Source organism: Pongo pygmaeus, chromosome 4 (genome assembly GCF_028885625.2).
Source record: "Pongo pygmaeus isolate AG05252 chromosome 4, NHGRI_mPonPyg2-v2.0_pri, whole genome shotgun sequence".
In the NCBI taxonomy this organism is placed as follows: domain Eukaryota; kingdom Metazoa; phylum Chordata; class Mammalia; order Primates; family Hominidae; genus Pongo; species Pongo pygmaeus.
This window is the reverse complement of record NC_072377.2, coordinates 145,527,150-145,810,658: the sequence shown is the minus strand read 5'-3', so window position 1 is coordinate 145,810,658 and position 283,509 is coordinate 145,527,150. Positions and strand designations below refer to the sequence as shown.

General features: G+C 39.9%; 18 protein-coding genes and 1 pseudogene across 18 annotated transcripts; all 19 read right to left on the bottom strand.

Annotated features, from left to right (window-relative positions):
* Positions 1-41,851: 41,851 nt before the first annotated feature.
* Positions 41,852-55,796, bottom strand: LOC129037317 (protocadherin beta-15). Its single transcript, XM_063665234.1, has one exon. The coding sequence runs from the start codon at positions 53,953-53,955 to the stop codon at positions 51,592-51,594; it is 2,364 nt and encodes a 787-aa protein (XP_063521304.1). The 5' UTR covers positions 53,956-55,796; the 3' UTR covers positions 41,852-51,591.
* A 1,348-nt stretch (positions 55,797-57,144) lies between these two features.
* Positions 57,145-59,598, bottom strand: LOC129037318 (protocadherin beta-15-like; annotated as a pseudogene).
* Positions 59,599-61,976: 2,378 nt separating this feature from the next.
* Positions 61,977-68,851, bottom strand: LOC129037316 (protocadherin beta-18). The gene has a single exon (XM_054489304.2). The coding sequence runs from the start codon at positions 64,953-64,955 to the stop codon at positions 62,589-62,591; it is 2,367 nt and encodes a 788-aa protein (XP_054345279.1). The 5' UTR covers positions 64,956-68,851; the 3' UTR covers positions 61,977-62,588.
* A 3,448-nt stretch (positions 68,852-72,299) lies between these two features.
* On the bottom strand, positions 72,300-81,196 carry LOC129037315 (protocadherin beta-14). Its single transcript, XM_054489303.2, has one exon. The coding sequence runs from the start codon at positions 75,091-75,093 to the stop codon at positions 72,697-72,699; it is 2,397 nt and encodes a 798-aa protein (XP_054345278.1). The 5' UTR covers positions 75,094-81,196; the 3' UTR covers positions 72,300-72,696.
* An 856-nt stretch (positions 81,197-82,052) lies between these two features.
* On the bottom strand, positions 82,053-87,981 carry PCDHB13 (protocadherin beta 13). Its single transcript, XM_054489301.2, has one exon. The coding sequence runs from the start codon at positions 84,425-84,427 to the stop codon at positions 82,082-82,084; it is 2,346 nt and encodes a 781-aa protein (XP_054345276.1). The 5' UTR covers positions 84,428-87,981; the 3' UTR covers positions 82,053-82,081.
* On the bottom strand, positions 86,458-92,637 carry PCDHB12 (protocadherin beta 12). Its single transcript, XM_054489300.2, has one exon. It carries the CDS (start codon positions 89,670-89,672, stop codon positions 87,285-87,287), a length of 2,388 nt encoding a protein of 795 aa, XP_054345275.1. The 5' UTR covers positions 89,673-92,637; the 3' UTR covers positions 86,458-87,284.
* Positions 92,638-94,972: 2,335 nt separating this feature from the next.
* On the bottom strand, positions 94,973-99,471 carry PCDHB11 (protocadherin beta 11). Its single transcript, XM_054489299.2, has one exon. It carries the CDS (start codon positions 99,113-99,115, stop codon positions 96,722-96,724), a length of 2,394 nt encoding a protein of 797 aa, XP_054345274.1. The 5' UTR covers positions 99,116-99,471; the 3' UTR covers positions 94,973-96,721.
* A 3,731-nt stretch (positions 99,472-103,202) lies between these two features.
* PCDHB10 (protocadherin beta 10) lies at positions 103,203-107,447 on the bottom strand. The gene has a single exon (XM_054489289.2). It carries the CDS (start codon positions 106,289-106,291, stop codon positions 103,895-103,897), a length of 2,397 nt encoding a protein of 798 aa, XP_054345264.1. The 5' UTR covers positions 106,292-107,447; the 3' UTR covers positions 103,203-103,894.
* Positions 107,448-109,036: 1,589 nt separating this feature from the next.
* Positions 109,037-112,711, bottom strand: LOC129037304 (protocadherin beta-9). Its single transcript, XM_054489291.2, has one exon. The coding sequence runs from the start codon at positions 111,466-111,468 to the stop codon at positions 109,075-109,077; it is 2,394 nt and encodes a 797-aa protein (XP_054345266.1). The 5' UTR covers positions 111,469-112,711; the 3' UTR covers positions 109,037-109,074.
* A 1,039-nt stretch (positions 112,712-113,750) lies between these two features.
* On the bottom strand, positions 113,751-117,147 carry LOC129037309 (protocadherin beta-16). Its single transcript, XM_054489297.2, is given in 3 exon segments — positions 113,751-114,440; positions 114,442-114,601; positions 114,604-117,147. Coding segments are annotated over 3 exon segments (2,319 nt in total). The 5' UTR covers positions 116,213-117,147; the 3' UTR covers positions 113,751-113,890.
* Positions 117,148-117,222: 75 nt separating this feature from the next.
* Positions 117,223-120,714, bottom strand: PCDHB8 (protocadherin beta 8). The gene has a single exon (XM_054489288.2). It carries the CDS (start codon positions 120,712-120,714, stop codon positions 118,309-118,311), a length of 2,406 nt encoding a protein of 801 aa, XP_054345263.1. The 3' UTR covers positions 117,223-118,308.
* Positions 120,715-123,540: 2,826 nt separating this feature from the next.
* Positions 123,541-126,151, bottom strand: PCDHB7 (protocadherin beta 7). The gene has a single exon (XM_054489296.2). It carries the CDS (start codon positions 125,920-125,922, stop codon positions 123,541-123,543), a length of 2,382 nt encoding a protein of 793 aa, XP_054345271.1. The 5' UTR covers positions 125,923-126,151.
* Positions 126,152-139,724: 13,573 nt separating this feature from the next.
* LOC129037306 (protocadherin beta-17) lies at positions 139,725-142,973 on the bottom strand. The gene has a single exon (XM_054489293.2). The coding sequence runs from the start codon at positions 142,786-142,788 to the stop codon at positions 140,398-140,400; it is 2,391 nt and encodes a 796-aa protein (XP_054345268.1). The 5' UTR covers positions 142,789-142,973; the 3' UTR covers positions 139,725-140,397.
* Positions 142,974-146,137: 3,164 nt separating this feature from the next.
* Positions 146,138-148,779, bottom strand: PCDHB6 (protocadherin beta 6). The gene is given in 3 exon segments (XM_054489298.2): positions 146,138-146,358; positions 146,361-147,475; positions 147,477-148,779. Coding segments are annotated over 3 exon segments (2,304 nt in total). The 5' UTR covers positions 148,445-148,779.
* An 11,394-nt stretch (positions 148,780-160,173) lies between these two features.
* Positions 160,174-167,866, bottom strand: PCDHB5 (protocadherin beta 5). The gene has a single exon (XM_054489295.2). The coding sequence runs from the start codon at positions 162,866-162,868 to the stop codon at positions 160,481-160,483; it is 2,388 nt and encodes a 795-aa protein (XP_054345270.1). The 5' UTR covers positions 162,869-167,866; the 3' UTR covers positions 160,174-160,480.
* Positions 167,867-172,737: 4,871 nt separating this feature from the next.
* LOC129037298 (protocadherin beta-4) lies at positions 172,738-180,567 on the bottom strand. The gene has a single exon (XM_063665233.1). The coding sequence runs from the start codon at positions 176,353-176,355 to the stop codon at positions 173,968-173,970; it is 2,388 nt and encodes a 795-aa protein (XP_063521303.1). The 5' UTR covers positions 176,356-180,567; the 3' UTR covers positions 172,738-173,967.
* Positions 180,568-193,915: 13,348 nt separating this feature from the next.
* LOC129037305 (protocadherin beta-3) lies at positions 193,916-197,508 on the bottom strand. The gene has a single exon (XM_054489292.2). It carries the CDS (start codon positions 197,093-197,095, stop codon positions 194,705-194,707), a length of 2,391 nt encoding a protein of 796 aa, XP_054345267.1. The 5' UTR covers positions 197,096-197,508; the 3' UTR covers positions 193,916-194,704.
* Positions 197,509-197,849: 341 nt separating this feature from the next.
* Positions 197,850-203,430, bottom strand: PCDHB2 (protocadherin beta 2). Its single transcript, XM_054489290.2, has one exon. The coding sequence runs from the start codon at positions 202,948-202,950 to the stop codon at positions 200,554-200,556; it is 2,397 nt and encodes a 798-aa protein (XP_054345265.1). The 5' UTR covers positions 202,951-203,430; the 3' UTR covers positions 197,850-200,553.
* Positions 203,431-245,750: 42,320 nt separating this feature from the next.
* On the bottom strand, positions 245,751-248,207 carry PCDHB1 (protocadherin beta 1). The gene has a single exon (XM_054489287.1). It carries the CDS (start codon positions 248,205-248,207, stop codon positions 245,751-245,753), a length of 2,457 nt encoding a protein of 818 aa, XP_054345262.1.
* Between the last annotated feature and the right edge of the window lie 35,302 nt (positions 248,208-283,509).

The following is a 283,509-nucleotide window of genomic DNA, read 5'->3' as shown; positions in this document are numbered from 1 at the left end:
TGAATTTGCCTCTTTTAGACATTTCATACAAATAGAATCATACAATATCTTTTTGTGTTTGGCTTATTTCGCTTGGCATAATGTTTTTGTTTTGATTAGATAATAAGTTACACGATTCAGACAACTATATAAAACTTACTCTGAGAAGTCCTATTCCCACCCCACCCACATTACCCCTTTACACTTCATTTCCTTAGCTAAATAATTTTTTCGTTTTTATCATGGTAGTGTTTGTTGTTGTTGTTGTTGTTGTTTTTGTTGTTTGTTTTTGAGACAGAGTCTTGCTCTGTTGCCCAGGCCAGAGCACAGTGGTGTGAACTTGGCTCACTGCAACCTCTGCCTCCTGGGTTCAAGTGATTCTCCTGCCTCAGCCTCCTAAAGTAGCTGGGATTACAGGCCCATACCACCACGCTCAGATAATTTTTTGTATTTTTAGTAGAGATGGGGTCTTGTTATGTTGGCCAGGCTGGTCTCGAACTCCTGGCCTCAAGAGATTTGCCGGCCTCTGTCACCCAAAGTGCTGGGGTTGCAGGTGTGAGCCACTGTGCCTGGCTATCATGATAGTGTTTTTATGCACAAATATGCAAATATGAATATATGTTCTATGTCTCCTTTTGTAACAGAAAATGTAGGTATTTTAGCCTGAGTCCTCCCAAAAGCAGAGTAGAAGACAAGGGGCTAGGCCAGGTGCAGTGGCTCTCACCTCTAATCCTAGCACTTTGGGAGGCTGAGGAGGATGGATTGCTTGAGCCCAGGAGTTCAAGACCAGCCTGAGCAAGATGGCAAAACCCCATCTCTACAAAATAGAAAAACAATTAGCCTATAGTCCTAGCTACTTAGGAGGCTGAGATAGGAGGATTGTTTCAGCCTGGGGAGACTGGAGCTACAGTGTGTCATGATTGTGCTATTGCACACCAGCCTGGGCGACAGAGTGAGACCCTGTCTCGAAAAAGAAAAATTATGTCAAAGGGCTTTTATACCACTAATATATTAGGAAGTGCAATCCCAGGAAACAAATGAGGGGCCAGGAGAGTGAAGCCAGAAAGGAGGAAGAGCCAATTTGAGGGTGCATTATTGAATTAGCTGTTATTAATTGCAACTGATTTCTTAAATCCAGTTCTCCAAGAAGTCATATATATTGTGTCTGAGGGGAGCTAGTTGGAGGAGTGGTGATGGGGGAAAATTTATGTTTTTATCCTCACCTCCCTCTGATCAAAGTTTCAGCACACAGACGTGAACTACCCCACACTTCTGAATTGTGTCTATTTGGGTGCTGAGCAAGGTTCCATGGCATCCTGTTAAATTGGTTTCAACAGGAAAGCCTTTGGGTGACAGCCAAATGACATGTGACATAGTTATGAGGAAAAAAGTACTGTTAAGGTTGCACCTATATGAAGTCTGTGTCCACACGGAGCTGGCTTCCAGTAGCCATGTCTGGAACACAAGATAGGCAAGGCTGAGGCCGTCTGAAATGGAGCATAAGAAGTATTCTGATATAGTCCATCCACTGTACCACTATGGGCATGCTCATATTCTCCGTTATATCCAGCTTCCATGCTATTATTCAATATGGGGCCTCCATTTGTGTGTGTGTGCGTGTGTGCATGCATATGTGTGTGTGTGAAAGAGAGAGAGAGACAGAGAGAGAGAGAGAGAGAGAAAGAGAGAGAAAGAGAGAGAAAGAGAGAGAGAGAGAGAGAGAGTATGCCTTCACTTCTTATCTGACAGCAGAGGAGTAAGTCCAGTCCACAAAAGATTTTCCTTTAAGGTATAACCAAGTACTATTTCTGAAGAGACTTAAGAGTTAGTGAAACAAGCTACGGTTCCTTCTGGACCTGCTTGGAGATGAGACATTTACCTCTGAGGAGTTTAAGAGCTTAATGCCTTGTCTATGTCATGGTTGCTGCAGTTGCTCATTTACCATTGACACTGGCAATGGAGACGCCAAGAGATACCCTAGTGAATCTCCTGAATTCCAGACATATGATTTACTGAACAAATTATGTTGGAGCAACCCAAGCTTCTCATGGTAATCAAAGTCACTTACCACCATAATCACATTAGCTCTTTTTTGGCTTGTTTGTCCACTGGTATGAACAGCTCAACATGACCAGGCAGTAACCAGGTTCAAATTCAACTGAAATGCAGCAGAGCCTAGAGATTCCATGGATGGGAAGCAAAAATGCAATCAGATCACTGGAAGCGTTGGTGGGAGGAGTTAATCCTATTTCACCACTTGGTTCATGGACTCATGTATTGTAGCTACTTGGGATGGAATTGTTGGTTCAGCTCCTATTCTACATTTTAGAGGACAGCATCTGAATCTTTTAGAGTGATCTCCAAAGCCAGTGCCTTAGTAAAGATTTTTAATAGACCCTGCCTTGATTTATTGGCTCATTGTTTGCTGGTGGTGGGAGGTAAAGGCATACATTGTAAAATTCATGAATCTCTTGGTTATGTATCCAATGTCCTATATCTATCTGTTTCATTTGCCAAAAATGGATCCCTCAGTCTAAGGCAGGGTTTATAGGATACCTTGTTGATACATCATTCTGTAAGCCTTTGAATAATATTGCTGTCAGAAGAATTGTGAAGAGAGGAAAAAAAAACACCACTTTCTAGAGTAGGTGTGATGAATTACTGCCCTATCCAGAGTGAGGGGAGTCTGATAAAATCAACTTGCTATTAAGTGGCAGGCTGGTTTCCTCAAGGAATGATACTGAAGGCTCAGCATTCTTCTGCTGGCATTCAGAAGGGGTAATATTCTGCAAAGGAAAATCTCAAATAATTAAGATAAAAAGAAATGAAAAAAAAAAACTCCAGAAGGGGTAATAGATCAGCCATAGTGAGAGGGAGCCCCTGCTGCTATCCCCATGCAAAATCTCCATCTACCCCCATGGCCTCCCTGCTTACCAACTTATTGTCCCAGTAGTGGGATGGCTGAGGAAAGAGGCTGACTGATATCTACAGAATAAGTCATCCAATTCACCTGGTTGTTGAAGACCTCTCCTATGGTAGAATTATCTTGTGAGCATTAATGTGAGATGCAAAAATTTTTTATGATGTTTTTTGTCCCAATTCCTAATCCTTCCATATACATTTTCCACAGTTTTCTTGTCTCTAATATAATAATTGTGTATCCTCCAGATGCTAGACCAGTCAGCCAATCCCTTTGCCACTGCTCAGCTATCTACATATAGCCACACATCAGACCACTTCTCTTTTCATTAAAAATAAATGGCCAAGTGTGCTTCTTACAGCTCTGCTTACACAGAAGGTTTTCCTTTACCACTGTCCTTTAGGGTTCCCCTTAAGTAACTTAGCAGTTAAGCATTTTTGGCTTGCACCAACATATGCACCAAGCACCTGTAAACTGGGACCAATATCTTTTCTCCTCTGTCAGTTGGTCATAGGGAATTTTCCAATTAAAATATAGGTATGAATTGTGAATTGCTTTGGCACAGTAGAGATTGGTGAAACAGGAGTCTAGGTCATGTGTTTATGAAATTCCTTCTGGACTTGGTTGGAGCTAATCCTGAATTTACTATTTCTCTTATACAAAGGTTTCTCTTATACCTGTCTAACCGTACAATTTAGTAAATCTGATGATACCAAGTTCTTGTTGGCAGCTCTGGTGGCATAATCATTTGGTGTCTTATATAGTTTGGACATTTGTCCCCACCAAAATCTCTTGTTGAATTGTAATTTCCAATGTTGGAGATGGGGCCTGGTGGGAGGTGTTTGGATCATGGGGGTGGATCCTTCATGGCTTAGTGCTGTCCTCGCAGTAGTGAGTTCCTGCGAGATCTGGTTGTTTAAAGTGTGTGGCACTTCCTTCATTCTCTTTCTCCTGCTCTTGCTATGTGATATGCAAGATCCATCTTTACCTTCTGCCATGAGTAAAAGCTCCCTGAGGCCTCCCCAGAAACCAAGCAGATCCTGGCACCATGATTGTATAGCCTGTAGAATCATGAGCCAATTAAACCTCTTTTCTTTATAAATTACCCAGTCTCAGGTATTTCTTTTATTTCTACTTCTAGCAGTGCAAGAACAACCTAACACAGTGTCCCATTGTCATCTACTCAGTCTCTAATAGGGCTAAGAAGCATGATAGTATCTATTTATAAGCACTGAGAAATTTCTTACTGTAGAAGGCATGGATCTACCGCATTTAGATTTAGTCTATACCATTGAAAGATTTGCACTTTAGTTTTCCTACTGTGCCATGCCAGCAACTCCACACAGCATTGTTATCCATTATGGGCATTACTAGCAACATCAGAGTGGCTGGATTGTGTCAGATGGCTAGTATCATAGCCTGGACCTCTTACTCCAGAGTCTTCTCAAACCTGATAGCATTTTGAGTTCCAGATGTGGTATATGTTACCTCTAGTGGTATATGTTACCTCTAAAATCCAAAGAGACTGTGCCTCTTTCTTAATGGTAAGAAATGCAAGTGATAACGACTTATCTTTTATCTCAGAGGGCATTTCTTTGCATGCCCAAGAACCCTAGAATCATTACTGATATGACAGTCATCTGAATATTCATAGGGTTAATCTTTTACTCTTTGCCATGCTAGACCATCTAGGCTCCTTGCTACTTACTACTCACTAGGTCCAATTAGAATCATGTCCTCTATGCAGTGATCTAGCATTATGTTCTATAGAATGTTCAGTGTTGAAATATTTGTGGAGTACATAATGAAAGAAAGCAAGAGAGTTAACATAGCTTTGTAATAAGACAGTTAAATGTGTTCTGTTTTCTTGTTATGAGAAGATGAACTGCTTTTGATTTTATTCCCTGGTGGAATTTAAGACAAGTGCATTCACCAGAAAAATAGCCACCTACCAAGTTGCCAAAGTTATATATTGATCTACTCCAATGAAGATACCACATCTGTCATGACAGCTGCAATTGGAGTTACCATTTGGTTAAGTAAGTATATTGCAGTCCACTGTCATCACAACAATCTATCTAGTTTTTGCAGAGGGTGAACAAATGAATTAAATGAGAATTTGATGAGGACTATCACCTCTGTGCACTTTAAGCCTCAGGAGGTAGTGTTAATCTCTAAAAATCCTCCTAGGATGCAGCATTACTTATGATTTACTATCTTGGCTAGGGAAAGGGACATTTCAGGGTTTCCATTATAATGTGTCTTACTCTCTTATTTGTCAGAGAATAAATGCAAAGGTTTGGTGTCAGAGGGTCCCAAGACCCCAGGTTTGGTAATTTTCTAAGACTCACAAAACTCAGCATGTAGTCATACTCATGGCTATGATTTGTTACAGTAAAGGGATACAAGGCAAACTCAGCAAGGGGAAAAGGTATATCAGATAAAGTCTGGAAGAAACTAGGTATAAACTTCCAAGAATCCTCTCCCATTGGAGTCACACAGAATATGATTAAATCCTCCAGCATCAAATTGCAGCAACAGGTGTAAAGTGTTATCTACCAGGGAAGCTTGCCTAAACCTAGGAATCCAGGGTTTTTATTGGGGACTGCTCATGTGGGCATCTTCTGCCTAGTAGGTAGCAAAATCCCAGACTCCCAGAAGGAAAGCAGGTGTTCAGCATAAGCCACGTTGTTTGTATATACAGTTTAGGCACAGCAAACCACTTTTATTAGTTATGAAATGATGCAGACCCTCTCAAAATCCAAGTCCCAAATGCAAGCCAAGGGCCTACCTTGTAAGCAGGGCTTTCGAAGGCTTAGTAGTCTCAGGTCTGTTATATTAACTCTTTTCTTCTACCCACTTGGTCATTGTCCAAGGCATTTTTTACAAAAAGATTATTATCAATAGGATCCCACATGGCAGGGTGAGATCAGCCTACATTATTGGCCTCAGTTATGTCCTCCATGGCTTCTAGATTTGGCCAGCACTTTGGGAGGCCAAGGTGAGTGGATCACCTGAGGTCAGGAGTTCAGCACTAGCCTGACCAACGTGGTGAAACCCCGTCTCTACTAAATACAAAAAATTAGCCGGGCATGGTGGCGCATGCCTGTAATCCCAGCTACTCAGGAGGCTGAGGCAGGAGAATTGCTTGAACCCAGGAGGCAGAGGTTGCAGTGAGCCAAGATTGTGCCATTGCACTACAGCCTGGGCAACAAGAGTGAAACTCTGTCTCAAAAAAACAAAACAAAACAAAAAATCCCATTAACCATAAAGGTCTATCTTAGAAAGCCAGGTGTCTTTCTCCTTCAGTTTTTATATTAACCTTTTTTTTTTCTTTTAATCTGGCCCAAGGCATCAACTCAGGCACAGCACATCTCTGACCAGTAAGTTAAAGTTAATCTGAATGCCTTGTAGGGCTGAGAACAATGTCATGATAATCGGGGTACCCACAAAAGAAATATAAGCCCAGAGGGCACACACAGAACCCCTGGAAACAATGAGTTTACAGTTGTTAGGACACCCCAAGCAGGACATACATTAGTCAGGCAATAAGGTTAAGAAGACCTCTAATGTAACCTTCCACTGTGGGCCCTCCTGCTCCAGGATTCTCAGTGCAGTCCAAATAACACAGGTTAGTCCTTAGATTCATAAGGACTGCCTGAGGCAGTCAGATCCAAACGGTTTTTTTTTTTTTTTAATTTATGAAGTATTTATTGATCATTCTTGGGTGTTTCTCGGAGAGGGGGATATGGGAGGGTCATAGGATAATAGTGGAGAGAAGGTCAGGAGATAAACACATGAATAAAGGTCTCTGGTTTTCCTAGGCAGAGGACCCTGCGGCCTTCTGCAGTGTTTCTGCCCCTGGGTACTTGAGATTAGGGAGTGGTGATGACTCTTAAAGAGCATGCTGCCTTCAAGCATCTGTTTAACAAAGCACATCTTGCACCGCCCTTAATCCATTTAACCCTGAGTTGACACAGCATATGTTTCAGAGAGCATGGGGCTGGGGGAAAGGCCATAGATCAACAGCATCCCAAGGCAGAAGAATTTCTCCTAGTCAGAACAAAATGGAATCTCCTATGCCCACCTCTTTCTACACAGACACAGCAACAATCTGATCTCTCCTTCCTTTCCCCACACTTCCCCCCCTTCTCTTCAACAAAACCGCCATCGTCCTCATGGCCCGCTCCCGATGGTCGCTGTCTCTTTGGAGCTGTTGGGTACACCTCCCAGACAGGGCAGCCGGGCAGAGGCGCTCCTCGCTTCCCAGACGGGGCCGCCCGGGCAGAGGCGCTCCTCACTTCCCAGACGGGGCCGCCCGGGCAGAGGCGCTCCTCACTTCCTCCCAGACCGGGTGGCAGCCGGGCAGAGGCGCTCCTCACCTCCCAGACGGGGCGGCCGGGCAGAGGCGCTCCTCACTTCCCAGACCGGGCGGCCGGGCAGAGGCGCTCCTCACTTCCCAGACTGGGCGGCCGGGCAGAGGCGCTCCTCACTTCCCAGACCGGGCGGCCGGGCAGAGGCGCTCCTCACTTCCCAGACGGGGTGGCCGGGCAGAGACGCTCCTCACTTCCTCCCAGACGGGGTGGCGGCCAGGCAGAGGCGCTCCTCACCTCCCAGACAGAGCGGCCGGGCAGAGGCGCTCCTCACTTCCCAGACTGGGCGGCCGGGCAGAGGCGCTCCTCACTTCCCAGACTGGGCGGCCGGGCAGAGGCGCTCCTCACCTCCTAGACGGGGTGGCCAGGCAGAGGCGCTCCTCACTTCCCAGACGGTGTGGCGGCTGGGCAGAGGCGCTCCTCCCTTCCCAGATGGGGCAGCCAGGCAGAGGCGCTCCTCACTTCCTCCCAGACGGGGTGGTGGCCAGGCAGAGGCGCTCCTCACTTCCCAGAGGGGGCGGCCGGGCAGAGGTGCTCCTCACTTCCTCCCAGATGGGGTGGCGGCCGGGCAGAGGCACTCCTCACCTCCCAGACGGGGAGGCCGGGCAGAGGTGCTCCTCATCTCCCAGACGGGGCAGCCGGGCAGAGGTGCTCCTCACTTCCTCTCAGACGGGGTGACGGCCGGGCAGAGGCACTTCTCACCTCCCAGACGGGGCGGCCGGGCAGAGGCGCTCCTCACCTCCCAGACGGAGTGGCCAGGCAGAGGCGCTCCTCACTTCCCATATGGGGTGGCGGCCGGGCAGAGGCACTCCTCACTTCCCAGATGGGGCAGCCGGGCAGAGGCGCTCCTCACTTCCTCCCAGACGGGGTGGCGGCCAGGCAGAGGCGCTCCTCACCTCCCAGACGGGGCGGCCGGGCAGAGGTGCTCCTCATCTCCCAGACGGGGCGGCCGGGCAGAGGTGCTCCTCATCTCCCAGACGGGGCAGCCGGGCAGAGGTGCTCCTCACTTCCTCCCAGACGGGGTGACGGCCGGGCAGAGGCGCTCCTCACCTCCCAGACGGAGTGGTCAGGCAGAGGCGCTCCTCACTTCCCATATGGGGTGGCGGCCGGGCAGAGGCGCTCCTCACTTCCCAGATGGGGCAGCCGGGCAGAGGCGCTCCTCACTTCCTCCCAGACGGGGTGGCGGCCAGGCAGAGGCACTCCTCACCTCCCAGACGGGGCGGCCGGGCAGAGGTGCTCCTCATCTCCCAGATGGGGCAGCCGGGCATAGGTGCTCCTCACTTCCTCCCAGACGGGGTGGCAGCCGGGCAGAGGCGCTCCTCACTTCCCAGACGGGGCGGCCGGGCAGAGGCGCTCCTCACTTCCCATACGGGGTGGCGGCCGGGCAGAGGCGCTCCTCACTTCCTCCCAGACGGGGTGGTGGCCAGGCAGAGGCGCTCCTCACTTCCCAGATGGGGTGGCCGGGCAGAGGCGCTCCTCACTTCCCAGACGGGGTGGCCGGGCAGAGGCACTCCTCACCTCCCAGACGGGGCGGCCGGGCAGAGGCGCTCCTTACTTCCCATACGGGGTGGCAGCCAGGCAGAGGCGCTCCTCACTTCCCAGATGGGGCAGCCGGGCAGAGGCGCTCCTCACTTCCTCCCAGACGGGGTGGCGGCCGGGCAGAGGCGCTCCTCACTTCCCAGACGGGGCGGCCGGGCAGAGGTGCTCCTCACTTCCTCCCAGACGGGATGGCGGCCAGGCAGAGGCGCTCCTCACCTCCCAGACGGGGTGGCCGGGCAGAGGCGCTCCTCCCTTCCCAGCTGGAGTGGCCAGGCAGAGGCGCTCCTCACCTCCCAGAGTGGGCGGCCAGGCAGAGGCGCTCCTCACTTCCCAGAGTGGGCGGCCTGGCAGAGGCGCTCCTCACTTCCCATACGGGGTGGCAGCCGGGTAGAGGCGCTCCTCACTTCCCAGATGGGGCAGCTGGGCAGAGGTGCTCCTCACTTCCTCCCAGACGGGATGGCGGCCAGGCAGAGGCGCTCCTCACCTCCCAGACGGGGCGGCGGCCAGGCAGAGGCGCTCCTCACCTCCCAGACGGGGCGGCCGGGCAGAGGCACTCCTCACCTCCCAGACGGGGCGGCTGGGCAGAGGCGCTCCTCACCTCCCAGAAGGGGCGGCTGGGCAGAGGCGCTCCTCACTTCCCATATGGGGTGGCAGCCGGGCAGAGGCGCTCCTCACTTACCAGACGGGGTGGCGGCCAGGCAGAGGCGCTCCTCACTTCCCAGATGGGGCAACCAGGCAGAGGCGCTCCTCACTTCCTCCCAGACGGGGTGGCGGCCAGGCAGAGGCACTCCTCACCTTCCAGACGGGGCGGCCGGGCAGAGGTGCTCCTCATCTCCCAGACGGGGCAGCCGGGCAGAGGCGCTCCTCACTTCCTCCCAGACGGGGTGGCAGCCGGGCAGAGGCGCTCCTCACATCCCAGACGATGGGCGGCCGGGCAGAGGCGCTCCTCACTTCCCATATAGGGCGGCCGGGCAGAGGGGCTCCTCACATCCCAGACGATGGGCGGCCAGGCAGAGATGCTCCTCACTTCCACTGCACTCCAGCCTGAGCACCATTGAGCATTGAGTTAGCGAGACTCCGTCTGCAATCCCAGCACCTCGGGAGGCCGAGGCAGGCAGATCACTCGAGGCCAGGAGCTGGAGACCAGCCCGGTCAACACGGTGAAACCCCGTCTCCACCAAAAATACAAAAACCATTCAGGCGTGGCGGCGCGCGCCTGCAATCCCAGGCACTCGGCAGGCCGAGGCAGGAGAGTCACAGGAGCCCGAGGCAGGGAGGTTGCAGCGAGCCGAGATCATGGCAGTACAGTCCAGCTTCGATAACAGCGGGAGACCGAAAAAAGAAGGAGAGGGAGACCGAAGAAAGGGGAGGGAGAGGGAGAGGGAGAGGGAGAGGGAGGGGGAGGGGGAGGGGGAGGGAGAGGGAGAGGGAGCCAAACGGTTTTGTTCATGCATAATATCAGTTCATCCATCTCGTAAGTGTGGGCGACATCAGGAAGTGTTCCTCTGCCGTCTCATAGTCACCTGTGACCATAGGCTCAGCAATCTGAATTCAGAGTGCTCGCAGCAGCTTGGAAAGCCAGCATGGGGACTTCTCCTTCAAGAAGGGTGTAAAGCTTCCAGAAGCAGTTCTGAAAAACAAAAATCATTAACACCCTAACCTCTCCCTGTGCCTCCCAGGGACTGGGTGTATTTTCTCCATTGTTACAAAATCAGTGTGTCCCATTCACAATTATAACTTTATATTTTCAATCATCTCCTACTCTCACTAGGGCCTTTCATCCAGAAGGGTTATAGGCAAGAGGGAAAAAAGCATTTTCACAGAAAAACATTTTTACACAACTTAAGCAGAAAGACACATCATGGTAAGGAATTGGTCAAATGACCTGAATTTTCTAAGATTTTTCAAATTAAGTTTACATAGACTCTTATCTCTTTAGTCACAATCATTTATCCAGTGGCCAGCCTACCATCCCAGAGAAGAGCAGTTCCTTTTTGAGGACAACTGCATTTAACAATCAAATTGTCTTAATATTCCAGTAAAAAGGTAAAGGAAGTAGATTCAGGCTGTAAGTCAATTGTTGCAAGTTGCAACCAATCCAGATATCTAAACACAAATCTACAGCAGTGGGACTTTCTCCAGAGGAGGTCCAGAGTTTGATCTGTCAGGAATGGGGAAAGGGGTTACAGTCACTGTGATGTGCCCAGTCCTAAAGTGCAGTTAGGAATGCAACCAGTCTCTGTATCAGAAATATAGAGCCAATCAGCACCTCGATTTTAGATGGCTCCATCAGAGAATAACCCCTTTCCCATGGGCATCTGACCACCATAGATGGTCCAGCCAGTATTTATGACGTTTTCATTGTTTAAGGCCCCACAAAGAGGTATCTTAAATCTGCAACAGTTGCAGAATCTATGTTCTGTTTATTGAGCCTATGCCTGCTTTCAGTTGAGCACAGCTCATTCTGAGACTGAAATGGTCCATCAGAAGATAGTCAGATTTTAGCTTAGAGTCAGGTCCAGGCAATTGAGATATGTGAATTCAGGATTCCAAAAAGTCAGTAAGAAGGGATGGTGAGAACACTCTCAAAATCCCAGTTCCCAGATGCCAGCCAAGAGCCAACTTTACAAGAAGAGCTTTCTAAGGATCGCAGTATTAGGCCTACTGTGTTGGCTCTTTTCTGCAGTAGTGTTTTTTGTTTGTTTGTTTTTTGTTTTTGTTTTTTGAGATGGAGATTCGCTCTTGTTGCCTAGCCTGGAGTGCAATGTTGCGATCTCAGCTCACCGCAACCTCCGCCTCCTGGGTTCAAGCGATTCTCCTGCCTCAGCTGGGATTACAGGCATGCACCACCATGCCTGGCTAATTTCGTATTTTTAGTAGAGACGGGGTTTCTCCATGTTGGTCAGGCTGGTCTCGAACTCCTGACGTTAGGTGATCCACCCTCCTCGGCCTCCCAAAATGCTGGAATTACAGGTGTGAGCCACCGCGCCCGGCTGCACTAGCTTTTTCTAGCTAATATCTGCTCCAATTATACACTTACAGGCCTGAGAAATAACTACTTGGTAGGTCTGTTGACCCTTTGGACCCACTGTGAGATAAATTTGGGCCCAAATTCCATGCATCTCTTGATATCTATAAGCCTCCACTGTAACTGGAGGACCATGATGGTGTTTTAGGATACCTTGGATTACAGGCAGCTCAAGAACTATATGTAGCCTTCATTGAGAACTCTGGATAATCCACTTTCCCAAGTGTGGTTACCCAGGCATATGGCTGCAGATCTCTGATAGAAAGGACAGAAGGGACCATCAGGAGCCTATAGTTGCAGGAGCATTTTCCTTCCTCAAAGGGAGTCAGCTTCTCCTTCAAACAATGGGGTCTGGTGTGGTGATCTGACTTAGATCTAAAAACAGTGTGAGGAACTGTGGTATAGTTTGGATGTTTGTCCTCTGCAAATCTCACATTGAAATTTGATCCCCAGTGTTGGAGGTGGGACCTCCTGGGAGGTGTTTGGAGCATGGGGTGGATCTCTCATAAATAGATTAGTGCCCTCCCTTGAGGGAGGGAGGGAGTTCTTATTCTACTCGTTTTGGAGAGAGCTGGTTGTTAAAAGAGGTCCCTGGCCCTCTTGCCTCCTTTCTCATCGTGTGATCTCTGCACACAATAGCTCCCCTTCACCTTTCACCATGAGTGGAAGAAGCCTGAGGCCCTTACCAAAAGCAGGACTCAATAGTATAAGGCTATAATTTCTCTCCAAACTGATTTTTATATCTCTCAATTGAATATATATAAATTTGAGATATAGTGTATAACATAATATATATGTTATATATAGGTTTGAAAAGAATTCATATATATTCATATATAGACAATATATAGAATTCATATATATATTCAGTCTCATTCAAAGTCCTTATTTCTTTTTTAAAACTTGACAAGATGATTCTAAAATTAATATAGAAATGTAAAAATGCAGGAACAGCAAAGACTCATGACAGCATTATTCATAACAGCTAAAAACTGGAAACAATCCTCATATCCTTTAATTTTAGAATATAAACTTAAATATAAATTTAAATTCAATTTAAAATAATTTGTTATTTTTATGCAGCAGAGAAAGAGAACAAAGTTGAGTTACACACAGCCACATGGACAAATCTCACAAATACAATGTTTAGTGAAAGAAGCCAGGCACAAAAGAACACATAATTACTATTACACTTATAGAAAGTTTTAAAAATTTGTAAAACTAATACTTAGCTGGTAAAAGTTCATAAAAACAATGAAGTGATTATCATGAAGGGTGATTATCTGAGCAGGAGAGAGGAAGTAGCAAATCAGAAGAGCCATGAGAGTGGCTAAAACACTGGCAATGTTTTATTTTTTTATTTTTTATCTTTTTGAGATGGAGTCTCACTTTGTTTCCCAGGCTGGAGTGCGGTGGTGCGATCTTGGCTCACTGCAACCTCTGTCTCCAGGGTTCAATCAGTTCTCCTGCCTCAGCCTCCCGCCACCACTCCCGGCTAATTTTTGTATTTTTAGTAGAGACAGGGTTTCACCATGTTGGCCAGGCTCATCTTGAACTCCTGACCTCAAGTGATCCTCCTACCTCAGCCCCCCAAAGTGCTGGGATTACAGGCATGAGCCACCAAGCCCAGCCCAGTGTTTTATTTTTTGATGTAGTGGTGGTTACATGACTGCTTGTTTTGTGATAAATTATTGAGCTGGACATTTTTGTGTATTTTTCTATATGTCTGTCATATTTTACAATATAAAAAGGTAAAAAAAAACTGTTGTTTTGTAGTCTGTGTCTAATAATTCCAATTTTTGTTGGTCTGTTTCTTTTGCATCTTCTTTTAGCTGCTTCTCACTAAATGTTTCCCTGACTCTTTTTGTGTTATAGTTGTATTTGCAAAATAATTTGAGACCTGTGGTGAAGGTGGTGAAGGTACCTTCTCTGGAGAGGATCTGCATTTGCAGCTTCCAAATGTATGGGAGCACTGATTGAGGACTTTTGTAAACCAAATTCAAACTTGAAGTTCTCTAAAAGATCCAGGTGTTTTGAACTCATGTGGAAATTCCATGCAAAAGTAGGTCCACCCTCGTTCTCTGGGTCACCTTTCCTTTGGGAACCCAGTTTATGGTGGGAGTGTCTTTTTGTATACCATTTTAGAAGATGGAGGAGCAGGGACTTCTGCAGAATATTTAGCCACATGCTTTATATGCTTATATGAGATCACCATAAGTTTTGAACACTCATAAAAATTATCACAGTTCTACCTTTTTTTGAACTCTTGGGCTCAAGTGATTATCCTGCCTCAGACACCAGAGTAGGTGGGACTACAGGCATGTGCCAACACACTCAGCTAATTTTTTTTTATAATTAATTAGTTAATTTTTTTTTTTTTTGAGATGGAGTCTTGCTCTGTCGGTCGCCCAGGCTGGAGTGCAGTGGCACGATCTCGGCTCACTGCAACCTCTGCTTCCTGGGTTCAAGCGATTCTCCAGCCTCAGCCTCCCGAGTAGCTGGGACTACAGGCGCCCGACACCACGCCTAGCTAATTTTTGTACTTTTAGTAGAGACGGGGTTTCACTGTGTTAACCAAGATAGTCTCGATCTCCTGACCTCGTGATCTGCCCGCCTTGGCCTCTCAAAGTGCTGGGATTACAGGCGTGAGCCACCGCGCCTGGCCTCACACTCAGCTAATTTTAAAATTTTTTTGTAGAGACAAGGTCTCACTATGCTGCCCAGGTTGGTCTCTAACTCCCTGCCTCAAGGAATCCACCCACCTCAGTCTCCCAAAGTGTGGGATTGCAACTGTGAGCCATGACACCTGGCCCCACAGTTCTACTTTTTTATCTCACCTGTTTCTTTATTAAAAATCTGTCTATTTTGTTTTGAGGTTGAGAAACTTTTTTTTTTCAGACTTGTCCCAAGAATTATTGGAATATTGTCCAATAGAAGGCCTCTACCGTATCTAAAGGAAGAGATAACTTAATGACTGGTTCCTTTGTCAATTATTGTTTCTGTGACTTAAGATTGATTCTACTCCAGGAATTATAAGACAGTCTTCCCACACTGATTTTCTTGAAATCAAACCCCGAGGCAAGAGGCTTTTTGAAATCTCTTTTGGGGACTTCCACTGAAGAGCTGCCTATTTTTCCATCTCTGGGTTAGAATTATGCCACTCAGCCTTTTGCTAAGGGGTAAAATAAACTCACTCTTAGAAAAGAAAAGGAAGAAAAGAAGTGGATAGAATGTCTGGACTTAGGAATAAATATTCTATCAACTTGTTTGTAGTGAAGTCTAGATAATTTCCATGTAAAGCCTTTGAAGAAACAGTCTCAGATATGGGTATTGGTTTAGGCAGAAATTCTGAATTTCTATTCAAGGAGGCACCTGCAAGCCAGCAAGAGCACCTAGTTCTTAAGTATAAAGACTCAGTAAAGGGAAAGCACTGGCCAACTGAGCCCAAATTCACTCAGGGTGAACCCAGGCTGGAAAAGATAAATAATTCCTGTTTGAATTAAAGTATGGAAGCTAGGCAATGCCTTGAATATTAGGGTATTTAATGTGCATATAAGGACTATAGACTCTTAATGAAAATGAATTCATTACCCATAATTTACATCTTAGATGTATCCTTGAGGCAGTAAATTCTCCAATCCTAATGAAATTCTTATTTTAATCAGTCTGAAGAAATAAGAACATGCTTGTAGAAATGTTGATTGATGAGTCTCAGGGATTTATAAAGTAATCTAAGATACTACAGGTCAAGATTCTTAAAAGAAGAGAGTGGCCAAATCTGTCTCCAAAGAACTTTTTTTATGTAATCATACTCTTCTGGAAAGAAATTAGGAGTCTGATCAATACATAGCAGAAGAAATAGAAATGAAAATTCAGACAATTAAAAAATTGGTTTGTTATTCATGTTGGGCCTTTGCCATTTTAAACTACAACATATTATAATATGTATAAATTTGTATTTAAAGGCAAGGATTTCAGGGAATAACAGATTCTGGCAAGGATATGGAGAAAAGGGAAAATTCATACATTACTGGTTGGAATGTAAATGAGCACAGCCACTCTGGAAAACAGTATGGAGGTTCCTCAAAAAACTAAAAACAGAACTACCATATTATCCAGCAATTTCACTACTGGGTATATATCCAAAAGAAAGAAAATAAATATAAAGAAGAGATACCTGCACTCCATGTTTACTGCAGCACTATTCACAATAGCCAAAATACAGAATCAACCTAAGTATCCATCAATGGATAAATGGATAAGGAAAATGTGGTGTATATATACACAATAGAATACTATTCAGCCATAAAAAAGAACAAAATTCTCTCATTTGCAGCAACATGGATGGAACTGGAGGTCATTATATTAAGTGAAATAAGTCAAGCACAGAAAGATAAACATTTCATGTTCTCACTTATATGTGGGAGCTAAAAAAAATGGATATTATGAAGACAGAGATTAGTGATTACCAGAGGCTGGAAAGGGGAGAGGGGAGGAGGATGAAGAGAAATTGATTAATGGGTACAAATACATAGTTAGATGAAATAAGACCTGGTGTTCAACAGATCAGTAGGGTGAGTGTAGTTAACATTAATTGACTGTAAATTTCAAAATATCTAGAAGAGAATAATTTGAATGTTCCTAGTGTAAAGAAAAGATAAATATTTAAGGTGATGGATATCCCAATTACCTTGATTTGAGCATGTAAGTGTATCAAACTATCACATGTACCCCTAAAATATGTACATATAATATGTATCAATTTTAAAAAGTAAAAAAAAATGAAAACAAAGATTTGACTCTAAAAGATATAATGTATGAGTTCTGTAATTTATGTAGATTGATTACTAATTAAAGGAAGTTTAAAATGGAGGCTTAACTAAAGCCTCAAACAATGTATGTTTGGAAAAGATACACTCCAAGTAGCCAATTAAATGCTTAATTTTAAAAGAAATTTTGGTGTTGATAAAAGATATGAAGTAACTTTTAAAAAATTATATTTAGGTTGGGCATGATGGCTCACGTCTGTAATCCCAGCACTTTGGGAGGCTGAGGCGGGCGAATCACCTGAGGTCGAGAGTTCAAGATCAGCCTGACCAACATGTAGAAACCCCGTCTCTACTAAAAATACAAAATTAGCTGGGCATGGTGGCGCATGTCTGTAATCCCAGCTACTTGGGAGGCTGGAGAATTGCTTGAACCCAGGAGGTGGACGTTGGGGTGAGCCGAGATCGTGCCATTGCACTCAAGCCTGAGCAACAAGAGCGAAACTCCGTCTAAAAAAAAAATTATATTTGGAAGAATGACTACATATGAATGTTTTTGCCTGATAAACTAAATATGTTCATCTAAAGACAAATCTCTAAGCATTAAAGCTAAGATAATATTGAGAGTTAAACTGTGTTTTAACTAACAAATTTGTTTTGCAGTAATTTCATGGAGGTGGTGCTGGCAGAAGCACTGAGGGCAGGAAGGCATATCCATATCTAGAAAACGTGTCTATGCCAGTAAGGTCAAATCCCTGTCTTGTCCATAAGTTCGGTGGCTGGCTATCTCATGAGGGTCTAGACGCTGGCATTTTTCTTTGATGATAGTAGATTGGCATGCAGCAGTGGCGGTAACCACATCAGCCTGGATAGAGATGATCATTTTGTTGAACCTATGCATAATGCCATGGCCACTTTGCTGATGGCCCATTGAGCAAATACTGTTGTGGCTTAGGAAAGGGTTATCTGATATTTTATGGATTAAATGAGTTAATTTTTTTCAAGTACTAAGAACTATGCCTGGCACATAGCAAGCACTATGTAAGTGTTTTGCTAAATAAAAATCCATGTAGTGAAACTTCTTTTCTACCTCAGTATTAAAATCTACAACTGTAATGTGGAACATTTAGTAGGCATTCATATGAGGCACATATATCCACATACTCTGTGTTCCTTTTGATAGAGTTCCATAAATATATCCTGTATCCAGGCTTTCTTATAACCAATAGTCTAATCTTATTCCTTTTAATTCCATGACCAGCAGGCCAAAGCATTAGCCACTGCTCATGAATACATGATGTTATGGGTTGAATTGTGTCTTCCCCAAAGAAGAAATCCTGGAGTCCTAACCCCCAGTACCTCAGAATATGATATTATTTGGGAATAGGATCTTAACAAAAGTAATCAAGTTAAGATTATCATTGAGATAATTAGGGTGGGCCCTAATTCATTAAAACTGGTGTCCTTATAAAAAGGGACAATTTGGACACAGAGACAGATATGTATACAGGAAAGATCATATAAAGAGACAAGAGTCTGGGCACAGTGGCTCACACCTGTAATCCCAGCACTTTGGGAAGCCGAGGCAGGTGGATCCCTTGAGCTTAGGAGTTCTAGACCAGCAAGGGAAACATGGTGAAACTTCAAAAAAAGAAAAAAAAATTAGCCTGGCATGGTGGTGTGCACCTGTGGTCCCAGCTATTCAGGAGGCTGAGGTGGGAGGATCGCTTGATCTCAGCAGGTCAAGGCTGTAGTGAGCCAAGATTGTGCCACTATATTCCAGCTTGGGTGACAGAATGAGACCCTGTCTCTAAATAAATAAATAAATAAATATAAAGAAACACAGGGAGAAGACAGCTGTCTGCAAGCCAAGTTGAGAGGCCTAACACATTCTTCTTCACAGCCCTCAGAAGGAACCAACCATGCTGACACCTTGAGTTTGGATTTATAATCTCTGGAACAGTGAGACAATACATTTCTGTTTAAGTTACTCCTTTTGTGGTACTTTGTTAAGGCAACCCTAGCAAACTGATACAAATGCAAACCCATACTTCTTGCCAACTGTCCTTTTAGTAAAGTTGAACAGATATATTCCAGGAAAAATGAACAGATATATTTCCTTTCAGGAGGATCTCTTCCCTCTTCCTGAGCCTGTCTTGTGGGATGTTATACTCTAGAAGTCTCTTTCTGGCTTGTGCCAGATTTTTGCATGACAGTATTTCTAAATCAGGCTCAAATTTTCTTTCTGTAGTAACTAACCACAAAAAACTCCTAATGAGGCCATAGATGTAGGTTGAAAGAGACCTCTCTTTATACTAGTAATGCAGCAGCAGTAGGTGCTTTGCTAGTATAAACTACCTACTCATGAAATATACTTGTGCATTCCAGACCGGCTCATATATGATCTAGCGTTACCACTTCCACTTGAATATAGAGTGCTGCCTGGTGTGGTAGCACACACGTATAATCCCAGTTACTTGGGATGCTGAGATGGGAGAATGGCTTGAGTTCAAGGAGTTCAAGACCAGCCTGCGCAACATAGCAAGACCCCATCTCAAAAAAGAAAAAAGGTAGAGTGCTGCTACTTATGCCCAGGTTTTGATAAATTAGGTAACATCTAGTACACTATAGGCAGCTTGGATCAGATGTTCACTTAGTGTCCCATAGTCAGATGTTCAATCTCTACCGTGGTTCAATAGTAAGTCCGGAACATTGTTACAGGGTTGGGATCTCTGGGAAGCAGACTCTGAGATGGAATTAGTGTGTAGGGTGGTTTCTGGGGAGTTCCGTTGGGATTTAGCATCTGTAGGATGGAGGTGACAGAGGCAGGATTCAACAGAAAGAGCAGTGGGAGCTCTGGAGCTAAAATGGCCCATTAGAGTTGTGCTGCATTCAGCTAAAAAGGCCAGGTTATTTTGTGTGTTTTTTTGGTGGGGTTGGGGGAGAGGGGCTTGCTTTGTTGCCCAGGCTGGAGTCCAGTAGCATGATCATGGCTCACTGCAGCCTCGACCTCCTGGGCTCAAGTGATCCTCCCACCTCAGCCTCCTGAGTAGCTAGGATCACAGGCTCACACCACCATGCTCAGCCTATTTTTAAAAAGATGTTTTGTAGAAACAGGATCTTGCCATGTTGCCCAGGCTGGTATGATATCCTGAGCTCAAGTGATCCTCCCACCTGGTGCTCCCAAAGTGCTGGGATTACAGGTGTGAGCCATCGCGCCTAGCCAAGGCCAGGTCTTTATAGTCCCATCTCTATTAGCCATTGGATGTGGCCCACCCTGGGAAAAGTGTGATCTGAGATGATCCCACAAAGGATTGACAGCTGAAGGGTGCTTACTGACAGCACTCCTGGCACTCCCAGCAGCACTCTTGAAAACAGATCTTTTGTGGAAGTGGGATCCGAGTGGTCCATCTCCATGTTCTTACAGTCCACCCTTTGTGCTGTTCAGATCCTTTTCATATCTTCATATATGTTCAGAGAGCAGCTCCTTCTGATTCTGGTGGGCCTCTCCTCCTGGAGGAAACTTAGAAGAGAAAGTTTAATGGGATGAACTGCAGTTCTCACCACTGAACCTGGTCTCAGGTTACAATTGATAATCATAATCTCTCTTCTCTACTATCCATTTGAGGTTTTCCCTCATCCTCCACTAGCTGGTCTGCTGGTCAGAGTGGCTTATTTGGTGGTGTAATCCACACCTTCATCCCTGAGAGACCTGAGCCCTAGTCACCATTCCCTTCTTGATCTGGGATTGTTGCATTTATTCACTTACCAAATAATTGGGCAGGGGTGTACCAGGAGGCACCCAAGTGGGTCACCTATGTGCCAAACATATTTTTCCTAGCTCCTACTGTGTAACAGCCGCCCTATTTCTATCTGATGATCAGTGTCAGGTACCCCTGCTGTGATGGTGACTTCTTTTCTTGCCTGCTGAACCCTGAGCACATGGAACTCAAAGAATTGAGGTCACCGATTCGGCTTAAAATGTATTGAGATTCTTGCTGTGTCCCCTGGTAGAATTGTTTCCCTTCAGGGACTGGGACTTCTAACCCTACAGAGCAGAGTTGCAGAAATTGGAATCACAAATTCCCTAAGTAGGTCACTGGGAACAATGGTAACTGGGTCACTCGCTGATCTCTATTGCTGGCAGGTTGAAGATTTGGCTGTGCAAGTTTATTAAGTAAATTTTTAAGACTTCATGTTGTTCTGATGCCCAATATCCTCACAAACAGGCAGTGAACACCCTGCTCAGGTGACTAGGTGCAAAAGTATAACAAGGTTGGTCCCTGCCACAAGTTCCCCTTCTTGCCCTCTCCTGACTACTGTGATATAACTCCAGTCAAACACACCAATGAAATCCCCTCACACCTTTTGCCTGTGCACTCCACTCTGACTGCCAATAAAGGCATTTGCCCAGGGGTCACTCTCATGGTTCCCCACCTGCTTGTTGAATGTGTTCCCTTGGCTTTGCTGTGGGCCCCTCACGTGGCATGCTGCATCTCCCTCTCTAGGACACCTGTGTGTATGATAAATATGTTAATTTCATGTGCCTCTCCCAGTATAATTTCCACAGTCACATTGGAGTGGTCCTTAAATACCCCACAATAGGGACTTACACCCCTGCTTACAACACAGGAAGCAGCTAGATCAGAATTGGTAAGTGAGGCACATGCATAGCCTTCATCTTTGCCTGTGCGGCCTCTGTTCAAGTGCTCATCACTGCGGCAGTGGTCTGGCTGATGAGAGAGGCTGTCTTATGTCAATGGGATAAGTCATCTTGTTTGCTTCATTGCTTAGTGCCTCTTCCATGGTAGGATGCCCACTGATGACCATTGACTTGTCACACAATGTCATCACACTTTTGTATTCACTCCCCTATGCCCATCAACATGATTCTAACCCAGAATTCTTTATACCCAATCTTATAAGCTTTCAGGACTCTTACCAGGCAACCAGATCATTTGCCACTAAACATAAATCTACTTATATTCCAGACTTAGGCTGCTTTTCTATCTACACAAAGTGGATGACCAAGTGCACCACTGGAAGCTCTGCCCAGCTTTAAGGAGGATTTTCCCTTATCATCAAATTTCTAGGCAACCCCTAAGTGAGGCAATAGTGCAGCTGACACTAATGTGCAGTTTGCAACCACATACCAAACTGACCTATTCATGAATTTCCCTGTCAGTCAGTTGTAAGGGTTCCTCCTTACGGCCACAGGTGGGAGCTGAGGGAGGGGTTCCTGTGCCACAGGGGTGGATGAGGTGGGTGTCCATGCTACCTACTCAATACAGCTATACAGCTTGCTTGTGCTGTTTCTTCTTATATTCAATCCCATAGTTACCATTTCCATCTTTACATTAGATTGTTGCTGGATCCATTCAACCTTATGACTTGACAGGTCTGACAGAAGCCGGATCATGATAGGTACTTCCATTTACATAGTAACTTGGTATCCCCTGATCAGGTATTTAGCCTCTACTAGGCCAAATAGCATACCAGTTTTTTTGCTTGTGTGTTAGGCCTTTCTTACATTGCTATAAAGAAATATCTGAGACTGGGTAATTTATAAAGAAAAGAGGATTAATTGACTCATGGTTCTGCAGGCCATACAGGAAGCATGGTACTGGGATCTGCTCACGTCTGAGGAGGCCTCGGGAAGCTTTTACTCATGACAGAAGGTGAAGTGGGAGCAGGCACACCACATGGCCAGAGTGTGGGCAAGAGAAAGAGAGTAGGGGAGGTGCCACACACTTTTAAACAACCAGATCTCACAAGAACTCACTCATTATCACAAGGAAAGCACCAAGCCAAAAGGGATCTGCTTCCATGATCCAAACACCTCCCACCAGGCCCCATCTCCAATCCTGGGGATTACATTTCAACATGAGATTTGGGCAGGACAAATATCCAAACTTTATCAGTTTGTTTTTAAAGTGAATAATTCTCTCTTGCCTGTGACATGGCCTTGCTCTAGTACATCAGGACCTGAATTGTAGGTCTTCTTCTGTGACTTGCCATAAATTCCATATAGCATATTTTTCTCACTACTTGCAGCTTTAATGCAATCCTCCTGGTCCTCGAAGGGTAAGGACACTTGGATTGCAACCTGGACCTGCTGCAGCACCCCTTCCTTCATGGGATACACCCAAAGCAGGCAGCCTTTTGTATCATTTAGTCTACAGACAGAGGCAGTATTCCCAGGTGTGGCACAATTCTACCACGTGTTGTTTCTATTTTTTGTGGCTGAAGTGCAAAATTCAATAATTTATCTTTTACCTTGGATGGGATACTCTTGGCCACTAGACCCCTAAAAATGTTACTGATTTGAAATGCACCTGAAAATTCATAGGATGTGTCTCCCAACCTCTAAAGTTCATGTGTCATATCAAGACCTCCACTATGCTAACCATTTTTGTTTACCCAGCCAAATTAGCATGATGCCATTGATAGATCAATGTGATAATCTTTAGAATACTCAAATAATCCAGATCTCTTTGGACTGCACTTGATAGAGGGCAGAAGAGATAACATAGGCCTGGAGCAAGATTGTAATTGTGTACTATTGTCCATTTCACGTGAATGTGAATTGATTTTGATCCTCTTATAGGAAAAGAATTCATTTGCCAAATCAATGGCTACATACCACATAGCAAGCAAAGATACATCTGATATGAAGGTTGCTATTGGAGATACTACTTAGTTAAGTTTGCGGTAGTTTATTGTCATCCTACAGGGTTTATCTGGTTCTTGGAGGAACCAGGCCAATGAATTAAGTGATGACACAATGGAGCCTATATCCACTAGATACCTAAAGATGGCACTAATTTTTGCCATGCCTCAAGATATAATATCAGTTTTGATATACTATCTTTCCAGGATTGGGAGAATTCCCTGTTATGATAGTTCTTACAATACAGCAAGGACCATGCGAGGTTGTGTCTTAAGAATGTTTACCCCAATTATATATTGGAGATGAGGAAAATGACTACTGTGTGGGTCTGTAGACCCAGTAGGTCCACTGTGAACTGCACTTTGATGAGGAATTCATTTATTACCTTATCCGTAGATGGCTCCATTCTAAATGGGCCCATGACACTTTGGATCTCTATCTTATTGTCAGTTTGGCCCTGTGTCTAACAGTCCTTGAGGTGTTTGGATAACTACTTTTCCCTGTGAACAGTTTTTTGTGTTTTGTTTTTTGGGTTTTTTTTTTTTTGTATTTTTAGTAGAGATGGAGTTTCACCGCGTTAACCAGGATGGTCTCGATCTCCTGACCTCGTGATCCGCCCACCTCGGCCTCCCAAAGGGCTGGGATTACAGGCGTGAGCCACCGCGCCCAGCCTGTGAACAGTTTTACAAGTAAATGACTGTAGGTACATTTGGGGGAGGACAGGGGGAATCACTACAGTGTACCCTTGCCATATGTTGTAGAGTCCTTTGTCCTAGGAGCCCAGTCTCCTTTTCAATCGAAGGGTTCTGTTCTGAAACTGGCTGAGATCAAGAAATTGGGCAAGAGATTGTGGCTTTTATTGGAACAGCTGCCCTTAACCAATGAATCATCCATCCTTTATCCCTTCTGACAGTTTAAGTTGAATAATAGCCTTATCAGCTGTCCCTCTATCATGTCTGTAAGGGAAGCCACGTTCTGCTATCTCCACAGCTCTCTGTGGATCAAGAAACTTTGGCTACCACCTCACGTTTGCCACTCAGTTGCATCCCACTAAATTTTGATAGTTAAATGCTGCCACCTGACCTTTATTTTTTTTCATACTACTGTCATTCCCATGGCTATCAGTAAGCCTGGTTCTATAATGGTGTCTCCTATTGTCAGTCACGATCCATAGAGAGTAGCCATCACTGAATTTCTTTCTTTTTTTTTTTTTTTTTTTTTTTTTTTGAGACGGAGTTCGCCCTGTCGCCCAGGCTGGAGTGCAGTGGCGCGATCTCAGCTCACTGCAAGCTCCGCCTCCTGGGTTCACGCCATTCTCCTGCCTCAGCCTCCCAAGTAGCTGGGACTACAGGCGCCCACCACCACGCCCAGCTAATTTTTTGTATTTTTAGTAGAGACGGGGTTTCACCATGTTAGCCAGGATGGTCTCGATCTCCTGACCTCGTGATCCGCCCACCTCGGCCTCCCAAAGTGCTGGAATTACAGGCGTGAGCCACCATGCCCGGCCTCACTGAATTTCTTAATGATGTTTGTGCCGTTCTCCTTGGTGCCTCACTTATTGCTTTGGTAAATGGTGTAACCTCTAGGACTTCTCATGGGTCATAATTATCTAGTGGATGTTCTGGCCTTACATAGTTGTGATGGCTAATTTTATGTGTTAACTTGACTGGCCTAAGGGATTTCCAGATAGCTGGTAAAACATTATTTCTGGGTGTGTTTGAGGGCATCTGTAGAAGAGATCAGCATTTGAATCAGTAGACTGAGTAAACAAGATCCATCTTCACCAGTGTGGGCAGGCATCATCCAATCTCTTGAAGCCCTGCATAAGACAAACAGGCTAAGGGGGAGCAAATTCTCTCCTTCTCTTTTTGAGCTGGGACATCCATCTTCTCCTACCTTCAGACAATGACTACTAGTTCTTGGGCCTTGGGACTCTGGGACTTATGTCACTGACTTCCCTGGCTCTGAAGTTTGCAGTCAGCAGGTAGTGAGACTTCTCAGTCTCCATAGTTGTGTGAGCTGATTTTCATAATAAATCGCACCCCCCCACACACACACACACTTTCCCCATCATAGGTTCTGTTTCTCCAAGACCCCAAACTGATTCATCAGTATATCTACTTAAGAATGCAAATTTTCCTAGGCTTTCTAATCTCTTCCTCTACTGTCTGCCATGAGAATTCTGGTTATTTTGATTTAACTTAGTGTGTGCCATCACTTTTTGATGCTTCTAGAAGTCATACTAATAGTGTTTATTCCATATAAATGCTTGTCAGAGTGTTAATTCCTATGTCTCCCAAATCAATAAACTCTTATCTAATCTTATGCTCCAACTGCCTTAATTGAGCAACCTCAGAATCCAGTACCCGGAGTATTCCCCTGGCTCCTGCTGGTATATGCTATCTAGGACTTGTAGCTCTTTTAGGGTAGAGCTCTTTTACTCCCTCATTAGGCTTAACATGTCTCCAGGGTTATGCTGTGAGCTAACTCTACTTCAGTTTAGTGGCCAAAAGTGGAGGTAGAGGCAGATTTTGAGGGTAATATATATTGTCTTATAGGGAAGAAACCTCTGCATATCTTTAAGGAAAGGGCTATCTTTTAATAAGGAGGAGTGGACCACTTCTGCAGGCTCACAGGGTCAAGGAAAATCTTGAAATTAAAGATGCAGGGGATATTGATCCCTATATTCTCATCTTATGACTCAGGATACCATCTTTTCCCAAATGGAGCCCTCAATCTGGCACAGTAGACTTGTCTTGGCTGGGAGTTAACCTTATCAGGAACTTAGCTAATCTGACAGTTATATATCCTGGCCTTGTCCTCAGCTTTCTCTGCCCTCCTTCTGTAGGAAATATAAGCCTCTTTTTACTCCACCTAGGAATCATTCTGGCTTTTACATCTGGCTTTCAATGTCTGTTAATTACTCTCAAGTCAATTGAATTTGGCCATAGACACACATTCCCATTGTCCATATGGCTACTTTTTGCTGACTGTTTCTCAAATGCCCTGTAGATTGAAACAGTTAATGCATTCTCTTCCACTAGTGGAATTCACTATCCCAGTTCACCACCGGTGAAAATTTTAACAACTGGACTGCCACCTTGTGGCAGGAGCTGTGTTCCACCTACTACTAGTTATAGGGCCCTTATTTGCCAGCTAAGAAATGATTCAGCTTGAAACCCCCATCTTATTGCCTGCTTTCTAAGACAACTCCCATTACCAATAGTTACATAATTCCCTGGGAAGAAGGCTATGAGATGGAGTTTATTGAAAAAGATGTTTATTAGGGTGTACTCTTGGGATTACCATCAGTTGAAGAAAAGGGGAAGGAAGTAGGCAAAGGGAAAAGTCCAACTATGATGCAGTTCCTACTATAGCCTTGCTAACCCCACCAGGAGCTCAGAAGCCAAAATGAACCTTTAGAGTTGTTCCACACTGAGCCAACATGGCTGGAACTTCATCCCCTTGTCTTGATCTGCCATTAAATGTAGGATGCCCCAGGAAGGGCATGACCTTAGATGAGGCAGATATGTGTAACTGAGGACATCCCTGAGGATTCAGACAGCTGAACTCTGTCTACTGATAACACTCCTAGCACTTAGGCAAAAGGACCTCCTTGAAGATGGACGGGGTGGTACATCTCCATGTCCATTAAAAACATTTTTTTAGGCTGGGTGCAGAGGCTTACACCTGCAATCCCACCATTTTAGGAGGCTGAGGCAGGAGGATCGCTTGAGCCCAGGAGTTCAAGGCCAGCCTGGGTAACACAGTGAGACCCCCATCTCTACAAAAAAATAAAAAAATTAGTCAGGTATGGTGGCACGCACCTGTGATCCTAGCTACTCAGGAGGCTGAGGTGGGAGGATCACTTGAGCCCTGGAGGTCGAGGCTGCAGTGAGCCATGATCACACCACTGCACTCCAGCCTGGGTGTCTCTGTCTCAAAAAAAACAAACAAAATAAAATGGGAAAAAAAGCCTTTGTTTTTCCCCACAGAGCTCAGGGAAACATTTACTTATGTTTACTGGTTTGTTATAAAGGATGTTCCAAAGGATACAGAAGCGATGCATAGGGCAAGGTATAGGAAAGGAGGGGAGCAGAGCTTCAATACCCTACCAAGGCACACCACCTTCCAGGAACCTCCAGGTTTGCTAGGTTTGCAGCTATTCAAATGCTCCCCAAACCCTGTCCTTTGGGAGTTTTAATAGAGGATTCACTACATAGGCGTGATTGATTAAACCATTGACCATTGGTGATCAACTTAACCTTTAGCACCTCTCCTCTTCCTGGAGGTTGCAGGGTGGGAAAGTCCTAACCCTGTCATCCTGTCTTAGTCTTTCCTGAGACCAGCCCCCAATTCTGAAGCTGCCCAGGGGCTTCCAGCCATCAGTCATCTCATTAGGATACACAGACATCACTCTGGAGTTTCTAAGGATTTTAAGAGTTGTATGCCAGGAAATGAGGTCAAGGGCCAAATACATAATTCACAATATCACAGTCCACCTCTGATGTGTAATTCCTTACTTAAAGAGACATACAACTCAAAAGACACTGTTACATTACTAGAATCTTATTCAATTATTTACAATTAGTTCAGTCCATTATCATATTGTATGAATTTGTATCCCAGGGTGAGACCACTCAAGTTTGCAGGATTTTCATTGATCTTATCAGGTTCTAAAAGCAGCAGTGGTCTTGGCTTCACCCTGTAAGACACCTGGTATAATTGAACTAAGAGACAATGTCATCTTTTGCTCTGAGCCTTTTTCAAGGTGTTAATGTAATGTGATACTAGGTTTATCTGAATTCATAACCAATTTATTCCTTTATTCTCAGCTGCTCTTCTTTCTTCACTTTATTAATAATCTTTGTAAAGGACATTAGAATCAGCACTGTGCTGGTCTAGATTGTAGGCACCACTACTGGTAAATTACCTTCTCCTCAGTCCATGCCCATTCAGATAGGCTAAGGTTATGTAGGTGCCAAATTATTGCACTATTTTTACCACCAGGCAGTATAGCTGCATTCACTGTTAACCCCAATTTTGCACAACCCACTCCCATCAGGCCCTTAGCAATTCTGATATGAGGCTTAAAAACGTATTTACAGTTTCTTGTTTAGAAATCATCCCTGCTTCCAGCACTTGTAGTTACAGCTCTGGTCCTAGAACCACTTTTTTGATCAGAGGAGCAGCCTTCCAAACAGGAGGTTGCCCATTCACCTTGGAATCTTGGAGCTGTCATCCACAAACTCAGCAGTTGTTGGGTAGTTAGTTAAGAGCTGTTTATAGGGCACTGTGCAAGTGTTGACAGAACCCAGCAGCTCTTCACAGTTTTATAGTCAGTACTTACAGTGGCTTTTATCTGGTTCACTAGGCTGACTGTTCCCTCAGGAACACTCCTATGTGCCTGGATCACATATAGCCATCTGCAATTGTTCAATAGTGAGTTGTGTGCCCTGCATTGACCCAAATATGCCCTTCCACTCTGAAGCATTTAAAGCCAAATAAATTTTACCAATGTGTTATGAAGAATATTACAAAGGATACAGATGAAGAGATGCATAGAGGTATGGGGGAAGGGGTGCGGAGCTTCCATGACCTCTGTGGGAGCACTACCCTCTAGGAGCCTCCACATGTGCAGCTATCTAGAAGCTCCAAAAACATTTAAAAAACTTTTTAAATTTTAAAATAATTTAAGACCCAAAACATTTTTAAAAATAGTATGAGTTTCCATTTGTCCTTCCCTCAGCTTCCTCAAAAGTTAACATCTTATCCTCAATATCAGAAATTATCATTGATACAATTAACTAACCTGTAGACTTTATTCAAATTTTGCCAATTGTTCCACTAATGTCTTTTTTCTGGTCTAGGAATTGGTCATGTCTCCTTCTTCCAATCTAGGACAATTTTCCAGTCTTTCTTTAGATTCTATGACCTTAACACTTTTAAAGAGTGCTAGCAAGCTATTGGTTAAATGTCTCTTAATTTGGGTTTGTCTGATATTTCCTTATGACTAAATTTTGGTTGTACATTTTTGGCAAGAATAACACAGAAATGATGCGCAGTCGTCATATCAGGAGATATGAGGTTAATGTTTCATACTGGAGATGTTAACTTTGGTTATTTGATAAAGAGTTTGTCTCCACTGTAAAATTACTGTTTGCCCTCTGTAATTAATAAATATTATAACAATATCTTTGTAATTAACAAGTATCATATGAGGAGCTTCTTTGAGAATGATCTATTTCTTAACAGGATAATAGTTATTTACTGAAAAGGTAGGACTATATTCCAAATCCCAGAGGCCCACGCTATAATTCTCTTGTTAGGGAATGTCTTGGGCTTCATATAACATTCTGCTATAGTAGACACTTTAAACATAATTTATTTTTTCAGACAGCGTCTTGTTCTGTCGCCCAGGTTGGAGTGCAGTGGTGTGATATCGGCTCACTGCAACCTCCGCCTCCTGGGTTCAAGCAATTCTCGTGCTTCAGCCTTCCGAGTTGCTGGGATTAGAGGCCTGTGTCGCCACACCTGTCTAATTTTTTTTATTTTTAGTAGAGACGGGGTTTCACTATGTTGGCCAGGTTATTCTCAAACTCCTGACCTCAAGTGATCCACCTGCCTCGGCCTCCGAAAGTGCTGGGATTACAGGCATGAGCCACCGCGCCCAGCGTTAAACATAATTTTATCTGCCAAGTCATAACTCCCAAGTGGTGTTCCTGTTCTTAATGCATTCTGGAGTACCTGTAGAGCCTTCTTTGATTTGGAGTTCAGTTTAAAGCTGGCAGCCTTAACAGTTACTCAGCAAAAAGATCAGAGAAGGATACCAAAAAATAACATGTTGCCTCCAAAATCAAGAGGCTCACCAAGTTTGCCTTTTTCTTCACGGTAGGGAGTGTAGGAAGGGCAGCAGCAACTTGTTTTTCACTTTCTTGGAAATATCTTAACATGCCCTAGATTTTTGAATCCCCCAAAACTTCAGAGAGGACAGTTCCTTAAATTGTTGTGGGGCTTACTTATCTCCTCTTCTGCCATACATACATCTTACGAAGGCGTCTAGGGCACATGTTACTTGCTGTTGAAGAGGTACAATCAGCATGATCCCATTAGCGTGCTGGAAAAATATGATGTCCTATGGGATGGTGAGATAATTAGAACCTCGTATGACTCTCAGAGGAGCAGGAGCACCCCTAACATTTGTGACACCTAGGGCAAGAATAAAAATAGTGATTTATTTTCCCAGCTATTCGGGAGGCTGAGGCAGGAGAATGGCGTGAACCCGGGAGGCGGAGCTTGCAGTGAGCCGAGATAACGCCACTGCAGTCCGGCCTGGGCGAAAGAGCCAGACTCCGTCTCAAAAAAAAAAAAAAAAGAAAGAAAGAAAGAAAAATAGAGATTTATTTTCCTGAGTCTTTGTTGTTTTTTTTTTTTTTTCCTCTACACTATTGAAACTGTGCCCCAAAGAGTTAAAGAAACCAGTAACTAACAGAAATTCTTGAGTTTTCATAATGGCAGATAAGAAACAACTTGCTGAAACACTGAGACTCCTTCTGCTTAAAAGAAATGAACTGGCTGAAATCGGTTGTAACCTAGATAGATAAATGGAGTTTGCACAGAATGAGCTTGCTGAGATCACAGCCTGAGTTTCCACCACAGGTTTCATACTAACCCCCCGAATTCGCACAAGACCCTTGCCGAGGCATGAAGAGGTAAGTGCGCATGCCCAAGGACTCCCCACGCCTTCGCTTTCCTTCCGCTAATCACTGCTCTCAGAATCTACCCCCTAAACCTTTTCTTTTTCTTTTTCTTTTCTTCCTTTGTTTCTTTTTTGTTTTTGATTTGGAGTCTTACTCCATCGCCCAGGCTGGAGTGCCATGGTGTGATTTTTGCCCATTGCAACCTCCACCTCCCGGGTTCAAGTGATTCTCCTGCCTCAGCCTCCTGAGTAGCTGGGATTACAGGTGCACGCCACCACGCCTGGCTAATTTTTGTATTTTTAGTAGAGGCAGGGTTTCACCATGTCGGCCAGGCTGGTCTCAAACTCCTGACCTTAGGTGATCCACCCGCCTCGGCCTCCCAAAGTGTTGGGATTACAGGCGTGAGCCACCACGCCCAGCCCCGTAAAGCTTTTCTAACAAAATTACTGCCTGAAAGCCAGCATGGGAAGACACTTGACGTTTACTCCTGTCTCCTTGGGAATCCATTTTCTTTCCTTTGTGTGTTTGTTGCTGTAACAAAGACTTTCAATATAAAGCTTTTCTTTTCTCAAAAATGCAGTGTCGTATTACTGGCTTCTAGCATATCAGGTAGTGAGTCCCTTTTGCTGGATAATTATCCTAAGACATTATTAGCATCTTAATTTCCTTTGTTAAATTGTGGCTGTCATTGAATTGAGTCAGCTGACCAAAAGAACTATTAGAGATAATCATGTGAAAGCTTGAACACCGAATTCAGAATCTCTGGCAAATGAACCCACCTAAATTCAACTCAATCTAAAGGTTTTTTCTTTGTTTTCTGTTATAGCATACTCAGTTCTCAAACATATTCCTGAGGTTTCTGTGATGTAGTTAGCAAAATTATGCAATTCTTTCAGTATATATGCCTTCTAATATTGCTACTGGCTTTGTGCTTGTCCCCATTGAACATGCTAGGATATGAATCTAATTAGAGGTCTAGAGGCAATGAGAGTTCACAAATGAAGGTCATGGAGAAAATTAGCAACCCCTTGCAATATAACTGTCTCAGCTGAGGTCATTACAGACTATGCATGCAAAGAGGACAGTCTTATTAAAAAGGAAAATTAGTTTGCTTCTGCTGGGATAAAAAAGGGCTCAATTGGTTTGGGGATTCAAGATACAATCACATCTGAATTCACCTAGCTGTCCCCATTCCTATTCTAAGGATACTACTCTTTCTGGATCAATGCTCTAGCAGTTTCATTAAAAAACATGCAGTGGTTGTGAATTCAACTTGTAATTATTTATCAACCTGAAGAATCAGACTTTTTGTCTGATTTTTATCTATGTCAGTCCTGTAGCTGTGGGATAAAAGACATGTTTTTAAAGCAATCATAAAAATATTTGATTTTCATATCTTTCCTGACCCAAGAATTTTAAAACCCTAAGTTTGTTATTTTCTTTAATTAAATTCTCTAGTGCAGTCAAAAGTAATCACCACATCCCCTGAACCTTTCTCTTCCCCACCGTAATGCTTTGGTACACTAGCCACTTTGCTTACCAGAGAATTACCTTCAATAAGCAATTAATTCCAGATAAACACAAGTGATAACCTGAGTCAATGTTTTGCTGTTGCTTACCAGGGACTACCAATATCTTATTTTCTAGAGGATATGGGACTATCATTGCCTTTGATCTATCTAGGTCATATAATCTATCCTAAATTTCATTCTTCGGTGTTTGTTGCCTGCAAATTCTGGTACAAAATATATTTTTGGGCCTCAGGGCACATAACAAAAACAACTCTAATCAATTTAAGCAGAAAAATATTTAACAGAGATAATTAGATTTTTATAGCATCATTGGAATGTGTGGATAAGTGGAACTCAGGAACTATTGAGTTCCAAGAACAACTTGCTACACCTGTGACCCAGGGTTAGTAAGCCACTTCTACTGTTGCTACCACCTCTCAATACCCACACAGTTGCTCCTAGATACAGGAACACTCGATCTGGCTGTTGCTCCTGGTGACACTGGAATGCTGAACCTTCCTTCCACAGCTACTTCTCAACCCTTTGCTTGTACAACCAAATGCAGCAGTATAGCAGGTGCTATTGATGCCTGTCCTATATTCCCTTGGCCCACCTCAGAGTTTACCTGCAGTTCAATGAAAACTTTTTAGCAAGCTTACAGCAGCCTCTCATGTGATATGGTTTGGCTGTATCCCCACTCAAATCTCATCTTGAATTGTACTCCCATAGTTCTCACGTGTTGTGGGAGGGACCTGGTGGGAGATAATTGAATCATGAGGGCCGTTTCCCCCCTGCTGTTCTGGTCGTAGTGAATAAGTCTTACGAGATCTGATGGTTTTATCAGGGATTTCCACTTTTGCATCTCTCTGATTTTCTCTTGCCGCTGCCATGTAGGAAGTGCCTTTCACCTACTGCCATGATTCTGAGGCCTCCCTAGCCATGTGGAACTGTAAGTCCAATTAAACCTCTTTTGCTCCCTAGTTTCAGGTATGTCTTTATCCACAGTGTGAAAATTGACCAATACATCATGTCAAGCACTTTTGTCTTTCTACTTCTCTTCCTGGGAGGGATTTATCCGATGCCATAGGAGCTTGCTCTTCCCATTCACACTGCAATCTGGAATTTCCAGAAATTTAATGCCCTTAGGGTTAACATTCAATGAAGGATGGAAGGTGATATCAGTCTACCACTAACTTTCTGGTTCCTTGGTGGGACAATTCTACAGCATGTTCCATACAATTCCTCATAGAGTTCTCTAGCAAGATTGAGGCCCATGTATTCACAATGGTAATCTGCTTATTAAAATAATAATTTTTAATTTATTGATGTTTTTCCCTTCTTCTTCTCAGTTTCCACACTTCCTCACTGGTGCTTCTCTAGATAACTTTTTAAATAAATTAATTGCACCTAAGTCCTTGTCTCTAGGTCTGCTTTTGGGAGAACTCAACAAAGATAGCAACTTAGAAAGCAAATTCTAAGGATGGGATTCTGAACTTGAATTACTTGCTGGTCACATGGCAACAATCCAATTCTGGTAGAAAGTGGGGTTGTGATAATCCCTGTCATGCTGTAGCATCACACTTACTAAGACTCTCACCTGTGGAGGATTGAAATGAGCAACAGGTATAACTACTGGCTTATGCAATAGCTTCTGCACATGACACAAATGGAAAAAAAAATGTAATTGAAAGGATTGTGAAGTTTGCTTCTTTTTTCTACTGACCATAAGCCCTGAATATATAGCATGATTAGCTCAAATTATCCACCTATCAATTTAGAGAACACTGTGAAAGCCAAAGGCCTTCCATGGAAAAATTTTAAAAGACATCTCTTTTCTACAGCTGGAGGGCTAGATGTACTGAAAATCAGGCTCAGTATTTGAATGTATTAGTGCCAGAGCTACAAAGCAGACTGAAAACACAACGATCTAAGTTTTCTTTGTTAAAGTTAGAATCCTGATAGGAAAGAAATATTCCACAAACTCTGAGTCCTGGGATGAGGACATTTGGTTGGATGTACTTGAGATTCTTATATTCTCAGATTCCCTTGAACTCTTTCTAGCCATGGATCCTCCTCCTTTCTAGGGAAATAAAGCCTTTCATTGCTTGGAGATAATGTAAAGCCTTCATCTGATATTAACGCCTTGCAAGATGAAACTTACCCTATTCAAGACCTGTCCCCATTGCTTTTATATCTATAACTAAGGTTAAATAATGACCTGAGCCAGAAAGTACAACTCCTGCTCATGAGAAAAATAAATCCTATTCATTAGAAAATAAAATTTAGGCCAGGCACAGTGGCTTATGCCTGTAATCCCAACACTTTGGGAAGCCAAGGCAGGCAGCTCACAAGGTCTGGAGATCGAGACTATCCTGGCCAACATGGTGAAACCCCATCTCTACTAAAAATACAAAAAAATTAGCTGAGCATGGTGGCATGCACCTGTAGCCCCAGCTACTCAGGAGGCTGAGGCAGGAGAATTGCTTGAACCCGGGAGGTGGAGGTTGCAGTGATCTGAGATCGCACCACTGCACTCCAGCCTGGCGAGAGAGCGAGACTCCGTCAAAAAAAAAAAAAAAAAGAAAAAGAAAAGAAAATTTAAAAAAATTATATTCACTAAAGAAACTACAAGGCATGGCTAATATGTACCAGCAGAAACAGGGGATTATGCTTGGAAATTGATATTGAACATAAATTTGTGTGTGTGTGTGTGTGTGTGTGTGTGTAATACACTGCTGGATAGAGGAGTGTTTAGGGTACGAAGGTACTCTGTCTTGACTTCAGATTTGTACTTCAGAATTGCCTCCTGGCAATGACACCTATGATAAGAACTAATACATTGCTGGGTTGGCCTCTTGAAGCTTGGGCATAATGATGGACTACAATAAACGAGTTGGAGTTACCGGAACTTCCTTGGAGAGTACTGAAGGGGTCAGAAGTGTCAAACATATTAGAGTGGATTTATTAGATGACACTAGAAAAGTCATCTGCAGAGTCTTTCCTTTGGGAGAGTCCATAGATTTTCATACATTTATATTTATTTATTTATTTTGAGATGGAATCTCGCACTGTTGCCCAGGCTGGAATGCAATGGCACGATCTCAGCTCACTGCAACCTCCGCCTCCTGAATTCAACCAATTCTTCTGCCTCAGCCTCCTGAGTAACTGGGATTACAGGTGCCCGCCATCATGCCCAGCTAATATTTGTATTTTTAGTAGAGACGGGGTTTCACCATGTTGGCCAGGCTGGTCTTGAACTCCTGACCTCAGGTGATCGCCTGCCTTGGCCTCCCAAAGTGATGGGATTACAAGCGTGAGCCACCGTGCTTGGCCCATACATTTACTTCATTAATGCAAATAGGGATATACTAATGAAGGGGCATTCGTATATTTTTATTTTTATTTTGTTTTATTTTGCATTTCTTATGTTATCCAGTTTCACATTCTCACAGGATCAGCAATGACAACAGCCATCTAGTCTCCCAAGTCTGAAATGGCAAGACATTCACAGCTGTGGTTGGCAGTAAAGCACTGATATGCTCACAAAACAAAAAACATTGCACAATATTTCCTTCATTTCATTTTTCTTAAACAAATACCTGACAAAAAGGCTTATGCCGAAGAATGGAAAACTTTTCTTCTTCATGCCTCAGACTAAACATTAAACTTATGTGACAGAACAAACAAGATCACTTTAATAATTAATGGTACACACACGAAAAATCTTTTATGATGCAAAAATATTTTGTTGCCATGTTGCCCAGGCTGGTCTTGAACTCCCAGGCTGGAGCAATCCTCCCATGTTGGTGTCTCAAAGTGCTGGGATTACAAGTGTGAGCCACTGTGCCTGGCCCATTCAGAATTTTTTAAAAGACTTTCTATATATCTATTATGTATCTAAATTCAAATTTGCTCCTTTTTTGTTAATACGATGAATTACATTACATTGATTGCTTTAATTTAACACATACTACATTTATTATTTAGGGTTTTGTTTGGTCTTGAATAACAGAAAACTCCCAGGATATGCTCCACAAATCAACAAGGTGCTGATTTTTCTCCTAGGAGAGTCCAGAAATAGGTAGGGCAAGGATGGTGTAGCCACTGAACAATATAGTAGGGGAATAAGGTTACTTATTTGTTCATTTTTCCTGAAATATTGTATGACTTGGAGAAACAGGGCCTTGAGAAGTATTATGGGAACTACATGCTCACCATAAAAATTAGACTTTTGATAAATGTTGAGAAAATGGAGTCAGAATATTAAAGAAAGCCTCTAATCCTGAAATTCTGCAACAGTGGTATGAATGAACAGGTTTAAGCTTGCAAGAAAATTCAGGCAGCTATGCCTGTCTAGTCACCAAAGTGAAGTCATGAAAGATGACAAACTCATAGAGATGTTTGTGGAAGCTATCAGCTTGTTTTGTTTTTTTTGGAGACAGGATCTCACCCTGTCACCCAGGCTGGAGTGCAGCAGCAGGATCTCGGCTCACTGCAACCTCCATCTCCCAGGTTCAAGCAATTCTCCTGCCTCAGGCTCCTGAGTAGCTGGGATTACAGGCATGCTGATTTTTGTATTTTTAGTAGAGACGGGGTTTTGCCATGTTGGCCAGGCTGGTCTCGAACTCCTGGCTTCAAGTGATCCACCTGCCTCAGCCTCCCAAAGTGCTGGGACTACAGGTGTGAGCCACTGTGCCCAGCCTGGAAGTTACCACTTCTGAGGGAATTGAAGTTAAGTGCTTAGGTGATTGGCTCAATGCTGATGTTGTTCAACAGAGCCGGTAATCAAAAAGACATGCTTAAAGTTTGGAACTGATGAGTACTTCTAGATCTGTTTGTCAATCTGCTACTGCCACATCCTTTTGAGATTTATGGCTTCCATTTTATTTCTTTATTCCAAATCTCATTCAGTTTCCTCTTTTGTTCAACTCTAACCTATAAACCATAGACAAAGAGGATTCTGGAAAATGTATTTCGAAGCCATATAACACAGTCCAGCACAATCATCATTACCCCTAACTTTCATCCACATGGCTGCAAGGTCCCTCTTTTCAACTTTAAGGGCTGTGTTCAACTTGAAGCAGTAGCAAAATACAGAAGGTTAAATCATCAGGTCAGAGGTCAGATGAAACTCTCCTTTTTCAATAACTGCATATTTTTAAATTTCTATCAACTATATTGACCAAGACAATTAGTTGTAGAGTACACTCTCTGCAAAACTTTGCTGAAGATACCTCTTTCACCAGTGAAGTTGAAAAATTCTAAGTTTTCTTAGTAAGGAAGAAGGGCAGAGTAGATATCAGCTAAGCAAATCCTAGGATCTGCTATGGTAAGCCAGAAAAAAGAAACCTCCAAAGTACCAAACTCAATAGCACAATGACCACTTGCATTAACTATAATGAAATTGAATTAGAAACAATAATAAAATAAATTTTAAATTATTTTATTTCAGCCTTATAGGTCCAAGGAGACTTCACAATGGAAATTAGACACTTAGTAAACTATAATAAAAATAATATGTATCAAAAGTTATGTGAGATAGCTGAAAGGGTACTGGGAGCAATAGTTGTCATCATAAAAGTTTTTATTACAAAATAAAAACTATAAATTATGAGCTGGGTTCCACTTCAAGGATGAGATACTAATAAAACATTTTCATATTTACAAGATTTTAAAGATTTGTCTTCTGGTGTCAATTTTATGTATAAGAAGAGATGTATCTGAAGACCTTCCCACATGAATTACATTCATTGGGTTTCTTTCCAATGTGAGTTTTCACAGGTCTTTGAAAATATGAGGAAAGAAACTAAAGGATTTTCCACATTCTTTACAGGCATACCTCCCAGTATGAGTTCTCACTTGCTGACTAAGGCATGAAAAACACTTGAAAGTTTTCTCACATTCTATACATTTATTTCTTTTCAGTGTGTGTTCTCACATGTTTTCTAAAGTGTGAGGGATTACACTTTCCTACTTTTCTTGCACTTATGTGGTTCCTTTTTAATGTGAATTTTACCTCAATTTGAAAAAATTAGACCCAAGACAAGATTTTCCTACACTCTTTATACTAACAGAATTTCTCTCCAGTGTGAGTTCTCACACTGTTTTGTAAGGGATGAGGAATAGCTGAAGATATTTCTGCATTTCATACATTCAGTGTGTTTACTAGTCAGGGTTCTCCAGAGAAACAGAACCATTAGAAGATAGATAGATGGATAGATAGAATTTATTATAAGAATCAGCTCACATGATTATGGAGGCTGAGAAGTCCCATAATATGCCATCTGATAACTGGAGAACCAGGGAAGCTGGTAGCATAGCTCAGTCCAAGTCTGAAGGCCCAAGAACCTGGAGGGCCACTAGTATAAGTCCCAAAGACCAGAGAACCTGGACTTCTTATATCCAAGGGCAAGAAAAGATGGGTGCATCAGGACCAGAAGGGAGAGCAAATTCACCTTTCCTATGCCTTTTTGTTCTATCTAGGCCCTCAATTGATTAAATGGTGCCCAGCCACACTGGATGAGGCCTGATCTTCCTTACTCAACCTACTGATTCCAATGTCAATCTGTTCTGGACTATCCTCACAGATATATCCAAAATTAATGCTTTACCAGCTACCTGAGTATCCTTAACCCAGTCAAATTGACCCATAAAATTAACCATCACACAATGTTTCTCCCATGTGTATCATCACATGAATGGTAAAATACGAAGAATAAAAGGAGGATTTTTCATATTGTTTACAATTATAGAGGCTGTCTTCAGTGTTTGTTCTCACATTTCTATTGACAGAGGAGGGCAAACTGTATACTTACCCATCTTTCTTACATGCGTAAAGCTCCTTTTTGGTTTATTTTCATTTGAACAGGAAGTTTTGAGGAATAAATGAAGGCTTTTCTTCATTCTCTATATTGATAAATCCTCTCTCCAATGTTAGTTCTTACATGTACAGCAAAAGATGTGGAAGAAATCAATCCTATCTGACATCCTTTTATATCCATAGGGTAAATTACAAAATGAGTTATCACATATGCCCTGAAGGATTAGGGGCAACTTAAGGTTTTTCTACATTTTTATGTTAATAAGATTTCTCTTCAGTGAGAGTTTTCACATGTTTTCTAAAAGAAAATTGAAAGCTTTTTCACATTTCTTATACTCATAAGGCTTATCTCCACTGTCTACTGTGAGTTCTTTTTTTTTTTTTGTGAGATGGAGTCTCGCTCTGTCACCCAGGCTGGAGTGCAGTGGCATGATCCTGGCTCACTACAACTTCTACCTCCTGGGTTCAAGCAATTCTTCTGTCTCAGCCTCTCGAGTAGCTGGGATTACAGGTGCACGTCACCACACCTGGCTAATTTTTGTATTTTTAGTAGAGATGGGGTTTCACCATATTGGTAAGGCTGGTCTTGAACTCCTAATCTCAGGTGATCTACCCGCCTTGGCCTCCCAAAGTGCTGGAATCACAGGCATGAGCCACCGTGCCCAGCCCACTGTGAGTTCTTACATGTACATCAATAAATGAAGAATGAACAAAGGCTTGCGTACATGTCTATTCATAAAATTCTTCTCCAGTGTGAAATTTTTCATGATTCCTAAAATACAAGGAACACATAAAGGATTCCCTGTATTCCTTACTTTGATAGGGCATGTGTTCAGTGTGTGATGCCATGTGTGTTTTTAACAAGAGAAAGATCAGTGAAGACTTTCTTGCATTCACTGAATTCACATAATTTCCCTGCAGCATGAGTTCTCTAGTGCACATTTAGATTTGAAATCTGGCTGAGATCTTTTCATGTTTATTACTCTCATTATATTTGTCTCCAATTTGGAGTATTTTCTACAGAGTAGACATCAAGATCTTTTTGAGAGATTTTAAAATTTGATTATATTCATAGAGGTTTTCCACCATATGAATTCTCAAATATATGTCCTGTGTCTTGTGCTGATCCATCTATGTGATGGCAAAAGAATGAGGATTACATAATTGGAAGTTTTTTATATTGTAACTTAAGTAGTATAATACTAATTGATGGTAGACCATGATAAGAAAAGGCAGTATATTGTCATCCTTAGAAGAAATACTCCTGAAACTGTTGTAGCTAAAAATTCAAATAAGGATATAAAATGGAATATGAAAAATATTTAATCAAGTCAAAAGAAAACAGAAAATGAGGAACAAAGGATTTCAAACGAAAACAGAAAATGGGGAACATAGGAATGAAAATGGAGGGTATGAATAAAATTGCAATAGAGACAACCATATTATAAATAATTACATTACATATAAATGGAATAAACTCTTCAATTAAAAAGCAAACATATTAACATTGGATAAAATGCAAGATTTAATGCTATGTTGTTTTAAAAAGATGCTTTTTAAATATGAATACAGGTTGAAAGTAAAGAATGAAAAAATATATCATGCAAACCTTAAGCATAAGACATGTAGACTGACTATATTAATATCAGACAGAGTAACTAGAGACTAAATGAGACATTTTCTAATAATGAGTGTCAGTTCATCAAGCAGCTATCCATTGTGCATGTAATAACAGAGCTTTAAAGTACATGAGATTAAAAAATGATAGAACTGAAAATAAATAAAAAATTCACAACAAACAGATGCTGGAGAGGATGTGGAGAAATAGGAATGCTTTTACACTGTTAGTGGGAGTGTAAACTAGTTCAACCATTGTGGAAGACAGTGTGGCTATTCCTCGAGGATCTAGAACTACAAATACCATTTGACCCAGCGATCCCATTACTGGGCATATACCCAAAGGATTATAAATCATGCTATTATAAAGACACATGCACACGTATGTTTATTGCAGCACTATTTACAATAGCAACAACTTGGAACCAATCCAAATGTCCATCAATGATAGACTGGATTAAGAAAATGTGGCACATATACACCATGGAAGACTATGCAGCCATAAAAAAGGATGAGTTCATGTCCTTTGCAGGGACATGGATGCAGCTGGAAACCATCAATCCGAGCAAACTATCACAAGGACAGAAAACCAAACACCGCATATTGTCACTCATAGGTGGGAATTGAACAATGAGAACACCTGGACACAGGGTGGGGAACATCACACACAGGGGCCTGTCATGGGGTGGGGGGTGGGGGGACATTAGGAGAAATATCTAATGTAAATGACGAGTTAATGGGTGCAGCAAACCAACATGGCACATGTATACCTACGTAACAAACTTGCATGTTGTGCACATGTACCCTATAACTTAAAGTATAATTAAAAAACAAAAACTCACAATCACAGGTGAAGAATTTAAGACTCTTCTCCTAGTAACTGGCGGAACGTAGAAACAATGTTAAGAATAAAGAAGATCTAAAAACATTATCAAGTGACTTGATTTAATTGATATTTACAGAATACTCAACCAACAACTGCAGGTTACACATTTCTTTCAAGCACACATGGGGAACTCACCATGGTAACTTACATGCTGAATAATTTTTAATGACTTCATAAATCTCAAAGGGTTGAAATTATACAGAGTATGCTCCCAGACCAAAAAATAATTATTTTGGAAATAAAAAATGTTACCTTTGGATAGTTGGAAATTAAGCAACACAATTATAGTCAAGCAATGGGTCAAAGAAGAATAGTTCAAACTGAATGGTAACAAAAACACAAACTAGTCAAGTTCATGAAATGCAACTTAAGTAATATATAGGAAGAAATTTATAACTTCATATTTTTATGTATTTTCAAGTGTGTTAGAAAAGAAAGGCTTAGAATCAATGATCTAAGCTTTCAGAGAAGCTAGAAAAGAGAAAACTAAACTCAAAATATATAGAATAAAAGAAATAAAAACAGAAGAGCAGAAATCAATAAAATAGAAAACAAAAAGGAGGCTAGAAAAGGCAGCTCACACGTGTAATCCCAGTATTTTTGAAGGTTGATTTGGGAGGATTGCTTAAGCCCAGAAGTTTGAGGCCAACTTAGGCAACATAGTGAGGCACTGTCTCTACAAAAATAAAAATAAAAATAATTAGCTGGATTTGGTGGCATGCACCTGTAGTCCTAGCTATTCATGAGGTAGAGGAAGGAGGATCTCTCTCTCTCTCTCTTTTGTGTGTGTGTGTGTGTGTGTGTGTGTGTGTGTGTGTGATGGAATTTTGCTCTTTCATCCAGGCTGGAGTGAAGTGGCATGATCTTGGCTTACTGCAACCTCTGACCCCCGAGGTTCAAGCGATTCTCCTGCCTCAGCCTCCCGAGTAGCAGGGATTATAGGTGCCCGCCACCATGCCTGGCTAATTTTTGTATTGTCAGTAGAGATGGGGTTTCACCATGTTTGCCAGGCTGGTCTCAAACTCCTGACCTCAGGTGATCCACCTGCCTCAGCCTCCCAAAGTGCTAGGATTACAGGTGTGAGCCACCATGCCTGGCCTTAGGAGGATCTCTTGAGGCTAGCGGTTTGATGTCACAGTGAGCTATGATTGCATCACTGCACTCCAGCCTTTTTTTCTCTGAGAAAAGGAAGAAAACAGAAAGTAATAGGAAAAGTAGTGAAACCAATGATTGTCTTGTTTTTCAAAATTAATAAAATTGGTACATTGACAGAAATACCAATAAAGACAAAAGGAGGGAAAACATAAATTACCAATATCCATAGTGAAAGGGGGAGGGCCTCACTGCAGATTCTAAATATATTGAAAGATGAGAAAGAAATATTATCAATAGCTTCATGACAATAACTTCAACATCTTTGATAAAATAGACAAATTTGCTTAAAAAACACAAGCTGCCAGCTGCTGACAGAAGAGGAAACAGAAAATTAGAATTGCAGCATATTTATTTAAGAAATTGAGTGTGCAACTCAAAATCTTCCCACAAAGAAAATGTCATTCATGGTTGGGTTCTGCAGTAAATTCTATCAAATACATAAAGTAGAAATAATAACTATCTTGCATAAACTCTTTCATAAAAGAAGAAGTGGAGGAAACAATTGGCAAGTCATTTGATGAGACCAGGAGAACCCTGAAACTAAATCCTGACAAGGGTATTACAAGAAAAAAAATTGTAGATCAACATCTCTCATGAATATAGATGCACAAATTCTCAACAAAATTAGCACACTGACTTGGCTGCATGTCACCTGGAAGAAAAACTTACAAACAATTTTCCTAGACAATCATGATCACACAGGTGCTGTTCCATTCCCAGTCTGCAGGACTCCAGCTCATGAGATCTGCTTGGATGTCTTTGGATTCTTCCATCATTGCTCCTGCCACTCCATATTTGGAATAGGACTTGCTTCAGATTTCTTTGCTCGAATTCCAGTTGTAGCCATCACTGTTACCATAGTAACATTTGAACTTGCAAGTTGGAAACAACGAACAACTGGGACAAGGGCGAAGCAAGTAACTCAGATGCAAATTTTAAGTCATTATCCCAAAACTTGGAGATAAATACTATTTGTTGCAATATTGTAAAAATTAAAATTTAATGTAAACACCCATGAGAAACAAAATATGAAATTTTAAGTAAGCACAGGAACCACCCTGCCCTTGCACACATTTGCCACACTAACCTCACCCTCATCCTGTCAGATCCTATTGTCAACTTTATTGTTTCCTGATCTCACTGGGGGAAAATTTACCATATCTACTTCACAGCTCCTTCTCCTGGGCTGCTCCTTCAAGGCCAAAAAGGTCACGAAAATTCTAAATTCAATAATGTTGGGATTATTCCATTTGCAAGAAATAACTTCCTTTCATTTGAAAATGTAAACTCTTCTACAATATGTTGCTAATGCCAACTTTATTAAATACATTCATAGATTAAAGAAAAAAATCGTAATGTGGAAAAGTTTTGGAAAAGCAATGTTACTGTGGTATTTATCTCTGCACTTTATTGCCACTGTCTACTAAAGCCACCCACCAGAAACACACACATATACAGGCACAAATGCACACACACAAATACACAAACCACTATGGGGTTTTGTGTATTTGTAGCTGTAGATTTCTAAAATTGTTTGAGGCATCATCATTTATGTATCATGATAGATTTTTCTCGACTTTTTGGTAACTATGCTGATAAATGGAAGTAATGCTCTTCTCAAGGTATTCCAGATCAGTCTAAGAAAGACAAAGTTATTAATCCTTTAGAGATGCCTTTAAATTCTAGACTTTACCCATAAAACATTTGTAAATTAAGATACAAAGGAAGTAGTACACATTGGGATCTCTAGGCTTGTTTCAAAACATGCATTTCTATACGTAAGAAGGTTGTCAGGAATTAATCAAATATGTTTTTTGGAAAAGGCAAGAGAAAGACCAAATCTAAAAGTAGCAGTAATGAGCTTTCTTCTCTCATTTGGTATACAAATTAATATTATCTTGAAAACGACCATCATTGCCACAAGTGACAGAGACTACTGATGATTGGGTACTAATGGTAATACCCTAGAGGAAATGGCATTTGCTGTTCTCCAGCCATTAATATTCATAATGGGGGTTGTAAGTATGGTGCCAACTTCTGAAAGTCCTAGAATTCATGAGAATTTTTAATTTTTTATGACTATGCTGATAACCAGAAGTAATGCAGTTATCAAAAGCCCCAGTCAGTTAGATAATGATTACTGCAGTCAGAAACATAGAAAGGTCAAGAACAAATTCATGTATTTAAGTCATTTTGGTATTACATCTCTTCCTTTGACATATTATTAAGGGGCATCTAGGTGTGTAAGAAAAAATCCACTTAAAAAGATGCTAATGGCTACTGTGCTAGCTAAAATGAATGTTCTGTGGAAGATTTTGATGAAGAAATAGATGTCACAGGCGTCACTGATTTTAATTCCCATTTTAAGAGGAACCACCCTCAATTGCCACCACTCCAGATAGTCTACTTTGCCCTTACTACTGGGCATCAGTTTTCTTTAGTGAGCTGAGCAGTATACAGAAATTCAGCATCAATGTTGAGTTGCCATTGTCACCTATGACCATTCCACAGACAAATGCCTGGATGTTCAAAGTAATTGAGCTACCGTCTATCTGTTGCCCTGATTGTGAAGTAAAATTTCTTTAATATTTGCAGACACATAAAATACAAGAATTATGAAGAAAAGGTTAACTGTGATTCCCTTAATTTCAAATCATTGGTGTTGGTGATTACTGACACATGCAGATATGCATTTGCCTCCCCTTTTCCAGGGAGTACATATATCTCCACCCCATTGGACTCTTGTAAAACAAATGGGAGTAGTCATATTACTAAACCAACAAACACGAATCTTCTGCTTCCTAGCCCTAGTTTGGAATTGATATAAGCCCACCAGTATTTCCAAACTTGGTACCAGAAAAGGCATGAGTCAACTTATAATAGTTTTAAAATAACTTTTAGGCTCTTGAAATATAAGTGCATTTTTCTCCACGTGAAGGAAGCTGGTCTGAAGTAAAAGGGAATGAAACCAGCAGGATAGAAAAAATGGTCAAGTCCTTGTTTCTAATTGTTATGGCCTTACCCTTCAATCAGTTTTATTTCCAAACATATCCTAAACTACATTATATACCCTAATATCTTCTCAATAAATTCTGTATTTTATCTTGAGAGCTAATTTGAATTGGGTTTCTGTTGATTAAAACTAAAAGAATTTAGACTAAGGGAAGTATAAATTTGGCAAAAGATCTTTCTGGTTAGTACATTTTCTGTTACTATGAAGTATGAATTTCTAAAAGTCATTTTCAATGCAGAATATAAGAGATATGTAGAAGAGCATATGCTTTTCAAACATGATTCTGAATGTTGATGGCAGTAGTGACAATTTGAGGAGTAACATTTAGGGACAGGCTAGTTGAGTGACACAAGATTCCTTCAAGGAGCATGTTCAGGAATATCTTTAACCTCCATTCTTTGGGTCTGCCAAAATTTGGAATGCCTGACTTCCCTGGCATGGATCAGACTTTTAACAATGGTCAGACTGAAATATCTGGTCAGAAAGAGAACTTGGAACAGAACTTGGGCAAAGTATTTCATATGCTTTTTATTTCATGTCAAATGTAATATCCAAACAATGTTGAGGTATTTCCAGAACTGCCTATTTGGACATTTAAAATCTTTTGAATATCCTTAGTTCTTGACCTGCTCATTCACATTTGAGAGCACATGACACAAGAGGGTTCCCATAGCCTCCCACAGGTAAAACTTCTGCAGTGATTTCCAGGCTACTGATTCAGCAATAGAGACAATATTCTGATTATTTTTTATTACATTTCCCAAGATAAAGCCTGCAGGGTTTTGCCCAGATTACATTTCTGTTCATGGAGTATTCCAGTGAGGCCTCTACCTGAGTTAGATTTTCATTAAACATCACCAAAGTGAACTCTCATTGAATGCTATTTGGCTTTGCTTGGGAAAAAAGACACAAGCCTCTCCCTCAATAGACTGGCAATACATATGAAATGAGCTTGCTATATTAGAGCCTATATTCTATTGATTTTACAGGAAAGGAACCCATTTTTACAGGAATAGGCATTGGATTAACAAAAAATATTCATTATGTTTATGTTTCCTTTGTTCTTTTGTGAAGAAAATACATCATCACAGTGTTTATCTGAGATTATAAAACCCTTAGGGGATTATCCCAAAGATAACTCATAACACTCCATTATGACTTCAAAATATCCAGAGAGACCTCTGCTAGTACAGCCAAGCTTTCAACTTTTAAGGAAATCTTTTCTAAAAATTCAACCATCAGCCAAAATGGATAATTTTATGTACATTTAAATAGTCATATTAACTAAATTGTCTAAAATTACACATAATTTCCATGTTTACAGTAATCAAACTAGAAATAGAAGTTCCATGTTGCTCTTTTAAGTAGTGGTTTGGAGGATAGTGAAGAGACACTGCAGCTTATTCTTATTATACCAAAAACATAGCTAATGGGTTTCTCAGAAAACTGTTGCCCCCATTTAAATTCATTTGTGGAAGAAATTAAAATTCTCCTCCACTTTCCAATTGTTGGAATAAGGTAGCTCCCACCTTGTGAATGCTGTCATATGACCACAACTACCTATGTATTCCAATTGCCATTTAGGAAGAAAATAAAAGCAAGGAAGGGAAATAAAGCAAGATGGTCAATGGCCTTAGATTAACATCATAAAAGGCAAGATGAGACTTACAGAAATCTCAAAAGAAGTCTACAAAATCTGAAAGACAAAATAGGTAAAATGAATGTTTCTGTTTATGTTGATGAGAGTCTCTACCCTGCTAGTTTCCAAGAAACTTATTTCACTGTCCTTAATTTTTTTATTCACTAAGAAACAATGACTTGTCACTCATGTTCAAAATTGTTCTAGGTGCTATGCATGATATAGAGGAGAATTGGTACTTATCCTTCAAATAGCCGTAATCCACAAAAACACACGGATTGCTGATCCACTTATGAATATTTTCAGGATCCATATTTAGTCAATTTTACTAAGTAAAATTTTTAGCCTTGCTACTTATTGCCTGTGATGGGGGCAGGGTAGTCTGGATTGCTGCATAAACATCTTAGTCATCTTGCTCAGGATACCGTTAAGTCCAGATTTAAAAGCGTGCCTCGCATTTATCAGTTCACTTTCTGATTCTGTTCTCCAAAGTCAGCTTTTGGAGATGCTACTAGCCAGGAATATTTCTTGAAAATTCAGTTATTTGCATATGTTTGCCAATTGTGAGATGATTGAATGATGATATAAATTTAATTGCAGTAGTTCAGAGTACTGTCCCTTGATAACACCCCAGGGAAAACAATATGACTGATTCAAGACAGGCAAGGCCCCAAATTAGGGCTTATCCTGGGAGGGTTTTTGGCTCCACACATAAAAGAATTCAAGGGCAATCAGGTGCTGTTAGACAGCAATCTTTTATTGAAAGGGACTGCTCCTTGCTGAGCAGGGCTAACTCTTTTGCAGTGCACCCAGAGTTGGCAGTAGCAACTTATGTTATGGGTTGTTGGCAACTATATTTATACCCACTTATACCTACTTTCACTTACATGCTAATTAAGAGGTGAGTTAATGCAAATTGAGGAGCTGATTATTCAGAACTTTCTAGAAAAAGAGGCAGTAACTTCTAGGTCGTTGCCATGGAAAAGGGTGGTAACTTCTGGGTTGCCATGATATTTGTAAATTGTCATGGGGCTGGTGGGAATCTCTTATGCTAATGAGCAGTGAAGGCAATTAGAGGTTGCCTTCGGCACCACCTGCTACTTCCTGCAGGGTTTTTAACTTCAATTGTGCACCACCTGCTGGTTCCTGTCAATTTCTTCATTTTGTCCTGTTTTGACAGGAAAATAAGTCCTGCTGATCTCCTACCTCACTACTTCTCTGACAAATGTCTCATACATCTTAAGTAGACAACTTGGAACCTAGTCTGACAACTATGTAAAAAAGTAAAAGTAAAAAAAAAAAAAATCACCTGCACCAATGAATGTGGCAATACATCCAGGGAAACTTCTGCTTTCAAGGCTTGGGACTGACAAATCCTCTGTGGTTTGAGAGCTGTACTCTCTGGACTTCAGGCTCCATCCTCTGAACTATTCTTCCTTTTTCATTTGAATTGGCACATATTTTTAGCTAAGCAGTGTTATCAGTCTATTTCTTGCTTACAAAATTTGGGGAGGAGGGTACCACATCCTCCTTTAATTAGTTCTCTCTATCCCTTTCAATTCAAGCTGGCAGTGTTACTGCCGATTAAACATTCTTAATAACCTTATTTCCTGTGCATTTCACAGGGATTCAATTTATTAAACAAGAGACTCCTTCGAAGTTATTTACTGAATAATTATGTCTCTATTCCTGGCTTCTGCTGATGTGGCTGAAGATATCCATGTCATGTGCCTAGTCTCTTCAAAGAGCCTTCTGTATGATTGACTACCTGATTCTTTCAAGGCACTAGTAAAAGGTTGTCCTAATATGTCTGTGGCTTTCTCTCCAGAACATGCATCCTTAGCAGTGAATCTCCTGATTTTAACATCTGTTGCAGTCAGAATAGGGTGAGAATTTCCCCAACCACCAAGTCTGGTTTCCTTTTTGCTTCACAGTTCTTCTCTCAATCTAATTCCTCTCATTCTTTTCCCTCTCACATTTTACTATAAGAAGCAAGAAAAAAAAACAGGCTGTACATTCAACCCTTTGCCTGAAAATCTCAGTGAAATCTCCCAAGTTCATTGCTTACAAGTTCTTTCTACATAACTACAAGACACAATTCAGCTAATTTTTCTCTCACCATATAAAAGGATTCCCTTTTCTTCAATTTCCAATAATATTTTCCTCATTTCTGCACCCTCACCAGCAGAGACTTTAACATCCATATTTCTACTCACAATCTATTTAAAGTGAAGTAGGTATTCTCTAAGGCAACATGTTTCTCCACCATGCTCCTCACTTCATTCTGAGTCCTTACTAGCAGATTTGTTAACACCATATTTCTGCTAACACTCTGTCCAAAGCAAGAGAGGCTTTTTCTGTCATGCCTGTTAAAGTTCTTCCAGTCTCTGCCCACTGTCCAATTCAGAAGCCACCTGCACATTTTAAGTGTTTATTACAGTAGCACCCCACTTCCAGGTATCAAAATCTGTGTTAGTTAGAGTTCAGCCAGAGAAACAGGCAGCAGGAGATGTATAGTAATCAATTTATTGCAAGGAAGTGACTTATTCAGTTGTGAAACGTGGTTAGACAAGTCCAAAACCTGTACAGCAGGCAGTTAGGAGGGGCAGGCTGGAACTCTGGGGCACAAGCTGAAGCTGTTGTCCTTAAATGAAATTTCTTTTTCATCTCAGGGAAGACTCAACTCTGCTTTTATGGGCTTTCCACTGATTGAAATAGACCCACCCAGATTATCTAGGAGAGTCTCCCTATTTTAAGTTTAGCTGATTGGCAACCTTAATTCTGTTTGAACCTTAATTTCTTTGCAGTATAACATACTCATAGGTTCTGGGGATTAGGGCAGGAACATCTTGGCAGTCATTATTTTGCATGCAATACCATTCTAGAGTATCTGCAAAGTTGAGAAGCTCCTGGAGACAAAGTTGAAAAGACAAAGTTGAAAAGCTCCTGGAGACAAAGTTGAAAAGTCCTGACAAGACAGCAGATGTTTTTTCCTCAAATAATTCAACTCCTTCACCAACATATCCTTTAATAAATTTTGTTTGGTTAACTAATATTAATTCTACAATGTATTTTCTTTCAAATTCCTTATGAATCAGAACAATGTCACCATCCAAAGACAAGTAAATGTTGGCATACTGTACCATCAGAAGCTCCTCTAAGCCCAGAATTTGGAACTTAGTTAAGATTTTCCTACTGTGGCAAGAGGAAATTGCAGGAGATGCATTACTTGGTCCTGGTGTCTATTGGCCTTATAGGAACACCTTAAACACAGTAAATCTGGGTATTAGAAAGCCTGTCCAGCCCCCCAATAGGATCATAACATTAGACAGAGATAAGAAAGAACCCATTAGTCTTTTCTATGTTAATTTACATGAGAAAGAATACATTATGCAGATATATTTTTATGAGATGACATGTGTGTTTTAGAATGAAAGTCTCATGCTTACAAGTGTGACCTTGAAAAGAGTAGCTTAAAATTGTCCATGTTGCTCCTTATTGGAAAAAAACAAAACTCCAAATATGAAGCTTAGAAGAAATTACACATGGATAAATATGAAATGATTACACCCCAAACTTTTGTCAAAAAGTCAGAGCTGTGTAAATAAGAAAACTATTAAAAAACCTTAAAATATGACTTCAAAAATCATACATTCTTATGTAGTGTCATATAGTGTGAAAGGTACTTTCAAAATTAGAGTTATGTTTATTAGGTGGGGTTAACTTTCATATTACCCTTCAGGAATGAATACTATTAATTTATTCAGAAATATGAACTTTCCTGATATAAAATATTTATAATAATACAATAATTTGAAAACTAACAACCAGGCCAAGGAAATGAGTAACATTACTAAAGACAACAGTAGAAATTTAAAAAAGGTAGAATTCAAGATTACTAAAGGGTTAAAAAAAACTAAGGTGAAGTGAGGAAGACAAAGTTAACAGACGGTAGGAAAGCTTCAGATACCTACATTATTCTAGAAATTCTGATTTCCTCCTAGAGTCCTGGCTCAGAATATTGGGGAATATAGGCTTCAAGAACTTGAAATCATTACTTTCAGAGCCTCCTGTCAGACACACCTCGTACTTGTAGCTCTGGGACAGGGTCCCGGTGCCGCTCACGTCCACCAGATGCCCTGGAAATGGGCCCTCGGGCACCGAGCAGCGACCCACCGAGGCCGCCCTGCTGCTCCTGCACAGCCGCACCGCCGCGAACAGGAGCACCGAGAAGAGGAAGAGAGACGACACTGAGGCCAAAGCCACCACCAGGTAGACGGTGAGCGAGTCGGCCTGGGCCTGGGCCGGGGCCGCCTCAGGGAGCGGCAGGTAGGGCTGAGAGAAGCCATCCACCAGGAGCAAGTGCAGCGTGGCGGTGGCCGAGCGCGGAGGCTCGCCATTGTCCTTGACCAGCACCACCAGCCTGTGCTTGGCCGCGTCGCGCTCGCTCAGCAGCCTGGCGGTGCGCACCTCGCCATTGTGCGCCCACACGCCGAACAGCCCGGGCTCCGTGGCCTTGAGCAGCTGGTACGACAGCCAGGCGTTCTGGCCCGAGTCGCCGTCCACCGCCACCACCTTGGTCACCAGGTAGCCCGGCTCGGCCGCCCGGGGCACCAGCTCCGTAGAGGACGCAGAGCCGTTCTGCAGCGGGTACAGCACGAAGGGCGAGTTGTCGTTGGCGTCCAGCACCAGCACGCGCACCAGCGCCTCGCTGCTCAGCGCCGGGGAGCCGCGGTCTGTGGCGCCCACGCGAAACTCGAACGCCTGCAGGGCCTCGTAGTCCAGCGACCTGAGGGCGAACAGGTGGCCGTTGTCTGTGTTAATGGAGACTAGGGAGGCGAGGGGCAGGTGCGGGTCCAGGGGCGGCAGCAGCGAGTAGGTGACCTGGGCGTTGGTGCCTGAGTCTCTGTCTGTGGCGCTGACACTGCCGATGTGCAGGGCGGGGCTGTTGTTCTCGCGGACGAACAGAGTGTAGGAAGTTTGGGTGAAGGCGGGAGCGTTGTCATTGACGTCGGAGACCAGCACGGTTATGCTGTGCTCGGTTTTTAGCCTTGGGGCCCCCAAGTCTGTGATGGTGATGGTGATGTTGTACTCGGCTCTGGTCTCTCTGTCCAGAGCCCCTTCTGTTACCAGCCTGTAGAAATTCTCAACAGAAGGTTTTAGCTTAAAAGGAACATCATCCTGAATTGAGCAAATCACTTTTCCATTTTCCCCAGAGTCTCGGTCTCTAATCCTAAACAGGGCCACTTCTGTCTCTGGAGAATTCTCGGGAATAGGACTGGTAAGTGATGAAATACTTAGTTCTGGGAAGTTATCGTTAACATCCAGCACCTTAACAGACACAGAGCATTTTCCAGAAAGTCCCCCGCCGTCAGAGGCCTCTATATCTAGATCATACGAGGACATTGTCTCAAAATCTAGTTTTTTAATTAGTCGAATTTCTCCTGAAAGGCTGCTTAGCTCAAAAGGTTTGTTTATCTCCTGAGAGCTGTAATAAAGGGAGTATGATATCTCTCCATTTGTCCCAGTGTCTAAATCCCTAGCAGAGACCTTGAGAACTAGGGAGCCTATTGGGCTGTTCTCTGGGACCTGCACCTCGTAGAGCGCCTGCGCAAACTCCGGGGCATTATCATTGGCGTCCAAGACCAAGATGAGGATCTGGACGGTGCCAGATCGGGGTGGAGAGCCACCGTCCACCGCTGTCAAGGTTAATCTGAGCTCGGCCTGCTCCTCGCGATCCAGTTCTGTGTCCAGCACCAGCTCTGGGTATTTCCTGCCATCCCCTCGGGTACGAGTGGAAACATGGAAATGAGAATTGGGAGAAATATTGTAGTTTTGAACGTTATTGCTGCCCACGTCCAAGTCCCGAGCTTTTTTCAGAGGAAACACAGTCCCAAGGGAGCTAGTTTCTGGGATTTTCAGGGTCATTTCTCTTTCAGGAAACTCAGGAGAATGATCGTTTATGTCTCTCACTAGCAGTTCAGCTCGAAATACTTCCAAAGGTTTTTTCAGTAACACTTGGAAATGCATTATACAGAGCTCGGTGGGGCCACACAGCTTCTCCCGGTCCAGCTTCTCATTTAATATCAGCTGCCCGGTCTGCAGATCAAGCTGCAAGCCTTGTTCGTTATCCTCAGAAACTACCTGGGCTCCCCGCTCGGCTAGCTCCCCCACACCCAGCCCTAGGTCATTGGCCAGGTTGGCTACAAAAGAACCTCTCTCTGTTTCCTCCATCACAGAATAGCGACGGGGTTCCCAGCCTGCCAGAGTCACTTCCAGTAAAAGAAGGAGAATCAGGACTTGCCTTTGTTCAGGAAAGCGCTCCCCTACAGGCTCCATCTTTACTTCTGTACACGCCCCTTTCAAGGAACCGGAGTCAGAGCTACTTCAGGGAGCGATGGGACAGAGGCAGTGATCGATCTGTCCGTTGATAACCTGTCCGGAAATGTAGGAGAATAGCATTCTCCGGAGACGCTGGTCCGTGCTCTGCTAACAGGCTTTCCTCTTAGGCTGAAAGAGGTCTGAAGTAGCTGGTAGCATTTCATGGGCTTTTTCCGGTTCCTTTTTTTGAAACCTTAGCCTGTAGCGCCACCATGCGTTGTCTTTACTTCGAAACCAATTGCTACAATTGATCTATTCTCTATTCTATCAGGAGTTTGGAAATTGGGAGGAAATGATGTAATCACAATATCACGCAATGATAATTATTAATTTCTTCATTCAAAGGAGTATTATTGGTCTCTATGTGTCAAATTATAAAATGCATCAGTAAACAACCCAGACATGGTCCCCACCCTCCAGAGCCTGTAGTCTGGGTGGGGTGCTCTGAGGGAAATTGAGAAGTGAAAGAAGACATAATAGTGATCAGTCATCTTGTAATAATAATAACACATAGCCACGTGATTTCTTAAAATTTTCTCAGCAAAACAAAATGAATTATTTGATTTCTTTCAAATTCTAGACAGCCTATATACCAGAATTGTGCTCCCATTGGTTGGATTACATCAAGAAAAAGCTACAAGTTCATTCCAGTGTGATATACTTTCTACATGAAGTCAGAGAGTTATGATTTTATGAAAATTTTAAACTGTGGAAAAATACATATGAAGGCACTTCCTATATCTCTTGCTTTGCTTTTTCTTTTTTTTCTTTTCATTTTTCCTTTTTTTTTTTTTTGAGATGGGGTCTTGCTCTGTTGTCCAGGAGGGAGTGCAGTGGCACAATCACTGCTCATTGCAGCCTTGACTGCCCAGGCTCAAGCGATCCTCCCACCTCAGCAACTGTAGCTGGGACCACAGTTGTGCATCACCATGCCTGGCTAATGTTTTAATTATTTGTAAAGATGAGGTCTTGCTATGTTGCCTAGGCTGGTCTCAAATTTCTGAGTTCAAGCAATCCTCCTGCCTCAGCCTCCCAAAGTGCTGGGGTTATAGGCATGAGCTGCCGTTCCCAGCCCTGCCTTGTCTCTCTCGTATTTATTATCTGACATAGTATAGAAGTACTTATTTAGTTGTTTCCTTTCTGTTTCAACCTCACGTGTTAGAACTTCATTTTGTTCACTGCTGCATCCCCAATATCTAAAATAATCCCCGGCACATGGTAGGTGCTCAGTAAATATTTGTTATATGGATCCATTAATAAATCACAATTAACTTAAAAATTCTGACAGATAGGTTCTCCTCCTGCTGTAGAAGTCCCCTCTTCTGCTGGGATTCAAGTTCATTATATAAGATGGATAAACGAAGACAGCATGTTCATAAGGTAGCTATTTCCTATGCCCTTTAAATAGTAATGTGAAATAACTCAGAATGACCTAAAATGTCATTTCATTAAGTGGCAAAATAACCTAGCTACCCATAAGCAAGGGATATATAATATGATAGAAAGAAAGAACATAACAAGATTATGATGACCCTAAAGATAAGGATTATGTCTCTTTTAGACACACATTTTTCATTGTCAAGGTTTTTTTTACAGTAATGTTATTATGACACTTACGATATTCAAAACTCTTGTATAATAAAATTTTCTAAGAATTTCTGTTAAACACTTCAAAGACTGTACCATTGGAAAGGTCCTTCAGTTTTTCTCAAAATTGTATACTCTGACAAAAGCTAGTGCATGTCCCTTATAGACTACTAATATTTTACAACCTCCTTGATCCCAAATGTTGTCATATTAATATGAAAAGCCACAATAAAAACTCAATAGGAAGAAAGGTCTAACTTACCAACAATGCAAGAATATCTAAACATGATTTTGACAACAAAAACCTCACTTAGGTCTCTTAATTAGAGTGAAATTTATTAAAGAGCACATATTTGTCTCCAACAACCTAAGGGAAAAAGACTTGGGAGGGACTGGAAACTCTAAAACAGGAAAATCTATGACAAAGTCATTCTTTTGGTACCTTATTTTTTCGTGTCTCTCAATAGATTGATGTTCTGTATTTCTTTCCAGGTGTTTAGCCAAATATGACACCACTTTCTGCTTATGTTCCTAACAAAGAGACTATGTTGTATCTGGTTCCTAAAGCCATTTTTTTTTTTTTTTAACAGAGAGAATCAGATTAGGCCAGCTAGGATCATCTTATTTTTGTGTTTGAAATCACAGAGGGAGGTGGGTCATATAAAATAAATGTGGCTGCAACATTACACTTCAGCTAAAGACAGAGAGAATTTTCCAGAAAAAGATCAGGTGGGCTAGATAGATACTACAAAAGGGAGCTATGATTTTAAAATCTTGAGATAATCTAATAATCATTAAAGATGCTCATATGGCCGGGCGAGGTGGCTCACGCCTGTAATCCCACACTTTGGGAGGCAGAGGGTAGTGTATCACCTGAGGTCAGGAGTTTGAGACAAGCCAAACTCCTGACCTCAGAAGCCAGTTTGAGTTTGGCCAACATGGTGAAACCCCATCTCTACTAAAACAAGGGGCCTGTAATCCCAGCTACTCGGGAGGCTGAGGCAGGAGAAGCGCTTGAACCGGGGAGGTGAGGTTGCAGTGAGCCGAGATCGCACCATTGCGCTCCAGCCTGCGCGACAAGAGTGAAACTCTGTCTCAATAATAGTAATAATAATGCTCATATATGTTATGGAGTGAAGGTTATAAAAAGAGCAGAAAAGGCTTTAAGTTTGGGGAAAAATGTAGTCTTTCCCACTTCAAGCTATTGTGAAACAAAACGATGCAATTTTTGCAGACACTTCTCCATTTAAAAATTCAAGACAGGTAAGCATAAGACAGAATCAATAGAATATGTACTAATAATTGCTATATCATCGTTCTTGTCTTCTAAGCATCAAAAGTTTAGAAAAGTTTTCTTTAATGAAACGGAATGGAGCTGGAGTCTTCAAATCAACAGCCTGTGATTTTGAAAAGTTGATAAATTGAACACATATTACTTTCATTAACGAGTAAACTTGAAAGTTGTATTCATCAAAATGGACATGATAAAAGGAGACTAAGTATGAACAAATAATCAAAGAAAATGTCTAATCTTAAGTAGGAAAATGAAATCAGCAAAATCTTAGAAAATCTATATAGCACAAAAAAAAAAACCAGACACTTAATATATTGATAAAGGACTAACCTTTATCCTAAATGCTCTGAAAAATCTACAGTTTCTTAATTGAATCCAAAACCATTTACAAAGTTGGACTTTTCCTCCTGTCATTCACAGCGCCCCGGATGCTTAGGGATAACAGACTTCAGGAATTCGAATTCATTTGTCCCGGTGCCTCGCGTCAGAAACACTTCATACTGGTAGCTCTGGGATAGGGTCTCGGTGCCGCTCACGTCCACCAGATGCCCTGGAAAGGGGCCCTCGGGCACCGAGAAGCGGCCCACTGAGGCCGCCCTGCTCCTCCTGAGCAGCCGCATCGCCACGAACAGGAGCACCGAGAAGAGGAAGAGCGACGACACCGAGGCCAACGCCACCACCAGGTAGACGATGAGCAAGTCGGCCTGGGCTTGGGCCGGGGCCGCCTCCGGGAGAGGCAGGTAGGGCTGGGAGAAGCCGTCCACCAGGAGCACGTGCAGCGTGGCGGTGGCCGAGCGCGGAGGCTCGCCATTGTCCTTGACCAGCACCACCAGCCTGTGCTTGGCTGTGTCACGCTCGCTCAGCAGCCTGGCAGTGCATTGTGAGCCCACACACGCAACAGCCCGGGCTCCGTGGCCTTGAGCAACTGCTACGACAGCCAGGCGTTCTGGCCCGAGTCGTCGTCCACTGCCACCACCTTGGTCACCTGGTAGCCCGGCTCGGCGACCTGGGGCATCAGCTCGGTGCAGGGCGCGGAGCCGTTCTGCAGCGGGTACAGCACGAAGGGCAAGTTGTCGTTGGCGTCCAGCACCAGCACGCGCCCAGCGCCTCGCTGCTCGGCGCCGGGGAGCCGCTGTCTGAAGCGCCCACGCGGAACTCGAACCCCTGCAGAGCCTCGTAGTCCAGCGACCTGAGGGCGAACAGGTGGCCGTTGTCTGTGTTGATGGAGACCAGGGAGGCGAGAGGCAGGTGAGGGTTCCGGGGCTGCAGCAGCGAGTAGGTGACCTGGACGTTGGTGCTCGAGTCTCTGCGGTGCTGACGCTGCCAATATGCAGGGCGGGGCTGTTTTTCTCGCGGACGAACTGGGTGTAGGAAGTTTGGGTGAAGGCGGGGGCGTTGTCATTGACGTCGGAGACCAGCACCGTTACGTTGTACTCGGTTTTCAGCCTAGGAGTCCCCAAGTCCGTGGCCGTAATGGTGATGTTGTACTCGGCTCTAATCTCTTTGTCCAGTGGTCCTTCTGTTAACAGCCAGTATAAATTCTCAACGGAAGGTTTCAGCATGAACGGAACATCATTTTGAATTGAGCAAACTATTCTTCCATTTTCCCCAGAATCTCGGTCTTGAATGCTGAAAAGAGCTACAATGGTCCCGGGAGAATTTTCACGGATGGGGCTTGTGAATGAAACCATGGTCAGTTCTGGAGAGTTATCGTTGATATCTACCACCTGTATTATGACAGTCCATTTTCCAGAAAGACCTGCCCCATCAGAGGCTTTAATATCCACCTGATATGACACAATTTTTTCAAAATCTAATTTTCTGATTATTTTAATTTCTCCCCTTCGTTCATTAAGTGCAAATGTCTTAGAAATCTCTTCGTCACCATAAAAAAATGAGTAGAATATTTCACCATTAATTCCCATGTCTGAATCTCTAGCGGAAACAGTGGCAACAAGGGATTCCAGGGGGCTGTTTTCTGATATCTGCACCTGATAGAGTGGCTGCACAAACTCAGGTGCATTGTCATTAATGTCCAAGATTTCAATGAGGACCAGAGCAGTCCCAGTTCTGGGAGGAGTCGCGCCATCTACTGCCATGAGAGTTAACCTGAGCTCAGCCTGCTCCTCCCGATCCAGGGCTTTGTCCAGAACCAGCTCTGGGTATTTTCTGCCTTCACTGCCATTTTGGGTGAGAGCGTGGACATGGGAGTTGGGGTAGATGGTGTAGTTTTGGTTGTTATTGATGCCCACATCCGAATCTTGTGTATTTTTCAGAGGAAACACAGTTCCTGGAGGAGTATTTTCCATGATTTTCAAAATAATTTCTGCTTCTGGGAATATAGGGGAATTGTGTTTATGTCACTGACCAAAAGTTTAAACCTCCAAAGGTTCTTCCAGTAACACTTGGAATTGAAGCACACAAGGCTCAGTGAGTCTACACAATTCTTCCCGATCGAATGTCTCATTTACTTGCAGGTCTCCGGTCTGAAGATTCAGCTGAAAATATTTTTTGTTCTTGTTAAAAATGACCCGAGCCCTACGCTGGTATATTTCTCTTACTTCTAGCCCTAGGTCCTTTGTTAGATTGGCCACAAAAGAACCACTTTCTGTTTCTTCTGCTGCAGTGTAAACGTTCCACTCCGGACAAGTCTGAGACAGCATAACAAAGAGAAGCAGCACTTGCCTTAGTCTAGGAAAGTGCTCCTTTTCAGCCTCCATTTCTCCAACACCAGCAGCATTCAGGGTCCTGATGCCTATGTTGGGTCGGTAGGCAATCTGCTCTGGGAATCAATCCTTGCAGCAATGCAATTTTCGGTTAAGAAAGCCTCTTCTCTTTGATGGATCTAATGAATTCTAGCACAGTAGATGAAGAGATTCATTCTAACATTTCAGGAGTATAAACTTATGTGATATACTAGCTAAAGCTGGTTTATTATGCAAACTCAATAGGTAGCTTAAGGAGTTGTGGATAACTTATTTGTGAATATTGCCTAAGGACTGTGAGCTTGTTATGTTGACTTGTTACAGTATCTAAAATAATTTATAAAGAGCATCACCATCTATTGTTAATACTGAGATAGACACATGTTGAAGCTGAGAGTCACTGAGACCTTGAAGAGGGAGACAGCCACGATCATGGACATAAAGGCTGAAGTTAAAGTAAAAAGTAAAATGCAGAAGAAAATATGTTAAGTTCACCTGAAATAGCAGGTTAAGCATTCTCCCAACTGGAGAAGATCTCAACTCATTTTTAGTAAGCAATCATGTATCTCTTGGGGATTCATTGGAATCCTGAAACCCTAGCATGGAACTGAAATTTTTACTTCTGAGGAAAGAGAAAACATTTTGGGGGAGGAGGTCTTCCCAAATGTACCAACTTTAGCCAATGTTTTACTCACAATGTTTAAATAATAGACACTGTTATGTGTTGTGGCATTCTAATTATCTAGCTAACTGAGAAAACTAAGGATGAGCCAAGTTGAAGAATTGTGGTTCACATTGGTTTCTCTTAAGATATAAATAACTCAAATCAACATTCTGCTTTAGAATGTTTTCTTCTATACAAACAAATTTGATTAATTAAACTTTCAAAATATGAGAACATGCCAGTCATGGGCAAAATCTGATGGACAAATTTCCTTATAGAAATATTTTGGTCATGGATCCAAATTCACTATTATAGATTTACATGTCCAAGAAAACGTGTCCTGAATGTCTATGCATTTTTTAATATTAATGGGATAGAAGCTTGTGCCTATGTCAGTAACCTAATGAATCAAAGTTAGTTTTTCATTCCCATCTTTCATCTCTTGGATAAAGTTTCCTCTTTCTAAGATCTTAGCTCCTAGGCTTGGCAGAAACTTAAATTTCTTTCATGAGGCTTTCTAGCAACAGAGTATATTAATTAAATATTTATTATTATAACTGAAATCATGAATCAATCCATATGATCTATAAATTGGTGTTATTTATGGAGCAAGAATATTTTACATTACATGACAAAAATAATTTTGTTCACAGTGAGCTTAGCAAGTAATTTTTAAAAGAACGAGTCTGCTAAGGAGGGTATGATGATCCTGAGAAAAGGTACAGACACCCAAAACCTACAATTTCAGTGTTATTATTATTTTTTAAATTAAAAGTATTATTTAAAAAATAATCATGGGACATATAAAATAATGGAGGTAAAGTTAATGAGACATTTCATAAAGCCCTTCATAGCATTTATCTGTTGAAAGACCTCATAAATTATTTACAAATTTAAATTTTGTTAAATAAGCCTCTAGTATGGATTTATTATCTCTAGGCTTGGACATCCTGTATTTCATTCATTAAGTTAATATTAGAAGCATGCAATAAAAGACCAGGGTTTCAAGGTAGATAGTCTAATTGAGTACTCAAGGTTGTACATACCTTTCAAGTCTCTTTTGATTTCAAGAAATCCCCCTTCAAGATAGGTTAAACAAAAGAATTTTACTATTACCAATGGAGTCTTATTGTAGAACCCAAGGGCAATTAGACATTGGAGACTTAGGAGGGACTGAACTTAGGTGGACAGGTCTAGAACTAAGTAGCTATTTTAGTCTCTACTGTTTTCTAGGCTTCTGCCTCCTCCACTCTTATTCCTTTTCACTTTTACTCTTTCCTTCCGTTTTCTCTCCCTCTTTTTCTCTCTATCTAGAAACTTATAAACATGGCTACCTCAGCCCACATTCAACACTTATTCAAGAGGAAAAAGTAGATGAATTATATCTCAATCACAAATTTAGGGGTTTGGAGAATGTAGCTATTCCAGCTTAAATCAGGAATCTATCACAGGACCAATAAAAAATGATCAGGGCTCATGCCTGTAATCCCAATTTTGGAAGCTGATGCGGTATGATTACTGGAGCCCAGGAGTTCAAGACTAGCCCGTGTGACATGGCAAGACCTCATCTCTTAAAAAACAAAACAAAAAAAAAAAAACAAACGGGGTGGGGTGTGTGTGTGTGTAAGAAAAGAAGGCCTGCAATGGAATAACCATCACACTAGTGATCACCTCTCTTAGGTAGTATAGAGAAGTTCTCAGACAAGAGCATGAGCTGGATATATACATCTTAATCCAAACAAGGTTTTGAATTTATTTAAATAAAACAACTTCTACTAGCATATATATGGTTCACAAATAATTATGAAAAAAAAAAACCCTAAGTACAGGAAAATTCTCTGCAATGTTTGCCAGAAAAGTAGAATGAAAAGATTACAGGTTTTTAAGAAAGAAACCTAAATTAGATAACATCTCAGAAACCAACCTAACCAGATAACAAGCAATTATGTTTTTATTCATATCATGCATTTCCCTCTATAATAATATTCTCAATTATATAAAAACTGCTTTGGATAGAGGATCCACAGTCAGAACACTCAGAAAATATGAATGAGCCCAGTGTGCAATTAAACTTGAAGGGAAAATAATGTGTATGTGAATATATTATTTGAGGTTGTATTTCAAAACAAAGACTAAGCAAATTCCGGCTCTCTCAATTTTTTCACGGTTAAAACAACAACAAAAAATAGACTTAAATTCTTGTAACTTCTGAAAACTCTTGAGTAAAATGCAGTTACCCAAAATGAAAAAATCTACATAACAATGAATAAGATTTCAAAGAAATAGACTCATTCTAAAAGTTCTGTATCATAATCAGATCCCTAATTGAATTCCATGCCATTCAGAAAGGTGGGGCTTTCTCCATTTCGCTGTCCCGGGGCAGGAGATTGGGAATTACCGGCTTCAGGAACTTGAACTCATTTGCTCCTGAGCCTCTCTTCAGACACACCTCGTACTGGTAGCTCTGGGACAGGGTCCCGGTGCCGCTCACGTCCACCAGATGCCCTGGAAGGGGGCCCTCGGGCACCAAGAAGCGACCCACCGAGGCCGCCCTGCTCCTCCTGCACAGCCGCACCGCCACGAACAGGAACACCGAGAAGAGGAAGAGCGAAGACACCGAGGCCAACGCCACCACCAGGTAGACGGTGAGCGAGTCGGCCTGGGCCTGGGCGGGGGCCGCCTCCGGGAGCGGCAGGTAGGGCTGAGAGAAGCCGTCCACCAGGAGCACTTGCAGCGTGGCGGTGGCCGAGCGCGGAGGCTCGCCATTGTCCTTGACCAGCACCACCAGCCTGTGCTTGGCCGCGTCGCGCTCGCTCAGCAGCCTGGCGGTGCGCACCTCGCCATTGTGCGCCCACACGCCGAACAGCCCGGGCTCCGTGGTCTTGAGCAGCTGGTACGACAGCCAGGCGTTCTGGCCCGAGTCGCCGTCCACCGCCACCACCTTGGTCACCAGGTAGCCGGGCTCGGCCGCCCGGGGCACCAGCTCCGTGCAGGGCGCCGAGCCGTTCTGCAGCGGGTACAGCACGAAGGGCGAGTTGTCGTTGGCGTCCAGCACCAGCACGCGCACCAGCGCCTCGCTGCTCAGCGCGGGGGAGCCGCGGTCTGTAGCGCCCACGCGGAACTCGAACGCCTGCAGGGCCTCGTAGTCCAGCGACCTGAGGGCGAATAGGTGGCCGTTGTCCGCGTTGATGGAGACCAGGGAGGCGAGGGGCAGGTGCGGGTCCTGGGGCGGCAGCAGTGAGTAGGTGACCTGGGCGTTGGTGCCTGAGTCTCTGTCTGTGGCGCTGACACTGCCGATGTGCAGGGCGGGGCTGTTGTTCTCGCGGACGAACAGGGTGTAGGAAGTTTGGGTGAAGAAGGGGGCGTTGTCATTGACGTCGGAGACCAGCAGGGTTATGTTGTGCTCGGTTTTCAGCCTGGGTGTCCCCAAGTCGGTCACGGTGATGGTGATGTTATATTCATTTCTGATCTCTCTGTCCAGTGGGTGCTCTGTTACCAGAGCGTAAAAATTCTTGAAGGTAGGCTTCAAGACAAAGGGGAGGTTGTCCTGAATTGAGCAAACCATTCTCCCATTGTCTCCAGCGTCTTGGTCTCGTATGCTGAAAACAGCGACCACCATCTCAGGTGAAGAGTTTTCCGGTATGGGGCTGGTAAGAGATGTCATGGCTATTTCTGGCGGGTTGTCATTCACATCTACAACCCGAACTAAAATGCTTGATTTTCCAGAAAGGCTCCCACCGTCAATGGCCTGAATGTTTATGATATAAGATTGAATAATCTCGAAATCTAGAGGTGCTTTTAAATAGACTTCGCCAGAAATTGGATGGATTTCAAATGTTTTCCGTACATCTCTGGAGACGTGGGAAAATGAATAAGACAGTTCTCCATTTATTCCTGCATCTAAATCTGTAGCAGACGCTTTGATGATCAAGGAGTCCAGAGGGCTGCTCTCAGGTACATGAACTTCATAAACTGGCTTCTCAAATTCAGGGGCATTGTCATTGATGTCCAGGACCACAACGTTAATCAGTGTAGTCCCAGACCTGGGCGGAGACCCGCCATCCATGGCTGTTAGCGTTAAACTAAGCTCAGACTCCTTTTCTCGATCCAGGGATTGGTCCAGTACCAACTCTGGATATTTTCTGCCCTCATCGCTGTCTCGTAATTTAAGGTGGAAATGGGGATTGGGACTTATCGTATAGTTTTGAACACCATTCTTTCCCACATCCAAGTCTTGCGCACTATCTATTTGGAATAAGGTTCCTAGAGTAGTACCTTCGGAGATTTTTAGAAGTATATGATTGTTTAGGAACGTGGGAGTGTGATCATTTATGTCTTTGACCAAAAGCTCAGCCCGAAAAAATTGCAACGGATTTTCAAATAACACCTGGAAATGCAATATACATGGCTCTATGAGATCACAAAGTGCCTCCCGGTCCAGCTGCTCATTTAAGAGCAAGTCGCCATTCTGTGGATCCAATCGCAAATAAGGTTTATAGTCGTCAAAGATGACTCTGGCCCCCCGTGCAGCCAGGTCTTCCACATTCAAACCCATGTCTTTCACCACGTTGGCTATAAAGGTGCCGACCTCCACTTCCTCTGCTATGGAATAGCTCCAGGTCTCAGAACACACCAAAGACCCTCCCAGGAAAACAAAGAAAAGCAGCACTTGCCTTGTCCGCTGAGCTCTTCCCTTTCCCGGCTCCATGGCTCCTTAGCCGAACGTCTTTCTGGCGAAAACGTTTCAACTCAGTCTCTAGCAGCTCTTAAAGTTGCTCCTCTCACCTATCAGCCTGGACCTTTGGGAATCTAGAAACTCGTAATCCTGTCGCGGAGGTGTTGATGGTACCCCACCTTTTGAAAGCCTGTTTTCTCCTGGTTTTCCAGCGCTTTCAGTTCCCATGGTTAAGGGAAACCAGAGCATCTGCGGTTACAAAAATTTCACCATCTTATCCTGCAGCGCCACCATGCGACTCTGCAGATTTTCAGGTTTTAGATAAATTCCAATACGTTTCAGACAAAATATTAATTTTTCTTGTGTGTTTGTCTATAAATTTAAATTATATTCTCCTCCTATATGCCTATTTTCCGAGTTGCATTTTTGTGATATGTGATGCTATTACCTTTCCATCATCAGCCACAATCTGCTATAGCTGTAGTAGATATAAGAAGCATATTTAAGTTGTAGCCCCTGCCTGAAACGAGTTATGATCTCTCTGTGAAGACAATATATTAAACAACTAAAGATAGTGAAGAATACTCTTACACGTAATTAACTTAGTAGGCAAGAGATTTTTAGGAAAATTGGAAATGAGGATTAGAGGTCTTAGCTCTCTCCACAACTACTCTTAGAAAAGAGGAATGAGATCATGTACTTGAAAATGAACCTGGTATATGAAAATAGTTGCTTTGGAAAGGTTGGACATTTTAAGCTGCATAAATGGTACGATTTATTTAGGGATACTCAGTAGGAGACTTAGCTGGCAGGAGTAGAAAATAAATGCTCAAAAGTAATGAGTAAAATAAAACACTTTTGGTTTTTAATCTAAAAGCAAGTCCAGTTAAACATTTTTTAAAATGTGAACAAATTAGACCTCAGTTTAGTTGTGAAACTGAATTTCATCATTTGCAGACCCAGGCTTTACAGAGGCACAATTCTAAATAGGTTTATATATCTATTAATTAGTTAGTTTAGCAGATAGTTATTGAGAACATACTTTGTGCAAGGAATGGTTATAAGTGTTAGGGGTAGAATGGTAAACAGACATAGTTCCTGCCATGCAAGAGGGAGACAGAAAAATGACCAAGTATTTTAAATAGAGCACAATGAATGTCATGATAAAGAAAGTTCATGATACTATAAGGGCATAGATGATGGTCATCTAACCAGAATTTGGAAATACAAGACAGATTTTTCTGGAGAAAGTATACTCTAAATTGATACCTTAAAAATTAATAGGAGTACTTTAAACAAAAATTGGGTATGGGGTAAAATTGTTCAGGAAAACTAAAAACAAGATTGTGCAAATGCAAATAAAGAGATGTATTTGGAGGAAATAAAATAAAATCAATATGGCTAAGACATAGAGCAAGAGGAGAGAAGTGGTAAGAGTTGAAATTGGAAAGATAAGCAAATATTTTGTAACTATGTCAAAGCATTTGGACTTTATGCCAGTAGAAATGCAGGGTTATTAAAGGGATTATAATTAAAACAGAAAAGTGACATGATTATGTTTCTACTTTTTAAAAAGATTATCCTGTTTCAGAGTTGAGAATAAATTAGAGACGAATAAGATTTAAGGTGAGAGATTGATTACAAATGGTTGCAATAATACAAGTAAGAGGAAACATTGGCCTCAGCTAGAAATGCAGTGAAGGGGTTGTGTTAGAATGATAAAACAATAGGGGATGTGGTGATAAACATAGAAGGAGTGGGGTAGAAAGGCATGAAGGTAAATGTACTTTGTCTTCAGGCTTAGGGAACTGAGTGACTGTTGGTTCTATTAACTGATAAACACAGGAAGAGCAGAAGAAAGAGGAATAGATATGGAGCTGGTGAAGGTATATTTAGTTTTGAGGAAGGGAACAGCTTTAATTTTAAACGGATGAGTTTGAGCATCCACATAGACAGTTATATAAATTAGCTTCTATTACATAAATGTAGTTGAGGAAAGACGTTTGGGCTATAGAGTCACATTTGGGATTTATTGGCATAAATGGTGATTAAAGCTCTTCAGGAAAGATAATAAGTTGCAGATTAAAAGAAGTATATTTGAATTGGTGACTTCAGACTTGATGTAGTTTTCAGAGACTACCATCTCCAGAGAGAGGCCATAGTTATAGGTGACTAAGCTAGAGTAGAAGTGAATGTCATTAGAGAGGAAGAAGGCTAGAAACAGAGATAGGTCAAACTCTTGGACCCAGAATTGTTGCAAGGGATGGGCAAAGAGGAAAACTATAAGAAGTCACATTTAAGAGATAAAATGTCTTTACACTACTTCTTTCTTGTCATCTGGAATAATTTAAAATTAAACTGATATCAAGTTGAGTTCATGCTCTCATTTGACGACTCCTACATGCAAAGACCATTTAGGTTTGCCAACTTCCTTCAGTACCTTAAAGATATTTTACTTTCTATTTTTTTCCATTGCTACTGTTGAGAAACATGGAGCATAGCTGTCAGTCTGTCATGTGTTTGAGGGTTCAATGTCCTTTTCCCATGGCTTTTGAAAAAAAAGATTTCTCTTTTTCTTTGGTTTTCTGAGCTTTCAATATAATGTTTCTAGATATGGATATCTTTTTAAATTTATCCTGTTGGTTTATTTAGGTCTCTTAAATCTGCTTGTTGAAGTTTTCATCAATTCTGAAGAATTCAAATTATTATTTCTTTAACTATTGCTTCTGATACAATTTTTCTCTTATCTCCTTGGGTTCTGGTTAAATATATGTTAAACTCTTTTACTTTGTCCTCTGTTTCTAATATTCTCTTCTGTATTTTCCATCTTATCAACTTTCTGACCTACATATTGGATAAATTGTATCCTCATCTATCTTTCTCTTCAGTAATTATTTGTTTAGTTGTATCTAATCTTCTATTAAATTTTCTAGTCAGTTTAAAATTTTGATTATTATAGTTTTTCATTTCTAGGAGTTCTATTTTGTTTTCTAATCTGTCAAATTTTATAGCATTTTTCCCTGTACACCTTCAAGTTTAACTTTTATTTCAATTAAAGTGCCTAGCATATTATAGACTGTGTCTGATAATTACAATATTTGAAATGCTTGCAAGTTTATTTTTATGTTCCTTTTTTCTGCTGGCTCTCACTCATAGTGTCATGTTCTCTTGTGTATGCACTTATCTTTGACTGTTTAAGAACATAAGAAATTAGTTGTATGAATCATTTGAGGCTTAGAGTGAATAAACATTCAAACATTCAAAAACTGGGCGACAGAGTGAGACTCTCTCGAAAAAAAAAAATCTGTAAGGTCACATTCACATTCACTATAAGAAGTCAGATTTCGACTGGGTGTGGTGGCTCACGCCTGTAATCCCAGCACTTTGGGAGGCTGAGGCGGGCGGATCACCTGAGGTAGGGAGTTCAAGACCAGCCTGACCAACATGGAGAAACCCCATGTCTACTTAAAAAAAAAAAAAATACAAAATAGGCGGGCGTGGTGGTCCATGCCTCTAATCCCAGCTACTAGGGAGGCTGAGGCAGGAGAATCGCTTAAACTCAGGAGATGGAGGTTGTAGTGGGCAGAGATCCTGCCATTGTACTCCAGCCTGGGCAACAAGAGCAAAACTCTGTCTCAAAAAAAAAAGAAGTTAGATTTCATAAAAGATCTGCATTTGATTCTATCAGTTCCTGGGAGAACTGTCAATGATCACTTTAAATCAAGTTTAAGGCTAAAAATCAAGTTCGAGGCTGAAATTCCCCACAAGCGTTCATCCATTTCCAGTTTACTCTCACTCCAAGGGTGTGGCTCTTAGGGATCCATGCTTATTAATAGAGGTTCAAGTTTTCCAGGATTCCCAAGGAAAAAGTAGACTTTGGTCTTGCTTATCTCTCTGGGTTTCCTTTTAACATTAACTCTAACCTGACAATATATTAATATCTTAATAGCTAATTGTTTTCAGTGAAATCATTGTGCTACATAATTTTTACCAACCTTGTTAAAAATGTAAAGTCTCAGGGATATTGTTGCAACTCAAAATAACAAGTAAACTGTTAGCTTTCATATTCTATGGGCAACTGATTATTTTGGAAGGCTAAGAAATAATAGTATTTTTAAACAACTTCAACTGTTCAATGCTAAATCAATTCTATAATGACATAATGAATTGAAACAATCTCTTGGAAGAGACAACTGCCATTTACATTGGTATTCATTCTCACTTCTTCCTATACTCCTTATTCCCTTATATATACACAAATAGCTTTCCTATATTCTCTCTTCTCTCCCTTCATAATGTGTTTTATATATTTGCATATTTCTATAAATATAAGATATTGTGTATATCACCGTACTATAAATCTTTGTCTCTTTTTTCTTTTAAAACATTTGAGATTTATTCATGTGATTGCATGTCTAGCTAACTCCTTTTGATCACTGCATAATAATCCTTCACTAACATGTTACACATTTTATCAATTGCTTTACTGATGGATATGTAAGTGGAGTCCTATTCTTCACTTTCTCAGGATGAATATTCTTATATACATCATTTTGTAAAGCTCTTTAAGAGTTTTCTGGCTTACACACTCCAATAGAATTGCTGAATTATAGAGTACATATATATTAAATTTTACTAAATACTATCAGAAATCTCTCTAAATAGGCTGTACATGTGATTTCCTATTATTCCACTTGATATTACCCAAATCTCTCATCTTTACTAATTTTAGTGTATGTTTCACCAACTAAAAGGGTTGAACTTCATTTAAAGCTATTTTCAGACTTTCTGTTTTCCCTTTTTTTGAATTTCCTTTTCCTTTGTCTTAAAAAATCCTATTGTCTCTCCTGGCTTTGTTGTTGTTGATTTGCAAGAGTTATTTGAATAATGTAAATATTAATCTTGTCAGTTAAAATACTGCAGGTGGCTTCTCATTATCATCTGTTAGTTTGTCTGTTAGTTTGTCTGTGCTATCCTTTAATTTTGAGGCAGCAATATTCATCAATTTGTATTTTCCTTTTTTGTGCTTTAAAGCCTTGTTAAGAAATCCAAACCCAAACTAAGATGATATGAATATTTTTACCTAGATTTATTTCATCTCTTCGAATTCAAATATTTCAAATTCACCTATTACATACATATGAAGGTTGTTTTCATATGACATGAGATGGGGATTTTGTTTCTGTATATAGTGAGCCAATCTCCCCAATAACGTTTGCTAAATAATCTCTCTTCTCCACCAACCCCAGTTATTATGATACCTCCTGTGACCAAGTTGTCTTATATAAAAGGATCTGACCCTGGATTCTATTCTATCTGGTAGTCTATGAGTCTGTTCTTGAATCATTCAGATAGATTTACCTACTTCATATTTGTAGTATGTACTAATATCTATAATGTAAGGCATTCCCTCATTTTTCTTTTTAAAAATTATCCTAGCTCTTCATGCAACTTGTTCTTCTATATTAATATTAGAAACCATTTTTAGATCCTTTACTTATGGATTTCACTGGAATTGCATTGAATTTATAAATTATTTTGGGAAGCATAGATCTTTATTAAGTTGTTCTATCAAGGAACTAGCATCTGTCTCAATTAACTCAGACATTTAATTATTTCATTTAATGTTTTATTGACATCATTCACTTTTCCATAAAGGTTTCCTGACTTCTTTGTTAGCCTAATTTCTAGAAACATTATAGTTTCAATACTATTTTAAATTTTCATTTATAATTGATAATACTGAGGTTAAAAATACACACTTTTATTTCTCTTTCCATTTCACTTTTTTCTACCTTATTCTAGTCTTTCTTCTCTCTTTCTTTAGTTTTTACTTACTTCAGTTTTTACATTAGCAGTGACTTAAGAGCATAGTTTTGCCTCTTATGACTCTGAGGGAAAAAGGGGACCCAAATATTCTTTTCAGGATTTTATTGTTTAAATGTCAATTTTAAGAAATCCACACAACAAATAATTACTTGTTACAATGAAAAATAAAATCAGTGATAACTGCATGAAGTAGAGGGAAGAAATCTAAGGAAACTGGAATTTGTTTCACCTATTTCACAATGGCAAGTGAAATTCCATTTTACTACATCATCTGGTCTATAATAGTATTTAATCTTGTAAGAGCAATTTCAAAATGTATATGCACACTAGCCCTATATCCATACTACATTCTAGTTATCAAAATCTCTATCTATAATCTTCTATAAAACTTCTTTTAGAGCTGAGATATAATATGTTACATGATGAGGCATCTATAAACCATAAATGCCTGCCCATTCCTTCTTTGTAGGCATCTGAGAGAGGCCACGAAGTATTAATGATGTTTTATATTTACTCAATAATTAATAGGAAAATGAAACTAAATCATTTTCTTTAACAGTTTGAATCTTCATTTCAATTTCTTATGAAGTTCTTGCTTTGTACTCATCTGATGGATGGCTATTTTACCCAGGATAAGACCCTAAATTATTTTCTGCTTTAGTAATAAACAACACAAAATTTAAGCTAGTAAACACGGTGTATTTAAAGAAAACTAGGCCGGGCATAATGGCTCATGCCTGTAATCCTAGCACTTTGGGAGGCCAAAGCAGGTGGATCACTTGAGTTCAGGAGTTCGAGACTAGCCTGGGCCACATGGCAAAACTCCATCTCTACCACATATACAAAAATTTAGCTAGGCATCGTGGGCGGGTGCCTATAGTTTGAGCTATTTAGTAGGCTGAAGCAGGAGGATTGCCTGAGCCCAGGATGTCGAGGCTGCAGTGAGCCAAGATCCTGCCACTACACTCTAGCCTGGACAACAAAGTGAGACTTTGTCTCAAAAAACAAAAACAAAAAACTAGCTAAGGCGGGCAGATCGCTTGAGCCAAGGAGTTCCAGACCAGACTGGGAAACATGGCAAGATTCCATCTGTACAAAAAAAATACAAAAGAATTAGCCAGGCCGTGGTGGCCTGTGCCAGTGGTCCCAGCTACTCAGGAGGCTGAGGCAGGAGAATCACCTGAACCCAGGAAGTCAAGGCTGCAGTGAGCCATGATGGTGCCACTGCATTCCAGCCAGGTCAATGGAATGAGACCCTGTCTCAAAAAACATAAATAAATAAAATTAAATTAAGAAAACTAAAGAGCGACAGCAAGGCCCAGAGCATTATAAGACTCTTCCTCCACAACAGGATTATCAACAAAAGTAGTTACAGAAAAAAATTACTTAAGAAATTAATAATTTCCAATGTGACCACTTAAGTTTCATCATAAAGTAAATATTTGAAAAACTAATAAGGTTCTCCAGAACTGAAAATGGAGGGATAGCATCTTTTTCACCCTTTCTAAAGAACATTTTCAGAGAGAATAGTGTGATAAATGCACTACATTTTCGACCCAGATTCAGCAATACTCTTTATTTTTACTTTATGTTTTGATGCTGCCTAGATTTAAATTACATATACAATGACATTAGCTCTTAATACTTTAGTTTGCATATCCAAATAATTGAGAATATTGTCTTGAATAATACCATTATCACAGCAAAAATAGCAATAACTCCATTAATATAACATTTTGACCAAATAAATGAAAAACCAGAAAACACAGATTACATTTCCATGTCATTATACCCACTAATAAAGATTTTTAAAGAAACTGTGAGAAAAAAAAGCTATAATCATGCATGCAACTACAGTACAACCAAGAATTCACAAAAGATTATGCAAAAAGTACCATCAGCTTGCCAAGAATAACTAAAAATTAGAAATTTAAAATAAATTATTTTATTGAATGTTAAATCCAAAGCTATTTCGAAAGTTCTCGATTTCCCCCATATTCTTACCAGTGTCATGAACTTGAAAATTGGGGACAATCGGCTTCAGAAATTTGAACTCATTTGTCCCGGAACCTCCCGTCAGACACACCTCGTATTGGTAGCTCTGGGATAGGGTCCCGGTGCCGCTCACGTCCACCAGATGTCCTGGAAAGGGGCCCTCGGGCACCGAGCAGCGACCCACTGAGGCCTCCCTGCTCCTCCTGCACAGCCGCACCGCCACGAACAGGAGCACCGAAAAGAGGAAGAGCGACGACACCGAGGCCAACGCCACTACCAGGTAGAAGGTGAGCGAGTCGGCCTGGGCCTGGGTCGGGGCCGCCTCCGGGAGCGGCAGGTAGGGCTGGGAGAAGCCGTCCACCAGGAGCACGTGCAGCGTGGCGGTGGCCGAGCGCGGAGGCTCGCCGTTGTCCTTTACCAGCACCACCAGCCTGTGCTTGGCTGTGTCACGCTCGCTCAGCAGCCTGGCGGTGCGCACCTCGCCATTGTGCGCCCACACGCCGAACAGCCCGGGCTCCGTGGCCTTCAGCAACTGGTAAGACAGCCAGGCGTTCTGGCCCGAGTCGCCGTCCACCGCCACCACCTTGGTCACCAGGTAGCCCGGCTCGGCCGCCCGGGGCACCAGCTCGGTGCAGGGCGCGGAGCCGTTCTGCAGCGGGTACAGCACGAAGGGCGAGTTGTCATTGGCGTCCAGCACCAGCACGCGCACCAGCGTCTCGCTGCTCAGAGCCGGGGAGCCGCGGTCTGTAGCGCCCACGCGGAACTCGAACTCCTGCAGGGCCTCGTAGTCCAGCGACCTGAGGGCGAACAGGTGGCCGTTGTCTGCGTTGATGGAGACCAGGGAGGCGAGGGGCAGGTGCGGGTCCTGGGACGGCAGCAGCGAGTAGGTGACCTGGGCGTTGGTGCCTGAGTCTCTGTCTGTGGCGCTGATGCTGCCGATGTGCAGGGCGGGGCTGTTGTTCTCGCGGACGAACAGGGTGTAGGAGGTTTGGGTGAAGATGGGGGCGTTGTCATTGACGTCAGAGACCAGCACGGTTATGTTGTACTCGGTTTTCAGCCTGGGTGTCCCCAAGTCTGTGACGGTGATCGTGATGTTGTACTCGGCTTGGCTCTCTCTGTCCAGTGCTTTTTCAGAAACTAGAGTGAAAAAGTTCTTGAAGGTCGGTTTCAGGAAAAAAGGGAGGTTATCTTGAATAGAGCAAATCATCCTCCCATTGTCTCCAGAGTCTTGGTCTAGGATACTAAAAAGAGCTACTAGGGTCTCTGAGGCATTCTCTGGAATTCTCTTTGTAATCGACGATATGGTCACTTCTGGTGGGTTGTCGTTTATATCCATAACTTTAACTAGAAGGGTGCATTTTCCTGAAAGACCCCCACCATCTGTTGCCTGAATATTTATAGTATAGGACTGTATGACTTCAAAATCCAGAGGTGATCTCAAATTAACTTCCCCAGATATTGGATTAATTTCAAATGTTTTACGAATATCTTCTGATGCATGGAAAAATGTGTAAGATATTTTTCCATAGTTTCCTGCATCCAGATCCTTAGCTGAGATGGTGGCAATCCAGGAGCCAAGGGGTCTATCCTCGGGGACTTGCACCTCATAGAGACTCTGAGGAAACTCAGGAGCATTATCATTGATGTCCAACACCTTAATGAGAACCAAAGTTGTCCCAGACTTGGGCGGGGATCCACCATCCACTGCTGTGAGTGTTAATCTGAGTTCAGCTTCCTGTTCGTAATCTAAAGCTCTATCTAGGACCAGCTCTGGGTATATCCTTCTGTCACTACTGTCTGGAATTTTAATGTAGAAGTGAGAATTGGGGCTAATTGTGTAGTTTTGGAGACTGTTGCTTCCAACATCCAAATCTTGAGCACTCTCCATTAGAAATGTAGCTCCAACAGTGGTACCTTCTGATATTTTAATAAGTATTTCCTTGTCTAGGAATGTAGGGGAGTGATCATTTATGTCTTTGACACGCAGCTCAACCCGAAAAAACTGTAAAGGGTTTTCCAAAACCACCTGAAAATGCAGCACACAGGGCTCGGTGGAGCCACACAGCTCGTCTCGGTCTAGTTTCTCATTTAGGAGCAAATCCCCAGTCGGCAAATCAAGGTGCAAATACTTTTTATTATCATCAGACACTACCCGGGCTTCACGTGAAGACAGCTCCTCCACCCCCAGCCCTAGGTCCCTCGCTAGATTAGCCACAAAAGAGCCAATTTCTGTTTCCTCTGCCACAGAATAGTGTGCAGATTCAGTACCTGCCCGAGACAATCCCAGCAAAACAAGGAATATTAGAACTTGCCTTTTTCGCAGATTGAGTGCCCCTCTGATCTCCATGGTTCCTTTAGGGAATCTCTTGTGGAAAAATTGAAGCTCAGCCCTAATTTTGGAAGCTGAAGCTCCGGTTTTTAATAGGAACCCCCGGAGAGTGTATCCTCCAGCAGCTCTGTAGGCGAAGCTCCTTTAATGCCTGTCTTTTCAGTGGGTTGGATGCTTTCTGTTCTCCTGAATAGCGAAGCTCACCGTGCTAGCCTATGTACTGTTTTCGTCTTATCCTGTAGCGCCACCATGTGTCTCCATGTTTTTTTTTTTCCATTAAAAAAGTTTTCCTCTTTGAAAAAGTAATTCATAAATACATCCGGAACATTCGAAACAAATCCCAGACATCATTTTTTTTACCTTTAAATACTTTACTAAGTATTTTTAATAGATAAGGCCTTCTAAAAGATAATTGTAATATAACGTTCACAATCAACAACTTCAGCAATAATTCCTCGATGTAATTTATACTGCATTTGCTTTTCCCCAGTTCTCTCCAAAATGTCCTTTGCTGTTGGTTTGTTTGAATTTGAATCCTGAAAATGTCCATACACTGCATTATCACTGTTTTGAATGCACGACACTAAAGGATCTGTTAAAATATTCTGAACTGAAGAAATAATTTTTATTTAAGTCATTTCTTGAGTAATTACAATTATATTCTCTCCTTCACTCTTGTAAATACTTGTTGTCAGCTATAGTTGGTAATGTCATTACTTTTTCCCTTTTATATTTTAAAAATATAAACAAGGACATGGCACAAATAAGTTAGAGATAATTCTTGCTCTTATGGAGCTCACAAACTAGAAAAATTGGCAGACAAGTAAATGAAGTATGTCATAATGTATGCATTTACAAAAAGTAATATAGAAATACCTAGAAAAGACCTCTTGTACCTGGGAGGCTACATACCTTAGTGCTTAGGAATATGGGATCTGGAACAAAATTATCAATATTAGAATCCTGGTTATGTGACTCACTATCTGTAAGCTTGGGCAAGTTATAGATACCTTTGTTTCCTCACCTGTAAAATGGGGTAATAATAATATTTGCCTCCTATGATTATTATCATAGGCATCTAATGAACTAATATTTACAAAGTGGTTTGTAAGTGCTGGTTAAGTGTCTGTCAAAAATAAAATAATTAAGATCGAAGTCAGACTTTGGACATCAGTGAAAGCTTTCCTGAGGTAATGAATAATACATTGTGATCTGAAGGAACTAGCCAGGAGAAGGAGGAATATTTCAGATGGGCATTTTGAGGAACACAGAGAAGTGAAGTATGCCTTGGACTTTAAAAACCATAGAAGGGGAGGGTCTAACAATGAAATTAGGGTTAAAAGCATGGTGAGAACATGAATCATTATACAGGTCATATCATGCATTCTTGAATTTATCCTAAAGGTAATTCAAGTACAAAGATGAGTTTTAAACATCTGATTAACATGATTACATCTGCATTTTAAAAAATCAGTTTGGTTGCAGTATGGAAAATTAATTTCAGGGGGAATGACTGGAGAATCAAGGAGATCAGATAAGAGATGATGATCTGGATGAGGATAATGCCAGTGTGGATGGAGAGAAGAGGGATGAGTAGAAAGGTATGAGGAGATGAAATATTTCCAACTGTTGGTTGATAGGTTGCATGGGGAGAAAAAGGGGAAAGACTCAGAGATGATATCACATCTCTGGACTGGGCAACTGGATGACTAGTGGTGTCATTCACTAGGACAGGGAATGCTAAAAAAACATGATTGGGGTGGAAAAAGATGAAGTGTTCAGTTTTGAACATGCTGATATTGAGGTAAGTGCCTGTAGGATGTGTGTTTGTGTGTTTGTGTGTTTGTGTGGTGGTGAGGTGTGTGTGTGTGTGTGTTTGCATATAACCAAAGCATAGGAAATAAATCTGAGCTGGCCATACGAACTTTGGTGTGTGTGTGTGTGTGTGTGTGTGTGTATGTATATATATATGTAGCATATAGAGAGCATATATATAGAGCACATATATATATAGCATTCATGGTTTCAATCACTATATATATATATATATATATACCATGAATGCTCTAGGATAACCAAGCAAAAGTGTCTCAAATAAGTATAAAAGAGGCTTGGCACAGAACTCTAAGAAACATCTTCATTTAGAGGAGACAGGGCAAGCAGCACATTTGAAAAGATAAAGAAGGCTCGGAGTTCAAAATCATGAAATCAAAAGCAAATAGCATTTTAAGGAGATGAGGAAGATCAATGGCTGCAAATGCTTCAGAAAAGTCAAGAAAAATAAGTATGACAATTATCCATTGGGCTTAAAAAGATGGTTATTGTGGAGGATTCTGATAGATGTCTGACAAAATCTGTTTTCCCTTGCTTCTATAGTAATAGAACTGTACTCAGGTACGTGGCCATGAAGGTAGATTGCCCATCCCAGCCTCCCTTGTATTTGAGTGTGGCCAAGTGAATTAAGTTCTCACAGATGGATTGTGAGCAGAATTTCTGTCTGCCCCTTCCAGTTATAGAACAGAAATCATCTGGATATGCCTCTTTCTTCCGAGCGAGCTAGAACCCAGATGTGGCAGTGACCCAGCTACAGCCATGCAAATTATATTGCCATAGGGAATGTTGAAGAAATTACTTGAAAGAAAATTTGGTTTCAGAAGGACTGCGAGGATGAAAGCTGCCCTACCTACCTAATAATTTTTACATTGGTACTGTCATGTGAAAAAGAGAGACATGTTTAGAAGCCACTGTGTCATTGCATCACATTGGTTCCACAGTATAATCTTAACTTATACGGAAATATTTGATAAGATTTGCAATAGCAGTTTCAGTAGAATTGTTGTGATGAAAATTAGATTGTATTTCGGTGCAAAGTGAGAGGGATGAAGAAGCAAAAATGAGGTAGACCACTCTTTCAACAATTTTTTTTTTGAGACAGGGTCTCAGTCTATCACCCAGGCTCAGTGGCTCACTGCAGCCAGGCTCTCAAGAAATTTGTAAAGAATGAAAAGGCTGTAAAAGGAATAAGAAATACATTGGTATCTGGAGAAGAATTCAGACTCAGAGAGTGTTTTAAAGACTGGAGAAACTTGAATATATTTAAAATGCCAATGTGTAATGTTCAGTAGGGAAAGAGAAAATTAAGATACAGAAGGGATAATGCAAGTCACCTAGAAAGGTTGTTAAAGATGGGATCCAGGCAATGTATGAAGAGTTTGGATTTAGACCAGTGGGAGGGACCTCAGCAGGTGAAAAGTATAGATACGGATGCTGTTAAAGCTGTGGAGTAGGGGACAGGAAAATGAATTTCTAGCTGATGGATTCTATTTTCTCAATAAGGTATTAGGCAAGTTCATCTAATAAAAGGGGGTATCTAAGTGGTAGGGTAAGAAGTTTAAAGTAAGATAAGTAGGTTTAAAATAGTTGTTGTGGAGCGTAGAAGAGAAAGCTTGTTAGAAAAATTATAAAAGGAGTTCGTGGTCTCAGAAGCCAAATTAGGTTTGAATATTATACATTTATAGTGGCAATGGTATTGCTAATTTTGTAAGTTTGGTCTTATAGAGTGCAGCACCCCATGTGTAAGAGAGGAGGAGGACTATATTCATCTGGCTGGAGTTTCATCAGGTGGTTTTAGTGAAGGAAAATTGAACAAGGGAATTGAGAATATGGGCATGAGAGCAACTGGGAGTGGTACACCAGGAAATCAGCTGAATAGGAAGGAAATTAAAACAGGAGCGTTTGATAGGTAGTATCAGCATCATGGAATGGAGCTCCTGATAAGGTCAAAGACAAGATGTGATAGAAACAGCAGAATGAGAAGGTTATAGGCATAGACAATTGTGTTCTCAGAGGGAGATAGCTGAAATTATTATATCATAGAACAGTTTCTTGGTGGGGAAAAAGTACAATATGTAGCCAGGGCATTAATGACTGAATAACAGGAGTAGAGGTAAAGACTTAGGGACTGAGAGGCCATGTTGTTAGATTAATCAGTGGACCCAGGAGTGGTGGTAGAACTTGAAGCAGAAAGATAAAGAGAACAATGTGTTTGTAAGATAAAATGTTCTATGTCCCTTTTCCCTCCCATACTATTGCCTAAATCCAAAAAAAAAAAAAAAATACTGTTATTTGGTTTTTATTGTAAGGGTTTTCAGGAGAATCCATTCTGTAAGGCTGGGCCATCTCATGTGTCTCTATTTTCTAAGTGTCCTTTAACCCCCGCTAGATATAAAATTATGTCCTAATTTACTTACAACCTATAGTTTTTTCATATAAAATTGGCTGATACAGCTTGATTCCTATGCACTGTTTTAAGTATAACTATAAATGAGGTCTTTGAAGCATATGAGCAAAATTCATTTTTAGCAATACATTCTAGGAGAATTGGTTGGTTATATGTATCTGGGCATTTGAGCTCCTGAATGCCTGGTCACTCTTCATTAGAGCCAGGAAACTCATAGTTCTTTTTATAAAGAGAGGAGTCCTGCTGCTCATATATCTAGAAAAACTGGAAGTAACAGGACAAGTACTTGGCCCTTTTCTCCACTGTTGCACCAGCGAGATTTTCTGTCTGAGTTGTTTGAACTACTCTTTCCCACTCCACCAGTAGATATAAGAAGATCACAGGGAAGCTGCTAGAACAACTCCCACCTTTGGAGGCCAGGAGTTCAACAGCCTGGGCAACATGATGAGAACCTATCTCTACAAAAATTTTTTTAAAATAGCTGGGGGTGCTACTCGGGAGACTGAGGCAGCAGAATGGCGGGAACCCAGGAGGCGGAGCTTGCAGTGAGCCGAGATCGCGCCACTGCACTCCAGCCTGGGTGACAGAGTGAGACTCCGCCTCAAAAACAAAATAAAACAAAAAACAAACAAACAAACAAAATAGCTGGGGGTGGTGGCATGTGCCTGTGGTCCCAGCTACTTGGGAGGCTGCGGCAGGAGGATTGCTTGGGCCCAGGAGGTCAAGGCTTCAGTGAGCTATGATTGCACCACTGCACTCCAGCCTAGGTGACTGAGACCCTGTCTCTAAAAAATAAACAAAGAAAGAAAAAAGAAAAGAATAATTACTCAGTTGACACAGCTCAACAGAACCGGTAGTGAAATCTTAGCAAGAAGTATAAACATTAGGTTGTCTTAGATATGCTATTAAAAGAGATTGCACTTCTTGGCATTATCAACTGATTAATACCCACTCCCTCTACAATGTTAAGATAAAGTTTTAAAATATCTTCAAGAAGCAGTTGAGGCCAGGTGCTCATACCTGTAATCATAGCACTTTGGGAGGCTGAGGCAGGCAGATTGCTTGAGCTCACGAGTTCGAGAGCAGTCTGGGTAATATGATGAAACCTTGCCTCTACTAAAAATGCAAAAATTAGTGGGTGTGGTGGCCTGGGCCTGTAGTCCTGGGTACTAGGGAGGCTGAGGTGGGAGGATCACTTGAGCCCAGGAGATGGAGGTTGCAGTGAGTGGAGATCACACCACTGCACTCCAGCCTGGGTGACAGAACAGGACCCTGTCTCAAAAAATAAAATAAGAGAAGCAACTGAGTCTAGTCTGTGGCACTGGAAGTAGTCATTTTACTCATCCCCATGAATTTCCTCTTTTCCATGCTTTCTCTCTCTCTCATACACACGCTTGTTTTGCCTCTATACTTTTACTCATTTTGTTATTCTACATTTTTCTCCCACAACATAGACTTTAGACTTTTTGATAAAAGTCATGGAAAATCTCCTCCTCCAACCTTGAAGTCTTTTTCTTGCGTAGTGTGTCAGATCCTTAAAGGTAAGAGTGGTTTAACATGAGACAAAGCTACTCCCCTACAATGGTTTGAAAAATTTTTAAAAATTAGAACCCTAAGGGACTATCTTTTGATACTATCAAAGTTCAACATCTGGCATACTTTTATATGTCTGAGAAAAGTGGTTTTCAAACTTTGGGTTACTACCAATTAGTATACCATGAAATAAATTTAGTGGATCATGACCACATTTGAAAGTTGAATAGAATGAAATATATAGGTAATTTCAAATTACGTCATAAAAAGACTAAGCATTGTTCACAAGCATTTCTTTCTATTAAGCCTGTGTGTTTCAAAATATGTAAAATATAATCTTAGCTATTGGTTGCAGTAAAAAAAGTTTGAAAAATAGTTTCTGGTGTATATACGTTAAATTATATGATAGTACAGGCAAAAATTTTTACACATTAACACACAATTCCAATTTATGCTATACGAATTATTATTTGGGCACAGGCATCTGCATTCAACTAGATTACATTAGAGCTTTGTGACATTAATTAAAAAATTATAGCTTCATATTCCCAGATTCTGTGATTGGCTACAATATTAATGTGCCTGCACAATCCTCTCCAGCATGAATGAGGAAAGGATACTAAAAAAGTGGTCTTCTGACCCTTTCGAATCAAGTGATAACACTTAGAGTTGTATCATAGGATATAGGTTTTCTGGTTTATTTTTGAAAGCAAAAAGCATATTTAAAGGTTGACTAAAAACACACTGGATTTAAAAAAAAGAAAAATGATATGTCTGAATAGCAATCATTATTTTAAGACTGAAAAAAAGAGAGAATCAAATAAAGAAATGCTGGAAATTTTGAATCACTTCCAAATTGCTCTATTTAATTTTACCATAAGCATAATCGTGGGTGAAGTTCAACTAAAGACAGGGGCATGAAAAAAAAATGTGATTTGGTATTGCTCTTTAGGGAGGCAAATTAATTACAAATTAAGACCATCTAGGTTAAAGAATGAATTACCATCTTTTAAGAACCAGGAATAAAGGTAAATGTTCGCTTTAAAGCAAAGGGAAAAAGAACATGAGAAAAATCAAGAGTAAATCAGTAGAATATTAAATACACACAAATTGGGGGAAATAAACATTGGCATAGGAATGCCACAAAATAAAATACCTATGGAATATAAAAGTCGACTATGGTCACTGAATATTGAGTCCAAAGTTATTGGGGAAGGTAGAATTTCCCTGTATTTATTTCCCAGGGCACTGGGGAGGGAAGTTGGGGATAATCGGCTTCAGGAACTTGGACTCATTTGTCCCTGAACCTCCTGCCAAACACACCTCATACTGGTAGCTCTGAGATAGGGTCCCGGTGCCGCTCACGTCCACCAGATGCCCTGGAAAGGGGCCCTCGGGCACCAAGAAGCGACCCACCGAGGCCGCCCTGCTCCTCCTGCACAGCCGCACCGCCACGAACAGGAACACCAAGAAGAGGAAGAGCGACGACACCGAGGCCAACGCCACCACCAGGTAGACGGTGAGCGAGTCGGCCTGGGCCTGAGCCGGGGCCGCCTCCGGGAAAGGCAGGTAGGGCTGAGAGAAGCCGTCCACCAGGAGCACTTGCAGCGTGGCGGTGGCCGAGCGCGGAGGCTCGCCATTGTCCTTGACCAGCACCACCAGCCTGTGCTTGGCTGCATTGCGCTCGCTCAGCAGCCTGGCTGTGCGCACCTCGCCATTGTGCGCCCACACGCCGAACAGCCCGGGCTCCGTGGCCTTGAGCAGCTGGTACGACAGCCAGGCGTTCTGGCCCGAGTCGCCGTCCACCGCCACCACCTTGGTCACCAAGTAGCCCGGCTCGGCCGCCCGGGGCACCAGCTCGGTGCAGGGCGCGGAGCCGTTCTGCAGCGGGTACAGCACGAAGGGCGAGTTGTCGTTGGCGTCCAGCACCAGCACGCGCACCAGCGCCTCGCAGCTCAGCGCCGGGGAACCGCGGTCTGAGGCGCCCACGCGGAACTCGAACGCCTGCAGGGCCTCGTAGTCCAGCGACCTGAGGGCGAACAGGTGGCCTTTGTCTGCGTTGATGGAGACCAGGGAGGCGAGAGGCAGGTGCGGGTCCTGGGGAGGCAGCAGCGAGTAGGTGACCTGGGCGTTGGTGCCTGAGTCTCTGTCTGTGGCGCTAACACTGCCGATGTGCAGGGCGGGGCTGTTGTTCTCGCGGACGAACAGGGTGTAGGAGGTTTGGGTGAAGGCGGGAGCGTTGTCATTGACATCGGCGACCAGCACGGTCATATTGAGCTGTGTTTTCAGCATAGGGGTCCCCAAGTCAGTGACAGTGATAGTGATGTTGTATTCCGCTCTGCTTTCTCTGTCTAGTGGTCTCTCCGTTAGTAGGGTGTAAAAGTTTTCCGCGGATTTCAGGAGGAAGGGTAGATCCTCCTGAATGGAGCAACTTATTTTCCCATTTTCTCCTGAATCAAGATCTGAAACACTGAAAAGTGCAACCACAGTTTCAGGCGCGTTCTCAGGTATTGGGCTGGTAAATGCAGACATGGTAACTTCTGGGGCATGGTCGTTCACGTCTATCACTTGAATCAGAACGGTGCATTTTCCAGAAAAGGTTCCAGCATCTCTTGCCTCAATATTGACTTCATAGGACTGAAGTTTTTCGAAATCGAGTTGTTTTTTTAGTTCAATTTCTCCTGTCAAGGGATTGATCTTAAAGGTTTTGCCAATCTCGTCTGAAGCTTGGAAAAGGGAATAGGAAATCTCTCCGTTGACTCCTGTGTCTGCATCCGTGGCAGAGACCTTCACAACCAGGAAGCCTACTGGACTGTCCTCAGAGATCTGCACCCTATAGAAAGGCTGCTCAAATTCAGGGGCATTATCGTTGACATCCAGGACTTCGATGTAGACCTGAGCAGTGCCAGATCTGGGCGGAGAGCCACCATCCAGTGCTGTGAGTGTTAACCTGAGCTCAGCTTCTTCCTCTCGGTCCAGCGCTTTGTCCAGCACCAGCTCTGGGTATTTCCTGCCATCACTGCGTTTGCGGGTGAGGACCCGAAAATAGGAGTTGGGGCTGATTATATAGTTCTCAATATTGTTTTGGCCTACATCTAAGTCTTCAGCATTCTTCAGAGGAAACGCAGTCCCAGGAGGACTGCTCTCTGACACTTTCACCAACATTTGTTTGTCCAGAAATACTGGAGAGTGGTCGTTTATGTCTATTACTTGTAGCTCAGCTTGAAAAAACTCGAAGGGACTCTCTAGCAACACTTGGAAACGTAGCACACAGGGCTCTCTGTGACCGCACAGATCCTCACGGTCCAATTTCTCATTTAGCAACAAATCTCCGGTCTCCTGATTGAGCTGCAACTGTAGTTTGTTCCCTCTGGAAACAACCCTAACCCCCCGCCTGGAGAATTCCGTCTGCTCCAGACCCAGGTCCTTTGCTAAATTGGTGACAAAGGAGCTGCCCTCAGTTTCCTCTACCATAGAATAGCGTCTAGGTTCCGCCAAGCCAACCAGAGATAAGCCCAAAAGGAAAAAGGAAAAAACGACTTGCCTTTGTCTGCAAATGAGCTTCCCGCTGGCCTCCATTGTTCCTCCTTCAGCTTGCTGGGAGGACGGTTCTGTGGGACTGTAAAGTCCCCAGTATCTGAGGCTGTGGTTATTCCACAGCCACCTCAGAAATATTCCAGTGAGTAGTCCTCTCCAGAGGACCCAGCCGTTCTCTCTTTGGCATCCAAGCTTCCCGTGGACTTCCAGGTTCTGCTGCTTTTTGCCGGTTAATGTAGCTGCAGCTGCGGTTCTGGTTTGTACCTTCTTGTCCTGCAGCGCCACCACGCGTCCTCACAGGATCTTACATTTTGTGGGATGATGATAGATGTAATATTCCCAACTCTGCCTGTATGCACCCCGGGACTATGTAAGGTTACAACACCACCGTTAATATCGCCGGACGTTAGTGAGCAGACAACTGCCCGAAGCAGAAATTGCATTAGTCTTTCAACAATGCTAACTGAGCTTTGGGCAAAAAGGAAATATTTAGGTAACAGTCTAGCGTGGCAAAAAGAATATATGCAGAAAATTTCAAATGTAATTGCAGTTAACATGGACAACATTTAGATCTTTATAGTTTTATTTCCATGAACCATAGGAATAATTAGTAGCTGTGAACCTCGAACGAATTATTTAATCTCTCTGCTTTAGTTTGCTCCTCTGTAAAGTGAGGATAAGAACAGCACCTACCACATAGGGCTGTTGTGAATTCCCCACCTTAAACATGAGGAATCTAATGCAAATAGATATTAACCTTAAAAATAAACTGTATACCAAGTATAAAGCAATTTGATGCCATCAAGTAGCTGAGTCTTGATGGCATAAATCCATCATAAGTCTGGCATAAATCCATCATAATTCTAGCATAAATCCATTACTATAACTAGAAAAACACTTCAAAATTCAAATGGTAGAAGAATACAGGAGCGTGACTATCTCAGGTAGAGAGGTTATGTCCAGTAATGAAGGGAAATGAACAAGGAAAGACTGGAGAGTTTGTCTAAATAGAGGCAATATCTGTAACAGCAGTGGTGATTTTGTTTCTGGGAAGGATGTCCTTTTTTATTACCTCCACTTCTAACAGCATCAATTAAAGAAATCATTTTGAAATTTTTCAAATCTCATAAAAGAGAGGAGTATAATGAACCTCCAAGGACTCAATACTAGCTTCAACTATTATCAATGTTTTGCCATAATTCTTGACTCTATTCCTTCAACATTTTCACATCCCAGACAAACTGAATTTTCACCCACAAATATGTCATTATACATTTCTTTAAAAGCATCATGACTTTAAATGACTCTAAAAATATGCTTAAGTACAATGTCGTTATCACACCTAAAAATCAAGTTAACATTATTTAATACCCATCTATATTCAAATTCTTCCAAGTTTTTCAAAGTCATTGCTGTTGTTTCAATCAAGATCCAGACAAGATCCACACATTATATTTGAGTGGTAGACCTCTTAAGATTTTTCCTTGTGTAAACTTCACTCCTCTTATTTTTTGTGCCATTTATTTGTCAGAGAAATTGGATAATTTTACCCTGAGACCATGAAAGCAATTTTAGATTTTACTACTGTGAGTTATTTTTGTCCTTAGATTCTATCCCACCAGTGATATGCAGTAATACTAGCTTTATTAGAGTTACCAGCACTAGTTTATAATATATTTAGAACACAACTATGAAAAAATTACCTATTTTAAAAATAAGAATCGGTTATATATTTTTAACAAACAATGCTTCTCCTTAACTCCCCAAAATTTCTAAAAATTTAATGATCATCTGTATTTCTCTTTGATATTACACATTTAATTCTATTCTTTTTCTTAAATTTTCCTGATTCAGCAGTGCAGTATAGGTAAGAAAAACTGCTAAAAACAAACTCTCAAATCAGGAAAATATATTACAAATGTAAGTATGGATGACTCTGGAAATATACTACAATGTAAAGAAAATAATTAACTAATAATGCAATCAAAATTATGTACTATTCCTAATCAGGACCATTAATCTTTTCTGTGAAATGAAAGTTATGTGTTCAGGAGACAACGAGAAGGCACAGGTTGCTCTTTCAATTTTGTTTTTTACTTAAGATTTGGACAGATCAGAGCATTAGTAATAATAGCTGAAAATTTACCCAGAAAAGCAAGATTACTGGTTTACAAGAAAATGAAATCATAAAGATTATTTCTAAATAAAGATTGAACAGTAGTATGAATACGATAAAAACTTTTCTTCTCTTTAGTTAGGCAGAAACTTGCCAGGTGATATCCAATGACGAAAACAGTATAGAATGGGAGCAAAGTCACTGAGTCAGAGTCTGACAGATCTAGGATGGATGCTCAGTTTTGTCACTTATTAGTTAGTGGACCTTAGTGAACTTACTGAATCTCTAAGACCGTCTATTTGGTCATTCCTAAAATACCATGTCACATATGTTTCTTATGAGATTAAAAGTGTGAAAATAGTGTATGATTCATAAAACAAGTGTTTTTTTTTAAATAAAGTTTAAAAAGGTACACTACAATCTATGCTTTTGAAACTAGGGTAGGTATACTCAAACAGCATTCTAATCAACTCAGAAAACGAAAGTCACAGTAAATATTGAAAACAATGGAAAGCAATTTAAAATATCTCAAACAAGACTTACCACTTCATAGACTTTATATTAAGCATAATTACTTGACATAAAACATTACACATGTACATTTCCTGCTTTGTGAAGGGTTCTTGGTACTAAATCTGGATCCTTTTCTATGTAAAGAAATTTATTTCTTGAATTGAAGAGTACGTATTTGAAGTGATCAAAAATACTACTTTACAGGCACCTCACGATAAGTTCCTAATTATAAATGTATTCATAAACACAGGATTTATTTTTCATTCTTTATCAGAAACCCAAATTATTCTGAAATGGGGGATTTTCTTCGACTTCCCTACCTGTGCTCTGGGGTAGGAAGTTGGGGATAATTGGTTTCAGAAATTTGAACTCATTTGACCTGGAGCCTCCAGTCACACACACCTCATACTGGTAGCTCTGGGACAGGGTCCCGGTGCCGCTCACGTCCACCAGATGTCCTGGAAAGGGGCCCTCGGGCACCGAGCAGCGACCGACTGCGGCCTCCCTGCTCCTCCTGCACAGCCGCACCGCCACGAACAGGAGCACCGAAAAGAGGAAGAGCGACGACACCGAGGCCAACGCCACCACCAGGTAGACGGTGAGCGAGTCGGCCTGGGCCTGGGCCGGGGCCGCCTCCGGGAGAGGCAGGTAGGGCTGGGAGAAGCCGTCCACCAGGAGCACTTGCAGCGTGGCGGTGGCCGAGCGCGGAGGCTCGCCATTGTCCTTGACCAGCACCACCAGCCTGTGCTTGGCCGCGTCGCGCTCGCTCAGCAGCCTGGCTGTGCGCACCTCGCCATTGTGCGCCCACACGCTGAACAGCCCGGGCTCCGTGGCCTTGAGCAGCTGGTACGACAACCAGGCGTTCTGGCCCGAGTCGCCGTCCACCGCCACCACCTTGGTCACCAGGTAGCCCGGCTCGGCCGCCCGGGGCACCAGCTCGGTGCAGGGCGCGGAGCCGTTCTGCAGCGGGTACAGCACGAAGGGCGAGTTGTCGTTGGCGTCCAGCACCAGCACGCGCACCAGCGCCTCGCTGCTCAGCGCCGGGGAGCCGCGGTCTGTGGCGCCCACGCGGAACTCGAACTCCTGCAGGGCCTCGTAGTCCAGAGACCTGAGGGCGAATAGATGGCCGTTGTCTGCGTTGATGGAGACCAGGGAGGCGAGGGGCAGGTGCGGGTCCTGGGACCGCAGCAGCGAGTAGGTGACCTGGGCGTTGGTGCCTGAGTCTCTGTCTGTGGCGCTGATGCTGCCGATGTGCAGGGCGGGGCTGTTGTTCTCACGGACGAACAGGGCGTAGGAAGTTTGGGTGAAGGCGGGGGCGTTGTCATTGATGTCGGAGACCAGGACGGTTATGTTGTGCTCGGTTTTTAGCCTGGGGGTCCCCAAGTCGGTGACGGTGATGGTGATGTTGTACAAGGCTCTGCTCTCTCTGTCCAGTGGTCTCTCTGTTTCCAAAGTGTAGTAATTATTTACCGAAGATTTTAGCACGAATGGGATGTCTTCTGGGATAGAACAAACCATCTTTCCATTGTCCCCAAAGTCTCTGTCTCGTATCCTGAAAACCATAACCACAGTCTCTGGAGTGTTTTCTGGGATTGGACTGGTAATTGATGACACAGTGATTTCAGGAGCATTGTCATTTACATCCATCACCTGAATTCTGACTGTAGATTTTCCAAAAAGTCCTCCCCCATCTGTGGCTTGAATGATTATTGAGTATGACTCAATTGCTTCAAAATCCAAAGGTGCTGTTAAAGTAATGTCTCCAGACTTTTGATTAATTTCAAATGTCCTGCGAATATCTTCTGAAGCATGGGAAAAGGCATAGGATAGTTCACTGTTTGTTCCAGAGTCTAAATCCCAGGCTGAGACGGTCACAACCAGGGAGCCAAGGATGCTATTCTCCAGAATCTTCACCTCATAAAAAGCCTGCTCAAACTCAGGGGAGTTGTCATTACTATCTACAACCACCACCCTGACCAAGGCAGTTCCAGACCTGGGAGGGGACCCGCCATCCAGAGCAGTGAGGATGAAACTGAGCTCCGGGCGCTCTTCATAATCCAGCGCCTTGTCCAGAACTAACTCAGGGTATTTCCTATTGTCTGGATTGACTCTTATTTTAACGTGGAAATGAGAGTTGGGGCTTATTGTGTAGCTTTTTACAGCATTGATTCCTACATCTAAATCCTTTGCACTTTCTAGTAAGAACACAGCACCAACAGGACTGTTCTCTGGGATTTCTAAGAGCATTTCTTTTTCCAAGAAGACGGGAGAGTGATCATTTATATCCCTGACGTGGAGCTCAATTTGTAAAAATTGCGTGGGGTTTTTCATTAACACTTGGAAATACAGCACACAAGGCTCATTGGAGCCACAGAGCTCCTCCCTGTCTAGCATTTCGCTCAGGAGCAAATCCCCAGTGTTTGTGTCCAGCTGCAAACACTCTTTGTTATCATTAGAAACCACCCGAGCCCCCCGCGAAGACAGCTCACTCACCTCCAGTCCCAGGGTCTTTGCCAAATTTCCTACAAAGCTCCCGCTCTGCAATTCCTCCATCACCAAAAAGTTCCCAGTTTCAGAGCCCGCCTGAGACATTCTCAGGAAAACAAAGAAAAGCAGGACTTGCCTTATCTGCAGAGTGCCTGCCCCTCCGTTTTCCATAGCTTCTTTTCCAAAACCCCAAAATCTTCTTGCAGAATTGCCTCAGCGCCACTTCGCAGTTGTGGGAAACTTGCCTCTGATCTGTCTACCAAATCCTCGGAAGCCTTAAGATTTTAACCTTGTTGAATGGCTTCTAGGTTCTCCCTTAAAGGATTGTTCTTTCTGTCTTCCCTGTTCTGCGAGTGTACTGGATAACAGGGTCTACAACATCCTCCAGGGTAATTTTTTTCTTGATATTATCCTGCAGCGCCACCACGCGTCTCCACAGATTTTCACAGTTTGATGAACACTACCTAAATTTTATTTACATAAATGTCCTCCAGAAGCAAATATTGCGTTTAAATAATTCCTTCTAAGTAATTAAAAATATATTATATCTTCCATAATACTCGTTTCATATTCTTCATAGTTTATGATGATGATTTTGTTTTAAAGCATTTATTCAGTGTCTTTCCCCACTCTTCTCACAACCAAGTGTGCTCGATTGTGGTGAATACAGATACAAGATGTGATCCCTGGCCCCCAGGAATTCGTAGTGTTTCTGAGACAATTGTAAGCCTGAAACAAGCAGGGTATAACTGATTGTTGAGCTGAATGAAATTCTATTACTACTTGGCTTTCCTTACGTGATAAGGGAAAGGAAAGGTCATCTCAGAAGTCCTTTCTGAAGTTATGAAACTGGATTAACCATGAGATGAAGCATATATAGGTCATTACAACAGCATAAAAAGGCATTTCTGTAGATTTCCTTAATAGCAATGAATTGTGAACAGGTAGAAAATGAAGCAAGAGATTGGGTTGGAACATACTATGTAAACCTATCATTTAGTTCCAGTTTTTCATAATTTACAAAAAAAATTCATAAGTACACAAGCATGAGCAAGTTAGTTTAATTTAAAGCAGACTCTTACTCCTAAAGCTGGTTTGCCTTAGGTTCTCAAAATTTATTGTAGCCACAACTGTAGCTATCTGTTTTCTCTTTCAGCCGAGGAAGAGAAAGTAACAGTCTATCCCTAAACATAGAACAAAAACCTAACTTTCACTCTGATCAGACCAAGTAAGATCATGTGTTTGCCACTGAAGCAATCATTGTTTCAAGAGGTATAGAATTATAGTTGGAGATTTTAGTCCTAGAATCTAAAGACCCGTCTCTGGCCATTACTTTGTTTTAATCCTGTCTGGGACCACCTCTTAAGCTCGGGAAGGTTTCAGTCCTAGCCAAAGTACATCATTGGTACATAATGAGGGAGATTGTTTGCAATAGATGCTAAGGGCTCATCAGTGATGTTCACTATAGAAAGTCTCAAAGTGCACTAAGAATGGATGGAAGAAGAATCCAACAAGTCTGCATTTTAAAATGTTAAATTCAATTAATATTCTTAAAAATGTAAGCTGGATACATGGTTGAAATAGTAATTGGTACAGAAGGGTAAAAGTTGAAAAGTAGATGGATTGACCACACACAATTAACCTCTCTTTTTAAAAAAATATGCACTAAAATGACAGAAAAGTAATTAAAATGGTAGGAACTAACAAAGATTAAGAATACACAAGTGAACACACATGTTTTTCTATGACAGAAAGCAGGTGGAAGAGCAATTAACTTAGCAGTTCCAAAAAATGCCCCTAAAGTAAAGTTCCTGCATTGAAGATACTCACAAGAAACATAATCTCTTTTAAGCACAAGATCTGGAGGAACCAGATGTTTAAGAAGACTGAAGTCAGCTAAGGATGGAAAAAAGTTATTAGTTGGAAGTATGTGTAGAGGATAATTGAATTCTCTGTTCTTCTCATCACCCTACATAGACAGAAACATAACTCACAGCCAGAAAATACAAAGTTTATTCTCTGGAGAAATTTAATGGGACTTTCTCTAGTCTTGAGGATCTAGGCACAGCTGATCACAAGTGTGAGATGTCAAACTGAAAATAGGGAGAGTAAGCAAACCTTTGCATTTTGCACGGTGAGACTTCTAATCCCTTTTCATGCAATACTCTTTGACTGTAGGACACAAGGTATATGCCTGACACCTAGTCTATCCCCACACAGTGGGTATTGTAGAATTCTAACCTGGAGAATATGAAAGCCCCAAATGTAGTGTTTCTGAGACAATTGTAAGCCTGAAACAAGCAGGGTATAACTGATTGTTGAGCTGAATGAAATTCTATTACTACTTGGCTTTCCTTACGTGATAAGGGAAAGGAAAGGTCATCTCAGAAGTCCTTTCTGAAGTTATGAAACTGGATTAACCATGAGATGAAGCATATATAGGTCATTACAACAGCATAAAAAGGCATTTCTGTAGATTTCCTTAATAGCAATGAATTGTGAACAGGTAGAAAATGAAGCAAGAGATTGGGTTGGAACATATTATATAAACCTATCATTTAGTTCCAGTTTTTCATAATTTACAAAAAAAATTCATAAGTAAATGAAGACACATATTAATATTTGGCATCTCATAAGGTAATAGACTTATCCTAGCATGATTACATTAGAATGACGCCTTGCCATCAACAGGTACTGTTCGCTCACAGAGTTGATTGTCAGCATTTTGATATATCATCCTTCTAAAATACGAGAAGATAGCCAAGGCATTTGACGAAATGCCTGTAACATAACATAGAAAGACCAAAACTACCACCATCACTACCACCAAGAAAAAAAAAAGAACAATAATATAGAAAGCAGAAGAAAGCCTTTGAAAATGTCTGGTTAATATTCTCAGAGAAAGAAAATCTAATAAAAGCTAATACTTATTTAGTATTTACTCTATGCTACTCATTGTTCTAAGTGCCTCATAATGCATTTATCCATTTAATCTAAATAGTAACTGTATGAAGTATGTATTTATCCACTTAATCTAAATAGTAACTGTATGAAGTACGTATTCCTATCGTAAGATGAAGACTAGATTAGGACTTCAGTGCTTTTTACTAGCTATATTACCTTGGACAAGTTCTTAACTCCCCTTAGACTCACTTTCACTTCTAAAATGGATATATAATAACGATACTGCATAATGTATTTTTAAAGAAAAGATTAATTATAAATGAGAGAAAATATTACATTTATAAATCTATGACAGGATACCATGAAAAACATTCAGAGAACTAAAAACAACTCTTAAAAGTAAATATTTTTCAGTCATAAAGAAAAACTTAAATGTAAAACATTGAGTGATTAAGTAAATTGTCCAAAAAATGGAATGAGAGGCAAAGAGAAAATAAAAAAGGAAAAATGGCTTACAGTCTTATAGAGTCAATCTAGGAGGTCTAATATTTAACTGAGATTTTCGTTGAATTGAGAATTCAGAAAACTCAGGGGAGAAATTATGAGTAAAACATACCAAGAAAATTCCTTCTAAAAAATTGTTTTTGTGTAGAGATAGGTTCCCACTATGTTGCCCAGGGTGGTCTCAAACTCGGCGCCTCAAATAATCCTCCTGCCTCAGCTTCCCAAAGTACTGAGATTGCAAGTGTGAGTCACCATGCCCAACAACAATTTCTCAGAAATAAAATTGATAGTCTGAACATTAGCCAAGGGGTCTAGCACATGCCTGTAGTCCCAGTGACTTGGAAGGCTGAGGCAGAAGTAGCTCTTGAGTTAGAGGCTGCAGGGTGCTGTGACTGTGCCTATGAATAGCCACTGCACTCCAGCCTGGGTAACACAGTGAGACATCATCTTTAAAAAAAAAAAAGATAAACACGACATAGCCATATGACCAGATTAATCAATAAAGAGCCAGTACTAAGGTATTTTCAGAAGACCAGGGGAATTTTTTTCAATGCTCCCAGAAAGAAAGAAAAAAAGAGGGGGAATTGCATAAAAAGACATAGGAATCAGAATGGAATCAGTCTTCTGAACAGCAATTCTATATGCAGTCAATAAAAGGAGCAGTGCTTTTGAAATCTGAGGGAAAATTATTTTAAACCTAGAATGTTATGCCCAAACTATCAATCAAATAAAAAAAAAACAAAGCAATCTCTCAAAAAGTTTAACTTCCTCTGTATCCATTTTTATGAAGGTAGTGAGAGATGTGCATCAACAAAATAAGTGAGTAAACTAAGAAAGAAGAATATCCTGGATCTTATAAAAGAGGACCAACAAAGAAAAATAGGGTGACAGCCTATAGAGCAACCAGTATGAATGAAGTAGAGATCTGGGTGCAAGATCACCAAGAAATAAACATAATTGATAGGTATCTGATATATTTGAATATTTTGAGAAGAAAGAGATTCAAATTAGAGAATGCAAAGAAACTAATATTAGTAAATGGAAAATTATGTAAGTACAAACAATTTTCAGTTCTAGGAAAAATGTTTCTCAAGAAAGGAAATTTAATCACACTACACTAATGTGTATTTTGAAGAAAGCTTAGTAATATGGACACTATTAGTTTAACTTAAAAAAAACTGTAGGCTGGACACGGTGGCTCACTCCTGTAATCTCAACACTTTGGGAGGCTGAGGCAGGTGGATCAGCTGGGGTCAGGAGTTCAAGACGAGCCTGGCCAACATGGTGAAACCCCATCTGTACTAAAACTACAAAACTAGCCAGGTGTGGTGGTGGGTGCCTGTAATCCCAGCTACTCGGGAGGCTGAGGCAGGAGAATCACTTGAACCTGGGAAGCAGAGGTTACAGTGAGCTGAGATCACACCACTGTACTCCAACCTGGGTGACAGAGTAAGATTATGTCAAAAAAAAAAAAAACTGTAACAATTTTATTGGGAGAATAGGAGAAAGGGAATGTGCAGTGCTTATATTGGTTTACATTAGTTGGAAAGAAAGTTAAATCTTTTTTAAAAAATACATAGCAAGAAGTGATTAAAATGTAAAATAGAGTAGCGAGATTTAACAGCAAAAACATATCATTTACAAGTATTGAGGTAATTCTAGAAGAAGCCACTCAATAGAAGGGGACTGGAAATTAAAGAAAATATTGTTCTTTTCTTTTCTTTTCTTTCTTTCTTTCTTTTTTTTTTTTTTTTTTTTTGAGATGGAGTATCACTCTGTCACTCAGGCTGGAGTGCAGTGGCAAGATCTTGGCTCACTGCAACCTCTGCCTCCTGGATTCAAGTGATTCTCCTGTCTCAGCCTCCTGAGTAGCTAGGATTATAGGCACGCACCACCACACCCAGCTACTTCTTGTATTTTTTAGTGTAGATGGGGTTTCACTGTGTTGGCCAGGCTGGTCTTGAGCTCCCGACCTCAGGTGACCCGCCCACCTCAGCCTTCCAAAGTGCTGAGATTACAGGCGTGATCTAACCCACCCAGCCAAGTCACTGAGCCAGGCCTTGTTTTTCTTTCAACCTTTAGTTCATCTTGATTTTTACATTTGAAAAAAATGAAATAAATTTACAAAATAAAAGGAAAAGTGAATATCTTTCCAACAGTCCACCAATATTCTCATCTCAAAATTATCAAAATGTTTTAATATTCCTATTTATTTTCATGCAGTTTATTGCATTTTGTTGGGATTATAACCCATGATCGCTCACTCTCTCTCTATATATATATATACACACAAAAGTAAGCATTAAAAATATTAGCCAAGTAAGTGTAGTGTATTTAAGAAAATAATACAAGCACAAAGTTATTACTGAAGTATAATATTGATCACAAAATAATATTTAATTTACCATGAGCACATTAATAATGAAATGTTTCTCTTTAAATGCTGTGATTTAGAATTAGATGATGTGGCTTTTTAAATGAATAAATAGAATGTTAGAATAAGGTTGGAAGGGCAGATATGACTTCTCCCATGAAGAAACTACAATACACAGGTGGTTAAGATCATAGGATGCAGACAGTGAAAAATACTAGGGAAGCCTGGGCGTGGTGGCTCACGCCTGTAATCCCAGCTTTTTGGGAGGCTGAGACGGGTGGATCACTGAGATCAAGAGTTAGAGACCAGCCTGACCAACATGGTGAAACCCCGTCTCTACTAAAAATGCAAAATTAGCTGGGTGTGGTGGTGCACCTGTAATCCCAGCTACTCGGGAGGCTGAGGCAGGACAATCGCTTGAACCCAGGAGGCAGAGATTGCAGTGAGCCGAAATCACACCATTGCACACCAGCCTGGGCGACAAGAGCGAAACATCGTTTCAAAAAACAAAACAAAAAAAACCTAAGAGAAAAATCAAAGTCTGTTTTCTAGAATAAGAAATAATAATCAGTAAATTATTGTACACTTGGAAAGGATTAAAACCTTAAAATTATTCATTAGAAATGGGTTAACTACCTGTTACTTAATATAAAAAGGATTTACAATGTTATTCACAATGATATGCAATACTTGAAAATTGAAAATAGGCCTGGCCGCCTGTAATCCCAGCACTTTGGGAGGCTGAGGGGAGTGCATCGCTTGAGCTCAGAAATTAAAGACCAGCCTAAGAAATATGGTGATGATCCGTCTCTACAAAAAATACAAAAGGTAGCCGGGCATGGTGGCGCAAGCCTGTAGTCCCAGCTGCTTGGAGGCTGAGGTGGGCTGATCTCTTGAGCCCAGGAGGCAGAGGTTGCAGTGAGCTGAGATTCTGCCACTGACCTCCAGTCTGGGTGACTAAGACTCTGTATCAAAAAGAAAAAGAAAAAAAAAGGCCGGGTGCGGTGGCTCACACCTGTAATTCCAGCACTTTGGGAGGCCGTGGCGGGTGGATCATGAGGTCAAGAGTTTAAGACCCGCCTGGCCAACGTGGTGAAACCCCGTCTCTACTAAAGATTAAAAAAAAAAAAAAATTTAGCCGGGCGTGGTGGTGGGCGCCTGTAATGCCAGCTACTCAGGAGGCTGATGCAGGAGAATTGCTTGAACCCGAGAGGCGGAGGTTGCAGTGAGCTGAGATCACACCATTGCACTCCAGCCAGGGCGACAGAACGAGACTCGGTCTCAAAAAAAAAAAAAAAAAAAGGTGGGGGGAGAAAAGAAAAAATTAAAAATACAATTAGTTGTATTGCATAATAAAGTAACTAGTTTAAAACTAAATAATATTGATATGGTTACGTAAAACTAAAAAAAGTACATGAAAATGTAAATAACATTCTTACTAAAAATTAAATCCGAAGCTATTTCGAAAGGTGGGGTTTTCTTCACTATTCTTCCCAAGACCTTCTGCCTGGATATTAGGGACAACCGGTTTTAGGAACTTGAATTCATTGGTCCCGGAACCTCCCGTCAGACACACCTCGTACTGGTAGCTCTGGGATAGGGTCCCGGTGCCGCTCATGTCCACCAGATGCCCTGGAAAGGGGCCTTCGGGCACCGAGAAGCGGCCCACTGAGGCCGCCCTGCTCCTCCTGCACAACCGCACCACCACGAACAGGAGCACCGAGAAGAGGAAGAGCGACGACACCGAGGCCAACGCCACCACCAAGGAGATGGTGATCGAGTCGGCCTGGGCGTGGGCCGGGGCCGCCTCCGGGAGAGGCAGGTAGGGCTGAGAGAAGCCGTCCACCAGGAGCACTTGCAGCGTGGCGGTGGCCGAGCGCGGAGGCTCGCCATTGTCCTTGACCAGCACCACCAGCCTGTGCTTGGCCGCGTCGCGCTCGCTCAGCAGCCTGGCGATGCGCACCTCGCCATTGTGCGCCCACACACTGAACAGCCCGGGCTCCGTGGCCTTGAGCAGCTGGTACGACAACCAGGCGTTCTGGCCCGAGTCGCCGTCCACCGCCACCACCTTGGTCACCAGGTAGCCCGGCTCGGCCGCCCGGGGCACCAGCTCGGTGCAAGGCGCGGAGCCGTTCTGCAGCGGGTACAGCACGAAGGGCGAGTTGTCGTTGGCGTCCAGCACCAGCACGCGCACCAGCGCCTCGCTGCTCAGCGCCGGGGAACCGCGGTCTGAGGCGCCCACGCGGAACTCGAACGCCTGCAGGGCCTCGTAGTCCAGTGACCTGAGGGCAAACAGGTGGCCGTTGTCTGCGTTGATGGAGACGAGGGAGGCGAGGGGCAGGTGCGGGTCCTGGGGCGGGAGTAGCGAGTAGTTGACCTGGGCGTTGGTGCCTGAGTCTCTGTCTGTGGCGCTGACACTGCCGATGTGCAGGGCGGGGCTGTTGTTCTCGCGGACGAACAGGGTGTAGGAGGTTTGGGTGAAGGTGGGGGAGTTGTCATTGACGTCGGAGACCAACACAGTTGTGTTGTACTCGGTTTTCAGCCTGGGTATCCCCAAGTCAGTGGCGGTGATGGTGATATTGTATTCGGCTGTGCTCTCTCTGTCCAGTGGTCTCTCTGTTTCCAACGTGTAGTAATTCTCAACTGAAGATTTTAGCACGAATGGGAGGTCTTCCGGAATGGAACAAACAATTCTTCCGTTGTCCCCAGAGTCTATATCTTGGATACTAAAAATCATAACCACAGTCTCTGGCGTATTTTCTGGGATTGGACTGGTAATCGATGACACAGTGATTTCAGGAGCATTGTCATTTACATCTATCACCTGAATTCTGACTGTAGATTTTCCAAAAAGTCCTCCCCCATCTGTGGCTTGAATGATTATTGAGTACGACTCAATCGTTTCAAAATCCAGAGGTGCTGTTAAAGTAATTTCTCCAGACTTTTGATTAATTTCAAATGTCTTGCGAATATCTTCTGAGGCATGGGATAAGGTATAGCATATTTCACCATTTGTTCCAGAGTCTAAATCCCTAGCTGAGACCGTCAAAACCAGCGAGCCAAGGATGCTATTCTCCGGAAACTTCACCTCATAAAAAGCTTGCTCAAATTCAGGGGAGTTGTCATTAGTGTCCACAACCACCACTTTGACCAAGGCAGTTCCAGACCTGGGAGGGGACCCGCCATCCAGAGCAGTGAGGACGAAACTGAGCTCCGGGCGCTCTTCATAATCCAGCGCCTTGTCCAGAACTAACTCGGGGTATTTCCTGTTGTCTGGATTGACTCTCATTTTAATGTGAAAATGAGAGTTGGGGCTTATTGTGTAGCTTTTTACAGCATTGATTCCTACATCTAAATCCTTCGCACTTTCTAGTAAGAACACAGCACCAACAGGACTGTTTTCTGGGATTTCTAGGAGCATTTGTTTTTCCAAGAAGATGGGAGAGTGATCATTTATATCCCTGACCTGAAGCTGAATTTGTAAAAACTGCGTGGGGTTTTGCATTAACACCTGGAAATGTAGCACGCAAGGCTCGATGAAACCGCAGAGCTCCTCCCTGTCTAGTGTTTCACTTAAGAGCAAATCCGCCGTGTTGATGTCCAGCTGCAAACGCTGTTTCTTATCATTAGAGACCACCTGAGCCCCCCGTGAGGACAGTTCTCTCACCTTCAGCCCCAGGTCCTTTGCCAGATTGCCTACAAAACTCCCGCTCTGCATTTCCTCTGCCACGGAAAATCTCCAGGTTTCAGAGCCCGCCTGAGTCATTCCCAGCAAAACAAAGAGAAGCAGGACTTGCCTTATCTGCTGAGTGCATGCCCTTCCGTTCTCCATAGCTCCTTTCTTGCAGGCTTCTTGAAGAAAGGCTTCAGCTCTGGGGAACGTGTCTCTGACTTGTCCACCAAATCCTCTGTGGTCTAAGGATTTTAACCCTGTTGAATGGCTTCTAGGTCTCCCTCTTGAAGGCTTGTTCTTTCTGTCTTCTGATTCTCTGTGTGCACTGGATATCAGTGTTCACAACGCCATCCAGTAAATATATTTTTCACGATGTTATCCTGCAGCGCCACCAAGTGTCTCCATAGATTTTCACAGTTTGGTGAAAGCTACCTAAATTCCATTCACTTACATGTCCTCCGGAAAAAAATATTGTTTTATTCATTGTGTTCAAGTGATTACAAATATATTGCACGTTCTGTAATAATTATTTCATATTCTCTTTAGTTTGATATGCTGTTAATGTTCATCTTAAAGCATTTATCTTTCCCCCTTCTCCACACAACCAAACGTGCTTAGTTGTGGTGAATACAGAAATACAAGATGTGATTCTTGGCTCCCAGTGGTTTGTAATCTTTCTGAGAAGATTGGAAACATAAAACAACAATAATATTTTTAAGCTGTACAAAATTCTATCACTACTTGACTTTCCTTAGGTGGTAATGAAAAGGCAAAGTACACCTGGGTCATTTTAGAAGTCCTCTCAGAGGATATGAAACTGGATTAACCATGAGATGGGACATACTTTGACAGCTATGATAGCATAAGAAGGCATTCATATAGATTTCCTTGGTAGCAAGGAATTGTGAACTGCTAGAAAGTAAAGTAAGATATTGGCAGTAGAACACATTATGAGAATCCTTGATTTAGTTCCAGCTTCTCAAAAAATAATAAGTACACAAGCACAAGCATGTTAGTTTCATTTAAAGCAGGCTTATTTCTAAGACTGGCCTCCTTCAGTTTCCCAAGATTTATTCCAGCAACATCTATGGCTATCTGCTTTGTTTTCAGCTCAAGAAGACAGAATGAGAGATATTTTCTTCCTCAATAATAGAACAAAATCTTAGCCTTCATTCTGATTAGACCAACTGAGAGCACTTCAGCCTGTTACTGAAGAAATCAGTGTCTCAAGACATATAGGATTAAAGGTAGAGATTATAGTCCCAGAATCTAAAGACTCCATCTTTGACCCTTTGTTTTAATCCAGTCAGAGATTGCCCCTTAAACTTGAGGTGGTTTCAGTCCTAGCCAAAGTGCATGGCTGCTACATAATGAGGGAGATAGTTGGAATAGGTACTTGGAAACTACCAATGGTATCCACTGTTAGACATCTCAAAGTACTCTCAAGAATGGAGGTCATCTAAGAAGATTGCTTTTAAAAATGCTAATTTCAAATTACATTCATAAAAATGTGAACTAGATACATGGTTGAAAAGTTTTCAGTGCAGAAGAGTAGAAATTGAACAGTATGTGGGTTGACTATACAATTATCCTTCCTTCTTCTTAACCCCCCTCTAAAATGACAGAAAAGTAATAAAAGGTATGAATTCACAAAGACTAAGAATACATAAGTAAATACACAAATTATTTGATGATAGAAAGCAGATGAAAGAGCAATTGACAATAGTTCCAAGAAATGTCTAAAATAAAGTTCCTGCATTGGAGATACTAAAAATAAACTACTGGGTTTTCCCTACATAATCCTAGTAGGTACCAGACTTGGAGGAACCAGGTGTATAAGAAGGCTGAAGTCAAGTAAGGGCTTAAAAAAGAAGTTATTAGTTGAAAGTATGTATATAGGATAGTTGAATTCTCTGGTATTTTCCCCATCATACAGAGACAAGAAAATAACTGAGAGCCAGAGAATGGAAAGCTTATACTCTGGAGAAATTAGATTATATTCTGGAGAAATTATACTATCTCCAGTCTTGGAAACCTCAGGCAGAGCTGAGTGAAAGAAACTAAAGATAGGGAGATTAGGCAAAACACTGCCTTCTGTATAGTGAGCTCCTAGCCATGATACTCTCAGATTGTAGGACACAAGATATATGCCTGACATCTTCCCCATTGCACCCCAAAACATTGAATATTGTAGAATTCTACCCTGGGGAATATGAAAGGTGCAGATAAAGACTTACATGTACTGATATGTGGGGGTTTCCCAAGGTAGTAGCTCTATACTAGCATGGTTACATTAAAGTGAAGCCCTGTCATCAATACCCATGAAGGGTTGACTGTCAGCATTTGCTGTGTCATCATTCCTATATATAATAAGACAGCCAAAGATAACAAGACATTTGAGAAAATGCCTACAACATGAAACAGAAAGGCCAAAACTGTAATACTACCGCCACACACAAAAACAACAGGAGGGAATAGATATAATTCAGAAAACAAAAGAAAGCCTTTTAAAGTGTCTGATTAATATCTCCAGAGAAACAAAAGGTAATAAGAGCTAACACTTATTGACTTATTCTAAGTTCATTATTCTAGTGCCTCATATGTATTTACCTAGTTGATGTTAACAGTAACCCTATCAAGTAAGTATATCTGGAAGACAAAGAATAGCTTAGGGCTTAAGTGCCCCTTACTAGCTATATAGCCTTAGGCAAATTCTTAACTTCCCTTTGATTCACTTGCAAGTTTAAAATAGGTATAATAATAACTCTTACTATATAATGCATTTTTAAAGAATAAATAGATTAATTATAGATGAAAGAAGATTTACATTTGCAAATTTGTAATAGGATGTTATGAAAAACCAAAAGAGCTCTTAAAAATAAATATTTGCTATCCAAAAAGAAAAACTTACATATGAAGATTGGATGATTAAATAAATTGTCTAATAAGTAGAACAAGAGATGGAAAAGAAGAAAAAAAAATAATCTCAATATTTAATGAGATTCTGGTTAAAGTGAGACTGTAGAAAACTCAATGGATAAATTATTACTAAAACATAACAAGAAAATTTCTCGGAACTTACAGTAAGAGTCTATATGTTAACAGGGTATGCCTGCATGGCCAGATTAATAAATAAGATGCCTGTATTAAGGTCTTTTCAGATTACCAGGAAAAAGTTTTTCAATGCTTCCAGGGAAGGAGGTAAGAGAGAAGGACACAAAGAGAGGTGGAATCAAAATCAAGTCAGTCTTCTGAAGAAACTCGACACGCAATGAGTAAAAGAAACAGCTTCAGCTTTCAAAATCTGAGGGAAAATTATTTTCAAACTAGAATTTTATACCCAATCAAACTATCAAGCAAATGAAAACAAACAAAAATGATGTCTTCACAATGTAAGGAGACAATTTTTTAAAAATCTCTTCTGCATTCATTTATATGAAGGTCTTGAGAGATGTGTGCCAGCTGAATAAGAGAGTAAACTAAGAAAGAAGTGTATACTGGACCTTGTAAAGTAGACTCATACAGGAAAGTATTGAAGGGAAAAAGTCCCAGGGTAACAGTCTATAGATTAACCAGTCTAAATGAAACAGAGGAAACTCAGGATGAAAAAGCTTCTGAAAATAAATGTCATTGACATAGTATCTTAAAAATTGGAATATTTTTAAGGAGAAAATACATTCAAATGAAAGATATGGAAAAAAACAATAGAGGTACATAGAAAACAATGCAAGTATGAAATAACAATTATGAACTCTAGGAACCATACTTTTCGAGTATGGAAATGTAATTATAGTACAGTATACAAATGCATATCCTGAAGCACGTAGCAATATAGATAATAACTACTAATTTAACTAAGAGACTGTGACATCTATATTGGGAGAATAGGAGAAAAAGAATTTGCAATGTTTGTATATGTTTGTTAGTTTGGAAATAAAGCTAAATGCTTTTCTATTATAGAAAGAAATGGTTCAAATACAAAACAATATCAAGATATAGTATTATAAATGTATTATTTATAAATATTGAGATCAATTCAAGAAGAAACCACACTGTGGTAAGGGACTGGCAGAACAGCTAATTTAAAAAACTATAAAATGTTAGTTATATAGTATATATTTTATATATAGTAATATAAAAAACTAATGAAACTTGTTTTTCATTCTAACCTTTAGTTCCTCTTGCTTATTAAAAATTTGGTATTTAAAATAAATTTGCAACGTATAAATGAATATCTCCAGCAATCTCAAACACAAATTTCAAAATGTTTTATTTTTATTCATTTTCATGCAGATTATAATTTTATTTCAATTATAAGGCATAGTCTGTTTTATACATCAGCAAAAGTTAACATAAGAAAATATTTGCCAAGTGAAAGTAGCATGCTTAAAGATAAAATAATAAGTATATAAACTAACGGTATTATTGATGTTCAGTATTGCACACAATATGCTTTGTTTCATTTTGTCATGAGCATAGTAGTAGCGAAATATTTCTTTTTAAATACATGATGTAGAAATAAATGACATGGTTTTCAAACACGAATATATAGAATGTTAGAATGAGTTTGGAAATGTAGATATGCCTTCTTAAATAGAGCAAGTACACTATAGACAGAAGAGATTAGAATCATGAGATGCAAGCTCTGAAATGAATCAAAACCTCAGATTTTTGTAATGAGATATAACAGTAATTAATTCCTTGGGCAGTTGGAAAGAATTAAAACCTTAACACTATCATTTAGAAAAAAATACTAATCAAATTAAACCCAGTTGTTATTAATGCAAAAAAAAAATGAAACATTGTAAAACCACAGGGATATATTACTTGGAAATAATGCTTGAAGTTGCATAATAACTTAAATTTGAGATTTAAAAGTAAACTAATAGAAACATGGCTATGCAACACACCAAAAGTACATGAAACTAAAAACAGACTTTACTGAATATTAAATCCAAAGCTATTCCGGAAGGTGGAATTTTCTTCACCCTTCCTCCCAGGGCCCTGTGCCTGAATATCCGAAATAATTGGTTTCAAGAACTTGAACTCACTGGTCCCGGGGCCTCCCGTCAGACACACCTCGTACTGGTAGCTCTGGGACAGGGTCCCAGCGCCGCTCACGTCCACCAGATGCCCTGGAAAAGGACCTTCAGGCACCGAGCAGCGGCCCACTGAGGCCGCCCTGCTCCTCCTGCACAGCCGCACCGCCACGAACAGGAGCACCGAGAAGAGGAAGAGCGACGACACCGAGGCCAACGCCACTACCAGGTAGACGGTGAGCGAGTCGGCCTGGGCCTGGGCCGGGGCCGCCTCCGGGAGAGGCAGGTAGGGCTGAGAGAAGCCGTCCGCCAGGAGCACGTGCAGCGTGGCGGTGGCCGAGCGCGGAGGCTCCCCGTTGTCCTTGACCAGCACCACCAGCCTGTGCTTGGCTGTGTCGCGCTCGCTCAGCAGCCTGGCGGTGCGCACCTCGCCATTGTGCGCCCACACGCTGAACAGCCCGGGCTCCGTGGCCTTGAGCAGCTGGTACGACAGCCAGGCGTTCTGGCCCGAGTCGCCGTCCACCGCCACCACCTTGGTCACCAGGTAGCCCGGCTCGGCCGCCCGGGGCACCAGCTCGGTGCAGGGCGCGGAGCCGTTCTGCAGCGGGTACAGCACGAAGGGCGAGTTGTCGTTGGCGTCCAGCACCAGCACGCGCACCAGCGCCTCGCTGCTCAGCGCGGGGGAGCCGCGGTCTGTAGCGCCCACGCGGAACTCGAACTCCTGCAGGGCCTCGTAGTCCAGCGACCTGAGGGCGAACAGGTGGCCGTTGTCTGCGTTGATGGAGACCAGGGAGGCGAGGGGCAGATGCAGGTCTTGGGGCGGCAGCAGCGAGTAGGTGACCTGGGCGTTGGTGCCTGAGTCTCTGTCTGTGGCGCTGACACTGCCGATGTGCAGGGCGGGGCTGTTGTTCTCGCGGACGAACAGGGTGTAGGAGGTTTGGGTGAAGGCGGGGGCGTTGTCATTGACGTCGGAGACCAGTAGGGTTATGTTGTGCTCGGTTTTCAGCCTGGGTGTCCCCAAGTCAGTGACGGTGATCGTGATGTTGTACTCGGCTTGGATCTCTCTGTCCAGCGCGCCTTCTGTCATTAGGATGTAAAAATTCTCCACAGTAGGTTTTAGTAGGAATGGCAGATTCTCTTGAATGTAGCAAACCATCTTTCCATTTTCTCCAGAGTCTCTGTCATTAATCTTAAAAACAGCCAGTGCCGTCTCAGGAGAATTCTCAGCAACAGAGTTGGAAAATGATGATACGATCAGTTCAGGGGGATTGTCATTGGTGTCCAATACTTCCACTAAAACCCTACATCTTGCAGAAAGGCCTCCACCGTCCATTGCCTGTATATTTATTTTGTAAGAATTTACTAACTCATAATCAAGCAATTCTCTGAGAAAGATTTCCCCAGAAAAAGGATTGATTTGAAAAGTTGTTCGAATATTTTCTGAGGCATCAAAAAATGAATAGGATACTTCTGCGTTGACTCCAGAGTCTACATCTTCTGCCGATACCTTAACAATAAGGAACCCAATGGGGCTGTTTTCTGGAGCCTGGGTCTCATACAGAGCCTGGGCAAACTGTGGGGCATTGTCATTGACGTCCAAGACAACGATGCGTACAGTAGAGGTCCCAGACCTGGATGGAGACCCACCATCCAGCGCTGTGAGGGTTAAGCTGAGCTCTCCCTGCTCCTCCCGATCTAGTGCTTTGTCCAACACTAGCTCTGGATATATCATGCCTTCATCACTGCCATTAATATTAATATGGAAAAAAGAGTTGGGGCTGATCGTGTAGTTTTGGATACTGTTATGACCTCCATCTGGATCCTGTGCTCTTTCTAGTCGAAATGCTGTCCCTTCAGCTGTATTTTCTGATATTTTTAAGACTGTTTCTTTGTCCTGAAATACTGGCGAGTGATCATTTATATCCGTGACTCTCAGCTCAGCCCGGTAAATCTGAAAGGGATCATCCATTAAAATTTGGAAATACAGCATACAGGGCTCTTTGGGGCCACACAGCTTCTCTCGGTCCAATTTCTCATTTGTGAGCAAATTCCCAGTGTATGAATCCAGGAGCAGGTATTGTTTGTTATCATCGGAAACCACCCTGGTTCCCCTTGCAGCCAGCTCCCCCTCTGCTAGTCCCAGATCCTTTGCCAGATTCACCACAAAGGATCCTTTCTCTGTTTCCTCAGTCACCGAATAACGTCCAAACCCAGAACCTGCCAAGGACACTCCCCCAAAAAGAAAAAGAAACAGGACTTGCCTTTGTCTTGGGAAGCACAACTCTCTGACTGCCATAGCTGCTGCATACGTTATTTCCTAGTTGGTTACAGCCACAGCTCCCAGCATAAAAGAACAGCAGTAGGAAACCCTGCACCTACGCCGTGTAGCCCAGGGGTCTTTTTTGTCCTTTTCCGTTCCCGATCTTTGGCAGCTAAAGCTTCTCTTTTAAGTTCATCTATCCGTGTCTTCCTTTATTAGTGACTTGCATAGCATCCTCAGAGCAATTCCCAAACCGTCTCTTTAGCCTGCAGCGCCACCGTGTGGCCTCCACCAGATTTCAGTAGTTGTACCCATTTGTGTGTGTGTATTCAATTTTCCTTAGTGCCTCATTTAAATTTTTCATGTTTATTTTCGTTTGTCTTGTAAAAATTAATGTTGAGACAGAGAAATAGTCACATTGTTGAGATTCTTCAATTCTTTTTTGGAAAAGTTAAGAATGCAACACTTGAAAATATGTTTCTAGCAGTAAGTCTGTCCACCTCACTGTGCTAAATTTAGCTCTCTACTAGTCCTTTCATCTCAGACACAACTCTCATACAATATCAAGAACCAAAGGGAAAATGTTGGTGACATCTGGGATCACCAAAGTAACAGAAGATTTTACTTTTCCAGAAACATCGGGCATAAGAACACCAAAACAGACAAAGAAAATTTGTTTCACACCTTCCTCAACAAACTTCAAAATCTCATCACACTGATTAAGGAGAATCATCACTCTGTAATCCTGTATGATGCATTTAAGCTGTCCCTTCTCTATTCTCTCATAAAAACTTGTGTCTACCACTATGATTGCCCTACAAATATTATTGCTTCTTAATTCATGCCAGTCTATTTCTTCTTCAATGTGTGGGCTACTTAAGGATAGGAACTATGTCCTAATCATCTGTGAGTGACAAATCAGACAAGCAATAAATACTGCCTGTATTATGACATGCATAAATAAACTCAGGTGGGTAGAACCTGAAACGTTTTTGGGTGCCTTTCAATTCCTACCACTTGAAAGTTTTTTTCTTTCATTTACTCTTTGCAATTTCAGTTTCCTTACTTTCACTTGTCTTTGTTTTTCTTGTATTAGCTTTAAAGTAACTTACAGGGTTAAATAAGAGATTGATCCTTATTTTAAGGTCCCCTCTTAATTGAAATTTAACAGGATCTAACTTCTCTGCACCAAATAAAGGGAGGTAAAGAATAGACCACACTAACACCTATCTTAACACTATTAAAATTAAGAACAGCATTATAGTGTCTTTTTTCATAGAATTTTATTCAAAGTTCTTTTTAAATTATTTTATATTTTATTTTATTTTGACGGAATTTTGCTCTTGTTGCCCAGGCTGGAGTGCAATGGTGCAATCTCGGCTCAATGCAACTTCCACCTCCTGGGTTCAAGCGATTCTCCTGCCTCAGCCTCCCGAGTAGCTGGGATTACAAGCATGTGCCACCATGCCTGGCTAATTTTGTATTTTTAGTAAAGACGGGGTTACTTCATATTGGTCAGACTGGTCTCGAACTTGCGACCTCAGGTAATCTGCCCGCCTCGGCCTCCCAAAGTGCTGGGATTACAGGCATGAGCCACTGAGCCCTGCCTCAAAGACCTTATATCTAGAAAGAAGCTCTATTTTTTCTATAATAGGCAGGTAAATAGATTAAGTCAAGGAATGTCGTGGAGGAAAAGTCTAGACACTACCAATAACACTCTCTAATAGTTGAATATAAAAGCTGCACAATATAAACCTCTACTTTGTGATTGCTATTGTTTTTTCAACTGGATGGCACTGGGCTATTAGCCATTAAAAATTTAACAGGAATCTCAGGAACCTCTGATTGGTGTTTATATATATATATATATAGGTTTCCAAACTAAAGCCCATTTGCACAGGCTCAATATCTTGCAGTGGCTTTTCTTCTAAGGCTAATTAGAGGTTTATTTATCATATCGCTTACAATAGAAACACTATATTTCAAATAGGGAACTATCAATGCCGGGAAAGTAGAACTTTAAAATAAAAGGTAAAGTTTAAGAAAATTATTGTAGGCTGGGTGCGGTGGCTCACGCCTGTAATCCCAGCAATTTGGGAGGCTGAGCGGGGTGGATCACGAGGTCAAGAGATAGACCATCCTGGCCACCATGGTGAAACCCATCTCTACTGAAAATACAAAAATTAGCCGGACGTGGTGACATGCAACTGTAGTCCCAGATACTCTGGAGGCTGAGGCAGGAGAATCGCTTGAACCTGGGAGGCGGAGGTTGCAGTAAGCCGAGATCGCACCACTGCACTCCAGCCTGGGCGACAGAGCGAGACTCCGTCTCAAAAAAAAAAAAAAAAAAAAAAAAAAAAAACAAACCAAAAAACAAAAAAAACAGTTGTAATGGACAAGGATGGCAAACCAATAAGAACACCGGCTTCAAAAGAAAAATAGAAGAAATATCAAATAGTAAAAGCACATATTACATGCAGCAGATTATTTTAACAAGTACAAAGTTTTAGGAAAAGGAGAACTAATGAATAATGTAGAGGCAATGAATTTAAAGTCAATAAGGACATTTAAAACGAGCAAAATTTTTTTAAATGATATCAACTTTGAAAAATATTCTATTTCACTCATGGGATTCTAGTAAGAAATGCCTCATCAGGACACAAAATAAGAAAAAGTTAACTTGTGAAGTTAAGCATAATACGCAAAGTTGAAGATGAATCAAACAAAAAATAGTACCTTCTTTGTGGTGGGCATACACAATTTAGTTAGCCAACAAGAATATATTAAAGAAGTAAATGTCTTTATTAAATGGGTTCTTTTCAATAATTAAATCCAAAGCTATTGTGGAGAGTAGAATTTTCCTCTATTTCTTTCCCACCGCTTTGGGGCGGGAGGTGGGGGGTAATCGGCTTCAAGAACTTGAACTCGCCAGTCTCTGAACCTCCAGTCAGACACGCCTCGTATTGGTAGCTCTGGAACAGGGTCCCGGTGCCGCTCACGTCCACCAGATGCCCTGGAAAAGGACCCTCGGGCACCGAGCAGCGACCCACTGAGGCCGCCCTGCTCCTCCTGCACAGCCGCACCGCCACGAACAGGACCACAGAGAGGAGGAAGAGCGACGACACCGAGGCCAATGCCACCACCAGGTAGACGGTGAGCAAGTCGGCCTGGGCCTGGGTCGGGGCCGCCTCCGGGAGAGGCAGGTAGGGCTGAGAGAAGCCGTCCACCAGGAGCACGTGCAGCGTGGCGGTGGCCGAGCGCGGAGGCTCGCCATTGTCCTTGACCAGCACCACCAGCCTGTGCTTGGCCGCGTCGCGCTCGCTCAGCAGCCTGGCGGTGCGCACCTCGCCATTGTGCGCCCACACGCTGAACAGCCCGGGCTCCGTGGTCTTGAGCAACTGGTACGACAGCCAAGCGTTCTGGCCCGAGTCGCCGTCCACGGCCACCACCTTGGTCACCAGATAGCCCGGCTCGGCCGCCCGGGGCACCAGCTCGGTGCAAGGCGCGGAGGCGTTCTGCAGCGGGTACAGCACCAAGGGCGAGTTGTCGTTGGCGTCCAGCACCAGCACGCGCACCAGCGCCTCGCTGCTCAGCGCCGGGGAGCCGCGGTCTCTGGCTCCCACGCGGAACTCGAACTCCTGCAGGGCCTCGTAGTCCAGAGACCTGAGGGCAAACAGGTGGCCGTTGTCTGCGTTGATGGAGACCAGGGAGGCGAGAGGCAGGTGCGGGTCCTGGGACGGCAGCAGCGAGTAGGTGACCTGGGCGTTGGTGCCTGAGTCTCTGTCTGTGGCGCTGACGCTGCCGATGTGCAGGGCGGGGCTGTTGTTCTCGCGGACGAACAGGGTGTAGGAGGTTTGGGTGAAGGCGGGGGCGTTGTCATTGACGTCGCAGACCTGCAGGGTTATGTTGTACTCGGTTTTCAGCCTGGGTGTCCCCAAATCAGTGACGGTGATGGTGATGTTGTACTCAGCTTTGCTCTCTCTGTCCAGTGCACCTTCAGTCATTAGGATGTAAAAATTGTCAACAGACGGTTTCAGAAAAAAAGGCAGATTATCTTGAACATAGCAAATTGTCTTTCCGTTTTCTCCGGAGTCTCTGTCTTTAATCTTAAAAACAGCCAATACTATCCCAGGAGAGTTTTCAGCAACAGAGTTGGAAAGTGATGATATGATCAGTTCAGGAGGATTGTCATTGGTATCTAAGACTTTCATCAAAACTGTACATCTTGCAGAAAGGCCTCCACCGTCCATTGCCTGTATATTTATTTTGTAAGAATTTACTAACTCATAATCAAGCAATTCTCTGAGAAAGATTTCCCCAGAAAAAGGATTGATTTGAAAGGTTGTTAAAATATCTTCAGAAGCATCAAAAAATGAATAGGATACTTCTGCATTGACTCCTGAGTCTACATCTCCTGCAGACACTTTAACAATAGGGGACCCTACTGGACTGTTTTCTGGAGCCTGGGTCTCATATAGAGCCTGGGCAAACTGTGGGGCATTGTCATTGACATCCAAGACCACAATTCGTAGAGTGGAGGTCCCAGATCTGGATGGAGACCCACCATCCAGCGCTGTGAGAGTTAAGCTGAGCTCTCCCTGCTCCTCCCGATCTAGTGCTTTGTCCAACACTAGCTCTGGATATATCATGCCTTCATCACTGCCACTAATTTTAATATGGAAAAAAGAGTTGGGGCTGATCGTGTAGTTTTGGATACTGTTATGACCTCCATCTGGATCCTGTGCTCTTTCTAGTCGAAATGCTGTCCCTTCAGCTGTATTTTCTGATATTTTTAAGACCATCTCTTTGTCCCGAAACACTGGCGAGTGATCATTTATATCCCTGACTCTCAGCTCAGCCCGGTAAATCTGAAAGGGATCATCCATTAAAATTTGGAAATACAGCATACAGGGCTCTTTGGGGCCACACAGCTTCTCTCGGTCCAATTTCTCATTTGTGAGCAAATTCCCAGTGTATGAATCCAGGAGCAGGTATTGTTTGTTATCATCGGAAACCACCCTGGTTCCCCTTGCAGCCAGCTCCCCCTCTGCTAGTCCCAGATCCTTTGCCAGATTCACCACAAAGGATCCTTTCTCTGTTTCCTCAGTCACCGAATAACGTCCAAACCCAGAACCTGCCAAGGACACTCCCCAAAAAAGAAAAAGAAACAGGACTTGCCTTTGTCTTGGGAAGCTGAACCCCCTGGTCTTCATTGCTGCTTCTTTCCTCAATGTCAGTCTCAATCACACTGCCCCAGCACAAATAGCAATCGCAAACCCAGACTTATGTGTACCACAGATCTAGGGTTTTTAATTTTTCCTTTCCCAATCAGGGGCTCGACAGCTCTTCTTCTCAGCCCATCTGTCTCAATATTTCCTTTTTGTTAAGGACTTCCGTAGCATTCTGGTCAATTTTGTTCCTCCATCTCTTTAGTCTGCAGCGCCACCTTGTGGCTTCCAACACAGTCAAATGGCTGTGCCCAATTTTTGTGTTTATATAAAAATTCTTCATTCCTTCATGAGAAAAGTTAAAAATTGAACAGTTGAAAAAATGTTTCTAGCAGTAACCCTGTTCAACTCTGTGTTAGATTTAGCTGTGTACTAGGCCTTTTGCCTCTGACACAACTCTTATGCAAACAAAGGGAAAATTGTGGGTGCCTTCTGGAACCACCAAAATAATCAATTTCACTTTCTCAAAAACTTTGGGCATAGGAATGCCAAAAATTAACAACAACAAAAAACTTGTTTCACATCTTCTTCAACAAATTTCTTCAAGATCTCAGATTGCCTAACTAGAATCACCGCTCTGTAGGCCAGAACCAAGCATTTAGGCTGTCTCTCCACTGTGCTTCTCTAAAACTTATGCATACAATTATGCTTACTCTATAAATATTATTGCTTCTTGTTTCAGGCCAGTTTTCCCCTTCATCAATGTGTAAACTACTTGCGAACAACTATGTCTTTGTCATCTTTGGTTGGCAAATTAGCCACTCATTAAATGCTTGCTATATTAAGGCATGCATAAATAAACTAGTGAGTAGGACATGAAACAATATTCAGTGCCTTTCGATCTCTGCTATTTGAAAATTGTTTTCCTAATTTACTCATACTTTGCAATTTGTTTCTTTTTTTCTTAGATTAGCTTTAAAGTAACTTGCAGAATTAAAGAAGGGACTGACCTTTATTTTCAGGTCCCTTTTAATGGAAATCTAGTAGGCCCTAATTTCTCTGAACCAATTAAGGGGAGGTAAAGAACAGATCAAACTAACACCTATCCTAATACTATTGAAAGTCAAAACAAACTATTAAATCTGACTCACATAGAATTTAATTCAAAGGCCTAATATCTAGAAAGAAGCTCAACTTTTCACATAATAAGCAAGAAATACAGATTAAACATAGGGATGTTTTACAGAGAAAGGGCTAGATACCGCAAATGTATACTATGATGAGTATAAAAGCCAAACCATGTAAATGTCTCCTTGATAAGTTTTTTTTCCAACTGAATGAGATTGAGTTGTTAGCCATTAAAAATATAACAGGGACCTCTGATTTTTTAATTCAGTAATAGAAAGAATAAATTATTAAATATTTTTACATAATATCTTTGCCTTTTGTCTACAAACACAAACACATTTACATATACTGAATGTCTTACAATGGCTTCTCTTTTTATTTTTAGATAAGGCTGGTTAAAGATTTCTCATATCACTTACAATAGGAATATTATATTTTATTTAAGGAGATATCAATACAGGGAAAATAGAACTTTTTTTTTTAAAGGTAACTTTACGAGACTCTGTCTCAAAAAAATTAATAAATAAAACTTTGGATGGACACATTGGCTTATGCCTGTAATCCCAGAATTTTGGGAGGCTGAGGAGGGAGGATGGCTTGAGCCCAGGAGTTCAAGATCAGCCTGGGCAACTTGGCAAAATCCCATCTCTGCAAAAGATTAGCCAGGCATGGTGGCACGCACCTATAGCCCAAGCTACTTGGCAGGCTGAGGTGGAAGGATCCCTTGAGCCCAAGAGGCGGAGGTGGCAGTGAGCCAAGATCGTGCCACTGCACTCCAGCCTGGGTGACAGAGTAAGACCCTGTCTCAAAAAAAAAAAAAAAGAAAGAAAGAAAGAAAGAAACTTTAAGAAAAGTATTATAATGAAAATTGAGCTTGAACCCAACAAGAATACCAATTTTGAAAGGAAAATAAACAAAAGAAATGTGACATAAGAAATATGCCTAATACATGCAATAGGTTATTTTAATAATTGAGGTTCTAGGAAACTGAGAACTAACATGAAAAATGGAGCAAAAAATGAATAGGAAGTAAATAAAATATAAAGACGGAAAAATTTTAAATGACATCAACTATGAAAATAAAGTCTATTTTGTTAATTGGGATTCTATATGCAACACCTCTTTGGGGTAAATATAAGGAAAAGGAAAACTGGAATTAACAATATAATTTGAACTAACAACCAGAGAAAAATACCTTATTGGTGGTGGTGAGCATGAACAATTTAATCAACAAGACAATCATAAGAAGTTAAGAAATTTATCAAATGGGTTCCTATCAATAATTAAATCCAAAGCTATTGTGAAGGGTGGAATTTTAATCTATTTCTTTCCTAGTGCCCTAAGGAGAGAAGTTGGGGATAATCGGCTTCAGGAGCTTGAACTCTCTTGTTTCTGAGCCTCCTGTCAGACACACCTCGTATTGGTAGCTCTGGGACAGGGTCCCGGTGCCGCTCACGTCCACCAGATGCCCTGGAAAGGGACCCTCGGGCACAGAGCAGCGGCCCACTGAGGCCGCCCTGCTCCTCCTGCACAGCCGCACCGCCACGAACAGGAGCACCGAAAAGAGGAAGAGTGAAGACACCGAGGACAACGCCACCACCAGGTAGACGGTGAGCGAGTCGGCCTGGGCCTGGGCTGGGGCCGCCTCCGGGAGAGGCAGGTAGGGCTGGGAGAAGCCGTCCACCAGGAGCACGTACAGCGTGGCGGTGGCCGAGCGCGGAGGCTCCCCATTGTCCTTGACCAGCACCACCAGCCTGTGCTTGGCCGCGTCGCGCTCGCTCAGCAGCCTGGCTGTGCGCACCTCGCCATTGTGCGCCCACACGCCGAATAGCCCGGGCTCTGTGGCCTTGAGCAGCTGGTACGACAGCCAGGCTTTCTGGCCCGAGTCGCGCCACCACCTTGGTCACCAGGTAGCCCGGCTTGGCCGCCCGGGGCACCAGCTCGGTGCAGGGCGCAGAGCCGTTCTGCAGCGGGTACAGCACGAAGGGCGAGTTGTCGTTGGCGTCCAGCACCAGCACGCGCACCAGCGCCTCGCTGCTCAGCGCGGGGAGCCGCGGTCTGTGGCGCCCACGCGGAACTCGAACGCCTGCAGGGCCTCGTAGTCCAGAGACCTGAGGGCGAACAGGTGGCCGTTGTCTGCGTTGATGGAGACAAGGGAGGCGAGGGGCAGGTGCGGGTCCTGGGACGGCAGCAGCGAGTAGGTGACCTGGGCGTTGGTGCCTGAGTCTCTGTCTGTGGCGCTGACGCTGCCGATGTGCAGGGCGGGGCTGTTGTTCTCGCGGACGAACAGGGTGTAGGAGGTTTGGGTGAAAGCGGGGGCGTTATCATTGACATCTGATATCTGCACTGTTATGTTGTGCTCCGTTTTCAGCCTTGGAGTCCCCGTATCTGTGATGGTGAGGGTGATATTATATTCAGCTCTTGCTTCTCTGTCGAGTGCTCTCTCCGTTACCAAGGTGTAAAAGTTCTTGACTGAAGGTTTTAGAAGAAAGGGAAGGTCTTCCTGGATGGAGGAAATCGTCTTCCCATTGTTTCCGGAGTCAGGATCTGAAACGCTGAAAACAGCAACTACTATCTCAGGCGAGTTCTCTGGGATGGGGCTGGTGAGTGCAGACATGGTCACCTGTGGGGGATTGTCATTCACATCCACCACTTGCAGGAGAAGAGTGCACTTTCCTGAAAGACCTCCCCCATCTGTGGCTTTGATGTCCACTTCATAAGACGTAACCGTTTCGAAATCTACTTGTTTTCTCAGTCGAATTTCCCCTGTCATAGGATTTACCTCCAAAGTTTTACTAATATCCTCCGAAGGCTGAAAGAGTGTGTATGATATTTTTCCATTGGCTCCGCTGTCTAAATCCCTGGCGGAGACGGTGGCAACCAGGGAGCCAAGGGGGTTGTTCTCTGGAATCTGCACTTTGTAGATGGGCTGCTCAAACTCAGGAGCGTTATCACTGATGTCCACCACTTCAATGCTGACCTGAGCAGCTCCAGATCGTGGTGGAGAGCCGCCATCCAGTGCTGTCAGGGTTAGTCTTAGTTGAGGCTCTTCCTCCCGATCCAGCTCTTTACCCAACACTAGCTCAGGGTATTTCCTGCCATCATTGCGTTCTCTGGTTAGAACCCCAAAATGGGAATTTGGGCTGATTTTATAGTTTTGAACATTATTGCTTCCTACATCCAAGTCCAAAGCATGATACAGTGGGTACTGAGTTCCTAGAGGACTGTTTTCCGGTATTTTTAGAATCATTTCCTTTTCAGTGAACATGGGAGAATGGTCATTTATATCTATCACTCTCAGTTCAGCCTGAAATATTTCTAAAGGTTTTTCCATTAACACTTGGAAATGTAGTATGCAAGGCTCAGTGGGACCGCATAGCTCCTCTCGATCTAGCTTCTCATTTATGAGCAAATCCCCAGTTTGAACCTTGAGCTGCAAATGCTGTTTGTTCCCCTGGGAAATGATCCTGGCCTTGCGGGTGGACATCTCTGTCAACCCCAACCCCAGGTCTTTTCCTAGATTTGCCACAAAAGAGCCTCTCTCCGTTTCTTCCACTGCGGAATAGGACCCCAACTCGGCGCCCGCCCCAGACAAGCTCAGCAAAACAAAGAAAACGAGGACTTGCCTTTGTCTCCGATTGTGCATCCATCCAATCTCCATTGCTTTTTCTTGAAAAGTTGGTTCACAGAAGCGTCATGTATCCCCAGGATCCTAGTAGTACGGTTTTGCAGTCCAGAATGTCAGAACCAAGCAGCCCAAAAGTGTCTTAAAGAGGTTTCACACTTGAGTCTGCTCTGGCTCAGCTATTCTTTTGCTTCCAGGCTTTGGGAAACGGTTTGCTGGATCCTGGAGCTGCGTGGGCAATTCTATTTTCCGTCATCTTAACCTGCAGCGCCACCACGCGTTCTCACTGAGTCTTTTATTCTGGTTTAATATTGGAGGCAAAATACTTCTAAATGTACTGAATAGACTATGTAATATAAAACACTGAGTTCTATTTTCATGTGACTTTCGTGTATACAGATGGAGCTCTGTGATGTTGTACATGGAGGAGTACAAAGAGAAGACTGTCATTTATGTTATTGACTGTTTAATGCTGTTGAGATTAATGATTAAATAAAATTCAATGAACATTTAACCAGAGATAGAATATACACTTAGAAGCAAAATGTTTCTGAAGTAACATGAGAACAATTTCACAAGTACATCTTTTTCATGGTACCTATATAGACACTATGAGTAGACACTGCAAAATTGCAATCAGTGGTAGTTCTAAAGAGTATTTAACAATCGCTTTATTAAAGAATAAATTACTTCCTTTTCTTTCTGACACCTAACCCTGAGAACTGTGAGTTTTTACAACTTTCAAGTTATTGGAAAATTCATTCAGAAACAAGCAAATCTCAAGGTTGGGTCTGCTACACTTTTGGATTCCCCCCACCCTTTTTTCATTTCAAAGGCTTTTAATATATTCAGAGGTGTGCATCCGCCATCACAATTTGGGAACATTTTCATCTCAAGAGAAACCTTACCTCTTTTAATTATCACCGTACCCCTTCTCCCATCCCACTTATAAATATATGTGTGTGTGTGTGTGTGTGTGTGTAGGTTAACCGAAAAAGACTGAAGAAAGAGAATAAGAAATTCAAGAAATGCAACTATAGGTTAACTCTACTTCTTACTTAGACTCATTTCTTTAATAATGGATATGGCATATAGAGAAGGTACAGGAACATAAATCAGGTTAATTCACTCATCATAAAGTTCATTTGTAGTATCTGTCCCAGCATACTTAGAGCTTCAATAAGAACATGGGTATATTTGTGCAGAGTAGTATAAAGAAACTATAAACTAAAACTTATATTTTCACATGAGAGTTTAGTTCATGGAATAGGAGTAGGAATAACAAAAATTTCACTTCCTTAGTTAGAAAAACAATGCTATCAGTTAATGCCTGACCATATAGCATATTGGTTAGACTTAGATTATATTTTAAATTTTTACCTTTATTACTTCAGAATTATCAGAAAGTTAATCGTTTTTTGCAGGGGGGATGAGGTCTCACTCTGTCACCTAGCCTGGAGTGCAATGGCACAATCTTGGCTCACTGTAGTCTCTGTCTCCTGGGCTCAGGGGATCCTCTTACCTCAGCCTCCTGAGTATTTGGGACTACAGGTTCACAATCACACCTGGCTAATTTTTGTATTTTTGTTAGTGTCAGTGTTTTGCCCCATTGCCCAGGCTGGTCTTGAACTACTGAGCTCAAAGGGTTCAGCTTGCCTCAGCATCTCAAAGTGTTGTGATTACAGGTGTGAGCCAGTGCTCACAGCCAAGTTACCTTTCTAAGCCTCAGTTTCTCATATTTAAAAAAGGGGATAATACGTCAACTCCCTTAGGATATGGGGAAACATTTAAAAGGCAATAAATGTAAAACATTCTCTACACCACTTTTAACTAAATTGTAGCTAGATTAGAAATCAAAAAATAAAGGCTTAAAAAGATAAGTTACATTAATTTCTTCACTTCAGATCTGTGCATTTTACTATGTACATTTTAATTAAAATTGCACTGTTAAAGAATTATGATTAGAGTCCACTGGATATACTAATGAAGAGAAGATGAGATAATTTTTAAAACAGTGAAAACAAGACAAATACTATGGGCAAATTTAGTGTAATTTAAAATTTATGCTATGTTGACAGAAAACCATTACTTTGAATTGATCATAAAAATTAAAATAAATAATATGAAAACAATTACTTTAACTGAAGGCTGAAACCAAAGCCATTCCTAAAGTTAGAGTTTTCTTCCATTTCTGGCCCAAAAGAATGGTCCCGAATATTAAGTAATACTGGTTTCAGGAACTGGAACTCATTCGTCCCTGAGCCTCCTACCAGGCACACCTCGTACTGATAGTTTTGAGACAGGCTTCCGGTGCCGCTCACGTCCACCAGATGTCCTGGAAAGGGGCCCTCAGGCACCGAGCAGCGACCCACTGAGGCCGCCCTGCTCCTCCTGCACAGCCGCACCGCCACGAACAGGAGCACCGAAAAGAGGAAGAGCGACGACACCGAGGCCAACGCCACCACCAGGTAGACGGTGAGAGAGTCGGCCTGGCCCTGGGCTGGGGCAGCCTCCGGAAGCGGCAGGTAGGGCTGGGAGAAGCCGTCCACCAGGAGCACGTGCAGCGTGGCGGTGGCCGAGCGCGGAGGCTCGCCATTGTCCTTGACCAGCACCACCAGCCTGTGCTTGGCCGCGTCGCGCTCGCTCAGCAGCCTGGCGATGCGCACCTCGCCATTGTGCGCCCACACACTGAACAGCCCGGGCTCCGTGGCCTTGAGCAGCTGGTACGACAACCAGGCGTTCTGGCCCGAGTCGCCGTCCACCGCCACCACCTTGGTCACCAGGTAGCCCGGCTCGGCCGCCCGGGGCACCAGCTCGGTGCAGGGCGCGGAGCCGTTCTGCAGCGGGTACAGCACGAAGGGCGAGTTGTCGTTGGCGTCCAGCACCAGCACGCGCACCAGCGCCTCGCTGCTCAGCGCCGGGGAGCCGCGGTCTGTGGCGCCCACGCGGAACTCGAACTCCTGCAGGGCCTCGTAGTCCAGCGACCTGAGGGCGAACAGGTGGCCGTTGTCTGCGTTGATGGAGACCAGGGAGGCGAGGGGCAGGTGCGGGTCCTGGGGCGGCAGCAGCGAGTAGGTGACCTGAGCGTTGGTGCCTGAGTCTCTGTCTGTGGCGCTGACGCTGCCGATGTGCAGGGCGGGGCTGTTGTTCTCGCGGACGAACAGGGTGTAGGAGGTTTGGGTGAAGGTGGGGGCGTTGTCATTAACGTCGGAGACCAGCACGGTCATATTGAGGCGTGTTGTCAGCCTGGGTGTCCCTAAGTCAGTGACGGTGATAGTGACGTTGTACTCGGCTCTGCTTTCTCTGTCTAGTGGTGTCTCTGTTAGTAGAGTGTAAAAGTTCCCCACAGAAGATTTCAGAAGGAAGGGTAAATCCTCCTGAATGGAGCAACTTATTTTCCCATTTTCTTCTGAATCAAGGTCTGAAACACTGAAAAGTGCAACCACAGTTTCAGGCGCGTTCTCAGGTATTGGGCTGGTAAATGCAGACATGGTAACTTCTGGGGCATGGTCGTTCACATCCATCACTTGAATCAGAACGGTGCATTTTCCAGAAAAGCCTCCAGCATCTCTCGCCTCGATATTGACTTCATAGGACTGAAATTTTTCGAAATCAAGTTGTTTTCTTAGTCGAATTTCTCCTGTCAAGAAATCGACCTTAAAAGTTTTGCCAATCTCGTCTGAAGCTTGGAAAAGGGAATAGGAAATCTCTCCGTTGACTCCTGTGTCTGCGTCCGTGGCAGAGACCTTCACAACCAGGAAGCCTACTGGACTGTCCTCAGAGATCTGCACCCTATAGAAAGGCTGCTCAAATTCAGGGGCATTATCGTTGACATCCAGGACTTCGATGTAGACCTGAGCAGTGCCAGATCTGGGCGGAGAGCCACCATCCAGTGCTGTGAGTGTTAACCTGAGCTCAGCTTCTTCCTCTCGGTCCAGCGCTTTGTCCAGCACCAGCTCTGGGTATTTCCTGCCATCACTGCGTTTGCGGGTGAGGACCCGAAAATAGGAGTTGGGGCTGATTATATAGTTCTCAATATTGTTTTGGCCTACATCTAAGTCTTCAGCATTCTTCAGAGGAAACGCAGTCCCAGGAGGACTGCTCTCTGACACTTTCACCAACATTTGTTTGTCCAGAAATACTGGAGAGTGGTCGTTTATGTCTATTACTTGTAGCTCAGCTTGAAAAAACTCGAAGGGACTCTCTAGCAACACTTGGAAACGTAGCACACAGGGCTCTGTGTGACCGCATAGATCCTCACGGTCCAATTTCTCATTTAGCAACAAATCCCCGGTCACCTGATTGAGCCGCAAATGTAGTTTGTTCCCTCTGGAAACAACCCTAACCCCCCGCCTGGAGAATTCCCTCTGCTCCAGACCCAGGTCCTTTGCTAAACTGGTGACAAAGGAGCTGCCCTCAGTTTCCTCTACCATAGAATAGCGTCTAGGTTCCGCCGCGCCCGCCAGAGATAAACCCAAAAGGAGAATGGAAAAAACGACTTGCCTTTGTCTGCAAATGAGCTTCCCGCTGGCCTCCATTGTTCTTGCTGGATTCAGCTTCCTGGGAGGACGGTTCTGTGGGACTGTAAAGTCCCCAGTATCTGAGGCTGTGGTTATTCCACAGCTACCTCAGAAATATTCCAGTGAGTAGTCCTCTCCAGAGGACCCAGCCGTCCTCCCTTTGGCATCCAAGCTTCCCGTGGACTTCCAGGTTCTGCTGCTTTTTGCCGGTTAATGGAGCTGCAGCTGCGGTTCTGGTTTGTACCTTCTTATCCTGCAGCGCCACCACGCGTCCTCACAGGATCTTACATTTTGTGGGATGATAATAGATGTAATATTCCCAACTCTGCTTGTATGTACCCTGGGACTATGTAAATTTACAACACCACCGTTAATATCGCCGGACGTTAGTGAGCAGACAACTGCCCGAAGGAGAAATTGCTTTAGTCTTTCAACAATGCTAACTGAGTTTTGGGCAAAAAGGAAATATTTAGGTAACAGTCTAGCTTGGCAAAAAGAATTTCAAATATAATTGTAGTTAACATGGGCAACATTTAGATCTTTATAGTTTTATTTCCATGAACCATAGGAATAATTAGTAGCTGTGAATCTCGAACAAATTTTTTAATCTCTCTGCTTTAATTTCCTCATCTGTAAAATGAGGATAATAATAGCACCTACCACATAGGGCTGTTGTGAATTCCCCACCTTACACATGAGGAAACTGATTCAAAGAGAGATTAACCTTAAAAATAAACTATGTACCCGGTATATGGCAATTTGATACCACCAGGTAGGTGGTATTTAGGACTCTGCATAAATCAATTGCTATAACTAGAAAAACACCTCAAAATTACATGGTAGAATAGTACAGGAACATGACTATCTCAGGTAGAGAACTTATGTCAAACAGTGAAGGTAAACAAAGAAGGAAAGGCTGGAGAGCTTGTCTAAATAGAGACAAAATCTGTAACAGCAGTGGTGATTTTGTTTCTGGGGAAGCGTGTCCTTTTTTGTTACCTCTACTTCTCTTCTAATAGCATCAATTTTAAAAAGCTTTTATTTTGATATTTTTCATATCTCATAAAAGGAGAAGAGTAAAATTAACCTGCAATTACTCAGTACTAGCATCAACTATTATCAATGTCTTGCCATAATTCTTGACTCTATCCCTCCAACATCTTTACATTCCAGACAAACTGAATTTTCACCAACAAATACTTCATTATACATTTCTTTAAATGCATAATAACTTTAAGTGACTCTAAAAATACCCTTAACTACAATGCCATTATTATAACTAAAAAATTAAGTTAATATTACTTAATATCCATCTATATTCAAACTCTTCCAAGTGTTTCAACGTCATTGCTGATGTTTGAATGAAGATGCAGACAAGATCCACACATTACATTTGATTGGTAGATCTCATAAGATCTTTCCTACTGTAGACTTCTCTCCTCCTGTTTTTCATGCTATTTATTTGTTGAATAAATTAGATAATTTTATCCTAAGACCATTAAAGCATTTTAAGATTTTACTGCTGTGAGGTTTTTTTTGCCTTTAGATTCTATCCCACCAGTGATATATAGTAATACTACCTTTATTAGAGTTAGCAGCACTAGTTTATAATGTTTTCAGAACACAACCATGCAAAAATTATCCAGATATTTTAAAAATAAAAATCAGTTGTAAATTTTTATAAAAAACAGTACTTCTCCTTAACTTCCGAGAATTTCTAAAAATTTAATGATCATCTATGTTTCTCTTTGATATTATGCATTTAAAACTAACTATCCATTTTCTTAAATTTTCCTGATTCAATAGTGCACTATAATTAACAGAAAACTTTAAAAACAAACTTTCAAATCAGAAAAATGTATTACAAATGTTAAGTATGGGTGACTGCAGAAAATCTACAATGTGAAGAAAATAATTAACTAATGATGCAATCAAAATTATGTAATATTCCTACTCAGGACCATTAATCTTTTTTCTGGGAAATGATAGTCATATGTTCTGAAGACAAGGAGAAGGCACAGATTGCCCTTTCAATTTTGTTTTCCACTTGAGTTTGGACAGATCAGAGCATTAGTAATAATAGTTGAAAATTGACCCAGAAAAGCAGGACTTTTGGTGTATAAGAAAATAAAACCATAGATAAATATGTACATTATTATTTCTAAATATAGAAAAGATTGAACAGCAGTATAAATATGATAAAAGACTTCTCCTTAATCAGGCAGAAACTTGCCAGGTGATATCTAATGGCAGAAAACAGTATGGAATCAGAGCACGGTCACTGATCCAGAGTCAGACAGATCTGGAATGGATGCTCAGTTTTTTCACTTATTAGTTAGTGGACCTTAGTGAACTTACTGCATCTCTAAGACCATCTATTTGTTCATTCCTAAAATACCATGCCTCATATGCTTCTTCTCAGATTAAAAGTGTTAAAATAGTGTATGATGCATTAAAAGCATTTTTAAAAATGCTTAAAAAGATACTCTACAGTCTATGCTTCTGAGACTAGGGTAGATACACTCATACAGCTTTCTAATCAACTCAGGAAGTCTCAGTAGAGATTGAAAACAATGGAAAGCAATTTAAAATATCTCAAACTAGACTTACATTTAATAGACTTACATTTAATAGACTGTATATTAAGCATAATTGTTTGACATTTCATGCTTTGTGAAGGGTTCTTGATACTAAATCAGGATCCTATTCTATGTATAGAAATTTATGGCTTGACTTCAAGAGTACATATTTGAAATGATGTAAAGACACTCCCTTAAGGGCACCTCACAATAAGTTCCTAATCAGAAATGTATTCACAGACGCGGATTTAGTTTTCATTCTTTATCAGAAACCCAAATTATTCTGAAATGGTAGATTTTCTTCCACTTCCTTGCCTGTGCTCTGGGGTAGCAGGTTGGGGATAATTGGTTTCAGAAACTTGAACTCATTTGTCCCAGAGCCTCCAGTCAGACACACCTCATACTGGTAGCTCTGGGACAGGGTCCCGGTGCCGCTCACGTCCACCAGATGTCGTGGAAAGGGGCCCTCAGGCACCGAGCAGCGACCCACCGGGGCCGCCCTTCTCCTCCTGCACAGCCGCACCGCCACGAACAGGAGCACCGAGAGGAGGAAGAGCGACGACACCGAGGCCAACGCAACCACCAGGTAGACGGTGAGCGAGTTGGCCTGGGCCGGGGCCGCCTCCGGGAGCGGCAGGTAGGGCTGGGAGAAGCCGTCCACCAGGAGCACGTGCAGCGTGGCGGTGGCCGAGCGCGGAGGCTCGCCATTGTCCTTGACCAACACCACCAGCCTGTGCTTGGCCGCGTCGCGCTCGCTCAGCAGCCTGGCGGTGCGCACCTCGCCATTGTGCGCCCACAGGCCGAATAGCCCGGGCTCCGTGGCCTTGAGCAGCTGGTACGACAGCCAGGCGTTCTGGCCCGAGTCGCTGTCTACCGCCACCACCTTGGTCACCAGGTAGCCCGGCTCGGCCGCCCGGGGCACCAGCTTGGTGCAGGGCGCGGAGCCGTTCTGCAGCGGGTACAGCACGAAGGGCGAGTTGTCGTTGGCGTCCAGCACCAGCACGCGCACCAGCGCCTCGCTGCTCAGCGCGGGGGAGCCGCGGTCTGTGGCGCCCACGCGGAACTCGAACGCCTGCAGGGCCTCGTAGTCCAGAGACCTGAGGGCAAACAGGTGGCCATTGTCGGCGTTGATGGAGACCAGGGAGGCGAGGGGCAGGTGCGGGTCCTGGGGCGGCAGCAGCGAGTAGGTGACCTGGGCGTTGGTGCCTGAGTCTCTGTCTGTGGCGCTGACGCTGCCGATGTGCAGGGCGGGGCTGTTGTTCTCGCGGACAAACAGGGTGTAGGAGGTTTGGGTGAAGGCCGGGGCGTTGTCATTGACGTCAGAGACCAGCACAGTTATGTTGTACTCGGTTTTCAGCCTGGGTGTCCCCAAGTCGGTGACGGTGATGGTGATGTTGTACTCAGTGTTCCTCTCTCGATCCAAAGGTTTCTCTGTTACCAGAGTATAGAAGTTTTCTACAGATGGCTTCAGGATGAAGGGGAGATCGTCCTGGATGGAGCACACTGTCTTTCCATTGTTCCCGGAATCTCTGTCTCTAATCCTAAAAACAGCCACGACTGTCTCGGGTGAGTTTTCTGCAATTGGGCTAGTAAGTGAAGACAGGAGCAGCTCGGGTCGATTATCGTTTATATCTGTTACATCAACCACTACAGTGCATTTTCCAGAAAGCCCGCCGCCGTCTTTGGCCTGAATAGTTAATGTGTAAGTTTGAATTGCCTCATAGTCCAATTGCGCTTTAAGATGAAGATTCCCAGATGTTGGATTGATTTGAAACGTTTTGAGAATTCTTTCAGTGGCATAAGAAAATGCATAGGCTATTTCCCCATTACTTCCGGTATCTAAATCTCTGGCTGACACGGAGACAACCATGGAACCAACGGGGCTATTTTCGGGCACCTGCACCTTGTAGAGCGACCGCACAAAATCAGGGGCGTTGTCATTTATGTCTAGAACCAGGATGCGCACGAGGGCGGTCCCTGATCTGGGAGGAGAGCCGCCGTCTAAAGCGGTGAGGGTTAAACTGAACTCTGATATCTCTTCCCGATCCAGCACTTGATTCAGCACCAATTCGGGATAGATATTCCCCTCCCCGCTATCGTGGACATTAATATGGAAATAGGCATTGGGGCTGATGGTGTAGTTACTCAGGCTGTTGGTTCCAACATCTGAATCCTGTGCACTCTCTAGGAGAAATGCCGCCCCTGGAGTGGTACTTTCTAATATTTTCAAGGAAATCTCTCTGTCTAGAAATACTGGAGAGTGATCATTGATGTCTCTGACCCACAGTTCAGCACGGAAAATCTGAAAGGGTTTTTCCAATAACAACTGGAAAGGCAGCACACAGGGCTCTCTGGGGCCACACAGTTCCTCTCGGTCCAATTTCTCATTTAGAAGTAGATCACCAGTAAGCGAACTGAGCAGTAAAAATTGCATGTTCTGGTCTGAAACAATTCTAGTTCCCCGGGCTCTCAGTTCCCCTACCCCTAACCCTAGGTCTTTTGCCAAGTTGGTAAGAAAGGTGCCTCTCTCGGTTTCCTCCGCCACAAAATACCGAAGCGGTTCGGCGCCAGCCCAAGACATTCCCAGAAATACACAAAGAAATAAGACTTGCCTTTTCTGCACAGCACGCTCCACTCTGGCCTCCATTCTTCTTTGGATCAGTCTTTCAAAATGACTTTCACTCAGCCTCCAGCGGCTCTCACAAATGGCAGCAGCGGAATCCTTTGAAATGAGCTGAATAATAGCAATGTCTGTGGGGAAGGATCCTCACTTTACCCCAATTCCTATTACCACCGTTTCCTTTCCTATGCTTTTCTCTTCAGATTTCCTCTTTACTCTGGAATCTGTAACATCCTTTCTTTGTGAAATTATCTCTCTCTTTTTAGCCAGCAGCGCCACCTTGCGTTTTGTGGATGTTATTCCCGTTATCAAGACTAGAACAAAAAGATGGCGGATTGAAGGAATTCTGCAACAAGAATGATTTGTCCCCGGTACCTTTGCTGTTTCATTCCATCTTTATCCTCAAATGGTCACAGTAATGCTAGTAAGTAATAGCTGATGTCGTTTTCCCCTGTGATAATCTGGATTCGTAGAAGAATTAATTTATAGTCTTCTTAAATCTAGGGGCATGAAACTAAACTCTGACTCCCTACCGAAATGCTAAGAAAACCTCCTATTATAAAAATGGATAGTAAAAATATATATGAGAAAACGAAGCCTCCTCCTTGAAGTCAACAAATATTGGTTGGGGACATTTTATTTATTTGTAAATTATTTAACAATAATAATGTGAATATGGCAGAGTAATTGACCTTTTTCCAATTTCTTGTGAATTAAACAATTATTCCACTTTCCAGGTCTTAACTCTTTACCCGTGATATTTCTTGGAACACTTTCTGCCTCTCCTAAACCCAACCTTCATCCTTCACCTGATTTAAGTATTACATAGAAATTATTGTTCATCTATCATTTCAGTGACTAGAATTTCCAATATCCAATGAATACTCTTAAAATTAGTAGTAGCAAGTTGGTCAATCTTGCATTTGTGGAAGTGCTTCTAGCATTTCATCTTCAACTATGATGGTTGATCTCAATTTGGGGTAAATATTCCTTTTTTGAATCAAGAAAGTTTTCTTTTTATTCTTTCATATTTTGAAGTGATTTTTGATAGCTGTTGAAATAATACATTTATTCTTTAGTTTCTAAATTACTGAGTTATTGATATAAATGACATTTAACCATAATGTGTTATTGTTTTAGTGCACAGATAGATATGATGTGTCAACATGGTTTTAGGATTTTTCTAGTTAATGTTGTTTTCCTAGTGCATGTTTGCCTTTTATGGCTTTGGTATTAAACTATTATACTGGCATCATAGAATGTGTTAAGGAGCTTTTTATCTATTTTATACAATAGTTTTAATAATTATATTATTATATGTTTCTACATGCTTAATTCCAGCTTGCCTTTTAAATTGGTTGGGTTTGGTGACTTCACTTGCAGTAGATCAGTGACTACCATTTACATTTTACCTTTGGTTATTAATCTGTTCAGGTTTTGTATTTTTAAGTAACTTGCATTTTATTTTGAAAATCATTTTATCTAGTTTGCAAATTTCTTGGCATTGTTTTCATTGCGTTATTTACCTTTAATTGTATCCCTATTTTTATTAGTGATGTTTAGCATTTTAACTCCTTTTTATTCTTGGTGAGACTTGCAAGAGCTCTACTTTACTGATATTTTGAAATGCATTTTTTTCAAAATAATATATGACCTTGGTCCAAAATTAAATAGCACTAAGAGGCTTGTTCTGCCCTTTTCCTCCTCACTTTTCTTAGTTCCCCTCCTAAGAGGTAGCCATTTTAAAACTCTTTCAGTTATCTCTTCGGTCACTAATCTGTTTTCTGATATATTTTGGTTAATTAATTTTAGAAATTATCAGTTGACTGTTTATTATGTTAGATTACATTTTAGGTATTTTAGATTTTCTTTTACTTACCATATATTGGGAAGATTATTGTGTATTAATTATATTTTCTTTTTCAATTTTTTCGTGAAGTTAATAATTGTCTTGCCTTTTCATTTACTTGATTTTTTTTATCCCTATCACTTATTCATCCCACAGATACAATTGCCTGTCAGTACAATTTTCCCCATAGTCATTTCCATTCCTCCTGAGACTTCAATTTTTCTTTAAATTGGGTAGTTGCTTTCTATGCCTACCGCACAGCTATCATTCTGGATTTTTTTCTTTGCTGTCATTCTTGGAATTCTTTGCCTTTTATTCTGGATGTGTTTGCTATTTCTGGGATTTTATAACTTGGGCCCTTTTTCAGTTTACTCTATGGCATTACTAGATCACATCCTCCAATAGGTTCGTATGATTGAAAAGATGATACAATGTTAAGAGGATTGCTAATGATATCCTTCAAAATCTCTGTCTCTTGAGTCAAACAGCTCCTTACTGCACTAGTTGTTCATTATGCTCAGTTGTCATCCTGGGATCATCCTTCAACATCACCTGGAGATTCATTTCACTTCTGTCCTGTTTTGGATCTTCTAGTTTCTGTTTCTTCTGTCTTCTCCTGTCTTGAATTAGGTTCTCATTTTGATAGATACCTTCCAGTAGTTTTCAGAGAAGGGTGTTTCAGAGTTAAATGTTTTTGTGATCTTAAATGTACTAAGATGTCTTTATTCTACCCTCAAACTTGATTAGTAGTTTGACTAAGTATAGAGTTTTAGGTTGAAAATAATTTTTCTTCTGAATTTTTGTTTTGTCAATGAGCTTTCCAAACCAATCTGTTTGCAAAGAAGTCTAAAGCTAATCTTATTTCTTATCTTTTATATGTGACCTATATTTTTATTTTTTGTTATAGTGTTTTGTCATTGTCCCAAGCACTTTAAAATTAAACAATTGTATGTTTTTGTTTGGGGTTATTTTCCATTCATTGCACTGCACAGTATAATTGATGAGACATTTCATCTAGGAAACTAATTTCCTCCTGCTCTTAGAAATCTCCTTAAATTATTTCATTAATAATCCAACTCCCATTCCATTTTTAGAATTTCTGTAATTCAGAGGTTAGACCTCTGGTATGGTTCTCTAATTTCTTTATTTTTTTCTCTCCTACTTGCCATTTTAAAATATTTTTGCAGTATTTTCTAGAACATTTTCTGAACTTTATCTTCAAGCCCTTATATTGAAATTTTTATTTCTTTATTAGGTTAGTATTTTCCTAGACCTGTCTCTTCTATTTAAAGAGCTCTCTGTTGGGCTTATTTCTTAGATGCAATAACTTCTTTTTTCATCTGATGATATTAATAATCGCTTTTCCCCCTAAGTTTTCTTCTTGCTGCAGACTTTCCATTTTCTCCAAGTTACCTTTTTACTCTTTGCTTTTCTTTAACTTCTGTATGCCCTTTCAGAAACTTTCTTCATGTGTTTGTTCTTAATTTAGTTTGGGAGACTACAGAGCTGAGTGATGGCTCTGAGTAGTTTGATAATGCTTGTCCACCTTGATTTTTCATTCTAAAGTGAACTGGGAGCACTGATGGGTGGGGAAATCTCAGTGTCAGTGTGATTAGGTCTTTCCAGTTGGACTGGCCAGATTACCATACTCTTTAAAATCCCCTATCCAAAAGGAAAAGTTATAGATTGAAAAAGGTGAAGGATTAAGTGGGTGAAGAGGAGTACAGTTTTGCATCAGGATAGGCTAAATTATGCTTCAATACCAAACAACTTCCCCAACTCTCAACAGCTTAACACAATGAAAGTTGATTTCTTCCATCCTGGCTAACACAGTGAAACCCCGTCTCTACTAAAAATACAAAAAACTAGCCGGGTGTGGTGGCGGGCGCCTGTAGTCCCAGCTACTCGGGAGGCTGAGGCCGGAGAATGGCGTGAACCGGGGAGGTGGAGCTTGCAGTGAGCCGAGATCGCGCCACTGCACTCCAGCCTGGACGGAGCGAGACTCCGTCTCAAAAAAAAAAAAAAAAAAAAAAAAAAAAGTTGATTTCTTTCTTATACTATATATCCTATATGGTTCAGCCTGGGGCCCTCCTCACAGCAGTCAGTCAAGGATCTAAACTTGTGGAGATTCCATCTTCACATATACTTCCGTGATCACTGTAGTGGGAAAAGAAAATGTGTTAAACCGTGCCTCCAAAAACTTCAGCCCAGAATGAATATAGTCACTTCTCACATTTTATTAGCCAAAGGAAATTACATGGCTACACATAATTTTAAACAGAAATAGAATTGAAATTCTACCATATGTCCAAGAAGGGGAGAACCAAAATATTTGTAATTGGTTCAAATGACTATCACAGCATTTTAACAATCAACCAGAATTCAATATTTAGATGGTTACTTACTTTTGCTACCCATATTACCCATGCCCTCCATTTTGTTGGCAGAACCTCTCATATAACAACCCTCCTTTTTGCACTCATCAGAAAATAAAACTCCAGACTTATGTTAGGGTCAAGGGGGTAGGTAGGTTACTCAGTGACTGGAATGGGGAAATGTGATCTAACTGCTAGAGATTTAACTGCTTTACAGGGATCTTTAACACAATCCTTCTTATTTGGCATGAGGAACTAGGATTGACATTTCAGATGCCTCTATATGTCCCACCATCTAAACAGAATTTATTCTAGTCCCACAGTCTGAACAGGATCGATTCTCAGCTCTTCCCACTTCACAACTGGTAGTTGATTTGTCAGGTCTACTAAATCATTCATCTGTTTTCCAGCTTCTAAGAGTTTTCCCTGTTGTCTTCTACATTATTCTCTTCATCCTTATTAAGTTTATGTTTCTTAAAATATCTGTTCATGTTTTCTTAGTGCATTTTTAGAGGGAGCCAAATGAAAGGTGCATGTCTCGTACATCAATTATATATAGAACCTAAAATATCCTTGGCTTTTTCAAAGAAATCACTTTTTGTTTAATTGGTCAAATATTATGTGGTTTTATTCTATTTAATCAATTTATGCTTTCATATTTTCAATTCATTCCTTTTATTTTCCTTATTTTTAAAAATTCTTGTTTTGATTCTTGAGTCATTTACTTTGTCCCTTTTTTCTCAATAAACCTTGATTTCTAAAATATGCATGTAAGTCTTACATTTTTCTCTATTTACCCTTATACTCTTACCTTAAATATCACTTTATTAAAGAAACTTCTTATATCAGCTAGAATTATATTCTATATAACTTATAGATCTATGTTCTATATCAGTTTAGCTTGAAGTTACAGACAAAGCCATAATAACAGTGACTTAAACAAAATATAGAAGAAGGCTAGTGGCTGAAGATGCACTCCATGATATCTGGGACCCAGTCTCATTCCATCATTGATTTGCTATCTTCAGGACATGGCCTTTACTTCATTGTCCAATGTAGCTGCCTAATAAGCAGTCATTACATCCGCATTCATGCCAACAAAAAGAGGAAGGAAAGGGTGTGCTTTCATTTTTTTAAAAAGATTATTTCCATAAGGTACTCCATGGCACTTGTGCTTTTATCTCACAGTCTACAATTTAGTTACAAGATGACACGTGGCTGCAAGAGAGGTTGAAGAATATAATCTATAGCTCACATACGTACATAAGCAGTTAAAATCAGATGTATAAACAAGGGGAGAATGTATATTTGGGTTAAAGTAGCCATCTATATCATACCCACTTAGACCTGACCTATTGCCCCAACTGCCCACTAGGAATAGATAGGGTCAAAAAAGTTATCCAGTTCAGAGCAGTTATTAAAGGAACATAGGACTGTCTCTCTCCATATTGGCAGTGTGGCTTGTAGCCAAAAGAATTATTGTTCCACTGAAAGCTAAGCCCAGGAAGCAATAGAGAAATTAATTCAAGTGCTAGGACAAGGCCTTTTGAACAATGTTTCCCCAGTGTGCTATTGGAATATGCCATCCATTCCTACTTCATTTTATAAATTTTTTAAAAATTCAGGGTCTAGAAAGCTTAAAACTCCATTTTCCAGACTTCTTAGAATTATTTTTCTGGATGTAAATTAGGTTTTACCAAGGAGATTCCTTCACGTGAGCCTTAGAATACAGGCAAAGGTTGTCTTCCACTGTTCACCAATAAGGTCAGAAAGATATGAATGCTTGCAGCCAAGTCAGCATTCCTCTGTCTAGCCGTCACCTTCTTAGGGAACTGGAGACCACTGTGGCATCCGGACACTCTGTGCCAGTGTGCAGCCGTCAGTTTTGGAGGTGGGAGAGGGCACTGTGGGAGCAACAGTTTTGGTAGTAGTAGTAGCATCAGCTTTCTGATTCCTGTGCTGCAGCTGTGGTCATATGCCTTCAAAACCATTTCAGTGCTGACTCTCTCACTTCTGCTTGTCCAGTTCTTCCAGTGATTTTATATAAGCATCTAAGTCCTTGTAGCTGATATCTTTTTTGGTTTTGGTTAGAGACACACAGAGTGGTTGTTGGTTTTTTGTCCTGAACTCTGAATAATTCATCCAAACTCAAAATTTTATTCCTTCACTCAAATTATAAGTAATAGGAGCCTCTCGATTAGAGTTTGTAAAAGAAAATAAACGTAAAACATAAAATCATCAAGGCTTTAAGGCACTAGTCCCTTAATCTAACACAACTTAGTTTAAGAATAGGGGAGAATAAAAAATTTCAGATGTACTCCTGAGAGACTAAGGATAGAAGTGTTTGATAAATTTGATGTATATCTTTTTTAAAAAGCAGAACATGGTCTGAAGGTGAATAAAAATCTTTCATCCTCCCTTCATGTGTAACAGAATAAGTCAAAATTAGTTTTAAAAATGTATTATTTGTAAAGAAATAAGAAAGGGCTCAACATCACATTATAAATTTTAAAAAATGAAAGCTGGGTCACATATTTTAAATGGCATATTGTTAGGTGAACAAAGCAAGTATCAAATACTGTAAATAATAAATGGGCATTTTATAAAAAAGAAATAAGATATTTTGTTATCATGTTTAGGCTTACTAAGCCAGATAAAATAACAGACTGAAATTTATTTATTACTTTATTCAATACTCATTCACCTATATTTATTTCAATATAGCCACGTGCTGCATAACGACGTTTCATCAACCATGGATGGCATATACAATGGTGGTCCTGTAAGATCACAATGGAGCTGAAAAATTTTTGTTGCCTAGTGATGCCATACCTATAGTAATGTCATAGTGCAATGCATTATCTGTTCTATGTTTAGATACACAAACACTAACCATTGTGTTATAATTGTCTACGGTAGTCAGTATAGTAACATGATATACAGGTTTGCAGTCTAGGAACAATAGGCTATACTGGGCATCCTAGGTGTGTATAGTAGGCTGCGTTATCTGGATTTGTGTAAGTACACTCTATGATGTTGGAGCAATAATGAAATTGCCTAATGACACAGCTTTCAGAATGTATTTCTGCTATTAAGCAACGAATGGCTGTGTATATATTTGTCTAAACCCATAAGATAAAGAGCCCTCTTTGTGAAGAGAGTACTGTCTAGTGGAGAGGGGAGATTATTGATTTGTCTGAGCAGAGTACTCAGTTGATGAAACATTGGATTCAATGGATTCAAAGGAAACATAGCCTAATTAATATACAATTGAAATGGAAAAACTGAATCTTCAGGTTGAATAAACATTAGACAGAGCTTGTCATTTCTGAAAATGATAGTATCGATAATTCATATGACCCTCCTAAGGAAAACAAAATATAATGGACAAAACTTAAGAAAAAACTTCAAAATTAATGAAGAGCCAAAAACATAGTGGAAAATGGCAGAAAAAGTCCAATTTTTATGGAAGCCTGTAAGAGAGGGGTAAACAGAGTGTCAGAACAACAAAACTTCTTATGCTCTCAGGGCATTTAAAAATATTTGTACTCAGGCTTTGATCTGAAGCTATGTGGGATTAAAGAAATATAAATCAAGGTTCAGGTGTAACCACAGTTGCAGCATATTATAGAAAGATCCTCTTCATATTAAGGGACCCCTCAGGGATACATCCATAATGTAAACACAGTGTAAACACCAGCAAATCTAAACCTGCCCTCAGCCTCCAACTCCAGGGAATTATATAGAAGTCTCCCTGATGTTAAGCAGAGAAGAAGAAAAAGAAAAAAAAACATGCCTAGGAAGTTGTATCTACATATTGGGTGTGTGAGTGTGTGTGTGTGTGTGTGTGTGTGTATTGAGATGGGGTCTTACCCTACTGCCTAGGTGGGTATAGAACTCCTGAGCGCAAGTGATCTTCCCACCTCAACCTCCTGAGTAGCTGGGACTACAGGCCCACACCACTGCACACGGCCCTCTTTTGTATTTGTATTTTGAATATACATAGGTTGAGATGCAAGGAACCTCAAGCCATTTAATTAATTTGTGATAGTCCACTATTGATAGTGTTTCCAATATCCTGGCTGAAACAAATGAAAATCCATTTTGAGAGATGGAACATGTGCAACCTAGGCTTTGTAGATACCCCACAAATAAATTTTCAAGGGCAATCAACCATGCACATCCTACAAAGAAACAAAGACATCATGAATGGGAAGGAGCAGAAACAAAATAGAGTAGGCATAGGCCCACACAAACTTCAGATATTAGAACTATAAGGCAGATTTTAAAACAAAATATACTTACCATATATAAATAAATAAATGATATACTTGAAAATATCTGCATGAACAGATTGAAAAGGCACGCTGAGTTCCAGGGAAAAGTAATGTGTAATTACCATAATCAAGACATAATCTGATAAAGATAATGAATTTCAAGGATGGAAAACAAGTTACCTACAGGTGAAGCAAACAGGCTTCAGAAGTTCCCTGAGCAACATTTAATACCAAAACAGAATGGAAATGTCTACAAGATTCTGAGGGAAATAAATTATGGCTCAATTATTTTACACATAGCCAAGCTGTTGCTCAAGTACAAAGACAACAATGCAGCAAACAGGAAAGAATTCATTAAACCTTGTGCTAGTACTGATGAATTCTTATTGAAAAAAATACTACTTAAGGATAAAAATCAAGTGACTTATAGATGACTGTAGAAACTATGATAGAAGAACTAATGTTGTATTTAATGTCAACAAATCTTTGACGAAAAGAAAGTCCATTGAAAAATTTTATACCCAGCTAAATTGTATTTCTTAAGCACGTGAAAAAATACAGCACCTATGAACTCTTATCTAAAGACTGACATCTGATGAAATCAAGCAAATTGAGATAAAACAGCATAAATGATTCAGATACAGGAAGACTAGCACAATATGACTGACAGTAAGGACTGTATTTTACTCTAGTTTGAGCACACTAGTTTTTCTCAATTTTCTTCTCAAACTTTATGTAAATGATAGAGGGCAAGAGTTTAAAATAAACAAAGCTATAAAGACAAAAATAATGGGAGAAGAATAAACCGCAGGGGAGAGAAGTCATAAAAATTTTGGAAGATGCAAAGCACACAGACAATTGGTAATTGACAGTTTTCTTTTTTTTTTTTTTCCTTTTTGCTCTCAAATGAAAAGGAGGAAAATTAATAAGAAAATCAAATCTAGCCAAAGTAATAATCCAGACTGAGGACCCAGGGAGAGGCTAAAAACAACATTGGCTGAAGATCTATATAAGGAGTACTTATATCTGAGAATTCCTTTCCTAGTCAGTGAAGCAAGGCACTTTCCCTTTTCTCATCATGGCAGAAAATCGGAGGTGTAATATCCATAGTGGTTTAATAGGAAGGGCTCTGGACTGAAGGACATGAGCACAACTTAGGGCAGGACTGAGATCTTAGTGAGAAAGTGGGTTAAAAAAAATTAAGACACTTTCTCTCAAACCAAGGAGCTTACAAAGTGCTAGGTGTCAAGTTTATAATAACTTCCATCCTACTCATCCTTATTGAATTTCTCTCTGAAGGACAATGTGAGCCCAAGAGAGAAGACTTACAGATATTGACGTTTTGTCTCCAAATAAAATGTCTCCTGTTTCATTACCCTAAGGTGAGGTCCACCACTCAACTAGTCCCACCCAAACATACAATGTTTATCAGCTTTTAAGTGCCTTATTTTATAAAAGGAAAAAATACACTGGGCACAGTGGCTCACGCCTGTAATCCCAGCACTTTGGAAGGCTGAGACGGGTGGATCACCTGAGGTCAGGAGTTTGAGACCAGTCTGGCCAACATGCTGAAATCCCATCTCTACTAAAAATACAAAAAAAAATCAGCCAGATGTGGTGGCAGGCGCCTGTAACCCCAGCAACTCGGGAGGCTGAGGCAGGAGAATCACTTGAACCCAAGAGGCAGAGGTTGCAGTGAGCTGAGATTGCACCATTGCACTCCAGTTTGGGCGACAGAGTGAGACTCTGTCTCAAAAAAAAGAAAACGATACATAATTGGGCGTCATCAAAATTTTTAAAAATCTTTTTTACTTCAGAGGACACTACCAATAAAGTGAAAACACAACTCACAGAATGGCGGAAAGTATTTGTAAATCAAGTATCTGATAAGAGTCTAGTATCCAGAATATATAAAGAACTACTAACATTCAACAATTAAAATATTGAAAAATTAGATTAGATAACTGGCAAAGAATTTGAGTATACATTTCTTTAAAGAAGATACTCAAATGAACAATAAGCATATGAAAAGAAATATAACATGATTAGTCATTTGGGAAATGCAATTCAAACCATAATAGGATACTACTTCACACCTTCTAAGATGGCTATAATAACAAAAAATAAGTGTTGGTGAGGATGTAGACAAATTGGAACCCTCATACACTGTTGAGAGGAACGTAAAATGGTATAGTCACTTTGGAAAACAGTTTGACAATTCCTCAAAAAGTTATATAGAGTCAGTATGTGACCCAGTAATTCCATTCCTAGGTATATACACCCAAGCGAAATGGAAACATGTTCACACAAAAACTCATACATGAATGTTCCTAGCAGCATTATTCATAATAGCAAATAGTGGAAACAAACCCAAATGCCCACCAATTGATGAACAAACAAAATATGGTACATTCATACAATGGGATATTATTTAGCCATAGAAAAGAATGAAGTGCTGATGCATGCTGTAACATGAGTGAACCTTGAAAACATTATGTTAAGTGTAAGAAGCCAGACATATTCTATGATTCAATTTACATGAAATGTTTAGAACAGGCAAATCCAAAGAAACATAAAGTTGATTAGTGGTTTCCAGGGGCTGGAAGGAGGAGGGCATGGGGAGTGACTGCTTATGGGTACCAGGTTTCTTTTTTGTGCTGATGAAAATGTGAAAAATGTTCTGGAATTAGATAGTGGTAATAATTGTACAGCCCTTGGAATATACTAAAACCCACCAAACTCAATTTTTAAAAAAGTGAATATTATGGTATGTGAATTATATCTCACCAAAGAATTTTAAAACTGCAAGGCTACTATAGAAAGAAATATGCAGAGACCAAGAAAAAGATTTTGAAAGTAAAACTATGATAGCAAAAGCTTAAAATTTAGCCATAGAGGAAATTTACTGGAATCCAGGAAAATAAAGACAGAAGATAGAACAAGGATAAGAAAAATTAAATATCAAACCAGGTTAGTATACAACTAACAGAAATTGCAGAATAAAAACTCAAAAACCATTTAGTAGGGGAAATAATTTTTTAATTAAAAAAAAACCCTAACAATCCTGTTCTAGTCTGAAGAACATGTCTCAAGATTGGCAAGTCTCATTGAGTAACTAGTGCAATAAATGACCAAAATTCTTACACTATGACACAATGACGAAATTCTAGAACACTGGAGGTACATACAAGAACCTCAATTTATCTAGATTAGGGTTTCTCAGCCTCAGCACTGTTGGCAGCTGTGACCATCAAAAATGTTTCCAGACATTGCCAAAAGTTTGATAATTGCCAGACATTTACCAAAGGTGGCAAAATTGCCATTGGTTGAGAATCAGGGATCTAGAAGGAAAACAAAGTTTCTCAGAAAAGAATGGGTAATATCTCAACTTTGGTGATTAGAAGACAACAGAGAAATGTCTTCAAAATACTAGCAGCAAATAATTCCTAACCTATAATTCCACACCCAACAAAATCTTCAAATAGACATTTGAGTTTCTGACATCTGAAATTTTTATATTCAAGCGATCAAAAGATTTATTACCAAATATTCTTCTGACAGTTAAGGGAGAAAACCAAGCAAGAGGAAGATGTAAAATCCAGAAGAGGAAATCAAATGGAAGAGGAAGATAAATTCCCAAGTTAGTAGAAAAGCAAACTGCAGCTGTGCAGTAGGTCTAGAGAGCAAACAATGTACAATGGAACAAGACTCTGAATAACTCCAGGATGGCTCCAGGAGAAAAGAATGGAATCAATAAATTTCTTTATGAGTTTAACCTAAGTTAGGAGCTTCAGGCTTTACAAAATTTGTGGATAATTTTAAAAGATGTACATAGAAAAGCAGTTGAAAAAGAAGGCAATTATGACCTTAAAGGTAAAAAAAGAGGCTTTTTGTTTTTACTCTTAAGGCTTAGGTGTAAGTAACATTTTTATGGTGACAATTATATAAACATTATCTAAACAGAATTTTGATATTGCTAGGTAGAGGAAATGTGCTAGTTGTGTGTGTGTGTGTCTGTGTGTGTACCCCTTAAAAACTGGATATCTAAAACTGGGATTTGAGAAAAAGCACTTTATAAGCATATGTGATTTTAAAAATAGGGAAGTAAATATGGGAAAACACATAAGAGCATCAAAATTGGTTACCCTGGGCAGTCAAACTTGAATAAAATTGGAAAAAAGTAGCATTATATGATTTTTAAATTAAAATTTAAAAAATATGAAATGCTGGCCAGGTGTGGTGGCTCACACCTGTAATCCCAGCACTTTGGGAGGCCGAGGCAGGTGGATCGCCTGAGGTCAGGAGTTAGAGACCAGCCTGACCAACATGGTGAAACCCCATCTCTACTAAAAATACAACATTAGCCAGGCATGGTGGCGCACGCCTGTCATCCCAGGTACTTGGGAGGCTTAGGCAGGAGAATCGCTTGAACCCGGGAGGTGGAGGCTGCAATGAGCCGAGATCACGCCACTGCACTCCAGCCTGGGCAACAAGAGTGAAACTCCGTTTAAAAAAAATATGAAATGCATAAACAATTATGGCAAGTATGCTTTCAAAATACATTGTAAATGTTATAAATATTGATAAGGTAATATATATTTAATACAAAAAGGATAAGTAAGGTTAAGAAAGAAGAGAAAGTGTATAAAATGTTTATTTGCTTATTTTTAAGCAGTTAAGTAATGCTAATGTCTTCATATGCATCTAATCTTGCTTTTTAACCTTTATAGGGACTACTTATCAAAGCTTAAGCAAGTTCTATAGTTTCACACTTCGTTTTATTGTATTCAATCTGATCATTTTTATCAGAAGCTATCAATTTATTATAGATCCATTTTATAAAATTATTTTCATCTATTACTTTATTCTTATATACATTCATTGAAATATTTTAGAATAATGTTGACTTAATGAAATTAGTTCTGATGGTGGAGTAATGATGTTAATTTGCTTTCTTTTTTGTACTTACTGTATGTTTGAATCATATGATTATATTTTATTTTAATTAATTAATTTATTTTTGAGATGGAGTCTCTCTCTGTCACCCAGGCTGGACTGCAGTGGCATGATCTCAGCTCACTGCAACCTCCGCCTCCGAGGCACAAGGGATTCTCCTGCCTCAGCCTCCCGAGTAACTAGGATTACAGGCACTTGCCACCACGCCCAGCTAATTTTTGTATTTTTAGTAGAGATGGGGTTTCATCATGTTGGCCAGGCTGGTCTCGAACTCCTGACCTCAGGTGATCCGCCCACCTTGGCATCCCAAAATGCTAGGATTACCGGTGTGAACCACTGCTATATATTATTTTAAAAGAAGGAGAATCATTATTTACATACCAAGGCCATTTATTATTTTTTTAAAAAGCAATCACAAGTCAACCAACCTTTTTCTATTATTCTTTCATGTAACAGGAGTTGAATCCTTTAGAATAACAGCCGATGGTCTATAAATATCAATTTTGAAAGAAGAAATTCAGGAGAGAAAACATCACCTAGGTAAAATATTGGTTCATTTGAGGGAAGAGTAGTGTTTTTGAAACAACACAACAGAAATGCAACAATTTACAAGATTACTAAAATTTTTGCATAAATGAAAATTATTTTTTAAACTAAAAGCTGTGATTTACAATAGACTTAGAGTCATGCTGATGATAACCAGAAAGTTTGAAACACTATTTTCTTAATCATAACATATCAATGAACAAGTTCAAATACTGGGAACCTGAAAACACCTGTGAGTTCCAAAATCTGACCAAACAAAAACAACAACCATAGGAAACACCATTTCTCTGCTATCGTGTGCACATGCTATAACTAACATAGCTGACAACCACCACAACAAAAATCAAAGGGAATGGAAAATAGTCTAGCAGGTTGAAATAGCTATAAATACGACAGCCATTACTAATGTGTGAATATGTGACTCTACGTGAATGAGAGAATTGGGAACTTACAGATGAATAGTGAATTCTATGATTTACCACGACCTGTTGTCAGATTCCTAATTGAACCCAAAATGATTCCTGGAGTTGGAGTTTGCCTCGCTGTCCCCACCAGTCCCTTCACCCAAGAAGTTGGGAAGTATCGGTTTAAGAAACTTGAGCTGGCTCTCAGAGCTTTCTGCCAGGTAAACTTCATACTGATAATTCTGGGACAGGGTCCTGGTGCCACTCACGTCCACCAGATGCCCTGGAAAGGGGACCTCGGGCACCGAGAAGCGACCCACAGAGGCCGCCCTGCTCCTTCTGCACAGCCGCACCGCCACGAACAGGAGCACCGAGAAGAGGAAGAGCGAAGACACCGAAGCCAACGCCACCACCAGGTAGACGGTGAGCGAGTCGGCCTGGGCCTGGGCTGGGGCCGCCTCAGGGAGAGGCAGGTAGGGCTGGGAGAAGCCGTCCACCAGGAGCACGTGCAGCGTAGCGGTGGCCGAGCGCGGAGGCTCGCCATTGTCCTTGACCAGCACCACCAGCCTGTGCTTGGCCGCATCGCGCTCGCTCAGCAGCCTGGCGGTGCGCACCTCGCCATTGTGCGCCCACACGCCGAACAGCCCGGGCTCCGTGGCCTTGAGCAGCTGGTACGACAGCCAGGCGTTCTGGCCCGAGTCGCCGTCCACCGCCACCACCTTGGTCACCAGGTAGCCCGGCTCGGCCGCCCGGGGCACCAGCTCGGTGCAGGGCGCGGAGCCGTTCTGCAGCGGGTACAGCACGAAGGGCGAGTTGTCGTTGGCGTCCAGCACCAGCACGCGCACCAGCGCCTCGCTGCTCAGCGCCGGGGAGCCGCGGTCTGAGGCCCCCACGCGGAACTCGAACGCCTGCAGGGCCTCGTAGTCCAGCGACCTGAGGGCGAACAGGTGGCCGTTGTCTGCGTTGATGGAGACCAGGGAGGCGAGGGGCAGATGCGGGTCCTGGGGCGGCAGCAACGAGTAGGTGACCTGGGCATTGGTGCCTGAGTCTCTGTCTGTGGCGCTGACGCTGCCGATGTGCAGGGCGGGGCTGTTGTTCTCGCGGACGAACAGGGTGTAGGAGGTTTGGGTGAAGGCGGGGGCGTTGTCATTGACGTCGGAGACCCGCACGGTTATGTTGTACTCGGTTTTCAGCCTGGGTGTCCCCAAGTCTGTGACAGTAATGGTGATGTTGTACTCGGCCCTGCTCTCTCTGTCTAGCGCTCCTTCTGTTAACAAAGTGTAGAAATTTTCTAAGGTAGGTTTTAGAAGGAAAGGGAGATGGTCTTGGATGGAACACATCATTTTTCCATTGTTCCCGGAGTCCGGATCCGAAATTCCGAAAACAGCGACCGCTGTTTCTGGGGAGTTTTCTAGGATATCACTGATGAGTAAGGACATAGTAAGTTCCGGTGCGTTGTCGTTAATATCCATCACTTCTATGGCTACGGTGCATTTTCCTGAAAGACCCCCACCGTCTGAGGCCTCAACTTCCATGTGATAAGATTGAATTTCCTCAAAATCCAACGCCTTTTTTAATCTAATTTCTCCCGTGATTGAGTTTATTTCAAAGGACTGAATGATTTGATTTGAATATTGAAAAAATGAGTAGGAGAGCTCCCCGTGGGTCCCAGCATCTAAATCCCTGGCAGAGACGGTGATGACAAGGGAACCTGTAGGGGTGTTCTCTGGGACCTGCACCTCGTAGCGCCGCTGAGCAAATTCAGGGACGTTGTCATTGATATCTACAATCACTATGAGAACCTGGGAAGTCCCAATTCTGGGCGGTGACCCACCATCCAGCGCTGTGAGGGTTAACCTGAGCTGGGGCTGCTCCTCGCGGTCCAGCGCTTGATCCAGCACGAGCTCTGGGTATTTCTTGCCGTCGCTGTGATTGCGAGTGAAAAGGTGGAAATAGGAGTTGGTGCTAATTGAGTAGTTCTGAACTGTGTTGCTACCTACGTCCAAATCTTGAGCTATTTTCAAAGGAAATGAAGTCCCTGGATGGCTGCCTTCAGAGATTTTCAGGAGGATTTCATTTTCCAAGAATTCTGGGGCATGGTCATTTACATCTTGGAGCTGTAGCTCACCTCGAATAAACTGCACCGGATTTTTCAGTAACATCTGGAAATGCAGTATACATGGATCTATGTCACCGCACAACTCTTCCCGGTCCAATTTTTCTTTTAGGAGCAAATTCCCACTCTTCCGTTCTAGCTGCAAATACTGTTTGTTCCCTTTGGAAAGAATCCGGGCGCCCCTCGCGGCCAGTTCCCCTACACCCAGCCCCAGATCTTTTGCTAAGTTGGCCACAAAAGAGCCGCTGTCCCTCTCTTCTAGAACTGAATACTTAATCGTAGCGCTGCCCGCCTCCCACAGTAGTAGTAAGAAAATAATGGCGGTCACTTGCCTTTTCTCTGGTGCTTTGGGGAGCGGCGTCTCCATCATTCCTCAGGGTCCAAAAGATGCAGTATTTAATCACAAAGTAATTGCTTTACAGCCAACTCAGCTATCTTGATTTAAATATCTTGAGTTAGTTCTTTTTAACATTGACCGACATGGGATGGCTGCCTCTCTGAAACCTTCTATCCCCAGTAGTAAAAAAGTGTTTCCTTTTCGAGCTGCCAGAAAACCCGCACAGCTTTTAAGGAGACTCTGATGCTGCAGTTTTTCACTCTTAGCCTGCAGCGCCACCAAGCGTTCTGCTTTACAACTTCAGATAATTTTCATTTCAAAGCACACTGTATACTGTAATAGCTAAAACATATAGCAGGCCTTTTAGGTCATGGCCTGTTATATACTCCCTTTTCCCCCGGCTATTATGAGGCCTTGTTCAGGTAGCTAAGAATGGTTGTTACAGCAAAAGTAATGTCTGTATCGATATTCATCTTCGTTATAAAGGTGCAAGTTCAGTACACAAAACTCTGCTCCAGGCAAATTCATTTATTAACAAGTATTTACCTGTAGGGACATTCATGTAGCTTCCTGGGATAATACAGTAAATGAAACATACAAATTCTTGCTCTTGGGGAATTTACGTTCTATTACAAAAATGCTAATTTGTTCTATTGTACTGGAAGAAATCATGAACTTTCAAAATCTAGTTTCATTCTCAAATTGTAATGTGCCTGTAACTCCTGAAAGAAAATAAAAATATTGTTTCTTGTTAGTCTCTGGTCTACATAACCATTGGGAATTTTTTGGTTTTTTTGAGACATGGTCTCACTCTTGCCCAGGCTGGAGTGCAGTGGCCTCAATCTTGGCCCACTGCAACCTCTACCTCCCAGGTTCAAGCGATTCTCCTGACTCAGCCTCCTGAGAAGCTGGGACTACAGGTGCGTGCTACCACACCAGGCTAATTTTTGTAGTTTTAGTAGACATGACATTTCACCATATTGGCCAGGATGGTCTTGAACTCCTGGCCTCAAGTGATCTGCCTGCCTTGGCCTCCCAAAATGCTGGGATTACAGGCATGAGCTACCATACCTGGCCACCATTTAGGACTTTTTTTCCTTCATAAATTTACTATGTGCAATGCCCAGTGAAATTTAGAGAAAATGGTGGTTTGTCTTATTAAAAATCAATTTAGGCTAGGTGTGGTGGCTCATGCCTGTAATCCCAACACTTTGGGAGGCTGAGGTGGGTGGATCACTGGAGGCCAAGAGTTTGAGACCAGCCTGGCCAATATGGTGAAATCTCGTTTCTACTAAAAATACAAAAATTAATCGGATGTGGTGGTGCACACCTGTAGTCCCAGCTACTCGGGAGGCTGAGGCAGAAGAATCACTTGAACCTGGGAGGCGGATGTTGCAGTGAGCTGAGATTGTGCCACTGCATTTCAGCCCGGATGACAGAGCAAGACTCTGTCTCAAAAAAAAAAAAAATCAATATAAGCTCAGAATCTAGGCAATGTCTTTTCTACAGATGTAAAGAAGACAACAAAGTTGACAAAGTCAAAAATACACTGTCTAGGGAAGGGTATTGACCTATCTGCATTGGACAGTATACCACCCCAGTGTACATTCTCTAGGATTAGGGAGATGGGGATATTGAAAAGCACTACTGCTCCAACTAAAGCCAAGTGACTGGAGTGAGAACAATGGAAGAAGGAATCTCACCAAGGAAGAATGCTGTTCTAAGGAGAATAGGGTATATATCTGAGAACACAAAACAGTAAATATTCCCCACACTCATTTAATCAGTTGGTAATCATCCATGACAGTCAGTTCACTTATCTGGACATGAAACACAGTCAAATGTAATTTAGTTCAGCCCAGTACCACTTCAATTAAGGATAAAAGTAAAATAGTTGGCCGGGTGTGGTGGCTCACGCCTGTAATCCCAGCGCTTTGGGAGGCTGAGGCGGGTGGATCATAAGGTCAGGAATTAAAGACCAGCCTGGTCAAGATGGTGAAACCCTATCTCTACTAAAAATACAAAAATTAGCTGGGTTTGGTGGCATGAGCCTGTAATCCTAGCTACTAAGGAGGCTGAGGCAGGAGAATCACTTGAACCCTGGAGGCGGAGGTTGCAGTGAGTCAAGATCGCACCATTACATTCCAACCTGGGCAACAAGAGCAAAACTCCATCTCAAAATAAAATAAAATAGTCACTGAATTGTCATTTTAATATACATTGCTTGCCTTTGATAGAAAGTTGAAAGAGGGACTTTTAAATGAAATATCACAAATACAGCTGATACAAATAAGACTAAATATGGGCTAAACTGTGAAGGTAAATGGTTTAATGGTTAATACAAGCAAATGATGCTTACACAACACTAGAAGGGAAAATCTGATGTTACCGAATAACCTGCCACTAATACCTTACTTAGATCTTGGTAGATATCAAATATCTTGAGAAAGTGAGAGGAAGAGTTTGGCAAATATAATTTGAAAGCTTTCAACTTTCAAATTGTGAGACAAAGAAAAAAAGATAAAATGTGCTGTTAAGCATTTTATTTTCTGTAACGGTGTGTAGGGTGAGTAGAAGAGTCAAAGCTGTTTTCTGTTTTGAAGGAAAGCAACAGTGATTTGACTAAGAAGTGATATTTCATACTTTCACTCATTGGTAAGAATATTTTATTGTAGAGAGGATATCAGCATTTTGCTGTAGATACAATAGTTTTCAAAAAAAATCAATACTAGAATGTTAGTAACATTCAGCGAATATTTATTAAGCATTTATAATTGGCACGACTTTTTTTTTTTAAAAAGACCATCATGTTCTTACATGAGGCTCACAAACTAATGTGTTGACACTTCAGTAAAGTCTATAGTCACAAAAATTTTGGATTGACTATTACGGGATACTAAAATATGCATAAGTATGAATGGCTACTTTAGTGTTTAGCCATCATTAGTTCTTATTTTTAGTGTTACACACTGTAGGAGTTACTGCCAAATGAGATATTGGAGGATTAAATAATATCAAATACTCACATTTTAAACAGTCCTACATGGCAATAGTGAAACAACTCTTACCAATAGCTAGAAATACAATTTTACTTAAGGATTTACAATACTTTTGGGGGGGGGAGGAGAAGAAAAGATAATTTAATTCCAAAAGTTTAAAATTATGTAAATAAAAATTTACTTTTTGTTCATATTGTCAAGTACCCTCAAGTGAAGTAATAAACTACTAAGCATGAACAGGAAATACTGAGATACCAGTATCTTACTTTATATAAAATTTCAACCTAAAGAATAGAGGTAAAATAAACAAGAAACAGACCATGTAACTTTAAGTTAAAAGAGATCTCCAAACATAAGTAAGATTTAGTAAAATAATCCCACACTTAACTGAAAGGGAAGCTATTCCGAGAGGTGGGGGTTTCTTCTATTTCTCTCTCAGTGCCCTGAGGAGGGAAGTTGGGCATAATCGGCTTCAGGAACTTGAACTCATTTGTTTCTGAGCCTCCTATCAGACACACCTTGTGCTGGTAGCTCTGGGATAGGGTCCCGGTGCCGCTCACATCCACCAGATGTCCTGGAAAGGGGCCCTCGTGCACGGAGCAGCAACCGAGGCCGCCCTGCTCCTCCTGCACAGCCGCACCGCCACGAACAGGAGCACCGAAAAGAGGAAGAGCGACGACACCGAGGCCAACGCCACCACCAGGTAGACGGTGAGCGAGTCGGCCTGGGCCTGGGCTGGGGCCGCCTCAGGGAGAGGCAGGTAGGGCTGGGAGAAGCCGTACACCAGGAGCACGTGCAGCGTGGCGGTCGCCGAGCGCGGAGGCTCGCCATTGTCCTTGACCAGCACCACCAGCCTGTGCTTGGCCGCATCGCGCTCGCTCAGCAGCCTGGCGGTGCGCACCTCGCCGTTGTGCGCCCACACGCCGAACAGCCCGGGCTCCGTGGCCTTGAGCAGCTGGTACGACAGCCAGGCGTTCTGGCCCGAGTCGCCGTCCACCGCCACCACCTTGGTCACCAGGTAGCCCGGCTCGGCCGCCCGGGGCACCAGTTCGGTGCAGGGCGCGGAGCCGTTCTGCAGCGGGTACAGCACGAAGGGCGAGTTGTCGTTGGCGTCCAGCACCAGCACGCGCACCAGCGCCTCGCTGCTCAGCGCCGGGGAGCCGCGGTCTGTGGCGCCCACGCGGAACTCGAACGCCTGCAGGGCCTCGTAGTCCAGCGACCTGAGGGCGAACAGGTGGCCGTTGTCTGCCTTGATGGAGACCAGGGAGGCGAGGGGCAGGTGCGGGTCCTGGGGCGGCAGCAACGAGTAGGTGACCTGGGCGTTGGTGCCTGAGTCTCCGTCTGTGGCGCTGACGCTGCCGATGTGCAGGACGGGGCTGTTGTTCTCGCGGACGAACAGGGTGTAGGAGGTTTGGGTGAAGGCGGGGGCGTTGTCATTGACGTCGGAGACCTGCACGGTTATGCTCTGCTGGGTTTTCAGCCTGGGTGTTCCCAAATCAGTGACGGTGATAGTGATGTTGTACTTGGCTCTGCTCTCTCTGTCCAGCGCGCCTTCTGTGACCAGGGTGTAGAAATTCTCCACGGAAGGTCTTAGTAGAAAGGGGAGATTGTTCTCTATTGAACAAATAACCTGTTGGTTATGTCCGGAGTCTGCATCTGAAACACTGAAAACTGCCACTATGATCTCTGGCAAGTTTTCTGGGATGGGGCTGATGAAGGCCTCCACCATCTGTAGCCTCAACATCCACGTCATAAGACTGTATTTCCTCAAAATCTAAAGTCTTTCTCAGCCGAATTTCTCCTGTGATTGCGTTTATTTCGAAGGGTTGGTTGACGTCATCGACTTGAAACAGGGCGTAAGATACCTTCCCAAACGATCCTGCATCTAAATCTCTGGCTGAGACGGTAATAACCGGAGAGCCGAGGTGGTTGTTCTCAGGGACTTGCGCCTCATAGAGCTCCTGAGCAAACTCGGGGATGTTGTCATTGATGTCCAGAACCTGGATCTGAATCTCGGAGCTCCCTGACCGAGGCGGAGACCCGCCATCCAGCGCGGTGAGCGTTAGCCTGAGTTGGGGCTGCTCCTCGCGGTCCAACGATTTGTCCAGCATCAGCTCCGGGAACTTCCTGCCTTCGCTGCGATTGCGGGTGAGAACGTGGAAGTGAGGGTTGGAGCTGATTGTGTATCTCTGAAGGCCGTTGCTGCCGGTGTCTAAATCTTGTGCCATTTTCAAAGGAAATATCTTTCCTGGCGTAGTAATTTCTGATATTTTCAGGAGCATTTCTCTGGCAGGGAATTCCGGGGCGTGGTCATTTATATCTCTGACTCACAAGGAAGCCTGAAAAAACTGCAAGGGGTTTTCCAGTACAACTTGGAAAGGTAGCACACACGGCCCAGTGGAGCCACACAGCTCCTCCAGGTCCAGTTTTTCATTTAGCAGTAAGTCATGGGTCTGTGGATCAAACTGCAAATGTTGTCTGTTCCCTTTGAAAACAACCCGAGCGCCCCGCAAAGCCAGCTCCCCAACCCTCAGTCCGAGGTCCTTTGTCAAGTTGGCCACAAATGTGCCACTTTCTGTCTCCTCCAATACGGAATACGGAATCGATTCAGAACCCACCTCTCCCCAAAGCATCAATAAAATTAAGAACGCCACTTGCCTTTTCTTGTTCTGTACTTTAGTTTGCCTCATGTCTATTATGTCTGAATACGGAAGAAAAATCCTTTTCAGCTCCCAATCACCACATCTACCGTCGACCCTGTGAGATGTCTTTGCAGAGATTTTTAAATTAGTTCTTACAACTTGTCTGGCGACGACTGCCTTCCCGGACACATCTATCTCAGCTATAGCTGTAAATGTGGTCTGTATTTTCACTTGGCTTCTGGGTGAAACGGAGTCCACCGAGTCTGCAGAGCTTTCGTTCACTCTCTTAGCTTGTACCGCCACCACGCCTTCAAACTAATAACTTCACGAGATGTTTTCAGGTCAATAGCATTTCAGAAACCTGAGCATTATAAAGACTTTTAAGTCGAGTCAGTGTTTCTCAAACTGAGTGCGCGGACCGCATGCATAAATAATTGCTTGCGAGCGTTGGTTTTTTTGTGTGTATGTTTTTGTTTTTAAGCCAACTCCTGGGTTCACTCTCCTCAAGAACTTGAATCAAATTCCCTGGTGGTGCTAATTAAGGAGAAAGATTGAAGTGCAGATTCTACACTTCAATCTTTCTCCTTTGATTCTTCAGCAGTGCAATTTATCTCTGATGAGCCATTTAATCTATGAGTCCAAGAGGTACACTATTTAATTGTCCCAACAAACAATGCAAAACAACGAAGTTTGTTAGCAACAATAATGGTGAAATAAACAATAAATTATCTAAATTTTATGACTTATAAATGGCATGAACAAAAAACCTACTTTGTTATATAGTTACGCCTGCACAGTAAAAAGAACAATTAGGCTATTAGGAGGAAAACAGAGGCCAAGAAGTACATATGATCCATGTATCTAAGTAAATTAAAGTATTTGAAAGAGGGACTAGAAGCAATCAAGTAGTTGTCATAAGCATTTTAGGATTCTACTCCATTTTTGCATGGATAGAATTAGACATTGTTGTAAGAGGCTTGTGCATTTTATTCTAACTTTTTTGATCAAATTCCCCTCTTACATTATTTAATCAAGGTCCAAATATATTACCCTGTTGTACAAACATGATGCAATGCAGAAAACAAACATTCAAGAATCACCTTCACCATCTTCTCACAGCAAAAAGAACACCAAGTCCTATAAATACAGGCCAAATTAAGGTACTGTAAAAAAAGGTGAATTACATTTGAGTGAATGCCATGGAATTCAATGATGGAATATTATGGCTATATCCATTCCCATCTCACTAGTTTCTACTCAGATACATTGGAACATGTATCTCTAAACAAACTGAAAATGTGTGAATTAGATTAGTGCACATAGAAGAGAGAAAATATGCCAAACAATTCAATTTATTTCAGATTGATTTCATATTTATTGAGAGGTGAAATCAATTGAGTTCAAACAGAGTTCACTTCAGGTAAGAGCCAAGGTGATAGAAGATTAAAAATCAAGATATTTTCAAATACATAAACTCTAGGCAAAACAAATAAGGCTAAATAAAATCTAAACTCTGAATAGCTGAGATGATCTTGTAGTTCAAAATCACCTCTATGTAGCCAGAAAAACAAAAGATTATGAATATGACCAGCCTCCAGGGTTCACTTGATAGATGCTACTGAGAACACACTCTTCCTTGAGAATGTGAGTAACGAAATGAACTTATGAAATAAAACCATCAATAATAAACATCTTGGACTGGTGTCATTTCTTTGCTGAAATAGGGCCATTATTTCCTGCTCAATCTTAAATGCTGCCTTCTTTCAGTGAGCATTCTGAGTTCTGATTCCAGCTTAACGGTATCCACAAAGTCTTTTATTCACTCTGTTTCTCTGAAGCACCACCAGGCATCCTCGAATGCAGGTTGTTGAATTATTTTTTTACTTCAGAGCAAATTTGTCAGCAGTACGGTATTTGTCAAACTCCATTTAGATCCTCGAAATGTCTTTGATAACATTGGTAGTTATATAGAAAGAGGATAATAGCTCAAAGTACCCCAAAAAGATATCAGTTGGGTCTATCAAGAAACTGCCTTTTTATAGAAAATTGATTACATTAGATTGTTTCAGGAGAATGTTTCTCTGTGTTGCCCTCTTTTGCTTTGATTTGATTGGCTAGAGTAGAGTTGAATTAAGTTTGCATTCATAAACGTGTTCTCACAAGGACTCTTTAACTTAAAATTTTTATTATGGAAAAATTCTAACATATACAAAGTAAACAGAATAAGCCTCTGTACACAATCAGTTTCACAACATTCTGTTGTCTTGTTTTGTCTATACCTTTCTCTCCATTCTCTGCTTCCCGCTTAATGATTACTTTTGTATAGTTCTTTTCTTAAGGCAATGTTTACAGAAATTGAAATGCACCAATCTTAACTGTACCATTTTAACAAATGGATTCATGTGTGTAACTCACATGTTTTTCAAGATACGGAACATTTTCATCATTCACTGGAAATCATCTTAATCATATTTTGAAGCTCAGTTTTATTAACTGGGGAGCAAAATCTTGATCTCATCTGGACACACGATGGAAAAGTAGACAATGTGAAAAAGCACCATGCCCCATATTCTTTATGCTCATGTACGCTAAAGTGAAGTGATAGACTAATTTAGCTGGACTGTTACCAGCAAGCTGAAATAGTATTTTAACTGATTGAACGTTGTAAGGTATGTTAAAATTAATTTTATTTAGTTAGCCTGTAATGACAGGTTGAACAGCCCTTGTCTGAAGTGCTTGAGACCAGAAGTGTTTCAGATTTCAGATTTTTTAGATATTAGAATATTTCCATGTACATACTGGGATATCTTGGGAATGAAAACCAAGTCTAAACATGAAATTCATTTAAGTTTCATATACATCTTATAGAAATAGCCTGAAGGTAATTTTGCATAATATTTTTAAAAAATTTTGTGCATGAAACAAAGTTTGCGTTATGTACTTATGTGCGGAATTTTTTACTTGTGGCATCAGGTTGGCTCAAAAAGTTTCGGGTTTTGGAGCAGTTCCTATTTTTGGATTTTTGGATTAGGGATGCCCAACCTGTACCTGTACTGCATAGCTGATCAAGCTGATTTCCATTTTATGTATCAGTTAATCCCATTATAATTTTAAAAAATTATTCAAGTTTATCAAAAGAGAAAGGAAAAGACCTTCGAGGACAAATTGAATCTCTTAAAAGTCTTCTTTATTTATATGGAAAGAAAAACACAGTAATACAGGGAAAAGTTAGAGATGATATATAAGCAATCACTTAAAGAAACTCAATTAACAGGAGATACGTTGCAAGGAAGTTGAAAATATAAAGGATTTGATACTAAGTCACATTTGAAATCTGAAATGATTGGGTAAGACTTTTTGTCAGTATTGCTAGAGGTTTGTCATTTTTTTAAATGTTTTTCGAAGAACCAGTTCTTTGTTTCTTTATTTCTTTCTCCATTTGCTTTGAATTTTCTTGATTTCTTCTATTATCTTTGTTATTTCCTTCTTTCTGAATGCTTTGGGTTTATTTTCCTCATCTTTTTCTAGATTCTCGAGGTAGAAGCTTGAAACTGATAAACTGGTGGGTGACAAATCTGAGAATTTTCCTCTTTTCTAATGTACATATTTAGTGCTATAAAATTTTCCACCCTGCACTGTGTTAGCTACGTCTCACAAAATTTGATGTGTTGTATTTTCATTTTCAATTCAGGTCAGTGTATTTTAAAATTTCCCTTGAGATCTTCTTTTTGATTCATAGATTATTTAGAAGTATGTTGCTACATATCAGAGTATTTGAAGGTTTTCCTCTTATCTTTGCATTATTCATTTTTAGTTTAATTTCATTGTGCATAGAGAACCCACTCTGTATGATTTCACTATTAATTTGGTTGAGGCTGGGTTTATGGCTGAGGTTGTGGTTATCTTATATAGGTTCTGTGAACATTTGAAAATAATGTGTATTCTGGTATTGTTTATTCTGGTGTATTCTGGTATTGGAGCATTCTGGTGTATTCTGGTATTGGAGTGTTTTATAAATATGAATCAGATGCTGTTAGTTGATGGTGTTATTGAGTTCTTCTGTATCTCTGCTGATTTTCCTTGTTGGTCTATCAATTGTTGAAGGTCATTGAAGTCTCAAACTGTAATTGTGGATTTCTCTATTTCTCCTTCTGTCAGTTTTTACTTCATACAGTTTGCAGTTTTGTATACATACATTTGGGATTGCTACGTTTTCTTCTTTTATCATTATATAATATCCCACTATGTCTCTGATATGTCCCATGGAGTCTCTGATGATTTTCTTTGCTCTCATGTCTACTTTATATGACATTATGTCTACTCCTGCTTTATTAATTAATTTATCTATTTAGTTATTTATTTATTCTTTTTATTTATTTATTTATTTATTTATTTATTTATTTTTGAGGCAGAGTTTTGCTCTTGTCTCCTAGGCTTGTGTACAATGGTATGATCTCGGCTCACAGCAACCTCCACCTCCCAGGTTTGAGCAATTCTCCTGCCTCAGCCTCCGGAGTAGCTGGGATTACAGGCGCCCACCACCACAGCAGCTAATTTGGTATTTTTAGTAGAGATGGGGTTTCACCATGTTGGCCAGGCTGGTCTCGAACTCCTGACCTTAGGTGATCCTCCTGCCTCAGCCTCCCAAAGTGCTGGGATTACAGGCATGAGCCACTGCACCCAGCTCCTGCTTTATTTTTTCATTAATAATTGTATATATTTTTGACTTTTTACTTTCAAACTGCATATATCATTATATTTGAAATTAAGTTTGAGACATATAGTTGGGTCATGATTTTTTAAACCCATTCTCCCAATGTTTTTGTTTTAATTGATGTGCTCAATTTACATTTAACGTAATTATTGATTAGTAGAGATTAACTCTGCCATTTTTTTGTTTTCTGTTTGTTTTCTCTGTTTTTTTTTGTTTGTTTCTCTGTCTTCATTTTTCTAACTTCCTGTGGGTTATTGGAACATTTTTTAGAATTCTGTTTTGATTTAGCTGTAGTGGGTTTTTTTTTTTGTGTATCACTTTTTATAGCTTTTTACTGATTACTCTAGGTATTACACTATATATACACAACTTATCAGTTTACTGATTGATATCACTAACTGATATTTTTACCAGTTCAAATGAAGCATAGAAAATATACCTCTCTTTGTGTCCTTTTACCCTCCTTCATTTATAATATGTTTTAAATATTTCCTGTACATACACTTAGGACCACATTTAGAAAGTGTTATAATTTTGGATTCAACCACCAAACATAATTTAGGAACCTCAAGAGAAAAAGAAAAGTCTATTGCATTTACTCATATTTTTGTTTCCTGTGTTGTTTCTTCCTTCTTGATGTTCCAAGATTACTTTTTAAATTGTTTCCTTTCTGTTTGGAGAACTTGCATTAGCAAATATCTTAAGGTAGGTATACTGGCAACAAATTCTTTTCCTGAAGGATAGTTTCACTGGATATAGGATTTTGGGATGACAGTTGTTTTCTTTCAGCCCTTGAAAAATATTGTGCGACCTCCTTCTAGCTTCCATGGTTTCTAATGAGGAATCTACTCTCATTCAAACTGTTACTGCCCTGTAGGTAAGGTGTCATTTCTCCTTCACTGTTTTAAAGATATTTTGTCCTTAGTTTGCAGAAATTTCACTATGATGCCTCTTGGTGTGGATTCCTTTGGGTTTATCCTGTTTGGGATTTGTTTGGCTTCTTGAATCTCTGGTTTATGCCTTTTGCCAATTTGCTTAGTTTCCAGCCATTATTTCTTTGAGTACTTTTTTAGCTCCACCCTCCTTCTGGCCTCCTTCTGGGACCGCAGTGACACAAAGGTTAGATCTTCTGGCATGGCCCCACAGGTTCCTGAGCCTCTGTTAATTTTTTATGGTCTATTTTCTCTTTCCTCTTCAGAATGGGTAATTTCTATTGTTCCATCTTCTGGTTCATTGATTCTTTGTTCCCTCCATTCTGCTGTGGAGCCCATATCTTGAGTTTTTATTTCAATTATTACATCTGGGTTTTTTTTTTTTTTTTTTTTTGAGACAGAGTCTTGCTCTGTCACCCAGGCTAGAGTGCAGCGGGGCAATCTTGGCTCACTGCAACCTCCCCGCCTCCTGGGTTCAAGTGATTCTCCTGCCTCAGCCTCCCAAGTAGTTGGGATAACAGGCATGCACCACCATGCCTGGCTAATTTTGTACTTTTAGTAGAGATGGGGTTTCACCATGTTGGCCAGGCTGGTCTCGAATTCCTGGTGGGACCAACACGGGGGGATCAGGCGATCTACCCGTCTTGGCCTCTCAAAGTGCTGGGATTACAGGCATGAATCACTGCACCTGGCCCCATTATTATATCTTTAATTTCTAAAATTTCCATAGGCATTTCTTTATATCTTTCATTTCTTTGCTGAGACTATGTTTTTCATTTGTTTCAAATATGTTCATAATTGCTCATTGAAACATTTTGATGAGCTCTGTTTATAAATATTTGTCAGATAATTCTAACATCTGTCATCTTGGTGTCAGCATCTCTTTGTTGTCTTTTTCATTCACTTTAATATTTTCCTGATTCTTGGTATGACCCAGATAGTCCCTTCCTGGATGTGCCTGTACCCAAAAGGAACCCTTGCCCAAATGTATGAGGCAATATATTCAAGAATGCTTATAGCAGCATTGTTTATAGTAATAAAACTCTTAGAACAACCAAAAGGTAAATCATTAGTAAAATGAATTTAAGGTTCATAGTATTCTATTTATATGATGGAATACTATAGAACAGTTAAGTGAATGAACTGAAATAACATGGATAAATTCAATACCATAATGATTAAAAAGAGCAAGCTCACTGAGGATAGTATATAAATTCATTTATATAAATTGCAAAGACAGATAAAACTAAATGGTAAATCATTTAGGAATTCATGCTTTTCTATTGCAACTATAAAGAAGAACAAACAATTAAGTAAAAATTCAGAAAACTGGTTCTTTTTCATAGGGTTGAAAGATGTTATGATGGAGGCATAACATCTTGGCATCGTTCTAATTCTTAAGCTGGGTAATGGGTAGATGAGTGACCATGTTATTATTGTTTATTATTATTATTGTACATATACGTTGTATACACTCTTTTGAATTTTGATAGATTTTAAAATAGAAAAAAGTAAAAACAAACAAACAGCAATTTCTGAGCTGGGCATGGTAGCATCTGCCTGCTACTCAAGAGGCCAAGGCAAGAGGATCACTTGAGCTGAGAAGTTCAAAACCAGCCTGGGTAACATAGCAAGACCTTGTCGCTAAAAAAAAAAAAAATCCTTAATAAAAATGAAGCAGTTTCTCTGGGGTCAGGCTGCCTGGATTCAAATTCTACTTCCACCTCTTATTAGCTAGGTGACTGTTGAAATCCTAACCCCCAACGTGATGGTAGGAAGTAGGGCTTTGAGTGGTAATTAGGTCAGGAAGAAGCAGCCCTGAATGAGATCAGTGCATTTATAAAAGTGATTCCAGAGAGCTCTCTTACCTTTTTTCTGCCATGTGAGGATACAAGGAGAAGTCAGTGCTCTGAAACCTGGAAGAGGGCCCTCACCAGAACTCAACCATGCTAGCACCCTGATTTTAGACTTCCAGCCCTAATACTGTAAGAAATTACTTTCTATTATTTATAAGCCACTCAATCTATAGTATTTGTTACATCAACCCAAACTGACCTTGTGCAAATTGCTCTACCTCTGTGTGTTCCAGTTTCTTCACCTTGAAAATATAGACACTAATTGTACCATTATTTTGATGATTAAATGAGATATGTATAAAGTATTTAGAAAATAGCCAAGTATACCGAAAGTATGTAGTAGTAGTAATTGTACGTAATATATAATAATGTTTAAAAACAAAGTTCACAGAAACTTGAATATGCCACTAAGACTAAAAATTCATTAGAAATACTCAAAAATAAAGTGAGAGACTTCAGAACACAGAAGAAAAGCTAAAGATGTAAAATAAAAGAGAATATAAGAAACAGAGGAATAATTGAGAATATTCAATATCTGACAAGCACAAGTTTCAGAAGGAAATAACAAGATTAAACTTAGGGATACAGCTATTAAGAAAATAATAGTAGAAATGGGCTGGGCACAGTGGCTCTCACCTGTAATCCCAGCACTTTGGGAGGCTGATGCAGGTGGATCACTTGAGGCCAGGAGATTGAGACCAGCCTAGCCAATGTAGTGAAACCCCAACTCTATTTTAAAAAAATCAAAAAAAAAAAATTAGCTGGATGTGGTGGTGTGTGCCTATTGTCCCAGCTACTCAGGAGGCTGAGTCAGGAAAATCGTTTGAACCCGGGAGGCAGAGGTTGCAGTGAGCCGAGATTGCAGATTGCCCCACTGCACTCCAGCCTAGGCAACAGAGCGAGATCTGTCTCAAAATAATAATAATAATAGAAATGAAGTAATCCCAGATATAAAAAGGTATAAATTGTTAGAATACATAACTACACTGAGTGTTCAAAGGAATGAAAAAATTATAATACTATTATGAAATTCAAGACATCTAAAAGGAAGAGAGAAAATTCTGAGGGAAGGAGACACAGAAGATTCCTTTCTCTACAGAAATATGGAGAGAGAGAAATGGGGGTATAAAAAATCAACAATCACACTGGCATAAAATTTTTTATCAAAAATTATGAATCAATAATCAATATATTAATGATTTTAAATTTCCAAGCAATAATTCTATATATGGCCAAATCATCAATTAAATATGAAGGAAAACTAAGTGCATTTTAGGCAGAGACACAGAAATTTGCTTTTTTGTGAACCCTCCTTTAGGAAGACATTTCACTATATATTGTAGCAAAGAGAGGGAATAAAAAGGGAGACAAGTGATCTGTTAAATAATGGACTCAACCAGGAGAGGTATGAAGACAAGATGACAGTTTTGTACAGACTTAGAGATCATTTAGTCCAGATGGAAGCAGAAAGCTAGAGGGCTTCAGGTTAGGAAATATGGTAAAGTGAATTATTGATTGAGATTTTGAAAATATGGTAAAGCCAACTAATGGAGTCTAAAATGATGAATCTATTTGGTCTTGATTTTAGGAACATACTGTTTTCAGTGGTACAGGAAGCACAACATTGGATCCAAAGAGCAGGAAAGATAGCCCCTATCACTAAAACATAAAGTGAGAGACATCAGGACATAGAAGAAAAGCTAAAAATGTAAAATAAAAGAATATAAGAAACAGAAAAATAACTAAGAATATTCAATTTTTTGTTTTTTTGTTTTTTTAAAAATTTTTATTAAGAATATTTAATAACAGACAAGCACAAATCTCAGATGGAAATAACAAGATTAAACTTAGGGATATACTATTAAGAAAATAATAGTAGAAATGAAGTAATCTCAGCTCTAAGATTACTTAGATCCATAAGTAATCCCAGACTACTTAGAGGCTTCAGTAAGTAATATGGCTCTGCAATGAACAATATTTTGAGAAGAGAATCAGCCCAACGACCTGGAACTGTTCTGACACTCACAGGTTGGCCATAATCTTCTCCTATGGAATGTGAACAATTTCATATAACACCAAGACCAGAAAATAACCTTATAACCCTGATGGAGCCAGACTTCATGCTTGAGGAGACAATGTCTAAAACAAAAAAGAAAAAGACAAGAGAGCTCTTTTTCCTTGCTAGTATGAGTGAATGCTGCTTATTTACCAAATACAGATTTAATTTCAGTGTTTTTCCCACTTCCTAAGTGAAATTCATTAAAATAATATAGAATTACCCAATTTTCTGAAAGCATCCAATCCAGAGCTAACCTGTACTTCTTGAACCTCTGTTAAAACCACCTAACAGAAGACCAAATCCTATAACTCCTCTGTAAGACTCTGTTACTAAAGTGACCCCTGTTTCCTATTGTGTGCAGTCTCCTTCATTGCAACAAGTCAATAAACCCAACTTTGTTCTGATATGGTGTGTTCTTGGTGATTTGGGACTCCAGGGCATTCATAATTTATATTGTCATTAAAAGTAAATTTTAAATATTATCTTCTAAAATATATCTATAGACAAGACAAGGAATTCTTAGCTATGGTTGTAAAAATGTAAAATGTAAAAGTAGAAGTTCAACTGAGAGAGGATGGAAAGTGTTAAGAGAGAAACAGATATAAAAGGAAAAATAAGAATGCTATTCTTTTCTTCATACAAAAATCTAATGAAACTGTTATTACTGGAACAATAAAGAAAGGTTTCAGTTTGACCAGAGAAGTACCCAAAAATAGTAATACAGCTACATCTGAAAAACAAAAGATTGAAGTTGTTTTAAGTGTGCTAGTTACTCAGCAATCACGATAGGAAATTAATCGTCTAAAGTTTGTGAAAGTTACTACATTAGTTTGCGAGGGCTGCTGTAACAAATACCACAGACTGGGTGGCTTAAACAACAGACATTTCTTTCCTCCCAGTTCTGGAATCTAGAAGTCCAAGATCAAAGTGTTGGCAGGGTTGGCTTCATTTGGAGGCCTCTCTCTTCAGCTTGCAGATGGCTATCTTATTCTAGTGTCTTCACATAATCATCCCTCTGTGTGTTCACATATCTGACATCTCTTTCTTTATGTTCTAATCTCGTCATCTTATAAGTACAGCAGTTATATTGGATTAAGGTCTGCCCTAATGACCCATTTTAATGTGATTACCTGTTTTTAAGAGCCTATCTTTAAACATAGTCACATTCTGAGGTAGTGGGAGTTAGGGTTTCAACATATGAAATTGAGGGGTATATGGGAAAACAGTTCAGCTCATAATGGTTACAAACATATTCCTTAGCGATAAGAAAGTAAATATAAGAAGAGCTTCAAAAAATGTATAAAGTGCTTGCCAATGGGATAAAATGAAAAACAGACAATACCAGTTTGTTGGCAGAAATGTGGAAAAATTTGTACATCTGGACACTGGGGATAGCAATGTAAATTAGTACAACCACTGGAAGACTATTGGGAAATGTCTGCTAAAAGTAAACATGTACTTACAAGATGGGCAACAATTCCACTCCTAGGCATATACCCAACAAAACTGCATATACAGGTTGCCAAAAGGCATGTTAAAAGAATGTTTATAGCAGTATAATTCGTAACAGCCAAACTTTGCCCCATCCCAAATACTGATCTAAAGGATAGATAATAAATTGTGGTATATTCATACAGTGGAATATTATACAGCAATGAGAATGAAAGGACTAAACTAAAAGCTGTTTTATGGATAAATTTCATAAACATAATGTTGAGTGAAAAAAGTCAGACACAAGCAATTCATACTCTATTACTCCGTTTATATAAATTCAGAAGAGGCGAAATTAAACTATGGTATTGGAAGTGAGCATATTTGCTATACTTGGGCTAGTAGTGATTGTAAGGAGTAATTTGTGTGGCACCTGGGGTGCCAGTGATGTTTCATTTTCTCTTCAAGCTGCTGGTACTAAATATGTTACTTTGTGAATATATATTGAGTTGAACATAAAGGATTTGTTCACTTTTCTTCACGTAAGTAATAATTCAATTAAACTGTTTTTTGAAAGTTTGCTAATAGGACTCAGGGCTGCAAAAAAGAGGAAATAGAGGATTGTTGCTTTTAACATATTTTTTCAAATATTTCATTTGTTAACATATGTATGTATTTGTTTTAAACAATTAAAATACGATGATGTGAAACATTTTTAATGTTTGCATTTTAGCATCAAATATATAATACTTAAGAGTGTGATGAAATAGAATGGGCAGAGTATATAGAAAATAAAATTAATATTTGATTTTATTACGGTGGTTTATCACAACAAATACCAACAAGAAGAGAAAAAAGTCTCAGGAAAATCAACAGCATGCACGGATTTGGAATGACCCTATGTAAATAAATGCAATGAAATTAAATTGAGTTTTCAACACTTGGACAGCATAAAGTTCAACAGACAAATCCATTAAAAAGGGAAATAAAAGCTAAATCTCAAGGTGAAATTTTTGTCCATGACACTCTCGAATTCTAGATCTGAAAAAGTTTGGGATAAATGGCAGAAAACAACGCGTCATAACGAGATCTCTAATTCAATCCCAAGCTATTCCGGAAGGCAGCAGTTTTCCCTATTTCTTCACCAGCGCCCTGGGGCAAAAGGTTAGGAATAATCGGCTTCAGGAACTTGAACTCGCCGGCCCCTGAGTCTCCGGTCAAACACACCTCGTACTGGTAGCTCTGGGACAGGGTCCCGGTGCCGCTCACGTCCACCAGATGCCCTGGAAAGGGGACCTCGGGCACCGAGCAGCGACCGACCGGGGCCGCCCTGCTCCTCCTGCACAGCCGCACCGCCACGAACAGGAGCACCGAAAAGAGGAAGAGCGAAGACACCGAGGCCAACGCCACCACCAGGTAGACGGTGAGCGAGTCGGCCTGGGCCTGGGCTGGGGCCGCCTCAGGGAGAGGCAGGTAGGGCTGGGAGAAGCCGTCCACCAGGAGCACGTGCAGCATGGCGGTGGCCGAGCGCGGAGGCTCGCCATTGTCCTTGACCAGCACCACCAGCCTGTGCTTGGCCGCATCGCGCTCGCTCAGCAGCCTGGCGGTGCGCACCTCGCCATTGTGCGCCCACACACTGAACAGCCCGGGCTCCGTGGCCTTGAGCAGCTGGTACGACAGCCAGGCGTTCTGGCCCGAGTCGCCGTCCACCGCCACCACCTTGGTCACCAGGTAGCCCGGCTCGGCCGCCCGGGGCACCAGCTCGGTGCAAGGCGCGGAGCCGTTCTGCAGCGGGTACAGCACGAAGGGCGAGTTGTCGTTGGCGTCCAGCACCAGCACGCGCACCAGCGCCTCGCTGCTCAGCGCCGGGGAGCCGCGGTCTGTGGCGCCCACGCGGAACTCGAACGCCTGCAGGGCCTCGTAGTCCAGCGACCTGAGGGCAAACAGGTGGCCGTTGTCTGCGTTGATGGAGACGAGGGAGGCGAGGGGCAGGTGCGGGTCCTGGGACGGCAGCAGCGAGTAGGTGACCTGGGCGTTGGTGCCTGAGTCTCTGTCTGTGGCGCTGACACTGCCGATGTGCAGGGCGGGGCTGTTGTTCTCGCGGACGAACAGAGTGTAGGAGGTTTGGGTGAAGGCAGGGGCGTTGTCATTGACGTCGGAGACCAGCACGGTTATGTTGTGCTCGGTTTTCAGCCTGGGTGTCCCCAAGTCGGTGACAGTGATGGTGATGTTGTACTCGGCTTGGCTCTCTCTGTCCAGTGTTCTCTGTGTCGCTAGGGCGTAAAAGTTTTTTAATGTGGGCTTCAAAAGAAAGGGGAGATCATTCTTGATGGAGCACATCATCCTACCGTTGTCCCCGGAGTCTGGATCAGAAACACTGAAAACAGCAACTACAGTTTCCGGGGCATTTTCTGGGGTAGGGCTGGAGAGCGTAGACATGGTGATTTCAGGGGCGTTGTCATTCACATCCACCACTTCTATAGCCACAGTGCATTTTCCTGAAAGGCCCCCACCATCTGTGGCTACAATTTCCACGTTATAATATGGAGTTGCCTCGAAATCCAATGCCCTTTTCAGGCGAATTTCTCCAGTTTTTTCGTCTATTACAAATGGTTGAGTAACTTCATCGCCTTGGAATAGAGCATAAGCTACACTCCCATACGCTCCTGCATCTAAATCTCGAGCGGAGACAACGACAACTAAGGAGTTAAGGGGGCTGTTCTCGGGCACCTGTACCTCATAGAGTGATTGTAAAAATTCAGGGGCGTTGTCATTATTATCCAAGACGACAATGCGAACTGTGGTGGTCCCGGACCTGGGCGGAGCCCCACCGTCCAGTGCAGTCAGTGTTAAGCTGAGCTCAGGCCGCTCCTCCCGGTCCAGCGCTTTGTCCAGCACCAGCTCTGGGTATTTTCTGCCATCTCCGCGATTATGCATAGCAACATGAAAGTGGGAATTTGGGCTGATTGTGTAGTTCTGAACAGTGTTGCTACCTATGTCAAAGTCCTGGGCTATTTTTAAAGGAAACACAGTCCCTGGCTGGGTGCTCTCTGGGATTTTTAGGAGCATTTCCCTCTCTGGGAACTCTGGGGAATGGTCATTTATATCTGTGAGCTGCAGATCAGTTTGAAAAAACTGCACTGGGTTTTCTAGTAAGAGCTGGAAATGCAATATACAGGGTTCTGTCGCCCCGCACATCACCTCCCGGTCTAGTTTTTCATATAGAAGCAAATTGCCGGTCTTTATGTCAAGCTGCAAGAGCTCTTTGTTTCCTTTGTAATGCATTCGCGCGCCCCGAGTGGCCAGTTCCCCCACCCCAAGACCCAGGTCTTTTGCCAGGTTGGCCACAGAATAGCCACTTTCTGTTTCTTCTGGTATGGAATACCTAACTGCCTCAGAGCCAGCCTCCCACAAAAGCAACAATATAGCAAGAAACATAACTTGCCTTTTCTGTGGCGTTTTTGCTAGCGCAGTCTCCATTGTTCAGACCTGGTCCAGAAGGCGCAGTTTCTTTAACTCCGTACACAATCCACCCAGATGATTTGCACAAATAACCGCGAATTCGATCTTTCTTGACTGATTTCCACAAGAACGAAGCCCACCCTGAAGATCTAGCCACTAGATCTTACCTAAAATGCGTCCTTCTTTTAGAGTTTGGATTCCCCAGCTTAATGGCGCCTGAGTTATCCGCAGAGCCCACTATCCACACTCTTAGCCTGCAGCGCCACCAGGCGTCCTAATTTACTATTGCATATAGTATTTGCCATTTCATCCTCTGTATCCTTACCCTTTTGTCACATAACCTCTCCCGATGGTATTTCCAGCTCTTAGTTACTGAAAGTTCTATATAAATGTTGTGGAGTTAATTTTCAGTGAGAAAATACTTTTGAGAAAAAAACTAAAATTATATATTAATCTCCATAAAAGTACCCTTGAGTACACAAATATACTTTATTTGGTGTTTCTTATTTGATTATATTAAATAAGTGATCAGGAATATCTGTAGAAATTTAAAGTTTAAGAAAAATTACTTTCACTTTGAAGTAAACACCAATAACACCCAGAAAATGGCACACATCATAGGTGTATAACTCAATGAATTTTTGCAAAGTGAACACACTCCTATAAGTAGAACCTAGATTAAAAATACTACCCAAACCCAAGTCCCCACCTGCTGTTGTCTGGTTACCACCCTCTCCCCAAAAGATAAGCACTGTCCTGACTTCTGTTGACATAGGTTTTTTTTTGCATTTTTTTTTGAACTTTATACAAATGGAGTTATAGATTGTTACTCTCATGTGTCTGGCTTCTTCTCCTCAATATTATGTTTGTCAAGTTGATCTGTGGCATCTTGTTCTTATTTGTTTTATTCTCATTGCTTTATATTATTCTGTTGTATGAATATGCTATGATTTATTTATTCATTCTCCAGTTGATGAACATTGTTTTCCAGGTTTAAGCTATTTTGGTTAGTACTGTTATAAACATCCTTGTACTAGTCTTTTGGTGACCACATATATGTGTTTATGTTGAATATATTCAAAGGAGTTGGATTGCTATGCATTAAGATGTGCACATATATTTTGCTTTAGCAGATAATGGGAAAGTTTTCTCAAGTAGTTGTACTAATACCAGCAAAGTATGAGAGTTCCAGTTGCTCCACATTCTTGTCAACATTTGATGCTATCTTTTCCATTTTAAACCACTCTGGTTAGTGTGTGGTGATATCATATTGTAATTTTAGTTAGCATTTTCCCTGGTGATTAAACAATTTGAGCACATTTTCATGTTTATCAGCCATTAGGATACAATCTTGTGAAGGGCTTATGCAAACCTTTTTACTTTTTGGGGGGGAGGCATTTGCCTGTTTGCTTATTGATCTGCAGAAGTTTCTCATATATTCTGGGTATAAGTCCTTTTTCAGATATATGTATTGCAAATATCTTTTCCCACTCTATGATTTTTATTTCAAGTCTATTATGTGTCTTTGATGAATAAAATTTCTTACCTTTAGTCAGATTTGTCAATAATTTTCATGTATGATTAGCATTTTTTTATGTTCTATTTAAATGTTCACATCTTCCAAGGTCATGAAAATATTCTTGTATGATGTATTTTGAAAGATTAATTATTCCACTTTTCATATTTAGAGCTATAATCAACCTGAAATTAACCTTTCAAGTGAATCAGTTTGGAGTCAGAAGTTTTAAAATATAAGTAGCCGAATGCTTTAAACCTTTGCACCATCTATTTAAAAGACAATTCATTTTCCATTGTTTTTGAAACGTCATCTTTGTTATAAATTAGGTAACCATAGCTCTGAAGATGTTTTATTCAATCTTGTTTATCCTACAATAACTCATTGTGTTAATTATTATAGCTTTATCATGAGTTTTGTTATCTGAGAAGTAAATTCTCCAGTTTTTTAAAAGTAGACTTTAACTTTTAGAATGGTTTTAGGTTCACAGCAAAAATGAGAGTAAAGTACAGAGATTTCATATATGCCCCTGTCCCCACACAAGCACAGCCTCACCCACTATCAACATCCTCCACCAGAGTGGTTCATTTGCTACAGCTGATGAATCTACATTGGCACGTCATTATAACCTGGAGTCCATAGTTTACATTAGGGCTCATTCTTGGTGCTGTATATTCTATGGCTTTGGACAAATTTAAAATTATATGTATTCACCTTTATAGTATCATACAAAGTACTTTCACTGCCCTAAAAATCCCCTGTGCTCCACTTATTTATACCTCCCTCCCTCCCCTAGAACCCAATGCAAATGGATTTTTTTACTGTCTCCACAGTTTTGCTTTTTCTAGAGCACCATGTAGTTGAAATCACACAGTATGTAGTCTTTTCAGATTGGCTTCTTTCACTTAGTAATATCCATTTAGATTTCCTCAATGTCTTTTCATGGGTTGTTAGCTCATCTCTTTTTGATGCTAAATAGTATTCTATGGGTTGAATGAACTGCAGTTTGTTTATCCATTCACCTACTAAACAACATCTTGGTTGCTTCCAAGTTTTGGCAATTATGAATGAAACTGCTATAAATGTCCCTGTGCAAGTTTTTGTGTGAACATAAATTTTCAACTCCTTTGGGTAAATACTAAGGAATATGAGTGCTGGATAACATGGTAAGAGTATATTTTGTTTTGTATCAAACTGCCAAACTGTCTTCCAAAGTGTCTGTACCATTTTGCATTTCCACCAGCAATGAATGAGAGCTCCTGTTGCTCTCATTACCAGCATTTGGCACTGTCAGTGTCCTGGAGTTTGGTCATTCTAATAGGTGTGTAGTCGTATTTCACTGTTATTTTAATTTGCATTTCCCTGTTAACATATGATATGGAGCATCTTTTCATATGTTTATTTGCCACCTGTATACCTTCTTTGGTGAGGTGTCTGTTAAGGTCTTTGGCTTATTTTTAAATTGGGTTCTTGTTGCTGAGTTTTAGTCGTTCTTTGTATATTTTGAATAACAGTCCTTTATCAGGCATGCCTTTTGCAAATATTTTCTCCTAGTTTATGTCTTGTCTTTTCATTCTCTTCATAGTGTCTTTTGCAGAGCAGAAAGTTTTAATTTTAATGAAGTCCAGCTTATTAACTCTTTATTCTGCGGATTGTGACTTTGGTGTGGTATCTCTAGTTTGGTTCCTTTTCATCAAGGTTCCTTTGGTTATTACTGTTTTTGTATTTTCAAATAAACTTAATGCTCGGCTCATTAATTTTCACAAAGAAAGCTGCTGAAATTTTGTTTAAGATTTTATTGAATCTATAGATTGACTAAGAGAGAACTGACATATTCCCAACACTGAGTTTTCCAATTAGTGAACATTGTATATTCCTGTAATTATTTAGATCTTCTTTAATTTTTCTCATGTTTTAGTTTTCAATGTAGAAGTCTTATACATATTCAACTAGATTTGTTTATAAATAGCTGCTATTTTTGAAATTATTATGCATAATGTTTAAATTTTTCACTTTTTTTGTTGCTATATAGAAATAGAACTCATGTTTGTATGTTGACCTTGTATACAGTGGCATCGTTAACTTCATTTATTAATTCCAGTAGCCTGTAGATTCTTCATGGCTTTCAAGGTATAAAAGCATGTCTACTTAAAAAGACATTTTTATTTCTTCCCTTCGCATCATGGTGCCTTTTATTCCTTCTTTGCTTTATTCCGCAGTTTAGGACCTGTGATAGAATACTAAATTGGAGAAGAAAAGACAGGTATCCTTATTTCATTCTTGATCTCCAGGGGAAAATTTTTGAAAATTTCTAGTTAATGATGTTTCCTGTAGGTTTTTAAAGTCACTCTGAAAGTTCCCTTTGATTTTAGTTTGCTAATAATTTTACCACTACTGTGTGTTGAATTTTATCACACGACTTTTTTCTGTATCCATTGAAATAATCATGTTTTGTTCTTTATCTTTTAATATGCTAAATTACAATGATCAATTTTCAAATATTAAACTGCCTCTATATTCCTAAAATAAACTCCATTTTCCAATTATTATTTCTCTTTTATAAATTTTAAAATTTTATTTGCTAATATTTTTTAAAATGAATTTTCCGTACATATTTATAAAAAAGAATGGTAATTTTCTTTTCTTATAATATCCTATTCAGGTTTGAATGTTATAACCTATTCAGATTTATGCTGGCACCCAAATGATTTGGAAAATGTTGTTTATTTTTCTACTCCCTGAAGGAGTTTGTACAAAGTAGTGATAATTTTGACATAAGTATTTGGGAGAATTCACTGCTGTGAATTAGAGTGGGAAGGTTTTTAATGAACAACTTTAATTAATATAATAGATATGACTAATCAGATCTTAATTTCGTCCTGTTTCAGTTTTGGAAAATTGTGTTTTTAAAGGATGGTTTCTGTTTTACATAAATTGTCAAGTTTATTGGCATAAAATTGTTCATAATATTTCCTTTTTATTTTTTAAATGTCTGTAGGTTGGTAGTTGTGTTTTTTTATCCTGATATTGGCAGTTGGTGTTTTCCCTCTTTTTTTCTTGATTAGTCTAAGAGTTTTAAATTTTAATCATTGTAGAAACCAACTTTTTGCTTCACTGATTTCCTCTGTTGTATATTTGTCATTTATTTTGTTTCTGCCTATGTGTGTGTGTATAAAATTGTCTTCCATCTTTATTTGCATTCGATTTGCTGTTCTTTTTCTAGCTTCTTGAGATGAAAGCTTAGATTATTGATTTTTAGCCTTTCTTTTCTAACATGTGCATTTAAGATTTTCGATTTCCCTCTAAGTACTGTTTTGATATGCCAGGTCTTAATTTTTCCCCGTTCAAAATATTTGGAAATTTCTGTTGTGATTTCTTTTTGACTCATGGATTATGCAATTTAATTTTAAAATATTTGGAGATTTCTTATTACATTTTTATTTCTGGCTTAATTCCACTGTGGTCAAAGAACATACTCTGAGTCGTTTCAACTTCCCCACCCCCCCCGCCCCCCACCCCGAGACGAAGTTTGCTCTGTCGCCCAGGCTGGAGTGCAGTGGCGCGATCTCAGCTCACTGAAACCGCCACCTCCCGGTTTCGAGCAATTTTCCTGCCTTAGCCTCCCGGGTAGCTGGGATTACAGGTGCCTGCCACCATACCCTGCTAATTTTTGTATTTTTAGTAGAGACGGGGTTTCACCATATTGGCCAGGCTGGTCTCGAACTCCTGACCTTGTGATCCGCCCGTCTCTGCCTCCTGAACTGCTGGGATTACAGGTGTTAGCCACTGTGCCTGGCCTCAATTCTTTTTTAAATATTTGAGGCTTCATTCATGACAAAGAACATGAACAATTTTTATATATCCCACATGCATGTAAGAAGAATGTGTATGCTCCAGTGTGCTATGTATGTCAATTTATTTGAATATGATGTTCGTGTGGTTAGGATCTTCAATATTTTTTGTATGTGTGTGTTTTTTCTTCTTATTCTAATAGGAATTGAGAGAGTTGTATTCAATCTCCCAGTGTAATTGGGTTTGTCTACTTTGTATTTGTATTCTATCAACTTTATATATTTTGTAGTTATCTAATTGGGATGTATTCAGTCTTAAAGCTAACATATTTCTGGTATATTTACTTCTTTATGATTATAAAAAACTTCTCTTTATCTCTAGTAATGTTTCTTTCCTTAAAGTCTCATTTGTCTTATGTAAATACAGCTACCTAGATTTATTTTGGCTAGTGTTTATATTACTATATACCTTATCCAATTCTTTTAAACCTTCACTCTTTCTGTGTTCACACACACACACACACACACACACACATCTGATAGCATAGAGTTGAGTTTTTCTTTAATCTAGTCTGATAATTTTTGTTGTTTAATTGGATTATTTAATCCAAATAAAATTAATATAATATCTGATATATTTCCATTTATACTTACCATCTAATTACTTTTCTATTTGTCACTAAAGTTTAATTTTTCTTTTGCATTATTCGAATATTTTTAATTTTTCTTCCTTCAATTAGTGTTTTATTACTTTGAGGATTATCCAAGAAATTACAGCATGCATCATCAATATACAAGAATCTAACGCATGTTAGTAATTTTACTCCTTCCATGATAATGCTTACAGCCTTAACACTTTTTAACTCTATTTATACCTTTGCCTTTTACATTATTGTTGTTATAAATTAAAATTTTATATATAATTTAAATCCTTTAAGAAACTAGTATTAATATTATTGCCTTGTATAATCAATATTCAATCAACATTCATGTACATTGACCTTTCTTATTGCTCTTCATTTATTCCTGCAATTCTGTGATTTCTTTTGGATTGTTTTCCTTCTGCCTAATGCATTTCATTAAAAGTATTTCTTGGCCAGATGCAGTAGCTCACGCCTGTAATCCCAACACCTTCAGAGGCCAAGGCGGGTGGATCCCTTGAGCTCAGGAGTTCGACACCAGCCTGGCTAACATGGTGAAACCCTGTCTCTACTAAAAATACAAAAATTAGCCAGGCGTGGCGGCACATATCTGTAATCCCCTCTACTCAGGAGGCTGAGATGGGGAGAATAGCTTGGACCCAGGAGGTGGAGATTGCAGTGAGCCGAGATTGTGCCACTGCGCTCCAGCCTAGGCAACAGAGTGAGACTCTGTCTTGAAAAAAAAAAAAAAGTATTTCTTTTAGTGCAGATGTGACTGTCGTTAATTCCCTTCATTTTTGTCTGAAAACTGCATTCATTTTTGAAGGATATGTTTGCTGGCAATAGAATTCTAACCTGGTAGTAATTTTCTTTCAGGACTTTAAAGATGTTATTCCTTTGTCTTTTGATTTCCTGATTTATGTTGAAAAGTCAACTCTCCATTTTACTGATGCTCCTTTAACAGGAATGTTTTATTTCTTATATGGTTGGTTCTAAAATTATCTCTTTGACTTTGGTCTTGAAACACTTTCCTATGATATGCCTAAGTAGGCTTTGTTTTTATTTAGCCTGTTATTATTTATTTCTTGAATATCTTGAAGGATTAAGGATTTTCACCAATTTTGGAAAATTCTTTATCATTATCTCTTCAAATATTGCCTCATTCTTGTTCTCTCTTTCAGTATGTTAGAGTTTTTAAAAATTACGTTCCACATATCACTAATGTTCTTTCCTGTATATTTTATTATATTATTCTCTGTGCTTATATTTGGATGTTAATATTGAATTGTCTTGCATCCACTAATCCTGTATCCTTTTATGACTATGACATTAAACCATTTAAATAGTTTTAATTTCAGATAATATAATTTTTCAGTTCTAGAATTAACTTTCACTTTTAAAGTTCAATTCTCCAGTGAAATTATCTTTTTATTCTCTCTATTGTTCTTTATTTTTAACATATTAGTCTTACTTATTTTAACATCATTCAGTTAATTTTAATATCTGAATCATCTATGGGTAATTTTTATTGTCTGTTTTTTTCTCTTGGTTTTATTCATGTATCCAGTTTTTGGTGTGTGTACTTAGGAATTTTTTATTGAATGCTGAATATTTACATAAAAAGCTATCCAAGGTTAAGATATTATCTTCCTCCAACAAGAGTTCACCTTTTCCACTGTTAACTTGATACAGTTCTGTCTAAACAAATCATCTCAACTGAAACAGGCACTGGGCTTTGTCAGGGTTCTTTGCAGTCCTGATAGGCATCTGGCTCTCCAGAATTTTCAGCTGAGAACTTGGTATATTCTCCACAGCCCCTTCCCATGGCAGATCCTAAACTCTAATGTTTCAATAGCAAGACTATTAAAACTTCACTTTGCTTTTCAGAAATTTTCCAGTTAGGATTTTAGTCTTTTTTTCCTGGGCTTCCCTGAGTTTGACAAAAGTGTCCTGAGGGGAAAATTTGGCCATGAACTTGAATCTTCCAGTCGACCCCAACAGCTATTGAAGTTACTCTGTCTCTGACAAAAGCTTTTTGTTTGTTCTCAGACTTAGCATATTTCCTCAGGGTAAAACTCCTGTCAGGAGTCAGTTTTCACCTCCAAGAATTTTCCTTCTCAGGAATCTTGGCCCATTCAGATCTTATTATATTATCTGTTTTCAGTTACTTCAAACATATAATTTTACATTTTAACCAATTTTTAGAGTTGCTTTCTGCGGCTAGATAATCCATCTACTCTGGAAGCAGAATTTCACCAAATATATGCATAAGTTTTAACCTTAGACTATTTAAAATATATTTTGTAACTTTTGATAGTAAAAGAAGAGGGGATCATTTTGTTCTGTTCTGTTTTGTTTTGTTTTGTTTTGTTTCAAGACAGGGTCTTGCTGGGTCTCCCAGGCTGAAGTGCAGTGGCATGATCATAGCTCACTACAGCCTCAAACTCTTAGGCTCAGGCGATCTTCCTGCCTCAGCCTCCCAAGTAGCTGGGACTACAGATGTGTGCCACCATGACCAGCTAACTTTTTGTTGTGGTTGTTGAAACAGGGATCTCACTATATTGCCCAGGCTGGTCTCAAACTCCTGGCCTCAAGCGATCCTCCCCACTTGGCCTCCCAAAGTGCTGGGATTACAGGCATGAGCCACCACACTCAGCCAAGGAGAGGGGATTCTAAATTGAGATGGGCTACATTGCCTTCAGAATTTCTGTCTCCAAAACAGCGTGTGTTAAATTCACTATATGCTGTGCCTAAAAATAACAGTAGCAGAGGAACTGTAAAAGATGCATATATAATAGATTAATTTGAGAAAATACCTGTTGGGATGGGTGTTATTATCAAGATTCTTGGCCTCCATTCTCTAATTTTGTTCTGTGACAATAGAACTGGCCTATTTTCATAAGGTATGCATGTTGTGAATGTTATTTGGATCATGTTTACAACTAAATTCTAATAATTGAATTTTTAAATGTTGATCTATACTACACCAAAGTCTGGTAGTAGCCCCTAGCTGGTAAGGAATGAGTCATGCTTTATGAATACCTCCAAGGATGATGTCGGTTTGGGGTGTTTATTTGAACAGTCTCATTTGGGTGATTATACAAATTGGACTTACCCTGCATAAACAACAAAAAAAATGATTTTGGACTTTCATCATGTCAATATATAGTTGGTGAAAACTTCAACCAGATTTCTTACTTGTCATCATAAATAAAAGCTATTTCATTTTTTTTTAACTTTTTGAGACAGAGTCTCACTCTGTCACCCAGGCTGGAGTGCAGTGGTGTGATCTATGTGGTTGGAGGTGCGGCTCACCACAACCTCCACCTCCCGGGTTCAAGCAATTCTCCTGCTTCAGCCACTCCTGTAGCTGGGATTACAGGTGTGCACCACCACGCCCAGCTAATTTTTGTGTTTTTTTTAGAGACGGGATTTCACCATTTTGCCCAGGCTGGCTTTGAATTCCTGGCCTCAGGCGATCCATCTGCCTCCCAAAGTGCTGTGATTATAGGCAAGAGCCACCACGCCCGGTCTCAAAGCTATTTCATTTAAATAGCTAATAATAAATGGAAGAAGACATTAAAGTTGACTACCACATTTATGTCTTACATATTTGTACGTTATATTCTGCTTTCACTTTATCTCTTCTTCACTTTGATTTTTAAATTGAATAAACGCTAAAAAATATGTTTCAAGAATAACTTAGTCAATTTTCCTTTGTATTTCATTACATGTTTAGAAAAAAAGAGTAATTCAAGGAAAAGTGCAAGCAATTTAATGCCAGTAGGATGATACTTGAGATTTAAAAATAAATCTTAGATTATAAAGGAAGTTCTTCAATTGCTCATATTCTGCCAAAAGTAAAATAGAGGTGTCCTATAGTTATATCCATACAACTTTACCTAGCTTACTGGGCTTACTGATCACAGCATAAAACAATTTTAATTCAGATAAATTTATTCCTGTTCCAGTCTTTACAAGGACAAAATAGTACTTATTTCATGCAAGTGCAACTTTGGCATAATTGAGAAATTAAATTAATTCAAAATAACTGAAGGTTACATTAAGGAACAAATAAAAATAATTAAGCATTTAAAAATTATTTTTGTAAAGGTTGTCCATATCTGCAAAGTAATGTACAGTGAAAAACCTGAGATCAACTGATTATCAGATTTAAACAGAATAGCCAAGGTGCAGAAGAAATTTCTTGATTCTTTTGAAAGATTGGGAGAAGCTGTAGGAAAACCAAAAAATATATACATATTAAAGTATACTTGGATTTCTATTTATAGAGAGTAAAAGGGAGCACAAGGAGACCTATGATGCTCTCAAGAGTCTTGATTTTGGGGAGAAATTTAGGGCTTATTTCAGATTCTGAGATTTTTTTTTTAAAGATGATATCAGGCCATGATTTAACAGTTTTATTTATTGAAAGGTTATGGCAAATTATATGAGATTTTTCTCTTTAATAATTATTTATAAATAAGTTATTTTTACAAAATTTAATATTAGCACTTATGGAACATTACAGTGTACTAGGTAAGTAGCAACGAAATAAACAAAATAATCACTAGACATGTGGTGGTAATGAGAGGAAAAGGACCACAATTTTAGTGTATTACTAATGTAGTGCATGTTTATATACAATTTGTGAAAAACGAGTATACTAAATTTTAGGCTCATGGCTATTAAGAGGGCTTAGCCTAGTATAGTCAACCAGAAAGGACAAGGTAATTATAAAGTTAAATACAAAAATTTCAAACGCTCTGGCCTTGCAAACATTAAGTTACATGGTAAAGACAGGCACAACAAATATTTAGAAATTCAAGAGTTCATATATTCACTTAAATGTTCCATTAAAAAGATGTTAATTTAAGAATTTCATTAAAATTTATTTTTATCCTAATAGAGTAATTTATGGTTACAAAAAGATTAATCACCAATAGATCAAATATAGAGAAAATCCATACTCAATATCCAGTATAACTAAAAATGTTAAGTGCAATTAATAACAATAAAAAAGGGACAAATTTAGCTTTATCTGGGACATGCGTAGGTTTGACATTGTGGTATGAATATTTAGATAAGTAGACAATTTTTTTAAATAAAGGCATTGCAATGGGAAGTCTGACAAAACTAATGAGCGGTTCACTAAACTAAATACAACACTTAACTGAATACCAAGCTATTTCTGAAGTTGGGGTTTTCCTTAACTTCCCTCCCGGTGTTCTGAACCAAGAGGTTAGGAAATATTGGCTTCAGGAACTTGAACTCACCAGTCCCAGAGTCTCCTGTCAGACACACCTCGTACTGGTAGCTCTGGGATAGGGTCCCGGTGCCGCTCACGTCCACCAGATGCCCTGGAAAGGGGCCCTCGGGCACCGAGCAGCGACCCACTGAGGCCGCCCTGCTCCTCCTGCACAACCGCACCGCCACGAACAGGAGCACCGAAAAGAGGAAGAGTGACGACACCGAGGCCAACGCCACCACCAGGTAGACGGTGAGCGAGTCGGCCTGGGCCTGGGCTGGGGCCGCCTCCGGGAGAGGCAGGTAGGGCTGGGAGAAGCCATCCACCAGGAGCACGTGCAGCATGGCGGTGGCCGAGCGCGGAGGCTCGCCATTGTCCTTGACCAGCACCACCAGCCTGTGCTTGGCCGCGTCGCGCTCGCTCAGCAGCCTGGCGGTGCGCACCTCGCCATTGTGCGCCCACACGCCGAACAGCCCGGGCTCCGTGGCCTTGAGCAGCTGGTACGACAGCCAGGCGTTCTGGCCCGAGTCGCCGTCCACCGCCACCACCTTGGTCACCAGGTAGCCCGGCTCGGCCGCCCGGGGCACCAGCTCGGTGCAGGGCGCGGAGCCGTTCTGCAGCGGGTACAGCACGAAGGGCGAGTTGTCGTTGGCGTCCAGCACCAGCACGCGCACCAGCGCCTCGCTGCTCAGCGCCGGGGAACCGCGGTCTGAGGCGCCCACGCGGAACTCGAACGCCTGCAGGGCCTCGTAGTCCAGCGACCTGAGGGCGAACAGGTGGCCGTTGTCTGCGTTGATGGAGACTAGGGAGGCGAGGGGCAGGTTCGGGTCCTGGGGCGGCAGCAGCGAGTAGGTGACCTGGGCGTTGGTGCCGGAATCTCTGTCTGTGGCCCTGACGCTGCCGATGTGCAGGGCGGGGCTGTTGTTCTCGCGGACGAACAGGGTGTAGGACGTTTGGGTGAAGGCGGGGGCATTGTCATTGACGTCGGAGACCTGCACGGTTATGCTCTGCTGGGTTTTCAGCCTGGGTGTCCCCAAATCAGTGACGGTGATGGTGATGTTGTACTCGGCGCTGGTCTCTCTGTCCAGTGGTCTCTCTGTTACCAGGGTGTAAAAATTCTTCAAAGTTGGTTTTAGAATAAACGGTAGACTATCTGGAATAGAGCAAATCATCTTTCCATTTTCTCCGGAATCTCTATCTCGAATTCGGAAGACAGAGACTACTGTCTCAGGAGCATTTTCTGGGATGGAGCTGGTGAGTGAAGACATGATAAGTTCTGGGGGATTGTCATTCACATCCACCACCTCTATGACTACAGTGCCTTTCCCAGAAAGGCCTCCTCCATCTGTGGCCTCAATTTCTACATGGTAAGATTTAATTTTTTCGAAATCCAATTTTTTTTTCAGTAGTATTTCTCCCGTGACTTCACTTATTGAGAAAGTTTGCTTAATTTCATCTGATGCTTGGAATAAGCCATAAGAAACACTCCCGAAGTTTCCAGCATCTACATCTCTAGCTAAGACCCTAACAATTGGAGAGTCTAGGGGGCTGTTTTCCAGGACCTGCACCCCATATGGAGTGTGCACAAACTCAGGAGCATTGTCATTGATGTCCATGATCAGGATTCGAACCATGACCGTGCCAGACCTAGGTGGAGACCCACCATCCAGCGCCACGAGGGTTAAGCTGAACTCAGGCTGCTCCTCTCGATCCAGTGGTTTGTCCTGCACCAAATCTGGGTATTTCTTGCCCTCACTATGATTTCGAGTGAGAATGTGAAAATGAGAATTGGGGCTGATTGTGTATTTTTGAAGACCATTGCTGCCCACATCCAAATCCTCAGCTATTAGCAACGGAAATAGAGTCCCCGGCTGGCTATTTTCTAGTATTTTCAAGAGCACTTCCCTTTCAGGGAATACTGGAGAGTGATCATTTATGTCCTGGATCAATAATTCTCCTTGAAAAAATTGCACCGGCATTTCCAGGAACACTTGGAAATGCAGTACACACGGTTCAATAGGACCACAGAGCTCTTCCCGGTCTAGTTTCTCCCTCAGAAGCAAATCTCCAGTCTGACGATCCAGCTGCAAACGCTGCTTGTCATCGTCAGACAGCACCCGGGCTGACCGGGAGGCCAGTTCCCCAATTTCCAGGCCCAGATCCTTGGCCAGATGGGCTACAAAGGAGCCGCTCTCTGTTTCCTCCAACACAGAATAACGAATAGGCTCGAGGCGAACCTGAGACAAGAACACCATCAAAATAAAGGCCAACACTTGCCTGTTTGGATGAATTCTCCCTAGCTTCTTCATGTTGGAGTCCAGGTCCCTATATCCAATCCCTTCAGCAACCGCAACGAGACTTGAGACATTCAATTCCAATTTCTTGCTTGGAGGAATCGTCACACAGTTGCTTTTAATATTAAATTTGTTTAGTATATCGCTGCCCCAAGCCGTTGGTAAACCTGCACTGCTTGCAACGCTTCTTCCGTGTGTTTTTGATTGCGTCTAGCGACACAAAAGAATACGAGCGAGCTTTTTAAGGCTCATTATTCACAACTTAGCCTGCAGCGCCACCCTGCGTCTTGATTGAGAAATTAACAACTTCAAGACAGCGTATTTGGGAAGTTTTAAAATAAAAGCCATTTTTAAGAGCATAGAATTTTTTACAAACTTTGTTACATTAAACTGCATAATTTAAAAGGTTATTTCATTACAGTGCAAGAACCAGAATAATCATGAGCACAAATCAAGAAGATATCTCAGACTCCCCACACGCTTATCAGTGAAACTATTTCTTCTTTACATAATCCAACCACAGGAGACAAATTTTTATACACTTTCAATTCAATTCTTAGTAGTTATATATGTTCTTTTCTAAGAATGTGAGCACTTTGTGATGATGCAAAAGTTTAAGATGTTCTCTATACATGGTCTAAAGCGGGACTACCTTTGAAACGAAAGGTTCTATTTTCCTACTTTAATGTGCAAATAGTAATACAGGTGAATAAACAGGTATCTTGTTTTGTATCAAGTAATTTACAGTGTGAACCTACATTGAACCTAGGAGTAAGGCACATAGTATTAGAATCACAGATTCTTAGAACTAAAAAGGAAATAAAAGATAAGGAAACTAAAACTGAAGCTCAGAGGGTAACAGGACTTGATTATTCTATGTGACTATTATGAGGATAATGTCAAGACAAAAGTGAGTAACAGTCACAGAATTTTGTGAAGATAAAGGCTTTAAGCTGAACTTCTTTAGCAAGATAGATGTAATCTATATTTTACAATGAGTTTGCCTGTTACCACACTCACCTTTTGTATCCCAGATATCATATTCCTTGACCAGCTAATTTTGGGGAAAACAAGAAGCACTGATTTAAAATATTTTATTCTGTGACCAAAGGGTAACTTAGGCTGTCTCTACCCAGATATGGTGAAGTAAAGAGACTTGTGTATAAAATGGATCCCACCACAGTGTGTAGCTACTGTGATTACTCTCAAACAATAAGAAAGAACGGTGCCACTGAGACACAGTTAACCAATTTATTGGTTGCAATGAATACACTGAATGGAGCACCACTTATCTTGCCACATATAAGATTTTCTCCCCTTAAATATCTTGTTATTTTATTTAATTATCCAATTCATATAAGTAATTATAATTTATAATTCATGTTAAATGAATTCTTTTTAAAGCATGAAATCTGAGATTTCAGATTCTGATAGTGATACAAAGTATTAGTAAAAATTATTTTTGAAAGATACATGGATTTTATTTAGTAAATACTAGTTGAATTAATAAATTAATCCACTCAAATGATGTTTTTATCTATATAAGCAGATTATTGTCAGATCATATATTCAGCCATGAATATGTCTGAAACTGAATACAGAATTTTGAGAATATAATACATGCTAAGCATTATATAACTAAATTTACTTTGATTCTATTTCTATTAATTAATTCCTATAAGGGATATATCAATGGCAGTAATAATAATATTAACATCTTAGAATTTTCTTTCACATTTAAAGTAAATCAGAAAAGATACACTATGCATCACTATTAAATGAAAAACAATAAAAATATATACTGAAAAGAATAAAAAGAAAGAGTATTATTTTAGACATGACTGGAAAACAAATCTCCCGGGCAAACCAAAGAGAAAATTGTTTCTAATATAGTAACGAGGTTTTAGTTAGATTCAAGTTAATGCATTCAGGACAAAATTCAAACCATATTTTGTTTACTTATTTCTACATGTTGACATAGAGTAAGAAGTGGGTCTTTTCAGTTCCTTTTGCAATCCAAAAGTAAATGAAATCTCAATAACATTAACATATATATCCACTATACACCAGATATTTTTCTAAGCCCTTTGCATATATTGACTCATTTTATCACCCCAACAACCCTACGAGGTGGGCAGTCTTATTAGCCACATTTTAAAGATGAAGAATTGTGGCACACAGAGTTTAAATAACCTGTCCAAAGTCATACAGCATGTGAAACGGCAGAGCCAGGATTTAAACTGTTACTGTGTGACTCCAGAAACCATTCTTCTATATGCCTAAGCAGAGCTGGAGAGGTGAACAACTTTTCAGATAATTTAGATCCCAACTTCAGCCTTGCCTTGGATACATGGTTACCATAGGTGAAATATATTTATATCCAAGTTTTCAATTATTATTAGAAACTTAAAAATTACTTGTCTCCCTTTAGAGATAGTTAGTTACCAGTAAAGAGAGATGTTTATACAACTTACACATTGGAAGGAAAACTAATACTCGACATTTTTGTCGAGATCATTAATCAGGTGAAAAAAATGAAGAGTGACATAATGAATTACTCATAGCCTTAAACATTGGATAAAAATATGTATAGATCTTTTGAAAAGTCGTTTAGGTTCTGATAAAGGGTTTAAGGTTACAATCAAGAAGCGTGGCCTAGAAGAATGGCCTAGCATATTAAGCCATAGTTTATTTTCCTAAACTGCCATATTTATCAGAAAAAAAGATCTGTTATACCTGAATGGAGGATAAGCTAATGATATAAGATAAGCTAATGAAGTAAAGAATGAGCACCTGAAAACTATTTCATACCAGTCAGAAAAGCTGTATTATCCATTCTGAAGGATTCATATGACTATTTACATAATTGGTTGCCAGATCTGAAGCATGATATTCAATTTTTTTTCATTTTAAATATACAAAGAAAGATAAAATAGAGGGATATGCAGGAAACTAGTTGCTCTCTGGTAAAATATAGGCAAGAACCTTATCACTGAAGAAAGATAAAAATCATTTTAAAGAAATTTGAGGCTGGGCATGGCAGCTCATGCCTGTAATCCCAGCACTTTTGGAGGCCAAGCAGGAGGATCACTTGAGCTCAGGAGTTTGAGACCAGCCTGAGCAACAGCAAGATCCTGTCTCTACAAAAAAAAAAAAAAAAAAATTATCCAGAGGTGGTGGCATGCACCTGTGGTCCCAGCTACTTGGGAGGCTGAGGTGAGAGAATTGCTTGAGCCTGGGAGATTGAGGCTTCAGTGAGCCATGATTGTGCCACTGCACTCCAGCCTGGGTGACAGAGTGAGACTCTTTCTCAAAAAAATAAAACCAAAAACTACTGAAATAAATAAATGAGTTCAGCAAGGTTGCAGAATACAAGATCACTATACAGAAATCAATTGTATTTCCATGCAGTAGCATTGAACAAACCAAAAATGAAATCAAGAAAGCAGTGGAATTTATAATAGATATCATCAAAAGGAATAAAATGCTTAGGAATAAATTTAACAAAAGAAGTGGGAGAACTGAACACTGAGCACTACAAAACATCATTGAAAGAAATTAAAGAAGATCTAAGTAAATGAAAAGTGTTCATGGATTGGAAGACTTAAGATTGTTAAAATATTGGTACACTCCAAATTGCTCTACAGATTTAGTGCAATCCCTATCAAAATTTCAGTTGGCTTTTTTGCACAAATTGGTAAAGTGACCCTAAAATTCACATGAAAATGCAAGGTACCCAGAATACAATCTTGGGAAAAAAGGAACAAAGTTGAAAAGCCCACACTTTCTGATTGTAAGATATATTCTAAGTTATATATCACATATTTGAGTATTTTGATATATTAAACTTATAAATACTATTTTTATTCTAGAAAAAATTATTAGAAATTATCTTAGATTCCATCACAAATTTCTCAAGTCAAACTCTAATTATTCAAGTATCCCCTTCCTACATTTACATTTCAGTGAGTGTGACTTTAAAAATATCTTATAGGTTTAAGTTTGGAAAGTTAGCTAATGTAAAATTTACTTTGCTTTCACCGCTGAGCACTATTGTTTGCTTTACAGCTATTTCATTCAAATGGTCAGCTGATGTATCTATTGTACCCATTTAATAGAGCATTCCAGGAGATCATTCCTCTTATAAGAATTTCTAATAAATTCCACAAACCATTGATAGTAACCATTTATTATTGAGAGCTTAACATCTTGAAATAGTGCTATTGGAAATATGATTTAAAGAAATAATAGTCAAATTTATCTCTTTCTCTCAAAAATTAATGTTTAATTTTCCTCTACTCTCCCCTTTCAAAGTAAGAACAAAACCATCCTCAAGTCATAGTGAAGTTTTAAAAATACTCTTTCATTTTAAAAATAGACTATTCAAAATAGTATGAATTTAACATTTTTAACTTTAGGACTAGGTATATTCAAATCCCTTTTTAAATCTTTTTTCTTGAGACAAGGTCACACAGGCCCCTGGAGTGCAGTGACACAATCATAGCTCACTGCAGCCTCGAGCTCCTGGGCTCAAGCAATCTTCATGCCTTGGCCTCCTGAGTAGCTGGGATTACAGGTGCAAGCCACCACATTCAGCTAATTAAAAAAAAATTTGTAGAGATGGGGTCTTGTTATGTTGATCATCCTGGTCTTGAACTCCTGGCCTCAAGCATTCCTCCCACCTTGGCCTTCCAAAATGCTGGGATTACAGATATGAACAACTGCAACTGGCTCATTGTTTGATTTTAACATGCTGAACCAACCTTGCATTCCTGAGATAAATCCCACTTGGTCATGGTATGTAATCATTTTTATGTGATACTAGAGTCAGTTTGCTAATATTTTGTTGAGAATGTTTGCATCTATATCCATAAGAGAAATTGGTATGTATTTTTTCCCTTGTGTTATCACTGTCTGGTTTTGTCATCATGTTAATACTGGCCTCTATAGAATAGAGTTGAGAAGTGGTCCCTGCTCCTCTATTTTTTGAATGAGTATATTAAGTACTGGTGTTAATTCTTCTTTAAACATTTGGTAGAATTGACCAGTGAAGCCATCTGGTCCTGGGCTTTTCTTTGTGGAAAGTTTTTTATTACTGGTTCGATCTCTTATTACAGGTCTATTCAGGTTTTTTGTTAGGTTGGTGTAAAAGTAATTGCGTTTTTTGCCATTGAAAGTGATGGCAAAACCACAACTACTCTTGCACCAACCTAGTATTTCTCCTTAGTCAGTTTTGGCAATTACAGGTCTACTCACATTTTTTATTTCTCCTTAGTCAATTTTGGTAGTGTGTGTTTTCCATTTAATCTAGGGTTTTTTTTTTTCCATTTCATCTAGGTTTTCTAATTTGTTGGCTTAAAATTGTTTATAGTATTCCCTTAAGACCTGTGAAATAGGTCATACTTTTCCCTCCTTTTTTTAATTTTAGTAATTTGAGTCCTCTTTTTTCATCATCAGCCTAGCTAAAGCTTTGCCAATTTTATTGATCTTTTCAAAGCACCAACTTTTAGTTTATTTTCTCCATTGTTTTTCTATTCTGTTTTATTTATTTCCTTTTAATTATTTCCACTCTAATAATTTCCTTTCTTTAGCTTGTATTGGTTTTAGTATGCTCTCCTTTTTCTAGCTTCTTAAGGTGGAAATCTGCGTTACTGATTTGAGATCTTTTTAAAATATATAGGTATTTCAGCTATTATTTTCCCTCTAAGCACAACTTTTATTGTATCCCATAAGTTTTGGTATGTTGTATCTTCATTTTTATTCATTTCAGAGTATTTTTTAATGTCCTTTGTGATTTCTTCTTTGATTCATTGTTTTTTTTAAATGTTTAATTTCCACATATTTGTGAATTTCCCAAATTTTCTTCTGCCACTGCTTTCTAATTCCATTTCATTGTAGCTGGAAAACATACTTTATATAATTTTAACTCTTTCAAATTCATTAAGACTTGTTTTACGGCCTAAAATATAGTCTATCCTGGAGAATGTTTCATATGCACTTGAAAATAATGTGTATTCTGCTGTCGTTAGATGGAGTGTTCTGTTAAGTACTGTTTATAACGTTATTCAAGTCTTCTTTTCTCATGTTGATACTGTTTCATTGTTTTGTCATTTACTGAAAATTGTGGTATTAAAGTCTTCAGCTATTATTGTCAAATTGTCTAACTTTTCATTTGTGTCTCTTTTTGCTCCATTTATTTTGGGTTTCTATTATTAGGTGCATATATGTTTATGGTTATTATGTTTTCCTAATGGATTGACTCTTTTACTATTATAAAATTCCCCTCCTTAACTTTTTATTTTTAGTAACTTTTGTGTTTGTTTTATAGTATATTTTTCTTGATATTAATGTAGGCTTTCTAGCTCTTTTGGTTACTATCTACATAGTGTATCTTTTTCCATCTTTTTACTTTCAAGGTATGTGTGTCTTTGAATCTAAAGTTTCCCTTGGTAGACAGCCTAGAGTTGGATCATTTCTAAAAATCCATTCTGCCAACTTCTGCTTTTTAATTGGAGTGTGTAATTCATTCACATTTAACATAGTTGCTGATAAGGTAGATTTATATTGGCAATTTGCTTTGTTTTCTATGTCTTATTATTTTATTTCCTCATTGTTCTCTTTTGTATTAAACACATATTTTCTTGGGTACAATTTTAATTGACTTGTCATTTTTTTTTACCTTTTTAAGTTATTTTCTTGGTGGTTTCCCTGATTATTAAAGTGAACATCTTTTACCAATCTAGTTCAGATTAATATCAATTAAATTTCAATAGTATATAGAATTTTGTTTCTATATAGCTATGTTATCTCTCCCCTCCTTTGTGTTACATTGTCATACAAATTACATCTTTACAAATTATATAACTATGAACGTAGATTTATTATTATTGCTTTATGCAGTGTTCTTTTCAATAAAAAATTTACAAATAAAAACACATTTATAGTTCCCTAGATATATATATATATATGCCTATAAGTTACTTTCCCCTTATGAGGCTTTTATTTTTTCATGTGGATTAAAGTTACTTATTGGTGTCCTTTTATTTTAGCCCAGATGACTACTTTTAATATTTCTTTGTAGAGTAGGTTTGCTACCAATGTAATCAGTCACTTATTGTTTTTTGGTAATGTCTTAATTTCTCTTTCATTTTTGGACGATACTTTTGGTGGATATAGAATTATTGGTTGATAGTCCCTTTAAGACACATTCAAAGCAGTGTGTAGAGGGAAATTTATAGCACTAAATGCCCACAAGAGAAAGCAGGAAAGATCTAAAATTGACACCCTAACATCACAATTAAAAGAACTAGAGAAGCAAGAGCAAACACATTCAAAAGCTAGCAGAAGGCAAGAAATAACTAAGATCACAGCAGAACTGAAGGAAATAGAGACACAAAAAAACCTTCAAAAAATCAATGAATCCAGGAGCTGGTTTTTTGAAAAGATCAACAAAATTGATAGACCGCTAGCAAGACTAACAAAGAAGAAAAGAGAGAAGAATCAAATAGACGCAATAAAAAATGATAAAGGGGATATCACCACTGATCCCACAGAAATACAAACTACCATTAGAGAACACTATAAACACCTCTACGCAAATAAACTAGAAAATCTAGAAGAAATGGATAAATTCCTCGACACATACACCCTCCCAAGACTAAACCAGGAAGAAGTTGAATCTCTGAATAGACCAATAACAGGCTCTGAAATTGAGGCAATAATTAATAGCTTACCAACCAAAAAAAGTCCAGGACCAGATGGATTCACAGCTGAAGTCTACCAGAGGTACAAGGAGCTGGTACCATTCCTTCTGAAATTATTCCAATCAATAGAAAAAGAGGGAATCCTCCCTAACTCATTTTATGAGGCCAGCATCATCCTGATACCAAAGCCTGGCAGAGACACAACAAAAAAAGAGAATTTTAGACCAATATCCCTGATAAACATCGATGCAAAAATCCTCAATAAAATACTGGCAAACCGAATCCAGCAGCACATCAAAAAGCTTATCCACCATGATCAAGTGGGCTTCATCCCTGGGATGCAAGGCTGGTTCAACATACGCAAATCAATAAATGTAATCCAGCATATAAACAGAACCAACAACAAAAACCATATGATTATCTCAATAGACGCAGAAAAGGCCTTTGACAAAATTCAACAAGGCTTCATGCTAAAAACTCTCAATAAATTAGGTATTGATGGGATGTATCTCAAAATAATAAGAGCTATCTATGACAAACCCACAGCCAATATCATACTGAATGGGCAAAAACTGGAAGCATTCCCTTTGAAAACTGGCACAAGACAGGGATGCCCTCTCTCACCACTCCTATTCAACATAGTGTTGGAAGTTCTGGCCAGGGCAATCAGGCAGGAGAAGGGAATAAAGGGTATTCAATTAGGAAAAGAGGAAGTCAAATTGTCCCTGTTTGCAGATGACAAGATTGTATATCTAGAAAACCCCATCATCTCGGCCCAAAATCTCCTTAAGCTGATAGGCAACTTCAGCAAAGTCTCAGGATACAAAATCAATGTGCAAAAATCACAAGCATTCTTATACACCAATAACAGACAGACAGCCAAATCATGAGTGAACTCCCATTCACAATTGCTTCAAAGAGAATAAAATACCTAGGAATCCAACTTAACAAGGGACATGAAGGACGTCTTCAAGGAGAACTACAAACCACTGCTCAATGAAATAAAATAGGATACAAACAAATGCAAGAACATTCCATGCTCATGGGTAGGAAAAATCAATATCATGAAAATGGCCATACTGCCCAAGGTAATTTACAGATTCAATGCCATCCCCATCAAGCTACCAATGACTTTCTTCACAGAATTGGAAAAAACTACTTTAAAGTTCATATGGAACCAAAAAAGAGCCCACATTGCCAAGACAATCCTAAGCCAAAAGAACAAAGCTGGAGGCATTATGCCACCTGACTTGAAACTATACTAGAAAGCTACAGTAACCAAAATAGCACGGTACTGGTACCAAAACAGAGATATAGACCAATGGAACAGAACAGAGCCCTCAGAAATAATACCATGCATCTACAACCATCTGATCTTTGACAAACCTGACAAAAACAAGAAATGGGGAAACGATTCCCTATTTAACAAATGGTGCTAGGAAAACTGGCTAGCCATATGTAGAAAGCTGAAACTGGATCCCTTCCTTACACCTTATGCAAAAATTAATTCAAGATGGATTAAAGACTTAAATGTTAGACCTAAAACCATAAAAACCCTAGAAGAAAACCTAGGCAATACCATTCAGGACATAGGCATGGGCAAGGACTTCATGTCTAAAACACCAAAAGCAATGGCAACAAAAGCCAAAATTGACAAACGGGATCTAATTAAACTAAAGAGCTTCTGCACAGCAAAAGAAACTACCATCAGAGTGAACAGGCAACCTACAGAATGGGAGAAAACTTTCGCAACCTACTCATCTGACAAAGGGCTAATATCCAGAATCTACAATGAACTCCCACAAATTTACAAGAAAAAAACAAACAACCCCATCAAAAAGTGGGTGAAGGACATGAACAGACACTTCTCAAAAGAAGACATTTATGCAGTCAAAAAACACATGAAAAAATGCTCACCATCACTGGCCATCAGAGAAATGCAAATCAAAACCACAATGAGATACCATCTCACACCAGTTAGAATGGCGATCATTAAAAAGTCAGGAAACAGGTGCTGGAGAGGATGTGGAGAAATAGGAACACTTTTACACTGTTGGTGGGACTGTAAACTAGTTCAACCATTGTGGAAGTCAGTGTGGCGATTCCTCAGGGATCTAGAACTAGAAATACCATTTGACCCAGCAATCCCATTACTGGGTATATAACCAAAGGATTATAAATCATGCTGCTATAAAGACACATGCACATGTATGTTTATTGCGGCACTATTCACAATAGCAAAGACTTGGAACCAAGCCAAATGTCCAATAATGATAGACTGGATTAAGAAAATGTGGCACATATACACCATGGAATACTATGCAGCCATAAAAAATGATGAAGCTGGAAACCATCATTCTCAGCAAACTATTGCAAGGACAAAAAACCAAACACCGCATGTTCTCACTCATAGGTGGGAACTGAATAATGAGAACACACGGACACAGGAAGGGGAACATCACACACCAGGGCCTGTCGTGTGGTGGGAGTGGGGAGGGACAGCATTAGGAGATATACCTAATGTTAAATGACGAGTTAATGGGTGCAGCACACCAATATGGCACATGTATACATATGTAACTAACCTGCACGTTGTGCACATGTACCCTAAACTTAAAGTATTAAAAAAAAAAAAAAAAGATAGTCCCTTTTAGCACTTCGAATGTGTCATCCCACTCCCCTTTGGCCTCCATTATTTCTGTAAGAAATCAGTGTCAGTCATATTGAGGGTAAGATTTTTGAGGATAAGGTATGTGATGAGTTGCTTCTCTCTTGCTGTTTTTGAGGTTCTCTTCTTGTCTTTAGCTTTTGACAGTTTGATCATGATGTGTCAAGGCATGAATCTCTTTGACTTTATCCTGGTTGGAGTTTGCTGGGCTCCTTGAATGTGAAGGTTAATGTTTCTCATCAAATTTAAGAAATTTTCAGCCATTATTTCAGCTATTCTTTCTGTTATTTTGTCTCCTTCTTCTCCTTCTGGGACTTCAAGTATGTGTATTTAGCAGGCTTCATGGTCTCTGTTCATTTTCATTTTTAAAAATCTTTTTGTTGCTAAGACTGGATAATTTCAGTTGATCTATTATTTTTTTCTTTCTTTCTTTTTTCTTTCTTTGTCTCTCTTCCTTCCTTCCTTCTTTCCTTCTTTTTCTTTCTGGGTTTTTTTTTTTTTGAGACAGAGTCTCGCATTGTCACCCAGGCTGGAGTGCAGTGGTGCAATCTCGGCTCACTGCAAGCTCAGCTTCCCGGGTTCACACCATTCTCCCGCCTCAGCCTCCCGAGTAGCTGGGACTAAAAGCGCCCGCCACCACGCCCGTCTAATTTTTTTGTATTTTTAGTAGAGACGGGGTTTCACTGTGTTAGCCAGGATGGTCTCGATCTCCTGACCTTGTGATCCGCCTGTCTCGGCCTCCCAAAGTGCTGGGATTACAGGCGTGAGCCACCGCGCCCAGCCCTGTTTGTTTGTTTGTTTGTTTGTTTGAGACAGGGTCTTGCTCTGTCACCCAGACTTTTTGTACTACACAAGCTCTGATTCAGGGCAATTAAAGACAGCCTTGCAAATGGAGTCCTCCAGGGAGCCACCAAACAGATCAAATAATGACAATTCTTTGTGGTGCTGTTCTGTTTCCTCTGGTGGCTGCCAAGCTGCTAATTTTCATTGTGATTGTAAATTGTTAATTTTAAAGGCTACTAAGAAGCTAGAGAGATGGAGATGGAAATAGGCCAGTTAAAACGCCACAAAAAACCACTATTTTTAACCAAGAGTCAGAACTTTTTTCCTCAATAAATTCTCCCTAAGTTGCTGCACATCTTTGTTTAAATTTCAGAGTTCTGAAACAGTAGATTTTGAAAATTTTTCTCAGTTTCCTCATTGCTTTCCTGGAGAAGAGATTTTTCGGAGGTCCATTCTCTACCATTTTCACTGATGTTCAGAATATATTCTTTTTTAAAATTGCAGTAAAATATACAATACCCTTTTTCGTAATAACAAACATAGACAATGAAACTTCAACACTGCCAGTTACCTACTTTAAATTAAATAGAATTGAAACATTTGGGATGAAGAAATTCATTTTCTCAGAGATAAAGAAATTTAAACAAAAAACCTCAGAAAGATACAATTTAGAGAATACAATTTTTTAAAAATAAATCTCACATTGTTCTAGAAATTAAATTTCTTTTAAAAGTCTTTCCTCATAGATAGCTCACATTAATTAGAGAAAATTGGCTTCAGAAATTTGATATTTGTTTCTGATATTCCAGAAACTTCTCACACTGAAAGCTCTAGAACTAAATCCCAGTGGTGTTAATACTCTCAAAATGCTCAGGAAGAGGCCTTCTTTTGAGCAGCAAGCACTGAAGTTTCCCAGTTGACCCTCCACATCTGAGTAGCACAGGAACAGAGAGAATTGAAAGAGAAAGGAGCCTGAGTCAAATCAGTGATCAAGAAAATGAAAATCCTTTTATGGGTGGTTAAAGGAATGGAAGAGAAGACTGGCGTAAGTCCTAGACTAGGTGTAGGATGATCACGGCAAATAAAGGTGGCTTCCACTTGTCCTTAATAACAGCACTAGCTTATGCCTGGTTGTGGTTGTCTTTTAGAAGCCTAGATGTGCTTCACATACTCTGTACTTCCAGGTTGTGGGCCTACATGCTAACATCCAGGGCTCTGAGGCCTCGAATCACCAATAAAATAGTCATGAGTTCTAACCGAAGTCATCACTGGGTTACCACTTTTTTTCTACCTGGACAGCTCAATACACAATATAGAATTGCTTTATAATAAATTTTCTTTGTTATCTAGCTATTATAGTTGTGTGTTGTCCAGGATCTCCACATCTTGATGCTCAACTCCAGAAAGCTCCAGACACATTTAGAACTCAAACTCTTCAAGAATCTCAAAAACCAGGGACATCAAAGGACACAGGTCCCATTGTCCATGCTGATGGATACCAAGAGAGGGCTGAGGAATATGTCCTTGGACAGCTGTGGGATAGTGACTTAGGTATTAGTCACTAGATAGTCTCTGTTTTTGGCAGTGATATTATCAGCATTCTGAGTAGGAATTTTTTTTTTATTGTGAACTAATAAGGTACATGAGGTTTGGGTCAGGGAATTGTTGACAGTGTTGAAGAACAGTGTGATTATGTGGTGTTGTATTTCTGCATGTTAGATTCCACCCTAGTAAGAGATGGTACAGAGCCCTGACTTCTCTGTTAACAAAATAATTTTATTTTTTGAGATAGAGTCTGGCTGTATTATCCAGGCTAGAGCATGATCATGGCTTGCTGCAGCCTCAACTTCCTGGGCTCAAGGATCCTCCCACCTCAGCCTCTTCAGTACGTAGGACCTCAGGTGCATGCCACCACACCCAACCAATTTTTAAAATTTTTGTAGAGACAGAGTCTCACTATGTTTCCCAGGCTGTTGAACTCCTGGGCTCAAGCAATCCTCCTGTCTCGGCCTCCCTAAGTGCTGGGATTAAAGGCATGAGCCACTGTGCCCAGCCCCAGAACACTAATTTTTGACAAATGGTTTCATGAGATTGTCTTGGAAGAAGCAAGCCCATTTTGCATTATCACCAGAGTCCCAAGCTATTTTCTAAAAAAAAAAAAAAAAAAAAAAAAAAAATAGCAACCACTATTTCAGTGGAATCTTGGATTATGTTATTATCTTTCTGAGCATTACCATGAATGCTGTAATTTGAATCAAGACCATGATGTTTTCCATATAGTTCCCATGTGTCAATTGCTTCAGTTACAGTTCAGTTTTCCTAAAAATCAACTTGTTTACTCTGAAGATTGAAACATTTTAAATTTCTCCATTAGCTTCCATGTCTATAGCCTTAGCAGAAACCATGACAACCAAGAAGCAGTGACATTCCCTGAGATTTTTGCCTCATTGAGCAAATGCAGAACAATACCACCCAAAAGAGCAGGGGTCCCAGTCAAACATATTTTTAGTGCTTCATCCGGAACTTTTACCTGGGTGTGGCAAAGTTGAGCTAAGCTTTTAAATTAAGGCTTGGGTTTGCAGAAGCCAGGGCTGAAACCACCTTGAGACCCCTCTTCTTCTTCTTCTTCCCTTCCCCAAGATTGTCAAAACAAGTACTACTGTGAAAGAAGCTTCCAATAAGAGAGAAGTTCTCAATAAAATATCACCAAGCAAATGAAGATTAACACCATGAAAAAGAGACTCAACAAATAAAAGAATTGTTTTATCTACTGTAAGAAGTAGAAGGCCGGGCGCGGTGGCTTACGCCTGTAAACCCAGCACTTTGGGAGGCCGAGGCGGGCGGACCACGAGGTCAGGAGATCGAGACCATCCTGGCTAACACAGTGAAACACCGTCTCTACTAAAAATACAAAAAATTAGCCGGGCGCCGTGGCGGGCGCCTGTAGTCGCAGCTACTCGGGAGGCTGAGGCAGGAGCATGGCGTGAACCCGGGAGGCGGAGCTTGCAGTGAGCCAAGATAGTGCCACTGCACTCCAGCCTGGACGACAGAGCGAGATTCCGTCTCCAAAAAAAAAAAAAAAGAGATAGAAATTCGAAACAATATGGCAAGAACTTAAACGTAAAAGACTCAAACAACAAAGAAGGAAATAGCAATTTTGAAACAAGAACAAATAGTTGTGAAAACTTGCCAAATGAAAGTTTTCAAAAGAAAATTGTAATTTCTCAAAGAAAAAAATGCAGTACGTTACGTGAATCTCAGGTTGGGGCCTACCATATATATCGGAACAGCAAGAATAAATTTAAAAATCTAAGAGTAAAGAAGTTTACGGATAAAAGAATGAGAAGTAGACTGACGTACTTTTCATCAACGTGTTGAATGCCTAAAGAATAGAAGGAAAATAAGCTTAAAATTTTGAATCTATGATCAAGAAAACTATTGATTAACCATATGCATATTTGACATTAAAATAATTCATAATTAGGACTAACAGATTTCTGGCTTAAAAAATCTAACAATTACTTTAAGAAGTAAAAGACACTTCCGGAATAAAGTAGGGGGATATATAGAAAAGCTGATATTTTTTTAAAACAGAGTCTTCTTTTGTAAGGAAGTAGAATTTATTCATCAAAGAAGATTTATGAAAAGTATGGTGGTATAGTGAGTGACCTCACTAGTTTTAATGATTGGTATTTGAATATAGCTTAGTCTTACAACAACCCTACATAAAAATTTAAAATTCATTTGTATCCCTTTGATTTTCAGTGCTAAAAACTAGATTGTGAATGTCAAGGAAACATTTAAGTTATTTCTGAACTAATGTATTTGTAGAGAGAAGGGATTGTGCACGTGATCGATAATTATGTTTTGAAAATGAATGATTGGCTATTAAAAAAAATTTTAAGCCTTTGGGATCTTGCAAATTTTATTTAATTTCGATATCATTAAGACTAATCCAAGTTCAATAGAAGTACCAATTAGAGGCCAGAGAGTTTAAATACCAATTTCAGAAGTTAATTTGATGTACAAAAAAGTCTTATATTTAATTTCTTCTTTGTCCCTGAAATCAAAGATATAAATAAGCTCAATTTGGAACCAACTTGGAGATTAATACATAATTTTACAGTTCTCCAAGTTTCCACAAGTCTCAAGATGCAAAGGGAGACATTAAATAAAAAATTGGCTCTATAGCGAATTATTCTTCATACTCCACCCCTTTCTGAATACAGATAGTTCTTTTAAAATTCAATGTGTAGATCAGGTCCAAATAAACAAGTTTGTAAGTCCTTACAACATTATTTTATTTCCCAAATAATTTAAAATTTATTTATTTAACAAATATAAACTGAGCATCTACTATGAATGAGGCATTATGCTATTTGCTGGAAATACCACTATGAATAAACCAGAAACAGACTCTAACTTCAAGCTGCTTAGAGTCTAGTAAGGTCATTTTATATATTCTAGAATGAGGGAAGGGAGGAAAATTTTTCCTTCTCTTACTTTTTGACAATTGGAATACTGGTAAGATCGATTTGTAAATATTTTATAATAATGAATTAGCCTGCCTAGAAGAAAAATTACTAGAAAATTATTAATAATATATAAAGTCATCCGTTTTACCTTGTGCCAGGCTTTTAGTTTGTGGAATTCCAAAACTTGGCAACACTAGTTAGTACTGTACATGTGGTACTCTCTCTGTTCTGTATTTAATGAAACATCCAGATGAATATGTTTTTGGAAAAGAGTAAAAGAAATAAAAGAGTAAAAATAAAATAAAATAAAATAAAATACAAATAAAAGAGTAAAAATTTCTAACTGCCCTGAAAGAGAAGCAGCTTTGAACCAAGAGTAAGATGTGATTGTTTCCCATCTTCAAATTTAGTATAGATTATCTTTTCTGGCTTTGCTAAATTCTATTCATTTTCTCAACAATGTATAAGTCCAATACATCTAAAAACTAAATTACAAATGGTATCTGTTCTTCTATCTTCAGTGTCTAAATGACTCAGCATATTGCCTTTTGAACTTTAGTCTCCAATCATATACCATATTAGTCCCCAGAAGAACTGCTCTCTATATTTTCCACAGTTGAATACTTCCCTGGCTCTGATACCACCTGGGACTAAGGTAATCAAAGAGAGAGAAATCTTATCAGAATTCTATGCCTTTTCCTGATATTCATGGAAAATCAGCTACGTATGCAAAGAAGAAAAATATCTGACCAAAACAGCCAGATTCAAACATCTCTATAAAGTACTTAAAGTGAAAGGAAATATTATATTAATTTTCCTCTGACTATTAAAGATTCACACATTTGGCTGGGCATGGTGGTTCATACCTGTAATCTTAGCACTTTGGGAAGTGGAGGCAAGAGGATCCCTTGAGCACAGGAGTTCCAGACCAGCCTGGGCAACATGGGGAAACCCCATTTCTACAAATAAATTTTTTTTGTTGTTAAATAGCTGGGTGTGGTGGTACACATCTATGGTACCAGCTACTCTGGAGGCTGAGGTGTTCAGATCCCTTGAGTCCAGGAGATTGAGACTGCAGTGAGCCATGATTGTACCACTGCACTCCACCCTGGGCAACAGAGCAAGACCCTGTCTCAAAATTTTTTTTTAAAAAGTATTTATGCATTTGATGCTGTTACATAAAATTATACCATTTAAATGTGATAATAACTACACTTTAACATATATTTGAAAGCATGTCCATCTTAAACTCTTACTTTTTGGGGAATTTTTAAAATCTTTGAGAAATTCTCTTTTCTCTAGTCATGAGTATTTAATTCCTAGAAAGTTATATGGATGTTCTGTGGATGAGGAAATGCTTGTAAGAAGAAAATTAATTTTTTCCTAATACATTTCCCTAATTAGGAGCTAAATATTTTGTCGCTTAAGATAAGTTTTTTGATTTTACTCAAGATAACCATAAGATTCGATGTTTTGGTTGCTTCCAGATTTTATTCTTAGTTGTAGCTAATTTAGAGTTTCACAACGATATTGCCCTCTCCTTTTTAGAACTTTCTATTCTTGTACATCTTCTTTTAATTACATTGTAGGAGGTAGGATGCTGATATGAATGGACAGTTTCTATACCAGAAAGACCATATATAATACTAAATCATGTCAGGTTAAAATCTGAAGGACGGAACCAAGACAGGAAAAAAAGAAAATACCTTTCTCCTGTATCATCATACAAGTGGCAAGTAGGTATTAATAATAAACTAGGACTGGATAGGACACCACTTTTACCATGAAGCATTTAGATACCATATACCCATGTATTTTCTTGAAATTAAAAATTGTCTCTCAGATTCATAACACTTACATCTCAGAATTTATGAAACAAATAGTTGTCATTCCACCAAATGTCTTACTAAACAACGTTTTTGTGTCAAATGGAAAAGAACAGTCAGTTTTTAAAATGGCATAGGTTTAATTTTTTTCCTCAGTCATCATGAACACACTTTAGATAAACCAAAGGGTAATTACCCATATTAGTCTATATTTGTGTCCATATTTTGGCCAATATAAGCGCATAAAATATTGAAATATTAATTGCAAATGTCAACACAGAAAATGAACTAAATTACTTTCATTTGAGTACTATATCCCTAAAAAGATGATATATTACTATTTATTAAAGAAAACACATTCTTGTCTATCCTTAAAACTTTGTTAACCATAGACAAAGCTGCTTTGGGCATACTATAGAACACGTTATATGAATATATTCAACAAGGGAAATTATAAAATTGGTGATTTGGAACTCTCTCTACATTGCTTTATAATGTAAAATTTGAAAGGAGTTATTTTAATAAGCTATTTGAAATCACTATTAAAAGACAATGAATTTCTTTTTGCTCCCCATTAGAAAAAAAAAAGGCGGAATTAAGACTGCGTTGGCAAGCCAGGATGAAAGGAGAATATGCAAGGATTAACTATACAGAAAAAGTAGAATCAATATATAAACAAAATGTTCTATCGACTAAGGATTCTTGATTGAAATACAAAACATTCAGAGCCAAACAACTACTTTCCAGTTCTGTTAATGAAACCTAAGCCATCCCTGGATTTGCAATTTTGCTCTATGCTTGCTACTTGCCTTGAACCAGACCAAAAGAGACCTCTCCAATGGGCAAAGCAGTAAAAAAGGACTTTCCACAGATTAACTAAGACGAGGCTCAGTAGATCCTTATTGACACTTAACTGAATTCAAAGCTCTTCCTGAAACTGGGATTTGCCTCGCTAACCCTCTCTGCACCCTGAGCAACGAAGTTGGGGATAATTGGCTTCAGGAACTTGAACTCATTTGTCCCGGAGCCTCCAGTCAGACACACCTCGTATTGGTAGCTCTGGGACAGGGTCCCGGTGCCGCTCACGTCCACCAGATGCCCTGGAAAGGGGCCCTCGGGCACCGAGCAGCGACCCACAGAGGCCGCCCTGCTTCTCCTGCACAGCCGCACCGCCACGAACAGGAGCACCGAGAAGAGGAAGAGCGAAGACACCGAGGCCAACGCCACCACCAGGTAGACGGTGAGAGAGTCGGCCTGGGCCTGAGCCGGGGCCGCCTCCGGGAGAGGCAGGTAGGGCTGGGAGAAGCCGTCCACCAGGAGCACGTGCAGCGTGGCGGTGGCCGAGCGCGGAGGCTCGCCATTGTCCTTGACCAGCACCACCAGCCTGTGCTTGGCCGCATCGCGCTCGCTCAGCAGCCTGGCGGTGCGCACCTCGCCATTGTGCGCCCACACGCCGAACAGCCCGGGCTCCGTGGCCTTGAGCAACTGGTACGACAGCCAAGCGTTCTGGCCCGAGTCGCCGTCCACCGCCACCACCTTGGTCACCAGGTAGCCCGGCTCGGCCGCCCGGGGCACCAGCTCGGTGCAGGGCGCGGAGCCGTTCTGCAGCGGGTACAGCACGAAGGGCGAGTTGTCGTTGGCGTCCAGCACCAGCACGCGCACCAGCGCCTCGCTGCTCAGCGCCGGGGAACCGCGGTCTGAGGCGCCCACGCGGAACTCGAACGCCTGCAGGGCCTCGTAGTCCAGTGACCTGAGGGCAAACAGGTGGCCGTTGTCTGCGTTGATGGAGACGAGGGAGGCGAGGGGCAGGTGCGGGTCCTGGGGCGGCAGCAGCGAGTAGGTGACCTGGGCGTTGGTGCCTGAGTCTCTGTCTGTGGCGCTGACACTGCCGATGTGCAGGGCGGGGCTGTTGTTCTCGCGGACGAACAGGGTGTAGGAGGTTTGGGTGAAGGCGGGGGCGTTGTCATTGACGTCGGAGACCAGCACGGTTATGTTGTACTCGGTTTTCAGCCTGGGTGTCCCCAAGTCAGTGACGGTGATGGTAATGTTGTACTCGGATCTGGTCTCTCTGTCCAGCGCGCCTTCTGACACTAGGGTGTAAAAATTCTCTACAGATGGTTTCAGGACGAAGGGGAGATTGTTCTCAATGGAACACATCACTCTTCCGTTGTCTCCAGAGTCTAGATCAGAAACACTGAAAACAGCCAGTACAGTCTCTCCCGAGTTCTCAGGGATAGGGCTGTTTACTGAAGACAAGGTCAGTTCCGGTGGGTTGTCGTTGACATCAACCACCTGGACTATGACTGTAGACTTTCCGGATAGGCCTCCGCCATCCTTGGCCTCGATGTCGACTTCATAACTATTAATCGCTTCAAAATTCAAATATTTGACTAGTTGCATATCACCAGTAATTGGATTTAGCTGAAAAGTTTTGCGAATTTCTTCAGAAGCATGAAAAAATGCATATGATATTGTCCCAAAACTTCCTGTATCTAAGTCAGAAGCCGAGACAGTGACAATGACAGAGTTAACGGGGGTATTCTCTAGAACTGCAACCTCATAGAGCGGCTGTGCAAATTCTGGTGCATTGTCGTTTATATCTAAGACCTGGATGTTTATCTGGGCTGTCCCAGACCGAGGGGGAGCGCCGCCGTCCAGCGCGGTGAGCGTTAAGCTGAGTTCCGGCTGCTCCTCCCGATCGAGCGCTTTATCCAGTACTAGTTCCGGGTACTTCCTTCCGTCCCTACGACTGCGAGTGAGTACGTGGAAGTGGGAATTCGGAGTGATAGTGTAGTTTTGGAGGCTGTTTCTTCCCACATCCAAGTCCACAGCATTTCCCAAAGGAATTACTGTTCCTGGCAGAGTGCTTTCTAGGATTTTCAGATGCATTTCATTTTCAAAGAATACCGGAGAATGGTCATTTACATCTATGATATGGAGCTCGTTTGTAACAAACTGCAAAGGGTTTTGCAGTAATATCTGAAAATGCAGTATGCATGGTTCTGTGGGGCCGCATAGCTCCTCCCGGTCCAATTTCTCATTCAGGAGCAAATCACCTGTCTGATGACTGAGCTGAAAATGCTGTTTGTTCCCTTTGGACACAACTTGGGCCCCCCTCGCGGCCAGTTCCTCTACCCTTAGCCCCAGATCCTTTGCTAGGTTGGCTATTAAAAAGCCCCTCTCTTTTTCCTCAGCCACAGAATAGCGTCTTGACTCGGACCCAGCCAGAGACCCTCCCAGAAAAACAAAGAGAAGCAAGACTTGCCTTTGTCTAAGAAATCGCTCTCCTCCCGCCTCCATTGCACTTTCCGTCACGCTCTTCCAGGGAATGTCGCCAAGCTGAACCCCAGACAGCGCTGGGAAACAGTCTTTTGCCCCACAACCTTTGCAGACGGCCTAGTGAATAAGCCTTTCCAGAGGCTCAGACTTGCTGGCTCAAAAATCTGCCTGGGCTCTCAACTCCTGGTTTACCACACTGGATCCGTGCGTCACCGAGCATGCACAATGCCTGTGGTTTAATTCGCCTTCTTAGTCAACAGCGCCACCATGCGTTCGCTTGCAGTTTCAAAATCTTGGAGAAGGTGTTTTTATTTTGCTTTATCGATTATTCTTATCAACCCTAGTTGACGCTACTGGAGGAGTTTCTCATGTTACATGAATTAAATAAATGCAATCTAGGGAAATAAAATGCGCTTTTATCTAAGAGCAGCGATTCTTCCCGGTAGAGTCCTCATTTACATGATTTAACGGAAGTGTACACATACTAGTTTACCCCTCCCCTTTTGTAATAATTACACACAAACTTCAAAAGATTTTTGCTCTAGATGATAGCATGCTTCACTATCCTATTTATGTTTTCCTTTTTTTTCCTAAACTCTGTGAAATGAACCCGAATTGCATATACCAGAAAAATACAAGGAAAAGACACCTCCTGCAAGGTGGTAAAAAAGAAAATATATCATGTCAGAGGTGGATCCAGAGGGCTACAAATGCCTAATTTCTTCCACCTTATCATGCTCAAGGAACATTTAAAGTGCTTTCTCTTCTTATTTCAGAGCAAATTTACAATTATTTATTTCATCTGTATTAGTTTATTTCCACAGATAATTGTTGAGTTTGTAGAAGTTAGGCAAGTGGTGGTAACAAGACAATGTCAGTATATCTTATAACAATTTTCCATCTAGTGGGTGTACAGTCTTTAAACAGATGTTTAAACAGTGTGAAAAGTGCTACATAGAAAAGGTACTGAGTGCACTGAAAGTATGCAATACGGGGACCTAACTTAATGGAGAGTGATTAAGAAAGTTTCCCCCAAGGTGCACGATTTAATCTGAAACATGAAATAGGAGAAGTGTGCCAGGCTAAGACTGTAGAATGTGTGAAGGCCCTGAGAGAGCAAAGCATAGCTATTAAGAGATAATGAATGAATGACAGTGAATACAAAACTTAATGTCTCAAGAGTAAGTGGAAAGGAAGGCTGAAAAGGTAAACCAAGGCCAAATAATGGGTACTTGGATTTTATTCTAAGAACAAAAGGAAGCCATTGCAAGATTGTTGGTAGAGAAATAAAACAGTGCAAATATGTGTTCAATGTAGCCTCTTTTGTACTTCTACACAATTATCAAGAATGTTTGCTCTTAATACTAGTGATACTAAAGATAACAGCAATTTCACTTTTATGTCTTTATATTGAGTATAACTGCAAGCTATTCAAATACCTGCTATCATTTGGGTTAGAAGAAGAGAAACTTTGTGACTCATCCAAAATCCTACAGGTAATGAGTTGGTTGATCAGAGACTTTTGATACCAACACAGCGCTCTACACCACTGCTAATCTCGAAACAAGACCTTCAAAGTCAATATTAAAATTGTAATAAGATAGCTCATTCAAATGTATGTAAAAATGATATAAAAATATAAAGATAGACTGAGTAACATTAAGAATTAAGATTTGTTTTAATGTATGGATCAGAAAGTAAACTGCAAGAAATGAAAACAGTTGGGTGAGTCATTTAGGGAACTATGGAAGGAAATTTAAGTAATAAAATTAAAAGCCATCTGTATTCCTTAAGCCAGTGGACAGGAAAGGAGGCTCAATTTAAGCATTAAGAGAAAAAGGAAAAATGTGTTGAAGGAAAGCGACAACAGAATGATAACTGCATGTTTGAACAATGGTAACAAATTCAATTAATAACAAAATTATAATTCATTGTACACCAAAGAGTATTTGATTCCAGCAAAATGTTTTCCTTTAAGTGTTCTAGTTTATTTAAATATCAATATATCACAGATAAAATACTTTTCTCTTTCAATCACTCAAAAATTTTATTAAGAACCTATAATGTTCCAGTGACTGTGTGAATCATGCAATAAATGAGGGAGCTGTTGAGAAACAGAACTCAAGCACCTTTATAAAAAAGCATTGAAAAGTCTAGGGAAATGAAAGGGGGAAAAATAGAAGTAGTCAGTGCAGAAAAATAGAGTGAGTGGTGCTAGATACATTTTTCTCCCTAAAGGCTTATTTCTAAGTGAATCCTAAATGCTCCAGAAAATTTTAAAAACAGCAATACCAAGCTATATTTGAGGCTTCTAAAGGTCAAGGACAAAGACATGTACTCCCTCAAATTTTTTGGATTTTAATGAAGTGCTCAAAGTTAATAGGTTATTAATAATTTAAAAAGATTTTAAAGTGGGGGACTGGAATAAGCAGAGGGCTCTTAAAAAAACTATTTGAAAGAGAAAGCATGATGAATTAGCATGCCTTTGAAAATTGCTAGACATGTATTATTTATCTAATTTTAGAATATTAATGATTGACTTTTGACAAAAATTTATTAGAGCACTTACGATGTTAATGTCTTGTAGAATCCAACAGTTAAAATTCTTACAATCTCTAAAGACTAATACTTTTCATATGTCAACACTTGAAAGAAGTATATATATCGGACTGGGGGTCGGTGGCTCATGCCTGTAATCCCAGCACTTTCGGAGGCTGAGGTGGGTGCAGATCACCTAAGGTCAGGAGTTCAAGACCAGCCTGACCAACATGGAGAAACCCTGTCTCTACTAAAAATACAAAATTAGCCGGGCATAATGATGCATGCCTGTAATCCCAGCTACTTGGGAGGCTGAGGCAGGAGAATCACTTGAACCCAGGAGGCAGAGGTTGCGGCGAGCCGAGATTGCACCATTGCACTCCACTACAGCCTGAGCAACAAGTGCAAAACTCCATCTCAAAAAAAAAAAAAGTACATATATTGAAAAACGTAAGGACGATGCTTGCTATATTATTCATAAATATACCTATTTAAAGGGTTAGCCAATGTGAATTCACAGGATAGAATTTACACTAGCCTAAGAGGATATAAAAAACACAAATATTCTGGGCTGGAAAATGTAACTCATGTAATGATAACAAATATTTTCAAATGTAGGACTTCAAAATTATCTAGGACCATGGACTGTGTGGTCTGGAAAAGATGCTGTAACTTAAAGATTTCTGAAAATACAAAATTTACTTTTACACTTTAAATGCAATTAAATTGCAATGAAACTAACCAACAATTAGAATACAAAGAAAATTTACATTCATTATACCGCAAAAAAACTCATACATTTATAAATACCAGTAACATGCATAGAATTGGAATAAGATGGTTACTTTCTAATAAAAGGAGACACCTCCAATGGGCAAAGCAGTAAAAAAGGACTTTCCACAAATTAAACGAGACTAGCCTCAGTAGATCCTTATTAACACTTAACTGAATTCAAAGCTCTTCCTGAAACTGGGATTTGCCTCGCTAACCCTCTCTGCACCCTGAGCAACGAAGTTGGGGATAATTGGCTTCAGGAACTTGAACTCATTTGTCTCGGAGCCTCCAGACAGACACACCTCGTACTGGTAGCTCTGGGATAGAGTCTCGGTGCCGCTCACGTCCACCAGATGCCCTGGAAAGGGGCCCTCGGGCACCGAGCAGCGACCTACTGAGGCCGCCCTGCTTCTCCTGCACAGCCGCACCGCCACGAACAGGAGCACCGAAAAGAGGAAGAGCGACGACACCGAGGCCAACGCCACCAACAGGTAGACGGTGAGCAAGTCGGCCTGGGCCTGAGCCGGGGCCGCCTCCGGGAGAGGCAGGTAGGGCTGGGAGAAGCCGTCCACCAGGAGCACGTGCAGCGTGGCGGTGGCCGAGCGCGGAGGCTCGCCATTGTCCTTGACCAGCACCACTAGCCTGTGCTTGGCCACGTCGCGCTCGCTCAGCAGCCTGGCAGTGCGCACCTCGCCATTGTGCGCCCACACGCCGAACAGCCCGGGCTCCGTGGCCTTGAGCAGCTGGTACGACAGCCAGGCGTTCTGGCCCGAGTCGCCGTCCACCGCCACCACCTTGGTCACCAGGTAGCCCGGCTCAGCCGCCCGGGGCACCAGCTCGGTGAAGGGCGCGGAGCCGTTCTGCAGCGGGTACAGCACGAAGGGCGAGTTGTCGTTGGCGTCCAGCACCAGCACGCGCACCAGCGCCTCGCTGCTCAAAGCCGGGGAACCGCGGTCTGAGGCGCCCACGCGGAACTCGAACGCCTGCAGGGCCTCGTAGTCCAGCGACTGGAGAGCGAACAGGTGGCCGTTGTCCGCGTTGATGGAGACCAGGGAAGCGAGGGGCAGGTGCGGGTCCTGGGGCGGCAGCAACGAGTAGGTGACCTGGGCGTTGGTGCCTGAGTCTCTGTCTGTGGCGCTGACACTGCCGATGTGCAGGGCGGGGCTGTTGTTCTCGCGGACGAACAGGGTGTAGGAGGTTTGGGTGAAGAAGGGGGCGTTGTCATTGACGTCGGAGACCAGCACAGTTATGTTGTTCTCGATTTTCAGCCTGGGTGTCCCCAAGTCGGTGACGGTGATGGTGATGTTGTATTCGGATCTGGTCTCCCGGTCCAGGGCCGTGCTTATCACCAGAGTGTAAAAGTTCTCAACAGAAGGTTTCAAGAAAAAAGGAAGATCATCTTGGATGGAGCACACCATTCTTCCGTTGTCTCCGGAGTCAGGATCTGAAACGCTGAATACAGCAATGAGGGTGTCCTGCAAGTTTTCTGGGATCTGATTGATAAGTGTCGACATAGTCAGTTCCGGAGGATTGTCATTTAAGTCCATCACTTGGACAAATACCACACAAGTTCCAGATAGGCCCCCACCATCTGTCGCCTGAATATTTACTGTGTACGTCTGGATGGATTCGAAATCCAGTTTCTGTCTTAAAATGAGTTCTCCCGATTTTGCACTTAATCGAAACGTTTTGCGAATGTCTTCAGATGCTTGGGAAAATGTATAAGATATTTCTCCATTAGTTCCAGTGTCTAAATCCCTGGCAGAGACGATGGCAACCTGGGATCCAACGGGGCTGTCCTCCGGGATCTGCACCTCATAGAGCAGCTTTGCAAACTCTGGGACGTTGTCATTGATGTCCACAACTTCAATCCGTACCAGGGCAGTGCCGGACCTGGGTGGACTCCCGCCATCTAGCGCTGTGAGGGTTAACCTGATCTCAGGCTGCTCCTCGCGATCCAGGGCTCTGTTCAGCACCAGCTGTGGTAATATTATGCCATCGAGACTGTCTTGTAAATTAAGATGGAAGTGGAAATTGGGACTGATTGTGTAATTTTGGAGACTGTTGGTTCCTACATCCAAGTCCTGGGCACGTTCTATTAAGAAAGTAGTTCCAGGAGTGATACTTTCTGGAATTTTCAAAAGTATTTCTTTGTCTAGGAAAACTGGGGAATGATCATTTATGTCCCTAATCCGTAGCTCCGCCTGAAAAAACTGCAAGGGATTTTCTAGTAACACCTGGAAAGGTAGGACACAGGGTTCTGTGGGGCCGCACAGCTCCTCCCGGTCCAATTTCTCATTTAACAACAAGTCCCCGGTCTGTCTATCGAACTGCAAACGCATTTTTTTTCCTTTGGAAACGACCCTGGCCCCCCTCACAGCAAGTTCTCCTATCTCCAGCCCCAGGTCTTTTAACAAATTAGCCACAAAGGAGCCACTCTCCGTTTCCTCGGCCACTGAATAGTGCCTAGGCTGGGAACTAGCCTGAGCTATGCCCAGCAAAACAAAGAATATCAGGACTTGCCTTTGTTTCGGAACGCGCTCCTTCCCCTCTCCGGCCTCCATTGCCTTCTGGTCTCGCACCAAACCTGCTCCAGCTGTGGCTCACGTTGTCGCTGACTCTATCTCCCCGTATCTTGCTGATACTGGAATGAGTGGACAATCCTAGGGCCCGGATTTCCCGGAGCGACCGCCTTAGAAAGCCTCCTTTTCCTGCTTGCTGCTGCTTTAGCTGAGTATCTGGGTAAAGGAGTGTCGGCTGGGTGCTTTGTTTCTGCTACTTCTAAGGCTGCAGCGCCACCCCGCGTCTCTTCCGAGTACTTATTTTCTCCGAAAGTAAGAAAATCCCAGGGCTTTCTTTCAGGCTGATAGCAATCGAAATTGAGTATTTTCAAGTAGTGTCTCTCAATGTACCGAAGTCTTATTGGCGTTTCGAAACGCTCTTCACTGCACCCATAGAGACAGGGCAAGAATAAATAAATCTTCACTTCCTTCACAAATCCAAGCGTTTTTTTTTTTTTTCAAACTGGAAAAAATAAATTTCAGAACCTGAAAGGGCGTGATCTCAGTCCTAGCATGCTTCAGAAAGAAGGCTTAGACTAAGAAAGTTCTACTTTTATTCAGAGTTTGGGCATGTGTGCAACTCAATGGTGGTTAGGTTACCATCATCACACTCAAACCCAGCTGAAAAACAGAGACCCAGGAAAAGCACAGAATCCAAATAAGAGTATTTTAATGGACACTGAAATAGTCTCCTTACTCATATTTCTTTCTTTGCACTGCTCCCACTTAACATTTCCCTGAACTTTGATGTGTCTGAGCCTCATGAAACTCTCCAAGAGCAGCCAGATATTTTCTTATTGTAAATGTGTCAATATTATTTTCCTTTCTAATGCCTAGGAGAACTTTCAACATAACCTCAATTCAATTACCACATCTAGCAAAGAGCAATTTCATAATATTAAATAGCCAGTAAATATTCCAGTTTCCCCAATTATCTTTAAAAATGTCTTTTCAGTGATGGTTTCTTCAATCTGCTTCCAAACAAGGTATATATGTCAGTTTGTTGTTAGGTTTTTTTTAATTTTCTTTTTGTTTTTTTAAAAATGTTAATATAAAGAAATAAGTTATCAAGCCACAGAATGACATGAAGGAAACTTAAATGCATATTTCTCAGTGAAAGAATCCAGTCTGAAAAGGCAATGATACTGTATAATTCGAATTACATGATACTCTGAAAAAGGCCAAATTATAGAGACATTTAAAAGTGATAGCTAGGAAGAAGAGGGAGGGGAAATGAAGAGGTTAAACACGGGGTACTTTACGATACTACAGTGGTAGATACATGACATTATGCCGTTGTCAAAATCCAAAGAACTAGACAACACAAAGAGTGAACACTAAACTATGAAATTTAGTTAATAATTTACCAGTATTGGCTCATCAATTGTAACAAATGTACCACAGTAATGCAAGATTTTGATAACAGGGAAACTTTGAGTGGGAGAAAATCGGTATGTGAGGGGAACTGTTTGTACTATTTGCTCAATTTTCTGTAAAATCTAAGGCTGCTTTAAAAAATAATTTTACTTTGGGAGGCCGAGGCAGGCAGATCACGAGGTCAAGAGATCAAGACCATCGTGGCCAACCTGGTGAAACCCCATCTCTACTAAAAATACAAAAAAAATTAGCCAGGCATGGTGATGGGTGCCTGTAATCCCAGCTACTTGGGAGGCTGAGGCAGGAGAATCACTTGAACCCAGGAGGTGGAGATTGCAGTGAGCGGAGATCACGCCATTGCACTCCAAGCCTGGTGAGAAAGCAAGATTCCATCTCAAAATAATAATAATAATAATAATAATAATAAATATTAGGATGTGTCTCTAAAAGATCCATTGGGTTAAAAAATTGAGGGATGAGGAAAAAAATTAAATATATAGAACAGTTAAAAGAACTATACATAAACTACAACTCTAACCTCCATCCAAACTTAACAATTGTTTATATTTTACCATATTTGTTCTATCTTATTCTGTACACACACCCACTTTTCTGCTGACTCATATGAAAGTAACTTGCAGACATCATATTTCACCTCTAAATATTTCAGCAGGTATCACATAATTATAATATTATCTCATATAATCATAATGCTACTATCATACCTAAGAAAATTTTAAAAAATTCTACAATGTTATCTAAAATCCAGTCCCAATCAAATTTCACTGTCTTTCCATTATCTTTTCCTCAATTTTGATAAGAATTCACACTCACTCAAGTTCCTTTGACAAATGCACTTACTTTTTTAACTATTTGTTATAAGGAATGTCTTAGAAACTTTTTCAACGAACTTTGATAATTGTATTTGGGTGTTAGATCTATCTACTCTAGAATACTCCCACATCTTTAATGACATTAAATTTCTGAAGTGTCCAGACTAGTTGTTTTGTAGGATGTCCTACATTCCGAATTTGATTGTTTCCTCATGGTATCATTTAACCTGTTCTTCTATCCCCTGTATTTTCAGAAAACTGGACTGGATGATTTATTAAATGTAACAATAGCATAATATTTTAAAAAGCTCTCATTTATCCTCTGTAACTGGCTAAAAAAAGGATAATCACAGGTTCCCTTTCTTAACATTTAGAAAACAAATGCCTATCTCTACCTGTTGATATTATTTTTTGCTTTTCATGATTATTACTTTTATATGGATGTTATAATAATTCAAAATATTTTAATTCATTGACATTGAGCATTAAACAAATTCATTGAGGTGAATAATACCCAAGGTCCAAGTCTTTAAAAACAGCTTTTGATATAAGCTGCAAAACCTAATTAGGGTCCCAAATAGATGTAGTGAAGATCAGTTATATCATACAGGCAGATTATAACTGGTAGGTTACTTGAAATTTTACATTTAACCAGGTATATGGCTATTTCCTTTGGACAGGTTTTCTGAACTAAAGCAGTTATGGTTAATTTGGGATAACATAAAAGAGAGGAAAATAGGTAATATGAAGAAAATAACATAATCTTCTCCTCTCACAAGCTGGAGAATAGAAAACTTAATATCTAAGATATTTCAGAGGATACAATAACCAAGAACACATTAGATTTTATTGTGAAAAAAATTTTAAAACCTCTCATGTTGTCATGTGTCCTCACAATTCAGAAGGTTTTACCCATCTTTCATTTCAATGCTATTAACACACCTAGAAATAAAAGTTTCTCTTTTTCAAAGATTATATAACCAACACCAGTATTTTATATTTGTATATAGGTTTCCAGCTTTAAATGCATTATATCCGCTATGCTATTTTAAATCATTTATTTTCTTAAACCTTGATGAGAATACACCTTCCTTCTTTACAAATGCTCTTATTTTCTTAATCTCCTTTAGTAAGGAATCATATATTAGATTAGAATTTATAGCATATTTATAAGTCTGAATGAAATATGTTTACATATAGTAATTATTTATATTGTAATGAGGGAATCTGTTGCATAATTTTAAAATTATGTGATTACAGTAGGTTTAATTTCTTAGGTTTCTCTTTACTTTTCATATGCTGCACAAGCAGAGACATTATCCTAGGAATCACTTTCACAATTTTGAAGATTCATTTCATAAAATCTAACATATTAAAATGTTACACAAATAATTTTATATACAGGAATAGAAAAATATTTTCAAAAACATACTAAAAAATGAAAGCAAGTCATTACAGTCTTATTACAAAAGTGCAGGCACTCAAAAAATAAATAAGAACACATTGTTCGAGTATCTGTCATAATTAAGTTTGCCTCTCTCTTTTTTGGACTAAAGGGTGATTTGATCTTTTGACTGCCATGAGATGAAAATTACAAGAATTAAGAGAAAGAGTAGTCAGAGGGATTTACATGACCATTTTCCTATCAAAGATAATGCCAGATGATATGGAGATATTATCCCCACTAGTATCCCTCTTTCAATAGAGAGGGATCTTCAGCCTTTCAATGCCTTCTGCCCACAAGCTGGCTTTACTTACTCAGCCATAATATGGCAGAAGAAGGAGGGGTTTTCAGTGATCTAACACTAAGATTCTGCAGAAAATATGAGAGAAATATTCTAGGACAAGAAGGGAGTGTTCTGGCATAGTTTATTACCCTAATCTAGTGTGAAAATTGGGGGCATATTCAACTAATTTACTTTTACCTTATTGAGGATACAAATAAGTTTCCCCATAATCTATCAAGACATACATTTCATGAAGCTCAAGCAAACAAGATTTCAAAATAAAGGTCAGCTAGACATGGTGGCTCACACCTGTAATCCCAGCACTTTGGGAGTCCAAGATGGGTGGATTGCTTGAGTCCAGGAGTTGAAGACCAGCCTGGGCAATGTGGCAAAACCCCATGTCTACCAAAAAAAAAAAAAATCAGCCAGGTGTGGTGGCTCACGCCCATAGTCCCAGCTACATAGGGGACTGGGGTGGTAGCATCACTTGTGCCCTGGAGGCAGAGGTTGCAGTAAGCCGAGATCACACCACTGCACTCCAGCTTGGGTGACAGAGCGACATCCTGTCTCAAACAACAACAACAACAACAAACACACAAGCAAATGAAACAAGAAATAAATATAACTCAAAAAGGGGAAATGGTGTGTTTATTCTCTTCCCACAGTACAAATAAGCAAGAAAAGGTTTTAAAAATGATACCTGCACAAGAATCTTGCCCAATTTTGTTTCAGGAGAACCATCAGAGTCTATTAGGACAATCTGTCCCCTTGAAAATAAAAATCTTGACCAGGACTGCAGATAAAGCTAGATAGACAGATATAGATGGAAATAGAGATGAGAGAGACAGCGGTATGACCTCTTCCAAAAATCTCAGACTTTTTTTTAATGATTAAAATAGGTTAAAACTTAAATCAGGTTTAGGTAATCTGGTAGATGATTGAATTTTCACTAAGATCACGATTGAAATTTTACTTTAAAAGAAAATATGGACTGGGCGCTGTGGCTCATGCCTGTAATCCCAGCACTTTGGGAGGCCAAGGCAGGTGGATCACAAGGTCAGGAGATCGAGACCATCCTAGCTAACACGGTGAAACCCCGTCTCTACTAAAAATACAAAAAATTAGCCGGGCGTGGTAGTGGGCACCTGGAGTCCCAGCTACTCGGGAGGCTGAGGCAGGAGAATGGCGTGAACCCGGGAGGCGGAGCTTGCAGTGAGCCGAGATGGTGCCACTGCACTCTAGCCTGGGCAACAGAGCAAGACTCCATCTCAAAAAAAAAAAAAAAACAAAAGGAAATAATATGGCTAAATACAATATCGAAAATTAGTAAATAATGAAGAAATCCAAAGGTGTAGAGAGGGCAAAGAATATGGGGTGAGGGGAAGAAACCTGAAACTCTGACTATAAAATACAAAGCATAAATAATCAATTTAGATATGCTAAAGAAATATAAGGAAATACTTGAAAATTATAATATCTATTTTCATATCAGAGTAATTATTTGAACATCTACTGTGAAAAGAAGCAGGCCAACAAGAAAACAAAGGAATACTAAAACCATAGTATATGCTAAGTGAGGAATCTACGTGACAGACCCCATATTCCTGAGGTCTGTCAAGATGTAGCCAGTAGAGCTGAAAGAAACAGCTGACCAGCAGCAGTTGTTGTCTGAATCTGGAATACATAGGTGGCATCTCAGTGTCTTTGACCATAACCTGAAGTCTATGATTGGCTAGATTACCATCACTCACAAACCTGGTGTGCACACTTCCCAGTATTGGGCTAACATGCTATACAGATGGAGACTCAAGTCTTTGAGTAACTGATAGGACATGAAGACCTTCCAGACCTAGTCTCCTTCTACTGCCACCACCTTGAACATCACATAATCCGTTCTGCATTAAATATAACACAAAGGAGAATTGCCATTGCCATCAAATATTACCAACCACACCAACACCATGCTGCTAGCTCATGGTAGTAGTAGTATCTGTTTCTCTCATACAGAACTTGACTCTTATGGGCCTTACAAACAGATTCCTTGTGTCCACTGTCATGGAGTACTGCACATCCTGGAAAACCAGAAGCAAATAAGTTACTTGGGTGTTTTTCTAAGTCTCTGTCTATGGCAGTGTGCTGCTAAAATGCACACTCCAGGGCTGTGTTTTCATACTTGATAAGTGCAGAGGCAGTTTGGTGAAAATGAAAACCTGGTTATATTGTTTCCTTTCAGCTTACAGTAACTCCAGATCTCTGGCAGTAATCATAGAATTGTACTTGTCTTTATTCTACCTCTATTGAAGGCTGTAGGGTGAAGGGAGGGTGGTATTATGAAGCCCAAATATCTATTTTTTTTTCTGTGGCCTGGATCCGAAACACAGGAAACAGCAGATATGGTCTAAAAGCAGATATGGCTCCTTGGGACCCAGTTCATAAATGATGACATGATGATTAGGAGTGGACTGTCTTTTACATCAAGAAGTTACATTTTCTAGAGTCTTTAGTTATTGATGATCTCAGAATCCATACTGTAGATTAGTATAGCCTTGGAATTTATGGGTTTGAGTGACGGGTTTGCTTTTGGTACTTTTATACCAATGTAAATGTTTTATTAAAGTTTTCATTAAGTCTTCAGTAGCCCGGTAAAACCTTAAAGATAGTTTTCTATTATACCTTATATCCAAATTCCTGATAGAAAAGTGATAGCCAGGGAGGAAAAACTTTTTTTCTGGGATTACTGTACTGAACTACTGTGTATTACAGCTGAGTAAAATCACTGACAACCCACAACTTTGGTGAAGACCAATGCAGATTTGGATCTATATGGTGACCCACCATCCAATATCATGATAGTCAAATTAACCTCAACCCATTTCTTTCCATTGAGAAAATTGCCCATCCTCATTCAGGATATTTCCTGCCACCATTCTCTAAACAAACAGAAGAGAAGACATGGGAATTAGGATTCAAAATATACTTATGAATACTGCTCTGTCTACATGTTCTGCCATCTATATGGTCTCTACAAGATCCTCTCCTTGATTTTTTGCAGCATTCCTAGATCCAGTAATACACACTAGTTAATGGCTATATCTGTGAGTCCAAGGCACCTTGTAAAAATGTAACTAATTTTTCCAAGTTACCTTTCTCAAGGCAAATGAGTAACTCAAATGAGTTACATTTTTCCAAGGTGCTTTGAGACTCACAGATGGATCCAATTTCTATTTAGTACCCACTCCTGAGTCTTTTGATTTGAAAATGCAGGTTTTTTTAATCTATAGAAACATGAATTACCCTCTCACTCCCCATACCTCTCAAGTTCCCCACCTAAGGCCCAAAATCTCTGCAAAATTAGTAATGAAGGAACCACTCTCCAGCACCTCTGGAACAGAATTCTGCAGTTCAGTATCCTGAATGGTACATGCTTAGTAAAACAGAATCACACTTTGTTTTAGACTGGGCTTTAAGTATTACATTATTCCTTCTTCTAACACCTTCCTGCAAATATGGTCCTACACAAACTCTGATCACCCTAATGTTTCTATTACTTATGCCACCAGAATCTTAGGCATCCAATACAACTTTCACAGACAAGGTAATATAATATGAAACATACAGCACTGTATTTGCAATCTGCTTTAACCACCATTTGAGCCTGCAGTGCCATTATAGGACCCCCACCCCCCCGTCAGTGTATTAAACTCTCTAGAAAGAAAAAAAGTATTTGAGAAAGGCAAATGAAAACATCAAACACTTTGTATTTATGTAATTATTATCCAGTGTATTGAATAATGTCTGTTTTCATTTTCTCAGCAACTATCATAAATATATTAAATATTAACAAATAGGTCTTATTTGAGGCATATTCTGTTGTATCTTCTTTAATTTTCCTAAGCCATACAGGAGAGTATTAAACACTGACATAAAGAAAAAAAAGATAAGATTGTTTTGTCAGTCTATTTTACATGACATTTAATGTACTGGATATGCTATGGTATTAATTGCCAAAGAATTAATCATTTTTGATGTTTAATAAGAAAACTTAGTAAAAATTAACAAACACAAATTTAACATTGACATAAATAAGCTACACAGCAACTCAGTTGATTTATGTCTTAAATAACGAAAAAGACATTTATTTCTACAGTTTTTTTCCTTGTAGTTGTACATCTGCATTTGATTTCGTGGTCACCAGTATCACCAAAATCATCAAATGACTATTTCAAATAAAAAGTTAAAACCATATATTAATAATAGTAATCAAGTAAATAGTTACTTAAACTAAGTAAATGGAGACCAGTCCTGCTGAAAAGTAGACTATCACAACTTGTCAGCCATCATTTACGAAATATCAAGAAAAGCAAAAGATGACTTTAAATAGCTTGACCTTTTTTGAGAAGTTACGAAGACTATCATTTTATGGATTGAAGTGGGATGAGTTTCCTTGTCAAGCTTCAGAATATCTGTTAGGACAGTCTACTCAAAGTTTTAGGGGTAATTTACCTTTGAGAAAGATCAAAGGAAATTAGGCATGAGCAGAAAAAAATGCGTTCCTTTTCTGTGCTTAACAATAAAGAGGAAATACATTACTAGCTTCTAAATAGACCTTTGTGAGATAGATAAAAAGATAAAAATAGCTAAGCCATCAGTATCTGTTAACTGTTAATGAACAATTAGCTATGCTTCAGAAAAAAAACACGATGGAAATTAGAGCCATAAAATAACCAAAACATTCAGAACGGTGCTGTTATTTCTCTACCTTTTATCCAGAATCCAAAAGGAAGAACGCCAAGGATGATAGCTGTCTCTACCTACTGTCTTGTTCTGAGCTTCCTGGAACCTAACTTCATTGGAAATACAGTGATGTTGCGTGTAGCTGTCTTTTCTGGCCTGCTTATTAGGTTGTCAGATTATGGAATATTTTAAATATCCAATGAAAAGAAAACTCTGGTAGGAAGGATCAAAGCTTTTTCTTGTTTTGTTTTGTTTTGTTGTTGTTGTTGTTTTATCTCAGGGTGCTGAGATTATGGTTCTTAAACAGATGAAGTCTTTCCAGAAGTGCTCCAGGATGAGGCAGGTAAGTGTCAACATGACCAATTCTATGTAATTGTCATCCAATGGCATTGTCTTCCACCGTCCTTCACACGAAGAAACAATTTCTGAAACAATTTCTGCTTGTAATTGCCTGAGTATTTGCCACGTGGCACTGAAATTTCCTGGTAATTCTCTTGCAGTGGATGCTTATGATGCATGGGGTATCAGTGGTATTTAAAATGTTCTGCTAGCATTTAAAATGCTCTCCAGAGGTTGCAGAATTCAGTGAGCCTGGAGAATTCTGAGAGCCGATTCATAATTATTTACTCAGACTAAATCTTCGGCCGGTTGCTGTGAGACCTGCATCTCAAAGACCGTCATTGATTGTCATGACTTGGACTTAGGAGGTCTCAGATATCTACCATTCTTCTCTGGGAGAGTTAAACTTACCTTGGGTTGTGGTTCATCCAGCGATTTTTTTCACACGTATGGACAAATTACTTACCCCAATATTGCACAGCACGTTATTGTGAACACGGAAATTGAAAATGAGTGTGTAGTTTCCAATGATGGAAAATTTACCCAAACCTCATACATGTTCCTGGTGCACATTCTGGAACATTCAGAAGAATTTTTCAAAGGAGGAAACGGTTACACCTTAGACACAGATTTTTCTCAAAAGACAAAAAAAAAAAAATTTTGTTTTATACAGGTAATACTTGGAAATGCAGGGCTCCTATAGGTCCGATTTTCTACTTGAGAGCAAGGGCTCTTCTGTGGGTCGATCTGAAATGTTATTTGGTCTCTTTGGAAACTATCCTGCTCCAGGCTGTCCTCCCGCCGCTCCCCTTTACGCCGCCAGCGCCAATCTCCAGAAACCCTGACCATAAAACAGCAGTTTTCCTTTTCCTGGGCCGCCTGCGCTACGCCCGGGAAGAAAATGAAAACCCACCACCTGCGTTTTCTGCCAGATTTTTTTCTCGCACAATTTCCTGTATATCCTCTGAGTGCATTGCCTTTAGTAAATGAAGTCTTCGGAAGTCCTGTAAGACTTCCAAACATTTGTGTAGTCCCCATTCGTTTGAAGAAAGCTCTAAAATCTGAGCTCGCCGCGGACGTTTTCCAACTCGTATCTGTTCCCAACACCTTTCAGATTTTGTCTTTTCTAAGATGGAGTCTGCAGGCAAATGCAGGGCTCCTCCTCCTACTACTTTTTAGCCTGTAGTGCCACCAGGCGTCCGAACTGAAAACCTGGGCTGTACAGCGCTTTCCTGCAGAAACTGTCAAAATCTTTTCATATTCACATCTAGTGGCGGAATTCTCACCTCTTGAGTTTTAATTACTTCTCCAATATTTAGTTTACTTAATGTGAACAAAAACAATGGTTAATTGTTTATTATCATAATATCAGCTGTGAGATTTCCTTTGAGAGGAACCGAATTGATTTCTTTCATTTCAATCAAGCCAGTCATTTGGCCATAAATTCACTGAACTGATTAATGCTTCGCAGGTATTTTTTACACACAGATTATATTCAAGCACTGTAAAAGACATTGGGGATATAAAGTTGAGTAAAGTCTGGTGCCTACACCGCAGGAGGTTAGAATATTAAAAAGGTGACTCGGTGATTTGCATAGGCACTATCAGGTACTAAAAAGGGATATTTAAGAACAGAAGTGAGGTATCAGGAAGAGTCTCAGAGGGGGTGAGGTTTGAGCTAAGTTTAATTTTATGGTACCAACTTAAACACAAACCCATTGAAATGATTTTCTACTGCAGATGAAGTATTTCTGATTTTGCAGGAAATAAAATTTTTCTCAAATGATGTGAATGAACATCATGGCCCATGGAGGGGTTGCAGTCTTTCAGTCAGTCAACATCACAGAGCCCTGTATGAAGTGTCAAGGGATGACAACTAAAAGACTAGGGATAGGACCGGGCGTGGTGGCTCACGCCTGTAATCCCAGCACTTTGGGAGGCCAAGGCGGACAGATCACTTGAGGTCAGGAGTTCGAAACCAGCCTGGCCCACATGGTGAAACCCCGTCTCTACTAAAAATACAAAACAGCCGCATATGGTGGCACATGCTTGTAGTCCCAGCTACTTGGGAGGCTGAGGAATGAGAACTGCTTGAACCCAGGAGGTGGAGGTTGCAGTGAGCCGAGATCACGCCACTGCACTCCAGCCTGGCCAACACAGCAAGACACTGTCTCAAAAAAAAAAAAAAAAGGATAGAGATAGGCCCCTTTTTTCTATTTGAACTTGGCTCACATCCCCAGTTTAAAGGAAAATCCTGCAGCTTGAGTTAGCAATATCTTAAGGAAATATTTAAAGTGATGATTAAGACTTTATGATGTTGGCTGGGCACGGTGTCTCATGCCTGTAATGCCAGCACGTTGGGAGACCAAGGTGGGCAGATCACCTGAGATCAGGAGTTTGAGACCAGCCTGGCCAACACGGTGAAACCCCATCTCTACTAAAAATACAAAAATTAGCAAGGTGTGGTGGCATGCGCCTGTAATCCCAGCTACCCAGGAGGCTGAGGCAGGAGAATCGCTGGAACCCAGAAGGCAGAAGGCTTCAGTGAGCTGAGATCGCACCACTGCACTTCAGCCTGGGGAACAGAGCAAGACTCTGTCTCAAAAAAAAAAAAAAAAAAAAGACTTTATGATGTTAAGATTCATATTCAAGTCCTGGCTCTGCTTCTTCACATACATTAAATTAGGAAAAGTATTTAATCTCCTCAAACTTCTGCTTTCTCATCTGAAAAAAATTATGGATATAATGATGTTATCTCCTTCATGAAGTTGTGACAATTAAATGAAACAGTACAGGCCAGGCGCAGTGGCTCACACCTGTAATCCCAGCACTTTGGGAGGCTGAGGTGGGTGGATCATGAGATCAGGAGATTCAGACCGTCCTGGCCAACATGGTGAAACCTTGTCTCTACTAAAATACAAAAAATTAGCCAGGGGTGGTGGTGCGCACCTGTAGTCCCAGCTACTCAGGAGGCTGAGGCAGAGGGGAATCACTTGAACCCAGGAGGCCGAGACTGCAGTGAGCTGAGATCACGCCACTGCACTCCAGCCTGGTGGCAGAGCGAGATTCCATCGCAAAAAAAAAAAAAAAAAGAAAGAAAGAAAAAAGAAAAGAAAAAGAAACAGCGCTTATGAAATGCTCAGCTCAGAGCATAGAACATCATGGTACTTCATAAATGTTTACTGTTATTAGTGTAATACTATGAAAGCAAGAACTTCTCTACATTGTCTGGTTTACTCCTACAAACAAATATAAGTCTAAATGACTCCTACACTGCACTCTATTATCTTTCTCCCTTACCTGAGTGGAACATGCAGCACATTCTTATTTATGCAAAAATCTAGAACCTTTAAGCACAGCATAAGTTATGAGAATTTCACTCACAGTTTCACCCTTGTTCAATATGAATTATTTTCATTCCTGCATATTCAAACTCTCTCTTTTCAATGAATTATTTGATCTTATCATCCAACTTAAAAATCTTGCCAGAAGCTGGGCACGGTGGCTCACGCCTGTAATCCTAGCACTTTGGGAGGCTTAGGTGGGCGAACTGCCTAAGCTCAAGAGTTCAAAACTTGCCTGGGCAACAAGGTGAAACCCTGTCTCTACTAAAAATACAAAAAATCAGCTGGGCGTGGTGGCGCGCCTGTAATCCCGGCTACTCGGAAGGCTGAGGCATGAGAATTGCTTGAACCCAGGAGGCAGAGGTTGCAGTTAGCTGAGATCACGCCATTGCACTCCAGCCTGGGCAACAGAGTGAGACTGTCTCAAAAAAACAAAACAAAACGAAACGAAAACAAACTTACCAGGGTCCCACACTTCTTTTCAGCTACCATCTCATTTCTATGAATTTCTTTAATATTCAAGCTTCTTGAAAAGATTTTATACATGTACTGACAATACTTCCTCAATTCCTCAGTCTCTTCTTAAACTTTTACAATTCGACACTACAAGTGTTCATTAATTCACTTCCATAATGCCAAATTCAGTAGATATTTTCATTCTCTTCTCATTTGAACTTTCAGTAACATTAAACATAGTCCACTAGTCCCTCCTTCTTGAAACACTCTCTTCTGACTCCTGTGACAGCACACTCTTTTGAAATTTTTTCTCTCTACCCATTCCTTTTCAATCCCTTTGGGGACTCCTTATTTATCCTTTACATATTAAGGCTTCTTAATTTTGTTTCCCCCATACACTTTCTTTTCTTGTTCTATCTTCTCTTTCATGGAATTTTAATACAGCAATTGCTACATACCAAGTGTGCCATAGTGGGAAGACCCTTTAACCTCCCTGACCTTACTACGATTCTTCATTTATAAAATGTATAATATGTTCTTTATACTAATACAATACCCAATTTCTACAGACTCAATTTCTTCATCTGTGAAATGGGCAATAAATTCTTAAGAGACAATGAGATCAAAGATGTAGAGAGACATATTAAAAAATATATATATATATATATATATATTTTTTTTTTGAGACAGGATCTCACTCTATCGCCCTGGCTCAAGTGCAGTGGCACAATCTCGGCTCACTGCAACCTCCATCTCCCGGGTTCAAGCGATTCTTGTGTCTCAGCCTCCCAAGTAGCTGGGATTACAGGTGTCTGCCATCACACCAGGCTAATTTTTGTATTTTTAGTAGAGACAGGGTTTCACCATGTTGGCCAGGCTGGTCTTGGACTCCTGACCTCAAGTGATCCTCCTGCCTCAGCCTCCCAAAGTGCTGGGATTACAGGCATGAGCAACTGCACATGGCCTAAAATATTTTTTTTTCATACTGGTCTCCATTCTACATGGTTTGGTAGCCCTGCCATGAATCTATCTAATTCTTTTAAATTAAGAAGTCTATCTTGAATATCATATTCATGTTGTAAGTACACTAGCGAGTCTCAAAACTTTTTTACTTTTCCACTGTTGACAATGGAATGTTTCTCAAAGAACTGCTATGACCTAAGTTTCTTAAGGATCCCATATATGGTAGATTCTTTCAAGATTCAGGATGCGCCTTCCATACTGTACTATCATAACGAATGTCATATGTTTTGCCACTTTTGAGGGGAGAACGAAGGATTTAATTTCTGAAGCCTAGAAAGGAAGATCTTTAGGCTTCTGAAGACGGTAATCAGAAGTATCTTTGACATCTCCATCTCTTTCACCACCCTGTCTAACCCATCATCAAGTTTGGTGTATTTTCTCTTCAAATTATTATGACAAATTATTCCATTTCTATTTGCACCCACTTACAACACCCTTACCCGGAATATCTTCATTTGCTCACTGGACTCTTACAAATATGTCTCTTGTCTTTTTCAAACCCACTCAGCCAGTTCTCCACAGACCAGTCAGAATGACCTTGTAAAAATCAAAGTAAAATTCTTTCACTCTTCAGCTGAAATATCTGCAGTGAGTTTTCATTGCTTTAATAATAAAGTTTAAAATCCTCAGTATGGACTAAAAGATCTGGCAATGACTCAGCCCCTGCCTACTTTTCTGGCTTCATTTTTAAAAGTCCTCTCCTTAATAGGTGACTTCCAGCCACACTGACCTCTCTATTCTCCAGGATTTCCAAATTCCTTCTAGTCTTCCTTTTTTTTTCGTGTGATGTTCTCTCTGTATCCCCATGTTGGTTAGCCCTTGCTTTCCTTTGCATTCTAGTTTAAATGTCAACTCTCTCAATGAGGCCTTCTCTGACTCCACTAGTAGGGTATATATCTCTACACACATATGTATATATGCTAGATACATAGTCTTTCCCAGGATACTATAAGCGCCATGACAGCATGGTATTCCATGGAGCATAATGGTTCCTTTGTTAAGTGACTAAATCTGATGTGACATTCATATTTTTTCCTTCCCAAAATAATAAGGATTACTGGAGTATAATGTGACAAGCATGTTCTGAACAATACTCTGCTTTTTTTCCCAAAGGAATATGAATTTTGGAATGAAAGGCAGGTTGTGTTGAATGAAGCCGACTAATATCTTCCCACCAGACTTTTAGTAATTGGATGACAGGGACTTTTATTTATTCATTTTTATTTCCTCTTCCATTTAAATATCACCATAGTTCAGTCTCAGACTTAGATATTAACTGATAAAAAGACTATATTTTATTTATAGAAATATGGTCCACAGAGATCTGATAAAGAGTATCACTTTCCTACTTCTGAATTTTTATTTACAAACTCATTTTCAACCCTATTTAGGTTTTGCAGTAATCTATACTCATAGTCTCTGGTCTCCCTGTAGAAATTTCAGTGTTTACTAACATCCATTTATTTAACAAAATTGTATTGAGGGTCTACTCCAAGAAACTGAGATCATCTCTGAGGAATACAAACTGTAAGTAAAACCAAACACTATCCCTACCCTCAGGAAGCATGATCTGATGGGGAAGAAATACTTTAATCAAATAATCCCACAAATGAATGAAAGACTGAAATTTGGCTACATACTACAAATAAGTGATCTGGTGGCTCTATGAGAACCTATAAAAACCTATAATAATAGATTTTTATCCACTCAGAGCAGTCAAAAAAGGCTTCCCTGAATAAATGGCAAGGATAGATAGGCAAAGAAGGAGCGAAATAGCAATTCATGCAGAGAGAACAGCATGCACAATATAGTGGATTTCTCTAAACACTGAAGTCTTTTTTTTTTTTTTTGAGACAGAGTCTCACTTTGCTGCCCAGGCTGGAGTGCAGTGGCATGATCTCAGCTCACTGCAACTTCCTCCCCCCGAGTTCAAGCGATTCTCCTGCCTTAGTTTCCCAAGTAGTTGGGATTACAGGCACCTGCCACTGCGCCCAGCTAATTTTTGTATTTTTAGTAGAGGCAGGGTTTCACCATCTTGGCCAGGCTGGTCTTGAACTCCTGACCTCATGTTCCACCCGCCTCCACCTCCCAAAGTGCTGGGATTATAGGCGTGAGCCACTGAGCCCGGTCGACACTGAAGTCTTAATATATACATTCCCCCATCCAGATTTTCAGTGAGGACCAAATTTGTTCCTAACTTCCTAAAGGGAGAAATAGTACTTGGGACCAGAAGAGGGAAGTAGCTCCTTGCAATGTGAATTTTCCACGCTAGTAGGAAAAGAGCTTTTTTGAGTCACCTTCAAATTAAAGGAAGAAATACAGTGCTAGCATGTATTAAATTCATAAAGGTTTTCATTCTCATTTCAGAGTTGCTGCAACTAATGGAAATCAAGAAGCCTGGAGGCCGGGCGCGGTGGCTCACGCCTGTAATCCCAGCACTTTGGGAGGCCGAGGAGGGTGGATCACCTGAGGTCGGGAGTTCGAGACCAGCCTGACCAACATGGTGAAACCTCGTCTCTACTAAAAATACAAAAATTAGCCGGGCCGTGGTGGCGGGCGCCTTTAATCCCAGCTACTCGGGAGGCTGAGGCAAGAGAACCGTTTGAACCCAGGAGGCGGAGGCTGCAGGGAGCCGAGATCGCGCCACTGCACTACAGCCTGGGAGACAGAGCGAGACCCTGTCCCAAAAAAACAAACAAACAAAAAAAAACACTGGCTGTCACCCTCGTCCGCACAGTTAGACATCTGTTGGAGCCGACACGTAATTTCGGAAGCTGAAAAAATTCCCATCTCCTAAATTATACATCCAGGAGGGAAAGCCAGTTCTATAAAAAGTGACTCCAGGAATCCTGAGCAGTCTACTGTCCTCACTTCCTCTTCCTTCTGGTAGGACCAATTTTAGGGCCGGTACCGGAAGTGCTAGCCACAGCGACTTCCGGTAGTCTCGGTCTTAGAGGAGTCCGTGGACTTTTTTGTCTTCTTGCGTACTGCACTAACTGAGCGACAAATTGATACCTAAGTTTAGCTGATCTTTTTATTGAATTAATTAAAACTGTTTTGAAATCTATTCTGTAAAAGCCTGAGAAAAATTGCGGCTACAGAAGCTGTTTTGAAATGCGCTTGGCTTCCGACTTCCGCAAGGGGAGGCAGCTGTTTCTTGTGTAAGCAAAGTCGAACTGAAAGAGGATGAAAAGGAGGGAAAGGGGTTTGTGAAGATTTTATTAGGATTTTTGCCCTCTTTAGGCTGGAACATTCTTCTCATTATTCTTTTTTTTTTTTTTTTTTTTGAGATGGAGTCTCGCTCTGTCGCCAGGCTGCAGTGCAGTGGCGCGATCTCGGCTCACTGCATCTCCCGCCTCCTGGGTTCAAGTGATTCTCCTGTTTCAGCCTCCCGAGTAGCTGGGATTACCTACAGGCGGGCGCCACCAGGCCCAGCTAATTTTTGTATTTTTAGTAGAGACGGGGTTTCACCATGTTAGCCAGAATGATCTGGATCTCTTGACCTTGTGATCCGCCCGCCTCGGCTTCCTAAAGTGCTGGGATTACAGGCATGAGCACCGCGCCCGACTAGAACATTTCTTTACTATTTCTGGCACATTCCGGGGATGGGATAGTTGCGACTGTTTTGCAGTGCGCTCATCAGCTGATCTGAATGCTCTTTCGCTTGCTGGAATCACAGCGTTTTGATCATGTTAAGAAAAAAGAAGGCATGAATAGGGATTAAACTTCAAGTGGCATAAAGATCGTTTTAAAATGCATACATTTGAAGATGGAGGCCTCCTTCCATATATAAAGTGTAATTTGAGGCAGTTTTCTGAATGGAATTAAAATACTACGAGTTAGGAAATTACACAACCCAGTTTATTTCTGTAGGTTACTTTGCAAGGGTAGGTTACTAACTATACGTGGGCTGATTGTGCTAGTTACATCTGAAAGTATACTAATTCTGGCTTCTGGAGTGGAAGTATTACATGTGTTTTGTGTGATATGCAGCAGCAAGGTAAAAAACCAGATGTTGAGAACTGGTGCGTTTGTCTGCATAGGCACAGGTTGGAGAAAAAAGTAAGAGTAAATCTGGGTAGGTTGAACAGACAGGCTGGAGCGTCTAGGAAGAATTATCCTGAGGCTGGTTCAGGTTAATTGAAAGTTTTAACAGAAAACTTTCAAGAAGGTGTACTTGCTGAACTGCTGGTACAGAAAATTATTTTTCTGAGTAATAATTATGGAAAGTAGTTTGCGTAGGTAGAGCAAACTACTCTTTCCTCAGCTTTTCATTCTCTTTTGGATTCTCTCTGCTTCTCCCAGTTTTCTACTTCGCATTGATTCTTTCTCCATTTTCAGCATAGAGTAAGGTCAGGTGACTGAGTACAGAAAAAGTGCTCAGTTGGCAACTCACCAGTGAATGTAACCATGTACAAAGGGAAACTGGATTAGTAAGATAAAAACAAGATAATTTTCCCCTAAACTATACACCTATAATATCACAATCAGAAGGTGTTTTAGGAAGTAAGGTGGGTTTTATTTACAGAAGTATTTGTGTGTATATATTTGTTTATATAGATGGTCTTCCATAAAGAAGCAAGTACAAATAGCTACAATTGAACTGTATAAATCAACACAAGTGGGAGTTAATTCAAGTTTATTTAGTGAATACTAAGTGCAAAATCGTATAGTAGAGTAAGAATTATTACTTTAACACTGAAGTTAAAAGCAGATTAAATATTTCTGAATAGGTGCAATTCACTAGGTAGATTATGTAAAGGACCATATTAAAAAGACATCCAAAGCAAGAAATTGAAATAGCAATTTAAAAATAAATACCTACTTTCTACATATGGCTAGCCAGTTTTCCCAGCACCATTTATTAAATAGGGAATCCTTTCCCCATTTCTTGTTTTTGTCAGGTTTGTCAAAGATCAGATAGTTGTAGATATGTGGCATTATTTCTGAAGGCTCTGTTCTGTTCCATTGATCTATATCTCTGTTTTGGTACCAGTACCATGCTGTTTTGGTTACTGTAGCCTTGTAGTATAGTTTGAAGTCAGGTAGCGTGATGCCTCCAGCTTTGTTCTTTTGGCTTACGATTAACTTGGCGATGCGGGCTCTTTTTTGGTTCCATATGAACTTTAAAGTAGTTTTTTCCAATTCTGTGAAGAAAGTCATTGGTAACTTGATGGGGATGGCATTGAATCCGTAAATTACCTTGGGAAGGATGGCCATTTTCATGATATTGATTCTTCCTACCCATGGGCATGGAATGTTCTTCCATTTGTTTGTATCCTCTTTTATTTCCTTGAGCAGTGGTTTGTAGTTCTCCTTGAAGAGGTCCTTCACATCCCTTGTAAGTTGGATTCCTAGGTATTTTATTCTCTTTGAAGCAATTGTGAATGGGAGTTCACTCATGATTTGGCTCTCTGTTTGTCTGTTATTGATGTATAAGAATGCTTGTGATTTTTGTACATTGATTTTGTATCCTGAGACTTTGCTGAAGTTGCTTATCAGCTTAAGGAGATTTTGGGCTGAGACAATGGGGTTTTCTAGATATACTATCATGTCATCTGCAGAGAGGGACAATTTGACTTCCTCTTTTCCTAATTGAATACCCTTGATTTCCTTCTCTTGCCTAATTGCCGTGGCCAGAACTTCCAACACTGTGTTGAATAGAAGTGGTGAGAGAGGGCATCCCTGTCTTGTGCCAGTTTTCAAAGGGAATGCTTCCAGTTTTTAAAACTGGATCCCTTCCTTACACCTTATACAAAAATCAATTCAAGATGGATTAAAGACTTAAATGTTAGACCTGAAACCATAAAAACCCTAGAAGAAAACCTAGGCAATACCATTCAGGACATAGGCATGGGCAAGGACTTCATGTCTAAAACACCAAAAGCAATGGTAACAAAAGCCAAAATTGACAAATGGGATCTAATTAAACTAAAGAGCTTCTGCACAGCAAAGGAAACTACCATCAGAGTGAACAGGCAACCTACAAAATGGGAGAAAATTTTCACAACCTACTCATCTGACAAAGGGCTAATATCCAGAATCTACAATGAACTCAAACAAATTTACAAGAAAAAAACAAACAACCCCATCAAAAAGTGGGCGAAGGACATGAACAGACACTTCTCAAAAGAAGACATTTATGCAGCCAAAAAACACATGAAAAAATGCTCACTATCACTGGCCATCAGAGAAATGCAAATCAAAACCACAGTGAGATACCATCTCACACCAGTTAGAATGGCAATCATTAAAAAGTCAGGAAACAACAGGTGCTGGAGAGGATGTGGAGAAATAGGAACACTTTTACACTGTTGGTGGGACTGTAAACTAGTTCAACCCTTGTGGAAGTCAGTGTGGCGATTCCTCAGGGATCTAGAACTAGAAATTCCATTTGACCCAGCCATCCCATTACTGGGTATATACCCAGCCATCCCATTACTGGGTATATACCCAAAGGACTATAAATCATGCTGCTATAAAGACACATGCACACGTATGTTTATTGCGGCATTATTCACAATAGCAAAGACTTGGAACCAACCCAGATGTCCAACAATGATAGACTGGATTAAGAAAATGTGGCACATATACACCATGGAATACTATGCAGCCATAAAAAATGATGAGTTCACGTCCTTTGCAGGGACATGGATGAAATTGGAAATCATTCTCAGTAAACTATCGCAAGAACAAAAAACCAAACACTGCATATTCTCACTCATAGGTGGGAATTGAACAATGAGAACACATGGACACAGGAAGGGGAACATCACACTTCGGGGACTGTTGTGGGGTTGGGGGAGGGGGGAGGGATAGCATTGGGAGATATACCTAATGCTAGATGACGAGTTGGTGGGTGCAGCGCACCAGCATGGCACATGTATACATATGTAACTTACCTGCAAGTTGCACACATGTACCATAGAGCCTAAAGTATAATAATAATAATAATAAAAAGAAAAAAAATTAGCAAACCAAAAAAAAAAAATTAAATTTTCGAAGCATGTGAAAAAAAAAATTAAAAAAAAAATACCTACTTAAAATAAATTCAGAATCTTTTTTCTAGAGCTGATTTTTTTTTTGACATGAAGTATTGTCTGACAGTGCCACTTCTCTCTCCTAATTAAACATAATCAGGGTTCAGATTTGGTCAAGTAAAATACGTTTCAGGTTCTCCAGATACTAGCATAATACTTGGTGTGTATTGATTACTTAAATGTAAATTCACGGAAGAGAATCCAGGTATATTTGGAAAAAAACAGCACTTTTAATTAAGCATGTTGACATTCTGTTCAGTATAATTTCTTTTTCTGTTCCTTTATTCCGTTACTTATTCAAATTGTATTGCTGTTTTCCCTTGTATAAAGCCACACATGCTGAATATGCAAATGTATAGAGAAAAAATTCAAGCCACCTTGTCAGTCACAATTTAAGATTGACAAATATTCAATTGAAGATAAGTTGAATTTTTTCCTTCATATCTTGTTACGTGAGATGAATAAAGGTTTTATTTGGAAGCAAAATAGAGGTTTTTAAGATTTTGCAGGGCTTATGAAGCATAATCTAATTAAACAAATTTGTGACTGTGTGCCTTTTGAATATTCTGGGGTTTTCTATTACCGCTTAGTTGTTCCAAAAATTTTTTTTTTATTAATTTGAGACATGGTCTCGCTGTGTTCCCCAACTCCTGTTCTCAAGGGATCCACCCACCTAGGCCTCCCAAACTGCTGGGATTACAGGCTGAGCCACCCCATTGGCCTTAAAAGTATTATGAGGCTTTCTTGTGTTTGTAAAAATACCATCCTGACATTCACAATAGTGGTATTTTTTATTATTTTTCTAGGATAAAAAGGGGGGTGAATGGAAGCCCAATTTAGAAATGTTGAGAGGTCAATGAAAGTCCAATTGACTAATACGTTAAGAGGTTTTATATTGAGTTCTCTGAGAGCTCATTTGATTAAAAAAGAAGTCTGCTTATTTACTAAGGGAGCAATGAATTCTAACTAAGTTTAATGTTTAGGAACAGGCTTTTCTCATATTCTCCTAAGGCCAAGGGATATTTCACTCTGAAACTATTTTGAGGTCAAAGAAGTGCAGTGTTAACTGAAATGTCAGGAAGAAGGGAAACTCCAATTTGTATACACGCTAGAGAAAATGTGTTTTTATGGGGTTCACTGGTAGTGCAAAGACTTCAACCAAAAGTCACTGAAGTCCTAGTACTTCATTGAGTTCAAATTTGGATGTTTTGCAAGACATTTTTTCTCTATTTTTATTGAATTTTATTTTTCTATTTGTTTATATAAATAGCAAGTTCAGGGAAAGTTAATTTTAGAGGGAAATTAGAAGTTCCTTTATGGTTCCTCATGTATTTAGTGACTGTTTAGAGGTGGGAATGTATATTTGTGGATTTTATTTTCAAGACTAAATTTTCAAATTCCTTTCAAATTTATGTATAATTAGATCAATCAAATCTCTATGGCAATTAGGATCAAATTCACACAAAATTTTGTACTGAAAGCATATTGCATTTACATATAGATCAGTGAATCCTACACATTAACACTATGGCATGTTTTAAAAGAAATATTTAATTCTTAAAACTCAGATCCTGGGTGATTTTTAAATGATGTAAATTGCATTTGGCAACTTAACAGATGTCAATGTGTTTATGTAGTTTACTATGAATTCAGTGGATTTATTGATAGACTGCTGGATTTATGTATTTTTTTTCTATGTGGGCCTTTGGAAGAAAATATACAATTATTTCATAAGACCTGTGTGTGAAATTTAAGGAATGAATTAGCCTTCGATAGGATTTCTTCTTTCTCCTGTCCAGTAATCCCAGAGAGTTCACTGAAATTAGTGAAATGTGAGCAAGTTCACTTAGTGTGCACTTTAAATTAAAATGATAAGATTTAGCAAATGGATGAATTCCCTAATAACTCATGATCAGTGTGTTCAAAGAGATGCAGTTAAATTCAGATCAATCAGTATAATTTCAGTTTGAGGTTAATAGGTGACATCAGTACATTTATTTAACCCTGGAGAGGAATTCTCAGTGAATACCTGAAAAGGTTCCCTAGATCCAATATAGTATAGATGAGTTCTAGGATTTATTATAGTTTTAAAATTAAATTATTTTGCTTATAAGGTGGATTTTAAAACTTTGCATTTTTGATGTAATTTTTGATTTAATTAAAATTGAGTGAGGAGTGATTCATTCTATGATCAATTCACATTAACGCAGAAAGCCATAGTTCCTACAATGGTTGCTCTGTTGGCCATACATAAAAGGTTCTATGCATAAATCACTTAAAGTTACTCAATTTAAAAGTTTCCAACTTAAATTTGTTTTATTTTAAAGTACTATTTTTTTTTTAACAGGCAAGCATTTTGACTAAGAAATCTGGCTGTTGGGAAACCCGTAGGCAATGTCAAAAAACCTTTTTATTTCAGTCAAGTCAAGAAAATGTCCGTAAAACTGATTCTGATTATTTGTTGGTAGAGTTTTTTAAAAAAACATAAAATACATAGAGAAAATAATATAACAATGACTAGCCTAACCACCGTTCAGCTTTATGAAATTTTAATGTCTGCTTTACTGGTTCCAGGTCTTTTAGAAAATAAAACGTTGATATATTCAAGGCTCCTGAAAATATATTATTTCCCCCTTTACAAAGAGGTAAAATATATATATATATATTTTGAGACCGGGTATCATTCTTGCCCAGGCTGGAGTGCATCAGTGCAATCAAAGCTCACTGCAGCCTGGACCTCTTGGGCTCAAGCAGTCCTCCCACCTCAGACTCGTTAAGTAGCTAGGACTACAGGCATGCACTGCTATGCCTGGATTTTCCCTCCTTCCTTCCCTCCCTCCCTCCCTCCCTTCTTTCCTTCCTTTCTTTCTTTTCTTTTCCTTTCCTTTTCTTTTCTTCTCCTTCTTTCTTTTTTCTTTCTTTTCTCTCTTTCTTTTTCTTTTTTCTCTCTTTCTTTCTCCCTCTTTTTCTCCTTCCTTCCTTCTTTCCTTCTTTCCTTCCTTCCTTCCTTCCTTCCTTCCTTCCTTCCTTCTTTCCTTCCCTCCTTCCCTCCCTCCCTCCCTCCCTCCCTCCCTCCCTCCCTTTCTTTTCTTTCTGACAGGGTCTTCCTATATTGCCCAGGCTGGTTTTGAACTCCTGGCCTCAAGCGATCCTCCTGCCTTGTCCTCCCACAGTGTTTATAGGCGTGAGTCACTGCACCTGGCTCAGATATCCTTATATATTTCATCTTGTTGACATCTACTCAGTTTCAGAGGTGCTCCATCTAGAAGTTTAATTACAGTTATTATATCTACATTTCTTCTTCTTGATGAGATGAAGCCAGACTGTGTTCCTGTGTTTTTATTTTTGTTTTCAGCCAGTTTACACTTACATTAGCAGTGCATGAGAGCTGCTTTTATTTCGTGTGCTCTGTAACCCTTGTTATTTTAATAGTTGCCAATCCGGGTGTGTAGTTCACGTTGGTTAAAATATGCATTTTCCTGTTACTAAAGAATTTGAGAACTTTCATATGTTTATCAACCACACCACTTGGATTTCCTCTTTAAGACTTTTGATGCTTTTTATTAGGTTGTGTGCCCTTTTTATTATTGATTTGTAGATACCATTTATAGGCTTTGAATACTAGAACTTTGTGGTTTATACATGGTACAAATATCATTTTCCAAACTGAGGCTTTTCTTTTCACTCTTTTTATGGTGTTCTGTGATAACTAGTTTTTACTTTTATGGTAGTGAAATTTATCAGTCTTTTCCTTGGTTTGTGCTTTTGTGTCCTGTTTAAAACATTCTTCCCAAAGTCATGAATAGATGTCCAATATTATCTTCTAAGTGTATGCATTTTGTTTCCCACTTTCAGATTTCTAAATAGCCTAAAATTGATTCTGTTGTATGGTATGAATTAGGGACTCAAATTTTATTTTTTATATGGATATTTAATTGTCCCAGCACCCATTTAAGGGAATGCTGCCTTTTCCCCATAGCTGTGCTCTCTGTCCATATGTATGTTAGTTTATTTTAGGGGCTCTAAATTAGTTCATTTTTCTATTCCTCCACCAGTACCACACTGTATTAATTACTGCAGCTTTATTTAAATAAACTTTTGTATTTGGAATGGCAAGTCCTCTCACTTTGTTCTTCATATTCAAGGGTGCCTTGGCTATTGGTCCTTTGCATTTCCAAGTATTTAGTGTAATTTAGTCTTGTTGAACATGACAACATGTGACCACCACCACCAACAACAAAAATACCTGTTGGGATTTGATTGCGACAGCACAGAATCTATAGATAAATTCAGGGAGAATTGATATCAAGTCTTTAATCCTTACATGTCTTATATGTCTCAACTTATTCAAGAATTTTAAATTTTCTTTAAAAAGTTTTACATTTTTATTTTTGGAAGCACACACATCTTTTACTAGTATTATTCCCAGGATCCTTCATATTTTGAATACTATTATAAATGATACAATTTTAAAATAAATTTTACATTTTTATTTTTGGAGGCCACACATCTTTTACTAGTGTTATTCCCAGGATCCTTTGTATTTTGAATGCTATTATAAATGATACAACTTTTAATTTTATTATTTTTATTTTTATTTTTGAGACAGGGTCTGGCTCTGTTGCCCAGGCTGGAGTGCCGTGGTATGATCTCGGCTCACTGCAACCTCCACCTCCCGGGTTCAAGTGATTCTTGTGCCTCAGCCTCCCGAGTAACTGGGATTACAGGTGCACACCTTCATACTTGGCTAATTTTTGTATTTTTAGTAGAGATGGGGTTTCACCATGTTGGACAGCTAGGACTACAGGTGTGCACCACCATACCTGGCTAATTAAAAAAAAATTTTTTTTTGTAGAGATACGGAGTCTCACAGTGCAGGCCAGGCAAGTCTTGAACTCCTAACCTCAAGCAATCCTCCCACCTTGGCCTCCCAAAGTGCTGGGATTACAGGGTGAGCTACCACACCTTGCTGGAGAAATCTTTTGAGGCCGGGTATGGTGGCTTATGCCTGTAATCCCAGCACTTTGGGAGGCTGAGGCAGGTGGATCACTTGAGTTCAAGACCAGCCTGGCCAACATGGTGAAACCCTGTCTCTACTAAAAATACAAAAAAAAATTAGCCAGGCCTGGTGGCATGTGCCTGTAATCCCAGCTACTCAGGAGGCTGAGGCAGGAGAATTGTTTGAACCCGGGAGGCGGAGGTTGCAGTGAGCTGAGATGGCACCACTGCCTCCAGCCTGGACAAGAGAGTGAGACTCTGTCTTTAAAAAAAAAAAAAAAAAGACAGAAACCTTTTGAGCCCACTCTCCTCCCTGGAAATGTGTGTGGTACATACTTAACTACTGATTCAGTTATTTTAATTGGATTAAGTCTATTCAATGTTGCTATTTTTCTTCAACCAGTTTTTCCAGGATATTCATTCTCATAGAGTTGTTCATAGGTTTTTCTTTTGAATTGTTATTCTCTGCTATATCTTTTTTTTTTTTTTTTTTTTTTTGAGAGACAGAGTTTCACTCTTGTTAACCAGGCTGGAGTGCAATGGCGCCATCTCAGCTCACTACAACCTCTGCCTTGTGTTTTCAAGTGATTTTCCTGCCTCAGCCTCCTGAGTAGCTGGGATTACAGGCGCGCACCACCACACCCAGCTAATTTTTGTACTTTTAGTAGAGATGGGGTTTCACCACGTTGGCCAGGCTGGTCTCGAACTCCTGACCTCATGATCCACCCGCCTCAGCCTCCCAAAGTGCTGGGATTAAAGGCATGAGCCACCGTGCCCAGCCCAATCTCTGCTGTATCTTTAGTTTTGTCTATGCCAAATATTATTTACTTATGCCTTTTTTTCTTTTCTCAATCAGATAATTTTTTTTTTTTTGAGACAAGGTCTCCCTCTGTCACCTAGTCTGGAGTGCAATGGCATGATCACAGCTTGCTGCAGCCTTAACCTCCTGGACTCACTCCATCCTCCCACCTTAGCCTCCAGAATAGCTGGTACTATAGACATGCACCACCATGCCTGGATAATTTTCATACCTTTTGTAGAGCCAGAGATTTGCCATTTTGTTCAGGCTAGTCTCGAACTCCTGGGCTCAAGCCATCTGCCCTCCTCAGCCTCCCAAAGTGTTGGAATTACAGGCATAAGCCCTGCTTCAGCCATGATTACTTATATAAATATTCCTTTTTAATATAAGCATTTAACAGTACGTATTTCTAAGTAGCACTTTAGTTGCATCTTCCAAGTTTTGGTATGTAGCATTTTCATTATCACTCAGGAAATATTTTCAGATTTTCATTGTAAACTATTTTCTTCAAGTTTAAGCTTTAAAACTTTACATGGGGGGTTTATGATTTTTAATTATTGATTTCTAATTTAATCAAATTGAGGTCAAAAGATGTTACCTTGGCCGGGTGTGGTGGCTCACATCTGTAATCTCAACACTTTGGAAGGCCGAGACAGGCGGATCACTTGAGGTCAGGAGTTCGAGACCAGCCTGGCCAACATGGTGAAACCCCGTCTCTACTAAAAATAGCCGGGTGTCCTGGCGCATGCCTGTAATCCCAGCTACTTGAGAGGCTGAGGCAGGAGAATCGCTTAAACCCAGGAAGTGGAGGTTGCAGTGAGCTAAGATCATGCCACTGAACTCCAGCCTGGGCGACAGAGTGAGACTTTGTCTCAAAAAAAAAAAAAAAAAAGAAAGAAAAAAGAAAAAAAAAGAAAGAAAGAAAGAAAAAAAAGATGTTGTCCTTATAAATTATTGGTGTCTGTTAGATTTGTTTTGTGATCGAATATGTTGTCATCTTATTTAAAAATTTTATGTGTATTTTAAAATAATGGGGATATTTAAACTATAGAGCATAGGGTTCTCTCCTTATATGTATCTTTTAGATCAAGCCCATTCCTTGAATTCTTCAAATCCAAATTTGGATTTCCTAGCTATTTTCTATTTGGTTGATCTATCAAATACAAGAACAGGTATGTTTAAAACCCCACATATGATTATGGACTCACCAATTTTTGTTTTAAATCTGTTTGCCAGGCGCAGTGGCTCACATGTATAATCCCACCACTTTGGGAGGCTGAGATGGATGGATCACCTATGGTCAGGAGTTCGAGACCAGCCTGACTAACATGGCAAAATCCCATCTCTACTAAAAATACAAAAATTAGCCAGGTGTGGTGGCGAGCGCCTGTAATCCCAGCTACTCAGGAGGCTGAGGCAGGAGAATCCCTTTAACCTGGGAGGCAGAGGTTGCAGTGAGCCAAGATGGCCCCACTGCACTCCAGCCTGGGCGACAGAGCAAGACAGTGTCTCAAAAAAAAAATTCTGTTTGCTTTATAAATTTTGAGGTTATACTAGATATATTCAGTTGCAGAATTGTCCTATAATGCTTTTTGCCATTAGGACTTTTTTTCTGATATTCGTACAGGTTTTCAGATGTTGATATTCTGATAACTGATATTCATATTTAGTATTGTACACGTATGTTTTCCATGTTGTTACTTTCATTTTACTGGGTGATGGGCAGAATAATAGCCCTCAAAGATGTCTCCATCCTAATCCTTGGACCTTGTGAATGTTATGTTACATGGCAAAGGGAATTAAGGTTGTACATGGAATTAAGGTTACTAATCAACTGACCTTAAAATAGGGAGATTTTCCTAAATTGTCCTTCTAGGTGCAATGTAATCCCAAGGGTCATTAAGATTGGAAGAGAGGCTAGAGAGGAGAGGGACAGAGTGAGGTGGATATGTGAATTTGAAAGAAAGGTATAGAGAGATGCAACATTCATGGCTTTGAAGATGAAGGAAGGAGGTCTCCAGAAGCTGGAAAAGCAAGAAAAGAGACTCTTTTCTAAAACCTCCAGAAAGGAATGTAGTATTGCAGACACGTTGTTTTTAGCCCTGTGAGACTTGTGTCAGACTTCTGACCTACATAACTGTAAGATAATACGTATGTGGTGTTTTAAGCTGCTACATTTGTAGTAGTTTGTTAAAACAGTAAGCAGAAAACTGATAAACAGTGTTTTAAAGTTTTAGTTATGTCATTTGTAAAAAGCATTCAGCTGTATTATTTTTAATCCAATGTGATGTTTTTGTCTTTTCATAAATGAACTTGGGAGACTGAGTATTGCTTGAGGCCAGGAGTTCAAGACCAGCTTGGAGAACATAAAAAGACCCTTTCTCTATAAATACATACATACATACATACATAAAACAAACTGTTTGTCCTTATTGTGATTACTGATAAATTTGGATTTATTTTTCTAATATTGTTTTTGTACTTTCAGTCTTCTGGGGCTTTTTCTCTACTTTCCTGCTTTTTACTGGATTAAGTTTTCTTTCTTTTTTATTCCACTTGTTTGGAAGTAACACATTCTTTTTCTTTTTAATCCCAGATGCAGATGGTTAATTGTATTTCTTAGTTTACAGTACATTATCAACTTTGGTCTGTGCAGGAATCCCCTTATTTCATTACTTCTTTTTCCCCTAACTTTCAGCACTCCTGTTTCTCTATTTACATACTTAGCCTATATGTTTAATATGTGTCTTTAAATGTATGTTTATGCTTACAAAATATTGTTTTATTGTTTTTGTCCCTGTAAGATATGTTCAATACCCGGGTATGCATTTTAAGTTTCTTATTCCATTTCTAGCTTTTTAAAAAACTCCAATTGTGTTTTTGAGATCTAGTCACATTGTTTTTGAACATAAAGTTTGTTGCGTATGACCTCTGTGTACATTACCATTACCATTTTACTCTTTATTTTTCCAGTTGTTGGACAGCTACATTTAACTCAGTACTCAGCTATTACAAACAAGGCCATGATAGACTCATTGTATATGTTTACAAATCAGTGTAAGAAGTTCTTTGATATATTTATACAGAATCTGGATAAATACGTACATTTATTTTCATTAAATATCTCTAGAATGCTTTCCAAAGTTACTGTACTAGTAGCTATTTCCTTCAGATGTGTATAAGTTGTTATTACCTCACATCCTTGCCAACACTTGATGTTTTCTAGCTTTGTATTTCTTTTTCATTTTGCTGAATATAAAAGTGATTTTATTTTTAATTCGTATATATATGATTACTCATGAGTTTGGGCATTTCTTCCTATGCTCTTTTCTATTTTCTATAGCATTGACTATCTTTTAAATATTTATTTGCATGGGTTCTTTGTGAGTTCTAAATGTCAATCTTTTGTTGGTTTTAGACACTGGAAATATTTTCTGCATTATGCCATCTGCCTCTTATTTTTTTATTTTGCCCATCTTTGAGCAGAAATCATAAATATTGAAGTAAATATATAAATCTTTTTGCTTTATAATATGTACTTTTTGGCTGTTGTTTAATCATTTCCTATATAGTATTTTCTAGTTGGTTATTACTGGTATGGAGGAACACTTTTTTCCCCCCTTGGTTGATACTGTATGTAGGACCTTTGATAAAGTCTTCAGAAAGATGACTTTAGCAAAGGTGCTAGATTTTAGTGATTTTTCTTCATAGATGATTATTTGATCTGCAAATGCCAATACTTTTATCTCGTCTCTTCTACACCTTATACTGCTTAAGCCTTTTTCAAGTTTTGTAGTAGTGGCCAGGGTCTGTTTACTCTGCTAAGAAATAGTGGTTCTGGTAGGTATTCCTTTCTTCATCCTAATCTTATTGAGACTGTTTCTGAGGTTTCCTCGTTAAGTATAATGTTTACAGTAGACTTTTGATATATAGTCTTTTTAAAGATAAATGCTTCCATATGTATCTATTATATATAAGTGTTCAACTTTATTTTTTTCTGTTACTATTAACAGTTTATTGGAAGTTTGATAAACTATAAAACCATCCAGACTAGTTCTTTTTTTGGGGGGGTGTCAGATCTGTGATTACCATTTCCATTATTTTAATAATTATTATCTATTCAAAAATTTTATGACATTTGTACCAATTTGTCATTTCTATTTTCGTATAAATTTATCTAAGCACTTAGTTTTTCACTCATCTTATTTATTTACTATAGTCTTTATAGTTACTTCTTTTTTATTCTTTGTTTTAAGTTATTGTACCTTTTCCTTTTTTGGACAGCCTTCCTCTAATTTTTCTGTTTTATATGTACATATATAATTATACTTTATATATACATAGATAATCTATTTTATATATACATATATAATAGAATATATATTACATTTGAAATATATATACACATTTCAAAATAAGTTCATTTGCTTTGGCTAATTTCTATTCTTTTTTTTTTTTTTTTTGAGACAGAGTCTTGCTCTGTCCCCCATGCTGGAGTACAGTGGCGCGATCTCGGCTCACTGCAACCTCCGCTTCCGGGTTCACACCATTCTCCTGCCTCAGCCTCTTGAGTAGCTGGGACTACAGGCACCCGCCACCACGCCCGGCTAATTTTTTTTGTATGTTTAGTAGAGACGGGGTTTCACCGTATTAGCCAGGATGGTCTCCATCTCCTGACCTCCTTAGCCAGGATGGTCTCCATCTCCTCACCCCAAAGTGCTGGGATTAAAGGCGTGAGCCACCGCGCCTGGCCACTCTATTCTTTATTTATACTTTAATTAATTTCTGCCCTTATCTTTATTACATCTGCTTTCCTCTTTGAGTTCGCTTATTGCTTTTTAAAAATGTTTGAACTCATTTGCTTTAAATATTTCTTTTTTTTTTCTGATACATGCATTTAAAATAAAAAACTTCCATCTAAATTCTACTTTTTCTCTGCCCCACAAATGTGGGCCGGTTATATTTTCACTGTTGTTAAGTTCCAAGAACATTGTACTTTTCTTTAAGATTTCCTCTTTAACTAAAATATTACTCAATAATTTGCTATTTAGGTTTCAGTAAAATAGGATTTGTTTAAAGAAATTTTTTGATAATTATTTAAAAACATTTTTGCATTTTGATAGATATATCTGCTTTGATTTACCTAGGTTTCTTGACACTTTCTTTCTAGACTAGTATTCAGCCATTTTTTAAGATCATTCTATTGTGTGCTCAAAAAGAATGTATTTTTTGTTCTTGTGATGAATTATTTCCTAATATATTGCTGCACATCAATTATGGTTTTCAAATGTTCCTTATTTTTACTTATCTTTGATGTTTCTCAACGTAGTGTATTAAAAACTCCATGTTAGTTGCTGATTATCTATTTCTTTCAGCATTTTTGGTTGTTCCTTTATGTATCTTGAGGCTCCGTTATTGAGTGTATATATTTTCATGATCATTATATCTTATTGATTTATATTTCTTTTTGTACTTGTCTTTTATATTATTAAAGTTATTCTATATTTTATTGGGTTGATATTTGGATGTAATTCTTTTCTCATCCATTTACATTTAACCTTTCTTTATAACAACTGTCATGAATCTGTTTCTTATAGGCTCCACATTTCTAGGGCTTGATTTTTAATTCAAACTGAAATTCTCTAACTCCTGATGGGTGAGCTTATGTGTGTTTATTTTAGTTGCTGTTATTTTAGCACATATCTCTGCCATCACATTTCAATATTTCTTTATTGTTTTTAACCCCTTTCCTGACTCCTATTGGCTAGATAAGATTTTGTTCTGCTAACTGGAAAGTTGTGCATTCTATTTATGTTTTTCTGGTGGTTACTACTAACTTATTAAGACCCATGCTCACATTCTTTTTCTTACCTATGTCTTAAATTTATTTGTGTAATATCTGCAAGGCATTTTTCCTTTGATCCCAGAATGCTGGGATTATGATCCTTAAAGAGGTGAAATGTGTTTCAGGAAGTGCTCCAGCGTAAGGCAAGTAGTGAAAACATGACCAGTTCTAGGAAATTTTCCTCTAGCATCCTTCACATGAAGAAGTGTAAGAAAAATAACATGTCTGAAAATATCCACACTATAAATTGGCTGAGTATTTGCCGCATAGCCCTGAAATTTCCTGGCAATTCTCTTGGATGTTAATGGCACACAGCCATCAGCTATTTTTTTCTATTTTGTTAGTCTTTTCCAAGAACCAATACCATGTATTGCTTGCATCCAGTGTTGCTAGTGAGAAGTCTGTTGTCAGTTTGATCTTGTTTCATTTTATGTAATGTGTTCTTTCTCTTTGTCATTATTATTCATAAATTTTACCACAATTTGTCTAGGCATGGATTTGTCTTGTTTACTACTCTGCAAGCCTTCCAATCAGAGGCCTTCTTTCATTATTCTTTAATTCTTAGACATTTGTTTCTGTAATTTCTTCAAAAACCATTCTCTCCATTTTTATATTTCTGTTCTTCTGGGACACCAATTTTTGTGCATTGCTATTTCTTTTAGCCTCTATATCTCTTAACTTTAATTATATATCTTCTAATTATTTTTCTTTCCCTACTTCCTTCTGAGAGAATTTTTCAATGTGATCTTCTAACTCACTAAGTAGTTCTTCAGCTTTATCCTTTCTATTATCTCATCTATTATATACTTTGCTTCAATAATTATAGTTTTATGCATACTATTTTCACCTTATTCTTTAAACTATTTATAGTTCTTCTTTTGTATAGCTTATTTTCATAAGTTTATTATGCTTACTTTTAAATTCTTGGTTCTACAGTAATAATATCTCAGTTGTGATATTAACAGTATAAGTTTATTTTGCTTTTTAAGTACGTATGTTTTCAAATATACCTACTATACCTAAGTAGGCTTACTTTCAAATATACCTACTGATTTTGAGCCAATATTATCAGCTTTTCTTTCTGATAATGTGTATGAAGAAGAGACATGGACCAGATCTAGTCCTTGTCAACCAAGATGAGATAGAGGAGAATGGAGAGGGTGCAGTCTATGGTGGAATTTCCTAAATGCCAGGGAATTCCAGTTAATCACTACTGTCTCATAGCCCCCTAATCAAACAATTCTTCAGGTTTGGATTTTACCTTCCATTCACCTTTTTCCAGAAAAAAGCATTACATGAAGGTGTTACTGTAAATTATAATTCACCAACAATGGGATTTGAGGTGAGGGGAAGGGGAGGGTGAACGTCCAAGGCTAGTCAGTATACAGTTAATTAATATAAATTTTGACCCAAGCAGATTTTTTAAATTGCCTTGACTTTTACCCGTGATGAAAACTATACCCGCAATCTGAACTGTTGCTACTTACTTCCGGTGAGAAGGCAGGAAATCACTGTCCAAAGGTGGGAATAGGAGATTTATTTTAAATATATCATACCACAAACATGATGGCTTACCCCTCTCCCCAGGCTGCAGCCACCACTAAGCCTTAACACACTGGTATAAAACAGACTCCATCCTCCTCAAAAGCTTCTTAGGGTTTTTTCATTATTTCCTAAGTTCCTAAGTTCTCTGTCTCTCTCTCTCTTTTTTGAAACAGAGTCTTTCTCTGGCACTTTCGCTGAAATGCAGTGGCACAGTCTTAGCTCAGCTCACTGCGACCTCCACCTCCCGGGTTCAAGTGATTCTCATGCCTCAGCCTCCTGAGTAGTTGGGATTACAGGTATGTACCACCACACCCGGCTAATTTTTGTATTTTTAGTAGAGATGAGGTTTTGCCATGTTGGCCAGGCTGGTCTTGAACTCCCGGCCTCATGTGATCCACCCACCTCGGCCTCCCAGAGTGCTAGAATTACAGGCATAAGCCACTGTGCCCAACCGCCTAAGTTCTATAATGTTTCAGTGTATGGTTCCTCCATGACTGCTCTTGTAGTATCTGTAACCCATGCTACTCTGCCGTCTTGGCAAGAACCAGAATCAATATATGTCTCTTCTCTGCCATTTCCTCAATTCTTCTTCTGGAATATCTCTGGGACCTATATTAGAGTTTTTCCATCTATCTTCCATGTCTCCTGTGGCAGCTTTAAAACCTGTTCCCCAAATTCTTTACCACTCCTTTATTCAAGAGGTAGGACATATGTCCCCTCATCTTGAATTTGGTCTCTGTGACTGCTTGACCAATGGAAAGCATGGTGAAAGTGATACTTACTGTTGTAACCCAGCTACCATGTTTTAAAGAAGCCCAGGCCACATAGACAGGACACATGCAGGTATTATGGTTCACTGCCAGCATCAATCATGGAAGAGAGGTCACCTCCAAATGATACTAGCTCGCTGCCACTATGTCACTCCCAGCCTTTGAGCCTGTCTACCTGAGGCCTCAGGCATCACAGAGCAGAGACAATTCATCCCCATTGGGTCTTGTCTGAATCCCTGACCCATGGAGTCCATGAGCATATGTCTGTTCTATGCCTTTAAGTTTCAGTGTAGTTTATCACAGTAGATAACATCTTTAAATACTCTTTCATAATTTGTATCTTTTTGTTCTGTTATTTGGCAGATCTTAAAAATCTTCCTTTATCTCAGATAAAAGGGTTTACTGAACAACAAAGGTTGTTCTGAACAAACAGGGTTTACTGAACAACAAAATAGGGGTTGTTGAAAGGGTTTACTGAACAACAAAATAAATGATAGAATTGAATTATAACCTAAATAATAGAGTAAATATCCATGTGTCCATATATAATTCCATAGTTACATACCAATTTACTAATTTAGTCTTCATTAGCTTCCAGATTAAAGTTTATACTATCTATTGAGGTTTTATTACAATTAACAAGTTTCATTTCTAAAATTTCTGGTTGGCTATATTTATATGAATCCATTCTTATTTTATTTCAGTCTTTTTTTATTTCATAACTTACTATCTTTGGTGGGTATAACTTCTAAATTCATCTCTGCAAGCATCTTAAACAGTTTTATTTTGAATGACACTTTTTGAAAATGTCTTCCTTTTCATTCCTTTCTCTACTTACGTTCATTTCCTAGACGCTGGACATGGTCTAGAATCAGGTTGCATAGTAATGATTTTGGTTTCTGACCCAGCACCGTACTGGAAATAGTACAGATGACTACATTAAGTCTGTTGGCTACAGAGCCCAGTACATATATTCTGGATGTTGTTTCTGTGTCCTCCAGCCTTCATAGGCCTGCAACATACCATAATGTATAGCTTCAAGAATTTTTTGGCAATGGCTTTTCAACCTTCCTTGACCCATCCTACCTCTTGGCTCTAACCAATGACACTGGCTTTTATTCTCCATTTTTCATGGTGAACATTTTGTTCCTGAGAGCCCATAAGAGCCAAATTAATGGTAGCCAATGCCAACTTCCCATCCTGATAGCTTGGAAATCCAAGGATTTTATCCCCGCTTACCATTTTATGTCTGTTCCATTTCTGGTTTTCCTTTTTTTTTTTTTTTTTTTTTTTGAGATGGAGTCTTGCTCTGTCACCCAGGCTGGAGTGCAGTGGCGTAATCTTGGCTCATTGCAACCTCTGCCTCCTGGCTTCAAGCAATTCTTATGCCTCAGCCTCCTGAGTAGGTGGGATTACAGGTGCATGCCACCACGCCCAGCTAATTTTTGTATTTTTTAGTAGAGACAGGGTTTCGCCATGTTGGCCAAGCTGATCTCGAACTCCTGACCTTGGCCACCCACCTCAGCTTCCCAAAGTGCTGGGATTACAGGCATGAGCCACCGTGCCTGGCCTTGCATTTTTTTTTTTTTTTTTTTTTTGGCCAGTGGCGGGTAGTGGGGCGGATGGAGTTTAGCTCTTGTTGCCCAGGCTGGAGTGCAATGGCCGGATCTTGGCTCACTGCAATCTCTGCCTCCTGGGTTCAAGCGATTCTCCTGTCTCAGCCTGCCAAGTAGCTGGGATTACAGGTGTATGCCACCACGCCTGGCTAATTTTTGTATTTTTAGTAGAGATGGGGTTTCATCATATTGGTCAGGCTGGTCTCGAACTCCTGACCTCAGGTGATCCACCTGCCTTGGCCTTCTGGGATTACAGGTGCAAGCCACCACGCCTGGCCGCATTTTTTTTTTAATTTTTAATTTTTACCTGTTACTGCTGTATTTAGAGCAGAGTGTGGTACACAGAAGCATAAACTTACTTCACCAGCTTGACCAGAAAACTTTTGTTACTTTCACTTTTTAACATTCTGTTTCAGTGGTTTTTTTGTTTGTTTGTTTTTGGGGTTTTTTTTGTTTGTTTTTTTGAGACTGAGTCTTACTCTGTTGCCCAGGCTAGAGTGCGGTGGCATGATGTCCGCTCACTGCAATCTCTGCCTCCCGGGTTCAAGCAATTCTCGTGCCTCAGCCTCCCAAGTAGCTGGGACTACAGGCGTGAGCCACCACGCCTGGCTAATTTTTGTATTTTTAGTAGAGAGGGGTTTCCACCGTGTTGGCCAGGCTGGTCTCGAACTCCTGACCTCAGGTGATCTCCCCACCTTGGCCTCCCAAAGTGTTGGGATTACAGGTGTGAGCCACCATGCCCGGCCTGTTTCAGTGTTATATAAACACAACAAATACTTTAATAATGTTTTTTAGAAGTGTTACATATATTTGAAAATGAAGCCAAACTTTTGGTTGAAGAATGAATGTCCAATTAGTCACATACTTTGAAGATATTAAACTCTACAGAAAATAGCTATTTATATGGGATAATCATATGAATGAATTATGCTTCCAAGAATAAGACAAATTCATCACTAAATGGAAAACAACAAAAAATGCACAAACATGATAAAGAAATTCTTTATTTTTAGGAGAATTACATAATATCAGACAGACCAATTCCATTTCTTGTATATCTGTAAGTCTAATTTCAGCATATAAGTCTATTTTTAAGTAGCATCTCAGGTATATATAGCTTAAACTATATTAACATGTCTGCACAATAAATTTTAAAATTTTCAGTTTATATCTATTTTAAAATGTATGACTAATTTAAAATTACGTTAGTATAATTTTCATTTAAAGTTAAAACTTTATGCATAAACCTTAATGGGGTTACTTTATGATTGTTTAAAATAATCTAACATGTAGAGTTACAAAGAAATACTAATTTTGATAAAAATGTGTTCTATATGGATAATTCCAGTCTTAAAAATCTGCTCTTCATCTGAGATAAAAGAGTTTGCTGAACAACAAAGTAAATGATAGGATTAGTTTGTAACCCAAATAATAGAGGAGATATCCAGGTATCCTTATGTAAAGAAATAACTAACTAAATAAGTGGGGGGAAAAGTAACAAGTTTTCCTTCCAGAAGAATTTTAATTAATGTAAAAGGAAATAGAGAAATAGAAAATCACCATTAGAATGCCACAATATTAATTGCCACAGGAAATATCTAGCAATGGATACTAAAATTGGTTTAAGCAGAAACATCATATTTGCATAGTTTCAAAGTATATCCCCCAAGTGTTTATTAATTACAAAGAGAAAAAAGTAACTTTATAGTAGAGAAACATGGCAGACATTATGTTAACCAAGCGATCAAAATTAACATCACCTTAACATTACTGAAAAATGGCTAACATACTTAAAAATGGCTAACATGGTACATTTTATAAGTTCTTTACCACAATAAGAGAAAAAAGATTAATATCACCAGTAGTATGACATTGGCATCACATACCTACTGATATGATGCACTGAAAAGGATACAATATCATTTCTGCAGTATTTTTCCCAATAATGCATTGCCTCAGTTTAATAATGAGAAAACAAAGAATCCCAAACTGAGGGGCATTCTACAAATAACTGGCTAGTACTCTTCAAAAGTCTCAGGTCATGATAGACAAGGTAAGAGTAAGGAACTGTCACAGGTGGTAGAGACTAAGGAGCCATAACAAATGCTTTGCAGGATCCTGGATTGGATCCTTGAATAGAAAAAGGACATTAGGGGGAAAACTGTTAAATTTGAATAAGATCTGTAGTTTACTTCATAGAATTATACCAAGGTTAATTTCTTAATTTTGATAACTACTATGGTTATGTAAGATGTTAACATTCAGGGAAGTTAGGTGAAGGATATGCAGGAACTATCTGTAGTATTTTTGCAATTTTATGAGTCTAGAATTATTTCCTACTAAAAAGCCTTTTTGTACAAGACACTTTTCAAGGTTCTTAGGTTATAGCTTTGAATACATAGAAATAGTTCTAATATCACTTGACACTTTGGAGAGAGTAATTGTCCTAATTATTTCCATTCTTTGTCTTAATTTGCTGATGGAGACCTGGACTTAATCTCAGCTGGTGTATAGAGTTCTCTCCAAAAACAAGTGGCCTACTTCACATTCAGTGAATTGATATATTCTTATTTTAAGTTATCAGGTAGGATTGGAATTTTCTTGGGAACTTGAAGTCTGAATAAAATTAGATTAGAGTGACAAAATATTCACCTAAGGCAAAAATAAGAAAAATGGTGGCAAAATAATTTTTTATTAAATTGATACATTTTTTAAATTTAAAGGATGGTTTCTTTTATGAGATTATTATCTTACCTTTTTTTTTTTTTTGAGACAGAGTCTTGCTTTGTCGCCAGGCTGGACTGCAGTGGCATGATCTCAGCTCACTGCAACCTCCACCTCCTGGGTTCAAACAATTCTCCTGCCTCAGCCTCCCAAGTAGCTGGGACTACAGGTGCATACCACCACACCCAGCTAATTTTTGTATTTTTAGTAGAGACATGGTTTCACCATGTTGGCCAGGATGGTCTCCATCTCTTGACCTTGTGATCCATCTGCCTCAGCCTCCCAAAGTACTGGTATTACAGGTGTGAGCCACCATGCCCAGCCTATCTTAACCATTTTTATATTAAAATGCATTTCGTTTATGGAATAATGGTGGCGTGAAGTGGTAGATTTTATTTCATTTAATGTGAAAAAATAAAAAGTTGACAAATCTACATCTTCTGTCCATTGTGTATGTGTGTATATATGTATTCATGAACTTCACTGCCATTTGAATATCAAAGTCTTAAAATCATGAATCTATACCATTTTCTTTTCCTATCCTTGACATTAAGCCAGGCTCCATTCATTATGTTCACATCATTAAGTGTAATGAAACACAGTTAATCCAGTAGCTTTTACTTAAGCATGTTTTATTGACTAATTATTGCTTACCCATAAAAATTAATTCTAGGCTGGGCATGGTGCTGTAATCCTAGCACTTTGGGAGACCAAGGTGGGTGGATCACCTGATATCAGAAGCTCGAGACCAGCCTGGCCAACATAGTGAAATGCCAACATGGCGAAGCCCCGTCTCTACTAAAAACACAAAATTTGGCTGGGCGTGGTAATGTATACCTGTAGTCCCAGCTACTCAGGAGGCTGAGGCAGGAAGATCACTTGAACTCAGGAGATGGAGTTTGCAGTGAGCCAAGATCATGCCACTGTACTCCAGCCTGGGTGACAGAGAAAGACTTTGTCTCCAAAAAATAAAAAAATAAGTAAAAATTCTATCTCCTTTTTCATTTAAAGGAAATAGAAATTTCAGCATGCCTTCACCAATTGGAACACAAATACACTGGAACACTTATTCTATGTTTTGTGCAAGAAAACCTTTACTCTAAATCAGAATCATAACTCAATGTATGTAAAATATTTAATATTAAAAATAAAATCAATTCATTGATATAGTGCATTTGCTTCATCTATTCTTTAACATTTTAACATTGAAGGCAGCCATAGGTTACACCAGTTCTTCCCTAAGCATCTCCAACATCTAAAAAATAACAGCACTAAATTTTAGTGTATTCCTGGCCAACAGGTAAACAGCCAGGTGGTGCCATTAGGTATCAGTCATTAAGTCCAAGAATGAAGTTTGTATCAATAAACATGATTTGTTATATTTAAGAAGTATTTTAAGAGATAATGCTCTACCCTTAAAATACCAAGAGGATGTATTCTAGTGAGTCTGAATTTACACGCATTTTTATAAAATAAGGCACATAATTAAAGCCTCATTAAAGCACACTTTTTTTTTTGAGGTGAGGTTTCACTCTTTTGCCCAGGCTGGAGTGCAGAAGTGTAATCATAGCTTACTGCACCCCTGAACTCCTGGGCTTGAGCAATCCTCCTCCTTCAGACTCCTGAGTAGCTGGGACTACAGGTATGAGCCACCATGCCCTTCTCTAAAGCAAACTTTTGACTTTAAAGGCACAGTTAGTAGTATTGGGAGAATCCCTGAAATATGTTAATGTTTTAACATTGGCTTATTTTAGAATGAGAGGGCTCAGAATAGCTTATGAAAGCAAACAGTGGTGATCAAAGAGAAGCCTAACTTGTCTCCCCACTCCATTTCATTTTATGAATGATTTACTAAAAATGCCACTTTTTCTCAGTTTGCATGTGTTAACTTCAGAATACTCAGAGAGGAAAATGGCTTACAATCAAATCTAGTACTACCTGAAAATGTGTCTTTCCTTAATGCCACTTAATTAGTATTAATGAACTTTTTAATTTTAATGTCTTTTTATTTTGTATTTGCTCTACAAACTACAAAATGGTTTACAATAAATGTTGTATACACTTAATGGCACAAAATAGAGTGTTCTGTAACACTTATTAACTACAGCAGGCCTTATTTATTTATTTATTTATTTTTATGTTTTTGAGACAGCGTCTCACTCTGTAGCCCAGGCTGGAGTGCAGTGGCACAATCTCAGCTCACTGCAACCTCTACCTCCCAGGTTCAAGCGATTCTCCAGCCTCAGCCTCTGAGTACCTGGGATTACAGGCACGTGCCACCACGACCAACTAATTTTTGTATTTTTAGTAGAGATAGGGTTTTGCCATCTTAGCCAGGGTGATCTCAAACTCCTGACCTCAGGTGATGTGCCTCCCTTGGTCTCCCAGAGTGCTGGGATTACAGCCATAAGCCACAGCGCCCAGCCGTCGTACTTTATTTTTATCCTCACCCACCCTCCATTTCCCTTTTTTCAAATAGATTCTCTCTGGGACTGCAAGGATAGACATCTGGATATAAAAGAGGGAGATTTGAGACTTGCCTATGGCTCCAAACAATCAAGAAATCAAATCTGGCTGGGCTTGGTGGCTTATGCCTGTAATCCCAGCGCTTTGGGAGGCCGAGGCGGGTGGATCACCTGAGGTCACGAGTTCATGACCAGCCTGGCCAACATGGTGAAGCCCCGTCTCTACTAAAAATACCAAAAAATTAGCTGGGCATGGTGGCACATGCCTGTAATCCCAGCTACTCAGGAGGCTGAGGCAGGAGAATCGCTTGAACCCAGGAGGCAGAGGTTGCAGTGAGCCGAGATCATGCCATTGCACTCCAGTCTGGGCAACAAGAGAAAAACTCCATCTCAAAAAAACAAAAAAACAAAAAACTACATCTAATTTAATTTTGGAGAACATTCCTAAACTGAATCTCTTTATCCTTATGTCTGCCCTTATTCACATTTGCAAATAAGTGAAATCCTTTTCTTTCTCCATCCTTCCTCACACCATGATTATTTGTGAAGACCACCATTTACCAGGCATTTCCATGATTATGATTATGAATGATTGCAGGCAAGGTATTGATCAAAGATTATCACTCATCAGGGATAAGAATTTAGAGATTCCTGAATAATAAACTATATCTCTGCTTGTCAAACCTAATCACTTCCCAATATATCAGAAAGGGAAGGTAGTTCTCTTCCCTATGCATGCATAACTTTCTACTGGAAAATAATTTAGAGGCAAATAAAAGGGTCTCTCTATGGAACTAAGTATTTCCTGGGCCAGGACCAATGAACTTCTAGGGAAAATGTGAATAATGGTTTATTCATTACTTACTAGCACAGAGATGGAAAAGCAGAAGTTCCTACCACATATCCATTTATAGAGGGTGACATTTCTTTAAACAGAATTCCAACTGGAGAAAGGGTTATAGATATATGATCTGGGGATCAGGATAACTGCTTTGTATTGAGTAAGCTTAGCCTCACTCTGGGTTTCCCATTTTCACCAAACTAAGTACTCTTATCTTTATTAAAGCTGCGATCTACTACCAGTTTTTGTTTTAATGAGGATGTAACATCTTTGCATACCAAGTATAAAATTTTGCTTCTCTTCTCTCACTGAGCCTGTAAATAGGAGCTACATATAGTCATCAGATACCTGGTCATGGCCCTCTGATCTCCGAGACTTATTCCTATCAGAATTTGGGGGCAAACTGGAGCCAGCCTCCATTTTTATCTCCCCAGTGGCATGTGGGAAAGGGAAGTTGGGCATAAAACGCTTAAGAAAGCGAAACTCACTATTACCAGTGCCAGTGGCTGAACACATTTCATATGGACAAGGCTGAGATAAGGATCCATTGCCTTGTCCTTGTACCAGGTTGTTAGAGAAATTACAGTCATCATAGAAATGCTCTTGAATTGTGAACTTTTCTCTATATTTAATCTTTTGGTAGACATGTATAATGAAGATCACTATGACAGAGAGGAGAAAGAGAAAGGAAAGGATGGCCAGAGAAATGACCAAATATTTAGTGGATGGATTTACCTTTCTAGAATTCTTGGTTGGATCCTGGAACTGCAGGTAGGGCTCTGAAAAGCCATCTACCAGCAGGATGTTGAGTGAGACAGTAGTGGAAAGAGCTGGTTGGCCGTGATCCTGAACAAGAATGATCAATTTCTGCATCATGGGGTCTCTCTCAGATATCTGCCTTAATGTATGGATTTCTCCATTTTGTCTTTGAACAGAAAATAACCCAAGGTCAGTGGCCTTAAGTAGATTATATGAAAGCCAAGAATTCTGACCTGAGTCACCATCCACAGCCACCACTTTGGTCACTAGGTAGCCTGCCTCTGCAGACCTGGGCACCAGGTCATTGCAGGGCAAGGTGCCATTCTGCAGTGGGTATAAGATCATTGGACGATTGTCATTGTCATCTAGGACAACCACTCTAACAGTAACTTGGCTACTCAGTGACAGGAAGCCCCCATCAGTTGCCTTTACCACAAATTGGAAATCTTGAATGGCCTCATAATCCATGGTTCTCAGTGCGTAGAGCTTCCCATTGTCTGAATTTATGGATATGTAAGCAAAGACTGATAGATCTCCGTTTTTTGGAGGCAACAGAGAATATGTTATTTGGGCATTCTCACCCAAATCAAGATCCTCAGCATGGACTTTGCCAATAAAAACCGCAGGACTATTGTTTTCTCGAACAGTCAAGATATAGGAATCTTCCCGAAATATTGGAGGATTGTCATTAACGTCGGATATTAGCACCTCTATCATAGTCTCCGCGGACAAGCTAGGTGGTCCAGTATCCATGGCAACAAGGGTGATATTATAGCCTGAGACCTCCTCCCGATCCAAGCTTCTGTCGGTGACCAGCGAGTAAGAATTCCCGAATGTAGGCTTGATTACAAAGGGAAGGTCTTCTCTGAGGAAGCAGGTGACTTTTCCTCCCACTCGAATGTCCCGGTCTCTGATAGTGAAAAGGGCTACTACTGTCTGTGGTGGTGAGTCTTCAGGGAGTGGGCTGGACACAGAGGAGACCATCACTTCCGGAGGATTGTCATTCACATCCACCACTTCTACCAGGACTTTGCTGTGGGCAGAGAGGCCTCCACCATCTGTAGCTTGAATGTCAATGTCGTATGTTTCAATGGCTTCAAAATCGAGGGGTCCTCTTAGTCGAACCTCTCCATTTTGAGGGTCAATCTGAAACGTCTTGAGAATTGCTTCTGAGTTTTGAGCTAAAGAGTAAGTTATCGCTTTGTTGGTGCCCTCGTCTAGGTCCACGGCAGTCACCGTGGCCACCAAAGAGCCATTGGGGCTGTTCTCTGATACCTGGGCTCTGTACACCAGTCGCGAGAACTGGGGCACGTGGTCGTTGACATCCAGAACCACCACGTGGATGTGAGCTGTGCCAGACTTAGGCGGGGACCCGCCGTCCACCGCCGTAATTGTCAAGTTGACTTCAGGCTGCTCCTCTCGGTCCAGGGGTTTGTTCAGCACCAGCTCAGCATATTTAGGCCCGTGGCTGCGGAAGCGGGTGTGCAGGTGGAAATACCCATTAGCACTCAGGGTGTAGTTCTGGAGACCGTTAAGGCCCACGTCCAGATCCTGGGCGCTCTGCAGAGGAAAACGTGAACCCAAGGGGGTGCTCTCCGGAATCTTTAAAAGCGGCTCCTTGTTTAGGAAAACTGGGGCATTGTCATTGATATCAAATACCCTGACCTCGGCCCGGAAGGACTGCAGCGGCTCCACCAGGACTATTTCAAAGCGCAGAACACACGGGTCGGCTTTGCCACAAAGTGACTCCCGATCCAGTTTCTCCTTCACAAACAAATCTCCTGTCTTGCGGTGGAGCCGGAAATGCATTTTGTTGCCCTCGGAAACCAGCCGCGCCCCGCGCGCAGCCAGCTTCCCTACCTCCAGTCCTAGGTCCTTAGCTACGTTGGCCACAAACGAGCCGCTCTCCATTTCCTCTGCCACTGAATAGCGGATAGTTGTCGCACCCCCCACAGATACGCACAGAAAAATGAGAAGAAATCCCACTTGCCTGTTTTGCAAAGATTTTCTGCGCGCACCCGCCATCAGTTCTCACAAGCGCGCTCTCTGCAATCAGACCCAACTGTTGCGGATGTACTTTCACTTTTCTGCAACAGGTTACTGCAACAGCTGCTCTCCGCTTCACTAGCCTCTAACTGCAGCACCACCAAAGGCTCGCCGAGCCCATTAAGCTGTTTTGCACTTGAAAGAAAATTTGCATTGAGCGACTCAACTCCCCAGTCTAGTGAATGTATTAATAGATATGTTCTCATTCCGGAGAGTTAGGTAGAGGTTGAAAGTTTGTTGCCAAAGCAACAACAGACTCACCTGTTAATTCCCTTTCAGGAAAAAAAGTCCTTGGGAGTTGAGAAGCCAATGAGATTAGTCGTTCAAGCTGAAGTCATTCTATCTGCTAGCTGTCTGGAGCCACTGAAGCAGTGGGCGGACAGCAACAAGTTTAAGCTACATCTGCACACTCTGCGGTCCATCCAGAGACCAAGAAAGAAGCACAAGGATCCTGCAGAGTCTTCCGAAGCCCAAGCCAAATATATGAGGCAGGGAGCTGGAGAATGTGGAGGAAGTGGGTCAGTAGGAAAAGGAAAGGGAACAAACAGACATTCTCCTTCAGAAACGTGAGGTCCAGTAGGTACACTGACAGGGGCTAAGCCAACTGACCTCTTGATTTGCACTACGCTATCATGCTACTTCTACGTATACGCTCCGCCCCCCCCCAAATATCTGTATACACGTGCACAAAGGGAGCAGCTGGCTTGTCACTTATGATTATAATGGCAGTAGTATTTATTGGATATAATTTCCATGTACTGAGACTATGACAAGTGATTTACATGCATTATTTAATTTAATACTTGCAACAACTATATGGAGTAGACATTATTAAAAAAAAAAAAAAGACAAAGAAAGTGAGATGGGAGAGGTTATGTCAAGGTCCCCTACCTAGCAAATGTTAGAAATAAAACTCAATTTAATTTTGTCTGACTCCCAAGTCTATGCTCTTAATCAGTACACTACTCTGCTTCCCAGATAATATAATGAATAAATCAAATGAAGATAAATATTTGGTTTTGGATTTTAAAGCAAATAAGATAAGATTGCTTACACATATTGAAAATGGCCTAATAGAAATATAGGAGATATTTGTTGAGACTTTCCTCTATGATCATAGGATAATAGAATGTTTAATAAGACATTTCAGAAAGATGAGATCCAGTCTCCTTCTCACCCACCCTCCGCTTTAAAAAAAAAAAAAAAACAGATGAAGAAACGAAGGCCCTAAGTAATGAAGTCACTTGCCCAATTCATACAGCTACTCATGGCAGTGTAAGAACTAGAACTTGTCTTCTGATGCTGTCTCATGCTCATTACCTAAAATATTTGATTTCTCATTTGTGCTCAATATTTTATGTCCCAGGTGCTATAAAATTATGACCACTTAACAGAAATCTAAACTATATTTTCCAATAGGAAAAAAAAGAATGAAAATAGAAAGTGTACAGAACATTAATTACATCCTGACATGTGGGAATTAATGAATCTCTCAATCTCTGTCAGTTATTTTAACACCTGGCTTAAGTGTGCATCCTTAAACAGTTTAGTTTTGCCTCTTTTGAAAACTATATATCTTACTTGAGTATGAGTAGAAATAAAATTTAAAAAAACTATATATCAAGTAAAGTGTACAGTAGGTAATCCTTCGAATTTTGTTTCTTTCCCTCATTTTTTAGCTCAATGTAAGATTGGTGTTATCTTTAGTTCTAGTTCATTTATTTCCATTACCGTATAAAATTCCAATATGTTGTCAATGTCCTTTAGCTAGAGACCACCAGACACACACCTGTAGTTGAACAAAGTTATATTTACTGACTTATTGTAACAAGGGAAGCTGTACACCATAGAGAATGATGGAGCATCTCAGTGAAAGGGTGTTAGAAAGAACATATATTTTGTCTTGTGTTAGGTGATTTGGGAGAGGTTTGAAGCAGAGTGCTCTGGATTGGATGTCATCATAAGTGGAGTTAATTCTATGATGAGTATATTGATAATTCTTATGTGGAAGGTGAGAGGAAAGGGGTGAGGCTAACTCTGTGATTGCTAAATAAGCTGTAGTGACTAATATTAGCCAGGACAGAAAGATGTTTGGGCATTTTTGTGGATTGGACAATACTCTTTTTTGTCTGTATTTAGACACGTTTATGGTGTGCTCTTTTTTTCCTCTTGCTCCATCATAGTCATGGTGTGGCCTTGTCTGATACTGGTGTCCTGTGAAATCATTTTTTGTTCAACAGAAGATCACTATGGCCTAGCTGTGAGTGTCAGGCCAGCTCCTAGCTCTCATGGACTGCTTTCGTCTTTTTCAGTATGAATGCAGCAAAATGCATTTACCTATTTTATTATTCTGCTGCTCATAGCATATCATTGTACATGTCACTTTGTGCACATGTATACACATAGTTTGGGGGGGAATATATACATAGAAGTAGCATTGATATCATAGGATATGTTCTTTTCAGCTTTACATGATGTCACCAAACTGCTTTCTAAGAAGTTGTACTGGCTGGGCGTGGTGGCTCACGCCTGTAATCCCAACACTTTGGGAGGCTGAGACAGGCCGATTATGAGGTCAGGAGTTCAAGACGAGCCTGACCAACGTGGTGGAACCCCGTCTCTACTGAAAACACAAAAATTAGCCAGGCATGGTTGTGAGTGCCTGTTATCCCAGCTACTCAGGAGGCTGAGGCAGGAGAATCACTTCAACCCAGGAGGTGGAGGTTGCAGTGAGCAGAGATTGCGCCATTGCACTCCAGCCTGAGCCACAGAGTGAGACTCCATCTCAAAAAAAAAAAAAAGTTGTACTGATTTACACTCTCATCAGCAGTGCAACTTCTAGTTGCTCAAATTATTTCCAACACTTAGAATTACTAGTCTTTTAAAATTTTGACCATTCTGGTGAGTAACTGTGTTTATATTTCATTGATTAATTTGCATTTCTCATTAATTATTGATGAAGTAGACACTTTTTAATATATTTGTAGTCATTGGAATATCATTTTTTGGGAAGTTTTTGTTCAGTTCTCTTGCCTTTTTTTAACATTGCATTGTTTACCTTTTTTCTATTAATTTCTATTACTTCTTTATGTTCTGACTATGAGTCCTGAATATATTTAAAAAGATGTTTATGCTTAGTCAATATACATAAACAGAGAATAGCCTTGAGCAATTTGGATAGAAAAAAAATAGAGTATACTACCCACTAATGTTATTTAGCATCATCAAAAAGGCTATTGGGGAGGTCTTTTTTAAAAGGAAATATTTATTTAGTGATTCACAATTATGCAGAAGATTCTCACATCCTAGGAAGTCTTAATACAATCAATTTCAAAATAATTCATCAAAAAAATTGTAAGTTAACAAATACATTCTTGGCTGGGTGTGGTGGCTCATGCTTGTGATCCTAGTACTTTAGGAGGCTGAGGCAGGAAGATCACTTGAGGCCAGGAGTTTGAGACCAGCCTGGGTAACATAGCAAGACCCTTGTCTCTACATACATACATACATAAATAAGGCATGGTGACAAAGCCTGTAGTCCCAGTTACTTGAGGAGAGAGCATTGCTTGAGGTCAGCAACTTGAGGTTACAGTGAGCTATGACTGTACCACTGCACTCCAGCCTGGATGACAGAGTCAGTATCTGTCTCAAAACAAAAAAATTCTTATGAGGTGAAGTTTAAGCAATGCAGCTTTTCTTTTTTTATTTTCTTTTTTTGTTAGTTTATTTTTAACTGACAGATATAATTAATCATAGACAACATAGTATTTTGTAGCATATTTATATTGTAGAATGACTAAATTCAGCTAACTAACATATATATTACCTCACATAGTTATTATTTTTGTGGTGAGAATACTTAACATCCATGTCTTGGGCATTTTTCAAGAATATGGTACATTGTTATTAACTATAGCCACCATGTTGAATAATAGATCTTTTGAACTTATTTCTCCTAGCTGAAATTTTGTATCCTTTTGGCTCTCCAACCTCTCCTTCCTCATCCCAGCCCCTGGCAACCACCATTCTACTCTCTAGTTCTATGAGATCAACTTTTTAAGATTCCACGTATAAATGAGGTCACACCATTAAGAAAAACAGTATAGAAGGTCCTCAAAAAATTAAAAATGGATCTACCATAGAATCCAGCAGTCCCACTACTGGGGATATTTTCAAAGGAAATGAAATCAGTATGTTGAAGAGATATCAGCACTCCCATCTTCATTGCAATATTACTCACAATAGCTGAGATATGGAATCAGCCTAAGTGCCCATCGGTGGGTAAATGAATAAAGAAAATGTAGTATATGTACATAATGGAATATTCTTCAGCTTTCACAAAGAAGGAAATCCTGCAATTTGTCACAACATGGATGAACATGAAGGACGTTATGTAAAGTGAAATAAGCCAGGCACAGAAATGCTGCTTTTCAATTCAATTCCTCTGAATCTTAATCTGGTTAGCCCCAGGTGATTTATTAATATCTGCTAGATGGAATTAAAATCCAAAATATTTTCTTTTTCCTTGGAAAATGTTAGGACCTTTAAACATGGTGGCAGTTTTTTTTTAAAGCCTGTATTCTTTCTGGTGAAGGTAGAATTGGGAGCCCACGGACTAAATCTACAGCGTCGTAGCTTGTAAAGTCAGGATCAAAACCTACATGTTGGGAAGAGGGACAATCCACAGTTAGTAGGATATCATGAAGTTTTGGGAGAACAAAAATTCATTTCAAAACTGTATCTTAGTACTAACTTTTAAACTTCAAAAATCTTATTTTGAAAATCAGAGTTTTGGAAGAGTTACAAGAGTGTTCATAATCACTTATGACTTACCCATTGGCTTACCTTAACTAAACTTTAATAAGGCTTCTCTTCTCCCCACAGGTTCCTGAACTTTAGCTGGCCCCAAAACTTGAGCAAGCTCTAAAAAGCAGAACATCTCCCACTTAACAGTTTATTCTGAGAACTGGCCAACCACAGGAGGGAAAATCATATCTCCAGTTAAAGTGCCCCGATCATGCCATCTGCTCATCCTACCCCCTTTGCCCTGCTCCCACACAAAGTTCCTGCTAGCCCTGTTTACATCTTCTTTTTTTAACTCTTTTTTTTAAATTTGATTTTTAGACATTTGAAGATTTCTGTGGTCAGAGGGTCTGTAATAGTCTTTTTTGAATAAAGCTGCTCCTTACCTAAATCCAGATTTGTTTTCATTGAATATAATAATAAATGACCATATTACTTTCATCTAGATTTATCAATTTTGCTACATTTGTACACTCTCTTTTTCATATTTATCTATTACTATATTATATAATACATTATAATATATATGCACATTCATTATTCAAAAATAGTTATCTCTTCCTCAATTTTTATGGGAGATATATACCTCTCCACTCCAATGGTGCTGAGTTTAGCTGCATGATATGCTCTGACTTTACATTGGGTTCACTATACTTCCCTACCTCTTGACTTTGGAGTTGGCCATATGAGTTATTTTGGCCCTCAATGGGATGTTAAGAGTATTGTGGGTTGAATTTGTCCCCCAGAAAGATATGTTGAAATCCTAACCACTGGTCCTTGCGAATGTGACCTTATTTGGAAACAGAGTCTTAGCAAATGTAATCAAATTAAAATGAAGTCAAACTTGATTAGGGTGGGCCCCAAATCCAGTGACTGATGTCCTTATAAGGAGAGAGATTTTGGAGACTCATGGACATACATAGGGAAGAAGGCAACATGATGACAGAGACAGAGGTTGGACTGATGCTGCTACAAGGATTGTCCACAACCACCAGAAACTTGGTGGAGTCAAGGAAGGATCTTCCTCTATGCCTTCAGGGGGAGTGGAACCCTGCTGACTTCTTGATTTTGGATGTCTAGCCTCCACAACTGCAGAAGAATAAAATTCTACTGTTTTAAGCTGCTCAATTTGTAGTCATTTCTTATGGAAGCCCTAAGGAAACTAATACACAGAGTGAAGCAAGTTGTGCCTTGAAATGTGCTTGCATAATTGGGCTGTCCTTTTGCTCTTCTGCTACCTTCATAAGAACATTCTCTGGATAGCCTATTGATAAAAGAATGATGAAAGACACATGGAACAGTACTGGACACAACCTACATATTGAAGCGGATCATGGCTGATCTCAGCCTAAATCTGCTGACCCCAAGATGCATCAGTGGGAATCAATGTTGCTTTGAGCTACTAATTTTTGAAGTATTTTGTTGTACTACATTCTATGACAATAGCTAACCTATGTAATATGTAAACATTTTATTTTGGCATAGTTAGCTGTAGACATTATGATATCATTCCTAAATATCTCAACAGGTACCTCTTACAAACAGGGACAGTATCCTTCATAACCTCAATACAAATTATCACACTCAGGAAGTTTAACATGAATACAGTACTATTATCTAATACATACTTCATATTCTAATTTCCCCAGTTGTTCCAAGTATGTTCTTTGTGCTGTTTTTTTTTAATGTAGGATACAATCAAGGATTGCACATTGATTTTAGTTGTTATGTTTCTCTAGTTTACTTTAAACTGAAACAGAGAAAACATTTTTATGATGCTGTTTTTTAATGACACTAACTTCTTTTTCATGACACTGCTGTTTTTATTTATTTATTTATTAAAAAACTTTTATTGTAGGTTCAGGGGTACATGTGCAGTTTTGTTATATGGGTAAACTCATGTCATAGGAGTTTGTTGTACAGATTATTTCATCATTCAGGTACTAAGCCTGGTACCCAATAGTTATTTTCTCTCATCCTCTCTCTCTCTTCCCACCCTCTACCCTCAAGTAGGCTCCAGTCTCTATTGTTCTCCCTCTTTAGGTCCATGAGTTCTTATCATTTAGCTCCCACTTATACATGAGAACACGCAGTATTTGGTTTTCTGTTCCTGCATTAGTTTGCTAGAGATAATAGCATCCAGCTCCATCCATGTTGCCATAAAAGACATGATCTGGTTCTTCTTTACAGCTGCATAGTAGTCCATGGTGTATATGTATCACATTTTCTTTATCCAATCTGTTATTGATGGGCATTTAAGGTTGATTCCATGTCTTTGCTATTGTGAATAGTGCTGCAATGAACATTTGTGTGCATGTGTCTGTATGGTAAAATGATGTATATTTCTCTGGGTATATACCCACTAATGGGATTGCTAGGTCAAATGGTAGTTCTGATTTTAGCTCTTTGAGGAATCACCACATTGCTTTCCACAATGGCTGAACTAATTTACACCCCTACCAACAGTGTATAAGTGCTCCTTTTTCTCTGACACTTCATCAGCATCTGTTATTTTTTTACTTTTTAATAATAGCCATTCTGACTGGTTTGAGAGGGTATCTCATTGTGGTTTTAATTTGCATTTCTCTAATGATCGACACTGATGTTTTTAAAGAGTTATTTTACAGTATATCCCTCAATCTGGATTTTTTTGTTGTGTTTACCCTCGGTTAGATTGAGGTTAAATATTTTTGCAAAAATACCACATAAGTGATATTGTGTTCTTCTCAATGTATCATATCAGAGGGCATATGATGTCATTTTATTCCATCACTGGTGATATTAAGTTTGGCAATTTGGTTAAACATGGTGTCCATCAAATTTTTCAGTTGGATAGGTACCTTTTAATTCTTTTTATGATTAATTAGTGATCTGTGGAGAGATTTGAAACTACGAGGATATGCTATTCCCAAAACAATTTTATTAACCATTGGTTTCCAACATCCATGAATGATCCTTGCCTTGAATAAATACATATTTGTGTATGTATATATATATATATATATATAGTATAAGTGTGTGTGCATACATATATCTATATGGGATCATGAGACTTACACTTTCAATACATTAATACAGGTATCTTTATTTTCCTCCCCTACTTCATATTTTGTATTTTCCTTGTCCCAAAGTGAGAAGCCTTAGTTCACAACAGCATCAATGTATTTACCCATCAAAATAAATCTCAAGATATACATTAAAGAATTTTGGAATTATTACACTATTACCTAAGTGCTAATTAATTTTTTTGAAAATCCACTCAGGGAGGCAAGAGAAATGTAGTTAGTCTCGTATTGAATAACAAAATCTTTTTACCCAATGTTCTTTCCTTTAAGTCTCTACATTTTCTGCTTATAAAATTAGTTTAGATCAAAATTGATTCTAACATTAATGTAAAATGTATTGTTTATTTTTATTTATCTTTAAGTCATAGGTTTAAATGTTTCTGAAATTGTTCTGATGATAATTTTTTCACTATTTTCAACTTCTTTTAGAAAAAAAATACCTTAACTAAAATGTTGGAGCATCTCTTCTGACTTGTTGCTTCTACTATTGTACCCAAAGTTCAGGTAGTTTTAAAATTTTAATATTGATAATATTTATTGTAATAGTAATTTTAACAGGCAGGTTAATATTTGGGGTCACCTCTAATTTTCATTCATATATACCTTTTAAGCCTGAAAAAAAAGTCTGTTTTTAGGAGTAGATGTATTTTGAAACATTGAGGTCACACCTGCAGTTGTAAACTTTAGTACTATTTTAAAATTTTATTCTTCCATTGTGCCTTTTCATGCATTTAAGCTTTCTTATTCATATTAGCTGAAACAGGATGCTTTGGTGGATAGAAGTCCTTTTTAGGCAGCTCAGTTTATTGCAGCTGCTCTTGATCTCCCATCTGTTGCTTTAAATGAGAATGCCTCTTATTGCTCAACCTGTGCATGTGCGTTTAAAGTTTCCTTCTCCCACAGTAACACAAGAAGCCATAATATAAACCAATACCACTTACAGACTGGATTTGTATTACACTCTTGTTTAAAACAGATGTCTTTCATCTTCTTACTATTCATGCTTTTTTTCATATTGGTAGAATAGGCTATGGATGTCTTTCCATGAAATCTGACAAGTGTTTGGAAACGTCTCAATTTAATCAAATAGAGACTATATTAGAGGGATAATTCTTTCCCTTAATAAGCACTTATCAATTTCTCCTTTTTATAAGAAAATTCAGTTAACACCAAAATCAGTACCTACATTTTTATTGAAATTAATATCTATTCGACAAAATTTTGTTTTAAACCTTAAAACAGAAATGGTAACTTTTATGTTAAGTAACTATGCTATTATATTTTTATTCTGTGTTAAGACCCATAGAAGAGTAAATGAGAAAATAGCTATAAGAAAATCAAATACTAACTGGGTTGGTTGACTTATAAAGCCAAATGTGCCCTGGGGTGGGTCTTTTTTCTGAGAGTGGTAAGCTTGTTTGCTTGGGAAATAATTTTGTTTCACTCTCAACTTGCTAGAATTGATTTTACACTGTAACCCATACATCTGAACATACAGTAAGACTCTGAAACAACATTTGAACAAGGTATTTCACTTATTTTTTCTTGCTATTTATCAAGATCTGTACTTACAAAGCAACTTAAGGTTTCCTCCTCTGAAGCTGGATGTATGTAATTCACAGTAACTTAATCATCACTGTGTAAAATAGTGTAAATAATATACACAGACTAAAAGTAATAAACATACCATAAATTTTCTGTATTTTTAGCACTCTGATAGTTTATATATTAGGCTTGGAAAAAATAAAAAACAAGAGTTTTCCTCCTAGAATTCCCACCACCTCTTACCAATTCCTAAATATAGTCACACTTTTTATCTTCCAGAAACTGAGATCAGAGTAGCACTCTCGGCTAAGCTTCCTGGAGTATGTTTGCCTAACAATATAGTGCTTCCTTAGTATTTCTTTCAGTAAAATATACCCTGTGGAAGTTTTAGTAAATATTTCTAAATACCTATATACACAGATACTTTAAAAATACCTATTTGATTACAAGATGTGTTAGAAAAAATGCTTGGAGAAATTTAAACATATTCGTAAATTATTTTGAGTAGAAGCGAGAGATCACTCTGAAAATTCTACATTTTTCCATTTCTCTTTAAAAATAGGCAGAACTCTCAAAAAACCACTTCCTGACCCCCCAAATCTTCAATTTGTGTCTTTTAAGTTTTAGGTCTTAATCCAAAGAACCCTTTAAACTTTATCAACAGCATTTTCCTCATCTGCCACCAGGTGGCAGGCGGATCCACTTTTCGGAGCGCGACCCCGACCCCGCCCTACCGGAAGCTGTCATACAAAGGAAATCTCTCTGGCCACGCCCAGAGTTCAGCACCCTGGCCACGGACAGCGACACCGCCCAGTTCAGTCCCATGACTCGCTGCAGAGATTTTCACCTCACAAAGGAAATGGCCAATCCCAACTGGTTCCAAGGGCCGCGTGACTGGCTAATTTACAATGCCAGAGGTGGAGGGGGGTAGGAACCCCTTGTTTTGGGATTTTTAGCCTGGAGGAGGAACCGGCTGATATTAAATAATACACCATATTGCAAAATCCTGTGGTTGTTTTTCTCTCTCTACTCTCCGGAATCTCAGTCACTCGTAAATGCTGTCTTGCTGTACAGGGTACAGGGGCTAGATCACCCAACCTCCGTGTGTTGGTTTATTCCGACAAAATGCGTAAGACAGCAAAGGCGGTACAAAACTCAGTGTGCGTTATGGCGGCCAATACCTCGGCTTGCACAAAGCTGCCTGTCAGCTTTCCTAAGACACCAGCATTGGGACGGACTACATTTTCTTTTTCTCGATTTCCAATTAATTAATCTCGGAAACACAAACAGCAGCTGATTTTTTTTGTTGTTTGTTGTTCGCTTGAAATTACTATTTTAGGCAAAGACACTGGAGTGAAGCACGAGTGTGTTCTAGAAGTAATGGTTTAGTTGTTATCTTCCAGTTGCTTAGCGACTAGTTAGACAAAAAGAGAACTTGTGGGTGGGGATTATTTGCGTTTTAGAACGGCAGAAACCAGGGGCAAATGAAAATGGGTTCAGGGACTAGCGTTTAGAATCAATCTAATTAAATCTCAGTGCTGGGGAAGTAGGCAGCGCTAAAGCGGAACAGTAGCCAGTTAAGGTTCACAAGTGGGTTAAATTAAGCCGAGTTTTTGTTGTAATTTTTCCGTACCATATGGATTGCTTTCTCATTCCGCGCTGTTTTGGCGGCGACAAATTCGGATCTTTAACCAGCAGAGGGCGAGTCGACTGCATTTTTCAGCCCTCAGACACTCCCTCTTCCTCCCTTCTCTGCCCCTGGGAAATTAATTTACTAAGCTCTTCAAATACAGACGAAACTGAGGAAGGTGTTGTGGAAGGCGAGCAGCGCGCAGGACTTGGCAGAGTGCCCGCCCTGTCAGCCTTGGATGTGTGGCTGCACCGCACTCTTGACGACACGGATCTCCTTGCTTGGGGCTGCAGAGGGAATTGCAGGGGTTGTTGCAGTAGGAAGCGGGGATGAAAAGCACCCCTATCCCCAGACGCCATCGATATTTAGGATCACTAGCTTCAGAGAACTGAGAGGGCCAGAGGTAGCCTAATAAAATGAATGTAAACCATGAAAGTGGGAAAGAGGAAAGAAACCGTTTACGTCTCAGGGCCAATACTCAGTGAGCTGGAACAATAACCAAAAGGGAGGGGCTCTGCTCTGGCTTTGCCTCTCTGGGAAGAAAAATTGGAGGATGAGGAGTAGGGAAAGGGAGAAGATGAGGGCAAAGACTAAAAGTTTGGCTGAGTCATCTTTAAAAGACAAGCAAAGCAAGCCAGCCCAAGGGAAGAAACAATGAAAGCAAGCCTGCCAGAATGCATTGCAGAGCGATAAAGCATGCAGTACAAAGCTAATTTATTGTTGGGTGGAGCCCTCCTCATTCTGGAGGGGCATACCACTTGCTCCAGAGGGATGATTTACTTTGTATTGTAAGACTTTGCAGAATCCCCCTGGCAGGCAGCCAGAACTCCCATTAATTCAGCATGTCCTTTCTCCTTCACATATTTATGTCTCAGAATTCATCTAACTCAGTTTCAAACTAGTAAAATTAATTTTTTCTGGAGGCATTAAACTAAATTTTATGCAGTATTGCATTTTCTCTCCTTCAGTCATTAAATTTCTGTAGTGCTTGTGTTTAAAAGACACCATTTTATTAATAAATTCAATTCGTAAGATAGTATTATATTCCCTTGGAGTTGGTATTGGAGAGGACAAGAGTAAGATATCTTAAGATAGATCAACACTTTTCAGAATGCATGATTTGACTCACAGTTTCATGACCAATTTTACAGATAAATTGCACTGTCATGGTGTTTTGCAGCACACCTGTGTTTCTGTAGCATTTCCCCTGTAAAAGAGCACTTGTAAATTTCCAATGCATACACCAAAATTTATTCATGTTGTTTCAAGATCCAAACAAGTGCCTAGTATTGGCTAATATAATCTCCCCATAGAAACAAGAATTATCTTTTTAAAACCTAAGTACTAAGTCAGTGAGCAGGCACTTAATGAAAGAGAATATCCAAATAGCCAATAAGCATATGAAAAGGTTTGCAACATCCTTAACTGTTAAAGAAATGGAAATTTAAGCCACAACGAAAGTCTGTATCCATCCAAGAGCATGGCTAAATAAATAAATAATAAAAGCTGACATTTTCAAGCCTTGGAAAGGTTGAAGCAACTCCAACTATCACACAGTACTGACGGAGTGTAAATTGTTACAATCACTCTGGAAAGCTGGCAGCATTTACTAAAGTTCAATAAAACATACCCATAGATATGCACTCTTAGGTATACATCCAATAGAAATGCCTACGTGTATGTACAAAAAGACATAGACAAGAATGTTCATCATAGCTCAAACCTGGAAGCAATCCAAATGGACCTCAATAGTTCAATGGATAAAGATGTTGTTGTTGCCATATACAGAAACATACACAGCAATGACAATTTTTTAAAAACTACTACATGCAACAATATGTATCAGCCTCACAGACATAATGCAATGTTTAGCAGGAAAAAAATCAGAAACAAATTTTTGTATGATTCTATTAATTTAAAGCTCAATAATTGTATAAACTACCCTGAGATGATTAAAGTGAGGATAGTGGTTGCCTCGATGGAGATAAAGACTGGAATGGGGAATGAGGGAGACTTCAGGATTTGGTAATATTCTATTTCTTGACATGAGTGTATTCACTGCAAAAATCTATTAAACTGCACACTATGATTTGTGCATATTAAGTATGGTATATTGCAATAAAAATATACTAAAAAATTTTACTGATACAAATATTTGTATGTATTTATGGAGTACATGTGATATTTTGTTTAAAAGACATAAGACAGATTATGTTGCACCCATGCTTAAAACAATTCAATGTCTTCCCATTGCATTGAGAGTAAAATCTAGATTCCTTAATATGGCCTATAAGGTCCTGCATAAACAAATCCTACTAAATTTCCAATCTTATTAACCACTTCCTCCCTCGATCACCACACTTCAATTACTCTGACCTTCCAACAGTTCCTAGAACATTAATCAATCTCTTTCCAGTCTTGGGGTCCTTGAGCTTGCTGTTTTCTTTACCTGGAGTGGGTTATCATCCTCTTTGCATGACATGTTCCTTTTAATATGTCAACTCAGATTAATGACATCTCTTTAAAGAAGCTTTCCTTGACTCCCATATAAAATCTCTGGGTTATTTTTCTATTTGCTGCTGTGACAAATTGTCACAATGTTAATTTCCCCTTGCTATGTAATATATTCACAGGTGTCAGGACTAGGATGTAGGCATCTTTGAGGGGGACATTATTCTACCTGCCACAGTGCACTTCTTTTATTGATTATAACATTATGCTTATTTTGGTAGAGCACTAATCACAATTTTAAATAATTTTATATATATTTGTTTACTTGTTCACTGTCTAACTTCTCCACTCTAATGTAAATTCTAGTGAGAGCAGAGGCCCTATCTGTCCTGTTCTCTTCTGTTTTCCTGGTGCTTAGCATGATACCTGGCACACTGTAGGGGTTCAGTAGGTATTTGTGGAAATAATAAGTAAATTATTAAAGTTTAGCCTCTGCTTTGATACTTAACAGCCCTGTTTGCTTTTTATTGTTCTTGCTCATATAAAAATATATATTATGTCTCGGCAGTAGAGAAATTTCTGAAGAGATATTAGCATAGATTTTTTTCAAGTTCTCCATCATACTAACTCACTGTAAAAAATCATGCCTACAGATATAGGCCTATAGATGTCATATAGGCCCATAACTGTAAATTGATTGTAGAAATTTACACTCCACCATATATAGCTTCATATATGTATATACATATATCTTCATAATATAACTTCATGTTTTATTGGCGTTAAAAGGATAGTTCATAAATTGCCACTTCATGGAAAATAGCACATCACAGGACTCATGTAGCTGAAGCAAAAATAATCTAGAATAAAGAGTTAGAATTTGTTACAGTCACATGAGAAAAAATATGGTACATGGGGCTCTAAGTATGATCCTATGATGCAGCTAGAAAAACAGTTATCTGTCATCAAATAATCATTGCTTATTTCTCTTTTGCCAGGTTTTAATACCAGATACCAGAAAATTTAAAATACTTGTTAATTTATTCATTTATTCAGCAGATATTTATTGAGCACCTATGAAGTGCCAGACACTAGACTCTGGGCATATAGCATGAATAATATATGGTACGCATTATTAGGGAACCCCTGCCTTTAGGGAGCCCATAAATAGATACACAATATTATATGAAATAGTGGCAAACGTTATAAAGGAGAAGGGGGATGATGAGAAACCAATTAAGGGTTTTGAATGGAGATTTGATTTACATTATAAAAAGATAAGTCTGGCTGTTATATGGCTAGAAGAAGGGAAATTCATTAGAAGGTCGTGGCAATAATGCAGGCCAAAGATAATGGTAGTTTGTACAAGGGTGGGGGTGCTGAAGTTTAAAAAATTGGTTGGGTTTGGAACATTTTTTTTTAAATTGGCATGATTTCATGATGGATTTAATGGAAAATGAAATAATAAAAAAAGAATGCTCTCTGTTTTGAATATCTCAGTGATTGGTGGTGTCATTACTAACATGGGGAAAGTTAGGGTTAGTTTTGGAATGGAAAAATCAACAATTTTATTTTGGACATGCTAAATTTGAAATGCTTGTTAAACATCTAAGCCATATCAAGTGGGCAAATGAATATTTGGATCTGGGGACTTAGAGGAGATACCATATCTACAAATATGAATTTTAAAGTAAAGATTAGGAAAACTATAAAGCAATGAAATGAGGTCACCTGGAAAATTCACGTAGATAGAGAAGATGGTGAATCTTAGCACACATTAGCTTTAGAGGTCTAGAAAATGGAAAGAAGCCAGCAAAGGAGACTGAAGGAGGGAATGACCAGTGTGGTAGGAGGAAATCCAGGAAAGAATGTCCCTTGAGAACCATGTGGAGAAACTGTTTGAAGAAGGAGAAAGGAAATACTGCTTTAGTTTAGTAAAATGATTTTAGTAAAATGAAGCTTGAGATAGAAAGATGGAAACCTCTTGTGACCTTGGCAGAGCAGATTCAATGAAGTAGTAAAATAAAAACCTGATCTAATATGATAATCCATTATGAAAATGTTACAGAGCTTGAGTTCATTTTAAATAATGCTACTTGAAGTAGAGGTCATATGAATTGCTAAGATTGATGGTCTATATGCATATAACTAATTAACTTCTAAATTCACAATTTCTTAGTATTAGTAGATCAATGTATATAGATTGTTTTACTGTAATGATGGCTGCCTAAAGGGAATATTGAGTCATAATTTCTTCATAGCTCTGAAGATACTGCTTAATTCTATGATTTGTAATAATGAAAATAATAGTTTTAAATTATTCCCTTCTTCTGAGATATTACAAATACCTACTCTGGGCCTCAAAATAGAAAAATAAGCTTTCTTTATGAAGAGCTCTTTGTTGAACTTCCTATTTTTCTGAGGACTCCATGTGATGCACTGATGTTTGCAAAAGAGTTCTTTTATTACTTGTGTTTGTACCATGATGAGGCTATTTCCAATAATTGTTGTAATTACTAGGTCTCCTAATCTTGCAAATTGTCCACTCTACAAAGGTCATGCCATCTGATGGGCCGAGTAAAGGAGCTTTAGAATGCTGTCACCTGAGCCAGCTCTTTTCCACAGCATTGTTCAATCAAGGGACTTCTCTTCTAAAGATTGTTTTTTACCTAACACTCAATCACCACTCTAGTCATTCAGTTACTAAATATTATTAGGCATCTCCTATGTTTGGCCTCTCCTGGAGTCAGAAAATGTAATGTCGAATGAGATGGATCCCATCCTAGCCTCACAAAACTTAGATCCTAACGGGTAAGACAGACAAAAAAATTGTTACAACAAATATGTTACTGACTGCCAGGATAAGAATGCAGGGTAATAGAAGAACTCAAAACTACAGATGGGAAATGGGAGGCTGGGAAAGGCTGGGCTCTGGAAGATGAAGAGTTATCTAAGCAAAGAGGAAGGAAAACAATTGCAAAAAGCTGTACAAAGATTTAGAGGCAATGAAAGGATAGTGCATTTGAAGAACACTGTGGGAAAGGGAATAACATTTATCATTATTTTTCTCTCCTTTAGGGTGACTTGCCTTAATACTTCTTAGTGACCTTCAAACCACCTTAAAAATTGATTATTCATTGTCAGATTTTATTTTTTGCTTGTAAGGCTATTTATTTTTGTGTAGTAATCAGTATTCATTAGCTAATAAATATTATGATAGTGCTTATCTGTATTAGGTAATATTTCTGTATTATATAATATATAAATTATAAAAACATATAATATATAAATTATAAAAATATTATATTATATAATATAAATTATAAAATATAATATATAAATTATGAAAATATTATATAATATGTAATAGTTAGAGAAATATTAGCTAATACAGATAAGCACTATCATAAGGTGATAATCAATTTTAGTAATATTTTTGAAATTCTTTTCAGATAATTTTGGAACATTTTAAAGGTATTATTCTCTAACTCTTCCAAGATTGCCTAACCACTCCAATTGTTCATCAATTCACTCTCATGAGGCTCTAACAGGTTTCTGTACAGATTAAGCATTTCCTCTTATTCCAATTCCATAATATGAATCATGATGAATATAATAATTTATCAAGAAATATTTAATAAGTGATGCTTTATTTCTAATATGCTCTGAGTATAACACTGAAAGAAATTCAATTTTTCTAAGATTTAATAAACTCAAGATAACACCTAACTGATGATTCATCCTCTTATTATTCCTGGAAATCTGGGTGTGGAAGAGATAAATGAAAACACATAATTAGGTGTTATGCAGAGTTTAAATTATAATATTTTTTCTGTGCGAAAGAGATACCTGGTATAGTTTTAATTTTACATATAAGGAAACTGAAGTCCAGAAAAGTAGAATGTCCAATATTACACCTCAAGTTAGCAAAAAAAAAAGTCCTGGAAATCAGATTCTGACTCAAGTCTAGTGCTTTTCTCATTATGTTATCTTTGTTCCTCATTTTTTCTTTTTCTTTTCTTTTCTTTTTTTTTTTTTTTTGAGACGGGGTCTCACCCTGTTGCCCAGGTTGAAGTGCAATGGCATGATCATGGCTCAGCAGCCTAGAACTCCTGGGCTCGAGCGAACCTCCTGCCTCAGCCTCCAAAGTAGCTATGACTACAAGTGCCTGCCATCAGACCTGGCTAATTTTTTTTTTTTTTGGTAGAGACAGGGTCTCACTGTGTTGCCCAGGCTGGTCTTGAACTTCTGGCCTCAAGTGATCCTCCTGTCTTGGCCTCCCAAAGTGTTGGGATTATAGGCATGAACTACCACACCTGGCCTCAAAGTGCTTTCGATCTTTAAAAGTTTGAGGGCCACTGCTTAGAAATTCATTTGTTTAGTCAATAAACAAATATTTATAAAGGACCTATGATATTTTAGGATCGTTCTAGGTATTGCAGATACAGCAGTGAATGATTGACAAAAATTTCTGCTTTCTGGGAACTGGAGAGTTCATCAGACCACTGACACCAGCTGGGATATTTATAGGACTGGATGCATTTGAATTTCAGGTATGTGCACATGTACGTGTGTGTGTATTCAGTTTGTTTCATTTACATTTGAGTATATGAAGATATAATTTCCATGCAATAAAACTCATTATTTTAAGGTGTACAGTCTGACAAGTTTTGACAAACATACATAGTCATTTAACTACCACCACAATAAAAATATAGAATATTTTAATTACCCCAAAAAGTTCTTTCATGCCTCTTTGTCTTTAATCCTTTACCCCACCCGCAGATTCTGATAAAACTGATCTGATTTCTATCCCTGTTTAAATGGAGTCACACAGTAGGTACCTTTTTCAGCTAGCATTTTTCATTTAGCATAATGCTTTGAGATTCGTCCACCTTATTCCATGTGTCAGTAGTTGGTTCGTATCCATTCGTCTCCAGTGTTCAGTAATTGAGCTTCAGTTTTCACATCCTAACTGAGCACAAAGACCAGGTGAAAAGATTTCGAATCAACTAGTGTAGGAAGTCTAGTAGGAGAGTGTCCTTCATCAAAGGAGAGACCCTGAGATGAATACAACTTAGTGTTAAGTGAACTAGATATGACTTCCACCCAGGGACTACCAAAAAACCCTAATTGAAAAACCTGATTGTTCCTGAGACTAACTAACTGTAGGGGCAGGATGGTGGGGAATAGGGATCACCACTAGGGATCTGGAACCACTTGTGGCTTTCATGTAGTTTTTTTTTTCCCTTAATTGAAATATTGTATCTTATTTTTTTAATTTTTAATTTTTGTGGGTACATAGCAGGTATATTATTTATTCTCATGTAGTTTTGAAGCTTGTATTCACTAGACATGGATAGTTGGGAAACAGAGACAAAACTTCAAGTTGAAAATATAATTTTAGTTGATCTCAAACTTGTAGTACCCCTGGAGCCTGGACAAAGTAAGTACAAATTATCTCTAGAATAATCCACCTTTATCCCAGGCTTCAAATAATTTCTAAATATAGAATTCTAAGGAAAGTGAGCGATTTACCATAAAAAACCAACATAACAAGATACTAGATTGAGATCCACCAGAAATAAAAACTGAAGCAGGCATACAGTGACTTCAGATAATGAAATTATTGAATACAATATAAAAAGATTATATTTAATATATTTAAAGAAATAAAAGACGAGTTTGAAAATAAGCAGAGGGAAAACATCATGAGGAATGAGCAAGCATATTTGGATGAAGAACACATAAAACTTCTACAAATACAAAAATGTAATAAATAAAAGTTTAAAATTCAGATGGTAGGTTTAAGAACAAATCAGACATGAATGAAAAAGAATAATAGACTAGAAGACAGGCAGACTGTAGGAAAGTGAGAAAAAAGAGATTATAAAAAGAGTTTAAAGGCATAGAAAATGGAGTGAAATGATAAACATAGGTATAATTGCAGTCTCTGAAGGATAAAAGAGGAGTAGAAGCAATATTTAAAGAGATAATTAATCAGAATTTTTCATAATACCAAATCACAAATTCAGAAACCAAATGAATCTCTTATAAGATAAAAACAAATAAACACATACATATAGCATAGTATAATTGCAGGACAGGAAAATGAGAAAGATTATCTTAAAATAGATATAGAAGAGAGATTTCTTTTAAAGTAGTGACAGACTTCAGCACCATAGGAAAGGTAAATTTTTTAAAAAATTAAAAAAATAGGATGGATGCTGTGGCTCATGCCTGTAATCCCAACACTTTGGGAGGCCGAGGTGGGTGGATCGCTTGAGGTCAGGAGTTCAAGACCAGCCTGGCCAACATGGTGAAACCCCGTCTCTACCAAAAATACAAAGATTAGCCAGGTGTGGTGGCCAGTACCTGTAATCCCAGCTACTTGGAAGGCTAAGGCAAGAGAATCATTTGAGCCTGGGAGGTGGAGGTTGCAGTGAGCAGAGATTGCACCACTGAACTCCAGCCTGGGTGACAGAGTGAGACTTTGTCTCAAAAATAAATAAATAAATAGTAAATAAAGTAGTGACAGACTGAGAATGAACTCAGCAGCGAAAGAGGAACGTGAAGACAATGGAATGATATTGTCAATGTTCTGACATAAAATAAAGTTAATCTAGAATTCAAAGCCTAGCATAAACATGGAGAAACCCCATCTCTACTAAAAATACAAAATTAGCCGGGCATAGTGGTGCATGCCTGTAATCCCAGTTATTTGAGAGGCTGAGGCAGGAAAATCGCCTGAACCCGGGAGGCGGAGATTGCCGTGAGCCGAGATCGCGCCATCGTACTCCAGCCTGGGCAATAAGAGCCAAACTCCATCTCAAAAAAATCTCAAAAGCAAATATGAAATAAAGACATTTTCAGACCCCAAAAAACGAGTTTGCCACCAACAGACCATACACTAAAGCAATTCTAAAGATTACACTTCAGGCAGTACCTCCTTTTTAAGGCTGAATAATATCCCATGGCATATATTTGTGTCACCATTTCTTTGTTTGTTCATCAGCCAATGGACAATTGAGTTGTTTCCATACTTTGGTTCTTGTGAGTAATGCTGCAATGAACATGGAAGTGCAGATATCTCTATGAGGTTATGATTTTATTTTCCTTAGATATACATCCAGGAGAAGAATTGCTGGGTCATATGGTAGTTCTATTTTTAATTTTTTGAGGAACATCCATACCATTTTCTTTAATGGCTATACCAGTTTACATTCCCACCAACAGTGTACAAGTGTTCCTTTTTCTCTAAATTCTTACCAACACTTGCTATCTCTTGTCTATTTGATAATAGCCATCCTAAGAAGGAGATACTGCCATTTACAACAACATGGATGAAACTATGGGACATTACACTAAGTGAAATAAGCCAGACACAGAAGGAGAAATACTGCATGATCTCACTTAGATGGAGAATCTAGAAAAAAATCAAATACAGGCCAGGCACGGTGGCTCACACCTGTAATCCCAGCACTTTGGTAGGCCAAGGCGGGCGGATCATCTGAGGTGGGGAGTTCAAGACCAGCCTGGCCAACTGGTCTTGTGAAACCCTGTCTCTACTAAAAAACTACAAAAATTAGCCAGGCATGGTGGTGGGCACCTATAATCTCAGCTACTTGGGAGGCTGAGGCAGGAGAATCACTTGAACCTGGGAAGCTGAGGTTGCAGCAGGCTGAGATCATGCCACTGCACTCAGTCTGGGTGACAGAGTAAGACTCTGTCATAAATAAATAAATAAATAAGAAAATGCCATCATGATTATGTAGGAGAATGTCGTATTCTTAGGAAGTGTATGCTGCTTTATTTAGCAGTGATGTGTCATGTCTAAAACATACTCTGAAATGGTACACCAAAAATTACACAGAGATGAAGGAAGAGAGTGAAGGACGGAAAGGGAGAGAGGGAAGGAAAGGTTAAGGGAGAGAGAAAGAGAGAAGTAAATGTGGCCAATGTTAAATGGCAAATCTTGATGAAAGGAGTATAGAGGTTTATTTTACTATTCTGTCAACTTTTCTATAGGTTTGAACTTTAAAAAAATAAAATGAAATTGAACATTGCAATGATCTTTTCAGGCCAAGTACTAATTTCTAAAATGAAGAATAGTGGTTTCAAATGAAGTCATTTGAACCTACAGCCAAGTAGCTATGAGTACTAATTGTTTAAATATAATTATCTTAAAGCTTGGGCCGGTTGCAGTGGCTCACACCTGTAATCCCAGCATTTTAGAAGGCTCAGGCAGGTGTATCACTTGAGGCCAGGAGTTCAAGACCAGCTTGGCCAACATGGTGAAACCTCATCTCTACTAAAAATACAAAAATAAGCCAGACATGGTGGCATGCACCAGTAATCCCAGCTACTCGGGAGGCTGAGGCATGAGAATCACTTGAACCCGGGAGGCAGAAGTTGCAGTAAGCCAAGAGCACACCACTGCACTCCAGCCTGGGCAACAGAGCAAGACTCTGTCTCAAAAATATAATATAATATAATATAAAATAATATAATATAATATAATAATTTTAAAACTATAAAACAGAAATTAGAGGAGGAATTGGAGATAGTATAGGGAACACTTTCAAGGAATTTTTTGTATAAAGAAGAGAGAAATGTGCAGTAGCTGGAAGGAAAAACGAGGTCAATAAATAGTTATTTTAAGATGTGAGAAATAACAACATGCTTGTATGGTGATGGGAAAGATCCAGTAGGAAAGAGAAAATTGATAACACAGTGGTGGTAGAAAGCAATGTCCTTGAGTACATGACACAGAGAGTTCATCTAGTAGTCACAGCACATAACATAGAGTATAAGAGAACAAAGGCAGGTCAGTAGGTCAACGAGATAAGAACTTATGGGCAGCTTCTCTGATCACTTCATTTATCAAATTTATTCGAAATTAAATGCTCTACTGATGGAGGAGTGGGAGGAGTGCTGAAAGTTGGAAAGAGATCAGAACGTAGGAATCAGTCAAGGTAGGATGGATGCAGACTCTCGTCTGCTAGGTAGGAAAATACTATATAATTGCCAGACAACATTAAGGGCCACTTGAGATTTGTAATCACAAATATAAAATGAGAACAGCTAGCAATATTGTGATGTTTTTCTCCTGCTACATTAACATATGTGAATACAAGCCTGGTGTGGGCAAAGTTTTAGGTTTACAAGTCTTTGAATTTATAGATCTAGTTTTTGATTTATGAATCTTCGGATTTTTATAAGCAAGTATGTTAAAGTGAGGGAGGATCATGGATTTTAAGGTATGTGAAATGGAGTGATTATAATGATTGACCACAGACTTTTCACTGGATAAAAAGAATTAGGACATGAAGGTGATAGGGATGATGAAAAGATGGTAGGACTAACAGATTTTATGTATTGGAATGGTTGGCATTATTTTCGAAGTTAGGGTCTTAGAGGGAGTAAGCTGGGAATATTGTAGGGGGCAATTAGAAAGTTTGATGTTTGAAATTGATACTTAGAAATTAGGAAAGTGTTGCAGTCACTGATAACATAAAGACATTTGACCTTAGATGGGAGTAGGTAGCTGAGGTCAGTAGAGTACTGGGTAATTCAAGGAGAGGAGGTCAAGGAATGGAGAAGGTAGGCTGTTAGAAGAAACAGCTATGTGGATATTGAAATCACCAAGCATTATGTTTAGAATAGTACTGGAGAAGATGATGAGCCAGCACTTAAAATCATCAAGAAATGACAGTGAGTGACATGGGATCAGGAGATGACTGCTACAAGGAGAGGTAGTGGGTGTTAAAATTTGACGACATGAGATTCTAAGCTGACTGTTGTTAGGCAGAAGGGAGATAGGGAGATCTGGAAGTGGCAAGGTGGGTGGCAAGGTAGGGTGATATGGAAGTGGCAAGTGGTAGGGTGATCTGGAAGGAGCAGGGAAGATAATTTCTTACTTCTAGGCCCAGTGGTATAAAGGCTAAGGAAAAATCACAGCTACATTTTGAGAAGAATAATGGAAATAATTTCCTTAGGGAGAACCAGTGTTCCGTTTAAAAAAAGAAAGCAAATTTTCAGAAAAGAGGACATAGGGAATTTTGCTAATGACTGACCACAGGGCATAATACAAAGGCTTCAGGAGTTAAGGGAAGATAGAAATAGTGTAAAAAAAATCTACTGAACAACATGGGATTTACTCTCTGAGTGAAAGGAGATGGTTGGGGAGTTCTGAACTTTTGGAAACTGGCATAAACCATGACCTTAATGTTGATGGTCACACGGTGATGGTAAGGCTAAAAGTTGGGGGTGAAGGATTTGGATCGTGTCACAAATATACAGAATTCTGGGGCTCTCGCTTAGCTAAAACTGATGTTTTCCTTTAAGCCCAGGGCCACATAGAGACTGTGTTTGACCTGTGCCAATGCAGATATGGAGACCAGAGACAAGGGCATTTGCTGTCTGGTGTGAGTTTCTTTCCATCTGTCTTGGATATTACCCGTAAATGGAGGAATCAAGTTTCTGGCTTTGTACCCTTTTTGAAAACAAATCCATTCCTGAAGCCCATGCTTCTCAGATGATCAGAATATTGGGATGATAGTTGTGTTGCTGATGCTGCTAGTTCTCACATGGGGCAGTGGCCTGAGAAAACCAAAGGGCAATAAGCATGACTAAAATGTAGCACTGACTGAGCTGAAGAATATTCATGTTTTCCTGTGGCTAGGATGGGTATTCTTGAAATATGAAAAGTTCAGTTAGAACCTCCCAAATGAATTTTTTTTTAAGTTTAAAAATTCGCTACTTTTTATCACCAAGATCAGAAACACAATGGCCTAATCAGTAACTGTGGACATTTTGAAACAGCCTAATATTTAAGAGGAAATTAAAAGTAAGCCTTGCTTACTATCGATGTTAAAAATCACAAATAGACACACACATATTGAGTCACTGTAATAATTCTCTGGTCTTAGTTCACTGAGTCTCTGCAGATTCAATTTGGCATCAAATAACAGCCCATTCTTCTCTGCCACGTTGGTCATTTGGAGCTGATGAGGAGACAGATAGCACTTTAGCTGCACAGAAGAAGAAAGAAGTGCTCTAAGGTGACATTTTGTTTTGAAAGAAGTCTGGAGATGTAAGTTTGTCTACCTGTTTTTATAAGCAACACTTACCAAAATTGGAAACTTTCACCATAATATCTTTTCTTAAACCAACTTAATTTATTAAGGGTTAAGATACTTGAATTTGCCTTTGGTTATGTCCCTAACACCTAAAACTCATCAAATTATTCTTACCTACAATTTCCTCATCTATGCAAGTGAAAAATAAAACTGCCTGAAAGCATTAAAAGGGACTTCCGAGTAATTGCTGATTTGAAACCAGGGCGCTTCAACTTCAACCTTCAAGATAAGCATGTTCACATCTTCAATTCCAGGCCTTGGCTAACACACAAGACAAGCAAACTGCTCTCAGAAGAGACCTCACTTACGCAAAGAAGGCAGCCAGAGGCAGATGCCAAATTCAAAGTGGGACCTTGTAAGTAATGATTACAAAATGGATTAGGTTCCTAGAAGGCCATGATGTATGGACCAAGAGGGATGAACAACCTTTTGTTAAATAACATGCTAAGATGATGACAGGAATTTAGTTCACCTTGATACCAATTCACCTAAAGTCAATTCTCCTGATGCCAATTTACCGTAATTAATTCATCTAAAATTATCATTTTCTAGAGCAGTGGTTCTCAATCCTAGCTATGCATTGAGAGATTCTAACCTGGGGAGTTTTTCAAAACAATGCCCAGGCCACAACCCCAGAGATTCTGATTTATTTGGCTTGTAGTAGAGCCCAGGCATTGTCAGATAAAGTGTGAGACATCAGTTAGATGTAAATTTTAGAGAAAACAGATAATATTTTCATATAAGTGTGTCCCAAATATTGTATAGGAGATATTGCACGAGACATACTTAAACTAAAAAGTTATTTGCTATTTATTTGAAATTCAAATTTAACTGGACATCTTATGTTTTCATTTGTTAAATCTGGCAGCTGTATCCATAACTCTAGGTTTAGCCAGGACTAATAACCATTGCTCTAGTGTATATAGGTCTTATAAACTGGACTGGGTTTATTTAATGTTTTCCAAATAATTTTTCTTTTTTTTTGAGACAGGTTCTTACTCTCTCACTCAGACTGGAGTGCAGTGGCGTGATCTTGGCTCACTGCAACCTCTGCCTCCAAGGTTCACGCGATTCTTGTGCCTCAGCCTCCCAAGTAGCTGGGATTACAGGTGCAGGCCACCACGCCCAGCTAATTTATGTATTTTCAGTAGAGAAGGTTTTTGTCATGTTTCCCAGGCTGGTCTTGAACTCCTGGCCTCAATTGATCCACCCGCCTTGGCCTCTCAAAGTGCTGGGATTATAGGCATGAGCCACCGAGCCCAGGAAATTTTGTTTTTTGTTTTTTTAAAGTATACTTTTCCCATTTCTAGGCAGTTGAATTCATTTTTAGGCTGTTAGTTTCTAAAGGACTGTCAAACATGTGTTTTATTTTTATATTTCTAATAAAGATTTCTAATATAAACATTTATAATATATTAGATAGGTATGTAATAAATATTTATAATATATAATATATTTTGATTTATCTTATTTAACCCTTTTGAGCATTTATTTCTTTTTGGCCATTTGCTGTTATTTTATATTTCTTTGTGCTTTTTCTTATTAATTTGTAGGAATTACTTATATGTATAGAAATTAGTCCTCTTCTGTGATATAAATAACAATATATCTTGTCTTTTGACTTAGTTCATGGTGATTTTTTAATGCAATTTTTAAAATTATATATGCAAAATAAATATTTTCTCTTCTATAACTTCTTAGTATTCTGTTACTCTTATAAAATCTTTCCCCACTTTGAGACTATTTTTAAAAATTCACTCATTTTGTGGCAGAGGCTATAACTCCAATATTCTGCCCTCTTTAGATAGAGAATGCTTATTTCTAATGGGTCACATCCTTGCATCAGGTTGTGACCATGTGAGCATGTAATTTTTGTTGTCTTCTTTTGGCCAGTGAGAAATAAACAGAAATGTTGGGTGGGAATTCTGGGAAACCTTAAAAGACTTCCTTCTCTTGTTCCTGCTCCTGAAATGGCTGGAGATCTAGCAGCCACATTGAACTATGAGAGATCTTGCCAATGTTCCAGGCTAATGCAGAATAGAAGATATGATCCTAGATCCTTAATGTCACAGTAAAGCTACCTCCACAGCCCTGACTCCCTATGTCCAGGCTTCTTTTTATGAGAGGAATATAATTGCTATCATATTTAAGTCACTTTTATTTTGAATCTTTTAAAAATATGCTAACCTAAACTAATCCTAACTGCTACACCACATTTGCTCTTAATAGTTATATTATTTCTCTCTCTCTCTCTCTCTTTCTCTCTCTGTCTCCTGGTGTATGTGTTTTACTTCCTCTTGAATTTATTTTGGCATATAACTTTTTTCAATATTTTATTGTAGTAAGATACACATAACATTAACCATCTTAACCATTTTTAAATGTATAGTTGAGTAGTATTAAAGGTATGTATTATGTTGTACAGTCATTACCACCATTCATCCATAACTCTTTTCATCTTGTGAAACTAAATCTTTGTACCCATTAAACAATAATTCCCTATTCCTTTCTCCCCACAGTTACTGGCAACAACCATTCTTTGTCTCCATGACTTTGACTTCTTTAATATTTCATACATGTAGAATCATACAGTATTTGTCTTTCTGTGACTGGCTTATTTCAGTTAGCATAATGCCCTCAAGGTTCATTCATGTTGTAGCATGTGCCAGAATTGCTTTCCTTTTCTAAAGTTGCATTATATTCCATTGTATGTATATGACATTTGTTTTTCCATTCATCCATTGATGGACAATTGGGTTGCTTCTACATTTAAGCTATTGTGAATAATGCTGCTATTACAGATGTCTCTTTAAGACCTTGCTTTCAATTATTTTTGGTATATACCCAAAAGTGGAATTATTGGGTCCTACGGTAATTCCGTTTTTAATTTTTTGAGGATTGGTCATATTGTTTTCCACTGTGACTGCACCATTTTACGTTCCCATCAATGGGTGCGCAAGGGTTACAATTTCTCCATACCCTCACTAACACTTGTTATTTTCTGTTTTGTTTTGATAGTAGCTATCCACAAAACAAATGGCTACCATCAAAAGGATATGTGGTAGCCAACCACATCCTGGGTGTGAGATGGTACTTCATTGTAGTTTTAATTTGCATTTCCCTGATCATTAGTGATGTTGAGCATCTTTTCATGTGCTTATTGGCCATTTGTATATCTTCTTTGGAGAAATGTCTAGTCAAGTCCTTCGCATTTTTTTTTTAAGACAGAGTCTGGCTCTACAGCCCAGGCTGGAGTGCAGTGGCACGATCTTGGTTCACTGCAACCTCTGCCTCCTAGGCTCAAGCCATCCTCCTACCTCAGCCTCCCGAGTAGCTAGGACTACAGGTGTGCACCACCATGCCCAGCTAATTTTTGTATTTTTTTGTAGAGATGAGGTTTTGCCATGTTGCCCAGGCTGGACTTGAACTCCTGAGTTCAAGCGGTCTGCCTGCCTCAGCTTCCCAAAGTGCCAGGATTGCAGGCATGAGCCATCACTCCCAACCTTCATTTTTGACTTGGGCTGTCTGTTTTTTGTTGTTGAATTTTTGGTGTTTTTCTATATATTCTGAAGGTGTATAACCTTTTATAAAGTAATACATGCTAATTTTAAAAGACACAAAGACGCATATAATCAGAAAGAAGATATAGACTTTGTACCACTACTTAAAAATATACAGTAAGAATTTTGATACATTTCCTTCTAGTCTTTTTTTCTTTATTTTCTTTTCCTTTCTCCTTCTTCTTTTTTCTTTTTTTTTTTTTCCTTGAGACAGGCTCTCACTCTGTCAACCAGGCTGGAGTGGGGTTGTGCAATCATAGCTCAATACAACCTTGAATTCCTGGAATCAAGGGATCCTCCCCTCTCAACCTTCCAAGTAGCTGAGACTACAGGGATACACCACCATGCCCAGCTAATTAAAAAAATTTTTTTTTAGAAATGGGGTCTCACTATGTTGCCCAGGTTGGTCTCAAACTTCTCAAGCGATCCTCCTGACTTGGCCTCCCAAAGTGCTGGGATAACAACCATGAGCCACTATGTCTAGCCCAGTCTTTTTTCTTCATATTTAATAGAAGTAAATTTATAAAGTTATAAATTATAAAATTTATATAAAATTATAAAGTAAATTTACTTTATACAGCAAAGTACTTGGTTCATAATAGTTGCTAAAAAATATTGGTTGAATAATTGAAGTATGTATATTCTTTTACATGTTGATTTTTGCCTTTTAAGGACAACTTCATTAGTAGATGGAGCATAGGTTCATAACCATTATTATATCATTACTAATAAAAATATAATGAAGATATTAGTGCATATGGCTTTATCTAAATGTAATTTCCAGGAATGGAGAAAACACTTTAAACATCTTTAACGCTTTGGGTACACAATGACACAGTGTTGAATTTTGATGGTCATTAATAAATAATATTCCTCTTTGTGGCCAATATTTAAAGCAATAGAGGTATGAAACATAGAAGAAGGCAAATGGAGGCCAAAATATCCTATTTATCACTAATAAATCTCATATTAGAAATATATTTGTATCTCTAGGCAAATATGCATCTTCTACAGACCTACAGAATTAAACCCAGGGCAGGCCTCCCTGTCACACCAGCAGTAGAGCAGGGGCTCCGGGTGAAGAGTTTGATCCAAGAGGAAGAAAAGAGAACAGGAATGATTTGTGCATGCCCAGTGTACCCTTTCAGTTCATTTACCGAGTAAATATTTTCCCCGAAAAAAGAGGGATCCGGTATAGAAAGGCTAGAAACATCAAGTCATCGGAGCTCCCCAAGAGTGGAAAAGGGAGTGGAAAATGTTACCGCACATCTTTATAAGAACTAAAATTGGAATTTTTAAAACTTCTCAACAATGTAATAAGTAACAAATGGTATCTAATTGTTTCAAGTTTCTACTTCTGATTACTAATGAAGTTGAACAGTTGAACATTTTCCTCAACATTTAAAAATTGGTTGGTGAATCCTCTGTTCGTATGTCTTGGAGCTTGAGTATTTTTCTTATCAATATGTATGATTTCTTTATATGATTCAAATAATCTTTTATTGTACTTTCTATTAATATTTTTGGCAATGTTTTGCCTTTTAATTTTGGGATATAAAATAAATTTATGTAATCAAATCTATTCCATTATCTGTGCTTTAATTTATTGCCTTTAAGCTTAGAAAATCCTTCTCCCCATAACAGACATGAACTTTTGTTTTACTCTAGTTCTTTATGGTTTAATTTATATTTATTTATTTAATCCAACTGATATTTTTGGGTTTTGTGTAGTATGGGTAAAAACTCTTTTGTCTGCCTTCAACCTACCTGCATTTCCTAGTTTTCTCCTTTTAGCCCTCTGCGTACTCACTGACTCCATAGACTAGCAAAGAGACAGGGAAAGAAGTGAAAAAGAAATAAAAATTATGTGATTTTTGTTTTCTTAATTAGGAGGGAACAGTCATTTCTGCAAGCAATCAGGTTTCTGTAGACACTTTTCCTTTCTCTGATCAGTAGCCTAAGATGCACATGTTTTTTTCTCTCTTTCTTTCTTTCTTTATTTATTTTCTTTTCTCTTTTTTTTTTTTTAAGATGGAGTTTCACTCTTGTTGCCCAGGCTAGAGTCAATGGCATGATCTCGGCTCACTGCAACCTCTGCCTTCCGGGTTCAAGCAATTCTCCTGCCTCAACCTCCCAAGTAGCTGGGATTACAGGCGCCCACCACCATGCCTGGCTAATTTTTTGTATTTTTAGTAGAGAAGGGGTTTCATCATGTTGGCCAGGCTAGTCTGGAACTCCTGACCTCAGGTGATCCACCTGCCTTGGCTTCCCAAAGTGCTGGGATTACAGGCATAAGCCACCGCACCCAGCCAACATATGTTTTCTTACAATAAAAGTAACTTTGAAAGTATCCAGTATAAACTCTAAAAATGGAAGAGAAAAAATTATCAACTTACTTTTAAGGTATACAAATACGCTCAGAAAAGAGTAAACTTATGTTTTCATATGGCCCATATGAAATGCCTTGAATTGGAAAAATTAAATTTTTACCTAATTAAACATTAAGTCGATTTTAATTTTTTTAATTGTTGATTTTCTTAGTTGTTATTGGGAATTTCAACCATAACCTGACTCTCACTGGAGATGAGTAGGTTACAAAGACACTTAATAAGGATAGCATGAGAAGAAGGTGAAGAAAAAGAATCATAAAGAGAGAAAAAAATGGTGAGGTGGGTAGAAAGAATCAATGGGGAAGAGAAAGAGTATAGGAAAGAGGATGAATTGGGGAACTGGGAGGAGAAGGAAAGAGAAGAAAGAGAAAGAAACAGAAATTGATCCTCAATCACTCAAAATGGGCTCAGGTGCCATATTGTCAACATTTAAAAAATGGCTTGTATTTGTTTAGTGCTTCCCCTGAGACTGACCCTGACCCCGATCTAAGCTCTTTATAGATACTAATTATTTCAACTCAATTATCTTTTCTGTATACAGTTAGACTTTAGTGTCAAAATTTACTTTGTTGGTATTATTAACATGCATTACCAAATCTTTCAATAGATCTAAGACTCCATAAAGCAGGCTTGAGGTCTGCTATATGGTGAGTTAATCATACTTCTATTAAGGTATCCAGGAAACTAAAAACAATGACATGTTGGCTCCTTTTCCAAAAAGTATGGATGGCAAAATCTTGCACCCTCCTATTTGGCCATTATGAGGACTGAAGAGGGGAGCTCTAGAGCCAAGGCATTTGGCCTACTGTACTTGATCCTGATCCAGCAAGCCCTCTGGGACACAGGCCTAATGCACTATGTTCCTTCTACTGAAATGTGAAGTCTGCATTTATTACAGTAATTATCCATTGCATGAATATATGGACTGAACATTGATTCTGAGATCACACATTGTAATATATCTAATATATCCACTGGGCCAAATAACACTATCAATTTTTCACACTGTTTTAAAGCCAAATTTGCTGCTCAGATACTTAAAGGCACCTTGTATTCTGGTAAGTAGTTGACACCATAAGTCAGATCAGTCAAATCATAATCTTTTGATGGAAGAGATGGAAAAAAGGTGCATTTTTATGGTAACGAAATGCAAATTAAATCATAATCCTTTGATTATCATGTTTTCAAAGATGAGAAAGATTCTTAAGATCCAGTGTTGGGCAAGGTGTAGAAGAAATTCTCATAAACTTTTGGCAAGAGGATACTGCATTACCAGAGGACAATTTTGAAATATATATAAGAAGTTTAATGTATATATTTTATACTTAGTAATTCTACTTTTTGAAAATTATCCTGAGGTAATAACTGGACTTACATGCCAAATGTGGTAAAAGACTATTCATGGTAGTAAAAATTTGAAAAAATCTTTATTGTCTATTAATGGAGACCTAGTTAAATAAATTATACTATAGCTATATCATGAAATACTAATACAAATAATTAAATGGATTTATATTTATGTGGAAAAAAAGCAAGTTACAGAAAGTAAGACCAGTATGATCCTTTAAAAACTATATACATATTTACAGAAAAATGCATCTTCTCCCTCTTGATGCTCTTGTACGCAAAGGGAACTTGGAGTCACACCCTTAACTTTTCCATACCCCTTTATTCACTCTGCTTCAGGAGGTTTTAGGGACTTATTTGATTGGCAACTTGGGTAAGAATAAATGGTTAATACTTGGCTCAGCACCGCCTCTTTTCCTCCTGGAATTAAGCTTTCTGCTGGGAGTAATAGTTCTTTTCTGTTCAACACTGTCTTTCTTGCCAGACACTGGGATTAAAAAATTGACTAATTCTGGGGTTCATCTAGCAGTCCCATTTGGCACTCACACTAATCTACATTCTCTAACATCTTTATTATTAATAAAAGGAATATTTTTGCCTTATGATGCCATTCTTTTGTCTTATTTATCAATTAATTCAGTACCCTGGACAAGAGAGAAGGCTGCTATTTATTGGGTCCTTTCAAGCACCCAGTTACAAATGCATAAAAAAAGGAATGGAAGAATAGATGCCAGACTCTTAATGGTGCCTCTCAGGAGATACTTCACTTGCTACTTTCCAAATTCTGGACATCTGTATATTTTATTTAAAAAAAAAATAAAAGCTTGTTTTACTTTTAGAATCAATAAAGGGAAATCAATATTGATATTTCATTTTGAATAAAAAGATTAATAAAACATATAGAACAATGAAATACTACTCTCTATATAAAATTAACATGACCTCCCTAAATTGTACTACTTTTGGCTCTCAAACATATAATGAAATGAGTATTGTCATTCACTCCTGGTGGCCTCTAGTAGAGTGGTAACAGGAGAATGGCTGCCTTGTCATTGACTAGCTGTGTAACATTGAATGAGTCATTACCCTTTCTGTGAGCCTCAATTTTCTCATTTGTTAAATAAGTTTCCTTGCAGCCCTAAGTTTCTAAGATTCTATACACTGATGTTTAGTATACTAACAGTATCTGGGGAATATCAGCTATCAGCAAGCTATTAAAGTTGTCTCTAAGTATCTGATCTCCTTTTTTCTGAGAATTCTCTTTCCAACCCACAGTCCTCTGGCCCATGGCTGATGGGCCACCTGACTCAAGGTGATCCAATCAGTTTTTCTTTCCAGGAAGAAGTTAGAACTAGGAATTAGAAACAGAATGTATGTGGCCGGTTGCGGTGGCTCACGCCTGTAATCCCAGCACTTTGGGAGGCCAAGGCGGGCGGATCACAAGGTCAGGAGTTTGAGACCAGCCTGGCCAATATGGTGAAACCCCATCTCTACTAAAAATACAAAAACTAGCCAGGCGTGGTGGTGGGCGCCTGTAGTCCCAGCTACTCGGGAGGCTGAGGGAGGAGAATCACTTGAATCTGAGAGGAGGAGGTTGCAGTGAGCTGAGATCGCACCATTGCACACCAGCCTGGGTGAGAGTGAGACTCCGTCTCAAAAAAAAAAAGAAAAGAAAAGAAAAAAGAAACAGAACGTAGATTTTTATGGGCCACTAGAACCTAGTGTGTATAAATTTAGAAGCTGTGGCAAAGAGAAGGAGAGGGAGCTGATCTGTAGAGACAGGGAAGAATGAAACAGATTAAGAGAGATAATTAGTGAAGATAAATTTAAAAAGGAATTTTTCTGGCTTCCAAGTTACTGGTTCTGGTCCCTTCTGGAGGCCTAACCTTACTCTTATTCTTAGTTTCAATGAAACAAATTTGTGCCTTATAATAAATCATCCTTTTTAGCTTAAACTAGATGGTGTTGGTTTCTTTAACTCATAACCCAAGAATCTATTTTAAAATGCACATCTCTGTCAGCAAAAATGGTCTCATTCCATAGCCCCTTGGCCCTATCATTCCAAATCTATGCAAAGAAAGTACCTGAATGATCCTAATTTTATTTGTTTAGCCTGTACAAGGCTTCCTCCCCATCCTATAAGCATCCCCAGGAAAAATCTAGCACTGCCTATCCCAGCTACTGATCCCAAGTATATGGACCACCCACCTATGTCCTAGAACTGACTTACCAGATATCTGGTTGGGCTCTAAGCTAGCATACCACTGTGAAAAGTGTGAAAGGAAGGATAGGTCTTCCAGACTCCAAGATTTCTGAAAAATTGATCATAGGCTTGAGAAGGACCAAGAGGAAGGTGATCTGGAAAGCTACAGCAATTGGGAAGAAATGTGTGCTGTGTCTGGCTGATGAATTCTATTAGCCATAGAGAATGGAATAAACCTGATTTAGGATTGCAGTTCTTTCTTTTTTCTTTCTTTCTTTTTTTTCTTTGAGACAGTGTATTGCTCTGTAACCCAGGCTGGAGTACAGTGATGTGACTGATTATAGCTCACTGCAATCTCAAACTCCTGGGCTTAAGCAATTCTTCTGCCTCAGCCTCCGAAAGTGTTGGGATTACAGGCATTAGCCACTGAACCCAGACTGGAATTATGTCTTGAAAGGCTGATTTAAGGGATAAAATAGTATCAATAATTTCATAAGGAAGATTTCCTGAAGTTTATAGCCAGATGGTTTTATAACTGAGATTTTTTAAATACATGAATGGCTGCTTGATTTTTGGCTGTCTTGGATTCATTACTTAATAAGCAATTTGTTTTTCTTAAAATGAAATAAGCTCCACTGGTACAAAGTTAATATGTCTACCCTCAGGTAACATGTAACAACCTAGAAAAAAGTTAGACTGCTTTCTACCCAATGTTCAACCAGATTTTATTAAAATATCACAGGTCTAAGCAAGTATTTGAATTGTCTTTGAGACTTCCTCTTTCATACATACATTTCAATCTGTGATTGAATGGAGAAGTCTTTGGATGAAATGAAGCTCCCATGAAATTATTCTGGATAAGTAAATGAAGACATATCTTTCTAACATTTTTCTGTTTTTCTTGTGAATGTCTGTCTCTGTTTTTCACCATTCATCTACAAATAGAGCCACAATTCATCGTTAAATACTAGAAATGAGTGAATTCCCGTAAAGGAATGTGATTATGGTGGAGGGAGTCACATAAAGTTCATAATAGTCTTTCAAACGTCCGTTTTGTAATACACCTAGACCAGGTTTTATAAAGCTCAGGTGCTAAATTTATCATTGCGAACAAGTGCTATTTTTGGTTTTGAGTAGCAAAAATCT

Bases quoted from the DNA above. Each gene is read 5' to 3' on its own strand.
- LOC129037317 (XM_063665234.1), bottom strand. From the start codon at position 53,955: ATGGAGCCTGTAGGGGAGCGCTTTCCTGAACAAAGGCAAGTCCTGATT.
- LOC129037316 (XM_054489304.2), bottom strand. From the start codon at position 64,955: ATGGAGCCGGGAAAGGGAAGAGCTCAGCGGACAAGGCAAGTGCTGCTT.
- LOC129037315 (XM_054489303.2), bottom strand. From the start codon at position 75,093: ATGGAGATCAGAGGGGCACTCAATCTGCGAAAAAGGCAAGTTCTAATA.
- PCDHB13 (XM_054489301.2), bottom strand. From the start codon at position 84,427: ATGGAGGCCAGCGGGAAGCTCATTTGCAGACAAAGGCAAGTCGTTTTT.
- PCDHB12 (XM_054489300.2), bottom strand. From the start codon at position 89,672: ATGGAAAACGGAGGGGCAGGCACTCTGCAGATAAGGCAAGTCCTGCTT.
- PCDHB11 (XM_054489299.2), bottom strand. From the start codon at position 99,115: ATGGAGAACGGAAGGGCATGCACTCAGCAGATAAGGCAAGTCCTGCTT.
- PCDHB10 (XM_054489289.2), bottom strand. From the start codon at position 106,291: ATGGCAGTCAGAGAGTTGTGCTTCCCAAGACAAAGGCAAGTCCTGTTT.
- LOC129037304 (XM_054489291.2), bottom strand. From the start codon at position 111,468: ATGAAGACCAGGGGGTTCAGCTTCCCAAGACAAAGGCAAGTCCTGTTT.
- PCDHB8 (XM_054489288.2), bottom strand. From the start codon at position 120,714: ATGGAGGCCAGCGGGAAGCTCATTTGCAGACAAAGGCAAGTCGTTTTT.
- PCDHB7 (XM_054489296.2), bottom strand. From the start codon at position 125,922: ATGGAGGCCAGAGTGGAGCGTGCTGTGCAGAAAAGGCAAGTCTTATTT.
- LOC129037306 (XM_054489293.2), bottom strand. From the start codon at position 142,788: ATGATGGAGACGCCGCTCCCCAAAGCACCAGAGAAAAGGCAAGTGACC.
- PCDHB5 (XM_054489295.2), bottom strand. From the start codon at position 162,868: ATGGAGACTGCGCTAGCAAAAACGCCACAGAAAAGGCAAGTTATGTTT.
- LOC129037298 (XM_063665233.1), bottom strand. From the start codon at position 176,355: ATGAAGAAGCTAGGGAGAATTCATCCAAACAGGCAAGTGTTGGCCTTT.
- LOC129037305 (XM_054489292.2), bottom strand. From the start codon at position 197,095: ATGGAGGCGGGAGGAGAGCGATTTCTTAGACAAAGGCAAGTCTTGCTT.
- PCDHB2 (XM_054489290.2), bottom strand. From the start codon at position 202,950: ATGGAGGCCGGAGAGGGGAAGGAGCGCGTTCCGAAACAAAGGCAAGTC.
- PCDHB1 (XM_054489287.1), bottom strand. From the start codon at position 248,207: ATGGCGGGTGCGCGCAGAAAATCTTTGCAAAACAGGCAAGTGGGATTT.